Consider the following 244,140-nt stretch of genomic DNA (forward strand, 5'->3'; position numbering starts at 1 on the left):
CTACCTTACCAAGCATGATGTCCTTCTCCAGGGACTGGTCTTTCCCAATAATATGTCCAAAGTATGTGAGATGAAGTCTCGCCATTCTCACTTCTAAGGAGCACTCTGGCTGTACTTCTTCCAGCGCAGGCTTGTTTGTTCTTCTGGTAGCCCATGGCATATTCTATGTTCTTTGCCAACACCATGATTTAAAGGCATCAATTCTTCTTTGGCCTTCTTATTCATTGTCCAGCTTTCACACGCACATGAGGTGATTGAAAATACCATGGCTTGGGTCAGGCACACCTTAGTCCTCAAAGTGACATCTTTGCTTTTTAACACTTTAAAAAGATCTTTTGCGGCAGATTTGCCCAATGCGATGCATCATTTGATTTCTTGACTGATGCTTCCATGGGTGTTGATTGTGGATCTAAGTAAAATGAAATTCTTGACTTGAATCTTTTCTCTGTTTATCATGATGTTGTTTATTGGTCTAGTTGTGAGGGTTTTTGTTTTAGGTAGAGGTGTAATCCATACTGAAGGCTGTGGTCTTTGATTTTCATCAGTAAGCTCTTCAAGCTCTCTTCACTTTCAGCAAGGAAGTTGTGTCATCTCTACATTGCAGGTTGTTAATGAGTCTTTCACAGTCCTGTTGCCACATCCTTCTTCATATAGTTCAGCTTCTTGGATTATTTGTTCAGCATACAGACGGAACAAGTGTGGTGAAAGGGTACAACCCTCATGCACAACTTTCCTGGCTTTAAACCACACACTATCCCTTTGTTCTGTTGGAATGGCTGTCCAAAGATTTTTGCCCATAGAAATCTGCAACTCGGGGCTTGAATAATAATAAAAAAAAAAAAATTGCAATTCTCTTGGCTTGAGAAATGCTGAGCTTGTTCTCCCCTTTTGGTTTTCTAATGCCAGGTCTTTGCACATTTCATTTTAGTATGTTACTTTGTCCTCTCCAGCCAGCCTTTGAAATCTTCTGTTCAGCTCTTTTACTTCATCATATCTTCCATTTGCTTTAGCTACTCTACGTTCAACAGCAAGTTTCAGAGTCTCTTCTGACACCATTTTGGTCTTTTATTTTTTCCTTGTCTTTTTAATGATGTTTTGCTTCTTCATGTATGATGTCCTTGATGTCACCCCACAACTCGTCTGGTCTTCGGTCATTAGTGTTCAATGGGCAAATCTATTCTTGAGATGGTCTCCAAAATACCGTGGGATATACTCAAGGTATTTTGGATCTCGAGAACTTGTTTTAATTTTCTTCAGCTTCAACTTGAGTTTGCGTATGAGCAAATGATGGTCTGTTCTGAAGTTGGCTCCTGGTTTGTTCTGACTGATGATATGGAGCTTCTCCATCACCTCTTTCCACAGATGAGTTGATTTGATTCCTGCATATCCCTTCTGGTGAAGTCCATGTGTACAGTCACCTTTTATGTTGTTGAAAAAATGTATTTCCAATGAATACCTATTGGTCTTGCAAAGTTCTATCATATAATCTTCTGTGTCATTTCTATCACCAAGGCCATATTTTCCAATTACTGGTCCTTCTTCCTTGTGTCCAACTTTCACATTCCAATCACCAGAAATTATCAATGCTTCTTGATTACAGGTTTGATCAATTTCAGACTCTAGAAGTTGGTAAAAATCTTCAATTTCCTCATCTTTGTCATTAGTGGTTGGCAGGTAAGTTTGAATAATAGTCGTATTAACTGGTCTTCCTTGTAGGCATATGGATATTATCCTATCACTGACAGCATTGTACTTCAGAATGGATCTTGAAATGTTCTTTTTTACTTAGTTCATGAAGGAGTAAACCAAGAAAGAGGAAAGTATGAATTATGAGAAATACTAAACCCACGCAAGAATGAAACTGAAGGAAAACTTCAGTGTTACAACTGTACAGCAGACCTGGAAAGCAACCAGCTCAGATTAGAGCAAAAAGATAGTGTGCTATAGCAGGAAGTTTTACACAATAGTGTAAATGACAGCTTAGAAAATAAGCCTTCAGCATATGATGAAGACCCAGAACTCGATTTTTAAAAGTAATTAAAAAGTCAGGAGGAGGGGAAGGAAATGCAGGAAAGTCATGAAATACAGAGCAACCAGTCCATATCACAACGAGAAGTCACTGGGATTCAAGGAAGAGAAGGAATGTATACCAAGGAAAAGGAAGTAGAGTAAAAAGCTGGATATAATGAAAAGTCATATATTTCCTCTCCCAACAAGAAAAAGAAAAGCATTCATAAACTCAGGGAAAAGAGCAAATATATAAAAAGGTGAACTACAGATTAAAACAATGCATGGTGAAATGCATTGATTAAGGGTAGGGTTGCACAGCTGATGATTATAATTGCTGTCAGTAATTTGTACACCTATAAAAAGCTGAAATAATGAAAGTTCTGTGATAAACATATATGCAACAACAACAACAAAATAGTAGCTACTGAGGCTGCTTATGTACAACCAAACACCTCATGGGACTTAGTTTCTTGGTTTGGAGGTTTAGGGTCATGGTTTCATGGGACATCCCAATTAATTGGCCTAATATCATGTTTAGTGCTTCTATTCCACCTCCTAGTTCATTGCATACATCCTGGGGGTCTTAAAAGCTTGCAAGCAGCCATCCAAAGCTCAACAATTGGTCTCTATTCACCTGGAGCAACAAAAGAAGAAGGAGAGTCAGGAATAGGAGGAGGCTATGGAATGTGTGGCTAATTGCCTCCATGAACAACTGCCTCCTTTGCCATGAGACCAGAAGAATTGGCTGATGCCTGGCTACCATAACCAAACATTTTGATCAAAGGTTCCATAGAAGAATCTTGATCAGAAGGGTGAAAATTCGCAACGAATTTTCAAATTTTCACGAACTGGAGACTTTCTGGACCCATGGAGGGTGGATGAACCCCTGAAACTATTGCCCTGAAATAATCTTTAAACTTTAAACCAAAAATATCCCCTGAAGTCATCTTAAAACAGAACAATAGTTTAGTTTAACTAGCAAAAAGGTCTGCCTTGAACATTATGCTCTTTTTAGAACTATCTATATGGGATCAAATTGACAACAGCAACATGAAAGTTAAGATAAGAACCTTAGGAGCCATTGAGTTTATGTTAATGAGGGAGGAACAACTCAGAAAAGAAGAACGTAATCAATGTCACTAAATTGTATATATAGAAACTGTTGAATTGGTGTGTGTTTTGTTGTGTACGTTCTCAAAAACAACAACAAAATAAATAAAATTTAGAAAAATGTATGAGTTTGAAGAATGAGTGTCTTGTAAAGAAGGATAACTGTTCTGAGCTTGATTTGAGGAACATTTGAAAATGAAATAAAAAATATAATCACAATGTGCTATTTGGACCTTCGAGTAAATCATATTTGCCTGATTATAGCAAGGTAAAATCTAGAGGCTTAGGAAGAGGTTCAAACTTTATAATAGACCTATGAACAAATTTTAAGATATTTCACAGAATAGAATGTGATTTCTATCAGCTAAGAAACTGTAAAAGAAAAGGAACATATGGCAATACCCCAGTAGCAACGAGCATATCACGCAACCAGATCTTGGCTACTAACTCCATTCTCTGGTGAGAGAAACCATGGCTCCTTGGAGAAATCGTTGGTTGTAGCGCTGGGAAAGGTAATATACAAGATGATCCTGGAGCATCTTGTAGTACCATAAAAACTGAAGTGCTTGAAAACAAAATAGCTGCTGGATGTCAAAGGGACACAGGAGCCAAGTGAAAGAGCTCCCAGTGGCCAAAGCTGGAATATTTCAGCAATAAATTAAATAATTTAGTATTGAACTTTAACTCAAAGTACAAAACAAATATCCATGAAGCCATACTGATATAAATAAATGATTGATTGAATAAATAAATAAATGGTGGAGAAGAGATACTTTTCCAATACAAAAAAATTTCAAATAATTTATGTAGATGTCCCTCCTCAGGAGATGGAGCATAACCTCCTGCTCCTGAAATGTAGGCTTCTCATAGTGACTTCCTTCCAAATATCACATTATGGAAAGGAAGGAAGGAGAAGTAACTTCACAGTAGATACACCTGACAAACACTACCTCAGTCATGTGTTCAAGGTTAGGACCATCAGTGATAAGTCATAATGACAGCACATACCTTTGATGCAATGTGTTGAGAAGAGCACTTCACTTCTATGGTCCTCCTTCCAAAAAACATAACCTCAGTCTAACCGTAAGAACCATACAAGACAAATTGAAGAACATTCTACAAAATACCTTACAAATACTCCTTAAAACTGTCAAAGTCATCAAAAACAAGAAAAGTCTGAAAAACTGTCACAGTCTAGAGGAGCCTAAGGAGACATAACAATTAAATGTAAGGTGGCATTCAAGACTGGATCCTATGATAAGGACATCAGGTAAAAATCGAGAAATTCAAATAAAGTATGGACTTCAGTTACTTATAATGTACCCATATTGGTTCATAAGTTGTGATGAATGTACCACAGGAACGTAAGATGTTAGCAGTAGAGGAAACTGAATGTGAGGTATACAAGAACTATACTATCTTTGTAAATTTTCTGTAAATCTAAACTACTCTAAAATAAATAAAAATAATGGGAGGGGAAGAAAAGCAAAAGGAAAGATGGGGTGCTATTTCTTCATCTTACAAGATGGGGACGCAAAAGATACAATCTATGGTTAATGAAGCAAGAAATGAGTTTTACATCTACTGGATGAAATTCTAGAATTGTCCAGTGGAAGAACAGAAAATAGTGGCATAACTATATACAGAACCATGAGGGAAGAAGATGCAGGGGTAGAAATCAACAGAAAATGTCTGTAGTTGATAAACAAAAATATTAGCACTATGTTGTTGTTAGGTGCCATCAAGTGGGTTCTGACTCATAATGACCCTATGTACTGCAGAATGAAGCCCTGCCCGATCCTGCACCATCCTCACAATCATTGCTATGTTTGAGCTCATTTTTGCAGCCATTGTGTCAGTCCATCTCATCGAGGGTCTTTCCCTTCTTTGCTGACCCTCTATCTTACCAAGCACTATAGGAACTATTAGCACCATAAAAAAACAAACCAAAGCCATGGCCATCAAGCCAATTCTGACTCATAGCGATCCCACAGGACAGAGTAGAACTGTCCCATAGGGTTTGCAAGGAATGGCTGGTGGATTTGAACTGCTGACCTTTTGGTTAGCAGCCAAACACTTAACCACTAAGCCACCAGGCCCCAATAGCACTATAGGAAATGAAAAAGAAACAGTTAAAAGTGGTTGCCTTAGAGGAATGAGATTGGAGGTGGGGAGCAGAGGGATGCATAAACCCTTCCAGTTTACATTTTTACTACATGGATTTATTACTTTGATTAAAATTTTCAAAATGAAACTGAAAACAGTAAAAGGTCTTTCACCTGGTTAGTTCATATCATGACAGATATGGAAACAGAAACCCAAGAAAAGTGACTATATTCCCAGGCAAAGAGCTGAAAGCCTCTGTGTTCAAATGTAAATATGTACTGTTCAGAATCTCATATATCAAGAACCTGCTAGTAGAGACTAATATATCAGAGAGGACAAAAATTATTATTAATATAGAATGTGGATTGCAAGACACAAATGAGGATATCATAAAGGGGAAGCTGACAACTGAACCCACGTAACTCAACACTGCTGGCTACTGAGGCTGTCCAGGAATGGAATATACAGAGAAAGAAGGGGAACTGATTCAAGACAAAGTAATACTCACTGACCCTGAAATCAAGTGCTGAGAGAAGGAACTTTGAGAACCACCTTGGAACCCCACAAGCCCCAATAGAGCCAAACACCATTTTCCAGCAGAGGGAACTGGAACAAGAGGCAAACACAAGGACAGTGGACAGCAAAGCTGGGCTAATCATGTAGCTGTCCCCTCTCCTTGTTTGGGGAAACACGACATGAAAGAGTCCAAATTCCAAACAAATAATATCCTCAGAACATGGAGACAGTATTAGAAAATGTCACTTCTAAAAATTTAGACCAGAAGCTCTATAAAATAAGTCACCCATCCTGAGAGATGCTTTACAAATGTGCTTACTTACCAATGACACTGGAGTGGCTCCAAATCTCAGAAAGATACCAACCTAAAATGTAACTACCGTGGGAATCACTTGTCTTTGAAAATTATTATCTTAATTAAAAATGTTACCAAAAGGTCCAGAAAGCATTAAAAAAAAAAAAAAATACAGGGGAAGCCAGCACAATTGGACTAAACCAAAAGCAAAGAAGTTTCCTGAATAAACTGAATGCTTCAAAGACCAGCATAGCAGGGGCAGGGATCTGGGGACCATGGTTTTAGGGGACATCTAAGTCAATTGGCATAATAAAATCTATTAAGAAAACATTCTGCATCCCACTTTGAAGAGTGGTGTCTGGGGTCTTAAACGCTAGCAAGCAGCCATCTAAGATGCATCGATTGGTCTCAACCCACCTGGATCAAAGGAGAATGAAGAACACCAAGGACACAAGGCGATCATGAGCCCAAGAGACAGAAAGGGCCACATGAACCAGCGACTACATCATCCTGAGACCAGAAGAACTAGACGGTGCCCGGCTACAACCGATGACTGCCCTGACAGGGAACACAACAGGGAACCCCTGAGGGAGCAGGAGAACAGTGGGATGCAGACCCCAAGTTCTCATAAAAAGACCAGACTTAATGGCCTGACTGAGACTGGAAGGACCCTGGTGGTCATGGCCCCCAGACATTCTGTTGGCCCAGGACAGGAACCATTCCCGAAGCCAACTCTTCAGATGTGGATTGGACTGGACAATGGGTTGGAGAAGGATGCTGGTGAGGAATGAGCTTTTTGGATCAGGTGGACACTTGAGACTATGTTGGCATCTCCTGCTTGGAGGAGAGATGAGAGGACAGAGGAGGTTAGAAGCTGGTGAAAAGGACAAGAAAAGAGAGGGTGGAGGGAGAGAGTGGGCTGTCTCATTAGGGGGAGAGTAAGTGGGAGTATGTAGCAAGGTGTATATAAGTTTTTATGTGAGAGACTGACTTGATTTGTAAACTTTCACTTAAAGCACAATAAAAATTACAAAAAAATTTCCCTTCCCCTGCCTTCGGAATGCAGAAGCAGATCCTGAGAAATGGTGACTCTTCTAAGGAATGTGAGGTTCAAGTCAAAACAGTCCCTGGCCTCCAGAACCTTCTCTGCAACAGTCCGAGGTGGTGAGGAAGCTCAGGAGAAAGTTAACACAAGAGGGTCTCCTAAGTTATTGGTACTTAACTCTGTTACGTAAAGACAACTTTGGGAATGTAACAAAATCTATGAGACTTCTCCCATTAAAAAAAAAAATGGACCTAAACAAAGTTTTTTTTTTAATAATTTTTATTGTGCTTGAAATGAAAGTTTACAAATCAAGTCAGCCTCTCACACAAAAACTTATATACACCTTGCTATACACTTCCAATTACTCTCCCCCTAATGAGACATCCCACTCTCTCCCTCCACTCTCTCTTTTCTTGTCCATTTCACCAGCTTCTAACCCCCTCCACCCTCTCATCTCTCCTCCAAGCAGGAGATGCCAACATAGTCTCAAGTATCCACCTGATCCAAAAAGCTCACTCCTCAACAGCATCCCTCTGCAACCCATTGTCCAGTCCAATCCACGTCTGAAGAGTTGGCTTCGGGAATGGTTCCTGTCCTGGGCCAACAGAATGTCTGGGGGCCATGACCACCAGGGTCCTTCCAGTCTCAGTCAGGCCATTAAGTCTGGTCTTTTTATGAGAACTTGGGGTCTGCATCCCACTGTTCTCCTGCTCCCTCAGGGGTTCCCTGTTGTGTTCCCTGTCAGGGCAGTCATCGGTTGTAGCCGGGCACCGTCTAGTTCTTCTGGTCTCAGGATGATGTAGTCGCTGGTTCATGTGGCCCTTTCTGTCTCTTGGGCTCATGATCGCCTTGTGTCCTTGGTGTTCTTCATTCTCCTTTGATCCAGGTGGGTTGAGACCAATCGATGCATCTTAGATGGCTGCTTGCTAGCGTTTAAGACCCCAGACACCACTCTTCAAAGTGGGATGCAGAATGTTTTCTTAATAGATTTTATTATGCCAATTGACTTAGATGTCCCCTAAAACCATGGTCCCCAGATCCCTGCCCCTGCTATGCTGGTCTTTGAAGCATTCAGTTTATTCAGGAAACTTCTTTGCTTTTGGTTTAGTCCAATTGTGCTGACCTCCCCTGTATATGTGCTGTCTTTCCCTTCACCTAAAGTAGTTCTTATCTACTATCTAATTAGTGAATGCCCCTCTTCCACCCTCCCTCCCTCCCCTCTCTTGTAACCACAAAAGAATGTTTTCCTCTCAGTTTAAACTACTTCTCAAGATCTTATAATAGTGGTCTTATACAATATTAGTCCTTTTGCAACTGACTAATTTCACTCAGCATAACGCCTTCCAGGTTCCTCCATGTTATAAAATGTTTCACAGATTCCTCACTGTTCTTTATCGATGTGTAGTATTCCATTGTGCGAATATACCATAATTTATTTATCCATTTTCATCTGTTGATGGGCACCTTGGTTGCTTCCTTCTTTTTATTATTGTAAACAGTGCTGCAATAAACATGGGTGTGCATATATCTATTCGTGTAACGGCTCTTATTTCTCTAGGATATATTCCAAGGAGTGGGATTGCTGGATCATATGGTAGTTCTATTTCTAGCTTTTTAAGAAAGCCCTAAATCGATTTCCAAAGTGGTTGTACCATTTCTAAACAAAATGTTTATGTTTTCAAAGTTTTATACTTCCCCTAAAGCCCATCTGTTCACCTCAGATTAAGAATCCCAACCAGAGTGCGAATCTCCTACACAAAAACAAATACTCTGGTTCCCTAACTTTGTTCATCTAATCGATATTCATTGAAAATCTACCATATAGAGATTCCAATAATAATAACACCTTATACATGAAATTTGATTTTTTATTTCAAAAGAACAGAAAGATATTGTCTTAATTACTCTTCACATATCCAGTGAGGCAGGCATGATTGTTTTATCTATTTTACAGATGGAAAAACTTAAGCAACTCCAGAGAATGTAAGTTATTTAGGCAACTCTGCCAAAAAAAAGAAAAGTGCAAGTCCAGGAGTGAAATGCAACCTTTAAACTCTAGCCCTGGCTCTTTCGCTCCATGTTGATGTTGGCTCCAAGGCCACTGGTCCAGGACTTGCTCCTAGTGAGGGAGCTGCCTGCTGAACACGAGGGTCATCATACAGGGATAACCTCAGAGACCACAGTCTCAGCTCTCAGTTCCCATGGCAGTCAGCCTTGCACTTCCCTATTCCAGGGGAGTGATGCAACTCTACAAATGGAGGTCCCAGCAGCAGGACTTCCTCGATGTTTAGAGGAAGCTGCCAGGCTCCCCATCCCTTTGCCCAGAGGGAATAATAGCTAGCATTTATTGAGTTCTTAATATATATCAGGCACCATTCTAAGCTCTTTCCATGAATTAAATCATTAAATCCTCACAACAATGCAGTGAGGTAGGAAGGCCTGTCGATCTACTTCTACCCTATGGAGTGCAGTTCTGCTCTGAAACACATAAGGTCACCTTGAGTCAGAATTAACTTGACAGCAAGTAGTTTGGTATTTTCAAGGGACATAGACATAAGAGGTTAAGTAACTTACCCAAGGTTACTCAACTAATCATTTTCAGAGCCAAGACTCTTAACCAAAACACCACTCTGCCCCCTTTGGGAGAGTTGTTCTTAACTTTGGGGAGTCATGTGCATCTTCGAAAGGGTAATTAGAGGTCCGGGCCCTTTCACTAGAAAACTGCAGTTAGTAGAAGTGTTGCCTAATGTTTCGGGGATTTCAGAGACCGCTAAGGGCGCTCATCCACCGACCTCAGCCTTAGAGACGCTATTATCTTAGACATACTAGAGGGAATTGTCCAGGTACTGCGGAAAAAAAAAAAACACAGCGCCAGCGCCGCAGGACTTCTCTGCACACAGCGGGTGAGAGCGGAGCTCCATGGTGTAACTGGCTGTCTAGTTCATGAAGGAGAAGCAGGATCGGGAGTTCCCGGGACTGCAAAGCCCCGAGAACCCAGCCGGGTCACTGAGCCTCCAGAGTCTGCCGGCTGAATAGGATGCGCACGGACCACGGGTTAGACTGAAATCTTGCGACTTCCCAGCATCCTAGAGTCACGAGACAAGGGATTCGAAGCGGACAGGATCTTAGAACCCGAGTCCCAGGCGCAAAGGGCGGTGCCGCTGTCCCTGGTGCTGAAACACGGGGAACGCGGAGGTGAGCCGCAGCCTGCTCTACGGGTACCGCGCCGAGGCCGCTGCGGGAGCTGTCCGGTGCTGAACCCGGATGCGGCACGGCCGGCGGAACCGTGACCACAGCCTGCCGGACTCAGCGGAGCCTGGACAGAGCTTCTGGGAGCGCTGACGCAGAGTGCTGAAAGAGTGGGAGGCAGCGTGCTCCAAGCCAGGAATGGATCTGCAGAGACCGGACTCCTACCAGGGAGGAGCTGGCCCTGACTTCAACGAGCACGTCCTGCATAAGGTAAGAATCTCCTCCGGCCCTCCATCCCGCATCCCACCAACACAGGAAGTTCCTAGGTACCCCTGGCTTTGCTTTGGGCCTTAAAGAGGAACTAACCTTTATCTGTTTCTGTTTGATCCTATTTGCTGCCCAAAACAGAGATCCGTGAACACTGGGGAGGGGGTTCTCTTTCAGTCTCCCCCCACTCCTTCCTTCCCCAGTTTTAGCTCCTATGTACTGCCAGCGACTTGTTCTTGTGGGAGTTCATGTTTGCCCTCTCACTCCCTCCCTCACAAGGCGCAGCCCTCTTATGACTGTGTAGCAGTGGTCACAGATTTGAATTTCTGGCCAACTTGACTGAAATAAGACATGGCAACGATCTGTAGCAAACATAAACTGTTGTTTGCAAACCAGACTCCCTCCTGGCTCCGTGCCTTGCTCAACAGCCCCCTGAAAATGTTTGCTTATTTCAAACCTCTAACAAAATCCATTTCTTCCTCACTCAATTTTCTTATCTTATGCAACTCGATTCTTAGCAACGTAGGTCTCCTTTTAAAGTGGTTGTTGGGAGAAAATATCAGCCCCCCTCTAGGTAGCCTGATTGTTTTTTTGAGTGAGCATGTTAGGTAATGTAATGTGAAGCACATAGTACAATCCCTGGCATATAAGAAGCATTCAGTGACTGGTGGTTGCTATTAAGCCTACTATATACCAATGTTAAAAATAATCCAAATACATTGATACCCTTCCCCTTTACAAAAATAAGGCACACTTCTTGGGCTCCTAAGCAACTTCAGTAGGTGTACATTCAGTCTCGCCTAAAATGATGAAGCAGCTTTGTGAGAAGGGCAGCAACCTCATACACAGAGACCCTCAGAAACACACACACACGTTTCACAGGCACAATCCCAGCAGAATAAGCTCACGTAACCCTCCCCCATGCAAAAATCATGACTTCTCGCAAACATCCTAGTCTTGATTTCCTAAGTTAAATATCTCCTATTTATGGGAGGTGAGGCAAGGAATTTGATAAAAACCTATCATCAAAATTTGCTTATATGCAAAAACATCTGCCAAATATCATCAGCCTTGGATGGCACTTGCACTTTACCTAGTCCAAGAGTTGGATGATGACCCAAATGAACCCGAGTGACTAAGAAGATTTCTGGAGTGTGGGCCAGAAGCTGGAAACTGCTTGGAAACATTGAATTCACCCATCACATGCTTGGAGTTTTTAAATAGAGCTACTGTTGTTCTCACAGATCTGAATATTTGATGCAACTAAGTAATTTAAAACATGTGAACAATCTTACTGCTCTATTCCTGGGAGAGCTCCTGGCCCTCTCTTGCTACTGGTACAGGCTTAATAGCCATCAAGAGCAGTGATACAAGCTCCTTAAATGATGCAAGAAGACCCCAAGAATTAAGTTCTTTCTGTGCCAGGGCTCTGAGAAAATGAGGCAGGGATGGGGCCAGCTTTTCTCCAGATGCTAATGAATCAAGACAAAAGTGCTTAGATCCTACTTCACCATCACCAGTGCTCTAATAGAGAGCTTCATCAGCATTCTCTCTTGTTCTAAGGGGGTGCACAATAGCTAAGCCAAAGTCCCCCTCTGTACCAGCCAGAGGGGTAGAAAGACATGGACTGTCTGTTCATACAGGGTTTGATCCATCTAAGATGAAATAAATTTTTTAGGGAGATAAGCACAGAACATCTCTGTTCTACAAGGTATTTCCATTCCCTCTACCCCAGCTTTCACGCCTCTTCTAGGTGAATGAGAGAAGCAAGCAGATAAGAGCCACTACTCTCCCTCCTCTCCTGCATTTGTCCTTTACTTTCATCTTCTACTGCTCATCTTGTGATTTCTACATCCCTAAGCCTCAGTATCCCCTATGCCTCATCCATCCATTCAGCCAGCATTTAGTAAGGCTCTCCAAAGTATAAGCAACTCTGGTGGGCATTTTTAGAGAACACCTCCGTGGGGACATCATTTATTCATCCAAAATAAGGGTCTGATACAGCAACATTTTTCTTCCCTGCCAGAAAACTTTACCTAGGAGGGAAAAATCAGCCATGATCATGACCTACTGCTCTGTGTCCTTCCACCATTCTTTATTCCTCGGGGGCATTTTTTCCCATTAAACAATGTTAATGGGACACAAATTCTTGGCCGAAAAATCCGATTCCATAGGAAAAGCCATGCCCAGTAGATAGAGAGATCTTTACTTTCAAAATGAGAGTGTTGGCTCTAAATTCTGCCAGATTTTCACCCTCAGCTCAGGAACAAGCAAGAAAAGTTCACTGCTCCCTGTATAATTTTTCCATGTGATTATTTTCCTCTCTGACTCACTCTGGAGAACTAAGGATAAATAAATTAAGTGTGTATTATATCACTGTCAATCTGTGATTGTCTGGGACTCTTTTGGCTAATTTGCTGGGTCTGCCCAGAGCTCCAGCAGGCAGCTGGCTTGGGGAGTGGTGTTGGCTGGTTGTCTTGAACCTTAGCAGGAAGTGATAATTCCAATGTCTCAAATTCACTTTTCATGTTCTGTAGGCTTTCCCACCCCTGAACATTCTCCCCTTCAATTTGGAGTCCCAAGGATGTTTGAAAGGAGCTCTGGTGGCACAGTAGTTAAGCATTTGGCTGCTCACCAAAATACAGCGGTTTGAACTCACCAGCCACTCCAAGGGAGAAAGATGTGGCATCTGCTTCTGTAAAGACCACAGCCTTGGAAATCCTATGGGGCAATTCTACGCTGTTCTACTACAGGGTCGCTATAAGTTGGAATCAACTCAGCTACTGGTTTTGTTTTTTGGTTTGGGAACTTTTGAGAGAAAATGTCTGAGACTCACTAATGTTGGTGCTCTCTGCACTAGTGTTTCCTCCTGGAAGCTCTTCTGGGCAGGGGGTTTGACTTCTTTTATTTTCAGGGCGGGAAACACAGCTTTGCTGGCAGTAAACAACCAGAGGTGAGCCCCAGACTGGGCAAGTGTTGAGCTGGGCATTTGAAGTGGCTCTAAACTTATCCCATCATGCTCCTCACTTTCTTCCTCCCCTTCTCAGCCAAAAGGAGTGGTCCCCAGAGACTGCAAGTGAAAATGGAGATCACATCTCCTTTATTAACTTGCTGAGAGCTCAGGAAATGCAGTTCCTCAGCTGGGAGCAGCTCTGGATCAACCAGGGAAGTCTTTCTGGACCCAACTGGGAAAGCTCCAAGCCAGCAGCCAACAACAGATCTGGAACTGTTAATGCCCAACTGATCCTACCAATCAGAGCCTCCCCAGACCTCACCCTGCTCTTGGAGGAAGCCAGATCCTAACCCTAACTGGTGCAATGAAAATAGCATAATTATTGAGAGGAGCAGGGCACAAGAATTTCCCCAGAAGTAGTTCATGTTTCCCTGCCCTCGATGCCAAAGTCTCTCTCCTTCCCTCCCTATTTCCAGAATGAGGGTGTTGTTTAATAACTTGGGCTTCTGCAAATGCTGCTGGTGTGCTTTTAGGTATCGTGAACTGAGTTGTGTTTATGTTTATATTTCCTCTTGCTTTCTAGTCTTCTGCCCCCGGACACACACGCACACACACACACACACACACACACTCATGCACATGCCTCTTCCCCCAAACTGTAGGAAGGGCCAGTAGTCATATGTTCTTGGGTCTCCTTAACTTTTGTTACGGACCTTCTAAAGGCAAAATAAACCTTTCTCGCCCCTCCTTTTCCTTCCTCCATTTGAATTTTACATCCACACCACTCCTTAGAAAACCTGCCTTTTAAACATCAGATCCACCATCTATCAGAGCAATTTCCCCAGGGAAAGGTCAGGAACTGACAACACCTCCTTCTTTCAGCCCCTCCCCAAACTCACACTGAGAACCATTTAATCTTTGGGAGGAAATAAAGCTGCTGGTTAAGATTCAGTCCAGAAGAACTTTCTCGAGAACCTCCTCCGGTCTGTGAGGGGCAGTTCCAAACCTTTTGTCTCTGGGTCCCCTTATCGGATTTTGTTAAGGCACGAACTGAGAAGCTCTGAAGTCATCTCTCCACTATAATTTAGAAGGATCCAGTGAGCCTAATAATTATTAATAATAAATAAACACAATCCGCAGCATTTTAGAGTTTACAAAAAACTTTAATATATTCAATGACACTTTATGGAAGCCCTGATGGCATAGTGGTTAAGAGCTCAGCTGCTAACCAAAAGGTCAGCAGTTCAAATCCACCAGCTGCTCCTTGGAAACCCTATGGGGGCAGTTCTACTCTGTCCTATAGGGTCACTATGAGTTGGAATCAACTCAATGGCAACGGGTTTGCTTTTATGACATTTTATACTTAAAAAAAAAAAACTTATAAAATACATGTTTTTTCCAGTAGATGTTATTACTCTTAATTCCGTGTTATAGATAAGAAAGTGTTCGAAGTGGTGCAAAAGATTAATGCACTCAGCTACTAACCAAAAGTTTGGAGGTTCAAATCTACCCGGAAGTGCCTTGAAAGAAAGTCCTGTCTATCTATTTCTGAAAAATCAGCCATTGAAAAGCCTATGGAGCACAGTTCTACTCTGACACACATGGGGCTGCCATGAGTTAGAGTTGACTCAGTGGCATCTGTTACTAGTATAGATAGAAAAACTGACCAGAAAAAAATTAACTTTCTTGCCCAGGGTCCTAGCTGATATATATTGTGGAAATTCAGATAATACGAGCAGTCACTTATATAGCATTTTTGTGCCAAGCACTGTTCTAAGAACTTTACATCTACTTGCTCATTTAATCCTACAACGACCCTATCATAACCCTATGTTAAAGTAAGTGAACTGAGGCACAAAGACATTAAGAAACTTGCTTAAGGTCATCCAGCTAATAAGTGGCAGAGACAGATTCAAACCCAAGCAAGCTGTTGATGCAGAGGAACAGAGCCAGGAGAGGGAAAGCAGTTCATGGATTGTCATTACACAGGGTACTGACCCCCCACGTGTCTGTCAGGCTGTCGTACTGTGGGGACTTGTGTGTTGCTGTGATGCTGGAAGCTATGCCACTGGTATTCAGATACCAGCAGGGTCACCCATGGAGGACAAGTTTCAGCTGAGCTTCCAGACTAAGATGGATTAGGAAGAAAGACCCAGCTGTCTACTTCTGAAAAGCATTAGCCAGTGAAAACCTTACGAATAGCAGTGGAACATTGTCTGATATAGTGCTGGAAGATAAGCCCCCCAGGTTGGAAGGCACTCAAAAGACAACTGAGAAAGAGCTGCCTGCTCAAAGTAGAGTCAACCTTAATGACATGGATGGAGTAAAGCTTTCAGGACCTTCATTTGCTGATGTGGCACAACTCGGAATGAAAAGAAACACCTGCAAACACCCATTAATAATCAGAACATGGAATATATGAATATGAATCTAGGAGAATTGGAAATCATCAAGAATGGAATGGTACGTGTAAAGATCGATATCCTGGGCATTAGTGAGCTGAAACAGACTGCTACTGGCCACTTTGAATTGGACAATCATATAGTGTACTATGCTGTGACAACTTGAAGAGGAATGGTGTTGCATTCATCATCACAAAGAATATTTCAAGCTCTGTCCTGAAGTACAATGCTGTCAGTGATAGGATAGTATCCATACACCTACAAGGAAGACCAGTTAATACAATTATTATTCAAATTTATGCACCAACCACTAAGGCCAAAGATGAAATAGAAGATTTTTATCAGCTGCTGCAGTCTGAAATTGATCGAACATGCAATCAGGATGCATTGATAATTACTAGTGGTTGGAATGAGAAAGGTGGAAACAAAGAAGAAGGATCAGTAGTTGGAAAATACGGCCTTGGTGATAGAAACAATGCCAGACATCGAATGACAGAATTTTGCAAGACCAATGATTTCTTCATTGCAAATACCTTCTTTCACCAAAATAAATGGCGACTATACACTTGGACTTTGCCAGATGGAACACACAGGAATCAAATTGACTACATCTGTGGAAAGAGGTGATGGAAAAGCTCAATGTCATCAGTCAGAACAAGGACAGGGGCCAACTGTGGAACAGACCATCAGTTGCTTAAATGCAAGTTCAAGCTGAAACTGAAGAAAATCAGATCAAGTCCACGAAAGCCAAAATACTACCTTGAGTATATCTCACCTGAATTTTGAGACCATTTCTAGAATAGATTTGACGCATTGAACACCAGTGACTGAAGACCAAACAAGTTGCGGAATGACATCAAGGACATCAAACATGAAGAAAGCAAAAGGTCATTGGAAAGACAGGAAAGAAAGAAAAGACCAATGTGGATGTCAGAGGAGACTCTAAAACTTGCTCACGAATGTTGAGCAGCTAAACCAAAAAGAAGAAATGATGAAGGAAAAGAACTGAACAGAAGATTTCAAACGGCACCTCAAGAAGACAAAGTAAAGTATTATAATGACATGTGCAAAGAGCTGGAGGTAGAAAACCAAAAGGAAAGAACATGCTCAGCTTTTCTCAAGCTGAAAGAACTGAGGAAAAAAATCAAGTCTCGAGTTGCAATAGTGAAAGATTCTATGGGAAAAATATTAAACGACGCAGGAAGCATCAAAAGAAGATGAAAAGAATATAGAGTCACTATACCAAAAAGAATTAGTCGATTTTCAACCATTTCAAGTGGTAGCATATGATCAGGAACCAATGGTACTGACGGAAGAAGTCCAAGCTGCTCTGAAGGTGTTGGCAAAAAACAAGGCACTAGGAACTGACGGAAAACAATTGAGACATTTCAACAAACAGATGCAGCTCTGGAGGTGCTCACTTGTCTACGCCAAGAAATATGGAAGACAGACAGCTTCCTGGCCAACTGACTGGAAGACATCCATATTTATGCCTATTCCCAAGAAAGGTGATCCAACCGAATGTAGAAATTATACAATATCATTAATATCACATGCAAGCAAAATTTTGCTGAAGATCATTCAAAAACAGCTGCAGCAGTACCTCGACAGGAAACTGCCAGAAATTCAGGCTGCTTTCAGGAGAGGACATGGAACCAGGGATATCATTGCTGATGTCAGATGGATCCTGGCTGAAAACAAAGAATACCAGAAGGATGCTGACCTGTATTTTATTTACTATGCAAAGGCATTCGACTGTGTGGATCATAACAAATTATGGATAACATTGTGAAGAATGGGAATTCCAGAACACTTAATTGTGCTCATGAGGAACCTTTACATAGATCGAGAGGCAGTTGTTAGGACAGAACAAAGGGATACTGATTGGTTTAAAGTCAGGAAAGGTGTGTGTCTGGGTTGTATTCTTTCACCATACCTATTCAATCTGTATGCTGAGCAAATAATCCGAGAAGCTGGACTATATGAAGAATGAGGCATCAGGATTGAAGGAAGACTCATCAACAACCTGTATTATGCAGATGATACAACCTTGCTTGCTGAAAGCAAAAAGGACTTGAAGCATTTACTAATGAAGATCAAAGACCACAGCCTTCAGTATGGATTGCACCTCAACACAAAGAAAACAAAAATCCGCACAACTGGACCAATGAGCAACATCATGATAAAGTGAGAAAAGATTAAAGTTGTCAAGGATTTCATTTTACTTGGATCCACAACCAACAGCCATGGAAGCAACAGTTATGAAATCAAAGACGCATTGCATTGGGTAAATCTGCTGCAAAGGGCCTCTTTAAAATGTTGGAAAGCAAAGATGTCACCTTGAAGACTAAGGTGCGCCTGACCCAAGCCATGGTATTTTCAATAGCATCATATGCATGTGAAGCCTTGACAATGAATAAGGAAGACTGAAGAAGAATTGACGCCTTTGAATTGTGGTATTGGCAAAGAATATTGAATATACCATGGACTGCCAAAAGAACAAACAAATCTGCCTTGGAAGAAGTACAACCAGAATGCTCCTTAGAAGCAAGGATGGCAAGACTGCATCTTACATACTTTGGATATGTTGTCAGGAGGGATCAGTCCTTGGAGAAGGACATCATGCTTGGCAAAGTACAGGGTCAGCGGAAAAGAGGAAGACCCTCAGTGAGGTGGATTGACATGGTAGCTTCAAAAATGAGCTCAAGCATTACGATTGTAAGGATGGCGCAGGACTGGGCAGTGTTTTGTTCAGTCTTGCGTAGGGTCGCTATGAGTTGGAACCAACTCTATGACACCTAACAACAACAGAGTATTGACAGCAGTCTAGTGTGTGCCCCAGCTCTGTGGGGTCAGCAAAAATGACCTGGATTTGCTCAAGTCCAAGAGTGGATCCATCTTTCCAGACAGGCTGATGGTAAGCAAGCTCACAAGACTGATGTATTGTCCTAGATGCCAAGCCACATTACAATCAGCGGATTGTTTGCTAAGCATGAAATCTAGAAAAAAGAGACCTGGAAGATTCAAAGGTTTAATGAGATCAGACTGACGTGGTTTGACAGCAGGCTACAACTCCTTCAGACCCTTCAGGCCCTGGATTCTCTCCACCCTGGTCTCAGCCTCTTCCAACTTGTTTAGCTATGGTCTCGATTGGGTAGGCATTCTTTCTCTCCAGGTCTCCAGTTTCCTCTGCACTTTGAGCAACCACTTGCCTTTGAGCTTGAGAATGTCCTGGCCTTGACCTAGTTATGAGGAAGGAAGGGGAGCCCCATCACTATACCCAGAGTTGTCATCTCACATTTCTATCTCCATCTCACTCAAGGCGTATGATGATCATGGGGGCCTTTGGGATTGAGATCCCATGGGAGGAAATCATGCAAAGAGAAGAAAGGTGACCGGGATCATTCCCTCACAGCCCACTAACACCCCCACCCCATATACCTCCTTGAAGTCTGACATTTCTGGCTGAGAATCCTAAGAGTTGTTACTGAGCATCATGTGCTAGATCCCAAGAACAAAACCCATTCCCCACCCCCATGAAGCTCAGCCTTGAAGGCTGGGTGGCATAGAGACAACTCATGCCACACTTGACTTCAGCTCAATGTGACACATGTGCCTCAGTGCCCATGGAGACTCCTTAAAGGTCAGGTGACTCTAGTTGCACATGGTGGGAAGGTGGCCCCTCAGGGATCAGGTAAAATGTTTGCAACTCTGCTTGTGGCCCTCTGAGGCTGCCAAGTTCCAAGTCCCAACTGAGTGACTCATCTGAAAGGCTGTGAAATCCACACATCCAGGAGGGGGCCCCACTTCTGAAGGTCAGAATGGCTGTGGACTCCCAAGGCAGGGATACCTTCAAGCCCAAGTCCAAAAACGGAAGAGATTCTGCAGTGCACCTCTGAAAAGAGCCCAGATCAAAGATCTGCCCCTGCTCCCAAATTTGGCAGAGTCAGACCCACGGAAGTGAAGCTGGAACCACCTCCGTGAACACTGCCAAAGATCTGAGCTGGAAAATTTCCAACCAAACTAAAACATACCAGGGCCCTGGTCCATTGTGAAGATGGGTTGGTACATGAAGAGAAGCTTAGGCAGATGAGGAGGAAGAGACATAGGTGAGAGGCCGGGTGGGTTCTGTATTTATGCCCTTCATGCCCTGAGAAGCCAGTCTACTCCAGATAACAAAATACAACACCACAAATAGAGAGAAGGCAACACATAGTACTGACCCCATCTGCCAACCTGACCTGCCCACTGATTTTCATGGGGCAGAACTCAGCCCATTAACAAAGGATGAGAACGGGGCTTGGGAAATAAAATAACTGGGCTTTTGTCCTGGCTCTAACATTAACCAACTGTATGTCCTTGGGCATCCCATTCAAATAGCCTTTCACAGTTTGCACACGAATTGTCTCTTTGATTTCCATGGCACTGAGTGTAAGCACAACAGGTATTATTATTATCCGTAAATGGGGCTCTTATAGTCAAACTCTTTCGATCACCAGTGTCAAAACCCAATTTAAATCACAATAAGTAATAGAGAATTGATTGGTTCATGTACCTAGGAAGCCCAGGGATGCTGATGACTTCTGGCTTAGTTGGATCCAGTGACTCAAACAGCGACATCAGTCTCACTCTCTCAGTCTCTCAACAATTCTTTCCTCTGGGTTGGCTTTATTCACAGGTAGGCTTTCTGCTAGGTCTAATGCTCATTGGACGGAATTGGGTCACATGACCATCCCTGTACCAATCACTGTGACCAGAGGGATGGAATAAGTTAAATGACTCAACCTTACGGACTGAGAATGGAGGAGGAGTGGTTTTCAAGGAAAATGGGGGTGATGGTAGCTGTTGGCTAGTCATGCAAAAACAACAGATGCCTCTTGGGTGAGGCTGGATCCCAAAATTATGAGAAGTGACTGAAAAAGACATGAACTGAATTTGTCACTGCCGCATTTGACTGAGCTATTTGTGTCCCACACATGGTGTTATTTCAGGCTGAATAACCAGACTTAGGGAATGAACTGATGTCACCTATAATTGACTGGCTGACTGGGGCCATGGCACCAGGCCAAAGCCTATGAGTGGAACTAGAATTTTCTCTGGAGGAAATAGATGATCCAACTTTCAGTCATCGAGGGAAGAGGTGACCTTGGGGGCAAGGGATGAGGACTCAGCTAGGCTGGGAGGAGGGAAAACTCCCCCTCCTCTCTTTAGGACCAGGCTATGGAGATTTTTCCAGTGGCGGGTAGGGTATGAGCAGCCCGTGGCCACATGAAGGCAGATGAGAAGTGAGCAGAAAGCCTGTCTTATGGGCATGCAACCTGGGCAGTTGCACAGGGCCCACACTTAGAAGCTCCATGCTTGGTGTAATGCTCTGCTGTCACCATCTTGAAATTATCATTTTTGTACAAGAGGCCCCACATTTTTATCTTACACTGGAGCTAGAAAATTATGTAAGCTGACTCCTAGCAGATAAGAAACCCTTGGGGTCTGGGCTTGGGTCTGTACAGTAGCTTTGAGATCTTCTCTGGGGTGTCTCTCTTTCTGTTGGCACCACGTCATACCTGGTTTCAGATGTGCTGTGAGTAACCAGGAAAGGGTTATCTTATGTCTTGGAGAGAATGGCAAGGTACAGAGTAGTTCTCCTCCCCCAAGGCCAGCACTATCTCCTCTGCTGTGCCCAGCAGAAAAGCAATCTGCAAGGCCACAAGCAATGGGCCGCAGGGTGTCAAAGGCAGAACAGAAAAGCCTGGAATGGGCAGGTGGGGCCCAAACTACTGACAGGTCCTGTGGGAAGAGAGCGGGGGAGTCAGTAGCAGCAACACAGGACTGGGCAAACAGTGAATGAGGCCTGTGTTTGTGATTTGAGCACTGTGCTGGACCAACAATAAGCTTGTACTGGTGGCTATTAGTTAACAATGGGGGCCATTGTTATTCATACATGCTTGATGTACAAAATTTGGAAAACGCAAAATGGAAAAAAAGGTCTTGTGATCCCACTACTTCAAAATGCATATGTTCAATAAAAATGGAATTGTACTCTAAAATATATGTATGTATAATATGTAAAATATGTGTATGTATAATACAGGGTAGACTATATGAATATATCTCAGGCATTTTATCATACCTATTTCACCTTCACTCTTCTTAATGACTGCATAATATTCTTTTGTATGAGTACCTTAGAATTCATTGTTTACTCTCAAATTTTGAAACTTAAAGAAAGGTACAGAGATTCAAATAACAAACAAGCACCCATGTACCCACCACCCATATTTAATAAATGTTAATATTTTACCTTGAAGGGAAAAAAAGTACCCAAAGAGCCTATCCTGGGCATTTGGCAGGTAGCTCCAGAAGGACCTCTCAGACACAGCTGGGATATACTTTGAGAGATAATGATGAAGACCTGAGCTTTTATAAATTGAGCACTAGAAATAAATACATTGTGTTGTTAGCTGCCATCATGTCAGCCCCTGACTCATGGTGACCCTACGCACGACAGAACAAAATGTTGCCTGGTCCTGCGCTGTTGTGATCCACAGGATTTTCACTGGCTATTTTTTAGTCTTCAGAGGTAGATCACCAGGCCTTTCTCTCTAGTCTGTCTTAGTCTGGAAGCTCCACTGAAACCTGCTCATCATCATGGCACCACACAAGACTCCACTGCCAGACACATGGCAGCTGCGCATGAGGTGCATTTGCTGGGAGCTCAGATCTTCCACATGGAAGGCGAGAACCCTTCCACTGAACCACCACTGCCCCCAGAAGGAAATATGCTTATTGTGAAATCACAGGCTGGCAAATCTGCAGTACTTTGGTCATGCCCCATTTTGCAGAGGAGCAAACTGACCCTGGGAGACAGTAAGTGATTGCCCAAGATCAGCCCTCCAGTAAGTAAAAGACCTAACCCCACCCAGGACTTCTACTCCAGACCCTAAATCCCTCCCCGCATCAGCCTGGCACTTCTCTCCGTGGACCCCAGGATCCTCAGGGACAGGGAAGTTTGGACTGAAAACTCCTGAGCCCCTCCCAGCACTAACCTCCCAAGATTCTGATGAGGCCCTGGCAACAGTCTCATCCTGGCCCTAGACAAACCCCAAAGCAAAGTAAATGCCAGTGGGAGAGAGGGGAGTTCATTCACAAAGCAGATTCAAGGCTATTTCAAGTTCTACCTCTGGAGCTGCTCTAATGCTGGCTGCAAGGCAGGCCCCAAATGCAATGAGTCAACCTTAATTGGGTCTCTGGAGCAGAGAGGAGCCGAGTAACATTATTACGTGGGGACTCATCTCCATCAAAGTCCAACTGCGGTATAAGAACCCAAGGGAAGCCAGCCAAGAGTTACTGACACTGAGACCGCATCTAGTGTAATCTCCCTCACTTAATCTCCATCTTCTCCCACCTCTGCTATCGTGTCTTGTTATATTTTAAGATAAAATAGTTTCTGGAGGACTTTATCTCTCTATTGGTTCTACTTTCATCACCCACACACCAGACAGCAGGGTGTTTCTAGGTGAGGAGCCCACAGTCTCTGGAGTCCAGTCCTTCTACTTTTGTGGTTTATTATGATTCTTGTGAAGGCTGGGGAAGTTTCGAAATGGGTACACTGTATAAGCTTTGCAATGCCTTCCAATGACCAGGTGACAGGCACTGGGCAGTGTAACCGAAACCGTGGGCTGCTGCCTATTGTTTCTTTGCCAGAGAATCTCTTATCATCTTTTTGTTGTTGTTGATATTGTTGAGAATATATACAGCAGAACACCCAGCAATTCAACAGTTTCTGTGTGCACAGTTCAGTGACACTGAATACATCCTTTGAGATGTGCAACCATTCTTATCCTCCTTTTCTGAGTTGTTGCTCCTTCATTAACATAAACTCGCTGCCCCATAAGGTTCCTATCTAATCTTTTGAGTTACTGTTGTCAATCTGATCCCATGTAGATAGATCTTAAAAGAGTATAATGCTCAAGGCATACATTTGCTACTCGCTAGGCTAAATTATTGTTTGCTTTTACAAAGACTTCAGGGATCATTTTTGGCTTAAGGTTTAAAGATTCTCTCAAGGTGATCACTTCAGGAGTTCATCCAGGCTCTATGGCTCCAGAAAGTCTGGATTCCATGAAACTCTCATCGTCTTTGATAGAGGATAACATTCTGCATGAGGGTGCCAGCCAAGAAACAAGATGTGGCTGCATTCTGAGGGATGAAAAACCAATCACCAGATCCTTGATAAAACAAAGGTGCAACTGGGCAGTGGCTCGTGGTTTTATGGAAGGAGACACATAATATTAAAATTGGAAGAGCTGCATAGATTTGTCAATTGAGTGCAGAGTGACAGATAATGCAGACCAGCTCATTTGATGACTTTGCTAATTAACAGGAAGGCAAGGGTCAGAGGCTGTAACGGACCCTGGAGGTAGCTTATGTAAGCATAGTCCTCCTTGAAAGGAAAGAAAATGGCAGATAATGAGCTCTGTAGCTTCAGTGGCACTGGTAATGTTTCTTCAGTGGGGTGGTAAGTTCTTGGGTGTTTGTTTTATTATTATCCTTTATAACCTATATGTACTCATGATATAAACATACAGCATTCATTAAGTATTTTATAATTTAAGATGAAAATAAAATTATTGAACTAGTAAATGATAACCAAAAAAAAAAAAACCCATTGCCATCAAGTCCATTTTGACTCACGGCCAACCCCATGAGAAGGATAGGACTGAAGACATCTGAGTTTGAGGCAAGAGGACAGGAGGATGATAGGGGAGAGATGAGGGAAGCCTCAGGAACACCTCAAGGCTGAATTTTCATTCTGGAATCTCTAGAACGCATAAGAGATGACTTCCCTCTGCTCTACTAAAGGTACACTTTCTACCACACAGTGTTCAGGGTGTCTCCTCTTTATTTCTGCCCTTTGGACACAGAATTTTTCCCCTCCCTTAATTCTAGACAACCTCTTAAAGGTTATCTTCAGCAAAACAAATGACTCAATCACCCATTTTTGGTGCAAGAAGGGGTGACTGAGTCACAGTGGACTGGTCGTGGTCACAGTGGTTTGAGAAAGGGACTTGTGCTGGCACAGGGGGATCTGAATGATTGAAGGGGCCCATTTTACAACCAGTGTAGGCCAGTGGGCCCTGATGAGTGGCAACCTTTAGTCAGTGCCCTGACAAATATTACCACTAGAGACCTTTAGGAGGAGGCTTGACCACACCAGCTGGGAAGAAGTAGAAAGGGTTCATGTCTGGAGAGTGGTTTGAACTAGATTAATGGCTGCCAATTCTCAGTCCTTACGCGTGAGTACGAGTCCTGACAAAATATTGGTCAGTTGGAAGGAAATGACAGACACAACATAAATTTATGTTGTCAAAAGTTACCAGCTGTCCTTTTTTTGGAAACACTTTCTCTTTTCCTGGGATTGGGGGGGCTCGATGTTCTTTCTTTTACGAAATTATGGTGATAACAGATGGTCTGGTAGAAAACTTTTTAACCAATCCTTCACTTAAACAACTTACTAGATCAACCAACACACTTCAAACCTTTGGTAAAACCTACTGGCTTTATATCCATGGCACGCTGAACACTTACAACTGATCAGTTCTTCCCTAGAGGGCCACTCACTTCACACATCTCACCGGTTGAGATGCGTAGTTACCACGAGTCAGCCGTGTCTGCGCCCAAACTTGTTTTTGCCAGTCGTACATGTTAATTAAAATTAGGTAAGCAAGTTAATGCATCCATAAACTAATAAACAGTGTAAACAGGAAGAATATTGACCAATGAAATCAGAGGGTAAGCAGAAATAGAACTGTTACGTCTACAAAAACAAGATTGAATGCTTTGAAAAGACTCAGTGTAAGCACGTCATTTTTTTCTTAATTGCTGTCAAATAAAGAGTGGGCGAGGCAACTGTAAAAGACTGGGAGGAAGATCATAAACATCAAGAAGGATTTTGCATTCAGATCGCTTCACAAACATCTAGAACTTCTCGCTCCATAAAAAAAAAAAAAACTGGAACTAATTCTAAGACATTTGTAGAATAGACAGTGTGTGCAGTTTGCGTAGGAAAGGCAATGATCCCCTCTTTCAGCAGACCCACGAACAAAGAAGGGCCTTAGGTCTACCTGGAAATATTAGCAAACTACTATACTGTTAGATATTTTGTGTCAAAATAAAATATTTAAAGGAAGAATTACCCTTTTTATGATTCCCTGGCTTAACCAACTTTTTCAATGAATTGAGCAGTTATCAACTCCAATTATACTGGATAAGAATGCAACCCAGTTAAGGATGACTGGTCACATAGTTTCACCCACTCTTGACAGCAATTTTTTTCTTCTTTTTTTTTTTTTTGGCAAGGAAAACAACAGAAAAAGAATCTGTGACAGAAACCTTATATGGCCTGTAAAGCCTGAAATATTTATTATCTGGCCCTTTCCAGGAAAAGTTTGCTGAGCCCTGGTATATGGGAATTCTTTGTACTGTCCTTGAAACTTTTCTTTAAGTCTGGAATTATGCCAAAACAAAAAGTTCCAGGGAAATGAAAGTGTACTAAGTCCCTGGGCTATGAACGTTCAACTTACTGACAACTTGTATGTGCCCTTCAATATTATGTAAATTTGTACTCAATTTGAAACTACTGAACCAACCCCTACTAGCAACAAAATTTTTTTTTATTGTGTTTTAGGTGAACGTTTACAGCTCAAGTTAATCTCTCATACAAAAATTTAGACACATATTGTTGTATGACATTAGTTGAAATCCCTATAATGTGACAGCACACTCCTCCTTTCCACTCTGGGTTTCTTGTTGTCCATTCAACCAGTTCTTGTCCCTTGCTGCCTTCTCATCCTGCCTCCGGACAGGAGCTCCCCATTGGTCTCATGTATCTGTTTGAACTAAGAACACACTCTTCACAAGTGTTTTTTTCTGTTTTATCGTACAGTCTAATCTTTCTCTGAGGAGTGGGCTTTGGGAACAGTTTAAGTTCTGGGTTAAGAGAGCGACTGGGGGGCACGGCTTCAGGGGTTCCTCCAGTCAGCAATTTTTTCTTTTAAATGACATGCTTACATTGGGTCTTTCCAAAGCATTCAATTTTATTTTTGTAGTCATAACAGTTCTGTTTACACTCTGATTTCATTGGTCAGCATTCTTTCCATTTACCTCTTAGTTTATGAATGAATCATTTTTAATTGCTGTCAAGTCTGACTCATGGCAACCCCATGTGTATAGAGTAGAACTGCTCCATAGGGTTTTCAAGGCTGTGCTCTTTTGCAAGCAGATGGCCAGGCCTGTGTTTCCAGGTGCTTCTGGGGGGGTTCAAACTGTCAAGTAGCCAAGCACTTAGCCATCGTGCCACCAGGGACTCCTAGGAATGCATTTACTAAGTAAAATAAAAGGCTAGCCGGCATATCTGTCCCTCCCAACCTAAAAAAAATTATTGGCACGTGAAATTAATGTACTCTGGCAGTCTGGCCTGTCCAAGCCTGAGCAGTTAGGAACTCTAACTTTCAAGGTATCCACACAAAGGTAACTGTTAGCTTCACTTCCTCCTGACAGTTCTCCTAATCTAAATTACCAGTCCGGTATTTTTTCCCCCTCCTTCCACGATTCTCAAAAAAGCTCTGACTTCTGAAAGTCAATAATATTCACATAGTTCTCAAAAGGAGCCTGGCCAAAGCCTGCTATTTTTATAAAGTGGAATCTTTAAATATGAATAATTCAAAAAAACAAAGGAGGGAAACCCCAGCAACTTTAGGTGTGCTATAAATAATTAGTCACTCAACCAGAGCTGAGTGTTTAAATGTCCTGGAGTTTGTTTTAGCAGAATGGTTTCCTGGAAACCATACAGCAAGATGGTAAATGCCATCCTCACTCAGCTGAGGAACCCATCTGAACTCTCTTTTGTAATAAAGGTGCTAGCCTAGCCCCCAGACTCAGCCTTGGCCAAGTCTTTACGGAGCAGCGGGATAGGGTTGAGACAATACTCAGATACATATCTGTAAACGTTATGAAATAATTTCCTCTCAAACCTCTTGTGTGTGTTTGCTTCCCTTCCCCGACCCTGCGCATTTCCTCCAGCAGCCTCTAAACTCTAGTGCTGCTGTCAAGGTGGCCCGAGTCTTGGTGACCTAATACACAATGGAATGAAATGCTGCCCGGTCCTGTGCCATCCCCATGATTGGTTGAGGATCAGACAGCTGTGACCTGTAGGGTTTTCATTGGCTGATTTTTGGAAGTAGATATCAGGCCTTTCTTCCTTGTTCACCTTAGTCTGGAAGATCTTCTGAAACCTGTTCAGCACCACAGCAACACGCAAGCCTCCACTGAGAGATGGTGAGGGCTGTGCATGAGGCGCATTGGCCGGGAATCAAACCCGGGCCTCCCACATGCTGAATTAGAGGCTGATTCCAAGGTCATAACCAACACCCAAAGGACCTGAATGCTTGACTGAAGGTCGGAAGTCTGCTCTGTCCAGCTATGGAATCAACTGGACTAGTTTCACAAATGTCATAGGCTGCTCAACTCCGTCTCTGAGGACATGGAAAGGTCCATTTTCAGCCAGCCACCAGTCCAGATGGCTGGGTTTTGGATAAAAACATCTCCAACAATGTATCTGTCTTGTAGATATCTTTTTTTTTTTTTTTTTGATGGTGTTTTAGGTGTTAAAGTGCAAATGAGTTTTTCATTCAAGAAGTTATACAGGGATTGTTTTGTGACATTGGTTGCAATCCCCACAATGTGTCAGCACTCTCCCCTTTTCCACTTCTACCCTGAGCTCTCCATGTTCATTTGTACAGTTTTCCTGTACCTTCCTGCCTTCTCATCTTTGCTTTTAGGCAGGTATTATCCATTTGGTCTTGTATACTTAATTTAACTAAGAAACATATTTCCCACTTGTGTTATTGTTTATTTTATAGGCTTGTCTAATCTCTGGCTGAAAAGTGGACTTTGGGAGTGGTTTCAGTTCTGAGTTAGCAGGGTATCTGGGAGACTTAGTCTCAGGGATTCCTCCAGTTTCTGTCAGACCAGTAAGTCTGGTCTTTTTTGTGTGAATTTGAATTTTGTTCTATATTTTTCTCCTACTCTGTCTGGAACCTTCTCTTAGGATCCCTGTCAGAGCCATCAGTGGTGATAGCCAGGCACCATCTAGTTCTTGGCTCAGGCTGGTGGAGGCTGTGGTTCATGTGGCCCATTATTCCTTTGGACTGATATTTTTCTCATATCTTTGGTTTTCTTCATTCTCCTTTTTTCCGGATGGAATGGTGCCAATAGATGTATCTTAGATTAGACACCTTTTTTAAAAGCTTGACTAAGACAATTAAAAGTGATCAGAGTGGATCAGTCTTTATAAGCTGCTTTTGCAAGGATTAAGAGCTCAGCTACTAACCAAAGAGTCAGCAGTTCGAATTCACCAGTCGCTCCTTGGAAACCCTATGGGGCAGCTCTACTCTGTCCTATAGGGTCGCTAGGAGTCGGAATCGACTCTACGGCAACGAGTTTGGTTTGGTTTTTGGTTTTCCTCAACTCAGCCTGGCTGCCGTTTCCAACCCATATCCACTGTCCAGATAAAGACAGAAGCAGCCAGACTCCTCTAACCAAGCCAACCTGAGTTAAATTCTAGTCTCCCCTGTATTTCTAGATTCATGTGGAAAGTTTCTTGACAGTAATCTTCACTAGTATCTGTGACAGTATATTACCAGAAAAAATAAGCTCCTCATTATCCAACATGAGGTTCCTGGGTGTCACAAACAGTTGGCACCCACCCAGTGGCACCATGGCAGAAAGGCTTGGCAATCTGTTTCCCTAATGATTACAGTCAAGAAAACCCTATGGAGCGGTTCTACTCTGTAACATATAGGGTTCCATGAGTCAGAATCGACTCAGTGGCAACTGGTTGGCTTGTTTGGTTTTACTATCCAACATATGCCTACACTTAGACATTCCGTTTGGTGCCGGCTGTTTAAAAAGTCAGACATAAAGCAACTTCACACACAGGAGTCAAAATGGCGCAGTAGTTCACTGGTTCCAGGCTTTATGTTATGTCTTCTATACTTCAACTCTAATTTTGCTCTGCTTTGAACTTTGCCATTTAAACTTCTCTCCGTGGCCACTTCTTGCTTTGTAATCTTAAAACAGCCTGGGTCAAAAATAGTCTCACTCTGAGCTGACCAGCTTAAATGACCAGTTTAAGAATATTTAAGCCTGCTCCACCTCTGCAAATTCCCCCAGGAAGGAAAAGCTGTTAAGTTTCTAGAATCATGTCTGGGGCATGAGAGCAGGAGCAAAGAGCAGCAGCAGCATGCTGGGATGTCCGCCCACCAATGCCACTTCTCCTGTTTTATTTGGGGTGTCCAGGGCTGTGAGAAGTCAGGTAAATTCCAGGACACACTGATTTAAGAGAAAAAAACAAAAACCCATTGCTGTTGAGTCGATTCTGACTCACGGTGACCCAACCCAAATTGGTACAAAGTAGAACTGCTCCAGAGGATTTTCTTGGCTGTAATCTTTATGGAGGTAGATCACCAGGCCTTTCTTCCATGGCACTGCTGGTGGGTTTGAACTGCTGAACTTTAGGTTAGTGGCCAAGTTCAAACATCTTACATCACCCAGGGACTGAACACATTGATAATGGCCCATTAAACACTTCTATGGCCCCTGTACCTGCCAGGCCACTTGCCTGTGAACCAGGAGGCTTGTGGTTCTTAAGCATAACTGGTCCTTTGTTCCAAGGGTGGTGCCTTTCCCTGACACTTCATCCCCAGCCACCACCAAAACAGACCTAAGTGAAGTAATAGACCTTTGCCCCCAATCAGGAGGAAATCATGGCTCCTTGATTCTCCCTGTTTGTCAGGAGGGGAGTAGTCTCCCCACTTCATGCTCCTGGGAAGCCAATCCGGAAATTCCTTGGACCAATTGGCCCAGGACTCCCTCCCTGGAGTGATGGACACAGTCAATCCTCCCTGCTCCTGAGAGCTTGTCCTGTGTTCTTAAGTCTGAACCAGCAGTGCTATTTATTCATTCATTCAACAAACAAGCATTTGAGAACCCACCAGGTACAGGCACTAAACTAGGCACAAGGAGTAGAGCAGGGAATGAGACAGAGTCCCCACCTTCAGGCAGCTTTCAGCTTAGTGGAGAGGGATGCACAATGAAGCCACCTACCAATAAGTAAGAAACTTCATAAAGTAATAAATGCTATGAAGGAGGTAACACAGGGCAACATGACAGAGAGAAATTGGGTCCAAACTGGGAGGTGGGCAATAAGGGCCACTGCCATCAGGGTGCTCAGGAAAGACATCCCTGAAAGGGACATTTCAGCTGTGATGACAGAAAAGAAGCTAACTATTCATAGATCTTCAGGAAGAACATTCCAGAAAGAAGCCCCAACAAGTCCCAAAGCCTTGAGAAGGGAGAAAGCCTCACCTTGTTAGGACAGAAAAAAGGCTGGTGGGATGGAGCAAAGTGAGTGAGAAGGAGAGAATTCAGAGATGGAGTTGAAGGGGCGGGCAGGGACCCGTGGATCAACTTGGGCCCCTTGGGCTGGGGAGGGAAACTACCAGAAGGTTATACACAGAAAGCGATCAGATTTGTGCTTTACAAAGATCACGCTGGCTGCTGTAAGCAGAATTCAGAATGAACTCTGCGTTACTTGGACTAGAGTAGTAACCACAGAGACAGAGACGGGATGGGACTCATGAATATATTCTGCAGGGAGAGGTCCAGGACTCTAGAACAAGGACAGCAGGCCAGTGTCTGTAAGCACTCACTAGTGTCCTTGTGTGCATGGCACACACACACACACACACACACACACACACTCTCCTCCTTATACACACAGTGTAGGGTAGTAGCCCAAGCTCCAGATTTCTGGGGCCAAAATGACTGGGTTCAAATTCCAACTCATCTGCTTCCTGAAGATAAAACTTGGTTCCAGTCACTGAAGCTCTCTGGATCCCAGGTTTCTCACTGTAAAAGGGGATGATGCTAGCAGCGCCATCCTGTGGTTGTTGTGAGGACTACATTAGTTACAAAAGTGAAGCAAGGAATAGCGCCTGCAACATAGTATCTGAGCTCCCTACTGCTGTCATAACAAACTACCACAAAGGATACCTATTTATTTTCCTGCAGTTCTGGAAGTCAAGTCCAAAATTCATCTCACTAGGATCTAAGTCAAGGTGTTGACAGGGCTGGTTCTTTCTGGAGGCTCTAGGCGGAGAACCCATTCCTTGTCTTTTTTCAGCTCATTCCTTGGCTCCTGGCCACATCACTCCAGTTTCTACTTCCATTCTCACATTGCCTTCTTCTCTTTGACCTTCTTGCCCACCTCTTCTAAGGACCCTTGTAATTACATTCAGGACCCACCCTGATCATCCAGGATAAACACCCTGTCTCATGATCCTTAAATCAATCACAGTCTCCCTTGTCATGGCGATGGTTAAGATTGAGTGTCAATTTGGCTGGACCATGATTCTCAATGGTTTGGCAGTTATGATGCAGCTTGTCAGTGATGTAGTATCAGGGATGTAATTTGGCAGCTATGTGATCATGTAATCAACTCCATGATGAGATCTGGTATGAGCAGCCTGTCAGTTGAAAGGGAGTTTGCTTGAGAATGTGGCCTGCCTGTAGTATATAAATGGATGTTCCAGCAAGGCTGTCACTCTGGATCCTGCATCCAGCTTATCATTATCTGACCTCTGGTTCTTGGGACTTGAGCTACTAGTTTACCTGCCGTCTTGAGATTCATCAGCTTCTGCAGCCTGTGAGCCAACAGCCTGCCATCTGACCTGCCAATCATGGGTTCATCAGCCTCTGCAACTATGTGAGTCAGAAAAAGCCTCCATCTGACCTCTGACTCATGGACTTGGGGTTTGCCAGCCTCTACAACCACGTGAGCCATCTCCTTGAGGTTCTCTCTCTCCCTCTCATTCTCTATACATACGTATGTGTGTGTGTGTGTGTACACACAAATATAAACATACATACACACGTGCACACACACACATATATGTATACACTTCACTGGTTTTGCCTCTCTAAAGAACCCAGCCTAAGACAGTCATATAAGGTAACAGTCAAAGGTCTTGGGATTAGGATGTGGATATCTCTGGAGGGCCATTATTCAGCCCACTGTATGTGGTAAGCAGTACATTAAGGTTACCTGCTATTATTGTCATAATTATTATTATTTCCAAGGCAGCCCAGAGCATCCCTCCAGCACCCTCTCAAGCAATGTGGGAGAAAAGAAGTTGTAGAAACTCCTATTCTGACCCGCAGAAGACCATGAGTCTGGACTTGAGCTGGAGCCTGAGCTGGGGGCGACACTGGCTGGATTGGGGCAGAGGTCTCAGTCACCCATTGGTCCTGATGAGGGGACCAGGGCCAGGAGGCAGACAAGACAGCAATGTGTGCACCACAGTAGGTTCAGGTGAAATCTGAAAGGAAGCCCTGGAGTAGTGGCTAAAGGCTCCTGATGGAGCTGTATTCTGTGGGCTCCTCATGGCTCCTTGTGGGAATGCGGGCTGTGTGGTGGCCCATGTTGGTGTAGGTTGGCTCCTGATTCAAGGTGTCCAAAGGCAGAGAAGCATAGGAAATCTCCTCCCTCGGAAAGGGGGCCTGCAATAGAGATGGGCACAGGGTCAGAAAGGCTGGAAGATTGCATGCCGAGGAGGCCTTGGACGAGGCCAGGGGACCTCATGAGGCCAAGACAGACCCTCCAGGACTTCTGAAATCAACTCCCAAGCCTTCCAGCGACCCTCGCTCCACTCAGCCAAATACCCTGAGCTCCAGCCATAGCAGAAAATCTCTCCTTCCACTCTTCCACCAGGGTAGCACTTCTGGGTGGAATCGTGGGTCCATCAGTATGTCTGAGTCCTCCTTCCCAGCCCTAGGACCATGCTTGATTGGTCCTCAAATCCCCAGCCCTGAGACCTGGTATATAGATACTTCCAAGAGCCTGGGAAGGCCCTCAGGCAAGTCCTTCAGGGCTGTGGCTCTGCCTGGCTCATCAAAGGGGTACACACCATGAGTACACACTACTAGTACATACCACTGAATACACACCATGAGTACACACAACTAGTACACACCACTGAGTACACATCATGAGTACACACCATGAGTACACACCACCAGTACACACCACTGAGTACACACTACTAAGTACACACCACAAATACACACCATGGTGACGTATTCTACTTCTGCCTGGTTGGCCTGGGCAGAGGAGGCAGACATGGTGGAGGCCTTTTTCCGGGAGGAAACCAGGGAGGTGCCAGAGTGGTGCAGAGTCAGGTGTGCGTAGCAAAGGTCACTCTCCAGGGGCTGAAGAGAGGATACAGGATGGGGGGGGTCACAGAACTCCCCCTGTGTGGGCACAGGTCCCTCCTCTGCTGAGGACCATGGACATCTCTGCTTCCCTGGGTACCCTTTCACCCAGCGCCACCCCTGCACCCCCACATCTCAGTTTTCCATTCCAGCCCTCCTCCCCCCTGACTGTTGCCAGGCCCCCCACCCTCCCAGGCCCCTCTCAGGCCCTGCAGAATATGGAGACCATGAGGACATGGATGCTGTTTGGCACAGGGTTAGGGTCTTTGTGCTCCCGGGAGACAGAAATGAGGAAGGAGGGGGAAAAAACAGCTGATCTCTCTGCTTGAGACTCAGGACTCTCACCTGCTCTGAGGATGTCACAGCACCTGAAAGACAAACACAACCCAGAATTAGAAAACCTGTCCCCAAGACTTTCAGGGACCCCAGGTCTGGGTAAGAGAAATGCAGAAGGAAAGAGGGGAATTAGACTCCAGATGTGGAGACAGGAGACCTGGTTCTAATTCTGACTCCTCAGATCACACGCTATGTGACATCAGTCACAACCTCTCTGGGCTCCCCAGAGATCTAACCCCACCTGCTGCTCACACCACAGAACCGTGCAACCCGCTGATCGGGCAGCCCTGCCAGCCATCCACTCCTCTGGGATTGAGTTTTCTTCTGCCCAACCCCAGGCTCAACCTGTTGCTTCTGCCCAAAGTTCTGCCCGCAACTCCAGCATTTCTCTATTGGATTCATCCTCTGGGAGTCAGCTCAGAGTCACACCTTCCTGGCCCAGCTACCCAGACGGCACTTGATATGTGCCTCCTTGTTACCTCCACCCCGCTGAAGTCTAGTTTGTCTTCAGTGGGCTGTGAGAGGCTGGGTGGCTGGGGATGCCCTTCCTTGCCTCCCGGGGCTTGGCTAAGGCTGACACATGGATGCTCAGGCAGTAAAGCTGTCGCAGAGGGACTCCAAGCTGCCCCCCAAGGGTGTACACATTGGGTCAGCACGACATGGACTGGTTGTGAGGTTGCTGCTGGTTCCTGTATTTCTTCTGCGCTTTGGCCCTCCTCTGCCACCCCATATGTCCCCTGCTTTAGGGACAACAAAAGAATAGAAACTATTCCCTGGTATTTAGTTTCTAGATACCAAGGAAATACTTAGAACTCAGGTCATAGACAGGATATTTGGAAGACAAAGTAATGAGTAAGAGTCAGCACCCCCACCCCCACAGGTGAAAAGATTCCACGTCAGGGGGTGGAGAAGTGGAGTGGGCTCCCTAAGAGCTTAGATCCCACTGGGTTTGGGAGGATGACTGTGAAAATGTGGAAGGGAAGCCAGACAGGCAAAGGGTTGGGTTGGGGCCAAATGTCACGACTTCAGAGTCTTCAGGCCCTTCCCCAAAGAGCAAGTTCAGACAGCAAGTGAGACAGCCTGAGGAAGGGCTGGGGACAGAGGATGAAAACCAGTAAGGGTCACAACCAACCTTTCTGATCAAACCCAGAGGAGTGTGTTCATGTGTGTATACATGCCTGTGTGCGTGGTCATGCATGCGTGTGCACCCTGTGTATACACATCCATTTCCAGTTTCGGCTCTTGGCGGCAGAGGCAGGAATGGCTTTAAGCAGACAGTCCAGTCTTATGTATGTGTGTACACAAGTGTACATGAACTTGTGTATGTGTGTGCATGCATGTGTGTGCATGTGTATGTGCACATGCATTGTGTATATGTACTGTGTACATGCATCTGTGTGTACGTGTGCTTGTGTGTGTACCTGTGTGTCCATGCACGAGTGTACATGCACATATATTTGTGCATGCACACATATGTATGCATTCATATGTGTGTGTGTATCTCCCTGCCCCCATGTCGGCTTAGTACCTTCTTGGAAACCACATAGATTCCACTGAAGTGTCCAGGCACCCTAGAATGGGCTGTCTACCACCAAGAGCCGAAATTAAAAAGCAAGGAGGGGGGTGATCAGGGAGAAGAGAAGGCAGTGATGTGCCGAGCAGGCACCTGGCACCAAAACCCCCTGAGGCTCAACTGCAAACTCCAGACCTACCCCCAAGGCCCTGGGACAGCCAGGTGCCGGTCTTTGCAACAATGCCATTTACAGACCACATGGGTAATCCCTTGGGCCAGATGATCCCCGATGACAACACCAGCCATCGACCACACACACTTACAACTTCCCCAGCCCCAGACCAGCCTCTGCCAGGTCCTCTCACCTTTCTTCTGTCGCTTCTTCATGCTCCAAGCCAGGAGTGAGGCCGCCACCAAGAGAAGCAGCAACACGGCACAGACGAGGGGAATGAGAATTTTGAGCTGCAAGATCTTAGACCTGGAAACAACAATCGGAGGAGGCCCTGCACCCAGGGCTCACCTCTCGCCTCTGGGCCCTATCCCACATGGGAGGGGCACACACCTTATGACCTGCAGGGAACCCCCACTCCTGGGTGCCCTCAAAGATGGTAAACAAGGATAGGTGGGTTCCACAAGATGGTTTTGATGTGTCTACAAGCCTTTTTTTTTTTTTTTACAAGCCTAGCAGGCTCCTAAAAGTCCCTCTGTTTCTACGCTTTGCCCTCTGTTATGAATTGAATCCTGTCCCCCCCAAAAATATGTGTTGAAATCCTGGCCTCTTTTTTTATGCAAGTAAATATGATCCTGTTTGGAAATAAGATTTTCTTTGTAATGTTGATTAGTTCACACTGAGTAGACTGGGTCCGAAATCTAATCACTCCTGAGTTACAAAAAGAGCAGAACGAACACAGAGACACTCACAGGGGGGAGACAGACATCGAGGAACACTGAGTTCAGCACAGTCCCTGCCAGGTACACATTAACTCGGTAAAGGTGAGATGAAGAAATGCATGAATGGACCAACCCACAAAACTACCAACTGCACTGAGCTCCAGGATGGACTTCCAGGAGAACACTGTGTGGCCTGAGAGCAAGTGGGACAGGCCCCCTCCCTCTCAGCCTCTCAAAAGAGTCTGAGGGTCCGAGCCCAAGCTCCAGCTAGAACCTGGGAAAGCAAAGGGCTCCCCCATTGGAGCAGGGAACAGCAGCATTTGAACTGGCTTACCTGACATCAGAGCGCTGGCTCGTCATAGTGGGGGAGGCTGTGGTCTCTTCTGGGGTGGCTGGCACTGTAAACGTGGTGTTGGTGGAGGTGGTGGTGGTCCACATTGTAGTTGGTGCTTGGCGTACAGACCAGGTTACATAGCACGCTGCCTGCTGACCCACCCAGCCCTGCACATGGATCTAAGCCCAGGAAGGGGGGTTGCCCTGGCCTGAGGAGCCTGGAGCAGGGCTGTAAGGAGGGAACTGCAGTCTGGATCTCACATCTCCCCAGCCTCTAGGAGCCTCAAGAGCCTCAGAAGCAGGTGGGGCTGACACAGGCACAGAGAGGACCTTGATCAGGCCCTGGGAGGGCTAGAAGGGGCCCAGGAACAGCCTCAGGACAAGGGTGGCTGGAGTTCACCGGGATTTTAAATACTTTCACAGCTTGTGACAATGCCTCAGCTCATGCCTCCCCCTGATCTTATTTATCCAGCAAGGACAGGGTGGAATGGGAGCCTGCACAGTCCTATTAACATATACCCTACATCTGTGACTTTTAAGGTCAGAGCTAGTCCTGAACAAAATCCTAATGTTTAGAAGAGTCTTTACTTTTTGGGCAAGTTACTAAGCTTCTAGAACATGGCTTCTCCAGAGCGTTGTAAAGATTAAGTTAGATGATATACGTGCTGCACTTTGCAAACTGTAGCATGCCTCATTGGACCAGGTGTGGTTGGGGCTCTGTTGATAGTGGTGCCCCTAGTGTCCCGAGAGCACATGCTGCCCTTCCAAGGGTCAGCAAAAGTAGAGCCCAACAGATAAACTCCAATCAAGGCACTGGGACCTCTAAGATGACCTTCCCAGGAATGTTCGCCTTCTAGAAGGACTTAGGAAGAGACATTATTAGATCCAAATGCATTAATGGCTGATGGTGAGACTTCAGATACCAGAAAGGCAGCCATTTGACTGTGGGAACCTTTCCAGACCTCAGAATTAGACCACAGCAACCCAACTATGCTGCACCTCTGTCTCACCCTCCCTACAGGATGGAGGGTGGGAAGAGGCAATAAAGTCCCAGCCCAGAACTCCACAAAGAGCAGCCACACCTGGGTGTCAGGGGCCCCAAGAAAGCTTCAGGGGGGATTGGGGTCTCTGGGTCCCATGGAAAGGGGTCCCTTTGGCACATGGGCTGAAACTGGGGACCATCACCTTGTTCTCTATGGGCAAGAGACTGAGCTGTGCAGAGAAGAGAATGTGCCCACAAAGGCATCATTCCATCCTAGAAGAGTCCTGGGAGCCATGAGAGACCATGTAAAAGAAGCCCCTCCCAACCCCAAGCTGACAGTGGGGTTCACTGACACACAAGAGCTCTACCACCCTCTGCCCTGCCCAAAGTTCAGTCACTCAAGAGGGCCCTCTGGGGCTAGGACAGAGCAGGCACAGAAAGACACATCCACACATTCTTACCTGGGCCAACTGACACTTCAACCTGGACTCCAAGGTCAGTTCCTATTCTCTCAATCCCACACCAGTAAACGTCTGCATCGCCTTCCTTGAGCTTCTCCATGGTCACATCGAATGTGCGATTTTTCTGACTGTCCCTGATGGATATGCCACCCTTCTTCTCCTCTTTCTCTGACCCAGTGGTTTTAACAAGGATTTTGCAGCTATTCCAAACAGCTCCTCGACACCACCACTTGTAGTAGGTCTCCCATCCTGGGCCATAACTACACCGCACAGTCAATGAGCCCCCCTTTGGACCACTCACTGCTTTTGGACCCGATAAGGTGGAGTAGCCTGGAAAACACAAATCCATGTACCTGTCACCTCCCACCCTAAGGGGAGGGCCACAAGTTCCTGTAGTGAAAATAGTTCCCTAATCCAAACGCCTGATGAGTTGAATAATAGTCAAGGATGAACTGTATCTTCCACAAGACAGACCTCTTGTCCTTCGACATTCTACTGGTTAAAACCCCCATTTAAGTCCCTGAAGAACGTAACTACAGATTTCAAAAGAAATAAGAACGTTGACACTGAGCAATAACAGTTTTCTATAATTCACCAGTCTCCCTGCCCTATGGCCAATATAATCTTTATATTTCAGGTTAAGCCCTGTGTGTGTGCACGCGCGCGCACCCGCACTTCAGGTGAAACTTTACAGAGCAAATTAGTTTCTCACGCAACAATTTGTATACAAATTGTTTTGTGACATTGGTTGCAATCCCCACTGTGTGTCAACACTCTCCCCTTTCACACCCCAATTCCCAGTTTCTGTCCATCCATCTTTCCTGTCCCTTCCTGCCTTCTCATCACTGCTTTTGCGCATGTATTGCTCTTTTGGTCCCGTATACACAACTGAACTAAGAAGCACATTCCCACATTTGTTATTGTTTGTTTTATACACCTGTCTAATCTTTGTCTAAAGGGTGAACTTCAGGAGTGGCTTCAATTCTGAGTTAAAAGAGTATTAGGGGGCATAGTCTTGGGGGCTCTTCCAGTCTCTGTCGGGCCAGTAAGTCTGGTCTTTTGTGTGTTTGCATGTGAATTTGAATTTTGTTCTCCGTTTTTCTCTCACTCTGTCCAGGACTCTCTATTGTGATCCCTGTCAGAGAGGTTGGTGGTGGTAGCCAGGCACCACCTAGTTCTTCTGGGCTCAGGCTGGTAGAGGCTGTGGCCCATGTGGTCCTTTAGTCCTTTGGAATAATATTCCCCTTGAATCTTTGGTTTTCTTCATTCTCCTTTGCTCTGGACGGAATGACCAGTAAATGCATCTTAGATGGCCACTCACAAGCTTTTAAGACCTTAGACGCTACTCACCAAAGCTGGATGTAGAACATTTTCTTTATGAACTTTGTGAATGCCAGTTGACCTAGATAACCCCTGCAATCATGGGCCCCAGACTCAGCCCCAGTACCTCAGTCTCTCAGGGTGTTTGGACGTGTCCACGAAGCTTCTATGACTTTGCCTTGGTCAAGTTGTGCTGACTTCCCCTATATTGTGTACTGCCTTTTCTTTCACTAGAGTTAACACTTATCTACTATCTATAGGGTGGCTATGAGACGGAATAGACCCTAGGGCAACAGGTTTTTTTTTTTTTTTTTTACTATCTAGTTAATGATCTCCCTTCCCCAACCTTCCCTTGTAACCATCAAAAATTGTTTCTTTCTGTTTGCAAATCTTTTCTTGAGTTTTTATAATCGTGGCCTCATACAGTAATTGTCCTTTTGTGATTGACTTATTTCACTCAGCATAAGACCTCCAGATTCGTCAGATTGGGAAATATATCGTGGATTCATCATTGTTCTTTATCATTTCATAGTATTCTATTGTGTGTATGTACCATAATTTTTTTATCCTTTCATCGGTTGATGGGCACTTAGGTTGTTTCCACATTTTTGCTACTGCGAATAATGCTGCAATGAACATGGGTATGCATATGTCTATTCGTGTGACGGCTCTTAGTTCACTAGAATATATTCCTAGAAGTGGGATCAAGGGATGACATTTTGCTACCATCTTTGTGTTTTACTCGTCTTTTGTTGCTAGATGCCATCAAGTCGATTTTGACTCATAGCAACCCCATGTGACAGAGTAGAGCTGCCCCATAGGGTTTTCTAGGCCATAATCTTTAAGGGAGCCATCTTAGTTATCTAGTGCTACTATAACAGAAATACCACAAGTGGATGGCTTTAACAAAGAGAAATTTATTCTCTCACAGTCTAAGAGGCTAGAAATTCAAATTCAGGGTGCCAGCTCCAAGAGAACCCTTTCTCTCTGTTGGCTCTGGGGGAAGGTCCTTATCATCAATCTTCCCCTGGTCTATGAGCTTCTTGGAGCCCTAACGGCGCAATGGTTAAGAGCTTGGCTACTAACCAAAAAGGTCAGCAGTTTGAATCCAAAAACCAGTCTTTAGAAACCCTACAGGGCAGTTCTACTCTGTCCCATAGGGTCTTTATGAGTCAGAATCGACTCTTCAATGACTGGTTTTTTTGTTTGTTTGTTTGTTTTTAGGAGCTTCTCAGTGCAGGGTCCCTAGATCTAAAGGACATGCTCCCTTCCTGGTTCTTCATCGTTGGTGGTAGGAGGTCCTTCTGTCTCTCTACTCCCGTCTCTCTTTTATATCTCAAAAGAGATTGACTCCAGATACAACCTAATCTTGTAGATTGAGTCCTGTCTCATTAACATAACTGCCTCTTATCCTGCCTCATTAACACCACAGAGGTAGCATTTACAACACATAGGAAAATAGCATCAGATGACAAAATGGTGGGCAATCACACAATACTGAGAATCATGGCCTAGCCAAGTTGACACACATTTTTGAGGGACACAATTGAGTCCATAAAAGGAGCAGATCGCCAGATCTTCTTTCTCCCATGGAGTGGATGGGTGAGTTCCAATCACGAGCCTTTCAGCTACCAGCTAAGCAATTAACATTTATACCACCAGAGCTCCTTTATATACTGGTCTGTTGTTGTTAGGTGCCATCAAGTCAGTTCTAACTCATAGGAACCCTATGTACAACAGAAGGAAACACTGCCCAGACCTGTGCCATCCTCACAATCATCGTTGTGTTTGAGCCCATAGTTGCAGCCACTATGTCAATCTGTCTCGTCAGTATAGCTTGGATTACTTCCTTCAGTACCATTCGTTCTTGATCATATGCTACTTCCTGAAATGGTTGAACGTCAACCAATTCTTTTTGGTATAGTGACTATGTATTCTTTCTACCTTCTTTTAATGCTTCCTGTGTCGTTCAGTATTTTCCCCCATAGAACCCTCCAATACTGCAACTCGAGGCTTGAATTTTTTCTTCCATTCTTTCAGCTTGAGAAATGTTGAATGTGCTCTACCCTCTTGGTTTTCTAACTCTAGTTCGTTGCACATGTCATTATAATACTTTAATTTGTCTTCTCAAGCTGCACTTTGAAATCTTCTGTTCAGCTCTTTCATTTCATCATTTCTTCCACTGGCTTTAAAAAGAGCAAGTTTTAGAGTCTCTTCTGACATCCATTTTGGTCTTTTTTTCTTTCTTATATTTTTAATGACCTTTTGCTTTCTTCATGTATGGTGTCCTTGATGTCATTCCACAACTCATCTGGTCTTCGGCCATCAGTGTCAATGCATCCAGTCTGTTCCTGAGATGGGCTCTAAACTCAGGTGCAATATACTCAAAGTTGCATTTTGGCTCTAGTGGACTTGGTCTAATTTCCTTCAGCTTCAACTTGAATTTGCATATGACCAGTTGATGGTCTGTTCTGTAGTCAGGCCCTGGCTTTATTCTAACACATGATATTGAGCTTTTCCGTCGTCTCTTTCCACAGATGTAATCGATTTGATTCCTGTGTATTCCATCTGGCAAGGTCTACGTGTGTAGTTGCCATTTATATTGTTAAAAAAAGGTATTTGCAAGGAAGAAGTCTTTGGTCTTGCAAAATTCTGTTATGCAATCTCCGGCGTCGTTTCTATCACCAAGGCTCCATTTTCTAATTATCAGTTCTTCTTTTTTTGTTTCCAGCTTTCACATTCCAATAATCAGTAATTACCAATGCATGCTGATTGCATATTTGATCAGTTTCGAACCACAGAAGTTGGTAAAAATCATCAGTTTCTTCATCTTTGGCCTTAGTGGTTGGTGCATAAATTTGTGAATAATAGTTCTACTAAATTGTCTTCCTTGTAGGCATATGGATATTATCCTATCACTGACAGCATTGTACTTCAGGATAGATCTTGAAATGTTCTTTTGATGATGAATTCAACACTATACCTCTTCAAGTTGTCATTCCCAGCATAGTAGACCATATAATTATCTGATTCAAAATGGCCAATACCAGTCCATTTCAGCTCACTAATGCCTAGGATATTGATGTTTTCATTTAATTTTGATGATTTCCATTTTTCCTAGATTCATACTTTGTGCATTCCACATTCTGATTATTAATGGATGTTTGCAGCTGTTTCTTCTCATATTGAGTTATGCCACCTCAGCAAATGAGGGTCCCGAAAGCTTGACTCCATTCACATCATTAAGGTCAACTCTACTTTGCGGAGACAGCTCTTCCCCAGTCATATTTTGAGTGTCTTCCATCCTGAGGGGCTCTATATCAGACAGTGTTCATAAGATTTTCACTGGTTAATTTTTTTTTCAGAGGTAGACCACCAGGTCCTTCTTCCTAGCCTGTCTTAGTCTGGAAGCGCAGCTGAAACTTGTCCGCCATGGGTGATCCTGTTGGTATTTGAATACCTGGAGGCACAGCTTCCAGCATCACAGCAACATGCAAGCCCCCACAGATGCATGGGGAAGGAAGTCGTTGGTCTTCCAAAATTCTATCATGGGATCTCAGGTGTTGTTTCTTTCACCAAGGCCATATTTTGCAACTACTAATCCTTCTTTGTTTCCAGCTTTCACAGTCCAATCACCAATAATTATCAATGCATCTTGATTGCATGTTTGATCAATTTCAGACTGCGGAAGCTGGTAAAAATCTTTATTTCTTCATCTTTGGCCTTAATAGTTGGTGTGTAATTTAATTTGAATAATAGTCATATTAACTGGTCTTCCATGTAGGCATATGGATACACTAGATCAGTACATATCCTACAAGGAAGACCAGTTGAACTACTATTATTCAAATTTACACACGAACCACTAAGGCCTAAGATGAAAAGATTGATGATTTTTACCAACTTCTACGGTCAGAAACTGATCGAATATGCAATCAAAATGCACTGATAACTACTGGTGACTGGAATGCAAAAGTTGGAAACAAAGAAGGACCAGTAGTTGGAAAATATGGCCTTCACGATAGAAACAATGCCAGAGATCACGATTGAATTTTGCAAGACCAACAACTTCTTCATTGCAAATACCTTTTTTCACCAACATAAATGGCAACTATACACGTGGTCCTCACCAGATAGAATACACAGGAATCAAATCTACCACGTTTGTGGAAAGAGATGATGGAAAAGCTCAATATCATCAGTCAGAATAAGGCCAGGGGCCGACTGTGGATCAGACCATCAATTACTCATATGCAAGTTCAAGTTGAAACTGAAGAAAATTAAAACAAGTCCACGAGAACCAAAGTACAACCTTGAGAATATATTAAAAAAAAAAAAAAAGTTGCCGTCGAGTTGATTCCGACTCATAGCTACCCTATAGGACAGAGTAGAACTGCCCCATACGGTTTCCAAGGAGTGCCTGGTGGATTCAAACTGCTGACCTTTTGGTTAGTAGCTGTAACTCTTAAGCACTATGCTACCAGGGTTTCCAAAGCAAAAGAAAAACATGATGAAGTGAAAGAGCTGAACAGAAGATTTCAAAGGGTGGCTCAAGAAGGCAAAGTAAAGTACCATGATGATATGTGCAAAGACCTAGAGATAGAAAACCAAACGGGAAGAACACGCTCAGCATTTCTCAAGCTGAAAGAACTGAAGAAAAATTTAAGCCTTGGGTTGCAATACTGAAAGACTCCACTGGCAAAGTGTTAAACAACACAGGAAGCATTAAAGGAAGGTGGAAGGAAAACACAGAGTCACTATACCAAAAAGAATTGATCAACGTTCAACCATTTCAGGAGGTAACATATGATCAGGGACCGATGGTACTGAAGGAAGAAGTCCAGTCTGCACTGAAGGCATGGGCAAAAAAACAAGGCTCCCAGAATGAACGAAATATCAGTTGAGATGTTTCAACAAATGGATGCACTTTGTTTCATCTATGCCAAGAAATTTGGAAGACAGCTTCCTGGTCAACCAACTGTAAGACAACCATATTTATGCCTCTTCCCAAGAAAGGTGATCCAACCGAATGCGGAAACTATCGAACAATATCATTAACATCACACGCAAGCAAAATTTTGCTGAAGATCATTAAAAAATGGCTGCAGCAGTACATATCGACAGGGAACTGCCAGAAATTCAAGCTGGATTCAGAAGACAGCATGGAACCAGGGATATCATTGCTGATGTCAAATGGATCCTGACTGAAAGCAGAGAATCCAAGAAAGATGTTTACCTGTGTTTTGTTGACTACTCTAAGGCATTTGACTGTGTGGATCATAACTAATTATGGATAACATGTTGGAGAATGGGAATTCTGGAACACTTAATTGGTCTCATGAGGGATCTGTACATAGATCAAGAGGCAGTCGTTCCAACAGAACAAGGGGATACTGCACGGTTTAAAGTCAGGAAAGGTGTGCGTCAGGGTTGTATCCTTTCACCATACCTATTCAACCTGTATGCTGAGAAAATAATCTGTGAAGCTGGACTATATGAAGAACAGGGCATCAGGATTGGAGGAATACTCCTTAATAACCTGCACTGTGCAGACGACACAACCTTGCTCGCTGAAAGTGAAGAGGACTTGAAGCATTTACTGAAGACCAAAGAGTACAGCCTTCAGTATGGACTGCACCTGAACATAAAGAAAACAAAAATCCTCACAACTGGACCAATAAGCAACATCATGATAAATGGAGAAAAGACTGATATTGTCAAGGATTTCATTTTACTTGGATCCAGTATCAACACCCATGGAAGCTGCAGTCAAGAAATCAAAAGATGCATTGCATTGGGCAAATCTGCTGCAAGAGATCTCTTTAATGTCTTAAAAAGCAATGATGCACCTTGAGGACTAAGGTGCGCCTGATCCAAGCCATGGTGTTTTCAATAACCTCATATGCATAGGAAAGCTGAGCAATGAATAAGGAAGACCTAAGAAGAATTGATGCCGGTGGATTGTGGTGTTGGCAAAGAATATTGAATATACAATGGATTGCCAAGAGAATGAACAAATTCGTCTTGGGAGAAGTATAACCAGAATGTCCCTGCATCTCACATACTTTGAACATGGTATCAAGAAGGATCAGTCCCTGGAGAAGGACATTATGCTTGGTAAAGTAGAGGATCAGTGAAAAAGAGGAAGACCCTCAACAAGATGGACAGACACAGTGGCAGCAACAATGGGCTCAAGCATAGCAACAATTGTGAGGATGGCGCAGTGTTTCGTTCTGTTGTGCACTGGGTCACTGTGAGTCAGAACCAACTCAGTGCCACCTAATAACAACAACAGTGGGGAGGAAATAACAGAAGACCTATTTCCATAGGAAAAGAGCAGTTACTGCCTTGACTCGTTGTCCTGACGACCCTCAGGAGGGCCAGCTGAGCAGCCCTAGAAGACGGCCGTGGAGAGACTCTTCCTAATCGTTCTGCTGTAGTAAAGCACCTGGAAGGAATGCCTTGGAAGCTGACCAAAACAGTGATGCCACCTGGTCTCCATGTGCCATGGAATCCCTATCATGCAGATGCCATTTTGTTCATTACATTGTTGCAAATTCCAGTTCCAAATTTCCTAGAAAAGCTGAACTTTTATGACAAAAGCAAGCAAAGTTTAGTTGTAAACAGAGCAGCACCTGTGCTGTGTCCTCTGGTATCTTGTAAGATTTCTGCTAAGTGTAATGGAGATGATTCAAGGGGAGACTTAAGGATGAGACACCTGACCTGCCTTATCAGCTCTTCCCTTCAAATAATCTGTCCCAGGACTAGCCTAGTCTGCAGGACATTTTCATCCTAACCTGTTGCTAGAAGGCAATCCGGGAATGGGAATACCTTAAATGAAACCTCTGCTGACAAATTCTTTAAATTCACCTGAGCTGAATGCAAGGCCATGAATAGAAATGATAGATTTCAACATTTACGTACTTGAAATGAGCAATGACTATGATCGTTGCAGTGTAAATCTGAGATGGAATTAGCAGCATACTGGAGCACTTGAAGGAGCTCTAGGAGCAATTCACATTGAAGGCAAGAGGGTGTTGTCTTTTGTGCACCAAGAGACCATCAAAGTACTGGTTAAGAGGGCAGGCTGTGCCAGGAGGCTTGAGTTTGAATCATGGTTCCACCTCTTTCAGGCTCTGTGAACTTAGGCAAATTAACCTTTCTGTGCCTTTGAATCCTATAAATAGGGGTGATAATAATAGCATCTATTATCCCTATGTTAGAGCCCTGGTGGTGCAAATGGTAAGCACTTGGCTGCTAACCAAAAGGCTGGTGGTTCAAATTCACCCAGCAGCTCCGTGGGAGAAAGACCTAGTGATCTGCTCTCATAAAAATTACAGCCTAGAAAACCCTAAGGGACAGTTTCACTCTGTCACATGAAGTTGCTGTAAGTCAGAATCTACTCAATGGCACATGACAATAACAACAAAATCTCTCTATCATTATATTTTGTTGGCAATGATGATTACACCCCCACCACCAGCTGTCATCAAGTCCATTCTGACTCATGGTAAGTCCATGGGTTTCAGAGTAGAACTGGCCATAGGTTTTTCAATGGCTGTGACCTTTCAGATATAGATTGCCAGGGCTTTCTTCTGAGAAACCTCTGGGTGAATTTGAACTGCCAACCCTTCAGTTAGTAGCTGGGTGTTTCACTGTTTGCACCACCCAGAGGGCCCATTATAGCACTTGGCAAATGAAAACTTTAAACTGTATCAGACTCTTGCAAAGCAAGAATTCAAAGTGGTTAGAGCTAGAAACGACTTCACCACAAATGGACAGAGCTACAGTACCAGATAAAATCCTGCTAGGAAGAAAAATTGGGTCACAGACTTGAATCTGCTTTCTATGACATCTGAAGGGAACTAAGAAATCTACACACATCCTTTTGAGGGAAGATGAGTTTTCAAGCTCTCTTTTATTAAAAATAAAAAAAAGACTTCTGTGTCACAAAAGAAAGCCAAATTAAGCTAAATATTTTAAAATAAATCTGAAAATAATTTACAGGAAATAAAAAATACATGTGAAAATTGTTTACAATAAATAAAATTTGAGATTGGAGGGAAAAATTTCCTTAAATAACTTGATTCGATTAGGGACAATATAAAAAATAATAATAATAAAGACTCATTATAAGATAACAAAAATGAAAACACTACATATCAAAATGTATGGGACATCATAAAACTTTATTTTTAAAGTAAATTCTTGGGAAAAGTTTGGTGGCTCCCCAAAAAGTTAAACATAGAGTTACCATAACCCACCCAACCCACTGCCATCGAGTCAATTCTGACTCATAGCGACCCTACAGGACAGAGTAGAACTGCTCCACAGGGTTTCCAAGGAGTGCCTGGTAAACTCGAACTGCTGGCCTTCTAGTTAGCAGCCGAAGCACTTAACCACTACGCTACCAGGGTTTTCAGAGTTACCATATGACCAGAAACTCTACTCCTAGGTATATACCCAAAAGAATTGAAAATATATCTCCATACGGACTTGTACATGAATGTTCATAATAGCCAAAAAGTAGAAACAAGCCAAATGTCATGAGGTGAAGCGGTAATAAACAAAATGTGGTATAGCCATGCAATGGAATATTATTGGGCCATAAAAAAGGAATGAAGTACTAACACATGCTACAACATGGATGGAACTTGAAAACATTATGCTAGGAGAAAGAAACTGGAAGCAAAAGGCCATATATTGTATGATTCCATTCATATGAAATATCCAGAATAGGCAAATCTACAGAGACAGAAGTAGATTAGTGATTGTCGGGGGCTGGCTGGAGGAGGGGAGGGGGAGTGACCACTAACGGGCACCAGGTCTCTTTCTGAGGTGATGAAAATGTTCTGGAAGGAGATAGAGGCTATGGTTGCACGACCTTGTGAATATGCTAAAATTGAGATATAATTTACACACCATACAATTCACCATGGAGTTTTAAAAGTGGAGAAAAAGTAAGTTCTTAACCTTAAATATGCTTTAAATATTTTAGAAAGGAAGAAAATTAGCATAATATTTAATGTAGCAAATTGGGGAGAAAATCACAAACAGTAACCCCAAGGAAATAAGAGGGAGAAATTATACATATGAGAAAATAATAATTTAGAAAATAACAGTAACAACAAACTAAATATCAAAACTGGCTTAACACAGAAAAAAAGAAGGAGGGGGGAGAAAGAAGAGGAAGTGAAGGGAGAGGAGAAGAAACAACAATAAAATAGACAATCTCATGGCACATGTATTCAATAAAAAGACATAGCACATAATGTCACAATGAGTATATTCTAATAGATATGTAAAGTTTTAATTACAAAATGATACTTGCAGAATTTTATGCTAATATATGTTCAATAAAATAGATATCTTTCTGTAGAGAAAAAAAACAACAACAAAATTGATTCAGAAATGAGTAACAAACCTGAATAGACCAATAATCATGGAAACAGCTTTAAAGTGATCAAAGAATTTGTTCTGATAAAAGCTCTGCTGCCAGATAGTTTTATAGATGATTTTTTAAGATTTTAAAGAAACAAAAAATCCTTTCGTCTGTTTTTGTTCTGATTCACTCATTCACACACGCTCACATACACTCATACACACACACACACCAACACTCCTTTCTGTGTCTCCCTCGTGAAGTCAGAGGAGGTGTGACATCTCCCCCACTCCATTTTTACATTTCTTGAGACCATTTCCCCAAAGGGTTAATAATATCTGCCTCATCTGCCACACCAGCTGTGTTGAAGCTCGTGATGAAACTATGCTGACTTTTCTCTTCCTCAGACTTGCCAAAGTCAAACTCGTTCCTACCCCCAGAGACTTACTCTTGCCATTCCTGTGCCCGGAAAGCATCCCCAGATCTGAAGTCCGTGGAGCCTTCTCATCTTCCAGGTCTCAGTTCAAATGTCTGCTCCTTGGAGGGGTCCTCTCGGCCTGCCCTATCTAGAGCTCCCCCTACCCACCTACCTGGGTCTCACTATGTCATATCATCTTCTGTTTCCCTCACAGTTCTTATCACTTCTTGAAATTAACTTTCTCATGTCCAGTGACCAATGGAATGAACGATAAAATTAGTCCCTGTAAAAAAGTCCAGCTGCTGTGGTTACCCTCTTCCACAACCTCACATCCACATCTATGTCAAATGCTACCCAGAAACTTTTCTCAGGAGAATACCACTGTTTCCCACTTCTCACTCCTCTCCATTTTTTTTTTTTTTTTGTCAATACATAATTCACACACCACATAACTCACCATTTTAAGATGTACAAGTCAGTGATTTTTAGCATATTTATAAAGTTGTGTGGCCATAACCTCTACCCAACATCAGAACGTTTTCATCTCCCCCAAAAGAAGCCCCATATTCATTAGCACTCACCCCCATCCTCCCATGCCCCCAGTTCCTGACAACCGCTAATCTCATTTCTGTCTCTATAGATTTGTCTATTCTGAACATTTCATATGCATGGAATCATGTGAAATGGCTGGCTTATTTCACTTAACGAAACATTTTCAGGGTTCATCCATGTGGTAGCACGTATCAGAACTTCATTTCTTTTCATGGCTGAATAACATTCTGTTGTATAGCTATACCACATTTTGTTTATCTATTCATCCATTAATCTGACTTATGTTTTCAAAGGATCATTATGGGGAGTGACAGAGTGGCCAAACACAAAGTTGGGGAACACTTGGGCAGGAGAGGGTTCAAAAGGGAAGATGGAGACATGGGGTTTGGTCAGATCATGTTTGGAATATTTAGTAGACATCCAAGTGGAGACATTAGTAGACAGTTGGATATAGGATTTTGGAGTCTTGAGAAATGTTCAAGCTAGGGGTACAAAATTGGGAGTCATCAACACAGAGATGGTATTTAAAGCATGAAAGCAGGTGAGATCGACAAGGAAATGGCTTAGATAGAGAACAAAAAAAGCCAATGGCTGAGCCCTGGGCATCCAACACTAAGAAGTTAAGGAAATCTTCATTTTTCATCAAAATGATATTCATTAACTTAAAGGTCACTTCAACCCTCTATCTCTGCCCACAGCTCACCCCTTCTTTTTACCTCTGTTCCCATCAAGCCTACCTCCTCTTGACTTTTCAAGTTCCTCGATAACTTCTATTATTTCCTTCTGCCCCAAATGCCTTGAATCACCTCTCCCTCCCTGCCTGGATAACTCCCTCTTTCATTTCTTCAAAGCCCCCTATGTCCTCGACTCTTCCCCTAAGCCTTTCCTTGCTCATAAGGCATCCACAAAAGTGACAGTCCAGGAGCAGGTATTCACCAGCTCTCCTGAGCAACGAGGTTCCTCCTCATTTCCCTGACCATGGGGGCCAGTCAGACTGGCAATTTTGTAATGTCAGCCCCTGGGCGGTCAGGAAGGATGCCTGGTGCTGGGTTCACTAGGAAGACAATGCTCAGTATTCCTGCGTTGGCGATTGTAGGCTCTGAATGAGTGAGTGGATGGAATACACAAGGCTCGTAACGTTTTTTGGAAGAACTACTTAGAAACAGGGTCAGATTCTTGGCAGGCTACCTTCCTGCTGCCCTCCCCTCTCTGCCAGGTACTCCCTCTTGCTGGAGGTGCTTTTCTCATGGATGCAGACCCTGGCCCCACACTCACCTGGGAGGCGGAAGAGGGGGATGAGCAGCAGCAGGTGCATTTTCTCTTCACACCAGTGCTGGAGCCCATCAGGAAGAACAAAATAAACTTCTTTGTCTTCCAGCCCTTCTGCTTTCTCTAGCACCCTCACTCTTGTACTTCCTCTTGCAGCCACTTCCCACTGGTGCATAAGACTAAAAGAGGAAGGAGGTGGAATTGGTGAGGTTTCAGGGCAGTTAGCAACACAAGAAATAGTGGGGATCATGAGATTCTGAGAAATACCTCCCTACCGGAACCTCGATGGGCTTTCTCTAAAACAAGAACTTTACAGCCCTTTCCCTGCCTTGAGGGGCTTTGAACACACAGGCCCATCGTTTCTGGATAGTTCTTTGTCCAATCCTCCTCCCCTGGTGGGAAGGCTGGGGCAGGGGACCCAACTCCACCAGAGGAGGTCTTGGGAAACCCAAGGACCTGGAACTTTGAGTGTAGCCAGATTCGAAGGGGCCCAGGTGGTCAGGAGTTTAACGGGATTATGGGAGGCTTGGGGCCAAAGCCAGAACACCAGAGGGCAGATTCTAGACCAGAGATTCATATGAGGGTGTGAGAGGCCTAAGAGTATCAAAACCTAGACTGCAAAGAAAGGGGCTCCAAGGGTAGGAAGATGCGAGCTGGGAACTGCTAGTCCAATGGACAAGAGGGGCAGCCGTCCAGAGAACATTCCGGAAACTCTCACTGCTGTGTCCGGCCAAACAGGTGAGAGTCTGTGGATGTCCACACCAACCTGGTTCCTCCAGAAACTTGTTGATTGTACTAGAGGCCCCACCCTGAAGAAACTAGCTCACTCTTGTGACTATTGCCGTTCCTCCCATCCCCCACCCCATCTCTGTAATAAAATATTTGTCGAGGTAAGGAAGAAAGGAGAAAAGAAAGCAGCCGCTTTGCCTGTCTCTTTTCCTTCTTTCTGACAACCTTGCCTAGCCCCTTCTCTCCCCTCCCCCATCAAGATCCCAGCAAGCCCTCAGGCTCAGGCTCAGAGGTTATGAAAGGAATTGGGCCTTTTTCACATTCTGCACCTGGAACCACTTTTGCTATGTGCCACGCATGCCCTGAGACATTTTGAGGAGTCAGTGGGCCCCATGGGGGGACATAAGCCCCCCTCATATCCTAATTGGGAACAAGTGGGGATGCAGGAAGGTAATTTGCATACTAAAACAGCAGCTGATAAGATAGGGGTGTTCCAGGATGTGGCCTAGACGGCCACTCACTTCACATATGTCCAACCATAAAATGAGATCAGTGATGGCGGGAGGGACTCAGCCCCGCTCTGGTCCCCACTAATCTTTCGGCACTCCCTCCGCACAGGGCACTGGCCAGTTACGCTGAGGGACATCGTCCTCTGCAAACAGGGAAGCCTTGACTCCCAGAGAAAATGACAGAGTAATCTAGAGGATGGGCAGCCCGGGAAGACAGGAGGCAGTTGCTTCGAGAGCCATAGGATAACCCTTCCTTCTTGCAGGTGGGCAGCAGGAAGGGAACAGCCTCTGAGCTTCTAGAAGCTCTGCCTGTGGCCCAGCCTTCTGCTCCTGGGCCCAGCCTAGGCTGGCAGGATCTCCTTTGAATCAAGAATGGAGACTTAATCCAAGCGGCTCTGAGCAGATATTTTCCTTCTATCATTTCTCTTTCGACGTTGTTTCTGGTATATTCTGTCAACCAGAACATTTGTATTTCTATGCAGTCAGATCTATCGATCTTTTTCTTTACGGCATCTGAATTTCCTGTGCTGTTAAGAAGGTCACTCAGAGCCACTTTACGAGTGTTGTAACCGCTCAGTTCACTGAGGTTTTCTAAATGCTGTCCCTGAATCCTGGAGCTACAGGAAAGAAGCATACTTAACATTAGCCCAGTTCCCCACCAAGAGGCCTCCACTGACGTATGATTTAGTGTTAGGCCGTTAGGCCTTGCTTTTATCAAGGGTCGATACAAAGCTATCGGAAATGCTTCACCTCTTCTGCAAAATCACAAATGCCCGTTTGTTATTCAGGGTTCCTTGTATAAGAATCCCCATGGCAATATGAAATATCTAGAATAGGCAAGCGTATAGAGATAAAAGTTTATTAGTGGTTACTAAGGGCAAAAGTGAAAGAGAGGGGGAAAAGGGGGCTCGTCGCTTAGGGTACACTGGGTTTCTGTTAAGAGTGATGGAAATTTTTGGAAACAGTGGTGATGGCTGACCAACAAGAGAACGTAATTCAGGTCACTGAATTGTATGGGTAGAAAAAAAACGGTGAAATGGTATCTGTTTTGTTACATATTATATTTACCATAATAATCAAGAAAAAAAAAAAGAACCCACATAACAAATTTCCCTTAGAATTGCATGCTGGGGAAAAAAATCCTTGTTGAATGAAAGTGCTCAGGCTTTCTTTGTCAGATAATGAGTGCCATAGGCACCATCTTGTTTCCCATTTTGTTTTGACTGCCAGCAAGTCTAGAACCAAACGTAACACTCAAATGCGGTAACAACATAGCCTCCTTCCAGGGTGGAATATTCGCAGACGCACACATACATACCTTTCCTTTTCTCAGGCGTTATCTTTCGTTGCCGCATTGTATATGTGGGTTTTGCTTTAAGCCATTTCAAATCCCTTTTGGAAGTAGGCAAAGCATAAATACAGACGAAACAAAATGACTCCGGAAGTGAAAACAAAGACACTTGTGTGAACAGTGGCGAGGCTGACAAGGAGGTTTTGGTTAGAACCTGTGGTTAGTTAACATCTTGATACATGCTCTGGAAGAGGGAATATGCAGTGAAAAACCTGGACCTGAAGCTGACATATGGCTTCTTCAAGCAGTGAAATTTGGAGCCAATGTGGAGAACATCAGGAAAATCAGCTGTTGAGTGGAGCTGTTGAGTGGAGAGAGAAACTCCTTTGTGATCTGTTGTTACTAGGTACCATCAAGTCAATTTTTGACTCATTTTTGACCCATGTGACAGAGTAGAGCTGCCCCATAGGATTTTCTAGGGTGTTAATCTTCACAGGAGCAGATTGCCCGTTCTCTCTTCCACAGAGGGGTTGGTGGGTGAGTTTGAACCTATTGGTTATAGCCAAGTGCTTAAATGTTGTGTCACCAGGGCTCCATATTGTATATCTAAGGTCATGGATTTAAGCAGACCCATCTGGAACATTTGAGGGGCTGAGGTTCATGGGCCTGACCCAAGGAGGTCCTGTTAACTATTATGCTTTTTTTTTTTTTTAATGTCTTTATGTTTTTGCAAGTCCACCTAAATGCTGCATCTTCTAAGTCTTTCCAACCACCCTTAGTGCTTGCCTTTGGGAAGTGGCTATTGGCCACTGTGAAACTAAGGCATTTATCCATTCGTTCTTTCATTGGGTGCCAGTCTCTGGATTCACGTATATTTTTTCTCTGTTGCTTATAATTTTCTTTCAAATATTTCACCTGGACTCCCAGACTAGTTCTTCTTCTCACTTCTTCCACTACAGACCCCTCTCCCCAGAGCAAAGTGACCTTTCCCTGCCTTTCCAAGCTCTGTTTCTCTTTGAAATATAGTCCTCTCCAACTCCCCATTCTAGGGACAAGAGTGAACTCTTCCCAAAGCACATACCCAGACATCTTGCTTCTGCTTTATTCTGTAGACATTTTTTTTTTGGACTTTCCCATACTCTGGGTCTTCCAAGAAGCAGATGTCAAGAGGGGATTAAATATGCAAGGATTTTATTAGGGGAAACACCTGTGAGAGCAAATGGGGTAGGAGCCAGGAGAGCCATCAGACCATGGACCAGAAAAGCAAAGAGGAGGGAAGGTCGAGTGGGAGCATCCTAGACTGCTGTGCAGTCTATGGAAAGTTCCAGAAGGCCATCAGGGAGTCCTCTAGTCAACATCTGCTATCAGAGGAATCTCTCATCTACTGGGAACAGACCTGCCTTAAAGTCCCTGTTAATAGCACTAGCTATTAACAGAAAGATTGGTGGCTCAAATCCACCCAGAGGCACCTCAGAAGGAAGACCTGGCAATCTACTTCCAAAAGATCATAGCCATTGAAAACCCAGTGGAGGTAGTTCTACTCTGACACACATAGGGCTGCCATGAGCCAGAATCAACTCAACAGGAACTGGTTTGGTTTTGTTTGGTTGGAAATCTGCAAGCCATATTCTCCTGGTTACCACAGGTGTTCGTTAACTTAGGTTAAGATGAGATTTCCTCTGTGCCTTCATGCCTCCTTCAGTGAATGCGACAGAAAATCAGGGCTTGGTTTGTGTGTGTGTCTCTGTGTACTTAGAAAGAACCTGTCCTACAGCCACATGATGTCTCAGAAACCTACACCCAGTGCTGGCACTGACCCTCTCTCTGCTACAATTTCAGACGATCCTGGTGGGTGACAGTGGTGTGGGGAAGACATCTCTGCTGGTTCAGTTCGACCAGGGAAAGTTCATCCCAGGCTCCTTCTCAGCAACCGTGGGCATTGGATTCACAGTAAGCACCCGCTGGCCTTGCCGGCTCTGGGCCTTGGTGTATATCTATCAGGTTCCCAGTAGGAAGCAGGTGGACACTCATTCATATGGGATCATACAAGAAAGTTTGATAAGAAGACCATTTCCCAAGGTGTAGGTGGGGTGCAGGGAGAACACCAGGGATGGCAGAGGGCCTCCATTCCACCATGGCCTGAAAGTGGAAGAGGGGGGCCACCACCAGAACCCGGGGATGAGGAGGGCTACGGCAGGAGCTGCCACCTTCAGTGATGGGATGCAGCAGCCCACAGCATCCCCCAGGGAGGTAGCCAGGGGAATAAATTCCCCCTCCCACCTCACTCTCCTCCTGCCTCCCTCCCCACAGTCTTCTTATGGGGCTTTCCATTGGCTGAATCCGACTAGAATCTAGAAAGTAATAGGAATATCTTAACACAGATTGCTCAGGTCAGCCTTCCAGGGCAAGAGGAATCTGAAAGGGCAACGGGATGGCTTAAGATTTTAAACCTAGTCCAAACTTAGCATTGTCATATGGGTCCTAGGGAGCTGGCAGGCCAAGGGCTCAAGTTCAGTTTGTAGCACTCTGCCTCTCCCTGGGCACAGCTGGGCAGCTATGATTAAGAAAGCTTCTTCAACTTTTTTTGACCGGGACTCATTTGAGAACCAAGGAATCCTCCCTCTACCATGCATCCTCCCTCCCCTCCATGCTCTCAGTGACTCTTGACCTCCTGAGGGACCTTTGGAGAAGGTCTCTTGGACAGTGGCAAGAGCAGCAGGGGCTGCTTTGGGGTCTCCAGAACGCCAGTGTCCAGAGATGGGGAAGAGCAAACGTCATTTCTCAGCAGCATGGCGTTTTTAAGGCCAACCTCTGAGAACAAGCAGACACAGGACCTGGGAGGCCACCCAAAGGGCTGAGCCACAGTAGTGCTACACAGTTGGAAGAGAGCGAGCAACACCCAGAAAGTGGGCTTGCCCACTAAGTCGCAGGGAGGAACACAAAGGGACCCAAGGGGAGCATTGTTTCAGGGTAATTGTCCAATAGGAGAGCCTGGCTGGGGTGTGCCAGGGCCTAGAACTAGTCCTGAAACACAAGGCCCAGGACTCTCTTGTGACTGGGGCTGGCCAGGCTGTGGAGGAGAGCTGGGAAGGACAGGGCTGAGTTCCAGCTAGCCATCCCTGAGCTCTGGGCCAGTCTGCCATGAAGCCAAGCAGGGTACCCTAGTGCCAGAGGCCCCCCACCCGCCAGGCCCAGTCTGTCCTTCAGCAGAGTGGGCGCACTGTACCCCACAATCACACCCACATCTCCTCACCCACTCAAGTCCTTCCACAGATGGCAGAGCATGGACTAGACATGGGTGTGGATGTGAGAACTCTGATTCATGCTCCATAGATGTCACGGGGTGGGGCCTCCGAATTTCGCCACTAGTTTGGTTACAACAGTGAGAAAATTTTCTTATGAGGAGGAAGAAAGTATGTCAAACTGAGGTTGTGAGCAGCCAAAGACAGGACAGCCTGGGCTCTCCCTCTGTCTCCTCAGGGTGGGCCTTCTAGAGCCTCCACTGTTTGCTTCGCTTCAGTCACCGTGGTCAGTAGCAGGAAGGCTTGATTCACCACAGAACAAACCTGTGGGCAGCTAACATTGAGTGAGGGCCTGAGGGCTTCACCTAGGCCTGGGACTGGGGACAACAGGGACAAGAGGCATGACCTGGGCCATGAATTGGGTGTCTTGGTTATCTAGTGCTGCTGTAACAGAAATACCACAAGTAGATGGCTTTAACAAAAAAAAAAAAAAAAAGTTTATTTCCTCACAGTAAAGTAGGCTAAAGGTCCAAATTCAGAGTGTCAGCTCCAGGGGAAGGCTTTCTCTCTCTGTCGGCCTTCTCATCAATCTTCCCCTCCACCCCCCCAGACTAGGAGTTTCTCTGCACAGGGACCCTGGTCCAAAGGACGTGTTCTGCCCCCAGCACTGCTTTCTTGGTGGTTTGAGGTCCCCCCTCTCTGCTAGCTTCCCTTTCCTTTTACCTCTTGAAAGATAAAAGGTGGTGCAGGCCACACCCCGGGGCAACTCCCTTTACATTGCATCAGGGATGTAACCTGGTAAGGGTGTTACAATCCCACACTAATCTTCTTTAACAGAAAATTACAACCACAAGATGGAGGACAACCACAGAAACATGAGAATCATGGCCAACCAAGCTGATATACACATTTTTGGGGGGACATAATTCAGTCCATGACATGCAGCATATATCCTCCTCCACAGATGGGACACAGACCCAGGGAACTTCCAATGCTGCTGATGGAGGGCAGCGGCAACAGCACACAACAGGCTTTCTGGGGGTCACATGTGGACGGGGTGGGGTCCCTTGTGTAGTTCACTTGCACACCAAGAGAGTTGCAGCTCTCATCCCTCCTGTGAGTAATGGATCAATTTTATATGGTGTCTTAGGGTGAGTTCTCTAGAGAAGCCAAACCCATAAAGCACGTAAATATATATGTTGTTGTTATTAGGTGCCGTCAAGTCGGTTCCGACTCATAGTGACCCTATGCACAACAGAATGAAACACTGCCCGGTCCTGAGCCATCCTCACAATCGTTGTTATGCTTGAGCTCATTGTTGCAGCCACTGTGTCAATCCACCTCGTTGAAGATCTTCCTCTTTTCCGCTGACCCTGTACTCTGCCAAGCATAATGTCCATCTCCAGGGACCGATCCCTCCTGACAACATGTCCAAAGTATGTAAGATGCAGTCTCGCCATCCTTGCTTCTAAGGAGCATTCTGGCTGTACTTCTTCCAAGAAAGATTTGTTTGTTCTTTTGGCAGTCCATGGTATATTCAACATTCTTTGCCAACACCGCAATTCAAAGGTGTCATCTCTTCTTGGGTCTTCCTTATTCATGGTCCAGCTTTCACATGCATATGATGCGATTGAAAATGCCCTGGCTTGGGTCAGGTGCATCTTAGCCTTCAAGGTAACATCTTTGCTTTTCAACACTTTAAAGAGGTCCTTTGCAGCAGATTTACCCAATGCAATGCATCATTTGATTTCCTGACTGCTGCTTCCATTGCTGTTGATTGTGGATCCAAGTAAAATGAAATCCTTGACAACTTCAATCTTTTCTCTGTTTATCATGATGTTGCTTATTGGTCCAGTTGTGAGGATTTTTGTTTTCTTTATGTTGAGGTGCAATTCATAATGAAGGCTGTGGTCTTTGATCTTCATTAGTAAGTGCTTCAAGTCCTCTTCACTTTCAGCAAGCAAGGTTGTGTCATCTGCATAACACAGGTTGTTAATGAGTCTTGGTCCGATACTGATGCCCCGTTCTTCTTCATATAGTCCAGCTTCTCATTTTATTTGCTCATTTGCTGTTGTGGCACCACTCAAAATGAGAAGAAACAGCTGCAAACATCCATTAATAATCAGAACCTGGAATGTACTAAGTATGAATCTAGGAAACTTGGAAATCATCAAAAATGAAATGGAAAGCATAAACATCGATATCCTAGGCATTAGTGAGCTGAAATGGACTGGTATTGGCCATTTTGAATCAGCCAATCATATAGCCTACTATGCTGGGAATGACAACTTGAAGAGAAATGGTGTTGCATTCATCGTCAAAAAGAACGTTTCAAGATCTATCCTGAAGTACAACACTGCCAGCGATAGGAAAATATCCATACGCCTACAAGGAAGACCAGTTAATACGACTATTATTCAAATTTACCCACCAACCACTAAGGCCAAAGACGAAGAAACAGAAGATTTTTATCAGCTGCTGCAGTCTGAAATTGATTGTACGTGCAATCAAGATGCATTGATAATTACTGGTGACTGGAATGCAAAAGTTGGAAACAAAGAAGGAGGATCAGTAGTTGGAAAATATGGCCTTGGTGGTAGAAACAATGCTGGAGATTGAAGGACAGAATTTTGCAAGACCAACGACTTCTTCATTGCAAATACCTTCTTTCACCAACATAAACAGCAACGATACACATGGGCCACGCCAGATGGAACACGCAGAAATCAAACTGACTACATTTGTGGAAAGAGACCATGCAAAAGCTCAATATCATCAGTCAGAACAAGGCCAGGAGCCAACTGTGGAACAGACCATCAATTGCTCATATGCAAGTTCAAGGTGAAACTGAAGAAAATCAGAGCAAGTCCACAGAAGCCAAAATATGACCTTGAGTGTATCCCAGCTGAATTTAGAAACCATCTGAAGAATAAATCTGACGCATAGAACACTAGTGACCGAAGACCAGACGAGTTGTGGAACGACATCAAGGACATCATACATGAAGAAAGCAAGAGGTCATTGAAAAGACAGGAAAGAAAGAAAAGACCAAGATGGATGTCAGAGGAGACTCTGAAACTTGTTCTCGAACTGTGAGCAGCTAAAGCAAAAGGAAGAATTGATGAAGTAAAAGAACTGAACAGAAGACTTCTAAGGGCAGCTCAAGAAGACAAAGTAAAGTATTATAAAGAGATGTGCAAAGAGCTGGAGATGGAAAACCAAAAGGGAAGAACATGCTCAGCATTTCTCAAGCTGAAAGAACAGATTAAAAATTCAAGCCTCGAGTTACAATAGTGAAGGATTCTATGGGGAAAATATTAAACAACACAGGAAGCATCAAAAGAAGATGGGAGGAATACACACCAAAACGAATTAGTCGATGTTCAACCTTTCAAGAGGTGGCATATAATCAGGAATTGATGGTACTGAAGGAAGAAGTCCAAGCTGCTCTGCAGGCATTGGCGAAAAACAAGGCCCCGGGAATTGATAGAATATCAACTGAGATATTTCAACAAACTGATGCAGCTCTAGAGGTCCTCACTCGTCTATGCCAAGAAATATGGAAGACAGCTTCCTGGCCAACTGACTGGAAGAGATCCATATTTACGCCTATTCCAAGAAAGATGATCCAACCAAATGTGGAAATTATAGAAAAACATCATTAATATCACATGCAAGCAAAATTTTGCTGAAGATCATTCAAAAACGGTTGCAGTAGCATATCAACTGGGAACTGCCAGAAATTTAGGCCAGTTTCAGAGGAGAGCATGGAACCAGGGATATCATTGCTGATGTCAGATGGATTCTGGCTGAAAGCAGAGAATACCAGAAGGATGTTTACCTGTGTTTTATTGACTGTGCAAAGGCATTCAACTGTGTGGATCATAACAAATTATGGATAACATTGTGAAGAATGGGAATTCCAGAACACTTAATTGTGCTCATGAGGAACCTTTACATAGATCAAGAGGCAGTTGTTCGGACAGAACAAGGGGATACTGATTGGTTTAAAGTCAGGAAAGGTGTGCATCAGGGTTGTGAATATATATAGAGAGAGATTTATATCAAGGAAATGCATCATGTGGCTGTAAAGGCTGGAGTGTCCCAAGTCCATGAGTAAGGACAGAGGCTTCTCCTGATTCACATAGCCGCAGGGGCTGGAGAACCAAAGATCGGCAGGTCAGAGAGCAGAGCTCTTGCTCACAGGTTGCAAAGATTGTTGAATCCCAAGATCAGCAGGCAAGACCACAGGTAAGCTGCTAGCTCAAATCCCAAGAACTGGAGGTCGGACGAACAGGAGCCAGCTGCAGGATCAGTGCAAGCAAGAAGCCCCCGAGCCTTGCCAGAATGTCAACTTATATTTGATGCAGGCCACACAACTAAGGAAACTCCCTTTCAACCGATTGGCTACTCACAGCAGATCCCATCATGGGGTTGATCATGTTATATCGAATCTCATCATGGAAGTGATCATGACATCATATGACTGCCAAACTATGTCATAACTGCCAAACTACTGAGAATCACAGTCCATGCAAGTTGACACACAACCTTAACAATCACATATGGCCTTTCTTACCATGGTCTTGTAACGCCCACAAATGACTGGGTGGAGCTATGCAAATGAGATTCTTGTGGTCCATCAAGGGAATAGGATAGCTTGCTAATAATGCAAATAAGGTGCATGGCACCCTTGTGAGGGTGGGACCATGCAAATAAGGTGTGTAGAATCCTAATGAAGGGATTGGTCAGTTTTTCCATCCTGTTGGGCTTAAAATGAGCCATCCAAGAGGCAGACAGGGGGATCTCACTACCACTAAAAAGAAGAGACAGGAGCAGAGTGCGTCCTTTGGACCTGGGGTCCAGCACTGAGAATCTCCTAGACCCAGGAGACAGACAGAGAGAACTGTAACACTGAGATGGTGCAAGATAGCAAAAAGTGATAGCAGAGAAACAGCAGGAGTAAAGCCAGGAGACCATCATGAGGTGGCACAGTGGACTTCCTGGCCCACGGAAAAAGGCGGTTACAGTGGGTGTGTGGACCCACAGAGTGAGAGAGCTGAGCACCTTCAGGCAGGAAGCTTCCTAGTGGAGTGGGGTGCCTCTGGGCACTTGTCAGCAGAGTTAGGCTTGCCGATCCATGGAGTGGGAAGAGTTGAGCGCCTTCAGGCAGGAGGCTTCCTGGCAGAGCGGAGTGCCTCTGGGCACTTACTGGCAAAGCTAAAAAGCTTTGTAACCCTTGCCTGAGCAGACCAGCCCAAGAGGCCCGAGGGCCCAAGGAACCAAGGGGCAGAGGCCGAAGGCCAGGGAGAGGCCTGCCAGTGGGAACAACTGAGAAGCTGTCCTGACTGCAGAACTGTATCCTGAATCATTTCTGATCCTGAACTGTAACCTGTTACTTCCCTAATAAACCCCATAGCTGTTAGTATGGTTTGTGAGTTCTGTGTAGCATTGCAATGAATTACCAAACTCAACAGAGAAGTAGAAAGTGCCATGCGGGGGATGGCTGGTGTCAGAATTGGTGAAAAGGTTGGAAATTGAAGGTATGCCTGAGCATTTGATCTTGATTCTCCTTCCCCTTTGTGAAGTTAGAGGAGGTCAGGCACCACCACCACTCCATTTTTACAGGTCTGCAGCCCCCTTCCCACCACTCTCTCCAGTACTACAGTTGCAGTTGCCATCAACTGGCCTCCAACTCATGACTCTTCCATGTGTGTCAGAATATAACTGTGTTCCACGGGGGTTTTAATGGCTAATTTTCCAGAAGGAGGCCTCGTGGCTCCGTGGTTAAGAGCTTGGCTGCTAACCAAAATGTTGGCAGTTCAAATCCACCAGCTGCTTCTTGAAAACTCCATGGGGGCAGTTCTACTCTGTCCTATAGGGTCACTATGAGTCAGAATCAGCTCAAGAGTAAGAGGTTTTTCTTGTTTGTTTTAATTTCCAGAAGTAGATCACCAGGCCTTTCTTCCAATGCACCTCTGTGTATACTCAAACATCCAACTTTTTGGTTAGCCGCCAAGTACATTAACTGTTTGCACCACCCAGGGACTCCATCCAATGCTAAGGACCCTCCATTCTGGTTCAGAGAGGTCTCTTTCTATCCTTCTGCACAGAGCATAGCACCTAAAGTCTCCCATGTCATGCTGAGCAAAGGGGCTAGAAAACATTGAGGCCTCAGTGGTCTGGAGTTCCACAGGCTGTCATGTACACAGAGATTTAAACACTACTCACTGCTGGCAATTTACAAGTGCCCTGTAGCTGGCCCTGGCTCTAGTCCAGAATTCCTATGTGCTGGTGCCTAAAGAGAGGGACCACAGAAGCTCCTGCTGGCCCAGCTCAGAGGTTGAGTGCAACCTGGGCAGGCCGGATGGAGTCCTTGGTCTTGCACTTTGGAGGAGGCAGAGGTGAGTGGGATGGCTATGTGGGGTGTGTCCTCAGGCCAGCTCCCAGTACCTCTCAAACATCCCTCACCAGAGAAACTACCAGGCCCATTGCCTTCTGTATGTGGGACCTGCCCAGGTGCTGGGTAGATGCTTCTCAAATCAAGGTCTTCCCCAACTCCTCCATCACCAGCTCCATCAACCTGACTTCAAGTCCTCCTGATGGGTTTACTGGGGAGCTGGCTGTGATAGGGTTCACATCGTAGTCTTCCCAGTCAGCCCCTCATCCACTCTAGCTCATGTCCTCCTTGTAACTTCTCACCTCAGTTTCCCCCAAACTCTTTAGTCTTGCCTATATACTGCTGCAAAATGTATCTGCCTAAAGCCTCACTCTGCTCACCCTCCACCTTAAACCTTAAGAGGCTCACTATTACCTACCAAATAAAGTCTAAATTCATCATCTGCTGGTCAAGATCTTGCACCATTTAGACCAGTGGTCTTCAAACTCTTGTTTAGTGTGCATAAAAGTCTCCAGGGGGAAGCTAATCTTAAACGTAGACTCTCGAACTCATCCACAGAGGTGCTGATTCCATAGGACTGGGGTGGAGGCCCAGAATCTGCATTTTAACACCCACCCTGAGCCTGTGACGCAAGTGGTCCATGCACCATATTTTGAAGAGCTCAAGTTAAGGCCCTGTCCCTGCAGCTCTGGCCTACTCTCCTCTCCATACCTGACCCTGCCCACACAGGCTATGTGTGCTTTCCCTAGCTCTGGGCTTTTGTTCCATCCACCTGAATGCCCTTCCTGCTTACACCTGATATCATGGAGGCCCTCTTGGATATCCTTGGTTGCACACAAGGTCCCCACTCTGAACACCTAGGAAATTTTCATGTGGCGTTCACCACCTGCTACATGAGTACAGTGTGTGAATGTGTGGGGTGTGTGTTGTGGTACAGGAGGGCAGGCATATTTGTTTGGGAGATAATGTGGGGTGAGTTTTCATTTTGGATTTCTGTGCAGTATGTATTTGGGAGTGATGAGAGATGTTAGGGGCAATATAAGGAGTGTTTTATTTGGAGAGTAATATGTGCATTTGGACCCATGCGTCTGTCAGCTTGTCATACTACGGTGGCTTGCGTGTCGCTGCAATGCTGGAAGCTATGCCACTGGTATTTGAATACCAGCAGGGTCACCCATGTTGGACAGGTTTCAGTGGAGTTTCCAAACTAAGACTGGGAAGAAAGACCTGGCAATCTACTTCTGAAAAAAAATTAGCCAGTGGAAACCTTACAAATAGCAGTGGAACATTGTCTGATATAATGCCCTAAGATGAGCTCCTCAGGTTGGAAGGCACTCAAAATATGACTGGGGAAGACCTGCCTCCTCAAAGTAGAGTCAACCTTAATGATGTGGATGGAGTCAAGCTTTCAGGACCTTCATTTGCTGATGAGAAGAAACAGCTTCAAACATCCATTAATAACAGGAACTTGGAATGTATGAAGTATGAATCTAGGATAATTGAAAATCGTCAAAAATTAAATGGAACACATAAACATCGATATCCTAGGCATTAGTGAGCTGAAATGGACTGATACTGGTCATTTTGAATCACACAATCGTATGATCTACTATGCCAGGAATAACCAACTGAAGAGAAATGGCATTGCGTTCATCATCAAAAAGAGCATTTCAAGATCTATCCTAAAGTACAATGCTGTCAGTGATGGGAGGATAATATCCATACACCTACAAGGACAACCAGTTAATATGACTATTATTCAAATTTATGCACCAACCACTAAGGCCAAAGATGAAGAAATTGATGATTTTTACCAACTTCTGCAGTCTGAAGTTGATCAAACATGCAATCAAGATTCATTGATAATTACTGGTGATTGGAATGTGAAAGCTGGAAACAAAGAAGGAACAGTAGTTGGAAAATATGGCCTTGGTGATAGAAACAATGCCGGAGATCACATGATAGAATTTTGCAAGATGAATGACTTCTTCATTGCAGATAACTTTTTTCAACAACACAAATGGCAACTATACATGTAGACCTCACCAGACGGAATACACAGGAATCAAATCAACTACATCTGTGGAAAGAGGTAATGGAAAAGCTCAGTATCATCAGTCAGAACAAGGCCAGGGGCCGAATAAGGAACAGACCATCGATTGCTCCTATGCAAGTTCAAGTTGAAGCTAAAAAAAATTAAAACGAGTCCATGAGAGTCAAAGTACTACCTTGAATTTAGAGACAATCTTAAGAATAGATGACACATTAAATACTAATGACTGAAGACCAGACAAGTTGTGGAATGACTTCAAGGACATCATACATGAAGAAAACAAGTGGTCATTAAAAAGACAAGAAAGAAAGAAAAGACCAAAATGGATGTCAGAAGAGACTCTGAAACTTGCTCTTGAATGTTGAGTACCTAAAGCAAATGGAAGAAATAACGAAGTAAAAGAGCCGAACAGAAGATTTCAAAGAGCAGCTCAAGAAGACAAAGTATTATAATGACATGTGCAAAGACCTGGAATTAGAAAACCAAAAGAGAAGAACACGCTCAGCATTTCTCAAGCTAAAAGAAGTAAAGAAAAAAAATTCAAGCCTCAAGTTGTAATACTGAAGAATTCTACAAGGGAAAATCTGAATGACATAGGAAGCATCAAATGAAGATGGAAGGAATACATAGAGTCGCTGTACCAAAAAGAACTGATCCACGTTCAATCATTTCAGGAGGTAGCATATGATCAAGAACCAATGGTACTGAAGGAAAAAGTCCAAACTGCACTGAAGACATTGGCAAAAAAAGAAGGCTCCAGGAATTGACAGAACACCAACTGGGATATTTCAACAAATGGATGCAGCGCTGGAAATGCTCACTCATCTATGCCAAGAACTGTGGAAGACAGCTACCTGGTCAACCGACTGGAAGACATCCATATTTATGCCTATTCCTAAAAAAGATGATCCAATAGAATGCATAAAGTATCAGACAATATCATTACTATCACACCCAAGTAAAATTTTGCTCAAGATTATTCAAAAGCAGTTGCAGCAGTACATGACAGGGAACTGCCAGAAATACAAACTGGATTCAGAAGAGGAAGTGGAACCAGGGATATCATTGTTGATGTCAGAATGGATCCTGGCTGAAATCAGAGAAAGATGTTTGCCTATGCTTTATTGACTATGCAAAGGCATTCGACTATGTGGATCATAACAAATTATGGATAACATTGTGAAGAATGAGTATTCCAGAACACTTCAACGTACTCGTTAGAAACCTTGTACATAGGCCAAGAGGCAGTCGCTCAAACAGAAAAAGGGGATACTTCGTGGTTTAAAGTCAGGGAAGGTGTGTGTCAGGGTTGTATCCTTTCACCATACTTATTCAATCTTTATGCTGAGCAAATAATCCGAGAAGCCAGACTATATAAAGGAGAACAGAGCATCAGGCTTAGAGACTCGTTAACAACCTGCGTTATGCAGATGATACAACCTTGCTTGCTGAAAGCGAAAAGGACTTGAAGCACTTACTAACGAAGATCGAAGACTACAACCTTCAATATGGATTACACCTCAACATAAAGGAACTAAAAATTCTCACAACTGGACCAATAAGCAATACCAGGATAAATGGAGAAAAATCGACATTGTCAAGGATTCCATCTTACTTGGATCCGCAATTAACGCCCATGGAAGCAGCAGTCAAGAAATCAAACGATGCCTTACATTGAGTAAATCTGCTGCAAAAGACCTCTTTTAAGTGTTATAAAGCAAAGATTTCACTTTAAGGACTAAGGTGCCCGTGACCCAAGCCATGGTTTTTTCAATGACCTCATAGTCATGCAAAAGCTGAACAATGAATAAGGAAGACTGAAGAAGAATTGATGCCTCTGAATTATGATGTTGGTGAAGAATATTGAATATACCATGGACTGCCAGAAGAACAAACAAGTCTGTCTTGGAAACAGTACAGCCAGAATGCTCCTTAGAAACTATGCTGGCGAGACTTCACCTCATATACTTTGGACATGCTATCAGGAGGGACCGGTCCCTGAAGAAGGACATCATGCTTGGTAAAGCAGAGAGTCAGAGAAAAAGGGAAGACCCTCAACAAGATGGATTGACACAGTGGCTGCAACAATGGGCTCAAGCATAACAATGATTATGAGAATGGTGCAGGACGAGGCAGTATTTCATCCTGTTGTACACAGGGTTGCTATGGGTTGGAACCAGCTCAACGGCACCTAACAACAACGTGTGCGTTTGGGGATGATGTCAGCTGTGGGGGCAATTCGAAGGGTGTGTATGCAGTGATATGATGTATGTTCTTATGGTGTGACATAGCCTGTCTGCAACTGTGATGTGGTAAGAGGTAAATGAATGTTTGAGGTGAAATAAGGTATCTGTGTTTGGGGAAATAATTTGAGAATTGTGTTTTGGGAAGTTGTACATGTGTGTTTTTGGAAGTTGTGTAAGGCACTGCGTTTTGTGGTATATGAGGTATGTGTTTGTGGTATGATGTAGGATGTGTGTGTTTGTTGTATGATATAAATTATATGTGTGTGTGGGAGAGGTACGGTGTAAAGTGTGTGTTTGTGGTGTAAGTTATGTGTGTTTGTGATGTGACTGAAAGCGTGTGTAGTACGATGTGATATATGTGTGTTATGTGATGTAGTGTGTGTGGTGTAAAGTGCGTTTATCTATAGTGTGAGTTATGTGTGTTTGCGGTGTGACATGAGGAGTGTGTGTTACAATGTGAGGTCTATGTGTGTGTATGTGTGTGTGCAAGGTGTGTGTTTGCAGTATGATTTAAGGGATACGTGTGTGGTATGAGGTGAGTTAGATGTGTGTGTTTGTTATGATGTGAGTTGTAGAGAGGTGATGTGTGTTTGTGATGTGACTTAAAGTGTACGTGAGTGTTATGATGTGAGGTCTTTGTGTGTATGAGGAGAGATGTAGGCCGCCATGGTGTATACTCAGCATAGAAATGAAGGTTAAGAGGCCTGGATTTCCCGGAACCCATGGTCTACATCGGCCTTCTCCTGGTAACCACATCTAAAGAGACCCTGCTCCCTTAGTGAGCTGCAATTCCTCAGGCAAGGCCCTCCCTCTGGGGCAGGCCTGCCTCCCTGCACAGCCCCAACCCTGACCACTCCAAACCCAGGTCCCCTCCTGACACACTCGAAGCTGCCCTTGAACACACCACAGGACATTGTACTGTCCCAGTGGGCCTTGTCACCGTGCCTTGCCTCTGTGTTCACAGACTACTTCCTTCAGTCAGATCAGTCCATCCAAGGTACACTGAGGCAATGCAGCAAGACAGTAGTTTTATTTCCTCAATTATTTCTGGAGCACTCACACTGATGTGCAACCTTCCTCATTCTGAACCTGCCATGGGACAAAGAGGGTCTTAGTGGAGCCAACACCACAAACAGCTGTTAGCTGCTGGCGGGCCTGGTCCACAGTGGGCAGCAAGCAAGGGGCATGGCACATCCCTGCTCTCTTTCTTCTTCCACCATTACCTTCTTGCAGCGAAAACCCTCACCCCTGCAGGGAGCAGGCGTGCATGAGCCCTCTGGAGCCCAGGAGCCTGGGCTCTGAGTGGACCAGGTGTTATTTGGTTTGTTATGATGTGAGGTGTAGGGAGGTGATACGTGTGTGCCATCTGGCACCAAACAGTAGCCCACATCACATATCTGAGCAGCTGTGCAGCTGCTACCCTCCGTGGATCTTTCAATCTGGTGTCGCATCCCACACATAGATGAAGGAACCGAGGTTATGGCATGCCACCTCTAGAAGCCATGGCCCAAGCTCCTTGCTCTACACAGGTCACTCTGTCCCTGCTCTGGGCTTTTTTCCAGCTGCCAGAAGATAGCTCCAGCTGATGCCAAAAATTACAAGGCTGCTGTACAGACAGTCCCCACAAGCCCTACACCACAAACACACAAACATCCATTGCCATCAAGTCCATTCCGACTCATAGCGACCCTATAGGACAAAGTAAAACTGTCCCGTAGGGTTTCATAGGAGCAGCTGGTGGATTTGAACTGCCAACCTTTTGGTTGGTAGCCGAGCTCTTAACCACTGTGCCACAAGGCCTACAGTCACCCATAATCCATGCCTGCTCCTTACCTCTCAGTCCCAACACCTAAGTAAAGGGGTGCAGGTCTCCCTCCCCCTTCCTACACACCCCTTTGTGATGCGCCTACTCTGTTTCTCTGTAACCTGAATTCGCTCATATGGAATGTTGCGGGGAAGGCGGTAATTGAATGGTTGGCCCAGGCCATAGGAGTCCCTGAACCCTACTATGGGGACACTCCTCACCCACCCTGGCCTGTCCTGAAGTTGCAGCAGCCTTGGGATATCCTGGTGCCTCTGTTCAAAAAGATCCAGGACTTCATGGATCATGTAAGACCCAACATGTAAGGCCTAACGTTTTCGGCCTACTTGGACAGAGCTAGGTGTGGGGGCTGCTTTTGAGTAAAGGCTAGGCTGGCTTGGGAGCTCCGGGATCAGAGGTGTGTGCGGGAAGCCCTCATGGGAAGGCTCTCCCATCGTGGGGCGTTCTGGGGACAGCCCAGCAGGTCAGGAGGAAATAAGAGGTGATGATACTACATGGTCAAAGTCTGAACACCAGCTAGGGCTGGAAAACCGCAGTGCAAATGCGCTACAGGTGAATATCAGTCGATAAACAAACTTATTCAGATAAGCGAGGCCGGGGGTGCGCGAGGGAAGGCACCTTGGCACTGTCCTCAGAAAGCACCAAACGCTGAGCTGAGATGCCCAGAGGCGTCCCAAAGGGCCAACTGTTGGCAGCCTGCTGGCCGGAGCTCTAGCGCGGCCTGCTGGCGGTGCTGCGCAGCAGCAGGCGGAACGTAGGCGCCGGTCCGCGGGTTCGGGCGATGCAGACCTCCGCACCTGGCGGGGTCTCCAGAGACAGCTCCAGAATAGGAACCCACCGCTGGCTGCTGGTGGCCTTGGGGGGGGGGGGGTCAGTCCTAGGGCTGGATTTAATCCCTGCCCTCTGAGCTCTGGACCAAGCCAGTGTTGCTCAGGGACTGCCTGTCACCCCTAGGGTGCTGATCCTGCAGCCCTGCGCGCCCTCGCAGAAGGTGTTGTCTAGGGTTGGCAGGTGGGGAGGAGTCTGCGGGGTCCCGGCCTGGCCGAGAGAGGGGAGGAAGCAGTGGGCGGAGCGCGGGGCGGCACCGTTCCTGCTCTCCCTCAGCCTGCAGCCAGCCCCAGCTCACCTCTCGTCCAGGGACATGCTGGGCACGCCTGGCGCCACGGCCACCCGGGATGCAGAGGTCCCCGAGAGCTCCGCGCCTTGCAGTCCGAGCTACGATCTCACCGGCAAGGTGGGTGGGCACTGCGCCCAGTTCCCGGGACTCTATGCCGGCTCGGAGGGGGGCCCCACCCCGCGCCCTTGTCCCTAAGACCCCGGCCTTCCCGGCCCAGCCCCTTTCTGGCTGCGACTGCTATGGACTCAGCCCTCCTCCGGCAGCGGGGTCTCCGGAGAAGGGAGGGAGGGAGGGTCAGGAGGCAGCCTCTGGGAGCACCTCGACTTCTAGGGATGGGGTTGGTTCGGCGGGGCAGGGCAAGGTGAGGAGGGTCCGAAGGACTGAGCGACTCCCCGTCTTGTGAAACCTGAGCCCTGGTGGTGCAATGATTATATGCTCGGCTGCTAACCGAAAGATTGGCGGTTCAAACCCACCAGCCGCTCCACGAGAGAAAGATGTGACAGTCTGCTTCCGTAAAGATTTACAGTCTTGGAAACCCTATGGGGCAGTTCTACTGTGTCCTACAGGGTCGCTGTGAGTCGGAATTTTCTCGACGGCAATGGATTTGGTTTGGTCCTTTTGACTGTCCGGCCAAGGAGCCCTGGCGGCACAAATAGTTAAGAGCTCAGATGCTAACTGAAAGGTTGACGGTTCAACCCACCCAGCGGCTTCCGCAAAGATTACAGCCAAGAAAACCCTACTGTGTCCTATAGGGTCACTATGAGTCGGAATCGACTTGCAGCCCCATGCATCTCAAAAAAAAAAAAAACTGTTACAGTCCATTCAGACTCGTAGTGACCCTATAAGGACAGAGTAGAACTGCCCCCATAGGATTTCAAGGCTGTAATCTTTACGGAAGCAGACTGTCCCATCTTTCTCTGCGGAGCTGCTGATGGGTGGAGCTGCCGGTGGGTTTGAACCACCCACCTTCCTTTCAGCAGCCCAGTTCTTAACCACTGTGCCGCCAGGGTACCTCCCATGCCTCTCAGTAGGGGTTAAACGCACAGAGATGCCCAAAGTGTTTGGAAAGGGGCTGCCTGGAGACTCAGTGAGGACGCCCCCTGGCGGCAGGGCAACTGGAAGTGAGAGCCCTTTTTCCAGCTAAGCTCTCATTGGGGACCTGTCATCCCGTTTCAAGGTCCTGGCTTGAAATCCTTCTGGTCCCCCAGCCATCCCCAAGCCCTACCACTGCCCTCCCCAGCCCCTCCAGTCACTGTCCCTCGCCTCCCTTTCGAGGAAGGTGTGGCCAGCCAGGAAGCAAGTCCACCTAGGAAGTTTAGGGCCTGAGAAAGAACTCATCCGTTAGCCACAGCTTCCCTCATCTGGGAGGGGGGCTGTAAATCAGCTCTCTGGAACCCCTTCCCTCTGACTGCAGGGTTGTCCTGTACTGACGCAGATATGGGGTAGCAGTGGACACTGGTCTGTTGCACCTCCCTTGGTGCCTGTGGAGAGGGCACATACCAGGAGCTCCGAGAGTGGCCCAGAGCCACTCTGACTTGACCGTGTCCTCTCTAGGGTGAGCATAGGTGAGAGGGGGCTGTCTGGCCTCATGCTGCATGACCTTGAAGGCGATCCACCTCTTCCTGTGCCCTGGTTTCCTCACTGGGAGCCCCACCCCCACCCCAAGCATTTCAGGGGAAGCCACTCCGCAAGTCAGCCACCCTGAGCCAAGTCAGCCACCCTGAGCCGTTGAGATAGGCGTCCTGTGTGGGCTCGTGGCAGGAAATGGGCCCCTGCACTTTGAGGGGAGGGGAGCGGCCGATGGCCAGCCCCAGCCTGGTGGGACCGCCTGGCCCTCCTTGCCCCACAAGCCAGCTGGGCTGTTTGCCTAGGAGGTGGCGAGTTGGGCAGCTGTTTGTGTTTGGTGGCATTGCCTGGCTGGGCGGGTGGCTGCATCGTTTGCTCAAGGCAGCTGTGATCTGTAAAGTACACAGGCTCTCAACCTCCCTCCTTCCTTCCTTCCCCAGGGGCTGGGACCAGAAGCCAGAGAGGAGGGTGGGCTCCAGAGCATTCCCCACCCCCACCTGCCACCTGGCCCCCTGGTCAAGTCCTTTCTGCACTCCACGGTCTCAGATTTGTTCCAGGGACTGAATCTAGGACAGTTTGGGAGGATCCTGGAGGCAGTTCCTCAGGCCTGATTAGAGGAGCTGGGGCGGCGGGGGGGGGGGATGCCTGAGCCACTCCTCCTCATCTCAGGTGTTTGGAGAGTCACTGCTCATGTCTACATTATTGGCCTGAACAGACTCCAGAGGGGACCTCAGAGGCATGATCCTCCTCGCTTCCACCCATGTGGAAACCATGCCACGGAAGAATAATCTTCCCAAAGCCAGGGCTCCAGCCTTCAAACACCTTCTGCTCAGCCTCACCCCCCTCCTGCCACCCCCCCACCCCCTGCCTCTTGCCAAATCTAGCTAATCCCATTGCCCCATGCCTTTAGGCTCCATTGTCAAGGTCAAAAAAAAAAAAAAAAAAAACCAGTTGCCATCAAGTCGATTCCATGCTTCAGAGTAGCACTGTGCTCATAGGGTTTTCAATGGCTGTGACCTTTCAGAAGTAGGCAGCCAGGCCTGTCTTCCAAGGCTTCTCCAAGTGAATTTGAACTACCAATCTTTCAATTAGTAGCTGAGCTCTTTAATCATTTGAGCCACCCAGGGACTCCTATTGTCAAGGTCAGAGCCTCAAAAATAATTTCAGTCTACATCTAGATCCCTGTTCTGCAAGGTTGAGGAACAGCAGAACAAGGGGCTCCCTCCCCCCCACCTTCCCTAAGTGTCCCTTAGAGAAGATAAGCAGAGACTGGCTAGACAATAAAGGGGAAGGGCGTACCCCACTGCACACACTCCCTCCCTGGAGCTCCTGTCCTCCTGACCTACAGTGACCTGGGATGCCATTTCCAGCCACTTGTCCATTTGGGTTGTTTCTGCTGGGAGAACTTCAAACTAAGTGTCTCCCCGTTTCAGTATAAACTTTAGAGTTTCCTGATTCATGCAAGCCTTTATAACCATAAAATGTCATTAAAAACTTCCAAATAGATGTTGTGACTCAAAACCTCAAACAGTAGTCATTTTAGAATGTGCCTGTGCAAACTACAGTGTCTACCCCCTCAGATCCTGACACATTTTCCCGGGTGAGAATATCCCTGTCTGAGATATGAACACTTCCCATTCCCGGCAGCCCAGCCCCACCCACACATGTCCACATGAAGCCATACACACAGAGAGGGGCTGAATTCCCTGTGTGGTGTGTGCGGATGTGGCCAGAGTCTAGACCACGTAAATGCAGTGGTTCTCTGTGGCCACCGAGCACATTTGGGAACCTACTAGTGCCAAGACCTTAACTCAGGCTTCCAGGAAACTGAATGAGGACAGGAGGGTCAAAGGGAGAACCTGAGAGGTAAGCTGAGTGTGGGATGAAGAGGTGAGTGAAGCCGCGTGAAGGCTTTGGGAAGCAGGTGCCTCTCAGAGCCCTCAGCAGCCTTCCCCACCCTCTCACCCTCTCACCCTCTGTCCAGGGCCACTCTCCCTGGAAGCCCAGAAGCTCCTCCCAATCCCCATTAACTGCCTCTGCCCTCATCTCCTAGGTGATGCTTCTGGGAGACTCAGGCGTCGGCAAAACCTGTTTCCTGATTCAATTCAAAGATGGGGCCTTCCTCTCCGGGACCTTCATAGCCACCGTCGGCATAGACTTCAGGGTGAGGTGGCTGCAGGCTCCTCCTCTCACAGCAAGCCAGGGGCTCAGGCCACAGGGGTGCTGCCCTCCCTTGCAGCTCCTAAGAACCCCTGTGACTCACTGCCTGGAGGGGAGGCACTAGGACTGGTCCCCAGGGACCACGGAGGTGGCCAGGCTAGAGGAATCTGCCATGGTGGGCTCCTTTGCCCACCTACGGGATATGAGAAATGAGGGATTGAGTCTTACTTTCCTCCACTCCTGGGGGAAGGGCTGCCCCAGGGCAGGGCCAACACCTCCCACTGTGTGAGCTGTATGTCCTGGCCCTCGGCGCCCCTTGCTCATTGCCCTTTGAGATGGGCCCCTTTGACAAGGCCCCCAAAGGCCAACAAGCACTGCATGGGGTTTTAGAGCTGGACTGGCCACATGGGAGAGAGCAGCTTGTCACCTTGATGACGCCATCTTTACAAATCTGCCTTGGGGATGCTGAGTACCACATGCCCACCAGGACCAGGAGAGGAAATGTCTAGCCCTGGCGTGTGAGAGTCTGCAGAGGCCTGTTCCTCCCTCCCAGTGGGAGCTGAAGCTTCGTGTAGGAGAACAAGGGAGCCAGCTAGGGGAAGGATGTCCCTGCAAATAGATCCCAGCATCTAAGGTCCCAGGCTGCTGGGAGGCATCTCATCTCTAAGAGCTGGGTTGCAGTGATGGGGCTGAGCCCTGGGAGAGGTAGACTGAAGTGGAAAGGGGCAAGGACTGCAGCGTCCCCGTCGTGCTGCTTGCTGAGCCTCGGGGAACACCAAGCAGGTTCTCAGGCTCCCCTTGCCCTGCCGTGTCGTAAGAAGTGTAGATAGAGCCCCCAGAAGAGAGGGATCCACAATGGAGGTGTCTGTGGACAGGTTCCCCACTGTTCTGATGTGGTGATCCAGCTGGTGATGTTCCTGGGACTTGTCACATCTCCTCAAGCCCTAGAGAGGGGCCAGGACAGGAGCCTCCAAGTAGGTTGTCTGCAGAGCTCAGGAGCCAAGCAAGCCACTCCGCCTCCACACCCACCTTTTCCTCTGCCCTCTCTCTTTCAGAACAAGGTGGTGACCGTGGATGGTGTAAGGGTGAAGCTGCAGGTGAGACAGGGGCTGGGAAGGGGCATGAGGATGGAGAGTCTGCCCTTGCTCCTCAGCGTGAACCACACATGGCCTGCAGCCCAGCCCTCAGCCTGGGGTAATTTCCTGTGGGGCACTGGAGAGGAAATGGCTTTTGATTGTCTGATATTTGCAGAAAAGCAGTTCCCAGCCACCCTCTCTTCTACCAAACCCACCACAAAGGCGGCTCCAAATGCCTTCAGAAAAGCTCAGCCTCCCTTCATCTCCACACCAGTTTCCAGGGCCTCGTCCACTCTAGGTTGGACACCCCGAGCCCCTGGGCTGGGGAGGAGGAGACAGCCTGAATGAGCTCGAGAACTCAAGTAACCACCACTTTTCAGGAGGTTGTCAGAGGCCCAGAAGCCCATGAGAACCTAGAGAAGGAAACTGTCCCACCTTCCCATACACATGACTCTCACACCATAACACGAGTTTCCTCTACCCAGCACAGTCCTTCACCCTGCCTCCTCCTTCCCATTTCTCCATCCCTTCCTAGATCTGGGACACCGCAGGGCAGGAGCGCTTCCGCAGTGTCACCCATGCCTATTACCGAGATGCTCAGGGTAAGTTTTCATGCCCTCCAACCCCTTCTGCCAACCTATTTGTGGCATACATCGTTCTGCTCCAAGTCCCCTCTATGCGCTCTCTCTCTCTCCCCCTCCAGCCCTGCTCCTGCTGTACGACATTACAAACAAATCGTCCTTCGACAACATCCGGGTAGGTTCTCCCTTCCCCTGGCTCCCCACCCACCCACTCAACCAGAAGCAGCCAAGACAGAGCCTGGGCAAGCCAGTGGGAGGGGGTGGAGCGTGGAAGACTGCTACCTTCTGAAAAAACACCTGAGCTGTGACTCAGATGTAACAGCTGCTGCTACTTATTTGATTGGCATGTGGGTGCGGAAGCCCAGCAAGCTATTCTGCCACTGTGCCACCTGTTTAGCCCTCACTGTGTTTCATGAGTGTGCTTCATGTCAAGGTGTTCAGAAAGTTCCCAGCTCTACCCTGGACAATCACCCACAGAGACCAAAGAGAGACCCCAACTACAAACGCCTACACATACATCCAGCCCAAGTCACAACAAAGTGACTCAGGCAGACAATGGGTGGCTATGTCCTCACAACCAAACTATTAGAGAGTAGAGACAATAGTTCAACAACTATAAGCACCTACTCTGTGCACAGCACTGTATAGGTTACATGTGTTCCCTGACCTCAAGTAGCTGACAAGCCAACTGGAGGAACAGGGCAGACAGATATAACAGAGGCAAACCCATGGCACTCAGGTTGCCATCACCAAATCCATGCTTATGGCAGACATCACTAATCAATCACAATGGCAAATCCATGGCACGCAGGCTGCCACCTCTAGCCCCATGTTCACACAGACATTACTAATCGATCACAGTACTTTTGACCACTGATCCCTTATGTAGCCTTACAACCCTCAACAGGCTATACCAAGAAATCACTGATGACTACCAATTGGTTTGTGAAATATTTCTGTGCCACCTCTATCTTTCATAGAACTAAGAGTTACACTGTGTAGGGTTGGGGAGGGGGAATCATTGTAGGTTGGGCAGTCAAGGAAGGTCACCCAGAGGAGGTGAGACTTGAGCTGAGCATTGCAAGTAAAGACGAGAATAGGAGAAGACTTAGGCTAGACAGGTCAAAACAAAGATTCAGATTAGAGAATGCACCAGGTATCTGTTCAGGGAGCAGTGAGTAGGCCAGGATAAACAAACAGGGTAGAAGAAGGAAAGGTGAGAGAGAAGAGGGGACTGGCCTGGTCCTTGGCCTTGTCTTGGCTCAGTTCACCCTCTCCCACAGGCTTGGCTCACTGAGATTAATGAGTATGCGCAGAGGGATGTGGTGATCATGTTGCTAGGCAACAAGGTGAGTGGCTCCATGGTAGGGTCAGCCCACCCTACACTTCCTCTTCCAGTGCCACAGGATCAGCTTCACCCAGCCCACGGTCACCCAAGAGTGTGTCATCAGGGCATCCTTCAAGCTAAGGACTCTTTCCAGTCTCCAGTTCAGGGGTCAGGCTCATCTGGAAAATTTAGCCCAACCCGTCTGCCTCTTAAAGCTTTGCAAAAGGCCACTCCCAAGGAAAGAGATTCAGGGATGTCCAGCTGCTCCGCCCCATTAGGTCATAGTGAGTAGGGTCACAGTTCAGGGGCCAAGACTGGAAAGCGTTACCCCAACTACTGACACCCTTCTGGGGCTGGGCCACCACACCCTTTGCTAAGCAGAGTTACCTCCTCCCCCACGCCAGGGGTGAGATCCCAGGACTGGGAGCTAGGTAACGCAGCCTGAACAAAGCAGAAACCCTGGCCCCTATGCCATTCACACCCACCTGCCCACCCAGACTCTGCGGCTGCCTCTTCTCAGTCCTACAGGCCACCACAAAGGGTGGGCAGCACCCACTCCTGGGGTGAAAGATGGGCCGGCTGGGGCAGGAGAAGGGCCAGTTGGGGGCAAGCCTTCCTTCCCCAAAGTAACCCATCCAAGCTTCCAGGCGGATGTGAGCAGCGAAAGGGAGATCCGTTCAGAGGACGGGGAGACCCTGGCCAGGGTAAGTGACTGTCTGTGGGGCGGGATGAGGGGTGGGGAAGCCAGAGGCAACTGGCCCTGAGAACAGGCTCTTCCTGGCAGGAGTATGGAGTTCCCTTCATGGAGACCAGCGCCAAAACAGGCATGAACGTGGAGCTAGCCTTTCTGGCCATTGCCAAGTGAGCCCTGAGCCAGGAAGGGAGCTTCACAGGCAGGGCGGCACCATCTGGGAACCCCATAGGGCCCAGCCCAGGATCCCCTCTGCATTCTGCATCTTCAGTCCATTTGGTCAGGGCTGTGGGAGTGGGGAGGATGCTTTGTTCCTCACTCCCAGCTCAGACCACTGCTTCTTCCAATTCAAGGGAGCTGAAATACAGGGCCAGGCAGCAGGCCGGTGAGCCCAGCTTCCAGATCCGAGACTATGTGGAGTCCCAGAAGAAACGATCCAGTTGCTGCTCCTTCGTGTGATGGCCAAGGGGCTGGGCGGAGGCTCCAGAGACCCAGATGATACAGCCATCTCCCCCACCCAGTCTATTCCCAAGTGGCTGAGCCAATGGGGGGAGAGCTGGGGACCTGGTGCACAGCCCCTTCCAAGAGGGAGCTGTCCTCCAGCTCCTACCCTAGTTACTGTAGCTTCCCTGCATCTGGAGGAGGGTAAACTATTTACATTTCATTTTAATACCAAAAAAGGGCACCAGGTTCCCCGGAAGATGGGCAGGGACCTGGTGGCCCTGTTATCTTTTAGTATTAGGACTTCCTGTGTGGCTGGGCCTGCCTTCTGGCCACAAGGAAAGCATTGCTCCAGCCAGCACCAGGGGGCACTGGTGCACTTCTGCCCGATTCCCTGGGGCCTGAGGGCTGGTAGTGTCCCTGTTATTACTTTAGCTGGAAAGAGGCTGAGCAGACCCCAGCCCTCATTTCTTCCAGCTCCCAGGGGAACAATCTTCCCCAATAAGATGGGACCTTGTGCTGGGAGCCTCAGGGAGGGGAAACAGGAGCAACAGAGACTAGGGCCTGTTTGGCTACCTTCAGACCTTACCAACTGCCCTTCTGGAGACATGGCCCTTTTCCTCCAGCATACAAGCACATGGGAACACCTGGGAACATTTGGTTCCTCTTCTCTGGACCTCAGATCCTGGGAAAGCCCCTCCTCCCTGAACCCCTGATCTTATCGACCTTTCTACCTGAGCCCCTAGACACCTAAGATCAGAGCTAGGGAAAAGGTTTTCTTTTTGTCCCAAGCCCTTGGCAGTAAGCAACCCCGCAGGCCGCTTTTCAAGCAGCTCTAGTGCTTCTCCTGGATTAAGATCTGCATAAAGAGAAACCCCCAGCTCCCGTAGTAGGTGGGAGGCATAGCCGAGAGACCCTCTCCCCACCTGTATCTCCCTAAACCCAAGCTCTGCCTCCTTCCTGACCCCTCAACCCCCAGGCCCTTTTCTTCTCAGACACCAGAGCCAAAACTGCCTCACCTCCCTCCTACTGAGTCAGGTAAACTAGTACAACATGTGCAAAATAAGGTCATGTGGCTACATCTGGGGTGGAGATGAGGGTCAGCAAGGAGTTTCTGTGGGGCCAAGGTCACACGTCTCCCAAAGCCCCAGCCCAGCAGCTGGAAGTGGACAGAAGAGGCACCTTTACCCCAGCTCCGCAGCCTGGGGAGGGTTGAGGAAGAGAAATGTCCTGCACGTTTAGGAGGCAACTGCATTTGCTTTAAAGGCAGAAATTTTGCTCTCTGAGCAGAGTCAGCGGCTCCCACTTGGGCCTGATAAGGAAGCTCTTGGTGGCCTCTCCCAGCCAGAGCAGGGAGGAGCCTGACCTTGCTAGGCTCTGGGGCTGCAGGCTGGTCACAGGCCATCCAATCACTCACGTGGGCTGCTTTGGGTCTCTAGCATTTGAGTTTTTCAGAATTAAATTGCAGTATTTTGGAAAGTTCACCCTGCCCACTGCTTCTTTGAGATGTACCTTGGACTGGGGGATCACATAGAAGGGACTGTTATTGCAAGCTGGAAGAACTGTCAAAACAAACAAACCCATTGACGTGGAGTCTATTCCAACTCATGGTGACCTCATGTGTTACAGAGTAGAACCCTGGTGGAGCAATGGTTAAGTGCTAAGCTGTTAACCAAAAGGTTAGTGGTTTGAACCCACCAGCCACTTGACAGGAGAAAAGACCTGGCGATCCGCTCCGGTAAAGATTGGAAACCAAACCTGTTGCCCTCAAGTCAATTCCAACTCGTAGTGACCCTATAGAACAGAGCAGAACTGCCCCATAGGGTTTCCAAGGAGCAGCTGGGGGACTAGAACTGGCGACCTTTAGGTTAGCAGCTATCATGGATTGAATTGTCACCCAAAAATATCTGAAAACTTGGCTAGGTCATAATTCCCAGTATTATATGATTATCTACCATTTTGTTATCTGATGTGATTTTACTGTGTGTTGTAAATTCTATCACTATGATATAATGAGTTATATGATGAGATCTACAAGATTAGATTGTGTCCTGAGCCAACCTCTTTTGAGACATAAAAGAGAGAAGCAAGCAGAGAGACATGGGAACCTTATACTACCAAGAAAGCAGCGCCGGGAGCAGACTGAGTCCTTTGACCTGAGGTTCCTACGCTTAGATGCTCCCAGACCAGGAGAAAACTGATGACAGGGACCTTCCTCCAGAGCCAACAGAGAGAAAAAGCCTTCCCCTGGAGCCGGCCCCCTGGATTCAGAATTCTACTACTGGACTGTGAGAGAATAAACTTCTCTTTGTTAAAGCCATCCATTTGTGGTATTTGTTATAGCAGCACTAGATAACTAAGACAGCAGCCAAGCTCTTAATCACTGTACCACCAGGGCCCCGTCCAGTAAAGATTACAGCCTAGGAAACTCTATGAGGCAGTTCTACTTTGTCCTGTAGGGTTGTTATGAGTCAGAATCAACTCTAAGGCACACAACAATCTTTACTGAAGCAGGTCTCTAGGCCTGTCTTCTGAGGTACCCCTGGGTGGGTTCAAACCACCAACCTTTAGGTTAGCCCAGAGCAAACCATTGGCGCCACACAGGGACCCTCACTGGGGGTCCAAAATCATTTGATTTCCCCTCACCCTTCGATTTCCCCAATTGGCCAGCTCACCCTTAACAGAGCCTTTGACCAGCCCTTATCTGGCAGGAGGAAGCTGGAAGAAGGCTTATGTCATAGTCCTAACAGTTCATCATTTCTCTGTTGAAAATAGCCAGGGCCTTCTCCTCCGTGGAGAGTACCCAGAGGTTGGTTACCTGAGTCTATTCTGCCTCTCCCCACCCCGCTTCCCTACCCAACCGCTGCGCCGTTGCCCGCAGTGGCCTGTCTTCAGTGGGTTGCACAGAGCCTCACGCCTTCCCCGCAGGGATCAGAGCCAGCACCCCTATAAGCATGTCCTGGAGCAAAGGAAAGTGACTCCACAGACAGGAAGACGTTATTCAGAGCTGGACGCCGGTCTTATAAGTTAGGCCGCTGGAACTTCGCTGCCCGGGAGCAGGAACTGTTTCCCCGGCAACAGCGGTTCACTCAAAACAGCCGCACACGGACTTCGAGCTATAGAGTCTTTCCCCCGAGAGCTGAGTCTCCTCAACTCCCGCCACAGGTGAGGGAAACCGAAACAGAGCCTGCGGGGCCCCTCCGCCCAGTACCCAAACTCGTCAGGTCCCCGCCCTGCTCCGCGACTCGGGCCACTTGGTAACAAACACTTCTACTTCCTGAGCCTCTTTCTTCGCCCGCCGCGGGGCGCTGCGCCTAGCGCAGGCCACGCCCCACACGCTCCGATTGGCCTGCGGAGTTCACCCGGCCCGAACACAGCCTCCGGTGGTCTCTGATTGGTCTGCGGCGGCCCACTCCCGCGGCGCGGCCCGGCCCCCAGGATAAGGGGCCTGGGCCGGTCCTCGAACGCGCAGACGCCGAGCAGGGAGGGATTGGTCTGTCAGCTTCCCCAGTTTTTGGCAGTGCGCGCCCGCCGCCGCCGTCGCCGCCGGAACACCTGTCAGCTCCACCCGTCTGGGTGCTGGGATTCCCGCCAGGCTCCCGGCTTCTCAGGGCGGGAGAAGGGCTGGCCGTGCAGTTTTCAGCCTCGACAGGACCCCGCGTGGCGTCGTTGAGCCGTTGCCGGGGCAACATGAGCTCGGCCGCGGCGACCGGGGCGCCCCTGCCCCGGCTCTGCTGCCTGGAGAAGGGCCCGAACGGTTATGGCTTCCATCTGCACGGGGAGAAGGGCAAGGCGGGCCAGTTCATCCGGCTGGTGGAGCCCGGCTCGCCCGCCGAGAAGTCGGGGCTGCTGGCCGGGGACCGGCTGGTGGAGGTGAACGGCGAGAACGTGGAGAAAGAGACCCACCAACAGGTGGTGAGCCGCATCCGCGCCGCGCTCAACGCCGTGCGCCTGCTGGTGGTCGACCCCGCCACGGACGAGCAGCTACAGAAGCTGGGCGTCCCGGTGCGCGAGGAGCTGCTGCGCGCCCAGGAGGGGTCCGGGCCGGCCGAGCCGCCGGCCGCCACCGCGGCGCAGCGGGATGGCGGCGAGAGCGAGCTGCGCGAGGCCGAGAAGAGCCACGCGGAGCAGGTAGGTGCGGGACCCGGCGGGCGGCGCGTCTGGGACGGGGAGCCGCTGGGGAGACCCGGACGCCCAGCCCCCGCCCTCCCTTGTCTTTCTGAAACTCGAGCGGAGAGGGGAGGACTGCTTCCGCCCGCCACCCCGGCGCTTGCAGTTCCTGAGCAGGCTTGGAGGCAGCCTCCCGCTATCCCCAGCCCTCTCCCCAGACTGGGCCGGGCCCCTGAGCGCCTTTGCTTTGTGCACCTCTTGTCCTTCGACTTTTGGGGGTGCAGTGGGGGAGGGAGCGCAGGCGAGTCTGCTCTCGTTCCAGTTAGTTGTGGGGGATCCCCGCCCTCCGCAGGACCCTCCCAGGGCCCTCTCCTCGGCCACCCCACCCCCAGCGCGCAGTTGGGCGGGGGAGAGTGTTCTATTGCCCCAGAAGGGCCAGCTTCCTCCACGGCCCCTGTGGGTGGGAACTGAAGCTGGGGTAACGGTGAGAGCGGCGACTTCCAAAAGCCAGAGAAGTAACAGTCCCCTTCAGTGCGGAGATGCAGCCCCGGGCCTGGGCGGGGGAGGGGTGGCTAAGAGGAGTCTCCTGCACCCCCTCCCCCCAGCCCGCTGGTGTGTGTATCATTAACCAAGCCCCGCTGAACTTCATCCTCCTCCTGAAGTCCGCTGTGACTTCTAAGAAGGAGGTGGGAAGCCCCACGTCCCAGGGCTGTGTGTGGGGGTGGGGTGCGAGGAGGAGGCGCGGAGGCGTCTCGGGGGTGGTGGCTCTGCCACCCAGGAGGATTTATGTTTCTCAGGAATGTGAGGAGTAAGCGCTAGCTTGTATCAGGGAGCGGGAAGGAGGACTTGAAGGGGGAGGAGAAAGATGGCTGGAGGGCTGGGGATGGCGGCCCGTGGCACAGGGCCAGGAAGTGGCTCGCTGAGCACCGTGGGCAGGTAGGCATGGCCTCCACGTCTCCGGACAGCGAGCTGGCCAGTGGCGCTTTGGTTCATCCCATTTGGATCAGCTGCAGGAGGGGCAGCTGGCAAAACAGAAGTTGTTGTTCTGAGCCTCCTGTCCCCAGAGAGTGAAGAGGGAGGCCCCTGGGTGCAGACTGTGGGGGCCAGGGCTGGGCTTCCCCAGAGCCTGTTTAGCTTTTCCTGGTGGCAGTAAGTGGCCGACATGTCCACAGTGCCAGTAGGAGCCTTCCGGACCGAGAAGGGACACACTTCAGCACAGAGGTGGAAGGTGGAGCCCTTGAGAGGGCCTACGGGTTTGGTGCAAGTGAAAGACCTGAGGTAACCGGGAGCCCTGTGCGGCCGGAGCTGGGTACTGGGAATGCGAGGGCCACCAGGCTACCACTTCCTGCCTGTTCCAAACTGGCATTGATAAGGGGCAGGGGGAGGGGCAGGAGCACCCCAGCAGGGGGTTGACACTGGGGAGTTGGAACTGATGACCTCTGATCCCAGACAGAATAATCCAACTTGAACTTCGTGCTGAGACATTGATTTGCCATTCCCTTTTTTTTTTTTTTTTTGGACTTGGGCACCCACACAAATGCCCATCCCCTAAGTTTCAGTCACGTTCGGCTCTCCCTTTGCCCTTTTTGTTTTGCTGCTGGGTGCGTGAAGGCTTGACGTAACACCCGCGCGCACAGCTATCTGAAAAGGCAGCGTGTGGGCTTCCTGCTCGCTGGGCTGTTCTCTGGGTGAGCACAGAATCGGATTCCCCCGATGGCCACGTGCCACTTGGGCAGCCTACAATTGTTTGTGCTTTGCTAGGTTGGAAGAAGGAAGCAGAACCACCTCCAGAGAGTCCTGGGGACACCACCACGAGGGCTCTTAGGGTTTCAGGTCAACGAGCAAATTACAGGACCTCTCTGGGCCTTGGTTTTCCCATCTGTAAAATGGGACTCCACGAAGCATTCCTTCTGTAGGATTTTACTCATTGCTGAATTGAGCTCCTTTATGCCCAGGCATTCCAATCACAGCTCTATGCCACCAACTCCTTCCACCTGGCCAGTCAGCACTGTTAAGTCCCTCAAGTAAACAATGCCCATCATCTGGTAGGGTGAGAGACAGGAACTCATCCTGTTGTTGCAGAAAATGTTAATAAACACTGTAAGCGTTGTTATTATTTTTCTTTTCCTAAAAGGCATCCCTTTCCTATATGCAGCATCTAATTGAGTTTTACTAATTAGTTTCAGCCTGAATTTGTTTGCATAATAGGGCTGTTACATTATCTTCATTAGTTCTCATAAGTGAAAAAGGTCTAAGTGGTAAAGTGCCTGCAGAGAGTGGTGGGCATGGGTGGCATCTCACTGGGAAGGCCATCCGGGGTCAAGAATACAAAGCAGAGGGTGAGGTGGGTGCCACATGGGTGCCCGTCTTTGGCTGCCTATGACACTGGCTGACCATGCTAGTCTCCATCTAGGCCCGAGAAGGTGAAGGTGTAGTTCAAGCTCTGTTGATGGCCCTTCCCACCTTCACCCGTACCATGAGAGAGACACTGCAATTCCCTGCCATGGCACTCCGCTACTTAAAGCCTTCCCCCATTCACCACCAGTCATAGGATAAGCCTTAATACTCTGAGCTTGGTAGTTGGGCCACCTTGAGCCAAGTTACTTAACTTCTCTAAGCTTCCATTTCCTCTTGTGTAAATTCTGGGTGATACCAGCATCTCCATGGAGTCATTGGGACCGTGTGAGAATGTATGTAGAGCAAGTAGCTCAGCCACAAAGTGCCTGCTCAGGAAACATTGACTGTTATTATCTGAATTCATACATATTTCACAGCGACTATTACACGGCCACCCGTGAGGCATCTGGCACTGGTTCTGCCCCTCAGGTTGTGTGGCCCAAGCCTGGCGTGCTCAGTAAGTGTTCAATCATCGATCGCTGTTGTTTAATAATTGTATGTTGTTATAAGGCCCTTCACAGCCTGGCAGCCCCCTCTCACCACTGCCCCCCACCCCCAACCAAACCACACCGAGGGTCCGAATTTCCCTCGAGCATGCCACGCTCTCGGCCTCGGAGTCTTCGCGCTGATACTCTACTGCCTGGGAACCCTTTCGGCCCCCTCTCCGTGGGACACACTCCCATTGCACTCCCTCCCACAGAGCTTTTGCTTGATCCTGTGGAAAGAGTCAGCTCTTTGTCTCCCAAGCTCCTCCTGTTCTCTGTCCTTACATCTTCTGTGGCTCTGAACTCTGTATTTTAATCATCGGTTCATGACCTTCTCCTCCACTACATTTAAGTCTGGAGAGCAACAGCTGGGGTTTATTTGTGTTTATAGTCCCCTCACCTGTGCTGTGCCTGCTGTAGGGAGGTGCTAGATTAGTGTTTTTTGAATTAATGAATGCAAAACTGTCAGGGACCTTTGTCCTAATGATCCCAGTCCAACACCTGAACCTGTGCCTCAAGCACACTCAGAGATAGGAATTCCAGATAGAATATTCCAGATGCAAGCTACTCATCCTTCTTTCTTGCCTACTCCCAGCTTCCATTTTAAGATCTTTCTTAGAAGGTGAGAAAGCTACAAATCTGGGCTTTGGGGTCAGCCAGATCAACGTGTTAATCCATCTTTGCCACTCACTGGCTCTGGGACCCTAGGCAAGTTCGTTGTTCCCTTCAAGCCTTGGCTTCCACCTCTGTGAAATGGGGACACCAGCTCTACCCTGCATGGTTGTTGAGGAGATTTGATTGTGTATATGTGTGTGTCTAAGTGCCCAGCTTGGCATGGGCTGCCACCAGACCTAACCCCAATCCAGAGGCAGAGACAGTGCAGACACCCCAGATGGCAGGCTGGGGTTGGATGGGCACAATTAGCTGGCAGTCTACCAACCTCTTCCCCAGGGAGGGAAGACCATTTCACATGAACTGAGCTGGAGCTTTGAAAAGGCAGGACCAGTTTCAATTTGAAATGGACAGGGTATGTGATAGTTGGTGTGCTGGTTCCGCTTCGTAAGAAGTTGAGAATCTTTTTTCTTCCTTGGCAAAACAGTGTAGACCCTGGTTCTCACTTTCAGGTTCCTGTTAAGTTTAAATCAGTGATTCTGGAGATGATTCTCTTGGAAGTAGAAAGGGACTTCCTTCTCAGCCTGACATGTCTAGATGGGGGGGCCTTGCTCCACTCTCCCAGGCTTCCCATCCCAGGGATCCTGGGGAAGTGGGAAAGTGGGGAGGGAGGGAAGACTTAGGACCCAGGGGAGGAAGGAGCCCAGCCAAGGTCTTGTCTGTGCTACTGGCCTTTTGAGGGGGACAGGGCTACAGACCCCAATAATAGGTGCTGCTCAGCTTCTCCTGCTCTGAGATAAAGTAGCCCTACCTGGGAAAAAAACAAACCCATTGCCTTTGAGCCGATTCCAACTCATGGTGACCCTAAAGGACAGAGTAGAACTGCCCCATAGGGCTTCCAAGGAGCAGCTGGTGGATTTGAACTGCTGACCTTTTGGTTAGCAGCCGAACTCTTAACCACTGCACCACCATGGCTCTGTACCTGGGAAGGAAATGCAGGTTTATAGCACACTTATGGAAACCCTGGTGGCATAGTGGTTAAGTGCTACGGCTGCTAACCAAAGGGTCAGCAGTTTGAATCCACCAGGCGCTCCTTGAAAACTCTATGGGGCAGTTCTACTCTGACCTGAGGGTTGCTATGAGTCAGAATCAACTCGACGGCACTGGGTTGGGTACTAGTTGCCCAGCTCCTATGCCATAAAGACACAAGTACACATTTCATTGATTTCCCCATGGCAGCTCTGCAAATTAGGGATTATTGTCTCCATTTTGTAAATTGACAGTAAGCCTTCGATAAATGATGGTTATTATTTGTGTCTGGCAGTATTCTAAGTAGTAAACATGTCTTCTCTCATTTAACCCAAATGACCACCCCGTGAGGCAGGAATTAGCCCATTGTCTACATGTGGAGACTGAGGCTTGGCCAGTTAAGGTAGCTGGCACATGGACTTGCAGCTGGTGAGCCTAGCAACAGCGTGTCTTGGAACCCAGCTGTCTCAGATTCCAGGGTCTGTGCACATCCATTGGGCTACACGGTTGGGTTTTGCTTGAGGGCCTGACTGTCCAGCTAGGGTGTCTGCTCATCAGGTTCTGAGCTACTCCAGGGCCATCTCAGTGGCATAAATCCAGGCTTCTTGAACCTGGATTCCCTGTAAGGGTCCAGGGAATTGGGCCTGGCTTTGGGCTACGGCTTCCAGGTGCTGGTGTCCCCAGCAGGCATCCTTCAGGCACCAACAGGAAAGGCGTTGGGGGCCCAGCCCAGGGCAGACTCCTGCTGCCATCCCTTCTCATGTGATGGGCTTGGCCAGGAGTCTGGTGACTAAATCCCCCACCCCTAGGTCCAACGAGCCTACTCTTGCTGACTCAGGGGCTCCCCTGTAGCACAAAGCCTTCTTGGAGGCTGGGCTTGACTGATCCTTCTCCTTAGGTGGGACAGCCTGCCTGGTACAGGCTGATTGACCATGCCCCCAGGCCTATCCTTGGGCAATGTTCAGGGTACTGTGTCCTAGAAAAGGACAGGTAGACAGGATAGATTCCCTGAGGCCCTGGTCACCTCGGTGGTAATGTGCAAGGAACATTTGCCTGTGTTCAAGGCTCGCTCACTGCTTATAAGCTGTGTGAGCAAGGCCAGAGCTCTGACTTCTCTGAGAAAAAGGTCCCGGCATTTTCCACGTGCTTGCTATAAGGTCATGGGTGTCCCCTTCAAACAGCAAAGGCAGTGAGGATTTGGAAGAGCGTGTTTGGGGCTCAGACAGCAAAAGGGTGGAGAGTGAGCCCTGAAGATCTGCTCTGTCCAGTGCAGTAGCCACTCGCCACGGGTAGCTTTTGAGCCCTTGAAACATAGCTAGGCCCAAGTGAGATGCACTGCAAATGTAAAATTCAAACTGGGCTTTGAAAATTTAGTACAAATTAAAGGATGTAAGAAATAAATAATTTTTTAAAAATGATTACATGTTGGCTGACTCGAACGGGAACCTGGTGAGCCGGGGAAGGGGAAGGTTCTTTTTGTCTTATCCTAGCCCTTTAAGCTCCTAGGATTTTAGACGTCGAAAACATTCCCTGTGCATGGGATTCGGTATTATATGGTTCATTTGGATCTATTGTGGCTGGCCTTGGAAGTTTTTTATTAACTAGTAGAATTAGAAGATCACGTGATGTTGGAGTAGGTGGGTTTATTTTGGTGACTTTAGCATGCTGGTCCCATTGTAGGTATAATTATGAAAAGCTGAGAATCCAGGAAAGAATTGCCAGAGAAGGAATTAAGGATAAGATTTTATATGAAAGCACCCACCTTGATCCTGAAAGAAAACAAACTGACCGTAACAGCAGCGATTGAGCAGTCTTGGGCAGCACAGACCAAAATACAACTCATTGAAATGAGCATGCACAAAGCTGAGATCAACTACACAAAACATTTTATGTACAATAAGAAAGCTTTTCAATCAAGTAAGTAAAGTTGTCTTTTTTATACACATATACATGTATAAACCTGAAAACTCTTGCCCTGTGTCTACTGCCAGTCTAACATTGTTTGTGCTGCACACAGTGGACTTTTCACACTTCAAAATGAGCCAACACTCCCCTGGTTTCTAAAACTAGTGCTAGTTTAACACATAAAATGAAGGGATTTTATGACTTAGATCTCCCTTTCCAAGGCAAGAGAACAAGTTACTTTTATTTTTGGTTTTAATGTCAACATTACAAGATCTTTTAAATATAGGAACCGGCTAGATGCCTTCCTAAAAAGTGTTAATAAATCTAAATTAAGGGAAAAAAAATGATTACATGTTGAAATGATAATACGTGGGATATATTGGGTTAAATGAGATGTTAAAGTTTCCCCTGCTTCTTTTTACCTTTTAATGTGGCTGCTGGAAATTTTAAAATTACATATCTGGCTGGCATTGTATTTCCATTGCGCAGCGCTGCTGTAGATCTGAGTTCAAATTCTGGCTTCTGCTATCAGCTGTTATACTTGAGCAATTTACTCAATCTCCTTGAATCTCTGTTTCCTTGTCTTAAAATGGGGGCAACATTACCTTCCTGGCAGGGTTATAATTGGTTTTTACATGGCACATAGTAAGTGTTCAGTAAATGGTAACCAGTAAAAAACTAGAACAGTTGCCATCGAGGTGATCCCAACTCATGAGGAGCCTACGTGTGTCAGAGTAGAACTGTGCTCCATGTGGTTTTCAGTGTCTGATTATTTTGGAAGTAGATTGCCGGGCTTTTCTTCTGAGACACCTTGGGGGTGGACTCAAACCTCCAACCTTTCAGTTAGCAGACAAGCACATTAACCGTTTATACCACCCAGAGAGGCCAATAGATGGTAGCTGCTAATTAATATTTCAGTGTCCAGCCCCAATTTCAAAAGCTCCTTGAATGTCCTTACGTAGCTCCTCGGGACTGCCCACGAGAAGTTAAGTTCAGCGCCTTCTGGAAAGAGGTTGAGGGGTGAGGAAGAATGATGGCAGGCGGGTATGGAGCGGCCAGCCCTGGATCGTGTCCAGCCAGGCAGCAGCCCAGGTACCAGCCTGCTCCATCCCAGGCTTGCCCAGCCCTGGCTCTCCTTCTGGCCACAGTCTCTTTTCCCAGCGCTGGCCAGAGAGACCCAAGCGGGAGAGTTTGGCTTAGGGCCTGAGAGTGGGGAGTGTCAGAGGCAGCCCCATTTTAGCCTGCATCTCCCTCCTGGTTCCTACCTTTCTGGGCTCCAGAAAGGGCCTTCCCCCTGAGAAACAGAAAGCACAAGCGGGAGCTGGGCAAACAGAGGGGTCCATCGTTCCTCTGCCTGCACAGACTTGGGGGTGTGGGGAAGGTCCACTAGGGGGAAATGGGGTGGCATCAGGGCCATGGGGCATGTGGTCAGTGGCAGCCGAGCCCTTTGTACCTTACCTAGGGTGAGGAGAGGACACCTCGTGCCTAGCACTCTGGACACCGGCCCAGTGGTCTGAGCTCCTGGTCACTCCCCAGCCTGCCCTAAGGTCAGTGCCCCCACGCTGCCCAGCCACATGTCACTCTGGCAGGGCCAGCCCTCTCTTTCCTGGCTTCCTGGCAGAGCCAGCACCAGGCCCAAGCCTGTGTCCCCAGAATCCTGAGGAATGGGCTGAGCTGCCTCCAAGAGCATCCGTGGCTTCTTCCCCTACTCTACTCCCCTCCCACCCTGCTAAACCCAAACCAAACCCATTGCTGTCAAGTTGATTCCAACTCATTGCGACCTTATAGGACAGAGCAGAACTGCCCCATAGGGTTTACAAGGCTGTAACCTTTATGGAAGCAGACCGCCACATCTTTCTCCTGCGGAGCAGCTGGTGGATTTGAACTGCCAACCTTTTGGTTAGCAGCCCACTTCTTAACCACTGTGCCACCAGGGCTTCTCCCACCCCACTAGAGGGGCTGATTTCCCTATATCAGGCAGGTCCTGCAGCAGACACCCTCCTTTGCATAAGCGAGAGCCCTCACTGGACTGGGGGGAGGACAGTCTTGGGGGGTAGGGGCCAGCCCTGTTGTTCCCCCAGCCATCCTAGTGGTCTCCCTCACTCCTCCCGCTTGCCTGCTCCAAAGCCCAGAGTTGGCTGTGATTTCCAAGGCCTGCAGAAGCCTGTGGAAGTGACTTGGCTGTTTCTATAGGGCCCATCACCATGGCATTGGCCAGGAGAGGCTGGGCTGGCAGGGTGGCAGCCCCAGTGCCTGCAGCCATCCCCCAGGAACAGTGAACAGCCCTGGGCCCGCTCCCCAGAGATGGTTACTAGGATTAGGGTATCGACTTTCCCCAGCTTTCCAGGTGGCTGCTGATGGTGCCTATTGAATTCCGTGCCCGCCGTCCACTCCCAGGGCTGCGTAGGTGGAGGTGACGGGGCGGCCACCTGGGGTGGGGCTGGGCTCCCTGGTGGAGAGGGGAATGGAGGGGCAGCCACTGTGGATGCAAGAATCTGAGTTGGAAGAAGGGTCTGGAGGCTAATCGCCTGGCAGGGTCTTTTCTGGACGCAGGTTTGTCATCCTCTGGAAGCCCTGAGCTGCCCAGCTCAGCTGCACTGCCCATTGGCTGCCACTGTCCCCTGCTCACCCCTCTCATCTGGGTCTGTGCCAGTCTCCTCACTAAGCAGATCCTGGTGTTTATCTCCAGGCTGTCATTGTCCCTGGGAGTCTCACCTTGCCCTTTGGAATTCATCAGGAGGCTCCAGATAGACTGGGGCTGTGTTCCCGTGAAATCCCCCACTCCATGCTCTGGACCTACCTGGAGCTGGCCTGTGGCACAAGGTCTCCCCTGAGCTCCTGGGCCCAGCAGGTGGGGTGAGGGCTCAGGTGCCTGACCCTCCCTCCCCTTCTTTTCAATGCACCTTGAGACCACACCCCCCTCCCCCCCTCCCACAGATCCCCAGGGAGGCTGCCCTACCTCGACTCCTCCTGCAAGCTCAGGACTCCACCCAGGCTGGGATGGGCCCTGGATGGGCTGACTCAGCAGCTGGCAGGGACACCTCCTGGAGACAGCTGGGTGGCTCCTGATGAGGGAGGGGCTGAGCAGAACAAGACCTGTCTCCCTGGGAGAGCAGGAAGCCCCAGCCCCTCTGGGTATGAAAGGAGGGCGCCCCCAGGAACTTGGGAGGAAGGAGCCAGACAGGTGTCCAAATGCTTCAGAAAACTACCTGGGGCTTCCTATCCCAGGCTGGCAATCCCCTCGTCCCTGAAGCCCCAGCTCGTGACCCCCAGGGGCGGGGTGTGAGGGGAGGAGACCTGAGCCCTTGGTCTGGGCCCCTGTCTCCATCACTTTCATGGCTTGGTGTTGGCAGAGGGTAGCGGGCTCAAAGCATGCCTCGCACTGTGATGACATAGGTCACTAGGCAAGGGGTACGGAGGAAAGTTGCTGGTGGTCAGTAAGGGAAGCCCCCAGCACAGAAACCCAAGTGTGAAGGGGGGCACCGCAGAGCAGCGCCCCCAGCCCAGGCACACTCGTACATCCCAGCTCTATCCCTCTGCTTAGCTACCACACTCTCCACACAGGCCAGCTGCAAGAGGCCCTGAGCCCCCGGAAGGAAGGCTGTGGTTTTGTCAGCTCCCAGGCACCTCCCAGCAGAGCTGCAGCCCTGAGCCCAGGGCCTGCCCCTCACTACCCCAACTCCGATGGGGGCCTCAGCTCTGAGTGAACTGCCTCCCCCATGGGGGTTGGTTCCTTAATGGCCAGCCTTCTGTGGTAGAAGGAGCACAGGGTTCAAGCCAGAGAGCCAGCTTGCAGAGCCCTGTGACATTAGGCAGTGGGCTTACCATCTCTAGGCCTCAGTTTCCCCATCTCCAAAATGGAGCTGGCTAGCCTGGCCAGGCTGCAGTGGGAAGGCTCTGGGGTGAGTGGACTGTGTGGGGAGGCAGGAACATTGGGGCTGCTCCCTCCCATCCCTGGTCCTGGGATTCACCCCCTCCCCACACACATACTTTTTCAGGGTAACTGGGCAGATTGCAGAGCTCAGTCTAGCTGGGGCAGAAAGCCGAGCCTGTCCCTGTGGTGGCAACTGGTCAGACCTGTTCCTGCTCACCTTGGTGGCCTTGGGGGAGGGCTGGGCTGGGCTGGGCCTCCAGCTTTGTGGAGGGATTAGCTGGAGGGGAGAAGAGCCTCACTCCCAACTAGATCCTGGAAGGCTAGGGAGTGGGCCACGGGAGGGCTGCTGGGCCTGCAGTAGGGCAGAGCTGGGAGTGCCCCCCCTCCGCCCCGCAGTGAGGGCCAGGAGGGGTGAGGAAGACTGGGGGGGCCCAGGGAGAAGGGGATATTGTGTCACCCGAGCAGCCCCTGGGGAGAGGCTGCTCTGTGTGCCCCCCGCCCCGACCTTTTTATTGTTCACTTATTTGCTTTTGTTGTTATTTGGGGTGAGGACCCCCTACTTTGGACCCTGGTGAAAGGTTAGGGGAGACCAGCCCAGGGCCCTCTAGCCCAGATTTGGGTAAGTGGCAGCCAGAGCAAGCCCAGCCGTTACTCCTCCTTCCTGTCTTGGCATCCCGCACCCCCTCCAACATCCTGAACAGGGACTAGAAAGACCCGCCCAAGCATTTGAAGGAAGGAAGAGTCACGCTGTGACCTACCCCCCAGAGAGCCTGGGGGTGGGGAGCAAGCTTGGGAAGCAGCTCCTCCCATGCTGTTGGAGCTGCCTCCTGGGGCCGGCAGGTTCGGGCAGGAAGCCCTCCTTCCCCACTTCCCCTGCCTTCTCCATTCCCAGCTGGGGATTTGGGTTTCAGAGCACCCCCCTACAAAAGCTCATGTCTCATCTTAATATGACTCTTCATTTGTATTAACCACCATGACAAAGACGTGGCTGCACAGGGTTTACCATCCACAGAGTGCTCCCACCCACAGGAATCACCTCCTTGCGGCCTCACGGCAGCCCTGGGAGGCAGGTGGCATTAGGAATGTTCTCGAATGAGGAACTTGAGGCTCCAAGAAGGAAATGACTTGCCCCAGGTCACAGAGCTAGTGGGTGGCAGAGCTGGACATGGGTCAGGGCATTGGCAGCTGCCCTGGCCGAGGCCTGGGAGGAGGGGAACGGGACCCTGGAGTCCTCGGTCCTCAGCAAGGTGTCAGCCACTTGGCCCACTCACACCCCTGTTCCCTCCATCACGTGAGTCTGACAGCTGCGGCTTCCAAGTTGAACCAAAGACGCTGAAAACCGTTTACATTGAGTATCTGGGTGCTCAAGAGAAATCCCCACATGCGCTTTTAACGGGGGCCATGGCCACCGCCACGCTGCTCCGCCTTCAGCCCAGCCCTGCTTTTCCTGTCTTCCACTCCCAATTCAGGCTCCTTGGGGACCAGCAGGGTCTCCAGGCTTCTTCTGTTGCTGCCTTTACCCTCAGCTGGGTCTGGAGCTGCTGAGGTGGCCAACCCTGACTTTGCCAGCGGGGTGCCCTGGTGCCATCCAGCACCCCTTGCTGTGCCCCCTACCAGGCCTGTGGTTATCTGGCTCTCTCCATTTCACCTGCAGGAGCTGGCCAGGCCACTGGGCTTAGCCGGGGTGAGAAGGGAGCCGATGTGAGTGAGGAAAGGCTTTACTGTAAACGTGCTGACCAGCTTTCAGTAAACACCTGGCAGTGCCTTCGCCGCTGCAGAGAAGGGGGTACAGAGAGGCTGGGGGCCCCAAATCACATGCCCAAGGTACCCAGCAGGCTAGCAGGTGTCTCCCTTTCCCCTAGGAGGGCCAGACTAAGCCACTGAGGGAGAGGGGTAATGGATCAATCGAAATAACATCATAAACCTGAGACTGTCAAAAGGGGAAGGGACTTGAGAGCTAACCTTGTCCCACGTTCATCTTTCCAGAAGAGGAACTGAGGCTCAGACAGGGCCAGTCTCCTACCCTGAGTCGCCTAGGTCATTTGCTGCAATGATAGGCCTCCATGCAGGCCTTCCAAGTCCGGGGCCAGTGTCCTCTCATATTACTCTACAGGATCTTAGCAAACTTGAATTAGCCCCAAACCTGGCCTCCTTGGTAGGGAGGGGTGTGGTCAGCAGAGAGCAAGGAAAGTGGGACAGGAACATCACTCTCTACCCTCTATTCCACCCCCATAGCGTGAGCTGCGGCCACGGCTCTGTGCCATGAAGAAGGGCCCCAACGGCTACGGCTTCAATCTGCACAGTGACAAGTCTAAGCCTGGCCAGTTCATCCGGGCAGTGGACCCAGACTCTCCAGCTGAGGCCTCAGGGCTCCGGGCCCAGGACCGCATCGTGGAGGTAATGAGTCCTCACCTGCTTTACCAGACTCTTCCCAGGCTCATCCTTACTAATAGCCTCCCTGTAGAACATCAGCTCCTTGGGGTGGCCATCACACCATTTACTCCTTGGTTACCCCACAGGCCTACCTAGCCCATAAATGCTGGATGGTGGACAGATGGAGGGGGAGGGAGGGATGGAAGGAAGTAAGTGGGTGAATGGGTAGTAGATGGATGGATGGATGAATGGAAGGAAGAGGAGGAGGGTGGGTGGGTGGACGGAGGGAGGGATGGATGGAAGGGAGGGTAGGTACGGTGGGTAAATGGGTGGTAGGTGGATGGTCTGATGGACAGACAGATAGGCGGATGGATGGATGGAAGGAAGGGAAAAGGGGTGGGTGAGTGGATGGATGGATGGATGGATGGGAGGGTGGGTGGACAGGTGGGTAAATGGGTGGTAGGTGGTTGCATGGACTGACAGAGACTTCTCTCCTGCCCCACACTTCCCAGGGCTCTTCTCCACTCAGCAGGCACACTCAGCAGCCCCATTCACCCATCAATCCAGGTAGACACCTGGGGCCACCCCCACAATTCCCGTGCTACCAGAGACCTCCATGCCAGGCACAGGGGTTAGAAAATTCTTCTCCTAAGCAAGACGCTTAGGTACACTCACTGTATACACTTGTGCCATGTTCCGTGGGAGAGGAAACGTGAACCAAATGACTTGGGCAGATCCCAGAATCACAGAGCCTTAAAACCTTAGAGCTGGAAGATCAGCTCGTCCAAGACTTCTCGTTTTACACATGAGAAAACCAAGGGCCAGGGAGGAGAGTCAGACGGCAAGTCCACATAGAGGCCAGGGCCCAGCCAGCCTCCATGGTCCTTCCCAGCTGTGTTTGTTTAGTCTCCTCTGGATATTTTCTTTGGCTTTTCCCATGTGTCCCTCACCCCATCTGACTGTCAAGTGGGAGGACCACTCGACCTAGTTCAGGACTATGGACAAGGGGGGCTCCGCGTGCCCAGATTGCAGGCTGGCCGAGAATGAAGAGGACCCCTTGTACCTCCCTCCACCTAGCTCCCGAGAGCTGCCACCTATGACCACAGTCCCTCCCCTCCCTGCAGGTGAACGGGGTCTGCGTGGAAGGCAAGCAACACGGGGATGTGGTGTCTGCCATCAAGGCCGGTGGGGATGAGACCAAGCTGCTGGTGGTGGACAGGGAAACCGATGAGTTCTTCAAGAAGTGCAAAGTGATCCCATCCCAGGAGCACCTGGATGGTGAGCAGGGGTGGGCAGCTGGTCATCCTGGGGCTGAAGGCCCCCGAGTCGATGCTCAAGACTTTACCATGTCCCAGGTGGGGTCAGGCAGCTTCCTGGTTTTGACACTAACTTCCAGGGAGGCCGAGAGGTGTGGGTTTGGGAGAGAGCAGGGCCTAGTGTCAGGAAAGGAACAGGGATTAGCAATGGTGGCATGGCACAGGGATAAACTGGTGTGAGGGGAAGTGAGAGAGAGGGGACAGAGCTCCAGATTTCCAGGCCTGAGCCCCTAACTGCTCCACTGCCAGCAAGGTCTCGAGGCAGTGCTGACTCAGGAAAGGGTTAACTCTGGGGCAGCGGCCCAGCTTTTGCTTGGCCTGATCAGAGTCCAGTGACAGGGGCCTGGTGCCTGCCCCCCTCCCCTCTCAGGTTGTCTTGGAAACACAGGCCTCTTGGCTGTGGAGAGCAGTAGGCCCCCTTTGCTCTCTGGGCCCCTGCCCTCCCCATCCCCCACCATTCCCCTGCCAAGCCTGGCACCTCCCCCTGCCCGGGCCTTCACCAAACAGGGCTGGGCTGCCACACCAGGGCAGGGAGGGGTTAAGCGGCCCTCTGCTCCCTGGTATGGACTTTCTCCCTGGGAAGATGGCTCCCTGAGGGGTGCGGGCTGGCTGGGTCATGCAAGGGTGGAGCCTGTTTGGACTTTGCAATGGGTGGGGGCTCCTTGGGGTGTCAAGGTTATATTTGTAGGTGGGGGTCCACACGAAGGTCCTGCCACACACACTCAGGCCCCCAGCTGGCAGGGTCCCCATGGGGAGGCCCTGTCCCCAAGTGGCCCAACAGGGGCTCCTGGGAGAGGGGTAGGTCACTGGAAGTTCTGAGCAGACTGTAGACACGGGAGGGGACAACAGTTTACCCTTGTCTCAAGTTCATGGAAATCCCCCTTCTAGGTGAGGGGGGGTAACAGCTGAAACTGGACTTTGCTTAGCCCCTCAGACACCTGCCTTTGCCTCCTCCCCCTGCTCTTTCACCCTCTTCTGTCTGTCTCTCTGGCTGGGTGGGAAAGGCCCTAAGACCACAGCCGTGCAGCCTCTGGCCAGAGGAGTGTCCTTCGGGGGCTCCTCCAGGACCGTGTCTTCTCCCTACTCCTCCCAACTGGTTGTAACTGGGGGCGTCCCCATAGAGAGCAATGCTCCCCCCAGAGGCTGCCAGGGTAGGGGTGTCCCCATAGAGAGGAATGCTCCTCCCAGAGCCTGCCAGGGCTGAGGCTTTACCCTGATCCCTATAAAACAGCCTGGAGCTAATGGGGAAGGAGTTGGCTAAGGGGTGGCCGGTGTCCCTGTGTCCGCCCATCAGTCCTCTGCCCAGCCTGGAAGGCCATGGGTGTCAAAAGGGAGGAAAAGGTAAGAGGTAAGTCTGACTATGCCCTGGGAAAGGGAAAAGACACACACTAATTTTAAGCTAAGCGTTCAGCTAGGCTGACCCAGGAGCAGAATAGCTGGCCCCACTTGTAGCCCTGAGTGAGCCAGTGAGGCTGACCCCAGCTGCCTCCACCAAACTTCCCACCGTTGCAGGAGGGGACACCCAGCACAGGGCCCTGGGCCTTCTTGCCCCACCCCATTTCCAGATTCACAAGTAGGGGTTGGGATCCTTTTCTCTTTTAGCTGAGGCAGGTACTAAGCCTCATCTAGGGTGTGGTTCCAATTCTGGCCTCAGACCCTAACTACCTGGGAAGCTTTTGAAAAATGTGGATTCCTAGGCCTGCCCCAGACGCACTGAATCAGAATCTCTGGTGGCAGTGCCTAGGAATCTATTTTTAACAAGCCTCCCAGGTGATTCAGGTGCAGCCAGCCTGGGATTTGAACCCCGTCTAAGATGTTCAAAGCAGCTCACTTTCCTTCCACTAGTGGTCATGAGATCAATTTAGTAGGTAAACACCAGCATATTTTTTAATGAAACTGAATAGAAAATATCAAAGAGCACTGCACTGTAATAAGGGTTAGTATTGTTTTATGAAAATTTTGATACACACACACACACATACAGTCTTTGTGTATGCTGGGTCATAATGTCAAAATATAAAATATATTTCTTATAGTGGGTTGCAGTCGAAAAAGTTTCATAAACACTGACTTGGGAAATAAGATCTAATTATCTACCAAACCCTACCACTCTCACCCCCTCTCTGCCCTTGTTTCCAAAGCTTTGGGCTCACTTCTCTTTTTCTTCCACCCAGGTCCCTTGCCTGAGCCCCTTATCAATGGGGAGATACAGAAGGTAAGAGTGACACTGCTGCTGCCTGGCCTTTGGTCCTGGGGGTGAGAGCAGGGTGAGAAGAGGTGTGGCTGGGGGAAGGTTGAAACCTCAGGGTTCCCAGCTGCAGCTCCCTCCTGAGCTTCAAGTGTACCCTTGCAGTGTACCCCAAAAGCCTCCGCTTAGGGCCCACGCAGTCAGGAGGGAGAGGCTCTGTTGGCCCCCCACAGCCCACCATCCTGGGTGACAAGCCCCCGCCTCCAGCTCCCCACGGTACAGAAGAGGCCATTCTTCCCCGCAAGAACAGAGCTTCAGTGTCTGGCAGTGCTGCAGGCCCTGCTACATCCAGTCTGGGCTGGGAGAACAAAGCCCTTCCTCCCTTTGCCCAGGAAGAAGGGAGGCTGGGGAAGAGATGGCAGGGCCAGGTGCCAGCTGAAGCCATAGAGGAGCCCAGGAAGGGGCTGAGCGCCAAGCCGATGGCTAGCCAAACCTCCACTCGGGATGGGCAGCCTCGAGTCAGGGTCTGCACAAAGGGTCCCCTCCCCAAAGGCTCCTTCATCTGGGGCGCTGGGCTCTCAACCTCTGGTCACCCTATCTGTTGGTCTAGGCATCTCTGTCCCTCTTACTCCCTCAAGGCCATTCTTGGCTACTTTGGGGCTAAGGTTCAAGACTCCTGGGGTCGAGTCCAGGAAAACGGTCAGGTAGGCCGCGGGGCTGGAGATTCAGGGAGTATCACACATGTCCGTATGCCAAGCAGAGAGACCCCCAGTGACCCCACACTCCAATAAGCCCCTCCTTGGTCACTGTCCCAAAAGGCCTGTCAGTGCCTGAAAGCCGCACTGGGGAGGACTGCAGAGAACACTTCAGCTGATGCCACCATGGGCTGTCCCTCCTGCATGGGACCAGGCAGCTCTGATCCTTTGAGGAATGTGACCACGCAAATCCCCCAGCAGGCTCAGGCGGTGGGGGGCTGGGTTGGGTGGGCAAGGTACCTGTCTTCCCTGGGAGTTCCCTCCCTTCCTCAGGTCTTCCCCGCCCCATCCCCCTCCAACCTACACCCCCTCTCCTACCAATCCACACCCCACCAAACCACACCCCTCCCCTACCACCCCTCTCTCCCACCAACCCACACCCCTCCCCCGCTAACCCATACCCCTCCCCCACCAATCCACACCCCTCCCCACCAACCCATACCCTTTCCTGCCAATCCACATCCCACCAACCTAAGCCCCCTTCTTACCAATCCATACCCCACCAGCCCACACCCCTCTGTCACACTAACCCACATCCCCTCTTCTCTGTGCCAGGAGAGCAGTCAGGAAGCCCTGGCTGAGGCAGCCTCAGAGAGCCCCAGGCGAGCCCTGGTGAGATCCACCTCTAGTGACACCAGTGAGGAGGTAGGCTGACCAGAGGGACTGGGGGTGGCAACCAGGTTACAGGAAGCTGATCGCCAGGCCCCACGTCTTCCTGGCATGTCAGCCTGCCATTGCGGTCACATGTGGTGCCATGTTCTGTCCTTGTGACCTGGCTTCCCTGGGGAGTGCCCCAAGGGATCCCTCTCACTGGGGCTGAGGGCCAGGAAGCCTCCACCAGGGCTGACCCCCTCCTCTCTGCCTCCCCTTCCTCTTCACAGTTGAATTACCAGGACAGCCCCAAGAAAGAAGACTCCACAGCGCCCTCCTCTGCCTCCTCCTCCTCTGACCCCATCCTGGACTTCAACATCTCCCTGGCTGTGGCCAAGGAGAGGGCGCACAGGAAACGCGGCAGCAAGCGGGCCCCGCAGATGGACTGGAACAAGAAAAACGAACTCTTCAGCAACCTCTAAGCACCCTCTGCCAGCCACTTGGGATGGGGAAAGGCCTGAGCCAGCACCCCCCAGCCTGTCTCCCCTTCCTCCTCCCTGCTCACCCCTGAATCGACGTTCGAATCAACACCAGCATCTCCCTTCTTGGCGAACCTGATTTTTCTAGAGAACTACATTCTTAAGGGAGGCAAACGGTTTTCTGTCCTGCCCCAATCAGAAACAGACTCTGCCCGCCCGCCTCCCCCGCAAGTGCTTCATCCCACAGGTGACCCTGTGACTCCCTGCCTGGGGCCACCACTGGGACCTGTACCAAGCAAGAACCATGGGACCAGGGAAAAGGTGGTTCTCCCTCACAACTCCAGTGGTAACAGGGCCTGGGGCTGATCAAGGAACTCTGATCCGCAGCATGCACAGCTCTGGGTAACAGGGCGTCTGATAGGCTGAGAACAGTGACTTAGGCATCTTGTTTTTGTTCATTAAGAGTGCGGTACCAGAGTCTAGAGGGATTTTTGCTTCCTTGATTAACATGATTTTTCCTGGTTGTTGTAATCCGGGGCATAGCAGTGGCCTCAGCCTTCAACTTGTGTTTCTACTCCCACCCTCCCTCCGCTCCCCCCCTCCCCCTGCCAGACCCAGGCAGCAAGGGGAGGGCTCGGCTACCCCTGCCCAGCCCGGAGCCAGGCACCATTGTAAGAAAACTCCAGCAGAAATTTAACTGGTTCCTCCAAACCACTTCAGCCTCTGTGTCTTCCTTTAGGTAAAGCTTTGTCCTCCTGGCCTTGGTGGAGAGGGAGAAATGTCAGAACAGGTGTTCCAGTGTGACATTTAGCTGAGAAGGTCGGGTGCAGCTGGAGAGAGGATCATCTGGGGCTCCCTGTCACCCCAAGCCTGGGGAGCGAGAGATGTGTAACTTTAGCCAGAGACCCTCAAAGCCATATGCCTGCCCCTCCAGCCTCGTAGGAGTTCCACATGCAGAAGCTCTGCGGGGAACAGGATCCACCCGCCTCCCTGTGCTTCAGTTCATGTCCAAATGCATGCCCAGCACTGGTGCAGGTGGGGCCGGGGGCCATTCTGCTGTCCGACGCTTATCTGGCCCAGTAGGGTGGAAGCCGAGACCTCTGTCTCAGAGGTCTCTGGGAGGCTGCCCTAACCCCAGGAGTGCTACAGTGGATCTCAGGATGGAGCAGGATTAGGAATCCAAGAATTTTGCTTTAATCTCTCTGCCTGCAGCCAGTGGGGTGCAGGATTCCCAGAGGTGGCCTGAACTGGCGCCAGATATGCTATCTTATCTGGCCGCTGACCTGGTTGAAGGGCAATTGTCCAGGGTTTAGGGAAAACAAAGCAGTCCCCACCAAGCTTCAATTCAGGCTGCAGAGCAAGGTGGAGTGAAGGGGACTTCCCAAGGGCAAAATGCCTTGTCCCTTCACAAGAGCTCTGGACGGTAACCAGTTTGGGCCCAAGTGGCTTGTACTTCTAGCCCCTGAGGCCACACCCTGGAGCCCTGCCAGGATGGTCTGAGAGAACTGAGGCTGTTGGGCCAACAGGGTCAAGAGCGGGAGTTCAGAGAAATGATGGGAAGTTGGCCCCCGGTTGCTTTCCACCCAGCCTACAAGGAAACCACTCAGAAGCCAAGTAAAGATGGAAGACGGCGAACTGGAAACGGGACCTTTGGGTTGAGAGAGGAGCCAGCCATTCTCTCTCCATCTCAGCTCGTTAGGGTTGGGATTCCACCAGCGTAGAAAGAAACCCTTATCGCGGCACCAATCGTCCTGTGCCCTGTGCTGCCTGTGCCTGGCCTGTCCCTACCCCACCCCTGCCTCAATGACCCTTGACAGACGCCTCTATGACCCTTGACAGACGGCTCCACACAGGTGGAGCAGACCTAAGGCAGGCCCCTCCCTACCTCACCTGCCTGGGTGGGGAAGCATTGGGGGAACTTTGACAGCTGAAGACAGGAGGTGGCTTGGAGGGAACTCCTATGGCTGGGGACCAGAGCACAGTACAGAGAACCGTGGCAGTGGAGCTTTTGTCTTAGCTTCAGGCACGTTTTACGTTCTGCTTCTCACCGGTGTAGACTATCACCTGCGTAGTCTAGTGTGCAATGCCAGGGTCTGGGAGCCAGAGACAGAGCCGTTGTGACTCTGCCACAATAAGCAGAGGGACTTGGGCAAGTCACCTTTATCTGGGACTGTTTCCTACCTTGACACCCCACTGCTGGTTGCCATCAAGTTGATTCTGACTCATGGCAGCCCCGTGTATGCAGAGTAGAACGGTGCTGCATAGGGTTTTCATGACCGTGACCTTTCAGAAGCAGATCGCCTGGCCTGAGAATCCTTGGGGGGCGTTCAAACTGCCAGCCTTCAGGCTAGTCAAGCACTTAACTGTCTCCACCAGCCAGAGACTCTTGAAAAAGCCCTACCTACCCTCCGAAGTCTCTTTGTCAACTGGGCTTTGAGAACATGCCTGCCCTTTCTTGACGCCACCGCAAACTGACCAGGGTGGGGAGATAGGTTAGAAGCCTGAGGGTGTCGGCCACCTCAGGTCAGCCAGGGAGACCTGCCCAGCTCCACTTAACTGGCGGGGCGGACAATTGCCAGGCAGCCTGGCCTTCCCTAGCCTGTGTCTCCACTGCCCCCACGCGGCCTTCCCAGGTGCAGCTGCTCCCAGAGGCCCAGGGAGGGGGCACTGAACCCCTCCTGCTCAAGGCCCCACTGAGGAGCTTCCTCCTGCAGCCCCTGCCACTAAGCAGGAGGCCATGCGCTTCAACAGAGGACTGTTCGTTCTCTAGTCACGAGGAGCTGTCTCCAAGGATAATTCCTTTCCTTTCTTTCTCCTCTACACTCAAAACTGTTTGGCTCTAAAGAAGAGAAAAAAGGAGCAAGGCCACTCACCCCCTTTCTGAGCAACCCGTCTGTTCTTCCAGAGCCGAGGTCACTGGCTTCCACACCACCCTCGGTCCCCACTCTGCCTGCTTCTGCAGGACAACAGGACAGAGCCAGCCCTGCCCCACCCCTTCACATGCTTCTAGATGTGGCCTCCTGTCTCCACATGGAGGAATGAAAACACAAGAAGCTGGCCTGCCACATGCTTTATTCCTGCCAGGGCCTCGCCCCAGGGCAGCTTCCCCAGCCTTTCACGGGACAGGGAGGGCTTGTTCGCCCTCTGCCCCTTCTCCAGGCCCCTATCACGTTGGCTTCCACCTCCATCCCGACTCCTGTGGTTTCATGCATGCTCTGATGGTTCCTAGTCTGAGTCCAGGCCTGGCTGGGAGGCGATGGAGGGGCCGGCTGAGAGTCAGGCTTGGCACACTACCAGACTGAGTGGGGCAAAGGCAAGTCCACAGTCAGAGGGACCTGGGCCCTAAACGGTTATTTCCAGCCTGGGGATGCACCCGCAGCATTGGCCTTGAAACCCCATAGGTCTGTCTCCTGTGGCAGGGTTCCGGCCTTTGGAACACATAGTCCCGACATTCCACCCACACGATGGCTGCCCATGAGGCCAGGCTGTCAGTAGGGCTCGGCTAACCCAGCTCTGTACAGCTTCTCTGCCACATGGCTGGTCTGCTCGAGTAGCCACTGCCGTACCGGCTCACTCACGGCCAGTCTGAGTGTCGCCTCCTGAAAGACACTGCTCACAGCCACCTACAGGAGCCAAGAGAGCAAGGCCCATGAAGTTACAGCCACAAATCCCAGCCCCACCCCTGCCCTAGCACACCAGGGACACAGGCCCTGCCCCCTCCCCGCCTGCCAGCACCGGCAACAGCCTTACCTGCTCAAAGTGAAGTTTTTGGAACAGACGGAAGCTTGGTTCATTTCCTTGTCCAATTTTAGCCTCAAACTTGGTCAGACCTAGCTTGGTGACTCCTCCCCGAGGAGACCAGAGAGGGGCAAGCAGCAGAATGAAGGCTCCACCCTCTCTACCCCCTAACCATCCCTGGCTCCATGCCCAGCTTGCAATGGAGGCACCTGTCACCCGCTCTCCGCCTCAAGGTATGGAGAAGGCCCCCTCCTAACATGCCCCAGCCCTCATCTGGGGCCTGGCCACTTCTCCCCACAGGGTAGCCTCTTATCTTACCGTAAGACATCATCATGAGAACGGCCTCAGTGCCAAACCCCCGGCCTCTGCAGCTGGGCTCTGGAAGAAAAGGCAACACAACAGCTAACACTGCGGGCCAAGTAGCCCCAGTGGTGCAAATGGTTAAACATTTGGCTGCTAACCAAAAGGCTGGCAGTTCAAACCGACCCAATAGCTCCACGGGAGAAACACCTGGCAATCTGCTCCCAAAAAGATTACAGCCTAGGAAACTCTACAGGGCAGTTCTACCCTGTCACGTGGGGTCACTGTGAGTCGAAATCAACTCAAACGCACCTATCGATAACAACACTACAGGCGCAGGCTCAGGTTTAGGCACCTGACATATAGGATCTCATGTAACCCTCACAACTCTGAGAAACTAGTACTGTTAATACTGCTTAGCAGAAGAGAAAATGGGCACAGAGAAGTTAAATGACTCAGCCAAAGGCTCACAGCTTGGAACCCCTGTAGTCTGGCTCCAAGGCTGACTCCCTTAGCCTCAGTCTGCTGCCTCAGCAAGAACAGCCAGTAGCCCGAGGGGAGGGCTGAGGACGAAAAGGGAAGCAGAAGCTGAAGGGGCCCTTCCCATAGCACAGGAAATGCTCCAGGGAAGATCATTTTTCTTTGGAGGGTACTCCCCACCTCCACCACCGATGGGCAGACTGAATGTTGAAGACCCAAAACCCTAAGGTTAAGTCCACACCTAAGCTGAAGGTGGGAATAAAGTGACAAACACAGGGGTGAGCCACCAGGCTAGCGGGATCCAGGCGAGCAGCCTGCCCCAGGCAGGTCCAGGCTCATCCATGTGGGATCCGGGTGAGCAGCCTGCCCCAGGGAGGTCCAAGCTCATCCACATGTGATCGAGGTGAACAGCCTGCCCCAGGCAGGTCCAGGCTCATCCATGCGGAATCCAGGTGAGCAGCCTGCCCCAACAGGTCCAGGCTATCCATACAGAGCCTTCCACTGAGGTCTGAGTGCTCCACAAGCCTCAGCAAGCTGAAGGTCCAGCAGTGCTGAGGGCCAGAAAGGAGGGGAGGCGGGGCTAGGTGAAACGGACCCGCAATCATGACCTCAATCTCCCCCACAGTGGGGTCCCCCGGATCCGTGAGGAAGAGGTTCACATCACCCGCCATGCAGCTCTCTTCAGTGGTGCCCGGCTGAGCCTGCCATTTCTCTGCATCCAGCAAGATGAAAGTACACTCTAAGGAGAGAGAGGACAGGTTGTCCCTACACTCCTCAAAGGAGGTAGGTGAGGACCTCATTCCTACCAAACCAGGGAACTGCAGGACACTGTCCTGAGTCTGACAGGAGCAAAGGGGACCCAGAGCTTCCTGTAGCTCATTACAAGCCTCAATTCTGCCTCGTGCAGTAAAACACAGCCTTCTCCAAACAGCAACTGTGCTCTCAGGACCAGGGGACTCAAAGCAGAGTAGGAGGCCACAGCCAGAACCCAAGATTCTTTAGTTTGTTGAATACATTCCAGGCCTGGAGCAGGGAATGGGGGAGAAAAGCATCAGCCACAGGGACCGACTTCAGTGGACATGAGAGTACGAGGGTTTCCGGCACCTTTCCAGCTTCTCATGAAGCTTCTGTGGTACCGGGAGGGAGATCTTTGCTTAGGAGTGAGGAGTGCAGGGAACCTAGAGACTGCCTGTGGAGTCAGCCCCTCCCACCACCAGCCCCGGGCTCTACTCCTCACTGTCCGCATCCTCCCGCCAGCTGCGCTGCATTGTGTACTCCTGCTCCAGGGTCAGCGGCTCTGAGGCTGTCAACCGCTGCAGCTCCTCAGATTTCATCCACTCGTGGTATCTGCAGGGGCACAGGGATGGCCTGAGGGCTGATTCAGAGGCATGAGACTTTATAAAACGAAGAATGGATGTTTGCAGGGAGGGTCCCACAAGGCTAACACCAAACCAAGCCTACTGCCATCGAGTCGATTCTGACTCATAGCAACTCTATAGGACAGAACAAAACTGCCCCCATAGGACTTGCAAGGCTGTAATCTTTAGATTACAGAAACAGACTGCCACATCTTTCTCCCATGGAGCAACTGGTGGGCTCAAACAGTGGACCTTTCAGTTAGCAGCCAAGTGCTTAACCACTGGGCCACCAGGGCTCCTTAGGGTTAACACAGGGCTCATAGAAGACCCAAAGAAAGGGTTCTAGTTGTTCATAAAGCAGGGGGCCATGGGCACAAGATCTGGAGTCAGGCTAGCCCTACAAGGGAACAGCAGGAAGGGTCTGTTCTATCTGTCCAGCTTCTACCCTATCTCAGGGGTCAGTGCAGAGGGAGCAGTCTGAAATTGAACATTTCTCAGATTCCTGAGAGGAAGTCTGTGGCAAGGTGACCTCAGCAAAGAAGGCTGGACAGATCCCCACTAAGGCAGGGCGCCAGGAACTCACAAAAGGAAAACCATAAGGGGAGAACATACCCCCATACCACCATCCCACAAGCTACCAGACATCTACCAACTGCCCCCACCAGCGTCCCATCCTGCATCTCCATGCTGGCCTTTCAAACAAGTGGACATCAAAACCCATTAGCCCAGAACTTTAGGACACGCTAACAGTAAGTCGCAGTGCCTGGGTGGTACAAATGGTTAATGCATTCCACTGCTGACTCAAAGGTCAGAGGTTTGAGTCCACCCAGAGTTGCCTTGGAAGAAAGGCCTGGCAATTACTTCCGAAAAGTCCACCATTGAAAACCCTATGGAGCGCAGTTCCATAGGGTTGATACACACAGGTTGCCATGAGTCAGAAATGACTCAATGGCAACTGTTCTTTTTTTTTTTTTTTTTTATTGGTAACTTAAGTCTTTGGGAAGATATTGGCACCAGGGAATGTCGCTAACCTAAATTATGAAAAATTTCATTTTCTTTTTCTTTGTTGAATTTACGTAAAATAATTCCTTGCTGAAATGTCAAAAAGGAAGCTGAGAGGGTAAAAGGGAAAAACAAAGGGACAGGCAACTTCTTCCAGGAAAGTCATATTCCTCTGCCTCAGCCTTCACTTTTTCCTGTATGTTGTTACTTTCACAACCAACGCTTCCCCTTCTCAGGGGAACAGCCTCTGAGATTTGGCCTAAGGAAGGCTGACCCTCCTCGCTGTGCCTGGGAGGACAGGCGTACATAGCACTGACTGGGAGTTCTGCTGTGCCCGGTATCAGGCAGGACTGGTTACCTGGGCACATGCTCTGAGGTGTAGGGCACCAGGACCACCTTCTTCCCCAGCAGCAAGGTGTTCTGATTCAACAACATGATGGCAGCCTGCAGGTGGGGAAGGCAGACTTCAGTACCAAGAGTTTCCTCCCATTTAGGGTGGGAGTCCGGGTTCTCTATTTGCTAAACCCAGGCAGAGATGCGATGGCCCGGCAGCGCAATGGTTAAGCGCTCAGCCAACCGAAATGTCAGCTGTCGAACCCACCAGCAGCTCCGCGGCAGAACACTTAGCAATCTACCCCCACAAAGATTACATCCTACGCTATGGGGCCGTTCTACCCTGTCCTATAGGGTCGCTGTAAGTCGGAATCGACTCGGTTGCACACAAGAAGAGTCTCCTGCTTTCCCCCCAAACACTTCAAAGAACAAGGACTCTAAACTCCTTGCAAGAAGGGGAACCGGGCTGGTTAAAGATAGTTAAACAGCCCTTGACTCGCACCCCTAAGATCTTTCCACCCCATGCCCAGAACCAGCATTTCTAGCCCCAAGGAAAGGCTCCACGCTAGCCTTAACTTTCAGCCCTACCTTAAGTGTGTGTACAACCCCTCTTGCCAGCGACCACTCCCTCGGCTGTGGCCCTCCCTTTTCCCCGCCTCCCAAGCCGGATCTCCCAGAGCACAGTAGGTGAGGCTGGCTTAACTTCTCAAGCCCTCCTCTTTGTATAGGCTGTTTTTCTCTACCCTCAACCACAGTAGCCCCTCAGCTGCCAAGTTCACACCCACTCTCCGAAGACAGACACGTCCAGAACAAGACGCACGAACCAACTTAGCCACGCTTCCTCACCGGGCCCACGTCCTCCACCACCCGCATGCGCGGGACAGTGCATTTCCCCCACTTCCGCCACACCGATGGGAGCCGCCAGGGCCCAATCCCGGTCCCACCTCCGCGAGGCTTCCAATCAGCGCGCTCCGCCCCACCCCCGGCGGTCGGGGAAAAGATGGGCTCTGGGCGCGGGCGCATGCGCGTTGCGAGCGCTGGGGCGGGATAGCTGGTGCCGGCAGCAGCAGAGGCACCGGAGGCGCCGGCGCCGGCCCGGAGAGAGCTGAGCTGCAGGCGTCTAGCGGGACAGGTGGGACGGGGCGACGCCAGACTTGGGGCTCCTCCGGGAGGGAGGGAGAAGGAGAGGGAGAGGCTGGGAGCGGGGCTCTTGAGACGCGGGGGAGACTTGGGCATAGGGAGAACCCTAGGCAGGACAGAAGGCTGGATGGGGGTGGGGAGCGGAGGCCCTGTTAAAAAGGAGAGGCTCTGTGGCCGGGAGTTGAGTTGGAAAGACGACGAAGAAAAGCCATCAACGTGTCAGCACAGGCGGAGAGGGGAGACAGCTGCTCGGGCTGCTTTTTGAGGTAGTGAACTTTCTGTTCCTGGACTCAAATGGGGAGAGCCACTCAGAACTGTGTGAGGGGGCTCTTGTGTCGGTGAGACTCAGTGGCTTCTGAGGCCCCTTTCCTTACTTGAACTCTGAGCAGCACTGAATGCACGCAGGCTGTGCACAGCCTGTCCACAGCAAGGGAAAAACTAAAAAGGAACCCTGATTTCAGTCAAGTGCCCTTCCTCCAGGGCATCTTGTAACAGGTGATTGAGGCAGTGTGTGATAAAGGGGCATGAGGTGGGGCGGAGTCTGCAAACCTCTGCCCTCCCCCCCATCCAGATCCATTACCAAAATTAAGTCTGCTCGTTTGTTTTAGGTGGTGGCAGCTGCAGCCTGCACAGAGGGACCCTTGGCTGCTGGACCCTTCCTCACTTCTGAAAATGGCGGGTGAAATTACAGAGACCGGGGAGCTTTATTCTCCCTACGTGAGTTTTACTTTTCCAGCCGGGTTTGTTCATAGTGGGGCTCGGCCTGCTAGAGAAGCACAGTGCTTGGGCTGCCTGAGTACACACTGGTGGGGAGCTGGACTCAGCAGCAGCCTCATAGCTGATGTCGAGGCTCAGGATATGTTATAAGAGCCTTGGGTTTGTTCACTTCTTAGATGTTTATCAGAGCAAGCAAAGATGGGCAGCAGCCTGCTCGGGCTGCTTGAGGAGCCTGGGATATTGCTTCATTCCTGAATGTGCACCCAAGAGAGAGCCTCTCTCAAGCTCTGTTACCCCATTGTGCATTTTTTCCAGCTTCAGGGGTGCCAGCGATGTTTGCTTTAGCTTAAGTTATTCTACACAAAACGTCTTGCTAACTATAATATTGATGTCAGGGCTACTTGCAAAGTGTGCTCTCTTTCAGATAGATAGTGATTGACAGCTGTTGACTCTGGTTTTGCCAGCCTCAGCAGTTTGAGGCTTCTTTGGTCTTTAGCTGAATTTTAGATTGCACAACTTTTCTAGTCTTGGGTGGTGCAGGAGACAGGGAAAGCATGCAGAGACTTCCATTTGCAGTTTGGTGGAGTGTGCAATTAGAACAATTGGAATGATTGATTTTTCACAGTCACACACATACACGTGCACTCAGTTTATCTTCTGTGTGCTCCTTGGGGAGCCTGGCATGCTGGGTGCTTCTTCGTTCCTGAATGTGCACCAGCACATAACCTGGTCATTCCCAAGACAGGCTCTCCCAAGCTTGCCGTTGCCCCATTGTGCATTCTTTTCCCCTTCAGGGGTGCAATTAGAATAATTAGAATGATTGATTTCTCGCAGCCTTGAGTTTGTGTTATACCGCCATACACATACACATGCGCTCAGCTTATCTTCTGTGTGTAATATAAGATGGGTCATGGTTATATCATTGGGACTTCTTGTCCAGACTAGTAGCTAAAGGATTGGAATAATCAAATGATTGACTCAGGCTGCTACCAAGCATCCTAGAGAAAAGCATACTACCTTAAGTAGCAAGAGTCCTCTTTCTGGAACTTAAAAGCTGTTGTTGTCCAGTCAACTCCAACTCATGGCGACCCCATATGTGTCAGAGTAGAACAGTGCTCCATTGGGTTTTCAGTGGCTGATTTTTCAGAAGTAGATTGCCAGGCCTTTCTTCCGAGGCACTTCTGGGTGGATTCAAATCTCCAGCCTTTCAGTTAGCAGCTGACTGTGTTAACCATTTGAACCACCCAGGACTCCATTCTGGAATTTACCCTGCCTTAAACAGCTGCCCTGCTCTGCACCTCCCTTCCTAGTCTGGGGATCCCTGCTGTTTCTCCTGGCTTCACAGACTCTCAAGCTATGGTGTAACGGATGAGGAAGTACCTCTGAAAACAGCTGGAAAAAAAGTCTTTCCTCACACTAGGGCATCCTGCTGGGTCGGGGCCATTGGGCGCTGCACTAAAGGAGCTGAAGAGCTTCCTTCTCTTCTGTAATTCATCAGAAGTCTTTCTTGAACCTTGGAATGAAACAAATAATGTCCCTGTCATCTGTGGGATTGTGTAAGCCTCTTCTTGGTATCAGCAATGAAATGACTACATGTCCATAAAAAGTTCCTGCCTTTTTTTTTTTTTTTTTACAACATATATAAACTCAGAGATTAGAAAATGCGTCATTTCTGTGACTGAGTTTTGGAAAGAAAAAAGCTGACATGGCTAAATTTCTTGTGCCTCCAGGGTTCAAGCAGTTGTGCGCCCACAAAAAATGGGGCAGTTGGGCCCAAAAGCTTCTGCACTCTCTGCTTTTTTAAATTCTCAATTTCTTATGTATTTAGCTTTGTTGACTTGCATTCAAGGGCTACCTCTGGGCATTTGCCGTAGACAGGTGCTTGTTTTCTCTCGTCTGTTGGTGAGGAGAGCTGTAGGGAAGGTGAGTAGTGTTGGGGATGTGGTGGTACTCACCAGGAGCTAGTGGTCAGGGTTTTGAGGGGAGATGATGCCTTCTTCCTGAGATCTCCTTAACTCTGCTATCCTGGGAAAGGAGCCCTGGGGGCACAGTGGTTAATCACTTGGCTGCTAACTGAAAGGTCCGTGGTTCGAACCCACCAGCTGCTGCACAGGAGAAAGATGTGACAGTCTGCTTCCGTAAAGATTACAGCCTTGGAAACCCTATGGGCCAGTTCTTCTCTGTCCTAGAGGATCTCCATGAGTTGGCATTGACGGCAGTGGCGTTTGCCATCCTGGAAAAATGAACCTTGGTCCTGCTAAAAGCAGGACAAGGGTATAAGTCTCATCAGGCACTGAACCCAGGTAAGCTGGGAACTGACTTCCCTGCAGGCTGCTCCATGTTCCCCTGCAGGCCCAGATCAGTGCAAGATGGGCAGCACCCTGCCTGGCTGCTTGGAGAGCCTGGAACACTGGGTGCATCTTTGTTCCTGAATGTGCACCAGCCCATAACCTGGTCGTTCCCAAGACAGAGCCTCTCCAAGCTCTTCACTGCCCCATTGTGCATTCTTTTCCCCTTCAGGGGTGCCGGGAACGTTTGCTTTAGCTTGAATTATTCTACACTAAATTGACTTGCTAACTCTTTATAATATTGACGTCAGGGCTCCTTGCAAAGTTTGCTGTCTTTCAGGTGGATAATGATTGACAGTTGCTGACTCTGGGTTTTGCCAGCCTTGATAGTTTGAGGTTTCTTTGATCTTTAGCTGAATTTTAGATTGCACAACTTTTATAGTCTTGGGTGGTGCAGGAGGCAGGGAAAGCATGCAGAGACTTCCATTTGCAGTTTGGTGGAGTGTGCAATTAGAACAATTAGAACGATTGATTTTTCACAGTCACACACATACACGTGCACTCAGTTTATCTTCTGTGTGCTCCTTGGGGAGCCTGGCATGCTGGGTGCCTCTTCGTTACTGAATGTGCACCAGCGCATAATCTGGTCATTCCCAAGACAGGCCCTCCCAAGCTTGCCATTGCCCCATTGTGCATTCTCTTCCCTTTCAGGGATGTCACAGATGTTTGCTTAAATTATTCTGCCCAAAATACTCATAACAGGCGGATGAGCCTCGCAGAAGCCTCAGATGCCGAACTCTCAGAGATAGTGCTGAGCACAGGGACACGATTCCGGCTGAACCCTATCAGTGACCTCAGGAGAGGCATGCCTGTCACCCCACTTACAGGGAGCTCAGGACTGAAGTGGCTCAAAATAGAGGATGAGGTGGATCAAGACCTACAATCGGGTTGGCCCCTGGGAATACCGCGCATCAGCAGTTCTTGCTGAATATCGTTGCTGGTGCTTTCGAAGGACCCACCACTTGTTTCACAGCCTTAAATCTCAGGTGTTGCTTCCACAGCTCAGCTGCTTTCTTTTCCTTTAGATGGCTGTCAGAGAGGAAGCCACTGGTAGATACTGTGACCACTGCCTTGTACGCATCTGTGGGTGAGACCGCTGAGTTGGAGGTGAGGCAGAGAATACTGCACTGAACTCCCTGGCGGGTAGGGGAGCAAGGAACAGGGACTGTGCCTTCCCCAGGTGGACAATTGGAGAGAACTTGGTTTAGCCCGCAGCAACCACAGCGTGTATAAAAGCAGCTGCCATCAAGTTGACTCCAACACATGGCAACCCCATGTGTGTCAGAGTACAGTTGTGCTCCATAGGGTTTTTAATGGCTGATTTTTTCAGAAATAGATTGCCAGGCCTCTCTTTGAAGGCTCCTTTGGGTGGACAAGAACCCTTAAACATTCAGTTAGCAGCTGAGCGTGTTAACCATTTGCACCACCCAGGGATAACAGCATGTATGACCGACCGTTAAAACCCATTGCAGTAGAGTCTATTCCAACTCATAGCGACCCTATAGGACAGAGTAGAACTGCCCTTTAGGGTTTCCAAGGCTGTAATCTTTACAGAAGCAGACTGCCACATTTTTCTCCCAGGAAGTGGCTGGTGGGTTTGAACCACCGACCTTTCAGTTAGCAGTAGCTTGACCCCTGCACCACCAGGACTCCTATAGTGTGCATAGGTATTCCTTACTGAGGCTGCAGTGGGGCTTGGCTCCCCAGCTTTCTGCCACTTCACTTCCCGGGAGTCTGGCCCCACGGAGGTGCCACGTAGGCAGCAGAAGAGCACGTCTCCCTCTTCCTCCTCCTCCTTCCCCACAGCTCCTTTGACCTGCCTGTGGCTCAGTTTTCTCTGGCTTCCCCGCCTCCACGCACCCACTCCCGTGATCAGTCCTTACTGATTGCCTTTGTGAACGTAAAGAGGAGTGAACTCTTGCCAGGACAGCAAAAGCCTTGGGACAGTAAAGAAGTCCTGCTTCATCCTGCAGGGTCCCTGAGTCCCACTGGGTGCAGAATGCAGGCTTTGGAACTACAAGATAGCAACAAAGCAAGACAACTGTAATCACCCATTTCAGCTCCCAACTGCCAGCGGCTTATCCCTGATTAATGTCTTTGTAAAGTTTTAAATGGTTCATTTTTGCTTAAAATTATTTGAAGTTTCTATTGGGTGTGTGCTTATTTTGCCCTGTCTTTCTGCATCAGTGGTTCTCAAAGGGTGGGGATGGGGACCAGCTGTGCCCCTGGGGACATTTGGCAAGGTCTGGAGGCCTTTTTGATGGTCAGGACTGGGTGGGGTGGGTGTGCTACTGGCCTCTAGTGGGTAGAGGCCAGGGATGCTGCTAAATATCCTGCAGTGCAAGGACAGCTCCCATCTCCCCACTAAGAATTATCTGGCCCAAAAACAGCAACATGCAGAGGCTGAGAAACCCAGATCTACAATAGACCTTTAACTTTTACATCCCAAGACCTTCAGACATCCCTGGATTTACAAATGCGTCCTGTACTGTTTAATTTCCCCTTGAAACTTCTGACTCAGAACCATCACTTTGTCTGTTTCCTTCTAGAATGTAGCTCCATGGGGTCAAGGCCCATGTCTGTCTTGCATCCCTAGCTCCAGGTGCAGGGCCCCACCCATGGAGGGCACTAGGTCATTGCTGTTGAATAAACAAGTGAACAAGCAGACTGCTGAACTAGCTAAGTAACCCATTCCCACGCTTGTACGCACCAGCCTCAAAGTGCGAATGATTGGAAGTAACCACAGCAGAAGTAAAAATGAGTTTGTTAAAGGCATTCACAGTCACTTGTGAAAAGCAAAAGCTGGGGGCTTTCAATTGGGAAAGCGAGTGGTGGGTCCTACATCCTGTTTCTCGCCTGGCTGCCGCCCTCAAAATTATCCTAACAATCCCTGCCGCCCCAACCAGGACCCTCTCCCAGTAGGGGAGTCATACTGTAATGTTGTGATCTGAACAAGTGCTTTAGGAAGATGATTCAAACTTGATAGTGGTTAAGTACTACAGCTGCTAACCACAAAAGGTTGGCAGTTCGAATCTGCCAGGTGCTCCTTGGAAACTCTATGGGGCAGTTCTACTCTGTCCTATAGGGTCACTCTGAGTCGGAATCAACTCGACGGCAATGGGTTTGGCTTTGGGGATTTGTCTATGGAAGAAAACTGAGAGTGTCATGTTTAAAACTGGACGAAGTCAGCCAGACTAGGGTTGGAGAGTGCCTGAGCAGGGTCCATCATATCAGCTGAGTGTTCCTATCTGCAGGCTCTGTGCTAAGCAAAGAGAAGAGATGCATGGGCCATGGCTACAGAGCCTCAGGTTTAGTCATGGGGAAAAGATAAATATAGCAGCATCTAAAACCCACGATAGGCTATGAGAAGTGTTATTGCTTCAGGGATTGCGATGAATTTGGGAAGCTGGGAAGGGCTTTGTGGTAGGAGTAGCATTTGAATGGGCCTTGGAGGCTGATAGGAGGCATGGAGGGGTTGGTGCTCTGTGCTCCAATCAGCGTGTACATGTACTGTGGACAGGACTTTCTCCTCTTGGGACAGGAAGTCCAACATCTGCTGGAATCCTGCCCATTGCCACCAGCTGCCAAGTCCCTCCTTCCTCCCTAGCTGAGGGCCCCAAAATGGTAGTTGACATTCCTTACCCCTATATCTGCATGCTTTGAGGGAGGAGGGGAACTAATTGAGTCCGGGAAAAGGGGCCCAGTTTGTGTGTTCTCATCACAAATTCAGCACATGGTTATCTTGAGAAATTTTTTAAATATAGAAAAGTGTATCTCTCTAAGACTGGGGAGGTGAGGTGAGAGATAGGTGGGTGTTCCCAGAGATGAGGTGGTTTTAGCTTTTGTTTTTAATGATCAGAAACAGAGATGGGAAAGCAAACTTCGAGCCAACCAATTTGGTAGAGTTACAGGCAGAGCCGTTAGGAATCTGTTGTAATTGTCTGGGCCAGAAGTGAGGAATTTGAATTGTACATGACAACAGGAGTTGGTGGTAGCTGCAAAAGACACCCCTGAAATTAGTCGCCCTGGGATGTGGAGGCAAAGGGAGGATGCCGAGGCACTGATAGGCTATCCAGGGGGAGGCGACCAGCAGGCAGCTGGAGAAAGGTTGGGTCACCCATGATAGTTACAGCTGTGGAATTGGACCAAGTTGCTGAGGAAAAGATAGCTAGAGAGAAAAGAGACAACTAAGGTCAGAAGCTTAAGAAAGAAATTGAAAACTAAGAAAGCCATTGGAATTTGGCAAATAGGGGATCATTGGTGATTTTTAAGAGTGCAGTTTCACAAGAGTTATGGGGATGGAAACCATAAAGTGCAGGAACTTGGAAATGAAGGCAGAGAATGTAGATGGCTTCTTCGGTGAGTTTACTAAGAAAGGGAAAGTAAGAGGGTGATATTTTTAAAGTTGTCAGGGAGGTTTGTAGGCAGATGGGAGGGGCAGGTGGGGAGAGAGAAATCAAAGGCATGAAAACCCGTTGTCGATGAGTCAATTCTGACTCATAGTGACCCTATAGGACAGGGTAGGACTGCCCCATTGAGTTTTCCGGGTTGTAATCTTTATGTTTACCTATGTTTCATTGACTATGCAAAGGCATTCGACTGTGTGGATAATAACAAGTTATGGATAACATTGCAAAGATTGTGCTCATTCGGAACCTGTAGGTAGACCAAGAGGGAGTCGTTCAAACAGAACAAAGGGATACTGCATGGTTTAAAATCAGGAAAGGTGTGCATCAGAGTTGTATTCTTTCACCGTATTTATTCAGTCTGTATGCTGGGCAAATAATCGGAGAAGCTGGTCTATATGAGGAAGAACTCGGCATCAGGATTGGAGAAAGAAGACTCATTAACAACCTGAGATATGCAGATGACACAACCTTGCTTACTGAAAGCGAAGAGGACTTGAGGCACTTACTGACAAAAATCAAAGACTATAGCATTCAGTATGGATTACACCTCAACATAAAGAAAACAAAAATCCTCACAACTGGACCGATAAGCAACATTATGGTAAACAGAGAAAACACTAAAGTTGTGAAGGATTTCGTTTTACTTGGTTCCGGTCGTCGCCCATGGAAACAGCAATCAAGAAGTCAGATGAGGACACCAGAGTTCATGCCCCTGAACTCTCTGTTAGCCCACAACTAAAACCACTCTCGAATTCAACGCCTCAGACAAAGATTAGACTGGACTATAAGACATTCTCGAAGCCAACTCTTCAGACAAAGCTTAGACAAGGCTGTAAGACATAAAATGATACTGGTGAGGAGTGTGCTTCTTAGCTCAAGTAGACACATAAGTCTATGAGGGCAGCTCCTGTCTGGAGGCGAGATGAGAAGGCAGGGGGACAGGAGCTGGCTGAATGGACACACAAAATACAGGGTGGAGAGAAGGAGCGTGCTGTCACATTATAGGGAGAGCAACTACGGTCATATAACAATGTGTGTATAAGTTTTTGTATGAGAAACAGACTTGAATTGTAAACTTTTCACTTAAAAAAAAAGTCAGATGACATATTGCCTTGGGCAAATCTCCTGCAAAAAACCTCTTTAAAGTGTTAAAAAGCAAAGATGTCACTTTGAGGCTAAGGTGAACTTGACCCAAGCCATGTTATTTTCAGTGGCCTCATATACATGTGAAAACTGGACAATGAGTAAGGAAGAATGAAGAAGAATTGATGCCTTTAATTTATGGTGTTGGCAAAAAATATTCAATATGCCACGGACTGCCAGAAGAATGAACAAGTCTGTCTTGGAAGAAATACACCTAGAGTGCTTCTTGGAAGCGAGGATGGTGAGACTTTGTCTCACGTACTTTGACCATGTTTCAGGAGGGACCAGTCCCTGGAGAAGGATGTCATGCTTGGTAAGGTAGAGGGTCAGCAAAAATGAGGAAGACTCTTGACGAGATGGATTGACACAGTAGCTATAACAATGGGCTCAAAGATGGCAACTATTGTGAGGATGGTGCAGGACCAGGCAGTGTTTCATTCTGTTGTACATAGGGCTGCTATCAGTTGAACTGGCTTGATGGCACCTAACAACAACAACAATCTTTGTGGAAGCAGACTGCCACATCCTTCCTCCTGCAGAGTGGCTGGTAGATTCAGACTGTTGACCTTTTGGTTAGCAGCCAAGTGTTTAACCATTGTGCCACCAGGGCTCCTTTTTTTTTTTTTTTAATAATTTTTATTGTGCTTTAAGTGAAAGTTTACAAATCAAGTCAGTCTCTCACATATAAACTTACATACATCCTACTACATACTCCCATTTACTCTCCCCCTAATGAGTCAGCCCACTCCCTCCTTCCAGTCTCTCCTATTGTGACCGTTTTGCCATTTTCTAACCCTCTCTACTCTCCCATCTCGCCTCCAGGCAGGAGATGCCAACACAGTCTCAAGTGTCCACCTGATACAAGTAGCTCACTCCTCATCAGCATCTCTCTCCAACACATTGTCCAGTCCCTTCCATATCTGATGAGTTGTCTTCAGGAATGGTTCCTATCCTGGGCCAACAGAAGGTTTGGGGACCATGACCGCCGGGATTCTTCTAGTCTCAGTCAGACCATTAAGTCTGGTCTTTTTATGAGAATTTGGGCAGGGCTCCTTTTGAAGGCATGAGGGAGGAGAGAATTCCAGAAGGAGGAAAGACGTGTTCCTCACAGACAGGCAGGGAGGAGGCTGGGGAGGGTGCAAACATGGTGGATTTTGATCCAGGAAGGAGTGCGGCTTGGGGAGCCTTTGTCAGATGCACTTGGTCATCTCCATCCAATAGGAGCTGGGCCTTCATCTGAGAGTGGCAGGGGTCACGGGTCTGGGAGCTTGGAGAGTGAGGCTTTGGGCAGATTCGTGGGAAACCCTAGGAAGTCATTGAGTGAAAAATACTCTGATGCTGCTGCCGGGCCCCAGCTGGCAGAACACTTAATTTGTTGTGGGGCTAGTAATTGTAATTACAAAAGAAAAAAACATTTCTGGGAACCCTAACAGCTTAATATCAGGGCATGGAGAAAGCAGGAGTTGGGTCTTCTCCAAGGGAAAGGTGAGGCTGAGGGAAGCCGGGTAGTGAGTGCTCCGTGGAAATAGCTGACTGTGTTGGGAGAGAATGCGGAGGACACCAGAAGGGGTGGGCCTCTAGGCTGGGAGGACTTAACGGGCCTGGAAGTCACCTTGGGCACCCAGGGAGTGCAGTGGGAATGAGAGGAAGGGGCCTGTGGAAGAGCAGGGGTTGGGCCAGAGGAAGGAATTTTATGGATCAGATCTTGAGAAATGGATAATTGTAATGAACTGAGCTAGAGTTGAGTTGGCTTGAATTAGAGTTGTTTCAAGCTTGAGGTCAGTGACCCAGCAATTCCTCTCCCAGATGTATTGTTTTTGTCATGTGCCGTTGAGTCAATTCTGACTCATAGCAACTCTATGTAACAGGGTAGAACTGCCCCATAAGGTTTCCTAGGCTGTAATCTTTACAGAAGCAGATCGACCAGACCGGTCTTTTCTCCTGTGGAGCCGGTGGATGGGTTCGAATGGCCAACCTTTCGGTTAGCAGCCAAGCGCTTAACCGTTGTGCCACCAGGGCTCCTTTCCCAGGTCTATACCCAAGAGAAATGAAAACATATGTCCACACAAAAACTTATGCGTGGATGTTTATGACAGCATTATTCATAATAGCCAAAAACCAGAAACAGCCCAAATGCCTCTCAGCAGATAAGTAAATGTGGTCTCTCCATACAGTGGAATGTTACTCAACTGTTTCTAAAAGGGAGTGAAGTACCTTGAAAACACTATGCTGAGTGAAAGACGCCAGACACAAAAGGCCGTATAGTATATCACGTGATTTCTTTCATACGAAATGACCAGAATGAGGAAATCTGTAGAGACAGAAAGTAGAATAGAGGTCGCCAGGGGCTGTCGGGGGAAGGGAACAGGGAGTGGCTGCTATTGGATACGAGTTTCTTTTTGGAGTGATGAAATGGAATTTGATAGCAGAGAGGGTTGCACAACCTGGTGAACGTACTAGAAACCACTGAAGTATACACTTTAAACGGGTGAATTTTACAGGATGTGAACTATATCCCACTTAAAAACCCGAGTCGGTAGTGGGGGAAGGCCAGCAGCCCAAGGGATCATGGCAGGGATGGGGAGGGGTGTGAGGATTGACTCATGTGCTCAGAGCTCTCGGAAACGTGGATGTTTCCATGAGGTCCGTGTTATGTGTTCATCGTTGTACCAGGTACCCAGATATGACGCTCTGTCCTCAGGAAGCCTCAGTATGGTTGAGCAGAGAGCTAACATCCGTGACGTAGCTTTGAGTAATGTGAAATGATGGGCAATGAGGATGATGACAGCCAAAATAGAGAACCTGACTGATCACCAGAGACATTTTGAAAAGAGACCATAGCACGCGGGACGTTTTACTAGCCCAGGTGTCAGTACTGGCCTCCTCAGCATCCAGCTTCCGAGCATGCCTCCTTAGGACCTAGGTGTGGTTCTGCCTTCTCACCTGCTTTCCAGCTGAAGTCCGGCTTTTGGCCACAGTGGTTTTACGATCACCCAGAGTCATTCTTGGATGCTGCCAAGGGGAGAAAGTTCATTAATTTCTGGGTCTGAGTGTCACTTACGTTGGTTCCAGGTCGGACTGGTGTACATGTTCAACCTCATCGTGGGCACGGGCGCGCTTACCATGCCCAAGGCGTTTGCCACCGCTGGGTGGCTCGTCAGCCTCGTCCTGCTGGTGTTCCTGGGCTTCATGAGGTAAGACGCCATGGGATGCTAACTGATGGGGGCTGGGAGGGAAGCCAGAGGAGTCACCAGGAAGTCTGAACTTCTCTAGTTAACAGGCAGGTACCTGCGGGCTGAGGCCAGCTTGTGGGTGGGTGGGTGGGTGGGTGAGTCCTAAACTGAATTGCCTGGAGAGGCAGGTGGACACAAAGGCCTCCAGTGCCTCGTGCTGATGGAGCAGTTGTGCAATCCAGACCCATTAAAATGAGGCCTGGGCTTAGGAATGTTTCACATGGTGCTTGTGTGTTTCCTCCCCAGCAGGTTCATCTCCCCTCTGTTATACCTTATTAACGTCACCATCAATTTCTGTTCTCTGAGAAAATACCAACGAGAGTCAGAGAAAGACCCTGTCCACATTTGAGGTGGTATGGGTGGCCATTTTGAAAGTTAGGATTTGCTTAAAGTAGTTGACAAAGTAAGTGATAAGTGTATACACATGCACATAAACACATGTATGCGTGCACGTGCACACGCACACACACACACAGAGGCAAGTGTTAATCTCACCTTGCTGCTTTGTACCTGGCAGCAGATAGGAGGCCAGTGCCATCCCAAGCCTTCAGGGGCCCCTGATCCAGGTGTGTTAGTGATTGACTAGCTACAGCTTCACAAAGGGGAGATTCTCCTTGAGGCTCTTCTCAGGGATTCGACATGTAGGCCATTGATTTGCTCGAGCCATTGGGGCCACTATGCATTTTGAGTGCCTTCCAGCCTAGGGCGGCATAGTGGTTAAGCGCTACGTGCTGCTAACCTAAAGGTCGGCGGTTCAAATCCGCCAGGCGCTCCTTGGAAACTCTATGGGGCAGTTCTGCTTTGTCCTATAGGGTCACTATGAGTCAGAATCGATTCAACAGCAACGGGTTTGGTTTTTGGTTTTCCAGCCTAGGGAACTCATCTTCCAGCACTGTGTCGGGCAATATTCTGTTGCGGCCCCTAGTAGTGGGCCTTTCTTCCTAGTCTGTCTTTTTCTGGAAGCTCTGCTGAAATCTGTCCACCATGGGTGATGCTGCTGGTATTTGAAATACTGGTAGCATAGCTTCCAGCAGAGGAGGCCTGGTGGTGCAGCGGTTAAGCACTCAGCTGTTAACCAAAAGGTTGATGGTTCGAGCCCACCCAGTGGCTCTGCAGGAGAAAGACCCGGCGATCTGCTAGGAGACTCTGTGGGGCAGTTCCACTTTGTCACATGGGGTTACTATGAGTTGAAAATTGATTCAGTGGCACCTAACAACAATACCTTCCAGCATCATTGCAACACACAAGCCACCACAGTACGACAAAACTGACGGATGGGTGGCGGAGTAAGGGATTTAGGACTAGGCATTTCCAGCTTCATCAGCCATTTGGGAACCTACGAGCTGCAAAAAGGGATGAGAGGGAACACCTGGAAACATCCTGTGGCCATATAAAGTGCCACAGACTGCGTGGCTCGTAAGAACAGAGATGTATTCTTGATGCCAGAAGTTCAAATTCAGGGTGCCCTTGGGGCCATGTGGCTCCATGGGAGAAAGACCTGGCAATCTGCTTCTGTAAAGATTAAAGCCAAGAAAACCTATGGAGCAGTTCTACTCTGTCATACGGGGTCACTGTAAGTCAGAACCGACTCGAAGGTACACAGCAACGACAACAACTATCAGAAGTAAAGAGTGCAGCCTTTGAAGCACATTAAGATGTAAAAGAGGCTGAATGAAGACCTATATTTTCAGCTTCTTTATGCATTTTGGGGGGGTTTTAGGGCCAACCTTGGGCTGTTACATACTGGGAGCCCTGGCAGCCAAGAGCCCCAGAAGTCCTTGTCCTGATATGGCTCTGCTGTCGTCCCCTTTAAAGGACCTTCAGCACAGGTAGCCATCTGGGGAGGAAGTGATTATTGGGGGCCCCTAGGCAGGGGCAGCCACGCCCCCTCCTTGCTCAACCCATTTATGTTTGAACATGATCAATGAATTGGCTTCGTGCAACTGTAAGAAGTCTCCTTATTCCTTAATTAAGATTGATTTTAGTTTTACTTCCAAGTAGAGGAGGAAATCTAACACCCTTAAAACCGTCCCTCAGGCAAGATAATGAGAAACCTTCCAGGAGGTCCTGAGGTGATTGGAATGGGAATTTCAGAGCTGGCCGCCCCCCCGCCCCAGAAGTGGAGGGAGTGTGGATTGAACTTCCGTGGGGCCGAGGGGCCCCTCTCCCACCCGCTGCCGGACTACGGGGCTGTGCAGTCAGTCCAACGTGGTTGATGGCACTTGAGGAGGACACAGCCTGGAGTCGAGCGCAAGAGTGCTGGCCACCCCAGACAGAGGGAGATGAATGTTCCCCTCAAGTTGTTTCTTGGCAGGGATAGAGTCATGCCTTGCATTTTATTAGCAGGAGGGTGGCCTCCCCAGCATCTTGCGCAACAAAGCCTCCGAGGATTCCAGCGATCTTCTGCCCCAGTAGCCAGTCTCATAGGTTCCTCAGGTTTCCTTAAGAGGCAAAGAACAGGTGATTTTTCATTCTTGCTTGACTTCTCGGCAAGTGTCTCTCCGTTTTGATCTGGGCTATGGGAATGTAAGGTGGTTTTCAGATGAGCCAGAGAAAGCATGATTGGGGAAGTGGAAGCACTGCCAAGAAGCTGGGGCCATGACTCCAAGCCAAGCACTCATTTTCAGTTCTCCATTTCTCCGCACCCTCCATTAGTGTGTATAGTTGGGAGTGGACCGCAGGTCTGCTTCCTCTCTGGGGGAGGTGAAAGTGCCTGCTGCCCTTCCCAGCAGCTCTGGGAGGGGCCCTTCGTGAATCCGCCTCCTCTGCCACATTGGCAGTGTTACGCAGCATCTATCCTTCCACCTCTCCCGTCTCTGCCCCACACAAAGGCTCCCCCTGGGGGCGAAGTACTGAGTCACCTGGCATCGATTCTACCCCCAGGCTCATTCCCCCTTGAGTAGTCTCCAGCTATCAGCTCATTCCATGCCCTTGCGCCCAGCTGCACTGGAGATAAAGTTTAGCTGTAGACAGGGACATGGAAGCAAGCACGTACAGGTGTAGCTGTGCACACAGACTTACCAGATAAGACCCATCTGGAAAGTTCTTCAGGGAACAACTCTCAGAAGAGAGAATTCTTTGGGCTCATTGGTCTGGTCAGCTCTTAAAATGGCATTTCTTTTTTCTTTGAACCTCCTCCCAACTCCTGCCTCCTTTTGGCGATGAACACATCTCCCCTTCAGCTTTGTGACCACCACCTTTGTGATGGAAGCCATGGCTGCCGCCAACGCTCAGCTCCGCTGGAAGAGGATGGAAAGCCACGAGGTATGTGCAGTGCCCTTGCTCCCGCGGTGGCGACTCCTCCAGAGAGGCTGTTCTCGGTAGCCAGGTCTTTTCCTCATGTTGCATGGGGGGGTCGTTCACAGTGCTGCTTCACCGTCTAGTCCCAGAGCTGAGCTTAATGCCCACATCCACTTTGCAGAGCAGATGCAGCCTTTGCTGTTCTAATGCAGGAACGTAGGTCCCTCCTACCCTCACCCCTTGAGCTAGCTCAGTCATCCTGAACCTTCATAGCTGGGAGCTGAGCTGCAGCTTCTTCCTGAGTGTCTGCCACCTTCTAACGTGGCCATATGGAAGGTTGAAGCAGCCGTGGTAGCCCAATGGTTAAGCACTAGGCTGCTAAACAAAAGCTTAGCAATTCAAACCCACCTAGCCGCTCTACAGGAGAAAGGCCTGGCAATCTGCTCCAATAAAGATTACAGCTAAGAAGACTGTGGAACAGTTCTACTCTGTCTTATGGGGATGCTAGGCACCTAACAACAACGTGGAAAGTTGAGAGCTTCCTCATCAAGTACATTCTAGAAGGAGATAACAAAGAAGTGGTTTCTTCATTGGGACTTTTCTGTAGACTCATCAGCTCCTTCTTGTCCCTGTGTGTCCCTTCCACTCTGTCCCGCACCCTCCTAGGAGGAGGAAGAGGACGACTCTTCCTCGGCCTCTGACAGTGATATTCTCATCCAGGACAACTACGAGCGGGCAGAGAAACGGCCCATCCTGTCTGTGCGTAAGTCTCAGAGTTCCGGGCAGGCCTGCACCCCCTCGGGTCCGCGGGGTTCCCTGTCTCCGTGGAGAAGGCCCTGGGGAGTTGCCTGGTGGTTGACACCTAGGAAGGCGCTGTCTGTGGTAGAGTAAAAACAAGGCCCAGGCTTGGACCCTGCTGACTACTGCTTAGTGACATCCGGCAGTTTACTTATCCTCTGGCCCCCGTTTCCCACCTGCAAATAGGGAACGATAAGTCCCATTTCATGCTGTTAGTGAAATGATTGAATGCCCGGTGCACATGGGAACCTGAGTAAATGTCAGATCTCCAACTTCTCCTCTTCCGCCATCCCACTCCCTCCCTGCACACATGCCCTTGCCTTACCGTCTCCCACCTGATCAAGCCAAGCTGCCAGTAAGAGCCCCTGCTTTCCCTCTCACCCCACAACGAGCATCCCTGGGTTCCCTTGAAATAGGCACCGTCTTAAAGTGTCTCAAGCAGGAAATGTTAGGAAAAGTTCTCTTGAGCATGTGAAATGCTTGGGGATTTCATTATTCTGGAAAATTCTGTGAGCTCAGCAATAGCTTCTGAGCTTTCCCAAGTAGAATCACTTCCTCTGCCTTGTCCTTTGGCTCCACAGAGAGACGTGGAACTTCGAACCTTTTTGAAATCACAGACCGCGTGGAGATGGGACAGATGGCCTCCATGTTCTTCAGTAAAGGTATAAGCCTGGGCCAGTCCAGTTCTGCTCTGTTGGGTGGGACGCAGGGATGGAGGGACAGGGGGAGCAGGTGCTTCCTGTAAACCCAGCACTTGTCACAAGGGTTCCACTTACCACCTGGGCACAGCCCCTTGGCGACCAGGGATGGGACATATGAGAAGGAGCAGAGTGTTGGCCAAGTCCCAGAACATCTGAGAAGCTGCCTTCCTGAGAGGCCTGTACCGCCCCTCATTATTTTCTTGGGTTCCTCCCAGTCCCTGGTATTGGGAACAAAGAGGATTTCTTGCTTGTACACCAAGGCTGTAGACTCCTAAGCAGCGTCCCACCCAGTGGAGCCCATGTAGACTGGCTGGTAGTCTTTCTCGATTGCTTCTGGCTCCTCTCTCTCTTCCCCTGGTGGATTCAGTCTGGGGTGAGACTGCAGCTACCTTTTGACTTGGAGACAGGCTCTGCTACGCACACGCCTGGCCTGAGTCTTCCCGATGGTAACCAGCAGAGGGAGCTAGGAGCCTGTAGGTAGAGTCACCGCCCGGGAATACAAGGGACCAGTCTGTGGTTGTTCGCTTCCCGCTCTACCTGCTCTCAGGTGGGCTTTGGCTGCACTTGAAAAGATCCTGGGTGGTTGGGTGTTCCTGGCGCAACATCTTACACCTCTCTGGCAAATTTTGTTCTTTTGGAGATGAACTAATTTCAGAGTTTATTTTGTTAATGCCCAGACTCGTCCATTTTCCCTTTGTAAAGGGTCAGACACATCCTCAATAAATCCTTCCCCTGGCAGCTATCTTGGTAGATTTTCTGCCCCTTTGTCGAAGCCCCTCTTTGCAGAGGGGGCGTCTCCACTGATTCTTTGTAGTCTTGAGTGTGGCTGCACAGCTCACACCCAGGAAGTGGGAGGGACCAGAGAAACTGGAATCATCTCGGCTGCCTTTTAGGCTGTTAACAGCATTCAGCTTTTCATTGGTAGTATGATTCAGATGTCCCGTCTGGGAACCCATGGAAGATCAGGCTTGTCCGTGAAAGGTTACCTGGGGGTGCGGTTCCATCCCTCCCTGCCAGACCAATCTCAGAGAGGCTTCAGAGTTCATTAAAACCAAATTGGTTCTGTCTAGCCCACCTCTTGTTCTCTGTGCTTTTCCTTTGTTCCGTTTCTAACACTCTTCATCTCAGAGACTAAGAGCACATAAGCGTGTGCTCCTGGCAGATACATAAAAGGCCCTTTCCAAACACAAGCTTTTTACACAGCCACGGGAGAAAACATGTATCTTTGTAAGCCTCTTGTCTAATTTTTGTGTCTTAATACCAGCCCTTATTTCTTTAAGAGCTCTAGAACTATTGCCTTTTGTCTTTTTTTCCTTTCATGGACTAGACTCTTTGTTGTTGTTAGTTGCCATCAGGATGATTCTGCCTCACAGAGACCCCATGTGAGCAGAGTAGAACTGCTCCATAGGGTTTTCAAGGCTATGACTGTTCAGAACCACATCACCAGGCATGTCTTCCAAGGCACTTCTGGGTGAGCTCGAACAACTAACCTTTTGGCTAGTAGTCGAGCACTTGATCGTTTGTACCACTCAGGGACTCCTTTTAATAGAAAAGAGACACATTCACATGAGAACAACCCTCACACCGTAAGAAAGCACCTTCTCATCTGCTGCAGGATTTCTCACATTTGGGGCGGGATCATTCGTTGTAGTTGGGGCTGTTCTGTACATTGATGGAGGTTTAGTGACATCCCTGGCCTCTGCCGGTTAGGTGCAGTAGACCCCCCAGTCATGACATTGCCAGATGTTCCCAGTGGGGAGTTGAAATCACCCCAGTTGAAAACCCCTGCTTTCCTCTCTTCCCAATTCACAGGTTGTCACCTCCACCAAAGGATTACTAGGCTTCCCTGGGGTCCAGACCCATAAGTGGTAATCAGAAATGCCAGGCCCAGCCCTTGTCCTCTCAGGAAGTTCATTGATCCTCCCATCTTGTGTCTAGTAATGAAATTTATCGATTGGGAAGGGCCTGTGGCAATTGATAAACAGAGCTGACCCTGGCGTCATTGGCAGGTTGAGGGAAGGTTGGGGACAGGGACGGGGGCGAGGCCTCCTCCCAGAGAATTTTGGCATTGGAGCAGAAAGGCAGCCAGAGCGTGGGCTGCACCTGGAGCCTGGGGAATGATTGACAGGCAGACCCCAGGGGCCCCTGCACTTGGACTTCGAGCCTCTCTCTGACGGGTCAGGGACAGACGTGCCAAGTGAGATGTTAGAAAAGCGGGAACTAAGGCCTTCCTGGCTCCCTTCAAGAATCGTGCCTTCCCAGTCTTCTCTCCCTCAGATGCCTCAGAGCAGAGCCGACCTCAAATAGCCCAGGAGTAACATGTCCTAGACTTTCCCCTGGGAACCCTGGAGGCTCTTGTGAGCCACCAGGATGAGAAGGGAACTGTCACTTCATTTCTCTTTCTGTTCTCAGAGAAGCCAGCAGCTCAAGAACAGTGACATCAAAAACTCGAGCCATCAGTCTGGGCAGGAGTTTGAGATGGACTGTCTGGGGCTACAGCTCCTGATGCTGGAGAGGCCTTGCTGCTCTTCTCAGAGCACTTGCCCTTGAGCTTGCTGGCCAGAGCCAGCAAGGTAGCACAGGTGGGTTCTTCTGACTGTACAATATAAGGGACGTTCAGCAGCTGCCTGTGAAGCAGGTCTCTGATGGAATCAGGACTGGAACCCTGGTTCCCGCTTCTAGTTCAGGCTTCTTCTGCAGTGGAGGGGACAGAGTTTGTCTCTGTAGAGGGAGCTCCAGCACCACATGGCCCCCAGAGCCAGCATCGTACCTTACAGACGCAGCTCAGCCCAGGCTCCTGTCTTCCCTTTCTCCTGCTGCAGTCCAGGCCACCTCCTTCCCACAAGGTGCTTGAGGACTGGATCAGTGTCAGAGTGAGGGCTTTTATAAACCGAGGGCTTTTACTCTATTGATTTCAACCTTAGAGGGCTGGGCCATTTCCTGTTACCTTCTTTTTGCTTCTCAGTTCTTTAGTAGAGATGTTTTGTCTAGAGCCCTGTTGTTCGGCTTCACTGGGGGCCAGAAATGCCCTGGGTTTGGGCTCCCAGCACAGAGATCCCCTCCTCTTCCTCCCCGTCCTCTCCCTCCTCCTCCTCTTCTCCCTCCTCCTCCTCCTCCAAGCCTTCCTGAGCTCCAAGGTGCCTCCCGTTCCTCCCCACCGAAGCCCACACCTCACACTCCCCTTAAACCTGTCCTTACTTGGAAGTTGTTCGGTTCGCCCAGCCTCTCTCAGCCCTCTCTCAGGCGAAAGTCGCAAACAGCTGTGTCTCCTGCCACTGTCACAGTGTCGCCAGCTAGAAGCAGAAACAACTTCTGGGTCATCTTTTCACTCTTTTTGTAGAGAGTGAGCAGCATTGAGAACTGAACTGTGGAAGAGGAAGAGATTTTGTCAAAACAGAATGTCAACACCTCTTCCCTGACACCTGACTGGTTAACTTGGTTTCTTCCAGTGGGTGTCAACCTGTTCTATTTCTGCATCATCATTTACCTGTATGGGGACCTGGCCATCTACGCTGCCGCCGTGCCCTTCTCGCTCATGCAGGTGACCTGGTGAGTGTACCCCCGCCCCCCACTGGCCATAGCCCAAGGGGCTTCCTCAGCCAGGCAGTGCACAGTGTTCAGAAGCACAGCGCCAACAAATCCATCAGTGTCAGAGAAATGTCAATGCCCCAGGCCCTTTTCTGCACAAACAACAGCCAGCTGTGCCTCTGCCCTGGCCTTGCTCTTAGGGAGGGGAAGGACCAAGGATACATCCCACACTGCCCGCCGGAAGCTAACCAGGATTCCCACCTGCTCGTCAGGGAACAGTGCTATGGGGACGATGGCACGTGTCCAAAAAGACAGGAAAACAGAATTTGTGAAAAGTCTTATTACTGGAGCCGAAGCAGCTGTGAGGGGAGGTGGCAGTTCAGCTATCGCTGATAACTAATGTCCCGTCAGGAGCCCTGGTGGTGCAACAGTTAAGCTCTCAGCTGCTAACGAAAAGGTCGGCTGTTCGAACCCACCCAGCGCCCCATGGGAGAAAGACCTGATGATCTGCTTCCGTAAAGATTACAGACTAGGAACCCTTGTGGGTCATTTCTACTCTGTCACGTGAGGTCGCTATGAGATGGCACCTAACAACAACTGTTCCATCAAGGAGCCCTGGTTGCGCAGTTGTTAAACGCTGGGCTGCTAACCAAAAGGTCAGCGATTCAAACCCACCCAGTGGCTCCGCAGGAGAAAGAACTGACAGTCCACTCCTATAAAGGTTAACCTCTTGCCACTGAGTCGATTCTGATTCATAGCAAAGCAGTAGGGCAGAGAGCTGCTCCATAAGGTCTCCAAGACCGTCATCTTTACGGAAGCAGACTGCCACGTCTTTCTGCCATAGGGTGGCTGGTGGGTTTGAACCACTGACTTTCCAGCTCATTGCTTAACCACTGTGCCACCAGGGCTCCTACCCCATAAAGATTATGGCCTAGAAAACTCTATGGGCAGCTCTCCTCCGTCACTTGGGGTCACTATGACTCGGAATCAACAGCGCCCGACAACAGCAACAAGGTTCTGTCTCCTTCAGACTGGGTCGGGCGGGCTGCGCTGAGCCTGGCGTCTGCCATTGCTCTCTCTCAGCAGCGCCAGTGGCAATGACTCCTGTGGTGTGGAAGCTGACACCAAGTACAATGACACCGACCTGTGCTGGGGTCCCATCCGCCGAGTTGACGCCTACCGCATCTACTTGGTGAGTGTCTTCCCTGCTGCCCCTCTGTCCTGGTGGCCAAGGCTGCTGGAACTTCCATTCCTTTCTGGAAGAACCCTTTCCCCAGAAAGGAGGGTCTCCACATCTCCACACACTGGTTAACTATCCCGTCACTCTGGTTAATTACCAACGCCCTGCTCTTGGGCAGAAATGGATCCTATCACTAAGACATTAAAAACTCTAGTCCCCAAAGTGTCCTGGCCACCAGGGCTCAAAGTCATACATGATTTAGAGTTGGTGTAAGGGCATTGCCAGTTCCAGGGCCACGAACTCTTGTGAACTTAGTGTGTGAGAGGCATTCTCAGCCAAACTCAGTAAGAGTGTTGATCTATCCTTCTAGACACATCGCGTGTTTTGACCTTACCCTTGCCAGCCCAAGAGCATATGGGTAGATGATGGGTTTTCTGGCTGGGCAGATAGGACCAATCTATCTACAGTTGACCGTGATGATACACAAGCCCTCCAGACAGGAAAGGAGCAGCCCAGCCATCTCCCTGTCTTCCCTCCTCCTGGCAAACAAGGAAGAAGATGAATCTCTAAGCTTGTTCTTGATTGCCTTATGCCGTGGGTGGGGAAAGTCAGAGCTGAATAATACGCTGGCCGGGTCTTGGGTAATAAGATACAAAACCCAGGGCAGTTATTTATCTCTGCCTGCTTTGCAGACGGGACTCAGAAACATTTCCCTTTAACTTTTGCAGTATCTATTAATATTCTCTGCCTCCTCTTGGTCCACTTCAGCCCTGACACAGATTTAGGTGTGCTAGGTGACACACAGTTTGACACATGGGCACTTAGCTGATTTGGAGGGGGAGGTGGGGGCCGGGAGAGATCCAAGCCTCGAGAGGAGCTGGCCTCTAGACTTAATTGTGCCTCTGCTGGCAGAGATCCCACCGGGTCCTGCCAGCCGTGTTCTCTGGGTCTGCATGTGTTAACCCCAAGGGCCGCTGAGCAGCATTTTTGCCTTCCCAGCCTGCCCTGGGACATGCTGAGGAAGCCTGGGGTCTAGGTCTCGAGAGAGGCTCGTTTCCTCTGCGTTCCCAGAGCCATCGGATGTTCTGCTTTTCCTCTTGCACGTTCAGCTAAGACTGGGAATTTGGTTTCTAGTGGGAAGTTTTGAGGATTAAATGAGATAACTTACGCAAGTAGTTGGCATAAGCCGTCATTGTTGACTCCTGTCAAGTCAGTTCCGACTCACAGCGACCCCGTGTGTGCAGAGTAGAACTGCTCCATAGGGTTTTCAAGGCTGGGACCTTTCGGAAGCAGATCTCCAGGCCCATTTTCCAAGGCATCTGTGGGTGGGTTCGAACCGCCAGTGTTTCAGCTAGGAGTCGACAGCTTAACTGTTTGTGCCACCCAGGGATCCTGGATCTTGGTTTTTAATAGGATTGACTCTCAGGTTCCCCCATGGCATGTCCAGTGGGAATTTGGTAGCGAGTTAATTGCCTGGCGCCCGCCCTACTTCTCCAGCCATGAGGGTGGGCAGAGTCACCGAGCAGGGCAGCCAGGAGAGCTGGGCCCGGAGCTAACATAGTGAAAGCCTGTTCGCCTCTCAGCATTGCACAGAGCATGACGGGTCAAGTTAGCACAGGTAGTAGGTATAGAGGAGCCCTGGTGGCACAGTGGTTAAGTGCTCGGCTGCTAACCAAAAGGTCAGCGATTCAAACTCACCAGCCACTCCATGGGAAAAAGATGTGGCAGCCTGCTTCCATAGTGATTACAACCCAGGAGACCCTGTGGGGCAGCTCTACTGTCACGTGGGGTGGACAATGGGATATTAGTAGGGGTAAGGACCCGTCTGGCTCTCTAACCGGGTAGATGTGCAAAAGGAGGAGGAGGACACTGGAGCATGTCTGGGGCAAAGGGACAGCAGCAGAGCCCTCAGGTGGGCCTCCCCTGGAGGAGGGTGCCGGGCTCTGCATCGGATCTACCGGTCATGCTCCCCCTCCCCCAGCAAACTAGATACTGAGCACGGGGAATATTGGCTGCTGCCATTTGCCTGGTCAGTTATTTAGCAGCAGCATTATTGCCTTATTGTTCCTTCAGTTATTCCTATAAACCTTCCACATGATGGAAGCCTCCCTTCCCGAGTCTCAATAACTCTTTGACCAAACACAGAAGGAACCCTTCCGGAAGACAGACGGGCATTAATTACTGCCTTCATCTCCCAGATATTGCACTTATAACTCAGAGAGCTAATTGTCATCCACGCCTGCGAAAGCTACAGGAATAGGAGGCGGAGGGTGGTGTGCAGAAACACAGCCACCCAGCTGGAGCCTGCTCGCTCTGAGTGGTTGGCACTGTCACTCCCCCCGTCCCAGACCCTGCCGGGGGGCTTTGGTTTCCTCAGAAAGTGTTTGCTTCAGTTGTCCTCTCCTGTCTTTTTTGGGGAAATTCAGAGCAGATGGACTCATGCGTTGCATTTGCATCAGAAGTTTTTTACAATTTTGTGTGTGGCTCCCAAGGTCCTGGTTGTTGCTGGGTGGCACCAACGGTTAAGCCTTCAGCTGCCTACTGAAAAGTTGGCGGTTCAAGTCCACCCACAGGCACCTCGGAAGAAAAGCCTGGCAATCTACTTCTGAAAGATCACAGCCATTGAAAACCCTCTGGAGCGCAGTTCTACTCTGACACTCATGGAGTCACCACGAGTCAGAGTTGGCTCAGTGGCAGCTGGTTTGGTTTTGGCCCCAAAGTCTAAGGTTCCTCTGGAGCAATACCTCCTGACCCTCAGAACGGGGTGCTCCCGGTCTCTCTGCAGGCCTCCTCCTCTCTCAGGGAGTTGGAAGTGGCCAAGCCACAGGAGGGAGAACTTGGCAAAAGTCTCAGTCTCTCCTCTGTCCTGAGTTCTCAATGGCAGGTGGTGGCAGCATCTCCCTTCACCCTCAAGTCTGACCTGCAGGGCTTAGCCCTGTTTGTATGATAACGGTCAGGGGCAGCCAGTCCTAGTTCCAGCAAGTGACATCTTCTGGTAGGGAGGAGGGTCGTCTTTTTGCCTTGCCCGCCTACGCCATCATTCGCATTTCGAGGGTTGTCCGTCCTTTCTGGAGACGCCCACTGCGCCCATCCCTGCAAGCTGCTTCTGATTTTGCTGCCAGCCAGACTTCACCCAGAATGTTCCAAAAATCACTGGGGTGATGGGGAGCGGGGGAGGAATTTAGAGCACCTTTAGGTGCACAAATCATTTCTTTGCCTCAGGTAAATGACACACCTATCCCACCTGCATCTTTCAGAGGACCTGGTAATAAGCACTCCTTCATTGCAGTTCTGAGACAATGTGTTCTGGAGGATGGAGATACAGCTTTATCCTGTGGTTTAATTTTCAGTGAGTCCCCTGCAAATGCTCCCTTCTCTTTTTTCCTGGGACTGCTTCTGAGATGCACACCCAGGATGAGAATACTTGGGATATTAACTGTCTCCAGGGGCCGGCTTGTGAGCAGCATCATGATTATTTACGAGAAGGTGGCTTGCTCCACCAGTAGCCACCAGTTGCCTCCCAAAGCCCTTGACCTTAACCAATGGAGAATTCCTCCTCCACCCTGCCCATGACCTCCGTCCACATCCTGTGCTTCCCATGGCAGCTAACGTGAGTCAGATTCTCCCTCTCCTTCCTTTCCAGCCACAAGAGCTGGGGGCTAGGAGGCTGGGGTCCCGTGAGTCACTCGGGCGTCTGCAGCTGGAGCCAGCTGTAATTTGGGCCCTGGGAATTATCATTAGGGCCCTAGGAGTTGTCATTGGGATCTGTTTTCAGCAGGCTGTGGCATCTTGGGCCCTCCACCTGTCCCTTCTGCTCCTTTGAAGAATGAAACGGGAAAGTGTTCGATGCCCTGGCTCTTTCAAATGCTAACTTTGCCTCCAGGCTGGGAATGCTCTCTGCAGAGCATCTCTAACTTTGGTAGGAAACGAAATCAGAAATGAGCATTTCGTTCTTTCCTCTGCAGGGAGGAGGAGCCAGGGTCCGCTGGTGAAGTGGCGGGATTGGGTAGAAATCAGACCATCCTGTGTGTCTGGAAGGCCGTGTACCACTGGTTCCTGGCGTCATGGACACTGCCAGGTGCTCCTCTTCTCTTTCTCACTCCTGCAGTGGTCCCCAGCCCATCCTTCTTGCCCCTTGCCTGGGCCTTGGACCCTTTCTGACCTCCTTGAGTGTCAGAGGGAAGCCCTGAGGTGGGGGGGACCACCCCGGTGCTGAAAGCCCTGGCCGGTTCGAAAGAGAGATGGCCTCCACTGCTCCAGGTGGACAGATGCTGCTGGGTCACAGGCAGCCCAGCAGGTACTGGCCACGTGGAGCTGGGAGCGCAGATGGCGGAGCGGAGCTTATCCTGGCTGGAGCCCCGTCTGCAAACTGGCCGTGTTGAGCAGGGGGCCCTCGTTGGCTGCCTTGGGACAGGACAAGGTCACCCCGCTTGTCCTGCCTTGAATGCAGGAGCTGTGAAGCCGCCTCCAGGGCCCAGGTGACACAGAGAGGCTGCCGCCTTCAAGCACCGGCACGTGGCCAGCCACCCTCCACAGGAGGAGGACTTCCTCCCAGACTCCCTTCCAGATCCCGTTAAAGAGTAAGGTGTGTATCATGGGGGGCAGTGGCAGGAGTTTGGTCGTCTGCCAGACTGTCTTCTAGAGGAGAGGGTCAGTGAGAGATTGAGGGTCAAGTTCACATTGGAAGGGTCCTTCCAGCCATCACCAAGAGGCCTGTCTTCTCTTTCTCTGCTATCTCATTTCATCCAGGCTCAGCCTTAGCACAGCCACACTTGTCTTCGTTGGTTCATAACACTTAACATGACGTGCCGTCCCCTTCGTAAAACCACACTGTTGCTTCCTAAAATAGTGCCAGGCAAGGGGGAAAGATCCTTCATTGTGAGGGGCAGAAGAGGGAGTCATGCACCTCGTGGCAGTGCCACATGCCACGTTGTGAATCTTCCTGCCCACCACGGCTTGTCTGGCATTTGGACCACACGTCACCTGTTACGTCCACGTTTCTCATTCAGTCCTCCCAACAACCCCGGGAGGTATGGGTGTCCAGGGCTTCAAACTGGTTCTTCCCAGTTCAGACATGGTTGAGCAAACAAAACTGGAACAGACCTAAATTTTTAAAATTTGGGAGAACCGGAACAGGAAAAATTACCTTGAAACCCTGCTAGAAACCTAATCTCCCTCTTAGAAAACAAAGGCAGTTTTCACACTTTATAGCAACCAGACCTCTTGCCCATAGGATTTTGAGCAGAGTCGGAAAACAGCAGTGCCCCACTCAAAGATGCTCGCCAACGGCACTGCTTTGAATGTGTGTCGCTCTCCATGGTCCTGCCAGGGATCCAATCTCATGCATCAGGCACCTGAGGGGGCTCACTACACCTCTTCGGAGTCTCCCATTCCAGGGATCTTGGTCATAATTTTTCCTGTTCTGATTATCATTCTGTATCACCCAAATTGTAAAAATTCAAGTCTGTTCCGGCTTAGCTTCTTCAGCTATGACTGAACCAGTTCGGAACCCTGGTGGCATCATCCCATTTTACAGCAGAGAAAACAGACTCAGTGGCTGGCCTCCCCAGGGTCGCAGAGCAGCAGCAGAGACAGGAGCAGGCTCTTGACTCTTAGCTGGGCCCCCTGTCCCTGGTAACCAGAAGCACTTGCACTGATGCCCCGCGTCTCAGGCGGGCTGAGCTCCCTTCCAGGGCAACCCCCTCTGTGAGGGACGAATAGGAAGGGCGGATGGGCTGCTTGTCCACCCTGGGAGCTGGGAGCTTGTGGAGGGTGGTGGCGACGCGCCCCCTGGGCGGTGTCTGCCCAGTGACCTGTGCCTTCATGGCCTGCCCATCCACATGACTGACTCACTGCCCTCCAGCTGCTCCTTGCTCTTCGTGGCGACATGGGCTTTTTCTGTTCTCTTGAGTAGTGCTGGGATCGGGCACCCCTTCCAAGGATGTCCCCTCCTTTGCTTTGGGCTCTCTCTCTGCTCTTTCAGCTCCAGCCACGGTACCCCAGGGCTGTGGCATCTGCTAATAAGTGGGTCACCACTGCCATCCGATGAATATTTATCCTTACCAATTCTGGGGCAGGAGGTGGCCTAGAGGCCTTCAGGACTTGTTGCCTTGGGGCAACAAGTGTCAGAAGTGGCAGGGACTTAACAGGAGAGGGGGCTCTTGGGGCCACCGCAGTGCACAATGCCAGGGCAGCGCTGGTGTCGTTTACTACATTGGTCGGGTTCCCAAGGCACAGACCCAGTGGCGTACAGTGTGGCCACTGCCCTGGATTTGTGCAGTGTCAGGCAACTGGAGAGGGAAGGTATGGTTAGATAGGGGAGACAGGCCCATGGGGTGAGCAGCCCTCTCAGAGGAGTCTGATGGGCTGGTTCCATCTGAAACAGAAACCAGGGCCAAAGCCCGTTAAGTGGCAGCCACCCCTGTGAGTACTTTGTGGGTTCTGGTGACTGCTGGCCTCGTGTGGCGGCAACGGCTTTCCCATCTCTGGACAGTGTCCACCTGTCCTGTCTGACACCCATGAGTTAGGACCCAGCCTGACACTAAAGCAGAACCTGCCACAAGGTGGTTCCTGGCCACCTGGGAGGGGGCCTGGGACATGGTGGTGCCTCCATAACAAGAGGGTGACCATTTGGGGACTGTCTTCTCTCCCCAGTGTGCCCCTTGTCAGCTGCTCCTTCAGTCCCGGGGACTCCAGAGAAGTCGGTTTTGTTTTGCCTCGTGCTCTCTTCTCCCCACTGGTTCGTGGAAAGGAGCCCAGCAGGATGGGGTGGCCGTCGCAGGTGCAGCGAGCGTAGTCATTCTCCTGGCCTGCTGCTGCTCCTCGAAGTAGAGAGCCACATTTGACAGGGGTCTGCAGTACCTCTGCCAGCTGCAGGTACCAACATGGCATCAGGAAGATTCACATCCCAGGGCACAGTTCAGCCCTCTGCTTATGTCCCCTGGGCTTGGGGCTCAGGGAAGGGTGAATTTCTCCCCCACCCCCCAAAACTGTGCGCCCACTGCCCAGATGGGACCAGCTCTCATCCTGAATGCAGCTCAGCTTCAGGCGGTGAGCAGCGCACACACTGAAATGACTGACTTTAAGGGATTAGCTTGTCTTTTTCTTTTTCAAGGAAACCTACAGTACAGGGACAGGCCTGTGTTTTTCTCTTTTTTTCTTTCCTAGGGAGCTGTACCTATCTTGTACTGAGAATGGCTTCTTGGTTTGGGGTTTGCTTTCCATCCCCCACCCCAGCCTTTTCCAGGTGAAATTCAGATTGTCCTACACTCACCCTGACACAGCAACAGTCTCCCCAACTCCTGCCAAGGGGCCTCCGGAGCCCCCGCCATCCACCCATCGCCATCGTCTGGGTACAGCCCCCAGGCCATCCCCAACACCTGTCCCACAGCTGCCCAACATTGTTCCAGATAGACCCCACTTTCTGCGGAGACCTGGGTGGACCCCTCCATCGCCCTCGCCCCCAGCCACTCTGGGTGTTGGGCTTCCTCCTCCAGCTCAGTGGAAGGATGGTGGTTTTTGTTTTTAATGCAGCTGTAAGGAACGTGGGCTCTGTCGGCTGGCGTTAAGTCCACCATCCATCATGCCCCATGTCCTGTCTCCACAGGACCTGACATGCTGGCTTAGAGGACAATGCTGGGTCCCCGGTGACTTGTCTCCGTGCTCTCAGTAAAAAGACCAGGTTACAGAGTCCTGAGTCACAGGGAGAGGGAATAGTCTCTGTGGACAGACCCCATCACCACGTCCCCGGGAACGGCCTTGCCAGGTGAGCTGGGGTCCTTAGGGCTCCACGTCATTCTACTGGCTACGGGGACTTTTCTTTCCAGCTCCGGAATCAGGCGGCCTGCTCAGACCCCTCCCCATTATGGCAGTCTGGTCTCTCTGCCCCTCTTGTTAGAATGCCCCAGATTTCTCTGCCTTCTTTTCACTGCCTGGAAAGTAACAAGTTCACAAGTTCACCTTGCAAACGCCACTCACCTGGAGCAAGCCGAGTTTACCGCTGGGCATGTGGGAAGATGGCATTTGACCCCGTTCACCCCCCATCCCACACGGGGAACTGGAACGAGATGGGAAAGGTTATCTTGTATGTCATAACCTTGCATCCCCACCCTCCAGCACTCAACTCTTAAGAAACCCCATTATATGAAAATCCAAATGTATAAAACAAACCGGGGTGGAGGGGCAGTAATTATTTGTGATAAAATGATCCAAGCTTCTCTTAGTGCTTCATTCCCCTGGTGCGTTTAAGATGGGAGTCTGAGAATAAGCTTTTACAAATAGAACTTTGAGGAGCCTGTCTCTCGTGTAAAGAGAAGTGCCCCGTACTCCTGTATAAAGGAGCAGAAACCCAAAGCCCTGTTTACAATGCCAGGGAAACAGGCAGAAGAGGGGCCAGGGTAGGTATCGCAGGCAGCCTGCCTAAAGAGTAACTAGGGCAGGCTTCACAGAGCTGATTCAGTACAGACCCACGGCTCACACGAGGCACAGGCCAGTTTGGTTGGGAAGCTTCCAGATAGATCTCCATGGGGCACACTCATCCTGCTGGGGGACCTTCTGCACTGTGCTTTTTCAGGACCAGTTTGCACACACGTCACACTGATCCCAGGCAGACCCTGAGCAGGAGGCTGCAGCCCTCTTTGCTGAGTGGTGCGCTCAGGGACACCAGCCTGGTGCTCCTCACTCCCCAAGCTCCAAGGCTGGTTCTGGCCGCAGACCCGGGGTGTGCTTTCAAGTCATTCCCCCCAGGAAGCTTCCAAAACTTGGCAGCCCTTGCCATCTTCACAGTCAACTCTCCCTCCACTTACAAACCTCCCATTTCTGGGCAGAGAATTAAAAATGACCCAGCAGTACCACAGAAGAAAGGCCTGGCAACCTGCTTCCATTAAGATTACAGCCAGGAAAAGCCTATGGAGCTGTTCTCTGCATGTGGAATCGCCATGAGTCGGAATCACCTTGAGGGCAGCCACCAAGAAGCCTAAGTAAATGTCCCAGTTGTTGATTTCAGATCCTCTCCTTTTTTTTTTTCCTTAATTTCCAAAAGTGCAGGAAAAAAAACTAGTCTAAGTAATCTGGCAGCCACCCAGTCGTTGTATAGTAACGTTGACTATTCTTGAGGATGTCGTTTTAACTGGAGTGGAACCTATCCCACTCGGTGTTTCTTGGGTCCTTCCGTGGCTCACTCAGTCTGTGGTACCTGACGAGGATCCTGCTAGGCATTGTGAGGCTGTGCTGCTTCCTGCACGAAGCTCCCTCTCTGTTACCGTGTATTATCTGCAGAGCCTGGCATCTCCCTAAATGACGCCCCGGGACCCTGGCGGTAATTTTTTAAGTAAATCAGGCAGTCATTCTCAAGTAATAGCTGTGCGCCTCTGCGTTGCTGCTACACCAGCCGGCAGCACTGGCCCTGCCGGTGGGGGCAAAGCAACACCTGTGGGCAGAGAATAAAAAGTTCTGTGTGCAAGTTCTTCCGGCTGCACCCTGGCCCCAAGGAGAAAGAACGAGCCTAGCAACACCAAAGGGTTGGAATCCTGAGGGGAGACTCAGGTATTGGGGCATTAGGCAGAACTGAGCAGTTAGGGTGCGTGTTAATGAGGACATCTGATTAACTAGCATGAGCTTGGGATGTCTTGTGGATTAGTCTAGAGTCAACCAAGATGCATTTTAATAAGCCTTCAGATGCAGAGAGTGGTACCGCAGAGGGAGCTGCTGAGCAGATGCGTCTTGAAGGGTCACACCACAGAGCACGGGACATGTAGTCTGGCTGTGAGGTGAACTTGCCTTAGCCACCAATTGAGACGTTCTCTGAAAACCTTTACGAGAACGTGGGCTGGATGCTGGGCCTAGATGGGAGGTACCTTCCTCTCCTCACTGCTGCAGGAGGCTGTCTCTAGGAAGACTTACCAGCTGTTTCCCATTCCCCAGATCCGGGGCAAGAGTCTCAGCTGTGTTTCTCAGAGTTTGGTTCCAGAAAATGCCCTTGGGCACTTGTTAAAAACAGAGACTCCTAGGCCCCACCCCAGACCTAATATAGCCAAGTCTAAGGGCATTGAGGAAACCCTGGTGGTGTAGTGGTTAAGAGCTACGGCTGCTAACCAAAGGTTGGCATTTCAGATCCACCAAGCACTCCTTGGAAACGCTATGAGGCAGTTCTACTCTGTCTTACCGGGCTGTTATAAGTCCGAATCGACTCAACAGCAACGGGTTTAGGGGTTTTTTTTTTGCTTTGTTTTTTGATTCTAAGGACTCGAGACGCAGGAACCTGCATGCTTAGCCAGCTCTGGCGGTTCTGGGCAATGGCCTCTCACTGTGCACACGGTCCTGCTAGCCCTGTATGTCCCAGGCAGGGGACGCTTTGCTTTCTGTGATGGATCACTTCCAAGGCGCAGTTGTAGAGCAGGGTCGGGGCTGTCGTGTGTGCAGGGAACCTGCTCCAGGGAAGGGTCCAACTAGCCTGGCCTAACAAGTAGCGGATTGCAGCTGATGCCTCAGGTGCTTGAGCAGTGGAGAGGGAACAGCTCTGCTCCTGTTCTACTCAGGCTGTTCCAGAGACTGAGTGTCCACAGAAGAAAGGTTCCAGCAGTACCCCCTTGCCAGAGGCTGCCTTGTTCCCTGAGGCCAGCAGGTCCCGTGTCTCTCCCCCCACCCCCACCCCCCCGCCCCATGTCCCTGGCGGCTGGTGCTCTTGGCTTCCTCTTCAGCTTCCTGGGAAGTTGCTGGGCTAGGGGAGGCAGCCCAGTCTGACTAGCTCCGAGGGAGGCAGCAGGGGGCTGGTTAGTGTGGTTTCTTGTTCCTAACTCGACAGTACTCATTAATCAGCCAGCTTGACGAGGAGCCTGGCTCCCTCCTTCCCCACCTCCAAGGTTACTGGGGGGGGGCCGGGGGGGAGAATCCTGTTCCATCCGGCCTATTTTGAGGTCTGACGACGTCAGCAGGAAAGGGGTGGAGCTAGCTCACAGGCTCCTGTGTTCTTGCACCTGACTTCCTCCCCGCCTGCCCTTGGGCTCCAGCTCCAGCGTGGAGCCTTCCCACCACCCTCCGCTCCTGTGCAAAGAGGGTCGGGAAGTGTGGGATGGGGCAGAGAAGACCCCAGAACATCCCAGTGGTCACCTGGCCGCTCTTGTTGAGCATTGCGCAAACACCAGGCAGTGGAGGAGCAGAGAGTCCTGGCTCTGCTGCTGTGAAGTCCCTGGGGCAGGGGGTGGTGGGCACAGCTCCAGGCAGCAAAAGCAGTCACATTTGACCCAGGTATTGGGGACACCAGAGCCCTGCAGGTCCTGAGGGCCACGGGCACACCCATCACTAAATGTATTGCAGTCGTTTAGTTCCTGACAGAGTCGGTGGTTGGGAGTGTGGGGCCTTGCCCAGGGGGCTGAGGAGCTGGGTTCCTGCCCCTGGCACACACCTCCAACCCACCTGTTCCTCTCAGTCTTCTTTGGAACTGAGCGTAAGGACTGAGGTGACCTCAGTCCCCAGCCCCTGGGTTATGTGACCCATCAGACAGATTTCCCCTTTCTCTCGTTTGCATATTGGGGTTCGGTTTAACCTGGCCCCAGCTCTCTCCAGTCCCGGCCGTGGGGGATAACACAGTGGGTCCATCTGCTCGTCCTGCAATCCAGCATGAAGAAACCGAGACAGAATTGGTTTTGACTCTCAGTGTGAAAGTTTTGATGGCTAAATTGGGAGTCAGTGACCAAGACCTGTAGTGCCAGGTACTAGTAGTTTGGTCTTTGTGTCTGATAACTCAAGCCATATGGGGGCAGGGCCACAGCAGCATTCAAAGGCGCTGCCCTTTAGAAGCACCTGCCTTCCCCTACAACATCAAGAGTTCTTTGGAGACTTTCTTGGACACTCTTCTTGTTCTGTACAGCCTCATCCCTCTCAGGCTCCCTGGAAGGGCCCGGTAGAGTTTTCCCTCATCTGTGGCTGCAGCCATACAGGACAGGAACTTCCCTGGTGTGCCTTCACCCCATACCTGTTGTTCAAATGATCAAAGTCTCATCCTGCTGACACAGGCAGGAGACTCCCAGAGTCCAGTGACACAGGGAGAACCATGGCACCTGGGCATCCATGTGTACCTTTCCACACTGGAGGAGGCTGCATGTCACGCACCCCAAAACCCCCTAGTCCAGGCATGGCACCTCACCTTGAAGCATAGCATTCCCCCAGGGTTGTAAAGGTCGTCTGTGATTTCAAGCTTTCGAACGCCCATTCCAGGTAATTCCGACTGCCATTTCCCTGCCTAAAATCTGTTAGAAGCTCGTCTTGTCCATCATGCAAAGTGATGTGGTCTGCTGCGGCCTCCTTCTGGAAACTTCTCTCCCGCCACTGGTCACTGAGCTCCAGAGACACCATACCCTTCCACGGCTCCATGCCCTTCACACACCTTTCCCTAGCTTCAAAGTCTGACGGGCGCTTACTGCTTCCAGGCTGACACAGGGCCCCTTCCCCTGAGAGGTCTTCTGTGCCCCAGCTTGCAGCAATCACTGGGCTTATACAGTTATTCGGCCCTCGTGGGCAGGTCTGTGTTGCATTCACCTTTCCTTCTGGAGCCAGCACAGGACTCCTAGTCGCTCTGCGAATGTTCGAATGGGTGGAGACTGTCTGGGTGGGCTGCCACAGCGGGGTCTGTGGGTGGCATTGGTGCAGATCCCCCATCAGCCCTGTGGCCTGCTGGGGGCCACTGCTGCGTCTGCACAAACTCCGTGTAGAGCTGGTCCCTCCTTTCCCAGAGACAAGAGCCATCCCCTGCTCATCGCTACAGGCAGAAACTACCCCTTGGTGGGCCTCAGGGACACCCCTGTCTTTGGGGGTGCTAAAGGTGGGGGGGGGACTAGAGGCTGCCCAAGCGCCATAAAGTCACGGGTGCTCACCACCCGCCTTCCTCTGCCACCTCCTCTTTGGCACCTAAAATGTCAGCAGAACGGTGTTGGAACAGGTGCCGGTCCAGAGTCAGGTCTCCTCCAGGCAGACGCCAGCCTCCCTCCATCACACCCCACTTCCACAGCCTCCCACAGGCATGCGTTGTTTCACCCCAGCACCTCCTCCTTAGCGGGTCAGGCCTCTCAATGTTCTCACCTGGGCTCAGGAGTGCTGGGTTCTTGCGTTCTTGCACACGCATTTGCACAGCGCCAGGCCATCCTCTATATACCGGATGGCTTATAATCAAGTGAGTGACTGTGTGGGTTGTCCATAATATTTATCTCCCCCCCACCTCAAACCACAAGGGCTGCAGGCCCAGCATCAAATACGTGGCGCTCTGCCTACCACTGGGTTCTGTCTGGCTTTTCAGCTGAAAGGCAACACAGGCCAGTCCTCCAATGAGAGCGAGGGAAATGGCAGCAGTGCCAGGCTAACACCCTTGGGCCAGCCCGGCCTCCACCTCCCCAGGGGAGCTCGCCACCAAGGGGGCTACAGGAGGCGGGGGAGGAGACCACACTAGTGGCATAATCAAGGGAGGCCATTAAGTGCCCCAAGGAGGAGTGGGCTTTAGACACAGACAACGTGGGTTTTAATCTCAGCTGCACCTAGGTACTTGTGAGATCTTGGGCAAGTTACTTAATCCCTCTCAGCCTCTGTTTCCTCAGCTGGAAACAATGCAGTCCACAGGGTGTTAGAAAGAGATCTCAGATGGGAAACGGCTGTCATGGGCAAGCACTCAGTAGGTGCTTGTTAGTCTAAGTTCACTTGCCTGAGCCCTGAGTCTCCTTCCGGCCCCAAGGCCAAGCCTCCTCTGGCATGATGGGCGCCAGTCTTGTAGGGAGTTCAGGAAGCTTTGGGAGAGGCATTGGGCAGAGGACAGTGTCCTGTTCAGAAGCAGCATCCCCTCAGAGGTGCGACCCCCAAACCATCTACCACCTGGGGGCTTGGGGATGATGTTGAGGGTATTACCGGTACCAGGTGTGCAGGGTGTGCCCTGATTCTAAAGGCTGGAGCCGGGAAGGGTTTGTGACGTGATGGTGGAGACAGCTGCCTGGGAGCCATGGTGTGAGTTCTAGAAGGACAGGCTCCCTCCAGGAGACACTTGCAGCGGTGCAGTCAGGCCGTCCACTCGTACTGAAGCAGCAGCCACTCCAGCGGAGAGGACATTCTGCCCTCTCTCAGGTAGCTGCTTTCCCCACATCTTCAAAAATGAGCTAAGCAGCCAGGTTCCAGGTAAGACATCACGCAGTGTGAACTGAGTTCTGGGGTGAACAGCTGGACCGCTCTGTTTCACCATCTGTGGGATAAGGGAGAAGACAGGCTCACTGTGTGCCCTCCAGAGCTGCCACAGGAGAGGTTACGAACCTCAGGTTCCAAGTTAAGGAGTTCGGTGTCTCTAAGTAGGGGCAGGGGTGTTCAGAAAAGGGGGTTAGGAAAAGGAAGTTATTTTGCTTCTTTCCGAGGTCAGCTGTGCTTCCAGGTGCATTGAAAAAAATGAAAGGCCAGGGAAACTAGAGTCTTGGAAATGAAACAACCAGAACGCAGTTAAAGAGAAAGTTGTGAAAAATGTAATTAATGTCACTGAACAATTTGTGTAGAAATTGTCAAATGGGAACCTAATTTGCTTGTAAACTTTCACCAAAAACACAATAAAATATTTATAAAAGCAGGGGGCAAGCAGAGGGTTTGAGGAGGGGGCTTGGAGAGGTTTTCAGCCATCAAACGCTCACAGGCAGCCTTTCAGTCAGCGTGTTTGGGGTATAACGAGAGCAAAGCGCTGCTTTCCAAGGGCCTCAGCAGCGCCTTGCTGACAAAGCTGAGTCTCTGGAGGAGGCCAAACGGCATCGCCCAAGTCCTGATGGTTGCTGAGAGATGCCCTGTGGCATGGCCTGGCCCGTGCTCCGCTGTCGCCTCCCTGCCCAGCCTTCTCGGGACTGCACACACTAGTCCAGGGAGCTCTTGTACACATAGCTGGCCCCAGAGCTGCCACACTGACAGCCTCGAGTAGTAGCCGCTATGTCCCCTCCTCAGCCACACATCCACGGGGAGGTGGTGTCTGGGCTGTGGCAGCTAGAGCTATCAGTGTGGAGTTCTCAGAAGCCCTGGCCCACCCAGCCCCGGGGCAGTGTCTGGTGAAAGAGCAGCCACCCCTTATGGGCTTCTGCCTGAGATTTCTCTCCCAGCGCCCAGCCCCGCCCTACCTCTCCACACACGCTGTCTTCCCTGATACCAGAGTCGACCCTACTAGAAAGAGCAGGCTGGTCTGTCTTTGCACCTCGCATTTCACATCCTTGTTTCTAGCCGGACTCTGTTCTAGAACTGACCACAAGCAACGCGGTTTGTCCTGGCTTTGTGGTGGAGAGCCTTACGCTGGCCTGTACACGAAGCTAGGCATGAGGAGTGCCCTGCAGCCTCTCAGTGGCCTACCTGGTCAGGTTCTGTTCCCTGGAACAAACCCTACTTGATTGGGTTGGCAGGGCCTTGATACACGTGTGTTGAATGAATGATGTTTTCATCAGTGTTTAGCCCAGTTTGTCCAGGTATCCCCTCACTAGTCAGTCTGTAGCTAGGATTTCATACTCATCTCAGTTAAGTGAGGGTAGGGGCAAGTCTTTCCGTTCTGACCAGCTCTCCTCCTCCAAGGCTGTGATTGATTGTTAAACCCTTGCTGTGTGGGGTTAAGAAGCCCTGGTAGCACAGTGTTTAAGCACTCAGTTGCTAACCGAAAGGTTGGAGGTTTGGAACCACCAGCTGCTCCACAGGAGAAAGATGTGGTAGTCTGCCTGCATAAAGATCGCAGCCTTGGAAACCCTATGGGGCAGTTCTACTCTGTCCTATAGTGTGGCTGTGGGTCAGAATCAACTCGACAGCAACAGGTTTGTGCGGGGTTGGTTTTTTCGTTTGTTCTATACTTCTATACTTGTTGTTAAATTCCATTGAGTTGGTTCCAACTCATAGCAACCCAGTGTACAGCAGAACGAAACAGTGCCTGGTCCTGTGCCATCTTCACAGTCGTTACATCTGTAGCTTAGTGGCTGCTTTACAACACCCTGCTGCAATCTTTACCTTTGGTTTACTGTTGCCTTCTCTCAGAGGTTCAGCATCTTCCAGCGAGCACTCGTCTTTTGATAGGAGCTGCAGATATGACCTGTCTGCAGTCGCTCCTTGAGAACTGGGCTGAGTTGTTTGGCATGAGCCAGCTTGCAGAATGTCATGAGACAACAGCTGGATTGATTTATGAAGTTGACTTCTGATACTTTGAGAAGCACACACTATTCTAGAATTATCTTGGCATCACCTGAATCTTCAATCCGCTCAGCAAGCATATCCCAAGTACCTCTAGATGAGGGGCTGGGGATGGGTGGATCCAGGGATAATGAGACATGGTAACTACCTTCACGCAGCCGATCTCAAAAGGTATTGGGCAGACACTAGTCATGGCAGTTGTCTTAATCATCTAGTGTTGCTATAACAGAAGTACCACAAGCGGATGGCTTTAACAAAGAGAAGTTTATTCTCTCACAGTCCCTTAAGCTACAAGTCCAAATTCAGGGCTTTGGCTCCAGGGGAAGGCTTTCAGTCTCTGTCAGCTCTGGAGGAAGATCCTTGTCACCAGTCTTCCCTTGGTCTAGGAGCATTTCAGCTCAGGAACCTCAGGTCCAAAGGACACGCTGTGCTCCTGGCGCTACTTTCTTGGTGATGTGAGGTTCCCCTGTCTCTCTGCTCACTTCTCTCTCTTATATCTCAAAAAAAAAGATTGGCTTGAGACATTACATAATTTTGTAGACCTCATCAGTACAATTGCCACTAAGCCACTCTATTACATCATAGTGATAGGATTTACAACATATAGGGAAATCACATCAGAAGATAAAATGGTGGACAATCATACAAGGGAATCATGATCTAGCCAAGTTGACATATATTTTGGGGGGTCACAGTTCAATCCATGACAGTGGTAGAGTGGGTAAGTGTTCGGGAGGAGGTACCCCAGCCTCTGTCTTCATTACTCATTCTCCACCAGGTGAACAATATTTGAGGGATCGGAGGTGAGAGATGACAGGTAGCTAAGGCCATGCTCTTCTCAGATGTACTTTTTGTCAGGGGTCACATGCTGGCAGCATCTCCATCACGGTGGGGTTGGTATCTGCACCTGGAAGTTGTCCTGGCAGAAGTCCCCTCTCCCACAGCAAGGCCCCTCTATTCTCCTTGCTAGCCCATCACCAGAGTGGTCCTTAAAGAAGGTGGTGGGAGAACACTGCCGTTTCCAAAACCTCTTACTTACACAGTTTCATACAAAGGTGCCGCTCTCCTGCAGAGCACAGGTGCCTCCTCGAGGTGGCTGGTACATCCCACCACAGAGTTTGGCAGATAAGCTGTGATGGTTTGTTGCATTGTGTGCACACATGCTGCTGCCTACTGTCAGCCACGGCACTGTTCTCTCTTTCACAGTTACTTCCTACATGGCATCTGACCCTTCCTGTATGGTCGGGAGGAACTCGAACTCTCCTATGGAGCATCTTGGACCATCATTGAATTGGATGGAGGTGGTCGTGTTGGATGCCGTCAGTTGATTCTGACTCATAGCAATCCCATGTGACAGACAGGATTTCCTAGGCTGTAATCTTTACATAGCAGATTGCCAGGTCTTTCTCCTGGGGAGCCACTGGGTGAGTTCAAACTGCCAGTCTTTCAGTTAGCAGCTGAGTGCTTAACCATTGCACTAACGGGGGTTCCTTGGATGGAGGTAAACCCCATCGCTGAGTCGACTTTGATTCACAGTGACCCTATAGAGCAGAGCAGGACTTCCCCATAGGGTTAACAAGGGTCTAATCTTAACGGAAGGAGACTGCCACATCTTTCTTGCATGGAGCAGCTAGTGGATTCGAACTGCTGACCTTTTGGTTAGCAGCCAAATGCTTAGCCACTGTGCCACCAGGGCCCCTTGGGTGGAGGTAATGGCAGTTCCAATACAAATAGCATTGACCCAGCAGCCTCTGGGCAGGAGAACTTCGCTTAGCTTCAGTAAGACCACATTCCCCCAACTTGGGTGTTTGGAGGACCCACAGGGTGTAATAACTGGGGTGTGTGCTGAGACTTACTGAGGTCACATGGGCAGGGCTGACATTTATTGAACACCTCTGGTGCACACACACTGTGCTTTGAGGAGTTTGATAACTCGTCAGGGTCTCACAGTTTACGGTGGCAATGTCCTTGCCCTCTCCATGTGACTCCGAAGCCCGCGCTCCCTCCATTGTCCCACACTGCTGCCAGACTCACCTCCTTTTTGTGGCTGAATCCCCAGATGCTATAATTCCAGTTAGAAAAATTAAAAATCCCAAACCAAAATGTGCACAGCCACTTGAGAAATAAAAATAGAATCCTTGAGCATTTCTTCACTGCGCTTCAAGGGCCTGCTTAAAGTTCACGTCTCGTTTATGGATGGTTTGTGCTGTGTTGCCGTTAACCCCAATTAACTTCTCACCCTTGACAAGAACAGCCCTGGGGCCTAGGTGTTTCCTTCCTTTTTCACTTGCAATAACCTGCAGGCTCAGTCCAGAGAACTCAGCTGTTCAGGCAGCGTGTTACCACCTCTTCCTGGACTGGCTCCCCTGAGCCCTGCACGCTGAGCCTCTGTTCTGGAATCAGCCCCGTAAATGTCAGTGTGTTCAGGGGAGATTAGGCAGCGTAGCCCCATTCATTCAGCATTCCAAGACTTGTGGCTTTATGAGCGCACCCCAGCTCTAGGGCCAGTGGACCTGCCGGTCTTTGTGTTGAGGCTCCAGAAGCCAACAGGTGGGGTGAGCAACGCTGCCGGTGCTTGAATTCCTGGCTCGTGGAAGCTTCATCTCACTACATGGCAGAGCCAAAAAGCAAACCCAAAAAAACCTTATTTTGAGAGGAAATAAATCAGCAGGCACTCAGAGAACTGCCCTACCAGTGGTTTGACCAGCCCACTGTTTGTAGCAGCCAGCAGGATGAGGGGGTAACTCTGAGACAGACATCCCCCCTTCAGCACCAAGCTATCTCTCAGCTCAAGGATGAAGCCATACCTTTGCCCTTCTCTGACTACTGCTTGCTTCCTTGGCATTTGTCTTCATCTCCAAGTCTAGGTGGGGACGCAGGCAGGGAGGGCCTCCCCGCTGGTTGCCTCAGCAGCCAGCTGACTGTTCTGCTTCTCTCCTAGGGTATCTCTCACCGGCACTCGTTGCAGAGGGCAGTGGGTGCACGGCTCCTTGTCCCATGGGTTAATGTGGCTGGAGTTGCCCAGAAGGTCCTGTGGACATTTGTCTGAGTCGTGGTCAGCACTTTAGCACTTGCGTTCTATCCTGTCTTCGCTTTCCTCCAGGAAGGCTGTCCCCTGTCTCCCTTTCCCTTTTCTGAAGGGCTCAGGTGGGACTGTGGGTCTTGGTGAATTTCAGCAAAGTTTAAGTTCTGACTGGAAGCTGCAGTCCACTCCATCTCTTCCAGAAAGAGAAAAGATGACAGCAAGCAGGATTTGGGTGTGAGTTTTGTAAGCAAGGAGCTGGTGGGTGGCAGGATGTGACTGCTTGGGAACTGTTGATCGTCAGCTCCCCAAAGTCAACACGGGAAGAACCGCTCCTTGAAGCCTTCTCCCTGCCTTGGGTTTGAACATGGTTTAGGTTTCTTCTAAGACACCACTCCTCTGGAGGCCGGAGGATTCGCAGAGCAGTCCTGGCCCACTGGGGCCTGCTTGCCTTCCTCCTTGAGGGTCCCTGGGAGATGCCATGATAATGGACAGTCGAGGGCCCCATGCTTTCCTCAAAAGCCAAACCCATTGTCTTCGAGTGGATGGGCTTTTTTTTTTTTTTTCCTTATAGGGCTGAAAATCTTTCTCCCCCTGAAACCAGTAGGTAAACTGAGAGCAGTGCTGTTTGAATTTGCTCTTCCTAAATAGGAGCCCTAGTGGCTTAGTGGTTAAGAGCTCAGCTGCTAAACAAAAGGTTGGCAGTTAGAATCTACCAGCTGCTCCTTGGAAACCCTGTGGGGCAGTTCTGCTCTGTCCTGTAGGGTCGCTATGAGTCAGAACCAACTCTGCGGCAGCCTAACGACAAATCAAGCACGATGATTCACAGCTATTTGGGGAAGAGAGTTTGTTCACTGACACAGTGAACGATTTTCAGGCCATGCAGGTATATTCTTACCCACCTGTGTGCTGTTTGCAGCACAGGCCATCCCCGGCAGGAGGCGTTGGCAGAGGGTCCAAGGCAAGTCAGCGTGACAGGCTGCCTCCGGCCCACCCCAGGATGAAACCTGCCACTAGGCACTTCCCCAGGAAACCCAATGTTCTCCAGACATTTACTGAGCTCCTCAGTATGCAGAGCCCTCCAGGGGCCGGGACAAAGACAAAGGCGACTCAGTCACAGAATTAACCCCTGAAGAAAGGAGATTTAACTAACATCGTGCTGGCCATGAGTTTGGTAATTCAGCCAGGAGCCCACAGGGACCATTTAAGTAGATTTAAGTAAGTGGAGAAACTGCAGGAGTGGGTTGGGGCTGGAGCAGAGCTTTGAGGTGGCAGGAATAAGGGAGGTCATGAGGGGAATTGTTTGCGGGCAGGACGACTCCCAGGGTAAAGGCCTAAGGGTGAGAATTAGCTTGGTGTGGGGGTTGGAAGTATCAGAGAGAGGGGCAGCCAGCATTGGACACAGTGTGAGGGTGACCAGGTCAGGGGAGGGGCCGGAGGCTTCCGCATACTCCCGCCCCCAACCACTCTCTCACCTGTCACTGAACCTCTCCAGTGCCTCAGTTTCCTCATCAGTAAAACGAGGACCTGATGACCTTGCAGAAATGAAATGAAACCACATGTATTCTGTAAAATGCAGCGCATTCATAAAATGCGTTGTTGGGACCGTGATGTGGTCATCAGACGGCTTTGCTTCAAAAGCAGCAGCTCACATCAGGCGTGGTAGCAGTCGCAGCAGCTAGGAAGACATAGGCATCTGGTGGGACCCAGAGCTTTTGCAACCTCTTGAACAGGTATCTAATTTGGATTATTATCAAATTAAAACTTCAATTTTGCTTCTTTGAGCAGCCAAACATGCAGAGAAATGTGAGCACTGAAGACATAGGTGTTGCGTGCTCGAACACTGGCTCACTTACGGTTTCCTGTGTTGTACCGTTAAACATTGCCAGTCTGTGCTCATCTCATATGTGACACCAGATTAACTGAGGTGGAACCTCTCCTTCCTGAGTGCTGGGTGTCCTGAGGTTAAACCTAGGGGAAGTGGAGGCAGGTGGAGAGCACAACTCAGCACCAGGTGGCCTAAGCCAAGAGGCCTTTGTTGTTGTTGTCAACGATATACACAGCAGAACATACACCAATTCAGCAGTTTCTACATGTACAATTCAGTGACAGTGATTACATGCTTTGAGTTGTGCAACCATTTTCACCCTCCTTTTCTGAGTTGTTCCTCCCCCATGAACATAAATTCACTGGCCCTTAAGGTTCCTGTCTGACCTTTTGAGTTGCTATTGTCAACTTGGCCCCATATGGATAATTCTTCAACAAGTGCCATCTGAGCCAAGAGTTCTTGATGTAAAGATCTCATTCTCTTAAGAATGCTCTTTAGAAGCGAGGATGGCGAGACTTCGTCTCACGTACTTTGGACATGTTATCAGGAGGGACCAGTCCCTGGAGAAGGACATTGTCTTAATTCTCTAGTGCTGCCATAACAAATCCCACAAGTGGATGGCTTTAATAAACCAAAATTGATTCTCTCACAGTCTAGGAGGCTAGAAGTCCAATTTTAGGGTGCCAGTTCCAGGGGAAGGCTTTCTGTCTTTGTCAGTTCTGGGGGAAGGTCTTTGTCATCAATCTTCCCCTGGTCTCAGAGCTTCTCAGTGCAGCTATCCTGGGGTCCTAAATGCGCTCCTGCGCTTCTTTGTTGGTGGTAGGAAGTCGCTGTCCTCTCTGCCGGATTCTCTTATATCTCAAAAGAGATTAACTCACCATACAACCTAATCCTGTAGATTAAGCCCTGCTTCATTAACATCATAGAGTTTGGGATTTGCAACACATAGGAGAATCACCTCAGATCACAAAATGACCAACAACCATACAATACTGGTAATCATGGCCTAGCCAGGTTAACACACAAAATTTGAGGGGACACAATTCAATCTATAACAGACATCATGCTTGGTAAAGTAGAGCGTCAGCACAAAGAGGAATACCCCCAACAAGATGGACTGACACAGTGGCTGCAACAATGGGCTTAAGCGTAACAACAGTTGCAAGGATGGCGCAGGACTGGGCAGTGTTTCCTTCTGTTGTGCATGGGGTGGCTGTGAGTTGGATCTGACTCCACGGAACCTAACAACAGCAGCGTTCTCTTCAGCAGCACCCCATGTGTTTCTCCCACTCGGTGGCTGAGGACTAGCTGTTCCCAATGCCATGAGCCACTCCCGAGAGGAAAGTGGCAGCTGCAGTAAGTGGCTGAGCCTTTGCTCTCCAGATGCCAGCCTGCTCCCCTGCTAACTTCAGGGTCTCAGCAAAGCCACCATCCAGTGCAGGGACGCTTCATACGCGGCCCACTTCAGCACCAGGAGGTGGCTTCCGTGAATGTCTGACAATGGAGTGCTTAGAGAGTGCAGCAGGCTGAAGAACGGCCACCCAAAGATAGCAAATCCCAATCCTCGGAACTTGTATGAGACTTTATATGAGAAGAGTGAACATTACCTTATGTGGCAAAAGATGTGATTAAAGATCTTGAGATGAGGTTTACCTGGGATTATCTGGGTGGACCCTACGTGCCATCACAAGTGTCCCGAGACAGACACACAGAGGCGGCAGCCATGGCGATGTTAATGTGGAGGCAGAGGCCGGGGGGATGCGGCCACAAGCCCAGGGAGGCCAGAGCAGCCACCAGCAGCTGGAAAAGGCAGGGGACGGACTTCCTCCTAGAGCCCCCATAGGGAATGAGGCCCTGCCGATTTTGGACTTCTGGCCTCTAGAACTAAGAGAGAATGCATTTCTGTGGCTTAAGCCTCCAAGCTGATGGTGATTTGTTACAGCAGGCGTAGCAAACTAGTACAGAGAAGAAGGAAGGAGTCAGAGATGTTGAAAGCGTGGAGCCTGAGCAGCCAGAGGTTGGTGGCGCAAGTAACTGATACAGGGAGCCCAGAGAGGCGGCCCTGTCGAGCTTTGTTGTTGTTCACCGCCGTCAACTTGGCTCCAACTTGTGGTGACCCCATGGACAACAAAACAAGGCATTGCTCAGTCGTGCACCATCTTCACGGTTGTCGATATGCTTAAGGGCATTGTTGCGGCCACTGTGTATTCTGAGTGCTTTCCAACCTGGGGGGCTCAATTTCTAGTGCCGTATTGGACAATATTCTGTTGTAACCCAAGGGTTTTCATTGGCTAATTTTTGGAAGTAGCCAGGCCTTTTTTCTTAGTCTGAAAGTTCCACTAAAACTTGTCCACCATGGGTGAACCTACTGGTATTTGAAATGTCCGTGGCAGAGCTTCCAGCATCACAGCAGTTCAACGCACAAGCCACCACAGTACGGCAGACTGACAGCATTGCAAGTGTTAAATTTGGGGTATCCTGGTACCCTCTCAAAGAGTCACAGCCAAGGAGCCCCTGCAGAGCCTTGGGCATACGAGCAGCCTTGTCTCCATCAAGACCTGGCAAGGTTGCAAATGAGACCTTGGTGTCTGTCTTAGTTACCTAGTGCTGCTATAATGAAAATACCACGAGTGGATCACTCTAACAGAAGTTTATTCTCTTACAGTCTAGGAGGCTAAAAGTCCAAATTCAGGGTGCTAGCTCCAGGAGAAAGCTTTCTCTCTCTCTCTTTCTCTCTCTCTGGGGGAAGGTCCTTGTCATCAATCTTCCCTTGATCTGTGAGCTTCTCGGTGCACGGACCCCGGGTCCAAAGGACACGCTCAGCTCCCGGCTCTTCCTTTTTGGTAGTATGAGGTCCCTCTCCTCTCTGCTTGCTTCTGTCCTTCATATCTCAAAAGAGATTGACTCAACATACACCCTAATCCTGTTAATGGAGTCCTGCCTCATTAGCAGAACTGCCTCTGATACTGCCTCGTTAACATCATAAAAAACAAAAACCCAAACCTGTTGGCGCAGAGTAAATTCTGACTCATACTGACCCTATAGGACAGAGTAGAACTCCCCCCATAGAGTTTCCAAGGAGTGCCTGGTGGATTCGAACTGCCAGCCTTTTGGTTAGTAGTGGTAGCTCTTAACCACTATGTCACCAGGGTGTCCAGGCTTTTCTTCATTGACATCATAGAAGTTAGGATTTACAATACGTAGGATAATCATATCCGATCACAAAATGAGGGACAGCCACACAATACTGGGAACCATGGCCTAGCCAAGATGATACATGTTTTAGGGAGACACAGTTCAATCCGTAACAGTGCCCATCCAAACTCAGTGCATCAAGAAGAGATCGCTAGCCATCTAAGAGGCGTCAGTTGGTCTCAACCCACCTGGATCAAAGGAGAATGAAGAACTCCAAGGACACAAGGTAATTATGAGCCCAAGAGACAGAAAGGGCCACATGAACCAGAGACTACCTCAGCCTGAGACCAAAAGAACGAGATGGTGCCAGCTACAACCGATGACTGCCCTGACAGGGAACACAACAGAGAACCACTGAGGGAGCAGGAGAGCAGTGGGATGCGGACCATAAATTCTCGTAAAAAGACCGACTTAATGGTCTGACTGAGACTAGAAGGACCCCGGGGGTCATGTCCCCCAGACCTTCTCTTAGCCCAAGACAGGAACCATTCCCAAAGCCAACTCTTCAGACAGGGATTGGACTGGACAATGGGATAGAAAAAGATGCTGGTGAAGAATGAGCTTCTTGGATCAAGCAGACACTTGAGACTATGCTAACATCTCTTATCTGGAGGTGAGAGGGCAGAGGGGGTCAGAAGCTGGCGGAATGGACACGAAAATAGAGTGGAGGGAAGGAGTGGGCTGTCTCATTAGGGGGAGAGCAATTAGGAGTACACAGCAAGGTGTGTATAAATTTTTGTGTGAGAGACTGACTTGATGTATAAACTTTCACTTAAAGCACAATAAAAATTAAAAAAACGCTACAAGCAGCCCTACCTGCCTGCTGCCAGCTCTGCCCCAGACTGTATTCCTGGTGACCAATTTGAAGATTTTATTAGAAACCAAAGAGCTGTTCTTTCTTTTTTTTTTTAAGAAATGCATTTGGCTGTGGCAGTTGGTGTCCCTGCCTCCTGTAATGAGTTGGACTGAAAGAGTCCTTGAACAGAGACTGGGTTTGAACTGATCAATGGCATTTGGGGGTTGGAAAACTGCTCAGGAGCCAGCTAATTTATAATGTCATATGGGCTAGACTGGAAGACCCAAGAGGATAGGCTGTTCCTGAGCTTTTTATTTCTTCCTTTTAAAAAGGAACAGGAAAACAAAGGTCCACACTCGCTACTCAGCATTCAGAGATGAGCTCTGCCCCTCCTGGGCTCACTGGACTGTCCACGGCTGCTGCTTCTCCTACCGCCCCTTTCCTCCTGACAATCCCAGCAGCCACACGGTGGTCTGGCAGCCTGGGCACGGTGTCCTCTGTCTTTTCCACTCTGGACGCCCGCTCCTGTGGCTGCTGCTGTGCTCCAGCTCTAACTAATTTGCAGCGGACACCTGTTCCTTAATTAGCCTGGGCTCTCAGCCTCCTCTTCGTCTGGGCTCCCTCTGATGTATGAGCACACTTCCCCATGGCAGGGCTGCTGTTTGGCCGTATGCATGTCTGTGCTGTGCCTAAGTGGGCCCCGAGCCTGCCCAGAGGTGCAGTTGGTCTCTTCTGAACATTAAAAAAAAAAAAAAAAAAAATGCATCCCAGCTACCACCCAGCCATGGATGTCACAGCTATTGGCTAAGTCTTCACGAAGAATCTCTACCAGGTCCTATGAGGGTCCCAGGCAGGGTGAGCCTCATTCTGAGCTCCCGTAGGTTCAGACTCCCCATCACTCATCGGGATCTGGTGTATACTTCCTGGTTTACCTTTTTGAGGTGTGGCTGTGTGTGTGGGATGCTGTCAGTGGGCTGGGGCCCCATCCTACACGGTTTTGCAAAATGCGGACTATGTGTGCAGAGTAGAATGGCTCCGTAGAGTTTTCAAGGCTGTGACCTTTCAGAAGCAGATCACCCAGGACCGTGTTCAAAGTACCTCTGGGTGGGTTCAAGCCACCAACCTTCCGGCTAGTAGTGGAGCGCTTAACTGTTTGCATCACCCAGGCAGCCCTCACATGTGGTAGGGTCTTGACGAACATCTGCCAAGGAGAAGGAGGAAGAGGAAGGTGGATTCCGTTTCGGGGGAAGGGCCCTGTGCCCATCAGCAGCAGCAGAATTCTCTGCCTGCCTGCTCATGTAGTCAGACCTTTCAAAGTCAGTCAGTCCTTAGTCCAAGACGAGATCTGGCCTCCAGTGTAAGCGACCCCAAGATTCCCAGCACCCACAGCCAGCCTGCCCCTGGAAGGTGGGTGTCCGCACCATGCTTTCTGCTGGAGGCCTTGGGGGCCGGCGGGGTGGCATGCCCAACCCCAGGTGCTCCAGGGTTAGGAGTCCAGAGTCCAGCTTCCACAAGGCAGTTATTTGGGAACCTTTGTGGAAAAAAAAGGGCTTGTATTTCTTCTTCCGCATGTCCTCTCTTCCATCCTTCAAAAGAGAAAGTCATCAGCGGAAAGTGCCCTGAAGTGGTAATTTTCCTAAATGACTTTACGGATGGTGCTGCATACAGACGCACCGCAGAAGAGCAGCACTCCGCCTCCAGTCCCGGTCCTCCCCCAGGCCCCAGTGGCCGGCTGGAGCAGGCTGCCCTTTCTTTCTCCAGGAGAGGTCTTTCCCATCACCCCAGTCTAATGGAAAAGTTCACCTTCCCAGCCTCCCAAACAGAAGCAGAATGATCCTGAGCCCCCAGCAGAAAGCACGTCTTTCCAGAACTCCCCCAACCCTGGTGACTGCCAAGAGGTCCTACCCACCCCAGCTAATTAGAGTCTTTTCCTTAAGCAGCACTTTAGTCGCCTGTGTCATTGGTGCTCGCGGTGATAATGGACTTGAATAAGAGGTCACAGCTTCTCCCACATCCTGCTCTCCGTGCCGAGGGGGCGGGGAGGACGGCTCAGCCACCCTTTTGTGGAGCCTCCACCAGCCTGTCACGGGGCCTGGCTAGCCATGCAGCTGTGAGGCACTCACCCAGATCACAGCCAAGGCTGGCTCCCCAAAGTGGTGCCTTCTAACCCACATGCCAGCGCCGGAGCCTGCTGCCTTGCGTCTGGTGGGCGAAGTTACCATTAACGCGATAAAACGGCACGGTGTAAATGTTAATAAGGTCTGATGCCACGTGCTGCTTCCGAGTGGCAGATTGGAAATGGTGCCATCATCTTAACTCCAGTGAGTAGCTTTTAATTCCTCTGTTCCCTGAGCAGCCAGTTTGGCACGGAAGTCGTGTCCCTCTGTCCCTCCTTTGACTCCCGCCCCTACCTGCCACGCTTACCTCCATCGTCTTTGCCAAGAGGGTTCTGGTTTCCCACAGACCAGTTTTCTGAGGTGGAGTTTGAAAAAAAAAGTAAGCACTCACTTGCCCTGTTCTTCAGATTTCCCTGGACGTGGCTTCTTTTCCTGTGGTTGTTAGGTGCCGTCAAGTCGGCCCCGACTCATGGAAACCCCACGCACAACGAACGGGATCAGACACTGTGATCCATAGGGCTTTCATTGGCTGGTTTTTGGAAGTAGATCGCGAGGCCTTTCTCCCTAGTCTGCCTTAATCTGGAAGCCCCTCTGATACCTGTTCAGCAGTACACAAGCCTCCACTAACAGGCAAGTGGTAGCCATGCATGAGGTGCGTTGGCCAGGAATCAAACCTGGGTCTCCCGCGGAAAGACGAGTTCTGCTGAACCAGCGCTGCTCCCCACCCCCCACTGCCGGTTTCTTTCCTTCTTAATCCAGGCTATTTCTCTGAGTGATTTGCCCTGGAAGTCACCGCCTCTTCTTCTCTAGGCTTCACCCTCTCTTTAAGAAAGCTAAAACTCTTCCTGGTTAACGACATTGTAGGTAAGCCTTTTCTCTGGATCCTTCAGCCGTGTGCTCTCCTGGTGCTCTGCTCTGTCAGGCTCCTGTGTCCCCTTCTCTTTCCTCTCTTCCCATCTGCATGGTGAGGGTGCGGGCACGTCTGGTGCTTCTTTGATATCCTTGTCCTCCGACTGCCTCGTACCTGATCCGTGTTCACCCCTAGCTCAGTGCTGGGCACAAAGACCCTCCTTAAGTGTTCACTGAGAAGATCAGAGTTAAGTGGGTGATACCCCAGGATGATGCTGGGAAAGCAAAGTAGACTCAGAGCAGTCAAGTGTGAGGAATGTCAGGGAAGCGTGGCTCTGAAGTCCTTATTCCCCCCTGGCACTTGAAACATGTCCGAGGAGATACTGTTTGACCCCAGGGAGCCTCAGCCCATCCAAGGGCAAAACTGAGGCAGGACCGGGCTTCAGCAGCAGCGGGCCGTGTAAATGGCTGCCTGCGCAGCCTGACCTCTGCTCTCCCTCACTCTTGTTTCCATCACCCAGGCTGTCTTCACTCTCCTTCTTGGACCCTTCACCTTCTTTGACGTCCAGAAGACCAAGTACCTACAGATCCTGACCTCGCTGATGAGATGGATCGGTGAGTCTGAGAAGTGTCCAATTCTCTGTCCTTTTTCCCCTTGTCCCTCCTGAACCTTTCGTGGTTCGGCCACAGCGGGAACATGGTGGTGGGTCCCAGTTGACTGTAGTCTGTCTCAACCTCTCACCTGTGCACGAGGCAAGGAGGAGGTAGGTGCTCTGCGCACATTTATACAGGTGGGGAAATTTAGTACCAGAAAAAAGTGAGCACTATTCAAGGTCACATTGTAAGGACTGAGCAGGGACTAGAACCCGGCAGCCGCGTCTTGCCCCCAAGACCACACCGCATCCCCACAGAGCCCGAGGCTGGTGTTGCTGTCCACCCTTCAGAGTCCGGGAGCAGTGCTGTTCTTGAGTTCTCAAGTGCACCATGTGACACAGCATTAAACCCATTGAGCTGTGGCGGCAGCCACTCTGCCTCCACATCTCTGGCCACCAGGGCATGTCGAGACGCCCCATCCACAGTGCCTTCTAAGCAAGTAAAGCCCTGCAGTGTGGGGTGTCTGCCCCCTAATCAGGTTTTCTGTAGGGAGCTCCTCTACCTCCAGCCACACCTGGACCCTGCCAGCCGCCCCAGGGAGGAGGCCAGCTGTTGATCTACCCGGACCTAGAACAGGAGGGTATGGGGTTCCTGCTGCCCCATCAGCCAGCACTGGCTCTGGGATCAGCCAGACACTCATATAGCTTGGTCTAAAAGCAGACGGGCTACTGCTCTCCTGAGTGAAGAGTCTGGGCCCACTAGGCTTGTCCCGCTTCTAGGAGGCCATCCATCCCAGGCCCCACTTTCCCCTCAGCAGGGGGAAGCTGAGGTTGGGGTTCCTCCCTGCTGACCCTCTTTTCCCAGCTCCCTCTCCTGACAGGTGCACCCCTTGCACTCTGGGTATGCGCGCTCCTTCTGAGTCAGAGCCGCTTATGATCCCAGTGGCTTCCAGCAATTCTGGCATCTTCACACCCCTTTCACACATTTCTCTCCATTGGGTACAAGGTCCCAGCCCAAGGTGCCACAGCACCGAAGGAGTTTGGCTGTCTCCACTGGAAGGGGCTGTCAGGATCATCTAGCCAGTCCCAGCCCCCACAGGAGCAGGCACTACTGCTTGCCCACCAGCCAGGTTCCTCCAGGACTTGCAGATTCATTCGGGGCCTGGGGCTCACTAGAGAGGCTCCATCTACTCTGAGGGTAGGCCCTGCCCACTCTGAGGGTGGGGCGAGTGCTGGTCACTCCTTGCTCAGGTGAGCCCAACCTGCTGGCCTGTCACTTCCTCCCACTCTCGGTCCTTTTCCTTCCAAGACAAGGGTACAACCAAGCTAAATTGTGACTCAGCTCTGAGGCAGGCCTCCCCAGGAGTAAGTCATCCGGCACGTGAGCCGAGGGCCTCTGTAACTGGAAGAACGTGTTCTTCATCAGCCAGATGAGAGGAGGGAGCAGAGGGGACACCTGCCTGCTACCTGAACGGTACCTGAGTGGGTGGAATTTCTCGTCTCCCCCATCAGTCGGTCTGATTGTATGCTCACCTGCAGATGTTGGTCCCACATCTCCTTCACAAGTCCCAAAGCCCAGGGTTATAGTGACATGTCCATGGAGAGGGAGAGGAGAACTCATTTGTTAGAACACAGGGCCCACACTAGCCCCAAGGACAAAGTGTCGGAGCAGAGACTCCCTGGTACCGTGGGACACCATGTCCAAAAGTTGGCGTCAGCAGGGGCCACAGCCACCGGCGTCTCCCCTTCTCTGTGTCTGTCTGCTCGGATGAAGTGTCTGAAAGCCTAGTCATCTCCAGAAAAGGGAGTGTTTGGAGAAAGATGTCCTCCCTCCTCGCTTCCCTGGCCCATTCTACATCGGGCACTCCCACCCTGCAGCGAGTCCCACAGCTCTGAAGGCATGACCTCCCCTGTGGGGACTGGCCATCCTTCACCTGCCACGTCCACAGTAGGGGGAGCCTCCTGACACGGAAGCAGAGCTGTTCTCTCGTCTCCTCCCCCTCGTCCAGGGCAACAAGAACTGGGTGGGAAAAGGTGGTGTGGACGCTCCTGCCTTCACCTGCATGATGGATTCCCGTGTCAGCCCTCGAGGGGACGACCGCCTGGATAATGGTGGTTAATGGCTTCTGTGGCGCCCCGTGCCTGTGCAGCGCAGATTCTGCTCTGTGTCTGGTGAGCAATACATTCATTAGGAGGAGATGATTGTGAAAGGGTGAGGAGACCGGCCGTAGATAAAGAAGGATTGTCTCGGTGCAGGAGACCGGACATACCTGCTCCCACCTGCCGAGAGGAGCCCAGCGGCTGTAGGCAGGGCCTCAGGCCGCCAGGCATCCCGGAAGCACCCTTGCTTCCGCTCCATTCCGCTGCCGGTGGCCTAGCCTCCCGGAGTCAGGCTCGCAGAGCGGAATCAGCTGTCGGTTGCTTTGGAAACGGACTGCTCTTTTTCACGGTTGCAGGCTGTCCTGTCCCCTCATGATGGCCATTTTGCCTTCTCCTTCTCTTATCCAGCGTGCTCGTCCCCCAGGGCAGCACGGGGCTACCAGTTAGCTCAGGAGCTGCAGGCACCTTCCTTCACTGGGTCCTGGGCGAAGGGGCCCTGGGAAGGCAGCCGCACAGCCTCCCACCCCGAGGCTCCAAGAGCTCCGAGGCAGCCTCGACAGCCCTGCAGAGCCACAGAGCTGCTCAGGGGCTGTGAGAGAGGCTCTTGGCACCAGAGAGAATGTGAGGCGGAGACTGGCTCAGGAAGTTCATTTGCAATCGTGTTTCTGGTAGTGACGTTGCTGTCCTGACCTAGTGTTGTCTTTGAGAGTTGTTTGTCTCTACGTCTCCCTGTGATCCAGGAGATAATCAAACGTCAGTTGCCTCTCTCTGGGCGTGCTGAGGGTGACAAAGCCCAGGAAGTCATTTTCTCCTTGAAGACTCAGACCTGTGGGTTTGGAAAGTGAACGTTTTGACCCAGAAACCTCATGGGGAAAGACAGGTGGCCCAGTTAAGTAAACTCTAAAATGTGGCCCAGCCCAGGGTTCCATTTCCAGCCAGGGCCGTTGCAGCCACCCAGGCATTTTTCTTCTTAGATTGGGTGGACAGTGTTTTCCTCATCTTAACCCCAGTCACTTGTTACCGTCTGTCAGCTTGTCATACTGTGGTGGCTTGTGTGTTGCTGTGATGCTGGAAGCTCTGCCACTTTTCTTTTGTGCTCATAACTTATTGTTTTAAATTCAGGAGGAGCTAGAATGAGACCACCACTCATCTGTCAGTTTGCCATACTGTGGTGGTTTGAATGTTGTTATGATGCTGGAAGCTATGCCACTGGTATTTCAAGTCCCAGCAGGGTCACCCATGGCAGACAGATTTCAGCAGAGCTTCCAAACTAAGACAGACTAGGATGAAAGGCCTGGCTGATATACTTCCAAAAATTAACCAATGAAAACTCTATGGATCACAACAGAATATTAATATTGTCCAATGTAGTGCTGGAAGATGAGCCCCCTAGGTTGGAAGGCACTCAAAATACACAGCAGCCACAAGAGTGGACTCAACAATCGTGAAAACGGTGCAAGACGAGCCAGTATTTCGTTCTGTGGTACATGAGGTCACCATGAGTTGGAGCCGACCCGACGGCTGCTAGCAACAACAGACCCCAGGCAGCAACACAGCATGGTTGGGTGGGGAAGGTAACAGATTTGGAACTGCCATGCCCCACAGACTAGGCAACTCCTACCTGGGGGACCACAGTCTGCCCACTGGACTTTGCCATCTGGGAACAGGAGCTGGATCCGATTGAGGGTGTATCCCCTCTGATCCAAGCTCACCCCAGGCGATTTTTCTAGAGCTATTCCAAAGGTAGTGAGCGTGAAAACCCAGTCCTGCCAACGCAGTCCTGCCAAGTTGTCAGTTCTCAGGGTGCGGCCTTCTCATTTCGCCTTTGAAAAGCAGCCAAGGGGCCACATGCCCCCCACGGCCTTTCCCACACTCTCACTCACCCGCCCCTCTCCCGAACTAGGATTCCGCCTTTCCAGGGAGCCAAGCAGGGAGCTCGGGGTGGCGACAAGCTGGCTTGGGCTCCAGGAAGACAAAGAGGAAAAATGAGCACCAAAGGGGCCGGAAAATCATAAATAAATGTGCTGAGCCGGAAGCTTTCTCGTGCTTAATTAGGAGTTTGTTCTGCCATCTGTTGAAATGAGGCCGGGCAAGACTGCGAGACTCGCTTCTCGACCCTGCCTGCAGAGCAGGGTCCCTGAAGCCCAAGACACTGCCAAGGACCTTCCGGCCAGTCCCTCTGACAGCTCTCACTCTGCCTCTAGATCAAGAGCCCCAGCAGTACCCTTGTGCCAACAAAATGGGATTTAAAGGGTTAAGTGGCCTTCGCCCATAGCCACTGGCCCCAGAAAAATGGCAGAATGCAGTTGAAAAAAGTGACAAGGCTGATTCCTTTATTTGCCCCCCAAATAAACTCCAGGGTATCCAGGGTGGTCCACTGGGGACACCCAGGTCGCAGGTGCCTCTGAGTGTGCGAGGAGCATCTCCTTTGGCTGTCCCCAAGAGGCAAGGCTGTAGCCCAGAGCTTGGCAGACGTCCTGACTGGTCTGCATCAGCAGCTGGCTGGCTCACTCCCAGCAGCTGCTTCGAAACGACCACAGGCGTTGAGCACTCGGGCGTGGGATCCGGTGGGCTGGTTGTCAAGTCTGTCCCCCAACCCCCTCCCTTTGGTCCCTCTGCATGGCCGGATGAGTGGACAGATGAAGCCTGCAGGCTGTCCCCCCGTCTGTGCAGTGGGCAGTGGCAGGACGCGCCTCACTGGGGCGGGTGCGAAGATACAGAGGAAAGCGTATGAAGCGCTTCATGGTGCCCAAGACTGGTCAGCGTCCACAGGCTCGCTGCAGTGGGCATCACCGTCATCATCATCTCTCTTGGCTGCTGTGTCCCGAGAGTGACCTCCGAGGGTCTCCCTTGGACTGACCATGGATCAGGAAGTGAGCCCAGCCACCTTGGGAGGGGGCTGTGGTGCTGAGTGTCCCCGGGTAAGTCTTAGCATCAGTGGTTGGCTCTGCTGCACCCTAGCTCTGGGCCTCAGTGCACCCACCCAGCTGGCATCCGACTGCCTTCGAGGAGGCACTGAGCCTTGGCGAAAAGAGAAGCCGCCCCTTCTTACAGAGGAGTCAGGGGCTTCTTTAGTGCCTAGCTCTGCCAGTGGTAGATGAGGGACACTTACGAAAGATGCAGCCAAAAGTGCTGCCCCTTGTGCCCAGCAGCAGTGGCTTTAGAGCCTGAGTCCAAAGCAGTGACATCGATGTCTCAGACTCTCCCCTAGGCCAGGGAGCTTGGCTGGAAGGGGCCCTGGCAGCTTCATTACTCCACTCCCATTACCAGCTCTGCCCTGGCAGACGCCTGCAGGTGCCTGACACTGGGGGCATGAGCAGCTGGCTCAGCTCAGGCGCCCCGTTTGGCATTATTAAAAAAATAGTTTTTTCCAGTAAAGGCTGATCTGAGTGCTGCAGCCTCCTTGGGTTTGGGCTGTCAGGGACCCGGAGGGCTCCCCTGCTCTGATTGTATATTCAGAGCAGATGCTGCACGCTTGGTCCCAGTCTCTGTGTTTCCCTCAAAGTGGGTCAGCACCCGTCTTCCTCTGCAAGTGCTTGCTCATGGGTAAACTTGAGCCTGCCTCCTGAAGTTTCTCGTCCCGCTTGCCCCCCACCCCGCCGCAGGTGGCCCAGATTTGTCTTCAGATGGTGCCAGCGGGGAGGCGGGGCCTGGTGGTGGCACCAGAGGCAGGAAGTCCCCAAGAGCAAGCCATCACCTGGTTTTCCAGTTTTCACCTGTTCCCAGAATTAGCAGCGGCCACCTGGCTAATTGCCTCCTGAAGACCCCAGGCTGTTCCCAGTGGGGTCTGCCCAGTGGAAGGGCTCTAATCTGTCACCATCTGCACCCCATGGGTCTTAATGTCTTGGCCACCTGTTTCCCGTGTATCCCAGTCCATGTCCTGGAGTGGACATGGATCCTCATCTTCAGCCCCCATCAGGCATGTAGATAGTCTTCACTTACTTGGTAACCGTCCCAATCTCCTAGTACTGCCGTAATAAGATACCACAAAGCGGGTGACTTTCAAGGACAGAAAATGATTCTCTCACAGTTCTGGAGGCTAGAAGTCTACATCACGGTCCCAGCCATGTTGATTCCTTCTGGGGCTTTGAAAGAGAACGATTTCCATGCATCTCTCCTAGTTTCTGGTGGTGGTATTATCATTGGGTGCCATTAAATCAATTCTGATTCATAATGACCCTGTGTGACAGAAGAGAACTGCCCCATAGGGTTTTCTAGGCTGTAATCTGTACGGGAGCAGATCACCAGGTCTTTCTTCCAAGGCACCTCTGGGTGGTCTCAAACTTCCAACCTTTAGGTTAATAGCCAAGCACTTAACAGGGTTTATACCACTGGGGACTCCTCTCTGGTGGTGTTCTTTTCCTTCAGCGAAGATCGTCTGACATCAGCAATGATATCCCTTGTTCCACATCTTTTTCTGAATCTGGCTTGAATTTCTGGCAGCTCCCTGACAACGTACTGCTGCAACTGTTGTTTAATTATCTTCAGCAAAATTTTACTTGAGTGAGGTATTAATGATATTGTCGATAATATCAGCATTCTGTTGGATCACCTTTCTTTGGAATGGGCACAAATATGGATCTCTTCCAGAAAGATGTTTACCTGTGTTTTATTGACTATACAAAGGCATTCGACTGTGTGGATCGTAACAAATTATGGATAGTGTTTCAAAGAATGGGAATTCCCAAACACTTAATTGTGCTCATGAGGAACCTGTACATAGACCAAGAGGCAGTTGTTCAAACAGAACAAGGGGATACTGTGTGGTTTAAAATCAGGAAGGTGTGCATCAGGGTTGTATCCCTTCACTATACTTATTCAGTCTGTGTGCTGAACAGATAATTCGAGAAGCTGGAGTATATGAAGAAGAACACGGAACAGGATTGGAGGAGGACTCATTAACAACCTCTGATATGCAGGTGACACAACCTTGCATGCTGACAGTGAACAGGACTTGAAGCACTTACTGATGAAGATCAAAGACTACAAGCCTTCAGTATGGATTACACCTCAACATAAAGAAAACAAAAATCCTAACAACTGGACCAATGAGCAACATCATGATAAACAGAGAAAAGATTGTAGTTGCCAAGGATTTCATTTTACTTGGATCCACAATCAACACAGTTAAGAAATCAAATCATGCATTGCATTGGACAAATCTCCTGCAAAAGACCTTTTTAAAGTGTTAAAAAGCAAAGATGTCACTTTGAGGACTAAGGTGTGCCTGACCTAACTATGGTGTTTTCATTCGCCTCATAGGCATGCAAAAGCTGGACAATGAATGAAGAAGACCAGAGAATTGACGACTTTGAATTATGGTGTTGGCGAAGAATATTGAATATACCACGGACCGCCAGAAGAATGAACAAGTCTGTCTTGGAAGACGTACAGCCAGAATGCTCCTTAGAAGCAAGGATGGTGAGACTTTGTCTCATGTACTTTGGACATGTCATCAGGAGGGACCAGTCCCTGGAGAAGGACATCGTGCTTGGTAAAGTAGACGGTCAGCAAAAAAGAGAAAGACCCTCAGTGAGATAGACTGACACAGTGGCTGCAGCAGTGGGCTCGAATATAGCAATGACTGTGAGGATGGTGCAGGACCGGGCAGCGTTTTGTTCTGTTGTACATAGGGTCGCTCTGAGTTGGAACCAACTGGACAGCACCTAACGACAACAACAGGGACTCCTTCTTCAATAGTTGTTGTTAGGTGCCACCATGTCTATTGCCGCTCAGAGACCCCATGTGACAGAGTAGAACTGCCCCATAGGGCTTCCTAGGCTGTAATCTTTATGAGAAGAGATCACCAGGTCTTTCACCCGCGAAGCTGCTGGGTGGTTTCAAACTGCCAAGCTCTGTTTGCAGCTGAACGTTTAACCATTGCACCACCAGGGCTCCGGTAGCTGCTGTCAGTCGTTGACGTTTCTCTGCTGCTGCTCATAGATGCGTCCGCCTCCATTGTCACGTGGCGTCAGTCTCCCCCTGCGTGTGACTCCCGTTTTATAAGACACCACCCAGAAGGGATTAGGACGTGGACCCCCCCTTACTCCGGTATGATGTCGTTAACTTAGAGCCAAAGGAAAACCTTATTTCTAAATAAGGTCGCATTTACAGGGGTTAGGACTTCAACATACCTGTTTGGGGATAGAATTCAGTCCACAGCAGCAACTCTGCTTCTGTCTCGCCCTGTCATCAGCCATCCTGTGTTCCTTATGCCTTTGCAGCCACCCTGCCCACCCACTGTGGCTCTCCAGGGCTACCCGGTGGCCAGCGTTCACTGTTACCAGCCAAGTGCAGGAGATCAGAAAGAGCCTTTCTGTGTGTGCTTCATTTTGGCCTTGGTTGTATTCTTGGCTTTCTGTGAAGGCAGAGGCCAGTGTCTCTGAGAGGACCCGGGGTCTTTGTCTTATGGCTCGCAGGGTAGTGTGGACACTTAGCTTGTTGGAAAGTAGCCAGCCAGGTGCTGCCGAGGCACATCCTTTCGTCAGCTTCAGGGCCGACCTACGACCCCTTCCCCGCCCTCAGCGAAGGCCACGCTCTTTCAGCCGTCCCTCTCCCCTGAGCCTCCTTGTCGTCAGCAGCTTTGGTCTGCAGGCAGCTGAGATGGGAGCAGACCCAGCCACCAAACAATGCGTCCTATTCTACCAAGGAGATTGGCATGCCGCTGCCAGCTCACTGACAAGACAGGGACAATAAGTCCCAGATAGCACAGGGTCAGGGGGGTAATGGTTACAGCCGCGGTCTCTGCCCAGAATCTCTGCCACAAAGTCAGGGAGCCGCGCAGCCTGCGGAGTTAACGCAGCCCACAGTAACCTCAGAGCTTCGGAGTCTGCGTTCATACCAGGGAATCCAGACGTCCTTGTCTGCGCACAGCCCGTCCTTATCTTCCCCACTGCCTTCTCTCCTTCCCAGTTCCTCTGCATCTCACTGGGCTGCCTTCAAGAGAGGGTGACAGTGGCTACATTTTACATTTCCAGTCTCCGGGAAGGAGATTAGCCGGCCAGCATCCAGGGCACTTGGCTTCTGCAGTCCCGGTGATTACAAGCTGAGCTTGCTCTGACAGCCCCAGAATGAAAAATTTCACACCTGCCCTCCTGCAAGCCCCTTCGCATTCTTCTGAGGGTGTGGAAACATTGAAGGGAGAGAGGAAAAGGCCATGCTTGATTCCATACTTAAGACTCAGTTGATTCTGTGACACAAATACCTGCCCTTTATCAAATACCACCTCTCATGATACCTGGAAGGGAAGGCTGTGCTCATTTAGCCCCAGGGTGGACATTCAGGCCTATAAAGCTGCTGGTTTGAACGCTCTTGTCTTCTGGTTCCATGATGATGAGTGAACAGAGCTAGAATCCTCCAGAAGCCGCAGGGGCTAACCCAGCACAGTAAGATAGGCTGGCTTTAAATTCCCTCCTTTCAGCAGAGCTCAAAGTGATTGTTGTTGTTGTTATTAGTGCTTATAGGAAGGCCAGCAGATGCCAGAATGTCTTTCTGGCCCACGATAAAAATCTGAGCCAAGGCCAAGGTGCTCAAGAATGTGGCTTGGGGGAAGGGGGAGGCTCTGCCCGCCTTTCCCAAAAGGATGCCGGCCCAGAGAGTGGGTATGTCTGTCCTCCCGGGGTGTGAAGGAATCCCCCACCCTGCCCCACAGCAGGAGGGCCCTCAAAGTAGGAAGGACCCCACGTGCCCCAGAGAACCCACCCAGCTCCATACAGACAGAGTACCCACGGAGAGTCCACTGATGGCAAAGTGGGGGACAGCTTGGCCACATGTGGTCTCAGGGAGGACATCAGGTGAAGCAAGAGAATAGGAGGACTCTTGCTAACACAGCAGGTGTGATCAGCCTGCCCAGCATCTTCCTCCTCCCACCTGCACTCCAGGCCCCCAGGGCCTCCAAGAATTAGCTGAAGCCTGGGCCAGAGGCACTTGGAGGAGATGTTTTTGTTTTTTTTTTTTTTGCGGGGGTGGGGAGCGTTCACCACAGCAGCTCGGCTCAGCCAGGGAAGGTGGGGTCAGAGTCAGGGGTATGGTCCCATAACCCCTTCTTAGGGCAAAAGGAGAGTTAGCTTGGAACTCAGGAATGACAATGTTTTTCCTGCCTGCCTGGGACCTGGGCTTTCAGAATGGGCCATAAGGTTTCTGTGATGATAAAAATAACACTTTCTGAACAATTACTGTGGACCAGGCTCTGCCCAAGTGCCTTACTACTCCATCTTATTTCATCCTACGAAGTAGATACTGTGACCACCTCCATTTTTTAAAGGTGATGAAACATTGGCACCAAGAAGAGTTAAGTAAAACTGGTTGCCGGTGAGTCAACGCCAACTCGTGGCGACTCCGTGTGTGTCAGAGTAGAACTGTGCTCCATAGGGTTTTCAATGGCTGTTTTTTCAGAAGTGCCTTGCCAGGCCTTTCTTCCTAAGCACCTCTGGGTGGACTCTAACCTCACCCTTTTGGTTAGCAGCGTGTAACTGTTTGCACCCCCAGGGACTCCCAGAAGTTAAGTAACCTCCTATATTAGCTTCCCAAACAAACAAAAAACAAACCAAACCCAGTGCCGTTGAGTCGATTCTGACTCATAGTGACCCTATAGGACAGAGTAGAACTGCCCCATGGAGTTTCCAAGGAGTGCTTGGTGGATTCAAACTGCCAACCCTTTGGCTAGCAGCCATAGCACTTAACCACTGCGCCACCAGGGTTTCCTATTAGCTTCCTAGTGCTGCAGTAACAAAGATCACAAATGAGGTGGCTTAAAACAACAGAACTTTATTCTCTGGAGACCAGAAGTCCAAAATCAGGGTGTCAGCAGGGTGATGCCCTCGCTGAAGGCTCTAGGGGAGGATTCTTCCTTGTCGTTTCTGGTGGTTCCTGACAGTCCTTGGAGTTCCTTGGACTGTGTAAGCATCACTCCAGTCTCAGCCTCTGTCTTCACATGGCTTTCTCCCATGTCCAGTCTCCTCATAAGGACACAAGTCATAGGGGATTTAGAGCCCACCCTAACCCAGTATAACCTCATCTTACCTTGAAGACATCTGCAAAGAACCTATTTTCAAATAAGATCACATTCACAGGTTCCAGTGGATGTGAGTTTTTGGAGGGCACTATTTAACCTAGTACATCGCCCAAGATTACGTATTTAAGTGGCAAAATGGGAAGGTGAAGCTAATCTAACTTGAATACTTGAGCTGTTTAAAAGGAGGAGAAGCGACCTCCCTCTGGCAGTTCCTAGGACATCAGGACTTCCTGTGGCAGCTGCCCTTCGCCTGCCTGGCTGGCGGAGCCTGTGAATGTCTGTCCTGTGGCAGTCGGTCACCTGCCCCTGCTTTGGAGAGCCGAGGAACTGCTTAGTCTTCATTGATCTCAGCTTAGGCCAGTGTTGCCACCCAGCTTCTCCCAGCCCCCCGAGTCTCAGCCAACCCAGCCATGTTCACGAGACCCCTGAGGCAGAGGCAGAGCAAAGCCGTGCCCAGGGCCACTCCAAGGGCAGTGCAGCGCCAAGTCCACCCCCAGCTCCCGGCCTGGAGCGCCAGTGCCTGAGCAGTGACGGGCCACTTCCCATCCGTTATCATTAGCGCTGACATGTTGATCCTCTGCTTGGAGAAGGGAGCACCGCATTCCCGACAGCTGCCTTTACGAATGGGTCTCCAGCACGCCTGCATCAGAGCCACGGCACGGCACTCACTGAGGTCCACAGCCATGCACTGGTTTGGGAAAATGGCAGGGTGTTGGGATGGCCCAGGCTGGAGCCTGCCCCAATCTCAGGGTGGGGAGCTACTCCCTGGGAAGCAACCCTGCCAGGGTATAGCAGGACACTGCCGCTCGGCTTCCAGAAGGGCCCAGCCACTGTCCATGGCTCAGCAGCGTGGTTGAGGGAAGAGTCCGGCCCTTAGAGCCGTAGCTCTGTACGTCTGTGCCTTCCTCAGGCACCGGGGGTCAAGAACGGTGGGCTGCAGCCCGCAGTCCAGCCTGCGTAGACATCTGTCCTCCACCTCCATGACGGCTACATTCTTTATGCCCTCAGGTGCCTGCAATGAGAACTTCTGGGCCAGAGCCCTTCAGGTTCCAGAGAAGTCCTTTCTAGCTGTTCCTTCATCGAGATGTCCCCACTGACCTGCCAGTCGGTAACCACAGGCCACCTCCCAAGCACCCCGGCCCAGCCAGTCCTCCCCTCTGTGGGGTAGGCTACCGCGGCAATCACAGCCCAAGGGGACTCAGGCCTTCTTGTCCTTTAACTTCTCAAGAAGGCTGAATGCAATGTCCCACCTTGCCCTAAGTCTCCAGCGTTGGGCAGATGACAGGGTGAGAGCTAGGGGACCTAAGCTGAGGTCTGAGGCAGATTCCCGACAGGTGAGGCACTTCACAGCTGCATACATACCCACACACCCCGCAGAGAAAGTGGTCACCAAAGATGTGTCTCACCATCTATCCTAGCATGACCATTAACCAGCTTTTTCTTTTGTGGTCACCTGTCCCTGTCCAGAGGGGTAGGGACCAGACTCCCAGAAGAGTGCCTGGCCCACAGGGGGCAGTCAGGACATCTTTGTTGAATGAATGGATGAGGAATGAATGAATGGTCCCGGTTGAATCCCATGGGTTGCACAGAACAAATACAGTTCCTTCCACATGGGATGTTACTTCAAATATTAACACAGAAATCTCCTGCCCCCACATTACCTTACAGCTGAGCCTCTGAGGCCCGAGAGACAGCCAATCCTCATGTGACAGGGTGTCAGGCCTCCACCCCCATTGTCTTCACGAGTCTTCCCTGGCTCCTTAAGGCATTTCCTCACCCTTTGGAGTGTGACTTCTGTGGAATGCAGGGCTGTGGGTGTGGTCCTGGATACTCCTGAGCACCCCTGGGATAGGTCGGTGGAGAAGGACCAGGCCCTGCCCTCGGGGGCCTGCAGCCCTTCCTAGGGGCAGACCCCCCAGCCTGTGATGGTGAAGTCCTGGTGGTCTGGTCACCACGCTGGCTGCGGAGCACTTACCCTGGTCTCCACATGCCTCGCAGCAGGGTGGGCAGTGAGCTGTTGGCAGGCCGGGCCTGGGCGTGCTTTCCCGCTGTGTCTGCTGCTCACGGCCTATCATCCTCGTTTCATCTCAGTTTATCATCAGGCCTGATGAGCGTTTGGAGCAGCTGTCTCTCAGGGACAGGTGATCAGTCTAGGAGGTGGCTGTTGAACAAACACGCTTCTCCAGAGCCAGGGGTGGGGGCGCGTCTCAGAGCCCCTCCAGGTCAGGGTGACACCTGGCCGTCCCGCCTCCTGCCCTCCTTTTCTCTCTCCAGTGAAGCACAGGCCTCGGGGATTGCTAGCTTCCTTGAACTTGCCATTTGGGAGACTGAGCAACATTTCCCCTTCCCTCTCCACTCCCAGAGAATGCTGGGGAATTTGAGAACTAACCAACACCCACCCTGTGTCCTTGTGGCCGTGGGATCCAAAGGCCCTCATGGCATACCCTCCTTGCCTCCTCCCTGGTAGGGTCACTCCTGAGGTTACCTGGGCCTCCTCTGCGGAGCTGGGTAGCATCACTCCTGAGATTATCCTGACCTGCAGAGCTGGGTAGGGTCATTCCTGCAATTACCTGGGCCTCCCCTGCAGAGTAGGGTAGGGTCACTCCCTCGCAAAATCTGTCTCTCACCCTCTCCAAGTGGAGGCCAAGTTCTCAGGCATGTGCTCTTTTGAGAACGGTGTTCCTTTCCTTTGAAGAACTCAGCTGGTAGTCACGTGCTCCTTACTGTGCTGCTTGGGTTGTGGTCTTCCTCCCGGCTACCACGGAAGCCTCCTGAGAGCACCTCGGTGCGTGATCTGGCTCCCCAGGGCCTGGCACGGAACACATGAACCCACTCTCCCTGGATGTGAGTTTTACTCTTCCCACAACTGGTGGCATTTCCACTGTGGGAGCTTTTTAACAGGACGGTACAGGTATAACTTATGGGAGTGTGGCTCATTTGTGAAGATGACCAGCACTGCGCCCCCAGGATAAGCATCCCCGACCCCCATCCCCACCCCGTCCCGTTCTTATGTGGAAGCTGCAGCCCCAGAAAATGGAATCGCTTCCCAAGAGCCTCTGGCATCTTCCTTTTATCCCTTGGCAGCAGCAAACATCTAGCCATTGAAAGTGGATTTAGTTTTTGGAAATACATTGAAAACTTGTCTGAAACCACATCGGGAGAACGAGCTGGGTAGTAGATAGCGGCCTTATGAGGTAAAAAGCAATCACAGCTGAAAAATGTGAGGTAAATTTTCTTATCACTCACAGCTATGGCTTTAAGTGGGCCATTCACAAAGTTCTAGAAAAGGTTATCGTCACCATTGACATAAAGACAGGTTCTCCAAGACAGCTACTCCGCAAGGCCTCCTGGCAAGTGTGTATTCTTTTGAAAAAGTGAGCCTCCTTTCCCTGGAAACAGAGATCATAAATTGCTTGATTTACGACCAGGAAAGGCCCTGGGTCAGGGCAGTGACAGTAACTCCCCTTTAAATGAGCCGACCAGTTCCTGCCAGCATTTCCACAACTTCTGGGAGGCTGGGAGGTGAGGAAGATGAGCAGGGTGGAAAGAGCAGGAATAGGGGGTACTCAGGGCCCCAAGCCAGCCTCCTGTTTCCTTCCTATCTTGCTCATGAACCCCAGGGGCCAAGCCAAAGGTCAGCCACAGACAGCTGGAGTTCCCCACTCGCCTCTGTCCGAATGCCTCTCTGCTGGCCAGGGAGCAGCGCTGAGTCCGAGGGGGCGCCCTAGTCGGTGGTAGCAGAGCAGGATTTAAATCTTGCCTTACAGTGGCTGCCCTCTGTGCCCTACCCCCACCCCCTGCGCCCTACGTGTTGGGGCAGAACTGTCTGCTGCAGCCTCTTGAGTAACTAATCACCTGGAGGCCCCAGGGCTCCCAGCTGACGAATGTAGAGGGGAGGCCCCCTCCCGCCCCCATCCCTTGCTGCTCTGTAACCGTTTCTGGCTCAGGACCAACTCCTGGCACACAAGGACTCCACCTCCACCCCAGCTACGCTCTCTGGTGCCAGTCTTCTGCAAAAACTTCTACCCTGCAGTGCCCACCCCTCCACACACTTGCCCTCCCTCCAGGCCCTCTGCACACTCCTCACACCACCACCCCTTCATGTACCCATTGCCCCCCCTTTCATATACCCGTCCTGCCCTTCATGCACCCGCCCCTCTTCTCTACCCACCCCCAGAGGCCTCTGGGACAAGCTAGGCTGCATGGGGTCCTGGGTTGTCCCAGGGGATCAGGGAGGCCCACAGGGTGTCCGAGACCATCCTCTCCACCCCCAGGGTTAACCTAGAGGCGGCTTCCCTCCCACTTTCCCCTTGACTGAGCAGAGCTGGAAGACTTGTGATGTCCCCAAGCGGAAGAGTCACAGGGCTCTGTAGAGTCAGGCATGTGGGGGATGCGAGCCGACGGGCTCCGTGAGCAGGAGACAGATCGTCGCTTTATTGGCAGTTCTCACAGGCATGCTCCTCACTCTGTCCCCAGCAGTGTCCAGTGGTTCTCATGAAAAGTAAGGAAGTTTCTGCTGACCCCACACCAGAGTGCCATTGTGGGAAGATACCAGTCGGAAGATACATGGGTCCTGGGAGGTGTTCTTCCTGCCGGGGGCTGGGGAGTGTGAGGTGGCCTGAGGGGACAGTGGCAGATGCCTGAGGCTGTGCAGACCTTTTTGGGGCTGACAGAAGGAGCTGCTGCACCTTCAGGGCGACTGCCTATCATGGCTTGCCACGCCACACCCACAGGGGTCATCGTGCTTCACCCAAGCAGTCAGGGTACAGGGGCTGTGAGCTCCAGAAATGGAGGCACAGGGACACCGGGGTCCCTTTGTGTGGCCACAGGTGGCAGGTCCGGGTAAGGAGATAGCAGGTGCCAGAAGCCTGAGGGACGAGGCAAGAATTCACTGAACCTTAGAAGGACCATCAGCCGCAGTGAGGGTTCAGGGTACCTGGGACACTCGTCTTCCTCAGTGCTGAGCGCCTCATGGGACTTGTACTCTGCAGTGTCCAGCAGATGACCATAGGAAGGGCTGTTTGTTCTGATGAGGCACTCCACTTTCGCAGTGACTCAGAGGTATGCCCAGGCTACCAAAGCGATGTGCCACATCCCTCCAGCCTGATGCCAGCCTCTCAGAGGACTCCGAACAGCCATCCCTGCCCTCTGGTGCTTCTTACTCCCTGCAGTGACTGCTGGCCCCTGGGCACACACTTCTGCTCATTCTTGCCTATGTCCTCTCAGTGTGTCCAGTAGGTGCCCTTGGCCCAGGACACCAGCTCCTTGTGCTCTGTGCCCCTCTCCCTCTGTCACTCCCCAGTGCCCCCAGACACACCTTCCCTAAACCAAGGGAAGAAGGAGGAGCAGAGTGCCGAGGTCCCTGCCCCCTGCCAGGAAGTCAGCCAGCCTGGGGATGACAGGGAGCTGGGCAGGCCCGACCGGAGTGCGCACTCCTCCCAGGAGACAGCTGCCACCACAGCGCACCGCCTGCCTTGGTGTACGTGCTGAGGCTCCCCAGAGAAGCTCCCCTTACCTGCTGGGGATATCGGCACAGGGCATTCACAGATCAGCAGCCCTGTTGGCCTGCCCCAAGTGTGGCCCTTGGGGGGGTGACATGATTTGCATTTAACAATGGTTCTTTTTCTTGGGTCTCCAGTCCCTCCTCACTGTCCCCCACCCCCAGGTCCTGGCCCCTCTGACTGACCCCCCTCTCCTCCTGCAGCTTTCACCATCATGATCGTGCTGGCCCTGGTCCGCATCGGGCACGGGCAGGGGGAGGGCCACCCACCACTGGCCGACCTCTCAGGGGTCCGAAATCTGTTTGGCGTGTGTGTCTACTCCTTCATGTGCCAGCACTCTCTGCCGTCCCTCATCACCCCCGTGTCCTCCAAGCGCCACCTCACGCAGCTGGTCTTCCTGGACTACGTACTGATCCTGGCCTTCTACAGCCTGCTCTCCTTCACCGCCATCTTCTGCTTCCGCGGCGACAGCCTCCTGGACATGTACACCCTCAACTTCGCACGCTGTGATGTCGTGGGCCTGGCCGCTGTGCGCTTCTTCCTGGGCCTCTTCCCCGTCTTCACCATCAGCACCAACTTCCCCATCATTGCCGTGACGCTCCGCAACAACTGGAAGACACTCTTTCACCGTGAGGGCGGCACGTACCCCTGGGTGGTGGACCGCGTGGTCTTCCCCACCATCACGCTGCTGCCCCCTGTGGTGGTGGCCTTCTGCACTCACGATCTGGAGTCCCTGGTGGGCATCACGGGGGCCTACGCGGGCACCGGCATCCAGTACGTCATCCCCGCCTTCCTGGTGTACCACTGCCGCAAGGACACCGAGCTGGCCTTTGGCTACGGGACCGTCAACAAGCACAGGTCCCCCTTCCGCCACACCTTCTGGGTGGGCTTTGTGCTGCTCTGGGCTTTCTCCTGCTTCTTCTTTGTCACGGCCAACATCGTCCTCAGCGAGACCAAGCTCTGACAGCAGGACCACACATGTGTTCGTCCTGACGGCCTCCACCCAGCAGAGCCAAGAGTTGGTTGCCTCCCAGCCCCTCGTGGGGATGGACGAGGCCAGGCATGTGGAGGGCTGGGGGTCCACTCCCCACCTGAGATTCTGCACCTCACCTGGCCCACCAGGCAGCCCCACCCGGGTCTTCCTGCAGGGTTGCGCCTTGAGCTGAGCAGCCCGACCCCAGGACTTATCACAGGAATTCTCACCTCTGCTTCACACACCCTCCCACCCTACCCTGCACAGGGTTGACGCAGTGCTGGCACTGCTGCTTGTTTATACAGGACACTGTCTCCCACCTCCTCCACCCCAGCTCCCTCCACGTTCTGGGGAGTCAGCCCCCCAAGTAGCTGCTGCCTCTGACCCTCTTCCTGGCGCTGCCACAGTGGGCAGGCTCACCTTCCCACCAGGCCTAGGGGCTGCTAAGTGTCACTCCTAGGGGAAGGCCTGGCCATCCCGGTGACAAGCACAGGAAGTGCTAATTGGCACCAGGCTTCTGGCCAGAACTGGGAGGGCCCTTGGCTGTGGCATCTGCTCCTGTCCTGGTGGCTCCAGAACAGCAGGCTGAGTGTCCCCTCCGTGGGGTCACAGCAGTTCCCAGGCTGGGTTTAAACCCGGAGCTGTGACCCCTGACTGCTCCTGCCTGTGGGGGCCTTGGGCCTTTTGCAGGGTGGGGGCTGCCCCACTGGGCATGTGGTAGTGAGAGGGCTCTGTTCCCCACCCTGGGAGGTCAGGCCTTCAGGCAGCACTCTGCTTGGCCGACCCTGTCTCTCCAGCACTGAAGGGGCTCTGAGGGAGCCAGCTATGGGTGCTAGGTGTCCACGAATCTGTCCCCTAGGCACCATGGGGTGGGAGTAGGGGGGGTGCAGGGATGTGATGCCCATCTGAGGAGGGCGGGGTCCCCAGCTGCCTGCCTGGCACCCCCAGGGTCCCGCCCCCCCCAATCACACGTGCACCTCTTGGGCCAGCGGCCAAAGACACAGGTGACTCCCATGAACTCTGCATTTTCAATGTGCCTTCTCCTGCTTCAGGACCTGGGGCTCCTTCCTGACCCCGCTGCCCCTGGACCTGGTCCCACTGTCCTGGAGTCCAGAGCTGCATTACTAGGAGTTGCCTCCCTCTTTTGTTTTTAGTGCCTTGCTCAGCTCTCTCTGGGGAACTCTGCCTACCCTCTGCATATCAGTCTTCATGCCTAGGGCAGAAGTGGCGTGGGGACATCTGCTTGCCTCAGAACAAAGTCTGCTAGGGAATCCACAGGCAGCACCACCCGCCACCTCTGGCCCCTGCAGCCCAAGCCCGTGAGGACCCTGCATCCTAACTGCCACGATCTTCGTCCTCATTGTTACCACGCTTCAGTTCTTCCAGCTCGTGCCCTCGTGTAGCTGTTTTCCATCTACATGAAAAATAAGTGCCCCTTCCCTATCTGCCATTGTGACAGCTTTCCAGGAGGCCCTGCCCCAGGTGGGCGGAGCAGGGAGGGCACTGAGCCCCACCCTCTGCGCCCAGGCCCTCAGAGCTGCCCAGCTGTGTGCTGAAAACTCAAAACGCCTGTACTTACCTTCTGTGATTATATTCCCTCTTCCTTAAGGACAAAGCAAATTAAATCATCCTGCCGCCCTGGGTTCCAAACCAAATTTTGGACACAAATGTATTAGCATCATAAAGCCCAGGTTGATTTATGTGACAATCTGGAGAGACACAGCAGTGGAACTGGGTGGCCACTTTCCCCACTACCTCTTAGCCAGGGCAGCCCCCAGGTCTGGAGGAAACTGGCCCAGGCGACCATGCCACTGCTGCCATCTGTGGGTTCTTGGCTCCTCGGTGTTCACCATGCTGTCTGTCCTGCTGAGGTCCAATGGGGATGCCTTCCCCTCCACCCCCAGGCCTCAACCACCAATAGCTAGCTGTTCTCCAAATGAGGCCAGCTTGTGGTGTGCACGCAATACTTTGGACCTCAGTTTTTACGTCACCTTGATGAGGTTGGCGAGATGGGTCATGATTTCTACTTTACAGATGGACCCAGAGTCACCATAGGCCAGACGGTTAGTAGGGAGGACAGAAGAGGCCTGGCCCAGGGAAAGGTGTCACTTTGGAGAACTTAATCTCCACAGCACCACCCACGTCATAGGGCCCACATTGGCCCCAGGGGCAGGCCAAGGGAAGGGGAGCAAACATTCCACCTTTATGCCTGCCTGAGTGCCAGGCCTACCTGAGCACCATCACCTGTGCCAGCAGCTCCTGGCTAGTCCCTCACCTGAGGCTTATAGATGGGGCAGACGGCAGGCAGGGAGGTGGGTGGTGGGCACCTGCCAGACCCTTGGCCACATAGCCGTTCTCACCACATGGGAGCCCGGAGTAGCCTCAGCAACAGGCAGAGGCTGAAGTCAGCGTGTGGGGAGAACAGGTTTCTGCTCCCCCCACCTCATGGGGAGCTAGCCCAGAGCAGGAGCACCTGGCAATGCTGGACCGTAAGACCATGGGAAGCAAGCCAGATCCCTGCCCCAACCACGCCGATGGCTCCTCTGAGACTAGGAGCCAGGACTTCCAGAGGAACTTTGTGATCCCCTCTCCTGGGGCCAGTGGCGTGGGTGACAGGCTGGGAAAAGGAGAGGGCACAGTGATCAGGGCCTGGTATGTGCTGGGCACTCCCCCATGAGCCTCATTAACACAATCGGTGGTCAAAAGTGTGGACTAAGAAGCCGGGCCTACCACGGCAGCTATGTGATCCAGGCAGGTGGACCACCACACTCCGCTCCTCCGTCCCTGTAACGTGGGGTGAGGCGCCTGTGTCCCTGACTGCTGTGGGAGTCACAGCACCGAGTCCGGTGCGTGGCTCGGAAGTTCTGAGTAAAGCTGTTATTTACAGGTGCTGTCTCCTTTATCACTCACCAGTGGTAGCCATACTTGTAGCCAAGGGCCCCTGGACTCACTCAAGACTCCTGATTTCCACCCCAGACACCTAACTGGTGTCATAGCCTCCTAGTGAACCAGGTGTCTTCTACAGTTCAGGAAGAGGAAGTGGTCCAGGGGGCTTAGGGAGGAGGGTCGTCTCTGGTTCCCCATGGAAACTTACGGGCAGTACATGCCTTTCAAAGAGTAAGATTGGGACCAGGCTGGAGGATGCTAGAACCAGGACTGGAGCCCAGGGGCCTTCACCGAGGACATCGTGCCACCCTTTTCTACACTCTGCCCCTCATCTCTGTCCCCACACACCTGCCTCCCTGGGAGATGATGTCAGACCATGGGCTGCTCAGCTAACAGAAAAAGAGCTATGGCAGCAGCAGGAGGGGCCAGCTGCTGAGACTAGACCAAGGGCCTCAGTCTCCCCTGTCTCCCACCCAAAGAAAATCACATGGGCGTCTAGATGGATCCCTCTAGCTCTTTGCTACACAGTCATGCCCTTGTTTATGATGATTTAAATCCTTGGCCTCCCATTGCTTTCCCATGCAGCTGGCTTTCCTCTGCCAGGCTTTCTGCCCTCCCCCAGGTAGTGCAGGACCCTTCCTTGAACTACCCCCCTCCCCCATGGAGAGGCAGGGGCATGGCTACAGGAAGAGGAGACCTGCTGCAGGAGGCCTTACTCCTGGCCCCAGGCTCGCTGCTCCCCGAGAAGTCATTCCTAGAGAAGGATGAGGCAGCCAAGCAGCTGGCCCAGGAGCAGGCCAGGCCCCTCCTTGGAGCCAGCCAGCAGCAGGCTCAACTCCACACTTTGCATTTAATTATCTTTCCAGCTCTTGGTTATTAATGATCAGAGGTGATCGGTGAGCGAGAGCAGCTGAGCCTTGAGGACTCCTCCCAGCCTCACCTGCTGCTGCCTGCCACCAGAGCTGCACTCAGCCCGGCTCAGGGAGGAAGAGGGGTACGATATGGAGGCTGGGGGGCAACAGTGTAACCCTCCCACCCCCAGTGGCTGTACCCAAGGTCAAGCTCCCTTCCAGAGCGCTGGCCTCCAGCACTCACCTAAGCTCACTCTCCACCTGTCATGTAGCCCCCTGATTCTGGACCTGGACCCAGCCCGTGACTGCACCTCCATAGAAAACCCACAGCGCAGAGAACGTGGAAATGATTGGTAGATGGGGTCCAAGAAGCCCTGATAGCGCAATGGTAAGCACACAGCTGCTAACCAAAAGGTGGGTGGGTCAAACCTACCCAGCAGCAACACAGGAGCAAAGACCTGGCAGTCTGTTCCCATAAAGATTACAGACTAGGAAACCCTATGGGGAAGTTGTACCCTGTCCTGTAGCCTCACTATGAACAACGGGTGGAGTCCACCCATCCTCAGGGCAGCCAGACTTCCAGCAAGGAACAGAGAGGCTCAGGTATCTTGAGAGGGATTCGGTATATTGGAAATTTCCCCACCCTACCGTTTCAGCTGCTCTTGCCCCTAAAACAAAACTAACACTTCCAGTTCCCGTGACCCCAACCCAAGCAGCTGGTCTGCAGACTAGAGAGGGAACGGGATTCCTGGGAAGCAGCAAGGTGCCTTGGAAAAGAGCCCTGGACAGAGACTCATATGGTGTTCACATTCCACCACGCCCCTCCCCGGCGCCCTCTCTGTAACAGAGTTAATATCCACCTGGCCTCAACCCACCTCTTCGAGGACAGCAAGGTCTCAGGCTTCATCGCCCAGCAGTTAGGAAAGGATCTGGCAGAAACCATAGTGCCCACTATGTTCGTGGAATGAATGGAAGAATGGACGCTTGCTGGTTTCACAGAGTCCTTGTGGGGGGTTAAATGCAATCGCAGATGTGAAGGCATTGAAAAGTGTACGCAAGAGCCCTAAAATGGTGGGCCAGGGCCGATGAGAGATGACAGAGAAAGGAGGTGGGGCAGGAGCCCCAGAGGGAGGAGGAGGCCGGGAGGGCAAGCGAATTCTCTGAGCTGGCTCGCTGCCCCCTGAGGAGTCCCAGCTCCAGGAGGCAGAGCCTTACCTGACCCTGGAGGCCACCTGGGCCAAGCTCCCAGAGTCTGGCTGGCAGCGCTGGGCTGTGCACAGCAGCCATGGAGAGAATAAAGTCCCGACCCGCCACACCCAGCAGGTCCTGACCACAGCAGACTTCCCACCACTCATGGGTGGCCCCAGGCAGGACAGAACACCCACAGCCCCTAGCGGGAGCCTCTCTGTTCAAGGAGACTGAGGATGGCCTCCATCCATCACTCCGAGCCCCCGTGCTGAGCACATTTGTCACATCCGGCGCCAGGGTGGGCAGGAGCTTGGCTGAATACCAAGTGCCTTCCGCTGCTACCAGAGCCCTCTCTCAGCCTCGCCTGCTCCCCACACCCCCCCCAGAGACTCTTAAGGTGAAGTCTCCCCCAGGCAGGGCTGCTCGCCTGCTCTAGGCAGCACACCTGTGATACTCCCATGATGTTCCTGTTGCCTCCAGGCTGTGGTGCGCCCCCTCCAGGTGCAGAATGAGGCAGCCGGGCCCAGTGAGTTGTAAAAGGTGTGTTTAATGCCCTATGCTCTGATGGGAACAAACTCCAGCAGGGTGGAGCAAGGAGCAGGACAGCCCTGCCCACCCCGAGTTGCCTCCAGCCCTGAGCTCCAGATCAAGCCCGCAGCCACCATGCCAGGCACCTGCTCACACCAGGGCAGGGAGACCCTGGTGGATCTGACACCACCGCTTCCCAGGACTCCAGACTGGGTAGGAGGGCTCTGCACAGGGAGGGGACAGCAATAGCCCAGCCCACGCCAGGACCTGAGGCAACTGTGGCCACTGAAGGGACCTGGAAAACATTGTCACCAGTGCCTCAGAGCCAGGATTCCTGGGTCCCAGGACCCCAGCACCAGGATTCCTGGCAGAAGCTGGAAGAGCCGGGGCCTGCCTGCCCACTAACCCTGGCAGTGCCAGGCAGAGTCCAGCTGCTGGAAGCCAGAGAGACTGACACCCCCACTATGGACCTCACACTTCCGACTCCAGGCTGGAGAACCGCCTCCATGTGCAAGGGCTTGAAAGGCCATGCATTTCACAGGCCACACTGCTGACCTCATCCAGCCCCCCACTGTCCCTGTAGCCTGTGCTCAGCCCCACGGTCCTGCCCCCGTGCCCCTGAGGCCCCCAGGCTCCAGGGAACCACGGGCCATGTCTGGCACAGTGTGGGCGATGAGAGCAGACAGCGCCCCAACAGAGCGGTAGGTGGGCATGGGCGTGGAGGCAGGCGTGCTGTCCGTGCGGCCAGGTGGGGGTCCCTACCCGCATGCCCCCCCAGCACGCCTCGCGGTAGGACGGCAGCCGCAGCGACGGCGCCGGGAGCCTCCAGGCCAGGCGGGCGTCACGGCAGGCGCAGGTAGGACCTGCGCACGCGGCAGGTTGCGACCTGGGCAGAGCGAAGGCTGCCGCCACCGAACTGGGCAGGGAGGCGTGGCGCGGACGGGGACTGCGGGCCCAGGCCGCGTGCAACAGAGCCTCCCGCCGGGCCAGCTGCTCCCGCCCAAGCAGCGGCAAGTTCTCGGGCTCCGGAGGCTCCAGGAAGAGCGGGAGGAAGGGGCGCCCCGCCCGGTCGCCTCGCGGGAAGGAGTTGTAGGAACAGCGCGCAGGGGACAGGGGGCTCTCCGGCGGTGCGCGCCGCTCGGAGGACGAGAGGTGCCACCTGCCGCGCCCGGCCCGCGCTAGCCGCCGGGTGTCCCACGCCGGCCGCCCAAGCGTCCGGGGGTCGTTGGGCAGAGACGGCGCGGGCGTCGGGGGGCGAACTGGTGGCTGCTGGGCCCGGTGCACCAGGACTGCGCAGCCGCCACCGGACGGCCCCCAGGCCTTGGGGCTGGGCTCAGGGGGCGGGCGGGGGGTCGGAGAGTGCGCGGCGGGCGTCGGGGGCGCGCGACGGTTGGCCCAGTTCTCGATGGTGCGCGTGGCGCGGTCCAGGGAGCTGCCCACGCCAGCCGTTGTCACCATGTTGCGCGCCGCCCGCAGCATCTTGAGCACGCTGGCCTGGGCCGAGCCGGCCGTGAGGTCCGGGCTGGGTGGCCGCGCGGGACTGGCCAGGCTCTGCACGCCGCTGAAGCAACTGTAGATGCCCTGGGCACAAGGAGGCGGCGGGGCGGGCCGTGAGCGGTGCTGTGCTCTGGGGACCACCTTGCCACCCCCCCCCCCCCCGCCCATCTTGCTGGCCTGGGAACCAGCCTTCTCTCTAGTCCTCGGAAGCAACGAACATGTGTTAAGTGCCTCCTATGTGCCAGGCCCTGTGCCCTGAGATTCTACAAGCTCCAAGAAGGTGACTCATTCTAAACTCACTCAGCTGGTAAATGGCAGAGTGAGAATTCGAGCCGCTCCACCCTAGCTCTAAAACCCAGCTCTCTCTATGCCCCACTCTGCCTATACCTGAGCAGAAAAAGGCTCTCCTCTGCTGGCAAGCCCGGCCTCCTCCCCAGCTGATTTTCCCTTCCGTAAATGCGGTCAGCTGACTTATTTGGGCTGGTGCCCCTAATGCGAGAGCCTGCGTGGGGCCAGGCGGCACCCACCCTACTGAAAGCCAGCAGGAAGTCCAGCTGGGACGTGTGGGGCATTGAATGTCGCAGCTTCCAGTACACCAGGTGCTCCCAGGCAAAGACCAGCAGGGCCAGCCCCATGGCCACGAGCAGCATGTAGAAGACACCCGCCATGTTGTCGATGTCCAGCTTGCTGCTCATCACCTCATTCTTCTCATTCTGGCAGATCCCTGAGAGCCACACCGTCTCCAGCTTCTGTGTCTCCCCTGGGGTGGAGAATGCTGGGCTCAGGAACCCCCAGGAGGGACCCCCAAGTACTACCCCCAAGCCTGGAGCAAGGAGGGGTCTGGGGTCAGGGTGCCATCTCCTTGTCCCTCAAGTGGGACCACAGGGATATGGCCTTACAGGGGCAGGATGGGGGTGGAAGGGGTCACTGAGCAGGAAGAAAGGGAAGCGGAGAGGGCAGAGCAGGGGCGGGCAATGCCAGCCTTGGGGCCCACTGCCTGCCCAGCCCCACGTGCCCAGTACGGGCTTGTTGATTGGGTAATAGACTTCTCGATCAACCAGCTTGGCACAGAGCTAAGGATACAGAGATGAAAGGCCCCTGAGGAGACCGAAGCACGTGCACTGTTGGTGTTCTCATCTTTCTCACTATTACACGGTATTGATGGAATGTCAGACCAACTGTTTTGTAACTAGAACGGCGCACCTCTACACTCAAAGCTCCCTCTGGTTTTTGGGCAGGCTGCACTGAACCACTCACACATGTGAGCCCCCCAGGTGCCAAGCCAGCATAGGCCCTGCTGTGGGGGACTAGACAGGTTCTTGAGGCCACCCCAGGTAATCTCAAGGTGAAAACAGTGATGAGGGGACATACTGGGCAGAGGAGGGGCTCATTTAGGAAAGATCACACAGGGGTCTTGGGGAAAGGGGTTCAGCCACTCCCAACCCCCATGGTGTGGCCTGAACTCCTTCCTGCCTTCTTACCTTAGTTTCTGCTCCCTTCCTGGAAACCAGTCTCCATCCAGTTGGTCCCAGTGCCACGCCCCCTTCCCACTGCCCCAACCTTTCACCCCCAGAGACCTCTTCCTGCCCATAAGGCCCTAGAGACACAGAGGGTGGTGGTGGAGATACTGGCTTATCGTCCAGCTGCCACCTGACCTTGGGCTCTGTGGCCCACCCTGGGCCTACCCCAGCCTCTGTCGTGGCAGCACCCACCGTCACCCAGGAACTGCAGGAGTGCCAGGTCTAGGGGCCGCTTCCAATGGGAGTCCTTCTGCATGGCAATGCCGTAGCCAGTGGTGGCAAAGACCTTGCCAGACCCGATGGTGACCAGCTTGCAGCCTTCGTCCTTGCCTGCCATGTAGTTGAGGACAGCGGCGTCGTAGATGAAGGCATCCAGCTTCCTAGGGACAGGCCGAGCCCTCAGGGCCAAGGACCATGCAAGATGGGGAACACTGAAACTGGGATCTGACAGGGGTCCGGGCCACATGAGCCTGCTGGGCACCGCCCAGAAGGGACAGATGGGCAGAGCCTTGTCTGGTTCCTGTGAGTCCTGGATCCCCCACTCCTGTCCTCCTCAGAGGGGCTGGAGAGCTGACTGCCTGCTGAGGACACACACCCTCTCTCTACCCAGTCCCTCCCTATGAGCCAGAGAAGGTGACAACCATTCCCTCAGGCAAAGGACGGTCCTCCTTAACGTATCACAGCTGCATCTCTTGGCCACATGGTGGGTGTCCATTTTTGTCTCAAGTTCCACCCTGCCCCCAAGGACTACCCTCCTCTCCTCTCCCTCAGGCATCCTGCAGCCTAGGAGGACAGCCCAGCCCCATTGTCCCCACCTCAGGTCTCTTAGGAAGGGACAGGGCTAAGGCTGGTCATTGGGGGACATAGGTGAGTGAAGAGTCAGATGGTGGGTGCAGGGCTGGGGGGCAGGGGGACCCACCCCATCTTGAGGCTTGTGAGTGCGTCCTCCACCGAGCGCTGGTTGAACTTGACCATGTGGGTGTGCATGTCACGGTAGTTGCTGCGGATGTTCCGCTCGGTGCTGCCATTGGGCACGGTGCCAAAGCGGAAGGGCGGGTACTGATCTTGAGGCCGCTGAAACTGCAGGCAGGGACCAGCAGCCACTCACGACCCTGCCTTACACCTTCCAAGCACCAAATGCCCCCAGCCCACCCCTAGTGCCCTGCTCTAGTCTGGACATGCGCGGGGCCAGAGTAGAATAGTCTAGAGACTATCCAGGCCACGTCTGTGATTTAGAGAAACAGAGGCCCAGAACAGGGGGAGAACCAAGGCCACTCAATCAGTGGGCCTGAGCCATCTCTCCCCCTGGCCCCCATCCCCCTCCTCACTGGGCTCCCCAGCTTCTTCCTGCTCCAGCCTCCTGTTCAAATTCCCTCAACCCTGGCTGACCTGTGTCCACCCACCCAAGATCTGCCCCTGCCCTCGGTGTCCCCCCACCCTCCACCACTATGGCTCCAGAACCTTCTTGTCACTGAGACCAGACACAGTGTCAATGTACTGCTCTTGGATCATGAAGGCAGCCAGGTTGGCAGTGTAGCTGGCGAGGAAGATGACGGCAAAGAAGGCCCAGACCAGGACCATGATTTTGCTGGTGGTGCCCCGGGGATTCTCGATGGGCACCGAGTTGTTGAAGACCAGCGCCCACAGTAGCCACACGGACTTGCCGATGGTGAAAGATGGGCCCCCAGACTCTGGGGGTGAGGGAGTGGTCACTGGGGCTACCAAGGAACTGGCTCCCCTTGCCCACCCAGAGGTCTCAGGATTCTGCCCACCCATCTCCATGACCCCTGTCTCAGTCCTGTCTTGGACAGGGACCCATCCTTGCCACCCCTGCCACCTCCACCCTAGAACAAGTCAGCTCCCCTGTTTCCCTCTCTCTCTCTCACTGTCTCTCTCTCTCGCTGTCTCTCTCTCTCTCGCTGTCTCTCTCTCTCTCTCTCTATTTGTCTCTCTTTGTCTTTGTCTCTATCTCTCTCTCTCGTATCCAACTGGGCCCTGCATGTGTTGTCCATAGGCCAGAAACCTCCCACAGGACCCAGCATTCTCCGAACGGCCCCTCTGGCCCCAAGCCCACCCCTCTGGGGCGCCGCAGCCCAGTCCCCTCCTCCCAGGCCCAGTGGGAGCTTACTCTTCCCGCTGGCAAGGTTCTGGTTGTAGCTGACGGGGCTGAAGTACTCGAACATGAAGACGGTGATGGCCACCACGGTGAGGCACATGACGAACATCATCACCCACACCGAGGGGCTGTAGGGCTCTGGGCAGAGGGAGCGGCGGCTCAGGGGCCCCAGCCCTCCCATCCACAGCCCAGATGTGCTGGGTGCAGACAACTCGGTCCACATGGTCCAAGTGGGGACCCGTCAGCTCTGTGGACTCTGCCCCTTCCCTCTGCCCCAGAGAGGTCCACACCACCCCACCCTAAGAAACCTTCCTTCCACTCCACTGTTGCCCCTGGCTCTCACGCTTTCTCCCCCGACCCCAACTTCCTTTCACCAAAAGAGGGTCTATGCCCATTGCTCCTTCCCCTTGCCCTCTCATCCCCCTCCTGCAGCCTGCCCCCACCTACCATTGCCCCTGAGCCTGATCCCACAAAGCCACATCACCAAGGGATTTCTACAGCACTCATTCTTCCCCTCTCCACCCAGAGCTCCCCTGCTTGGACCAGCGCGGACGATTGTTCTGCCCGGTAAAGCTGCACTCCTCATCCTACTCAAAGTGAAACTGAGGCCCTGGGGGCTGAAGAGACAGACTCGAGGACTCTGACAAAATCCTTTCAGTTTTCTCAGTAAGAAACCGCGGCTGCCACAAGCATTTGCTCCTCTGATGCAATGACAGTCCTAGGGATGGATGTTATTCTCTTACTCATGGCTGAGGGACCATGCCCAGAGAGGTTCAGTGACTTGCCCAAGGCCACACAGCAGGAAGAGGCAGAACCAGGACTCCCTTCCAGGTTAGCCCAGCCCTCGGCTCCCTGCTCACTGCCCACGGAGCTTCTTCCCTTGTCCCGCTGCTTCTGCACACTCAGCACATCCAACAGGACCCCCTGGAGCCAGCCAGCCTTCCTGGGTTTTCCTGTCCCTCAGTGGTATCATGGTGTATCCTGCCTCCTCCCTCACCAACCCAGAGTTACAGCCAACATTGCCTTCACTTCTTCCCTCTCCCTTTTGCCCACCTACAGCTCAGGCCTCTGACTACCCTCCGACGCCCACATGGCTGCTGTGCACACCCTCTGTGCCACCCCAAGTGCCCCATCTACACCGTGCTCAACTGATCACCCCGGAGCTCTTCCTGCCCACCAAGCCTCACCCAGGAAGGCTGAGGGGGAGACAGTGCCATTGCTGCGAGCCACCATGACGCTGATGCCCGTCTCCACGAAGGGCACAGAGAAGTCCACGATCTCCGAGCGCTCCTCATTGATGGTGAGGGAGCCGATGGCCATGTCTGCCCGCTTGTAGTACACCTGGGGTGGTGAGGGGAGTGGGGTCATGCCCAGCTGGAGCATTGCCTTCCTTCCCTTTCCCAGACTCTAGCACCCACAAGCCGAGTCAGCTCTTCCCACCTGGGGTCCTCCGAGCTCAACATCCAGTACTGACCACCCCTGAAGTCATCGCTGGGGACAGCTAGTCTCCCCCTAGGACCCCCACCCCAGAGGTCACCATAGGTGACAACAGGGAGATCCTAGGAGGAGTCCTACATCACTGACCCCCAGTACAGGATGAAAGGCCTAGGGAACATCTAGGGCTGGCTGAGTCATGTGTGGGACCTGGGGTAGCAGGTGGGCAGGCGGGGTGGGCTCAGGAGGACCTTGGGGGCTGGCCTACCTCCCCAATCATGCCGTTCCACACACCGCGCACCCTCTTTCCATGCTTGCCATTGGTCACCAGGTACAGGTCGTAGGAGAACTTGACCACCTTGGCCAGCTTCTTGAGGATGTCGATGCAGAAGCCCTTACAGCACAGCTTGGTGTAGGGGGCTGCATCTCCACTGCGGCCACCACCACCAGAGACCACCCGTCAGGCATCAGGCCCCAGCATGGCCAGTCCAGTCCCAGCAGCTGCCCCCAGCCTGGGATTTGGACACCCTCCCCCAGCCCCAAGCACAAGCCACACACAACACCTGATGATCACATATAGCACCCGGCACACAAGGGCCTCCCTGCGGTCTCGCAAACCTGAAGGTGTGATTGTTCTGTCTGCGGCAGGGCACGGTGTTGGGCACGCAGCCGCCGGTGCCAGAGTCGGGGCTCTCCACAATGACAAAGGGCCGCTCTTCCAGCGTGGCCACTGTCAGGTGCCGGCTGTCCACCACGGGCTGCAGAGAGGCACTGTATCGAGGCCACACTGGGTACTTCATGTGCAGGACGCCATGCTCCCAGCGCCCCACCTGTGGAGGGCGACTGGCCTTAGCCCGGGACTCCCAGCCCTACCCCCACCCTCAGGGGAGTCTCTGGATAGGGCCTGCCAGGGCCAAGAACCCTCCCTCTCACCTAGGGATGCTTGGGGCCTGACAGCAGGACCTGGGGCAGGAGCATATGGAGAACAGGGGAGTCAGGGACAAGGGGCCAAGCTGGGCCAGAAGGGCAGGCTCCCTGCAGCCTCCTCCTAGCCTCTGTCCCTGCTGCTGTGTAACGGTCACTGCTGCCAACCCAAGGCACCTTCCTAAAGCCCAGACCTGAACCTGCCACACCCTACAACTTCCCTGTGACCTTCAGTACAGAGTCCTTAGTGGAGGACACTCTGTCCACCTTACCCGCCATCACCCCAACCCTCTTCCTCAGTCTCCACAGCCCCAAAATACACTCACCACACCCCCTAAAATGCCCCCTTTCTTGCCTTCTGCCTATACCAGGCTGGTACTCCCTCTTGGTGGGCTCCTATTCAAACCTGCACAGACCAGCCCAGATGTCCCCTCTCCTGGGAAGCCTTCCCCAGATTCTCCCCTTGGTTGTTGTTGTTGGGTGCCATTGAGTCAATTCCAACTCCTAGTGATTCCATGTGACAGAGTAGAACCGCCCCATAGAGTTTTCTTGGCTGTAATCTTTACCGAAGCAGATTGCCAGGTCTTTCTCTTAAAGAGCCACTGGGTAGGTTTGAACTGCCAACTTTTCATTTAGCAGCCAAGTGCTTAACCGTTGTGCCACCAGGGCTCAGGAAAGCTAATTCCTGCTCCTCCTTTCTAGTCCCAGAGTGCTTTGCACACATCTCTACTCAAGCCCTGATGTCACCGTATTCTATTTGTGTGCACACTCATCTGGCCAGCACAGACGTGGGTTACTCCTCCAGGGCCAGGACTGTGTGATGAGTGTTCGGTAAAGTTCTGTAGTGAAGGGAGGACAGGGTGTTATGGGAGCCCAGAGCAGGGGCACCCCACCCACCCTGGGGGACCAGAAGTCTTCCCAGAGGAGATGTTTCAGCTGAGACTTGAAGATGAGGGGATGAGGAGGGATGGAAGGGGTTCTCTGTTTGCTGTGGGCTCAGGGGGAGCTGGGCCCCTGGGCTCACCCACTTCTCACCATCTCCCAGAGGCGGTGCCGGTTGAGAGCTATCACAACCATGGTGGGCTGGACCAGGTACCCACCAGGGCTGAAGGAGAAGTCTCGGCCCTCCCAGGTGACATTCAGCAGATGCCTGGGAGGAGGGAGAGAAGCAGGGTGTCCAGTGCCCCGCCCCCTGCCTCTGCCTCCCCACTACCAGCAGAATTTCATACTTACTGCAAAGCGTTTTCCCTTTATTAACCCTCCTGGATCCTCACCTCCCCCGACCCCCACCCACCCCCCACCACACACACAGGCCACTGTCTTTTCAGATGAGGAAACTCAGGCCCAGAGAGGCAGGCAACCTGACCCCAGGCACACAGCTAGCAGCAAGCCCAAGCTCACTGCCATCCAGGGGCCATGAAGCACCCCTCCCTCCCCAGCCTGGCCCTGGGCAGATGTGCACCTGTAGAAGGCCTCCCGGGCAGGACTGACAGGCCCGGGGTGGCCACGGCAGTCCCCAGCCGCGGCGGGCAGGGCGCCGTGCTGGCGCCAGTAGCTGTGGGCACCTAGGGCCAGGATGGCCACTCCGTCGCGGACCTTCTGGCGCAGGCTGAGGCGCCAGCTCTCGGTGACGACGCTGATGAGGCCCACGGGGAAGGCGACGGACGGAGCGTCGGTGCTGCCCAGCGCCAGGTTGGGCACCAGCCACACGTGCCCGGGCCCCACCAGGCCGGCGCGCGCCGCCTCGGCGAAGAGCACCTCAGCCTCGTCGCGCGAGCAGTAGGCCACCAGCACCGGCGCGTCGATCTGGCGCAGCAGGCGCTGGGTGCGCGAGCGCGGCTCGCCGGGGCCTAGCTCCAGCGTCAGCACGTCCAGCAGCCGCCAACCCAGGTGGCCGGAGTCGGCGACGGTGCGCACGCTCTCGAGGAAGAACGCGTGGCCCGGGTGCAGGCTGGTGATGACGGCGAAGGCGTTCCAGGCGTACTCCTCCAGCACCTTGAAGAGCACCTGCAGCTGCTGCTCCAGGGACACGCCCAGCTGCAAGAAGGCGGAGCCCGGCTCCTGGGGCGGGGCCGGGTGGGGCCTGAGCCGGGCGGGGCGGGGCCGGCCGGAGCCCGAGTGTCCCTCCCCGACTCGGGGTTCAGCTCCCAGACGCCCTTGCGGAAAAGCTGCCAGTCATCCGGAAGCCCCTGCCCCTCAAACTTCCTCCAGCCCCGACGTGGACCTAAGACAGTGCTTCCTACCCTGTTGCCGATTAGAACCACCTGGGTGAGCTTTTACAGACAGTGATGCCCGCTCCCACCCAGAGCTGTGCCCGCCTGCTAGCCAGCAGCATCAGCATCCTGGGAGCTTGTTACAAATGCAGATTCTCGGGCCGCACCCCAGACCTATCGGATCAGAATCTTTGGGGGTGAGGCCCAACAACCTGGGTTTTAACAAGCACTTCAAGGGATGCTTGAGCCCGCTAATTTGAGACGCACTGCCCCAGACTACCTGAACCCGTATCTTAGAGGTGGGGCTTGGGGCGTCTGTATTTTTAAAAAACACGGTGAGGGTTGAAAACCACCGTCTGGAGAGCTAAATAGTCGGGGTCCGAAAGGTGGCTGGGAAGGCGCCATCCTCCACGGCGCCCTGGGGGTGAGAAAGTTCTACCTCTCCTCGTCTCTGCCAGCTGGTGCCTGGGCAAGTGCCCTTCCTCACCCCCTAACCGGTATCTCCGTGCTTCCACCCTGCCCCTACCCCCCACCCCAAGATGTCACCGCACTGCAACTGTACTAATCTTTTAAAAAAGCAAATCAGGGAAAACTCTACAGGACAACATAATTTTTTCAACAATCCAATTGCAAGAAAAAAGAGAGAGGGGGAAAGACAGAGATGGAAGCCATGTCAACTAATGCAAAAAAAACGTGGACCTAATTTGGATCCTGATTCAATCAAACAAACTTCAAAATAAACATGTGTGACATTTATGAGACTAAGGGGGAAATTTGAACACGGACTGGATATTTGATGATGTTAACCCAAAAAACCCAGTGCCGTCGAGTCATTCCAACTCATAGCGACCATATAGGATAGAGTTTCCAAGGAGCGCCTGGCGGATTCAAACTGCGACCCTTTGGTTAGCAGCCGTAGCACTTAACCACTACGCCACCAGGGTTTCCTTGATCATGTTAAGGGATTTTAATTATTTTTTAGACATGGTCATGTATGATGGGTTTCTTATTTTTAAGTTCTTATCTGCTGGAGGTACATCCTGGAATATTTATGGATGGAATAATAGGGCATCTGGAAGTTGCTTCAGATAACACAGAAGGCGAGGGGGTAGGTGGGGGTGAGGATACTGACGGCAGGGCTGGCCAGGGGTGGATGGTGGGGTTTTCATTACACTCTTCTACCTTTATATTCAAAATTCTCCACAATAAAAAATAATTTAAAAAAAGAAAGGCAAATCAAGTTCGTCTCTCGGCTTCACACTTAGAGTAAAACCTAAATGTCTTCCCATAAGGTAAGGACTTCACTTGCCTCTCCAGCCACATAACCCCAGCTGGCCACTCTCCAGCCACATGGCTCCTCTCTGCTCCTCCAACACTCCCAGCACCTTCCCACCTCAGCGACCTCACTTGATCTCCTCTGCCGGCCTGGAAGCCCCACCCCTCCCCTAACTCCTCCTATCCTCCAGGTCTCAGTGAAGACAACATTTCTTGAGAGACCTTCTCTGACCAACCCTCCATCCAAATGGAAATCCCTGTTATACTCCCTCGTGGCATCCCTGTATGTTTCCCTCAGAATGTTTATCCCATTTGGTAACTGCAGGTGAGTATGTTTAAAACTTTATTCCCACAGGACTCCAAGCTCTGTGGGAGCAGGGCTGCTTCTGCCTGGGTGGTAGTTGTCCCTCCCCTCCCCCACCATGCCTCAGACAGTGACCCTCCCCAAGTGCTCCTCCTTCAGGTTAATGACAGTTGCCCAAAGGGCTCAGCATCAGACCCCATGCCCAGCCCTGGCCCTCTGATCCTTGGTCCAGAGTCTGCCCAGGGAGGGCCAGAAAAGGTGGGCCCAGGGCCTAACCATCACAGCCAGTGGCGGGCTCTCCCCTCACTCGGACATTCTGTAACTGTGAGAGCTGCCCAGAATGTTTATCTTCTAGAAGATAGGAACATCATCACATAGCCTTCTCCCTCCTCACCCATGTCATCCCCTCAGCACCCACCTTCTCTCCAGTCCTACCCAATGCCAGCTTCCCAGGACCCCAGCCTCTCCCTGCCCTGGCCTGTGTGCCCAGTATGCAGGAGCCAGGCCCAGACTCAGCCCCCCCCACCACCAGCTCCAGCTGATCCAGGCCCAAGGGACAAGCGGATATGAGTTTGGCAGGCACCTTGGGAGTGAGGACCACGGCAGAGCCCCCGCTGATGCTGAGGATGGGTACGTGGGTCTGGGAGGAGATGAAGTCGAGGATCTGGGCCACAGCCTCGGTGCCTACGTTGTCCTCAAAGACGATGCCGTGGACGCGGGCAGCACCCAGGAGCCCACAGATCTGGGTGAGGAGGCTGCTGGGGTTGGTGTTGTTGACCCCCACGGTGAGGGGCTGGATCTCCAGGGGCAGGTCCAGGAAGCTCTGGGGGGTGAAGTGGGCACGAGCCTGGGCCTGGGGTGGCCCTGAGCTGCCAAACACCACAGCCACCGTCACAGCCTGTTGGCCCTGACCTGGGCCCAGCCCTGACCAGGCACCCAGGATTGAGGTGAGCAGCAGAGCCAGACCCAGGGCCCCACCCATGTCCACTGGAGGGTCCTTTGGAGAGAACAAGGCAGGTACGACGAGGGAGACAGGCACAGAGAGAGGCAGATGGACAGACAGGAGACAAAGGCCAGTATCAGAGGACACACACCCAGAGGATGGAAGGGAGAGAAGAGGGGAAGAGAAGGGGAGAGAGAGGGAGACAGACACAGACAGACAAAGAGGAAGAGACAGAGAGGTTAGCTGAGTGTCCCCAGGATATCCCAGAGGGGCAGGGGCTGGGGAGAAGAGCAAGCCGTGATGGGGCACGCACCACCCTCCATTCTACTGCTGAACTGCATGCTTGGCTAGAAAGGTCAAACCTTCTGAAACTCATTGATCTGTGTTCTGTCCCAGGAAGACACAGTGAAAACGCTAGCCTGGTACTTAAGTACATGGATTTGAGTTGTACAGATCCAAGTTCGAGTCTCCATTCTGCCACTTCCTTGCTGTGTGATCTTGGACAAGTTGCTTAACCTCTCTGAGACACATTTTCTTGCCTGGGATAATCACAGGACCTACCTCACTGGTGTGTCCCTGTGTGGTGCCAACAGTTAACATGCTCGACTGCTAACCGAAAGGTTGGAGGTTCAAGTCCACCCAGAGATGCCTCAGAAGAAAGGCCTGGTTATCTACTTCTAAAAAATCAGCCACTGAAAACCCTGTGGAGTACAGCTCTACTCTGACACACATGGGGTCACCATGAGTTGGAACTATCTCAATGGCAACTTCTTCTTTACCTAACTAGACTGTGAGGACTTATATGAGATAACATTTATTAGCATCCTCATCCTACACGTGACAAACCCTTAGCCAGGTGAAGAAAGGAGCTTTTATAACCTGCACCCCCACTCCTCTGCCCCACCCCCATCCTCTCTGCCCCAACCTAAATTGTGTCAGATTTTCCATAGTCTCCCACCAGGGCACATGCTAGTGGTCAGCCTATCCACCAAGGACCCTCCTCTGCGTGGCCCTGCCTGGCACAGAGCTGCCACCTCCCGGGCACTGGACATCCCCACAGCCCTGCTCTTGTGGCCTGTTAGTAGCAGCTCTTTCACTGCAGGGGTGTGACATCATTGCCTTGTCCAACGCTCGGGCCAGGCCCTGGTGTGTGGGATCTTTTGAACCTAACCCAGAGGCCTAACGTGAATTCCTGCTGGACGTCATTGCTTTGGATTGGGACCATGAGCCAAGCCCGTGAGGGCAGTTTGAGTCCTGAGTGGCACCCACTGATGTTGCTCTCCCTCCCAGCTGATCGTCAGCCACAGCTCTGACGCCTTCTCCAGCTCCATCCCCAAGGAAGCTTCTGAACCAGGAGAGTGAAAGGTGAACAGGGTGGGCTGGCTGCTCCAGGTGTCCCTGCAGAAATGCAGACAGACCCCCAGCATCTCCTTCTGAAAAATCAGCTACTGAAAACCCTGTGGAGCACACTTCTACCCTGACACACAAGGGGGTCAACACTCCTGCCTCAGACACTCACAACCCCCTGTCCCAGGAATCTCATCCTTGGGACCAGAGAGGACATTCCGGGCGGGCTCGAGCTTTCTTCCAGGGCCTTCCTTTTGCCTATCACCTAATTTCTCTCTTCCTTTTGTCCAAAGCCTAATCTCTTGCAGACCCATTTGCACGAGGGCATTCCTGGGCCTCCATTTCTCTCTGAGGAAGCCAGGGAGCAGAGAAGTCCAAGGGGCCACCAGGAAACATTCAGGAAGCTTCTTCCACCTTTCCCCAGGGTTGCGAAAAGGATCCCTCCAAGGGAGACCACCAGACTGACTCTTAGTTTGGAAACTTAACTTGATATATGTGCATTGAGCACCTTCTGTATACTTCACACTGGGTGGTGGAATGTCAGCATGGGTAAGACGTGGTCTCTGCCCTCCAGGAACTTGGAGTGTGCTGTGCAAGAGGTGACAATCCTTGGACCAGCTAGGACAAGTCTGCGGAATAAGCTGTTCACTACTAGCACCTCCAACCTCCCCTTTCTACTGATTTCCCCTTTCACCAATATCCTGCCCTCCCAGCCTCCCCCAGCAAGACCTTTTCTTAGCTAAGGCTCTGCAGCTCATTCACATGGAGGGATAAGGGACTGATAACATCTTAGAGCCTGGTGGCGCAGTGGTTAAGAGCTTGCCTGCTAACCAAAAGGTTGGCAGTTCAAATCCACCAGCCACTCCTTGGAAAACCCTATAGGGTAGTTCCAGTCTGTCCCATAGGGTCGCTACAAGCCAGAACCGACTTGATGGTACCTAACAACAACAGTGGCTTAGAGTGTTATCACTCCCATGAGTTTAACAACAGTCAAAGCCTTAAGCTAACATGTCTGACAGTGGAATTTCAGGCTGAGAAGACAGCCTTTGGGCAGGGGAGGGAATACTGTACTGATTGTGAGGCTCTTGGCATCTCCCCATGTGTATGGTCTCCTAGTACACAGATGTAGAATGTCAGCCCGATACGTTTGAGTCTGGGACAGGATTCTAAGCCGTGCCATGCCACACCACACCTCAGCAACCATCGAACAGAAATTTTAACTCATGGCTGCAGAGGGCACTGTCATTCTTGGTATAGCCTTTGCAAAGACTCTCTAAGCTCATTTTGCCCCAGATCCCCAGCCCCTGTAGAAATTTGTACAGGTTCCTTGCTCCCCAGACTCCCAAGCATACATCCCCCGCCCTCAAGCCTCCCCTCAACTCTGCCTCCCAGCTCTGAGCTCTAGATCTGCGCTGTCCAGGTCAGTAGCCACAGCCACCTGTGACTATCCAGCACCTGGAACATGACTAGCCAGAAGGAGGTCTGCCGTAAGTGGAAAATACACACCAGGTTTTGAAGACCGAGTACATGAAAAGAATGTAAAAGATTTCATTCATATTTTTTATATTGCTTACATGCTGAAATAATAATGCTTTGGCTATACTGAGTTAAACAAATAGACTAATAACATTAATTTCACCTGTTGCTTTTTACTTTTTTAAAATGTGGCTACTACAATTTGTAAAATGGCACACTTGGCTCTCATTCTATTTCCACTGCCAGCATAGCTCTAGCATGGAAAACAAGGCCCTGCCTGCCTCCAAGGGGGCACTGTCTCCAGAGACTCTAACTGGAAGGAGTCCTCCTGGGTTAGGGGTGGGGAGGAGCGGAAGTTGAAGCAGGTGTACCTCCCACCAAGAGACCACAGAATGTATCAGAGGGAGGGGCATGAATGGGGCCAGTCTCTGAGCTCCAAACAGCAAGGAGCAGATCCAAGGAATGCAGAGTCCAGAGTCCCATCACCACATCCCATCCAGCCACCCCCACGAGGCAGGAGGGACATCCTCCGGCCCTGCCCTTTTCCAGTCTTCCCACTGGCTCCCCATCTGCCCCCTCATCTACCTCCCATCACCTAGCCCACCAGCCCTACCTGCCTGAAACTTTCCTCTGGCCCCCCCCCCCACCGCAAACCTCACCTCCTCCTTGGTGCCCACAAATCCAGACACCTTAGTCCCATGGACAGGGCCCCCCACACCATGATCCCAGCCAATGTCCTCCCTTCCATGGACCCCACACCCAGCCAGTCTGGTGGTACACATCTCCCAGCCTTTCCTCTGACTGGTCCCACAGGCTGCAATGTCCTCTTCCTGCTGTCTCCCTCTCGTCTATATGTCAAAATTCTACAGTCCTTCAGAGCCCAGCCTAAGTCCCTTTCATGGGTACCCGCCTTGATCCCACCAGGCTCTGGACACAGAGGTGAGAATACCCAGGGTCCACGTGCCCTCCCTCCCTCCTCTGGGCCCGGGAGTGCTGAGCCTACCCCGTAGTGGCTCTGTCCACTCCTTCCTGGGCCAGGCATGTGCCCATCTGCCACGCCCCTCCCCACACTGGCCCTGGTTCTTTGAGGACAGAGGCTTGCATGGAGCCCTCTCCCACACTTGCAGGGGCTCCCCCCTTTCGCAAAGTGCCGGTGAAGTGAATGTTTGTGAACACCAGCATGGGAGAAAACCCCAGAGAGGGTGGCAGTGGCCAGTCCTCCATGACACTCAGCCTCACCTTGAAGGGACTGAGCATCTCCACATGCTTAGGGCTTCTCTCTTTCCCATTAGTCCCCCAAATCTCACCAGGCTCCCACAAATGGACTTGCACACTCACACACTCACACACTCACGCACCAGACACCAACGACTCCCCTTCTCCCAGGCCAAGGGCCTGGGTCCCTTGACTCGGCCTCCCCCACCAGCCGCGCTGCTTCCAGGAGCACCTGGCTGTCTGGACCCACTGCCCTTCCCGGGAGCCGCCCCTCCTCTGCCGTCGGGTTTCCCTCTCTCCTGTGGCCGAGCTGACGTTCGAGACCAGGCGAATCTTGCCCCCACGGGTGGGGGCCCGGAGTTCTCTGCTGGGAGGCTAACGCCCCATCCCTTCCACCCCCCGGGGGGCGCCCCGCCCCCTCCCCTGGTAGCAATCTTACACTTGGGCTGTGAAGTTCGGGGTATTTTTAGGCCGGCGATAAATAATTCATACGGAGCGTGGCATCAGTCTCCCCCCGCGGGAGGAGGGGGCGCAGGCGATGAGAACCACCGTCACCCGCGGCTCAAGGACACTCGCGATGCGGCGGTGGCAGCGGCGGCGGCAGCAGCAACTCCGGCCGCGGGGACCCGAGCCACGCCCCCTGGCGGCCAAACTGGGCACCACGTCTTTCGCGCCCCCCGCCTCACTGCTGCCCCCTGCCGGCGTCCCCGGCTCCTTGGCCCCCAGGCTCTGAACTCCACTCAGGGCTGCTCACTCGAGTGGGGCTGGCCGAGGTCGTCTGACAGGCAGGACTGTGAGCCAGATACCAGCCCAGGCTTGCTCTGGTGCCCCAGGCGAACCCAGGAGTCCGGTTTCCTGCTAACTAGCCCTTTCACGTTTCTGTTCTTCCTGAGGACAGAGTTACCAACCGGCTTGACGACAATGGCCTGGCCAAGAGCTAGACGGGATCCAAACTAGACCCAGTGGGAAGGTACCTCCCCTGATCAGTTCCCATCCTCTGTTGTCCTGTACGCCAGGACCTGCCACCATCCGAGACTGGGGGACTGAGCAGGGTGAGCAGGTCCAGGAAGGATGGACAGTCTGAGTGAGTGCCAGGGCTCTGGAACATTCCTGCCTCCCTCACCAGCAGGGCCTTTAGAAAGGCAGCAGGCGGCACCCTTGGGGGTTTTAAGGCTGAGGTTAAGCTCGCTCGGGCTGCGAACCTACAGGTCCACGGATCCAACTCACCAGCTGCCTTGCTGGACAAAGCTGTGGCAGTCTGCTTCTGTAAAGATTACAGCCTTGGAAAACCCTATGGGGGCAGTTCTACTCTGTCCTATAGAGTCGCTATCAGTTGGAATCGACTCGATGGCAAAGGGTTGGGTTTTTGGTTTTTTAGTCGTTTCTGCCTCGCATCTCCCTGACCCTGCCCACCTTCGGCCCAAGCACTAAACGCGTTCCGAAGCCGGCTTGGGGCTTGCCTTCCCGGCCTTTGGGTGTCCTGGTCGAAGACCCAGGAGACCAGAGCAGCCTACTGGGGCGGCGGCCAGGGCTCAGCACCGGACGCGCACGGCTCTCCCAGCGTCCCCTCTGCCCACACTTCCTTTCGCATCCTCGGATGCCTGGGTCCGCCAGGCGCGGGGTCACCATTTGGGAAGAACCCACCACTCCAGAAACCCCAGGCTGATTCCCTGAGATGGGAGGATGGAGTGTTCTGTGGGGAGAGGGGAAGGGGAAGGGGAGCTGGAGGGAGACCCCTGGGGGAGGTCCAGCGGAGAGCGGCGGAGGGTGAGGTCAGATGCACGTAGTAGGTGCTCGGCAGACCAGCGGGAACAAGGGCCATCTCCAGTAGCCACCGCCGCCCCTTCAACCTCTGCTCGGAGCCCTCTCCAGCCTCCTACGCACTGGCTGAACCCAGCCAGGACCCAGCTCCCAGCCCTGCTCCTCGCCTAGTGGCTTCCAACAGCAACAATTGGGGGGCTTCACCGCCCGGTCTCCTGCGTCCCCGCACTGCCCCCTCCCCGCGGTGCCGCTGCGCCTGGAGTAGAAGGAGCAGGAGGGCCCCCGCGACCCGGGAGACGAAGGTCTTGGGCGCCTTGCCGGCGTCCTTCCCGGCGCGTCCGCTGCGCGCGCCTCTCTTCCTCTTGTCCTCACCTGCCTCCCGCCTGCCGGGTCCAACCCCCAGTCCCGGTCCCCGAGGGCCCGGTCCCTCCCCAGACACCCCTGCCCCGGCTCCTGAGCCGCCCGGACGCTCCCCGAATGTCCCGCGTCTGTCTCTACAGCCCTTGCCAGCGCGGCGCCTGAACGCAGCCCCAAGTTGGCGAAGTTGGCGACCCCGGCCGCCCGCCCGCTCTGGCCGCCACTCACCGCGGGGAAGGGGCGCTGCGCCCGCGCCCAGAGCCCGCGCAGCCCGCGCGCTTGAATGCCCGGCGCCTGGCTCTGGCGCCTCCAACGCGCTGCGCGCTCTGCCTGCTGTCGGCAGCACCCGGGCCGGGCGCTGGGGGCCAGCGTCCGCGGCGCGGCCTGGTGGTCTGACCCGGCCGGCCCCGCGCCCTCCCGTGGCCCGCGGGCCCCGGGCTCCTTCGGGCGGGCTGTGCGCTGTGCCTCCGGCTTCCAGGGCCGCCAGCCGACTGTGGCCGAGCGCTCCCGCCGAGCGGCCCGCCCCGCCGGGGCTGCCGCCTCCGCCCCGCCCCGGCCCGCGCTCCTCCCTGCCGGCCCCCACGCGCGGACGCCCAGGGCCCCTCTCCAGGACTGTGTGTCCTCTTGGAACAAAGACCCAAGGACCGACCCTCAGGGCCAGATATGACCTTGGAGAAAACAGCAGCAGCCCTGAGCCTAGGTTCGAGCCCGCGGCTCACTGGCTGTGCGACCTTGGGTCGGCTTATGCCGAGGGTCTCTCAGTCTATAAAGAGAGGCCCACCTTGCGGGCTGGAATAAAAGGGGTGAGCGCGCTTCGTAAACTGCTAAGCGCTCCGGAGACGGAGATACAGTCTTAAAGGGCTTGTGGATCTGGCTGGAAACGGAGGTGGGAAGGACTGGGAGCTGAGAAGGGGGACCAGCCGGACTCGCCTGGCGGCAGGGAGGGACTGGGGCAGCTGCTGCCCAGTCCCCTCTCCCCCTCCTTTTTTCTCTTCTATCGTGAGTCCTCCAGGTGGACTGGCTGTTTTGATCGTATGGAGAACAAACAGGGAGGACACCAGGCGGTGGGGCCAGCAACCAAAAAAAAAAAAAGAAATCCGCCAGGGGCCAGCAACAGGCCCCCAAAAAGGCCTGGAGCAGGGAGCTGGCTCTGCAGCGCCACCTGGCGACTGGAGGGGAGTTGCAGCCAGAAGGTGACCTCGGTCCCCAAAAGAAGTTGCACATCACCGTGGCCCTTGGTTGCAGCTGTTTATTTCCAGCATGTTCCAGACCTAGTGACCTGCCACGGTCCATCAGCAGACAGACGGGAGGGAGTAAGGTCAGCCTGCACCCCTGCTCATTCCTAAGGAAGGTTACCTCCTTGCTGGGAGCGAAACCCACGCCGGCAAGGGTAACCTCACAGGAGGGAGAGCTCAGAGGCCACTGAAAAGGGATGCAGCCAAGCCCTGTGCCAGGCAGGTAGGCCACGCAGCTACGGGTGCACATCCCCCTCAGGCTGCCCCGGCCCTCTCCCCTGCACCCCTGCATGGCACCGTGCCCCTTCCAGCAGGGCTAGGTCTGGGCTCAGCGCCCCAGCAGCCAGAGCATCTCCTGAGGGTCCACCAGCTTCTCCCGGGGCTTCCCAGCGCCCTTGCCCCGGGACACCTCTTCAGCATCCAGCTTTTCCCAGTCGGAGAAAGAGACAGGCTGGACCCCTGAGGCAGAGGGGAGACAGTCACTGCCTTCTCTTCTTCCTGCACCTGGCCCGGAGCACCCCTCCACAGGATGAAAAGGCCCAGGGGCTACCACCCCTCCCTCCCCACCCATTCCACCTCCCAGGACCTCTGCCTCGGGCCCCAGACCTCGGCCGCTGAGCAGAGCCTCGATGGCCGTGTAGCCAGGCCTGGGGCCCGAGGGCAGCAGTCCCCTCTGAAGGTCCTGCAGCAGCGCCTGGCCAGTGAGGAAGCTGTCGTTCATGGTAGTGCCAATGACACCTGTGGGCCCCCGCTTCACCCAACCACTGCAGTAGAGGCCTGAGAGGGGTAACAAAGGGTATGAAAAGGAGAGGTGGCTGGACACCCACCTGGCAAGCCTGCACCCCTAATATATACACATGTCACATGCACACACACCCCCTAACTCCTCCCCAGAGTCCGTCAGCTGGGCTCAACATGGCTGCCGGTCCACCACCCAAGAGCCTTCTCAGCCTGCATTTACCACACCCAACCCCCTTATGCCCAGGTCTTCTTGTAAGCTACGAGCTCCCTGTGGCTAGGAGCTGGGTCTTGCCCATGTCCAGTTCCAGCAGACCCTCTGTAGACTTTGGCAGAATGAATTAATGTCTAGACAGGTGCATGGGGGCATTTTATCAGATGGGGAGTGCCTGAGGACAGAGCTGCCTTATTAACCTCCACACCCCAGCACTGAGCACAGAGCCTAGCCCAGGACAGACCTCTACAAATATCTGCTGAGTGAACTAATGACAAGATATATATGGTCATCTCAGCTAGATTGGGAGCTTCCCCTAGGGTCAGGAGGAGGATGGGCAGGGTCCTGGCACAGGGTCTGACTCAGAGTAGCTTCTCAGTGCACATCACTGGGTGAATGAATGAATGAGCAGCCCCAGGAGACACCTGCCTCCTGCTTCCCCCCATAACTCAATGCTCAGCCTTCTCGCTCCCTCTCACCTGGCACAGCCACAACCCGGCCCTCTGTATTGGGGATGACCCCGAGTTTGGAGTCAAAGGGCACGCTGGGGTCAATGGGGTGACTCTTATACCCCAGGCTGCTCAGCACCAGCCCGCAGGGGAGGTCCTCCACATCTCCCGTTGGCACTGCCCGGGCGGCCTCGCCGACACCCTGTTGGGGAGAGCATGGGCAGCACAAGGCTGGGGCGGGGAGGCCTGAAAAGGGGGGTACCTTTGGTTACACGAGACTCACCTCTAGTTTGGTGACTGCCAGGCGGATGCCTGCTGTCCGCTGCCCATCTGATGAGGGCAGCACCTGCTGGGGGCTTCGGAAAAAGCGGAGGCCCCAGGAGCGGGAGGCTGATGCCTGGCGTGCAGCTTCCTCCCGGCCTGGCTTCTCTGTGGCTGTTCGAAGCAGCAGTTCTGTCAGCCGCCTCCTGGGGCGGGGGACCTCTGTGGGCAATGAAGAGTATGTCAGGGCCGTCTCCTGGGTCCCAGCACCCTCCCCCATGCTCTCCCCAACACCCTCTCTGACCTAGACTGTCCCCTCCCTCGTGAGCTGGCGGTCAGGTCAGGGCCCCTCACCCTTGATTTTGTCCTGGAGGCCCAAGAAATCCACAGGGTCCAAAATGGGCCGGGTTCCTGGTAACTGAATCATCTCCCGCAGCTCCTTGGGGGTCGGGGACGGGAGTGTGGTGGAGATGAGGCGTTAGCCAGCCCAGGCGTGAGATACCACCCCCAACACCACGGAAGGCACTGGGCCCCAGGGGCCCTGCCTGGCTCCCCATCTCCCACCCCAGGTAGCAGCCACTTCCAGAGGCTCTGCTCTGCCCACCTTCCAAGGGGAGACCGTCTATTTGGCCCCTCCCCCTCCAGCCCCAGCACCTTAATGGTGAAGGCCACTTGCAGGGGCCCACGCCGGCCCACTATCCACACTGTCTTCACTCGACTCTGCCTCAGTACCCCCAGGGAGGCCGCCGTGATGTCTGTTTTCTGGTACAAAAGGAGGGCTTTGAAGTCACCAGACACTGACTGCAGGAATGGGACTCTCCCTTTGGTCAAGCCCAGAGGCCATGGTGCCCCCAAGTTGCCCCACTGCTCCCCCCTGGTGGCCAGATGGAGCATTGCTGCCAATTCTGCAAACGGCACCAAAAACAAAATGAACCCTTTGCCCTGTAGATTCTGACTCATAGCAAGCCTATAGGACAGAGTAGGACTGCCCTGTAGGGTTTCCAGGGCTGTTATCTTTATGCAAGCAGACTGCCATATCTTCCTCCTCCAGAGTGCCTGGTACATTCGAACCACCAACCTTTTAGTTAGCAGTCAAATGCTTAACCACTGCACCACCAGGGCTCCTTTTGCAAATGGCACCAATGAGGAGCAAACCGGGCCCATGTTCTTTCATTCAACCAGTGTTTGCTAAGCAGCTACCACGCAAGGTGTAAGGGCAGGGAAGGTAAATGGTGAGCAGAGCAGATAAAGGTCCAGCCCTCACAGAGCATCTGATCTGATCAGGAGATAGATATTCATCAATTACTCAGATACTCGTCAATGAGTGTAAAATTGCACTGGTGACAAGTGCTATGGAACAGAAGCAGACAGGTCTATGAGAGGGTATTACAGGGGAAACGGACCTATTCAGGGAGGTCCTGGAAGGCTTCCTGGAGGAAGGGACAACTGAGCCGAGAGCTAAAAGATGAGTAGATGTTAACTGCCTGGGGCAAAAGGTTAGGCGGGCAGTTTTCCATGCTAGAGGGTGGCATATGCAAAGGCCCTGTGGCACACTGAAGAGAAGAATAAAGGCTGGAGTACAAGAAGTGAAAGATAAAATGGTATGAGATGCTCAGAGGTTGCCGTTCAGAAGGCCTCTGCCTGAGCACCATGTGGAAACAGAGACACTGAGCTCAGCTTGGAGGGGTGAGGCCTGAGGCCTGCAGGCAGGGGCAGGGCACTCTCTCCTCAGTGTGACCCACCCCCCTCCAGCCCTGCCCCACCCACTCACCTCTAGGTGCTCAGGTGGGGTCAGTAGGATCCGAGCCACGTCCAGAGCCACATTCCCCTGCCCCAGGATCACAGCTGTGTCACAGCTCAGGTCTGGAACCAGCTGGAAGCGAGAGGTCTGGATAGGGTTACGCTAGGCTTGGCTCCAGTCAGGCTAATCTCAGTCTCGGGTCACCCCATGCCTGTCCCTCAGGCTCTCCACATGCAGAAAGTCCACCCCATGTGAGCCTCAACTCAGGCCCCTCCTCCCCCACCCGGCTCCACCTCTTCCTAGAGGCCCTCCAAGATGGACCTCCCACCTCCATCAGCCTGATGCCTCACCTCCTCATCTCACTGGGAGCCTCCCAGGCCTAGACGGCAGCCCCCTTCTCCCCCAGCTCTGGCATCTACAGCTGCCCCTGGCCCTGGCTAGGGGGTACAGAGGAAGGGGCAGCTGGAATGCTTCCCATACGCACCTCCCGGTTCTCAGGAAGCCCATTGTACCAGCCCACAAAGGCCCGAGCCGACAGCACACCAGGCAACTCCTCACCAGGAACTCCCAGGGCCTGATGGTCCTCTGCCCCGTAGCTCTGAGGAAAGATGGCAGGCCTGAAGCCTAGAGCCGTCGGCCCTGGTGGGGAGAAGCCAGGCAGATCTTCCTCCCAGCTCCTCCTCCTCCGCAGCTCCCATTTTGGCCATGCCCAGTGATTTGGGCCTTACCCTGACTGCCACCTTCCATCCCTTAGCCACCAACCTCTGCTGCCGCCCCTCCTGAGAGCTCCCGTCCGCACCTGCATCCCCTCCCCCCACCGCCTGCCCTCACCAGCACCACGGCGTGGTAGGCCTCCCGCAGCTCCGGCACTGTCACGTCCCTGCCCACCACCACGTTGCCCCAGAAGGCACAGCGATCAGAGCGGGCCGTCTGGGTAAAGGTGTTGATGACATTCTGCAATGCCCCCCAGAGAGGGGATTAGAGGGGAGAGAGTTCCAGAGACCAGGCTTGTGCCACCCTTACCTGCAGTGTCCCCAGGACAGCCAGGGAGCCTCCCTTCCCCCCTCATCTTGATCAAAGTCCAAGCCCCATGTTCTGTGCCAGAGAGACCCACCTTCACCTCAGGGTGGTCGGGTGCCACGCCAAAGCGCACCAGGCCAAAGGGCACCAGCTGCTTCTCATAGATGTCCACGTGTGCCCGGGTGTGGTGCTGCGGGGAGAAGGTGGCAGCTGGTGGGGCCGAGGGAGAGGCTGGGCTCCCACAGGAGCCTCCCCTTCCCCAGACAGAGCTGAAGGGCTTGGCTCAGGGGACCGAGGACACAGCCAGGCTTCCACCCTCTGCAAGAAGAAAGAGAGCTCCTTGACTCCCCCTCTGCCCAGAAAGCCAGATAAGGGGAATGGGGCAGCACAAGCAGCAAGGCCAATGGAGGTCAGATCTCAAGAAGGACTGCCAGCCCATCAAGACTGTGAGAAATGTGGCCAACTAAGGAAGGAGTTATATCAGAAGAGTTTCTCCTACCCACCTGGGTCGGGTGTGACACACAGCCCTGCCCTAGAACTCTAGGTGCTTCTAGAAATGCCCAGCCAGTCTGATGATCTGGGAACAACTTGAAATTCATGGCTGCAGGGATCTGGGGTTGGGGAATGGAAGTGGCCCTATTCCCAGGCCTAGAAAAACCACCTCACTTGTTCCACCAATCACTGGTTCCAGCTCATGCGCGCTGCCTTGAGGGGCTGTGGGGAAGGCACAGGGTTGGGGTCTGGAAGGCAAGTCTGGTCTGGCTCTGCCACCCACCAGCTTCGTGGCCCTGCCAAGTCCCAGGATCTTACTGGGCCTTAGTCTCCTGCAAACTGGGATGGAAATGCCTCCCTCTCAGGGTTGTTGGGAAGTACCCAGGAGGTCATGATGATGGGGACTCTGGTGACAAGCAAGTTTGAAGCAGAGCAGTTGAGACTCCTATGGGTGATGCTGCCCCACCCCAACCCCATCCTAGGCTCTGGCTGTTGTTGTGTGCCATTGAGTCAATTCTGACCCATAGCGACCCTAAATGACAGAGTAGAACTGTCCCATAGGATTTCCAGGCTGTAATCTTTACAAGGAAACCTTGATGGTGTAGTGGTTAAGCGCTACAGCTGCTAACCAAAAGGTTGGCAGTTCGACTCCACCAGACGCTCCCTGGAAACTCCATGGGGCAGTTCTACCCTGTCCTGTACAGTTACTATGAGTTGGAATCAACTCGACGGCAATGGGCTTTATCTTTACAAGAGCAGATCATAAGGTCTTTTCTCCTACTGAGACGCTGGTTGATTTGAACTGCTGAACTTTTGATTGGCAGCTGAGCGCTTAACCATTGCACCACCAGGGTTCCATTTGGCTCTTGCTGTAAAACCTCCCAATTCAACGGACTCAAGCTAAATGGAGCTCACTGGCCCTGCAGTCGCCCTTGTCCCTGACAAAGGCCCACACTCACCTCCTGACCTTTATCCAAACCACCGCTCTCCTTACTCCATTGCCTGCCCCCACATCCAGGCCCCCACCACTGCCTATCGTGCCTCCTGACTCTCCATCCTAGGCTCCCAAATCACGACCCTCAGTCCCACTAGTAATGCACCAATGAAGAGCACAGGCTTTGGGTCAGACAGCCAAGGGCTCCAGTCCCAGTCCCACCATGAACTGGCTCTGCACCACCAGGAGAGGCACTTACGTATTTCTTCTGGCACAACATTCAAGGTTAAATGAGTAAGGCTCGCAGAAGTACTGTCTGTTCAATAAACATAAACTATCATTACTATTACTGTTGTTGTTTGAGCGTCACTGCCTCGCTCAAAAGCCTTCACTAGCTGCCCACTGCTCACAGGACAAAGTGCAGATTGCTCTGCCTGGCAGCCAATACCTTACACAGTCCGACTCTGTCTTCATTTTCCTTTCTTTCCTGCTAAGGATCCTTGACTCCGTTCACAACGTCAAGGCCACTTCTTTAAAGTGAAATCCGCTGATATTTTCCACCTGTTATCTCTCTAGCGGACCGCATCTTTCAGGAAATCTCCCCTCTTAACTCACAGTTCCCTCCTATCCCTCAGTTGTCCCTTCTCAGGCCCCTTTTCCTCTGTTGTTGTTGTTAGCTGCTGTTGAGTTGGCCCCGACCCATGGCGACACCACGCACAGTAGGACCGGACCAATGTACTCCATAGGGTTTTCATGGGCTGATTTTCAGAATTAGACTGCCAGGCCTTTCCTCCTCGTCTGTCTTAGTCTGGACACTCCCCTGAAACCTGTCCAGTATCCTCCAACACACATGCCTCCACTCACAGATGGGCGGTAGCTGCACGTGAGGTGCATTGGTTGGGAATCGAACTCAGGTCTCCTGAACAGAAGGTGGGAATTCTACCACTGAGCTACCACCACCTTCAGTACCACCCCTAACAAGGACATTCTTCGAGGGCCTTCCAACCTGGGTCCCCCTCCCTTCCCCCTTGGAGCACATTCCCTGAGAGGCTTTCATCCACTCCCTCCTGTGACCTCAAGTTCCCTCGGAATTGCTGATTACATCCATTCTCTCTCTCTCCCTGGCCCAGACCTCTCGCCCAACTCCAAACCTGAGGCCCCTGAACATTTCACCCCAGAAACCTCAAACTCACCCAGATGAAAGCCAACTGCCCTTCCTCCAAACTCTCTGCTGCTTCTAGGTTCCCTTCCACCTGGGTATCCACCAGGAGCCCAAGCCAGAACCCAAGGCTCCTTCCTGACTCCCCTTGACCCCATCCTATCAATCCCATACCCTTCCCTTCCTACTCCCCCACCGCCACCCCAGCAACACTCCCAGACACCAAACCCGCCCTGCCAGATGAAAAACCCACTGCCGTCAAGTTGATTCCAACTCACAGTGACCCTACAGGACAGAGTAGAACCACCCCGTAGGGTTTCCAAGGAGTGGCTAGTGGATTCCTGCCTTGTCAGTGTCCAAGAAATGATTGTTGACTGAATGACTGGCCTAGCAGGATACTTAAAGAAAGGGCTCCGCCATCAGACTGCTGGTGCTCAGATCCCAGCACCCTCCCTGCTCAGTGGTGGGACCAGGGACAATCTCACGCAGCCTCAGTGTCCTTATCCATGAAATAGGAGCCATACACCAGCCTCACAGGCTGCCATGAAGGTGGAATGGGAGACTATGCATGGTGTCTGACTCGCAGTAAGTGCCACTGTCCCAAACCTGCTGCTCACATTCCTGTCTCGGAAGCACAGACAGTATCTTGGATGCTCCCAGTGGTGAGGACCAGCTTGTATCTGACCTCTGTGGCCACCACCAGGACCACCCCCTGAGGAAAGCACATGCAGGTGTCTGCCAGCTGAGTGCAGGCCAGTGCCTTTGCTCACACCAGGGCCGCTGAAAACCCTGCCTGGAAGGCCTCCTCTCCCCTCTCCCAGAATGTCAGGCTCAGCTAACACAGTGCCCTTACATGAAGCCCCCTGGGACTCCCAGCCTGAGTCAGCTCGCTGGTCTTGGTTCTGGGGCCCAGGGTCTCCTCCCACGTGGCCGTGTGCCCATGGCCTTGCATTCCCAGGATGACTCCCACACATGGTAGGCCCTCCCCATAGCCTTCTCCGTGCTGCACAAACATGTCTTCTCTAGGAAGCAGTTTCTGATTGGCCCCCTGGACCTGGCTCGCTCTGCACACATTATGTAATTAGCTCTCATCTGTTGCTTAAAGAGCCCTGGTGGTGCAACAGTTAAGTGCTCGGCTGTTAACCAAAAGCTTGGCGGTTCAAGCCCACCCAGTGGCTCTGTGGGAGAAAAGACCTGGCAATCTGGTTCCATAAAGATTACAGCCTAGAAAACCTTATGGGGCAGTTCTACTCTGTCACTTGGGGTCACTGTGAGCTGAAATCGACTCAATGGCACCCAACAACAACATCTGTTGCTTAGAGTGTGCTCAGGCCACTTTTTAGCACAGTGATCAACTCATCCTATTCTCCTGGGACTCTCTCGTTTTAGCACTGAAAGTTCCATGTCCTGGGAAACCCCAGAGTCCTGGGCAAACCGGGACGATTGGTCACCGTATCTTTCAAGTGTCTGTGTGTATAAATAATATATCCATCCTTTCTCTTCTCTCTCCATGGACACCCTGAGCCCTTCCAAAGTAGGGCCACTGTCTTCTATCTCAGTCAGCCTGGGTCTCCCCTCCCTCCCCCCACCAACCCCGAGGGCTGACATGGAGTCTCAAGAGCAACCAGTAGCCTTGGGCCCTGCCAGCCAAGGCCAATACTGCAAGTCTTGAGGCCTTGGCTTTCACGTTGTGTGTGATGTGTGGGGCAGGGTTGGAGGGGCAACCTGAAAGAAAAAAAGGGCGCAGTGAGAGCTGGGGCTATTGGTGAGGGGACCACAGAGACGTAGCTAAAATGACAGAAAGCCCTGGAAAGAGGGGGTAGCCCGAGATGCAGGATGTTGGGGACAGATAGAGACAGAGGAGGAAGAAGGGAAGATGAGGGGCAGAACAAAGTAACCCTGCGGGTCTGCATAAGCTCCCTGGAGTGTTTGGCCAAGGAGCAGGCCATTTACTACCAAGCACTGACCACTGAACCCCACCCATGAGGCAAACACACTCTCCTACAGCAGAAAATCTACAGTGGGGAGCTCCAGATGCAGTCAAGGAAGCAGGTAGGATGGGTCCAGCCTAGATGGGCCGGGAGCCCCTTCCTCATCTGGGATTCAGGAGTGCTTTTAAAACCCAGAGCGGGTGAGGCTTACCCTGAGGTTTGGAGCAGCATGTGAACCATGAGGGTGGGAACCAGGAGGAAACAGTTTACCTTTAGCAGGTGTTGGGCTGTGTAGAAGCCAGCCGGGCCACTGCCCACCACACAGATCTGGGGGGTTTGCTCTTGTGTGGAGAACTGCCGGCAGAACCCTGGCGGGGGGGGGGGGCAAGTGTTAGACCAACACCCCCTCCCCCAACCCAAACCAACTTCTGTATCCACCAGAAGTTGGAACTTTCCAAGCTTCACCCTCACCTGCACTCTACTGCTCCTGCCCCTCCAAGCTTTTGCCTCTGCAGGGTTCCTTACTTCATGGGAGCCCCCAAAGGCTATGTCTTCATTCAGAGCTCCACACCTCACCCATGAGTTTACTATGCTGCTGATTATGGCCCACCCGACAGCCCCCACCACTCCTGAAGCTGCCCTGGACAATGCTTCAACACTTTTCCTATGGGGTTCCCTACCTACTCAGTGAAGGAGCGCTGGTGGCACAGTGGTTAAAGTGCTCAGCTGCTAATTGAAAGGTCTGTGGTTCAAACCCACCAGCTGCTCCACAGGAGAAAGAGGTGGCAGTCTGTTCGTTCCCGTAAAGATTACAGCCTAGGAAACCCTATGGGGCAATTCTACTCTGTCCTATAGGGTCGTTATGAGTCAGAATTGACTTGGACTTCACATAACAACACCCGCTCAGCTAGAATCCCACATTCTCCCAAATCACCCCAATCTCACCTTTGTGGATCCCCCCCACATTGCTCCACCTTACCTCTCCTAACTCGCAGAACCGTATATAGACACGTATCTTATTCCTATTAACCCCTGCCTCCCCTCAGACTTCCCTCTCATTTCTCAGACCTCCGTGTTACCCCCATTCGTCCCCGTTCCACCTGTGGACCTCGTGGTCCCCTTCTCGCCTAAAGGCCTCACATCTCACCGCACAGATCCCGTGGCCCACCACACTCCCCCATCTCGCCCTCAGGAGTAGACCCCTCCAGTCTCGCCCCTGGTTCCCCTTCTCCAGCCCCGCCCCTGCTCTGCTTCGATCCCCACTTTTAGCGGTCGTAGGCCTCCCCGCGCTCCCATTCACCCTAGAGGTGCCCTGGTCCTACTCTGGGGACTCCCGGCGAGAGGCAGTCGGGTCCGAAGCCACGCCGGCCAGTGCCACCAGTACCGCACAGCCATGGCTGAGAACAGCACCCTGCAAGCGGATCGGATCCGGGAGACCTCCCCGCGCTCCCCGCCGGCTTGAGCTCCGGCCCCGCCCCCGCCCTGCCCCGCCCCTGGTCCCGCCCCCGCCCTGCCCCCTGGTCCCGCCCACCAAAGCGACCCCGCCTCAAGTCCCGCCTCCCGTGCGCTGTGAAAGCTCTGCGTTTCGGCTCCACCCCCACCCCCGAAAGAATCACGCCCCCAAAAGAGAAACCCGCCTTCGGAGGCCCCGCCCCTGAAGACTTACGGTCCGTAGGCGACTTAATAAGTTTCTCCCCAATCGTCGTCCTCCCTTCAATTACCTGGAGAGTTGAAGAAGAGCGAATCCCCATCGCTGTTTCAATCTCCCCCCGAAGGAGGGAACCAATTAGAAAGGGGCTTATTTTACTTCGTCTCGCCCCTTTTGGGACACTCTCGTCGCTCGTTGATGACGCAATTCGCCCGCCTCTTTTGATACCTTATCCTGCAGCCGGGGCTGGGTTTCGTCCCAGCCAATCACGAGTCCGGTTCCGGTAATAACCAGAGTCCGGCAGTCTCTCTGAGAAAATGGGGCTCCCAACGCGACCCTTGTCGCCCCTTACCGGGCAAGAATCGGCCCAGATAGGGCCAGGGAGAATGTTCGCCTTTGGAGATTCTTATCCTCCCCACCACCCCCGTTATACAGGTGAGGAAACAGAGGGGGGAGATGGCTAGCCCGAGGTACTGCCAAGACAGAGCCAGACCCTTCGACCTGTGCCCCCAGGGCCAGCACTAGGGTGAGACTAGACACTCGCCTCGGGCTGGAAACGTTAGGGGCCCTAAAAATCTCAGTAATCAAGATAAGTAATATTTTAGTGCAATGTTTTAAAAAATAAAATGCACAAAATCCACAATGAACAAAATACCGTATTTTTTTAATAAGAACGGATCTGTGGTTATGTCTGACCTGATAAGCCTAATGCCTCTTCCTTCTCCCCAAGCGCCCTCTTGTCAAACGTTACTTCCTTGGAGAAGCCTTCTCGGGCCCCTACCCTCCCAAGCTGGGCTAGGGGCCCCTCTTGCCCCTACAGCACCCCTATCTTACCCCATGATTACTTATTACACCAACTTGTCTTTTTTTTTTTTAATGATCGTTTTTATTGAAGTGTAACATACATACAGAAAAGGGCACAAACCATAAGTGTACAGCTTGATGAATTATCAGTGGTGTAACCATGTAACCACCACCCAGATAAAGAAATAGAACATGGCCAGCATTCCAGGACTCCTTGTGCTCCCTCCTCATCACTCCCCCTCCCTCCTACTGAGAAGTAAGTGCTGTTCTGATTTCTAACAAGTCATTGCGTTTTATGCCTGTCCCACTAGGCAAATTATAGCCTGCATCTCAAATCCTGCCCATCTCCTGCTTTTGTGCAGCCTGTGAGCTAAAAATGGTTTTTCATTTTTAAACGGTTAAAAAAGTTTTACATACTATTTTGTGACACAGGAAACATACATGAAATTCAAATTTCAGTGTCTATAAAAAAGTTTTATTGGAACACAGCCATGCTCATTTCTTTGTATATTGCCATGGCTGCTTTCAAACTGATGGCGGAGTTGAGTAGTTGTGACAAGAGACCATATAGTTCAGAAAGCCCAAAATATTTACTACCTGGCTCTTTACAGAAAAGGTTTGCCAACCCCTGCACTAGACTGTAAGCGCCACGAGAGTGGGGACCTAATCTTATTCGCTCTTGTATCCCCAGAGCTTTGCACAGTGCCCGGTGTCATAGATTGAATTATGTCCCCCAAAAGTATGTGTCAACTTGGTTAGGCCATAATTCCCAGTGTTGTGTGGTTGTCCTCCACTTTGTGATTGTAATTTTATGTTAAAGAGCATTAGGGTGGAATTGTAACAACCTTATTAAGGTCACATCCCTGATCCAATGTAAAGGGAGTTTCCCTGGAGTGTGGTCTGCACCACCTTTTATCTTACAAGAGAGGAAAGGGGACCTCATACCACCAAGAAAGAAGCACTGGGAACAGAGTGTGTCCCTTGGACCCGAAGTTCCTGTGCAGAGAAGGTCCTAGCCCAGGCGAAGATTGATGACAAGGACCTTCCCCCAGAGCTGACAGAGACAAAGCCTTCCCCTGGAGCTGACACCCTGAATTTGGACTTCTAGCCTACTAGACTGTGAGAGAATAAACTTCTGTTTGTTGAAGCCATCCACTCGTGGTATTTCTGTTATAGCAGCACTAGATAAATCAAGACAACTGGCATCCAATGAATGCTCAAAAAGAGTTTGTCTTAGTGATCAAGTCATTGATTATCCTTTCACATGGGAGGAAGACATGCAGATTCAGATCAGATACCCCCAGAAAACCCTGCAGGGCTCCCCATTTAGAGGCAGTATGTCTGGTGGTTAAAAGCATGGATTTTGGAGACAGACACACTTGGTTGAAATCTGTCCTCTGTCACTTTCTACCTATATGATGCTGAGAAATTGAATCTCTCCAAGCCTTATTTTCACTATCTAACATGGGAGAAAAAAATAGTACCAACTTGGAAAGATGAAATGAGATGATGTAGGTAAAAACCTCTGCCCTAAGTGCTGAACATATGTTAGCTGTCATCATCAGCATCATTATTCTCACCTCTCATATGCCTCTAGAAATTAGACCTTAGGTCTCCCCAGGATCCTAGAAGGGTCTCATGAACTCTTGTCTCCTCCCCTTACCTCTCAAGCCCTGTGCATTCCCAGCCTCCATCCTCAGAGCAACAGAAAAAGCAAGCCTCAAAACAATTAAGTGACTTGTTCCAGGGTGCCGGTGGTATAGCCAAGGCTGGTACCAGGGCCTCCAGCTGCTGCCCACTCCCCATCAGGCCCAGATCAATAGCAATGAGTCATTGGTTATATATTAGGATGGTTTTAATCACAGCCAGCACTGTGGAACTGGGGTCTTTTCTGACAGTGCATATTTCATATAGAGAATTAGCAGTTTGATGAATTGCTTTCCCAGACCTAAAGGCCATTTCTGAGTTGCTAATGCATTTCAAAAGAGCAGCGCTGACATATGATGAAACAGGAGGCTGGGGAGGCTGCCAGGCCCTCCTGTTCCAACAGGGCTGCTTGGATTCAAAACTCTGCTCCAGCAGTCACCTCCCCACATGAAACAGATGGTGTGCTCAAAGGGGGCAACTGAAGAGAGTTTAACGAGGGGACTTTTTACAGAAGTGTGAGCAGGGTCAAGGGAAACCAGTAAGGGACGGTGAAGCACCCTTGGGCTAGCAACAGCTGAAAGCCGTGACCACCTCAGGCCCCGAAGGAGCAAAAGGAGGGAGCAGATAAGGAACAAGGGAGAGCTGTAGCTGTAGGGGAGGAAGGCAAGGTGGAAAGGGTGGGGAGTGGGTGTTGGGAGGCAGATTGCGAGTTCCTGGCAGAGCCACCCAAGGCCACACAGGAGATTGGTTCTCCCACAGGGCTGGGCTTAGAGAGTTCCTTCCCCTCGCATCCGACTCCTCTGCTCACGGAAGGGCTCCCATTTGCTGGCATTTAGTCTCTACATTCTCATGGTCAGCCCATCCCAGGACTTAACTGAAAAATAAGGCGATTAGACTCAGAACGTGATTTGCATGTTTTAGACCAATGGTTCTCAACTGGGGGCGATTTTGCCCACTCCCCAGGAGACATTGGCAATGTCTGAAGACATTTTTGATTATCACGACTTCAGCTTCTGGCATCTAGTGGGTAGAGACCAGAGATGCTGCTAAACATCCTATGATGCACAGGAAAGTTCTCCAGCAACAAAGAATTATCTAGTCCAGGATGTTACTAGTGCTGAGGCAAGAAACCCTGCATTAAGGGAATTGCTCCAGCCTCCTGCCTTAGCCCTGGCCTCCGTCTCGGCCCCTCCCTCAGCTTCCAGCTGGACCTTTCCTTGGACCCCCCTCAGCCCAACATCCCAGCCTGCTCTTGAGTCTGTCCACTCTGGGCTGAATCTTAATGGCGTCCCTCAGTTTTCTGGCCCCTCCACTGGGCAGCATCAGTAGCTCTGGTCATATTCCCACCTCACTCCCAGTGCTGCAGACCACCCTTTCCCAGCCAAGTCAGCCCTTGACTTCAAGCCCTTCTATTTGCACCCCACCCTCCTCCACCTTCCACTGTTTTCTAAGGCCATCTGTCCTCCAGACCCCGCCCCCATAGCCCTCTTCCAGCCTCAGCTACGCTCCCAGTAATTCTCTCTCCCAGTTGATAGTTCTTCTAAACATAATGGAACAAAATAGTCTTTTCTAGAGCTAGCCAAGGTAATGCTCAAAGATCTTTACGCTCTTTATCCAGCTCTGGCCCTGAGAAGACGTTTCCCCTTACTTCCCCTGGATGCTGTCCCCACATAACCCCCACACTTGTGTCTCATTGATGGTGTTGGCCTTGAGAATGGCTGAGCCCGTGTCTTGCCCAGGCTTCCCGGACTGAGAAGCTAGGATGGTCTGCCAAAGGTAACCTCTCCCTGTAGTCCCTGGGGAGAGGGCTCCTTGGGGGACACAGCCACAAAGGGTACAGGAAGGGGCAGCGGCCAACCATGCCTGGGATTCTTCTGGCCCTGGGGAGCCCTAGCCAAGGCGGCTGACCCTCTCTCTCTCGGTGCCCCCTCCCCCCTCCTAGCTGGCCCCCTGAACGGGGCCCTTCCTCACCCTGTCACCCTCCCTTAACCCTGCCAAGCTCGGATGGAGCAATAGGCATGGATTCAGCTGTTCAGTCCTGAGATGAAGTTGGCTGAGGTCCAGGCTGACCAGAATGCCCAGCTCCCTCTATTCTTTCCCCCAGGCACCCCTTGAAGTCCAGAAAAGCAAGCAGGGCAGGTGAGCCCAGGGCCCCAAGTATCAGCTCCCTTGCCTCATTGCCCACTCAATGCCTCCACTCTCCAGATCCACCCCCAGCACTCGACCCACCCCCATGGGGAAAGGGCCCAGCCCTCCCAGCCCCAGGGACGGCCAGCAGAAGAAAGAGAGCTATGGTCAGGCCAGGGGCGGGGAACAGGTGTGACCGTGCCTGCTCCATGCTCATTGCAGCCCCACAAGCTCAGTGATAGGAGGGGTGTGCACCATCAACTCCTCATAGCAACTCAGAAACAGCCGGAAGCGAGCCAAGTACGAGTCCTCATTGTACGGCAGCTGCTTCTCTTGGAGGAAGTGGGATACCACAGGTTTCACCTGGCCAAAGATAAACACGAGGAGAGCTGCTGAGCCAGGCTTCAGGCAGACCCATGCCTGTAGGGCCCCTTCCCTTCCTGGCCCCAGCTCCTGTTTTCCTGGTTCCATGATGCTCTGGAGGAGCCCAGGCGCTAAGGTGTTGGAGGATTCTAGCCTCCCGCCTTTCCGAGGGCAAGGGAAGAAGCCTCTGCGCAACATTCTCTCAGGGCTCCCAGGCTGTTGTCCAGCCCTCCTTGGCACAGCATAAAAGTCCTAGCACCCCTTTTCCAAGCACCAACTGTGTGCCTGACGCTCCAGATACATTTTTTCAGGTCATCCCCAAAACTGTCAAAAGAAGCACTGCTTACTCCCATTTTACAAATGAGAAAGCTGAGACTCAGAAAAGTTAACTTGTCCAGAGCTGCACTGCTAGTAAGTCACCCAGATGTTTCTGATCAGAGACCTGAGGGCTCTCTGACCATGCCAGTGGGGGGACTCAGAGTTCAGGTGAGCCCTGAAGATTACCCCCACTGCTCTTGGGCAGTCCCTTCATCCCAGCCCCTCCAGCAGCCCCCCTGCCCACCTTCAGGCACATGTTGTCGGACAGTCTGGGGAAGAAGTGATGTTCCACGTGGCAGCTGACAATTGAGTGGCCAAATGCCCAGTCCAGCACAGGCGACCGGGGCAGGTTTAGCACGCCAAGGCTCAACATGTGAACCCGTAGGGGCTTCTTGTCCAGGGAGAACATGGGCAATCCGATATGCTGTAAGACATGTAGGGCACATCCTAGGGTTGGGCCAGGCAGCCCTGCCCCCACCAGGCACCAACCCTGCTCTAGGCGCCCTCACCGAGCTCTCAGGTACCCACTGGAGTGGGGTCAAGAACCCAGCCTCCACACACCTCCACCACATTCCACTGTGCACAGGGTGACAGTGCTGCCCCTCTCTGTGCCCAGCGCTGAGCCTTGCCCATCTCTGAGCCTCGTTCACCCCATCTCTACAATGAGGGCCTTGGCCCAGACACCCCTCTGATTCTGGGATACCCTAGTGCCCAAGACTTCCCACCGCCTACTCCCAGGTCACCTTAGGGCCACTATGAGTCTGGATGGACTCAATGGCAAGTGGTTTGGTTTATTGGTTTACACATAGTAAGTAGGGGACAGTGACAGTTCAGTAGTAGAATTCTCGCCTTCCATGTGGGAGAACTGGGTTCAACTTCTGGTCAACACATCTCACGCTCAGCTACCACCCATCTGTCAGTGGAGGCTTGCATGTTGTTATGATGCTGAACAGGTTTCACTGGAGCTTCTAGACTAAGACAGACTAGGGAGAAAGGCCCAGCTATCTACTTCCATAAATCAGCCAGTGGGACCCTGTGGATCACAGTGGTCTGATACGCAAACTGATCTTGAAAATGGTGCAGGATCAGGCAGCGTTTGTTCCCTTGTGCATGGGCTTGCCACGAGTCGGGGCCAACTTGACAGCAGGTAACAACACATAGTGAGTAGGTCGTCATTAGATTTTTGCTCCTTGCTTGAAAGGCAGACAATGTAGAAGAGAAGTAAATTCCTTACCTGAGGCCAAAGTTCTCTGTGATGGCCCACAGAGGGAAGAGTGAGTGAGTGTGTGTGTGTAGGGGTGGGGGGCCAATGCTTCCTCACATGGCCTCTTTCCCCTAACCCTGAGTCCAGTTTGCAGTTCAGCACCCTGGAGAGTGCTCCCCGTTGCCCTTCCCCTTTCCCACTCCCTTTCCCAGGTCAGGGAGGCCTCACCTGGAAGATATTGACATGGAGGTAAGGGTGGGCCAGCAGGGACCTGGTGGCAAACATGCAGGCCAGGGCCGACCTGGGGCTCTTAAAACCTGACACATTCAGGAGCAGCCAGTAGTGAGAATAAAGGCCCAGGGAGATCAGGCCCAGCGTCCGCAGAGCTGTCCAGACCTCCACGTCCCTCAGCCGCTCTGCAGAGGGGCAAGAAAGAGGTTACCAGGGACTGGGGCAGGCGGAATGGGGTCATTGCTGAAGGGGTACTGGGTTTCTGTTTGGGGTGATGAAAAGTTTGGGAAATAGAGAGTGGTGATGGATGCACAACACAGTGAATGTAAGTAGTGCCATTGAATTGTACACCGAAGCATAGTTAAAATGGAAAATTTTGTTATATATATTTTACTACAATAAAATTTTTCGAAAAAAAAGTAAGAGTGAGAGGGGCAGGCAGAGTTTGAGTCCGTTGTAAGCTGACTTTCTGGTGATCTAGGGGTGCCCAGTTAACCCACACGACAACCCTGAAAGCAGGTGAACCCATTTTACAGATCAGGGAACATTAAGCAATGTGACGCTGATAGTACATGAGGGCCTGGGATTTGAACCTAGCTCTAGCTGCCCTATAGCCTTGCTCCTTCCACACTATGATACCGTCCCCATGATATAGGGTGAAGTGTTTACAAAGCACTTTTCTATCTATGACCTCATTTGTGCTTTTGCGCCACCTTGAGGAGCAATAGGTAAGGAACCTGAGGCTCGGAGAGGTCAAATTACCTGCTCGTGGTCACCAGCCAGTCAGCGGCCAAGCCAGACTTGGCCCCAGGTTCGAGGTTCTTTCCACCCCAGCTGGCTGCCTTGGAAAACCCGTGTCCAATCTTAGCTTGGGGCTCTCAGCTCCTAGACAACAGGCTCCAGGAAGCCAGGAGGGGAGGGAAGGAAAGGGGCTTGCCGGCCCTGTCAGTACTCACTGAGGGCCACCAGCGGGGTAATGATGGGGATTAAGAAAGGGGCGAGGAACATGTAGACGTAGCGGTTGAGGCAGGGCAGCCTCCAGGTGCTGGAGTCACCCATGCCGATCACGTTGGTGTAGCCGTGATGCATCTTGACGTGGCCGTAGTTGGCATACTCTGCGGTGAAGCCTGTGCAGACCTAGAGGGTGAGGGTCAGAAAGGGGGCCAGGACCCAGGTCAGGCACAGCCAAGCAAAGCAGGGCCTTGGGGAGTCTCAAGAACACCCCCACCCTCCTTCCAGGGCCTCTCAGCCCTATACCCCCAGCTAATCCACCTTGGCCATCATTTCTGAGGTATCTGTGACAAGATTTTTTTTTTTTTTTGACAAGAGTGGCAGCCAGTAAAAACTCCTGCATCTACTTGGCATAGCCTTTGTAAAGCCTTTGGGGGCAGACGGCCACGCCCCAGGTTGGCACTGTGTCCATGACCACTCAGGCCACTCTGTTGAGCCTGAGCAGGCCGTCATGAGGGTTAGAAGCAACGCATGAGGGTTAGAAGCAACGCAGGTAACGCTCCTGGCAATTATTTTGTGTGCGTTTATCTTGGAAACATCTGTACCTTCACAACTCCACTTTGCGTTCTGAGACCACAGCAGTGAGGGAGGCCGTGGGAGCAGTCTGGGGACTAAGATAGGCCAGTTCCTGGACAGTTAGCAAGGGTGGCACATGGGTGGGAGTGCCACGCGTGGGGGCTGACAGTTAACTTCTCCAGGGGGGTGGGTGACTTTTCTCAGGCAGGGCCACTCCTGAGCAGCAGCTGAGCTCTCTGACTCTGGAGAGCAGTCACTTGGAATGCAAAAGAGGTGCTAAGGTTTCTTATGCAAATGAAATGTGGATGTAAACGTCTTGCAATATTTATCCAGGCCAGATGATTTTTTTAATTTTATGGAAGATACTCCTGCCTGTTTCCAGGGGGCCTGTGAGGGACTTCCCAATGCCAGGCACAATGAACTCCTTAAGGACGGTAGAGCTACCCTTCTCTCAGTGCTTACTACCTACCAGGCTCAGCGCTCTGCACTTTACTTAGGTTTCCCAAACCTAGGTGGCCATTGAAGATCCCTGGGCGTCGCACACGGATTGCACTCGTCTACTAACCTACAGGCTGGTGGTTTGAACTCATCTAGCGTTGCTCTGGAAGAATGGCCTGGCAATCTGCTTCCATAAAGTTTACAGCCAAGACAACCCTGTGGAGCAGTTCTACTCTGTAACACGTACAGTTGCCATGAGTCAGAATCAACTCGACAGCAATGGGGTTTTTTTAGGGAGTCAGCGGTATTATTCCAAGTTTACAGAAGAGGAAATTGAGCTAAAGTGAGACCACATGACCACCCCAGGCCACACAGCTAGTAAGTGGTAGAGTCAGGATTTGAGCCCAAGCCCCAGATTCCATCCATAAGGTGCTGAGTTGAGCCACTCACTGCAATGGAGCACAAATCCAGGCTCTGGGTCTGAGCAACAGAGTCAAAACCAGAAGACAAATAAGGAAGACATTATTTTCATCACCCGTCTGAGGGGACATTCTCTCTCGGAACCCAATTCAAAAGAAATATAGGCGGAAGTGCCATCTAAAGGACACCTAGAGCCCCACTGAGGTTACCTACACTGCAGCTGTAAAATGGACAGGGGAAGATATGCCAAACAAGCAATAGTGTCCCAGCCACTCTGGAGACAGGGGATGCACAGGTAATTTCTAATCGAGCAACAGAATTTCTGTGGAGCCCCTGAAAACTGGTACAGCCCTTCGCTCTCTGATAGTGTAATGCTCTCTATCCTTGTATCCTGGCAGATGGACAGGACAGAACGTGGGGAGGCTGCAGGGGGTGGGTAGCTAATGTGACGTTGCTTCCAGCCCTGCCCGGTCTGAGGAGGACCTGCCACTCGTAAGCATGAGCCCACTGGGCCCAGGGTGCCAAGGCCTTGAGCTCAGTTCAGTTAGCACCGGCAGCCTTGGCAACAGGCACAAGGCGGTTGCAGCTGGGGTCCGTTGGGACTGTTCTCAGAGCTCAGCTGCTGTCCTCTCTCCCCTCCAGTTCCGTACCCATCTCAGGAATGCCCCAGCCCTGAGTTAGAGACCTGCTGGTTGCCCTTGACACCCCCCCCATCCTCCCCCAGACCCTGCCCAGACAACCCCCACCTGTCTCCTCTCCTGCCTTGGTCCTTGCAGGTCACCATCCTCACCATCTCTCAGCTGGTCTACACCAACAGCCTCCTGATCCATGGCCCCACCTAGCCTTGCCCCTCCTCCTCCAATCCAGTAGAGTGACCTCTTTAAAACTCACTTTTGACTCTGTCCCTCCCTGGCTTATAATCCTGTAAATCACTGTTTAAAGAACAAAAGAGGAAACTATTCCAGGAAATGTTAAGAGACCGGTAACTTCCATCACCCCCCAGAAGGAAAACAGGGCGGCTGTGGCTGGGGTAAAAAGACTTGTCATAGCACACACTTTGAATTTTGAATCATGTAAATGTATTGCCTATTCAAAAAATAAATTATTTTTTAAACTACCAATCTAGTCAACAACCTTTGGCCACGGGACAAAGCCTCCGCTCCTCTGCTTGGCTCCTGGGCCTGCCTTGCCTCTCCTTCTCCAGGGTCCCCATTAGACGGCAGCAGTCTCGGGCTTCTGGCGGGTCCCTAGTGCACTCTGCTGTTCCCCATCTGCAGGCCTTTGTCCCTATGTCTGCTCTGTCTGAAACCGCCTTCCTGCGTCTTGGCCTGGCCAACCCTGGGCTGGCAGTATCTCCGGAACCTCACCCCTCAGGCTTCCCAGCCTCAGCACTATTAACATTTTGGTCCAGAGAATTCTCTTGGTGGGAGTATCCTGTGCATTACAGGAGGCTGAGCCGCATCCCTGGCCTCGACTCACTAGATGCCAGGAGCGCATCCCTTCCCCAGCTGTGGGAACCAAAAATGTCTCCAGATATTTTTGCCCAACGTCCCCTGCCATGTTCTACCCACCCCCATGTGTCCACAGTACTTTGAATCACCTGGTCATATTTTGTCTGCCCTGCTCCCAGACTGCCTGGGTTTGAATCCCAGATGCACCCTGTGGCAGGTGACTGAATCTCCCAGATCAGTGTTTCCTCATCTATCAAATGGGGCTAATAACAGCACCTCCCTCATCAGGGGGGCTGGGATTATTCAATGAGATAATACAGGTCAAGGACATAACAAACACCCAGTAAATGTTAGCTAGTATAATTATGATTTCTTAAAAGCTATTTTGATGTCACATGTGTGTATGTGTTTCCCCACTTGACTCTGAGCCCTTGGGGAACTGGAACTGGAAGCCACCCTTGGGTCCCCATCACCTGGCTGAGGGCTTGGCATGGAGCACCTCAATACTGGTGAGGGCACTGCCCAGGGCCAGGAACAGGTCTGAGTTCTGGTCATCATTCACCCACTCTCTGTCTCACACCTACCGTCTCACCCTCAAAGCTCCCCATCCACCAGGGACCTCCTCCAAGTCTCCTCTCCCAGTGGGGCACCCCACTGCCCCGCCTACAGCAACCCTACTCTTCAGCCCTGAATCAAGCCCCCGCCTCAAGGCTATACTCCTCAGATGCAGAGCTGCCACTCACAGACTCTGAGGGGGTGTCTGCAACCCCACCAGGGTCCCCTCCACCAGGAGGCAGCCTTTAAGGACCCACAGGAATGAGAATCATGTAAGAACACTTTCGGAGTCCTAAGGCTGATCCTCAGGAAGTCACACCAAAGTTGGGGGCAGGGGTTTCTTAAAGTACGTTTTGCCAGTCTACAGGTGTGATAAAATGGCATTCACCTATACAAACATGCCGTACCAATGCGGGTTTCTTGGTTTTGATATTGCACTGAAGTTATGTCAACATAACTATTGGGGGAAACTGGGTGAAGGGTATATAGGACTTCTTGGTACTATTTTCAGGCTGCTAACCAAAAGGCTGGCAGTTCAAATCCACCAGCTGCTCCTTGGAAACCCTATAAAAAATAAACGAACCCGTCGCCATTGAGCAGATTCTGACTCACAGGAAACCCTAGGGGCGTATGAGTTGGAATCGACTTGACTGCAATGGGGTTTTGTTTTTTGTTTTTTAATATACCCATAATTATTACAAATATAAAAAGCTTTTTAAAAAAGTATATTTTGTACTGCAGATCTGAGTGTGCCCTCTAAATAAATTTTAAACATAAAAAATAAGGACTCGGGAGGCAGAGCCAAGATGGCGGAATAGACAGACGCTTCCGTCGAGCCCTCTTTACAACAAAGACCCGAAAAAATGAGTGAAACGAGTATATTTGTGACAAGCTGGGAGCCCTGGGCATCAAAGGCAAGCTTAGACAACGAACTGAGGGGCAGGGGGAGGGAGAGGCCGTTCAGAAGCGGAGAGGAGTTGCTGGACCTGAATCGCGGGGAGCCCTCAGGCACCATTCCAGAGCGGCGGCGGTGGGCTGGTCCTAGCGTTGGGCCGCAGTTTCCTCAGGGAGAAGCAGCCAGCCACACAGCCCACTCACACCTCCGGCGCTCCCGGCAAAAGCTAAGTACTTGTGTATATTTTACCGCGCTCCCCCCGCCACCCCCAAGCCGGTATCAGTGGCTGAATCCCTGGTCCTGAGATCGACCCTAGTGAGCACCTGGAGCCGTCCTCCCGGCCTTGGGGAAGGAAAAAATTTGCAACTGGGGGGAAAAGATAATTTGCTAGCTCCATTAACCAGGGGAGCTCAGGACAGCGGCAGCTCCAGTCCAGACATAAACCGTCCATGGGCCTTGAGCACCTTTCCCTTCTGCATGGACCTGTGTGGGCCTATTTCGGGAGAATAGGCCCTTGTTGGCAAACTCCAGCCATTTCAACTGTGCAGTGGAGAGGTGGGTGTTTGATGTTTGACATTGTTTTGCCTATTAAACAAGGTCCTCACCTACCCACATCAGGGACCTAAGGACTGGTAGCTCCACTCAGGTCACCCAGCCACCCGTGACAGGGGTCCAAAGATAACTGGTACCTCCCAGTCCTTACAACAAAATTTTTGGGTGCCCATGGTCCCTCTGCAGAGCCCACCCCCCAGCATGCTCTAGGGAACAGAAACACATTTTCCTCAGAGACACTTGGCGGTCAGTTCTCAGACCCCTGCCTTGGTCAGAGTGTGACCCCCTGCTGCAATCAGATACGGGTATATATGCCAATCACCCCTGCCCCTCTTAGACTGTAGGACAGAGGCTGTACCACACACTTGATATCAGCTACCTGGAAACCTGAGCTGAATTCATACAAGAAAACTGAATGGACTCCTAGACTGATATACCTGATAACAGCTCTAGCCAGCTGGGGTCAGGACACCAGAGCTCAAAAGGCAAAAATAATCAAGCTAGCTCACTCAAGCAATCCATAGGGATATACCAAAACAAAACAAAGCAAGCAGCTACGACACAGTAAGCAAGCATAAACTAATACAATAACTTATAGATGGCTCGGAGACAACAGTCAATATCAAGTCACATAAAGAAACTGGCCACGATCACCTCAACAGGCTCTCAAAACAAAGAATCCAGGGATCTTTTAGATGAAAGTGCATTCCTGGAATTACCAGATGCAGAATACAAAAGTTTGATATACAAAACCCTTCAAGAATTCAGAAAGGAAATGAGGCGATACGCAGAACAAGCCAAGGAACACACAGATAAAGCAACTGAAGAACTTAGAAAGATTATTCAGGAACATAATGAAAAGTTTAATAAGCTGGAAAAATCCATAGACAAATGGCAATCAGAAATTCAGAAGATTAACAATAAAATTACAGAATTAGATAACTCAATAGAAAGTCAGAGAAGCAGAACTGAGTAAGTAGAAGCTAGAATTTCTGAACTTGAAGATAAATCACTTGGCACTAATATATTTGAAGAAAAATCAGGTAAAAGAATTTTAAAAAATGAAGAAACCTTAAGAATCATGTGGGATTCTATCAAGAGAAATAACCTACGAGTGATTGGAGTACCAGAACAGGGAGGGATAATAGAAAATACAGAGAAAATTGTTGAGGATTTGTTGGCAAAAAACTTCCCTGATATTGTGAAAGATGAGAAGATATCTATCCAAGATGCTCATCGAACTCCACATAAGATAGATCTTAAAAGAAAGTCACCAAGATATATTATAATCAAGCTTGCCAAAACCAAAGATAAAGAGACAATTATAAGAGCAGCAAGGGATAAAAGAAAAGTCACCTACAAGGGAGAGCCAATAAGAATAAGCTCAGACTACTCTGCAGAAACCATGCAGGCAAGAAGGCAATGGGATGACATATTTAAAAAATTGAAGGAAAAAAATTGCCTGCCAAGAATCATATATCCATCAAAACTGTTTCTTAAATATGAAAGTGAAATTAAGACATTTACAGATAAACACAAGTTAAGGGAATTGGTAAAAACCAAACCAAAACTACAAGAAATACTAAAGGGAGTTCTTTGGTTAGAAAATCAATAATATCAGGTATTGACCCAAGACTAGAACACTGGGCAGAACAACCAGAAGTCAACTCAGACAGGGAGAAAAAAAAAAAAAGCGCAACACAGGGTAACAACAATGTTATTATATAAAAGAAGACAACATTAAAATAATAAAGAGGGACTAAGAAATGTAATCATACACCTTCCATACAGAGAGGAAGAAATGGTGATACAAAGAAATAAAAGTTAGTTATAAATTTAGAAAAATAGGGATAAATAATAAGGTAACCACAAAGGAGACAAACTATCCTACTCATCAAAATAAAACACAAGGGAAAAATATAGACTCAGCAGAAACAAAATCAACAACGATTATGAAGAAAGGACAATATATAAAGAAAATCTACTCAGCACATAAAATCAAGTGGGAAAAGGAAGCTGTCAACACACAAAAAAAGACATCAAAATGATAGCACTGAATTCATACCTATCCATAATTACCCTGAATGTAAATGGACTAAATGCACCGATAAAGAGACAGAGAGTGGCAGAATGGATTAAAAAACAAGATCCATCTATATGCTGCCTACAAGAGACACGCCTTAGACTTAGAGACACAAACAAACTAAAACTCAAAGGATGGAAAAAAATATATCAAGCAAACAACAATCAAAAAAGAGCAGGCGTGGCAATATTAATTTCTGACAAAATAGACTTTAAAGTTAAATCCATCAGAAAGGATAAGGAAGTACACTAAATAATGACTAAAAGGACAATACACAAAAAAGATATAACCATATTAAATATTTATGCACCCGATGACAGGGCTACAAGATACATAAAACAAACTCTATCAGCATTGAGAAGTGACATAGACAGCTCCACAGTAATAGTAGGAGACTTCAACACGCCACTTTTGGTGAAGGACAGGACATCCAGAAAGAAGTTCAATAAAGACACAGAAGATCTAAATGCCACAATCAACCAACTTGACCTCGTAGACATATACAGAACACTCCACCCAACAGCAACCAACTGTACTTTCTTTTCTAGTGCACATGGAACATTCTCTAGAATAGACCACATATTAGGTCATAAAGCAAGCCTTAGCAGAATCCAAAACATTGAAATATTACAAAGCATCTTCTCTGACCATAAGGCCATAAAAGTGGAAATCAATAACAGGAAAAGCAGGGGAAAGAAATCAAACACTTGGAAACTGAACAATACCCTGCTCAAAAAAGACTGGATTATAGAAGACATTCAGGATGGAATAAAGAAATTCAGAGAACCCAATGAGAATGAAAACACTTCCTATCATAACCTTTTGGACACAGCAAAAGTGGTGCTCAGAGGCCAATTTATATCAATGAATGCACACACCCAAAAAGAAGAAAGGGCCAAAGTCAAAGAACTATCCCTACAACTTGAACAAATACAAGGAAAGCAACAAAAGAAACCCACAGGCACCAGAAGAAAACAAATAATAAAAATTAGAGCTGAACTAAACGAAATAGAAAACACAAAAACAATTGACAGAATTAACAAGACCAAAAGCTGTTTTTTTTTTTAAAAAAACTCAACAAAATTGATAAACCATTGGCCAAACTGACAAAAGAAAAACAGGAGAGAAAGCAAATAACCTGAATAAGAAATGAGATGGGAGACATTACAACAGACCCAACTGAAATGAAAAGAATCATATCAGATTACTATGAAAAGCTATACTCAAACAAATTTGAAAACCTAGAAGAAATGACTGAATTCCTAGAAACACACTACCTACCTAAACTAACACAAACAGAGGTAGAAAAACTAAATAGACCCATAACAAAAGAAGAGATTGAAAAAGTAATTTAAAAACTCCCAACAAAAAAAAGCCCTGGTCCGGAGGGCTGCACTGCAGAGTTCTACCAAACTTTCAGAGAAGAGTTAACACCACTACTACTAAAGGTATTTCAGAACATAGAAAAGGATGGAATACTACCAAACTCATTCTATGAAGCCACCATATCCCTGATATCAAAACCAGGTAAAGACACCACAAGAAAAGAAAATTATAGACCTATATCCCTCATGAATGTAGGCACAAAAATCCTCAACAAAATTCTAGCCAATAGAATTCAACAACATATCAAAAAAATAATTCACCATGACCAAGTGGGATTCATACCAGGTATGCAGGGATGGTTCAACATTAGAAAAACAATTAATGTAATCCACCACATAAATAAAACAAAAGACAAGAATCACATGATTTTATCAACTGATGCAGAAAAGGCATTTGACAAAGTTCAACACTCATTCATGATAAAAACTCTCAGCAAAATAGGAATAGAAGGAAAATTTCTCAACATAATGAAGGGCATTTTTACAAAGCCAACAGCCAACACCACCCTAAATGGAGACAGCCTGAAAACATTCCCAGTGAGATCGGGAACCAGACAAGGATGTCCTTTATCACCACTCTTATTCAACATTGTGCTGGAAGTCCTAGCCAGAGCAATTAGGCTAGATAAAGAAATAAAGGGCATCCAGATTGGCAAGGAAGAAGTCGAAGTATCTCTATTTGCAGATGACATGATCTTATACACAGAAAACCCTAAGGAATCCTCCAGAAAACTACTGAAACTAATAGAAGAGTTCAGCAGAGTATCGGAATACAAGATAAACATACAAAAATCAGTTGGATTCCTCTACACCAACAAAAAGAACATCGAAGATGAAATCACCAAATCAATGCCATTTACAGTAGCCCCCGAGAAGATAAAATATTTAGGAATAAATCTTACCAGAGATGTAAAAGACTTATGCAAAGGAAACTACAGTACACTTCTGCAAGAAACCAAAAGAGGCTTACATAAGTGGAAGAACATACCTTGCTCATGGATACGAAGACTTAACATTATAAAAATGTCTATTCTAGTCATGGTCCCCAAACCTTCTGTTGGCCCAGGACAGGAACCATTCCAGAAGACAACTCATCAGACATGGATCGGACTGGACAATGGGTTGGAGAGAGATGCTGATGAGGAGTGAACTACCTGTATCAGATGGACACTTGAGACTATGTTGGCATCTCCTGTCTAGAGGCGAGATGGGAGGGTAGAGGGGGTTAGAAACTGGCAAAATGGTCACGAAAGGAGAGACTGGAAGGAGGGAGCGGGCTGACTCATTGGGGGACAGTAAGTGGGAGTATGTAGTAAGGTGTATATAAGTTTATATGTGAAAGACTGACTTGACTTGTAAACTTTCACTTAAAGCACAATAAAAATTATAGTAAAAAAAAAAATTAGGTTGGCTGCTTGTGAAGTCACCTGAATGGGACATTAGAAGGTGAGGGATTAATGGAGAAGACTGTGGTTTTATCTATGTAGTAAAAAAAAAATCAATTTATTCTGTTTGATGAAAAAAAAAAAAAGTCTATTCTACCAAAAGCGATCTATACCTTTAATGCAATTCCGATCCAAATCCCAAGGACATTCTTTAATGAGATGGAGAAACAAATCGCCAATTTCATATGGAAGGAAAAGAGGTCCTGGACAAATAAGGCATTACTGAAAAAGAAGAACAAAGTGGGAGGCCTTACTTTACCTGATTTTAGAACCTATTATACCGCCACAGTAGTCAAAACAGCCTGGCACTGGTACAACAACAGATACATAGATCAGTGGAACAGAATTGAGAATCCAGACGTAAATCCATCCACATATGAGCAGCTGATATTTGACAAAGGCCCCAAAACAGTTAATGGGGAAAAGACTGTCTTTTTAACAAATGGTGCTGACATAACTGGATATCCATCTGCAAAAAAATGAAACAAGACCCATACCTCACTCCATGCACAAAAACTAACTCAAAATGGATCAAAGACCCAAATATAAAATCTAAAACGATAAAGATCATGGAAGAAAAAATAGGGACAACATTAGAAGCCCTAATACATGGCATAAACAGTATACAAAACATTATAAAGAATGTAGAAGAAAAACTCGATAACTGGGAGCTCCTAAAAAATCAAACACCTATGCTCATCCAAAGACTTCACCAAAAGAGTAAAAAGACTACCTACAGATTGGGAAAAAGTTTTTAGCTATGACATTTCTCATCAGCACCTGATCTCTAAAGTCTACATAATACTGCAAAAAGTCAACTTCAAAAAGACAAATAACCCAATTAAAAAATGGGCAAAAGATATGAATAGACACTTCACTAAAGAAGACATTCATGTAGCTAACAGATATATGAGGAAATGTTCACGATCATTAGCCATTAGAGAAATGCAGATCAAAACTACAATGAGATTTCATCTCACTCCAGCAAGGCTGGCATTAATCCAAAAGACACAAAATAATAAATGTTGGAGATGCTGTGGAGAGATTGGAACACTTCTACACTGCTGGTGGGAATGTCAAATGGTACAACCACTTTGGAAATCGATTTGGGGCTTCCTTAAAAAGTTAGAAATAGAACTACCATACGATCCAGCAATCCCGCTCCTTGGAATATATCCTAGAGAAAGAAGAGCCTTTACATGAACAGATATATGCACACCCATGTTTATTGCAGCACTGTTTACAATAGCAAAAACATGGAAGCAGCCAAGGTGCCCATCAACGGATGAATGGATAAATTATGGTATATTCACACAATGGAATACTACACATCGATAAAGAACAGCGAGAAATCTGTGAAACATTTCATAACAGGGAGGAACTTGGAAGGCATTATGCTGAGTGAAATTAGTCAGCTGGAAAAGGACAAACATTGTATAAGACCACTATTATAAGAGCTTGAGAAATAGTTTAAACTGAGAAGAAAACATTCTTTCGTGGTTATGAGAGGGGGGAGGGAGGGAGGGTGGGAGGGAGGGAGGGTAGGAGGAGGCATTCACTAATTAGATAGTAGATAAGAACTACTTTAGGTGAAGGGAAAGACAGCACACAATACAGGGGAGGTCAGCGCAATTGGACTAAACCAAAAGCAAAGAAGTTTCCTGAATAAACTGAACGCTTCAAAGGCCAGCGTAGCAGGGGCAGGGGTTTGAGGACCATGATTTCAGGGGACATTTAAGTCAATTGGCATAATAAAATCTCTTAACAAAACATTCTGCATCCCACTTTGAAGAGTGGCATCTGGGGTCTTAAACGCTAGCAAGCAGCCGTCTAAGATGCATCAACTGGTATCAACCCACCTGGATCAAAGGAGAATGAAGAACACCAAGGACACAAGGCGATTATGAGCCCAAGAGACAGAAAGGGCCACGTGAACCAGAGACTACATCATCCTGAGACCAGAAGAACTAGATGGTGCCCGGTTACAACTGATGACTGCCCTGACAGGGAACACAACAGAGAACCCATGAGGGAGCAGGAGAGCAGTGGGATGCAGACCCCAAATTCTCATAAAAAGACCAGATTTAATGCTCTGCCTGAGACTAGAAGGACCCCGGTGGTCATGGGCCCCAGACCTTCTGTTGGCCCAGGACAGGAACCATTCCCGAAGCCAACTCTTCAGACATGGATTGGACTGGACAATGGGCTGGAGAGGGATGCTGGTGAGGAGTGAGCTTCTTGGATCAGGTGTACACTTGAGACTATGTTGGCATCTTCTGCCTGGAGGGGAGATGAGAGGGTGGAGGGGGTTAGAAGCTGGTGAAATGGACACAAAAAGAGAGAGTGGAGGGAAAGAGCGGGCTGTCTTATTAGGGGGAGAGTAATTGGGAGTGTGTAGCAAGGTGTATATGGGTTTTTATGTGAGAGACTGACTTGATTTGTAAACTTTCACTTAAAGCACAATAAAAATTATTTAAAAAAAAAATAAGGACTCATAGTAGAATTTACTCAGACCAACACCCTGCGTGGTTTGGATGGCAACAAGCAGAAAGGAGGTCAGAGAGATGCCTCCAAGGCTTATGACTGCACTGAACCCACCTGGGAGAGTCCTGCAGAGACTCCTGACTAGGGTGGAGTTTCCTAACTCTGTTTCCACCACCACATGGGGCCTGAAAGAAGGTGACAGCATTCCCTTGTGTGACACCTGACTCCCCAGGGCAGAGCCAGGTGGGTCCCAGCTCTTTGTGAACCAGCTGTGCCTCCACCCTTCACAGCACAAAGCCAACTCTAGAAGGAGTGTCTGAACTGAGACACAATACAGAGCTGAGTAACTGGCATCAGTGTTCCCTCCCACTCCGGAAGTACCTTAAGTGAGAATGACAGGCGAGGAGAACTCCGAATCCCTCTGTGTTCAGGATTAAATCCTTAACAAGTTCAATACTTAAGCCATGCAGGCCCTGCCCACCCCACCCTGACCCCTGCCCACCCCACCCTTTCCCCTGCCCCTGCCTTACAGGGAGGCCCTCTGAGCGTGAAGTCAGCTGTCCCAGTGACATAACCCAGGACAGGGGTGGGGGTGTGGGGACAGGTGCTCTCAAAGTGTCAGGCCGGAGTTATCAGTGGGCTGGAGAAAGATCAGGGTTATGCTACTAGGAAGAATGGTACTTTCTCCTCCAGACCAAAAATGCATCTTCACAAATTGACAATAGCAACTCGAAAGGTTAGATAGGAAGCTTAGTGGGCAGTGAGTTTATGTTAACAGCGGAGGAATAATTCGGAAGAGAACAGAATGTTTGCACAACTTGAAGAATGCAGTCAATGTCATGAATTGTACATGTAGAAATTATTGAGTTGGTGTGTGTTTTGCTGTGTATATTTTCAACAGCAACAACAAAATAAAATAAGTTATTAAAAAAAAGAAACAGGTCTTTAGAGTAATATTAATCCTTGGGTAGGGAGGTATGTATGATTTTGGATACTTTAAGAAAGAAACATATCGGCAAAGAATATTGAGTACACCATGGACTGCCAGAAGAATAAGCAAGTCTGGCTTGGAAGAAATACAGCCAGAGTGCTCCTTGGAAGTGAGTGAGGATGGACAGACTTTGTCTCACATACTTTTTTTTTATCAGGAGAGACCAACCCCTGGAGAAAGACATCATGCTTGTTAAGGTAGAGGGTGAATAAAAAAGGAAGACCTTCAATGAGATGGATTGACACAGTGACTACAACAATGGGCTTAAACATAGCAACGATTGTGAGCATGGTGCAGGACCAGGTAGTGTTTCATTCTGTTACACGTAGGGTCACTATGAGACAGAACTGACTCAATGGCACCTAACAACAACAGGAGAGAAACAACAGCAACCTGGAGTGGCAGCCTCCCCACCATCTTCCTTCCTCCCCCTAGATCCAATGGGCCAGAGAGGCGAGATCCCCTCCCCCTGGCCAGTAGACCCAGAGGCAAACTTAGCAAAAGCTAGGTGCCCACGAAAACTGATGGCACTCAGCTGATGCCTGAGGCTGCAGAATTTGGGAAACACCAAAAGGAACCTAGGGGCTAAGACTAGCCTATTCTGTAGTGAGTGTGGTGTCTCCTGAGGCTCAAGGTTTGGGGAAGAGCAGGGACATTCAACAAGAGAAGGATTAAAGTAACTTGAGGAGAAGTGGTGGGTCAAGGGTCCAGAAAGGGCCCCAGGGGACCCTCTGAGGTCCCAGGCAGCAGCTTGACCTCTGCGCAATGCAGAGAACAAGGTGGGTGGGCCAGGGCCATAGCATCCCCCCAACACGCACATAGGTACCAACTCGGTAGAGCTCTGCAAAGCTCTGCCAACCTTTCAGTGAACAAAAACACGTACAAACCAGTAACAACAAGTCCCACCACTGTTAACCATTTTCTTGGAGCCAGCAGCATGTTCCATCCAGAGAAAAAAATGGAGCCAACACTTGTGAAGTGGGGAAGAGTCAGGACCAGCCTTCGGTTAAGGGCATGTTGTCTCATTTAACCCTCTCAGCGGCTTCATGGGAGTCCCTGGGTGGCACAAACAATTAAGCGTTTGTCTCCTAGCCAAAAAAGGTTGGCAGTTCAAACCCACCTACAGACACCTCAGAAGACAGGCCTCACGATCTGCTTCCCAAAGGTCACAGGCTCAAAAAATCTATACAGCAGTTTTACTCTGCACACGTGGAATCGTCATGAGTCGGAACTGACTCCATGGCAACTAACAATAACAACAACAATGGCTTCACGAGGGAGGCGATGTTATCGCTCCAATTTCTTAGACAAGGAAAGTGACACTTAGAAGTTAAGTCCTTGCCCAAGGTCAGGCAGCCCTTCACCATGCCCCCATCCTGCCTGCAGACAAGACTGGCACCTCCCCAAGACTCCATGAGCCCCACCGATGCCAGCCAGGTGAGAGATACAATCCATCCCCTCCCCCACACTAGGACCTGGACCCTCCCCAGAGGGTAGCCAGAGCCACACCCCATGGGACAAAAACGAGGCCTCCCACACAGGTTGTGAGTTGCGAGTGACAAACTTCTTGTGACCCATCTCACAGCGATTACAGCACACCAGCTGGGTGTCACAACACTGAGGCTGAGAACCAGGCCTGCCCTCCCCAGGTTCCGCACCGCCAGTCCAAGCACATGGGGGGCTCACAGGCCTCTAGGATGTGTGCTTTTCCTCATTCATCAGCCAGCTTTTCTCTGGACCTTGACCCCAAGTCATATGCGGGATCATCATCAACAAATATTGATGCAAAGCTGACCAAGCGCCCCACCCTGTGGCAGGGGTGGAAGAGAGAAGAGGCCAGGCTGAGATCCCACTCCGGGCTCACCAGGACGAGGCAATGTGCCTCAGGCAGGATGCAGCCACAAGGCTGTCTAGGACCCACGGGGCTCATGTGTTATGGTTCTGGCAGAGCCTCCCCTGGGGAGCCTGGGAGAGCTTCTCAGAGGAGGTGGCTTTGGCTCCCTGCCTTTGCACAGCACATAATAGCTACTGGATTCCTCAGGCAGTCTAGGCCACGGGTTCACAAGTTTTAGTGGTGTCAGGTTCACCTGGGGAGCTTGGTAAGAAGACAATGGCCCGGGCTCTGTGCTACTTCAACAAGCCTGGGGCTCCAGGTCAATCTGTTGCACATCAAAGTCTGAGAACCACAATCAAATTATTGCATCAATTAGCCCAAACGGCTGAAAATCCCACACACCTGCTCATCCTCAGCTGCCTCCAAGCTCCTGGCTCTCAGAACAGCTTTGAATAATCCAAACAGAGCTAATCCTACTCCTGGTGGCCCAGGGTCACCATTGCCACTGCCCATGCAGACGGCATAGCCCAGCCTCCTCCCTGCCTCTCCCTAGAGATCACAAACCTGGTGGGGATCTGACCCCAACTCCAGGGGGTCTGGAGTCTGACTGGGACCAGCGGCCATGGAAGGGAAGTTTGAAACTGCCCCTGAGGATCAGTCACCCCTTGGTTCCTCCTGCCTCTAGCACTTTAGAAATGTGAGCTGGTGGGATGCGAGGAAAAAGGAGAAAAAGGAGAGGACAGAGTTCAAGGTGAGAAACACTTCTTCCTGTCTAACCAATGTGGTTTAATCTTTATAAAAAGACTTCTGCTATGTGACGAGTGGAGTCCCTGGGTAGTGCAAATGGTTAACGTGCTCGGTGGCTGACCGAAGGTTGATGGTTTGAGTCCACCCAGAGGTACCTCAGAAGAAAGGCCTGGAACTCGACTTCTGAAAAAATCATCTGTTGAAAACCCTATGGAGCACAATTCTAGTCTGATACACATGGGGTCACCATCAGTTGGAGTCAACTTGATGGCAACTTGTTTTATACGAGGAGTTCACTGGTCACCAGTCCCTGCCAGAAAGGACTGTTTCTGGTACTGGCTTTCATATTCGCTCACAAGGAACCTGGGTGGCCAGGTGAGGGTCCTCTGTTGGGAGAGGAATGGAAGAGCCTGGAGAACAGTCTGGAGAGAAGGACCGCATTCCTGGACTTGCCCACAGTGAGAAGGCTGAGACAGGAAGGGTGGAGGGGCAGGCCTAGGGAGGGCTGAGTAGCAGGGGTCAGGAGAGGGAGGCTCGCTCCTGGGGCAGACCTAGGGAGCAGGAGCTGCTTAGGATAGCTCAGCCATCACCTGGTATCAGAGGAGCACATCCGGACCTAGGATTCTGTCACCGGGCTTGTGCTCCCCTATCCTTTTGTCTGGGGTTCACATTTTAAACCCTGACGGCAAAAAGGAGGCCCCAGTGGTTGCAGCCATGGGCCAGGTCACGGGCCAGGATCTGCCAACCACAAGTATTCCTGAGAAGTAAAGGTCTAGTCACTACGTGGCCCAGTGCTGCAGAGAGGGAAGACGTGGGTGCCCAGCCCCAGATCCCTGCCCATCATGCAATTTGGTGCCCATGGCGTGCAACTCCTCTCTCCATGCTTGAGGGAGTACACACTTAGAGACATACACCTGGTAGTGCTTACTGCACACGTGGGTACACACACTGAGAGCTGCAGCTGCTGTCCTCTGGCCACGTGCACAGCTGCGCACGCCTGCGTGCTTGCATGGCACATCTGTGGAGCATGGTGAGTTTGCCACACAGCATCAGCAAATGCACCACCCTGCTCTCAGGCTCACCTCCAAGAAGAAAAGCTCCCAGATCTTGCTCCAGCGCTTGGACTCGGTGAGGGCCCCATGTGTGGCCAGGTGGCTGCCCTTGACAGTGAGTGTGTAGTGGCTCACACCCAGAATAGTGATGCCCAGGGCAAAGACTAAGACGTTCTCAAAGCGCAGGCAGAAGAGCCCTGTGTGGGGAGGTAGGACGGCAAGGTCTTCCCCCAGCTTTGGGAGAACTGGGTTCCAACACCTCAGCCCCTACCTCTTGGAGCCCAGGCCAAGTGGGCCCAGCCCTACGGACTGCCCGAGAGATATAGGGCCAGTCCCACTACGGCTTAAGGAGGATAGGCTGGCTTTCGCCACAGGATTTGGGAAAAAACAGAGTCCACTGGGCCAGCAAGGAAACTGCATTTTGCAGAGTCTGGACTCCATTGGGGTTTGCTTCTTGTGCCCCAGCCCAAGCAGGGATGGGGTGGGATATGGTGGGGTGCAAACCACGAGAGGTCGGGCAGAAAGCCCACCTTCCCTCCTCCTCCCCTGCCTCATTCCTGGCCTTCCCCATGGAACCATCTCCCCCAGGCCACCTCCCCAGCCCAGCCCTGCGGATCCCTCTCAACTTTCCCGTCCAGCCCTCCTTCCATCAGCACTTCTTCCCCATCCAGTGCTGGCTCCTCTGGGAACACAGGGCAGGACATCCCAAATCCAGACTTTCGGGTTTAGGGCGTCTCCTTCTTCCCTCCCCATGCACCTCGGGCGCCACGGGCCTAGTGGCCGGCACTGCCAACTTTCCTGCCCCGCACCCGCCGCTCCGCAGCCCCGCGCCCTCAGCCCCGCAGCCCCGCAGCAAGGTGCCCACAGCTTAGCAGTCCCGCAGCCCCGCAGCACCACGCCCGCAGCCCTGCAGCGCCGCGCCCTCAGCCCCTCAACCCAGCGACCGGACCCCTTGTCGCCCTGTCCCCGTGCCCTCACCGACCGGCACCGCCAGGAGGCTGAGCGCGAGGATGGCGCAGTCCACGCCGTGGCGCTCCCACCACGAGCTGGCCTTCACCACGTAGTGGACCAGCGCCTCCAGCTCGCCCTGCAGCGACTCGTCCCCGCTGCGGCTGTGGCGGCAGAGCCTGCGCCCCGCTGGCTCCATGGGCTCGGCTGAGGACTCGGGCCGCGCGGTGTGTGTCTGCCGGGAGAGGAGCCGGCAGGGAGCGGGCGCGGGCGGGGTGGGGCGGAGTCAGCGATCGCCTGGGGACAGCGCCCCCGTCCCGGGTGTCATGCTGCGGGCGCCCGAGAGCCTCCTGCCACGTGCCAGGGCGACCTGGGACCCCGCCGGACGGACCGGGAAGCGGGACAGATGCGCTGGCTAAGGGTGGGTGGGGAGACCACCCTGCGGGCGAGAACCTGCCCGGAATAGAGGGGAATCCGGTGGAGGCCCCCAGGGCCTTCCCTGATGCCTGATCTCAGACAGCTCCCTGGCCTCTTTCTGTCCCAGCACCCCACTTGGGTTTGTTGTGGCGTTTTAAATCCCCACCCCTGAGTAATGTTTTAATAGCACCTAGCACTTAGCACAGTGCCCTGACAGGTGACACAATAGTGCTTCCTTGATGTCTGCCCACAGAGGAATACCAGGGGCCAACAGGGCTTGACTTTGTTTTGCTCAAGCTGTGTCCTGAGTACCCAGAAGAGTGCTTGGCACAGGATTCATGGGACAGGAAGTTCAAAGACTCGCTGCCCCCAGTAGGTCAGGGAGGACCCGCTGACTCGGGCTTGAGCAGAGGTGACCTGCAGGAATTTGGCTCCCCAGCCCCATGTTGCTACAGTGACTTTGGGCAAGAGGGGATGGCCATGGAGAAAACACATCCAAAAGTCACCATGCCACCATTCCAGGTGGGCAGACATACTGGCTGGGATTTTCCACTCCACCCGGGGCCATACCACCTGGCATTCGCTCTCAGAGACTGAGGGTCAGTGTCTGTCATAGCCCCCTCCCATCAGCCCTGCTAAAGCCTTACCTTGGTCCTCTGAGAACAAGCCACTGTCCTCTGCAAACTCCCCCTTCTCTGCTTCAGAGGGTCCTTTCTCCTTTTTCCTTTTTGTTTGACATTTCCTCTGGTTCCATATTGAAGTCCCCTTGGGAAGGAGGAGAGAGAGGGAGAAAAGGGAAGGAGAGTCAGGGACAGTAGTGATCGCAATTCCTTCCTACCTTCCCTGGGGTCTTCCTTCATGAATTCTTATGAGCATTTCCCTTGCATTCCTTAGACAGTAAAACCTGAGAAAGCCAGAACCTGTGGAAGGTGGAAACCTGTCAGAGAAGGAAGACTCGAATATTTCCCACTAACAGATAGCGACAGGGAAGTGGTAAGACTGCAAAGGTGGAAACTTGTGAGACCTGGGAAAACAATGCAGCACCATCAAAGTTCCTGTTCTCACAGGTCTCACTGTAAAAGATTTCTTTACCAGGCCTGGGTTTACAATCTAATAGATCATCTCTCTCTCTCACACACACACACACGCACACACTTGTCTGACTCCTTAGTTTGCCATTGACTTTTGCACACTTACTAAGTTTCATATATCCTCCACATTCTGCCAGGATGGCATCGTCCCATTTTACCAATGCAGGCCCAGAGAGATGATGAACTGCTCTGCCCAGTGCCCCAAAATGGCAGAACTGGAACTCAGACCCAGGATGTCTCCTCCAAACCTAACAACCTTTTGTCTATATACCGTTGCTGCTGAGTTGATTCAGAGTCATAGCAACCCTGTAGAACAGAGTAGAACTGCTCTATAGGGTTTCCAAGGAGTGGCTGGTGGATTGAACTGCTGACGTTTTGGTTAGCCGCCGAGATCTTAACCGCTGCACCACCAGGACTGTCTACATCAGAGATTCTTAAAACAGAGAAGTGGGGGCTTGTCCTCCCTCTCCCACCTCACCCACCAATCCCTCCCTCTTAGGTACACTAGAATTTTCAGGGAAAGGATATGTACAGTTCTTAATAGAATATTCGGTGTTAATATGCAATATTTTAAGTTTATAAGGAGGGAATCTCACTGCTTTTATCAGATGAATCATAGCAGATTGGCAGGAACTTTGTGGAACCAAGAAGTCTCTCTCCAGGCCCTGGCTGCCCCTGGCATCTAAGTGGCACTGTAAGGAGGCAATGCCAAACAAGATCAAAGAGGCAAGGTGTACTAGGGATGCTCAGAGAAGCCAGGAATCCCCATGGGGTGGGACAGGCTGGCAGCCTCCCTAGAGGGAGGCAGGCCTGATTTGGAATAGACTTAAATCTGGGGGTGAAGAAGGGGAGTAAGGTATTCTGAGTCCTGAAGGCACAGGGCAGGATTAGAGTTTGGGAGATTGTTAGAGAGGTTGTGGAAAGGAAGACAGGAGAGAAAGTACCACAAATGGCAAAGTGAGAATTTAGCACTTGACTCTGCAGGCTTGGGGAGCCATAGCAGGCTTTAGAACAAGGGAATGACTTACACAGTCTGGTGTTTAGGAAGGTTATCTGGCACGATGGAGGAGCCACTGGAGTGATGGAGACCAGTTTGGACATTGTTTTAGTACCCCAAATAAGGCAGTACTGAGGGTATAAGACAACAGGGGGAGGGAAGATGGGGGATGATGAAATAAGGAAGACTTGAATAGACAGTTCACCAGAGAAAACATATAAGTGGCCAGTGAGCACATGGAAAGATGCCCAGCATCATCAGTCTTCGTTGTCGTTAGTTAAAGACAAGTCAGTTGGCTACAACTCATGGCTACCTTAAGTATAACAGAATGAAACAATGCCCAGTCCCGTGCCATCTTCATGATCATTGGTATGTTTGAGTCTGTTCAGGGAAATTCAAATTAAAACCCCAATGAGATATCACTTCAGACCTATTAGAATGACTACAATTAAGTAGATTGGCAGTTCTAAGTGTTGACAAGGATGTGGAGCACTGAACTTTCATACATTGGCAGTGAGAGTGTGAAATGGTACAACACCTTTGGAAAGCGGTTTGGCAGTTTCTCGTCGGGTTAGCTATGCACTTATTCTGACCCAGCAAGTCCACGTCCAGGTTTTACCAAAGAAGAATGAAAACACATGTCCACACCAAGACTTGCACCGAATGTTCATAGGAGCCTTGTTCATAACAGCCAGACCAGAAACAGTTTAAAGGTCCATCACAAAGGACTGGATATACAAACGGTGATATATCCACCCAATGTATACAATAAAAAGGAACAACTGTCGAAGGCAACGATATAGATGAACTGATAGCTGCCACAATAAGGCTGAATTTCACAGAAAGAAGCCAGACACAAACAAGTACTTAATGTACGATACCATTTATATGAGGTTCAAGAACAGGCAAAACTAATACGGTGATGGAAATCGAATCAGGAGTTGCCTGTGGTGAAGTGAGCGGGGACATTAATTTGCAAAGGGGCACCAGGAAGTTTTCTAGGGGGTTGGAAATGTTCTGTATCTTGGTGGTGGTAGTGTTTACATGGGCGCATACGTGTGTCAAAAGCCATCAACCTGCATGGTTAAATTGAGTGCATTGTATTATATTCAATTATGTTGTCGTTGTTGTTAGTTGCAATTGAATTGATTTCAACTTATGGAGACCCCATATTGTGACAGAGTAGACTGCTCCATAGGGTTTTTGGCTGTAATCTTTACAGAAGCAGATTGACAGGGCTTTCTCCCATGGTGCCTACTGGGTGGGTTTGAACCACCAATGTTTAGGTTAGCAGTCAAGTGCGAACTGCACCACCTAATCAATAAGGTTGATTAAAGCAAAAACAAAAGAGTGAGGAAGATTTTCCTTTAAAATGGAACAAGCTTTGTTAAAGCTGAACACATGCAGGTATATATCAAAAGACAAGCAAAGAAACATATGACAACGGTCATAGCAGCAGTGTTCAAAATAGGAAAAAACTGGGAACAGCTCAAATGTCCACCAACAGTAGACTAGATGTTATGGATTGTGTCCTCCCCAAAAATGTGTGTCAACTTGGCTAGGCCGTGATCCCCAGTATGGGTGTCCACCATTTTGTCACCTGATGTGATTTTCCTGTGTGTTGTAAATCCTGCCTCTGTGATGTTAATGAGGTGGAATTAGAGCAGTTACTTTAATGAGGCAGGACTCAGTTCACAACGTTAGGCAATTCTAAGCGTTGGCAAGGATGTGGAGCAGCTGAACTTTCATACCTACATTCATACTAAGCCAATCTCTTTTGAGATATAAGAGAAGTGAGCAGAGAGACATGGGGACCTCATACCACCAAGAAAGTAGTGCAAGGAGACGAGCGTGTCCTCTGGACCTGGGGTCCCTGAGCTGAGAATCTCCTAGTCCAGGGACAGGTTGATGATAAGGGCCTTCCTCCAAAGCAAAAGCCTTCCCCTGGAGCTGATGCCCTGAATTTGGACTTGTAGCCAACTAGAATGTGAGAGAACAAATTTCTCTTTGTCAAAGTCATGAGCTTGTGGTATTTCTGTTATAGCAGCATTAGATAACTAAGATACTAGATAAATAAATGGGTATGTGCATATTATAGAATACTTTAACAACAACAACACACAGTCCAGACCTAATGTTGAACGAAATAATCAGACACAAAAGCTCACATACTTAGGATTCCATTTATATAAAGTTCAAAAGCAGGCAAAATCATCTATGGTATTAGAAGTTAAATGGTGGTTGCCAGTCAGGGGTAAAGACTAGAAGGGCCTCAGGAGGCGTCTGGGGGCTGGTGAATGTTTTGTTTCTCCATCTAGGTGCTGGTTCCACTCGATGTATTCAGTTTATACAATTTACTTTTATGATGTGTGTACTTTTCTGTTTGTATGTTGTTGTTACTTGCCATCAAGTCGATTCCGACTCATGGTAGCCCTGTGTGTGTCAGAGTAGGACTGCACTCCATAGGGTTTTCAAGGCTGTGAACTTTCGGCAGATCACCAGGCCTGTCTACTGAGGCGCCTCCGGGTGGGTTCAAACTCCTAATCTTTCAACTAATAGCCTGGTGCTTCTCTGTTTACTCCACCCAGGGACTCCGTCTGTATATTATATTTTAATTAAAACATTTATTTTTTAAATCGGTAACCCTTTATTCAAAGATGAATATCATCCATAAATCCCACGCAGTGAAGTATTGGGAAACAGGGTGGGGCTGGCCTCTGGGTTCCTTTAACCTTGGAGATTGGCAGCTGAGTAGGTGAGGGTGGTAGAGCGTCTGACTTACCCCTGCCAGCTATTCCCAGAGCCTGGATGATATCCCCATCCCTCTCTACCTTCCCATCCTGACCTCCCAACCCCGGGTCCTACCCCTTTCTGCTCCCAGGATTCTGCTCACAAAGGTGGGAATTAATCATCCAAGCCTGGAATGAAAAGCTCCAGTGTTTGTTCAGCAAGCCAGCACCCATCACAGCTCTCTGCTTGGCTTCTCCACATAGGCCCTAGAGGGCCCAGTGGGCAGGCCTGGGCAGGTTCTTTGACCTCTGCCCACAGTGAGTATTAGCCTGATGCTACAGCAGAGACAGCCACCCTCCCCTAGACCTGCCTCTGGCCCCTCCCAACCCCTTACCTAGCTGCACGAGACTCAGCATATGTGAAGAGCACAGCTGGGCTTTGGAGTCAGGCCAGCTTACTAACTGTGTGGCCTTGGGGGAGTTACTCAACCTCTCTGAGCCTCATATACACTCAAAAACAGACATTTAAGGGGGTGAGATAAATATAAATAGGGGTGTTACTATTTTCTTTCTGTACACAATAGATTGTTATGTCCATGGCACTTTGGAGAACCCTGGCCCACAGCCTAAGGTCTAAATTGTTCAGCCTGGTCCTTGAAAGCCTCTAAGTTCCAGAACCTTCTCTGACACTCCTGCTTGGGCTAGAGTGACTTCTGACCCCTGGGCAGGTGTTGCCCTCTCTCACCTTTATGTCTTTATAGCCAGGGTAATTCTTTCCATTTCCACCCCCTATCCAAACCCCACTCATCCTTGGAGTCCTGGTAACTTCAGCTACTCCTGCAAAGCTGTTTTCACGTATTTTATTCATTCAACCAACTTTATTGACCACCTACTATATGCCAGGCTC

At 50.9% G+C, this 244,140-nt stretch overlaps 8 protein-coding genes across 21 annotated transcripts; 3 read left to right on the plus strand and 5 right to left on the minus strand.

Annotated features, from left to right (window-relative positions):
• Window positions 1-10,469: 10,469 nt before the first annotated feature.
• Window positions 10,470-80,410, plus strand: RAB37 (RAB37, member RAS oncogene family). 3 transcript variants are annotated; one of them, XM_049860288.1, is made up of 9 exons: window positions 10,470-10,541; window positions 56,046-56,156; window positions 75,868-75,909; window positions 76,424-76,490; window positions 76,592-76,644; window positions 77,753-77,818; window positions 78,444-78,500; window positions 78,581-78,657; window positions 78,841-80,410. In XM_049860288.1, exons 1-9 carry the CDS (start codon window positions 10,470-10,472, stop codon window positions 78,944-78,946), a joined length of 651 nt encoding a protein of 216 aa, XP_049716245.1. In that variant the 3' UTR covers window positions 78,947-80,410. The 3 variants fall into 3 exon arrangements, with proteins under 3 accessions (XP_049716245.1, XP_049716243.1, XP_049716244.1); XM_049860286.1 differs by lacking the exons at window positions 10,470-10,541; window positions 56,046-56,156 and adding exons at window positions 71,030-71,203; window positions 74,706-74,816 and having other exon boundaries at window positions 78,317-78,500; XM_049860287.1 differs by lacking the exons at window positions 10,470-10,541; window positions 56,046-56,156 and adding exons at window positions 71,035-71,203; window positions 74,706-74,816.
• On the minus strand, window positions 26,543-51,812 carry CD300LF (CD300 molecule like family member f). Of its 2 annotated transcripts, none has more exons than XM_049860285.1 (7): window positions 51,684-51,812; window positions 38,737-39,066; window positions 37,295-37,358; window positions 36,435-36,547; window positions 34,566-34,588; window positions 34,077-34,217; window positions 26,543-33,509 (listed from the first exon to the last, which is right to left on the minus strand). In XM_049860285.1, the coding sequence occupies exons 1-7, from the start codon at window positions 51,721-51,723 to the stop codon at window positions 33,354-33,356; spliced, it is 867 nt and encodes a 288-aa protein (XP_049716242.1). In that variant the 5' UTR covers window positions 51,724-51,812; the 3' UTR covers window positions 26,543-33,353. The 2 variants fall into 2 exon arrangements, with proteins under 2 accessions (XP_049716242.1, XP_049716241.1); XM_049860284.1 differs by having other exon boundaries at window positions 37,295-37,409; window positions 51,684-51,811.
• Window positions 80,411-82,386: 1,976 nt separating the features above from the next.
• Window positions 82,387-101,766, plus strand: NHERF1 (NHERF family PDZ scaffold protein 1). The gene is made up of 6 exons (XM_049860328.1): window positions 82,387-83,059; window positions 95,576-95,737; window positions 96,838-96,991; window positions 99,204-99,244; window positions 100,528-100,617; window positions 100,854-101,766. The coding sequence occupies exons 1-6, from the start codon at window positions 82,619-82,621 to the stop codon at window positions 101,043-101,045; spliced, it is 1,080 nt and encodes a 359-aa protein (XP_049716285.1). The 5' UTR covers window positions 82,387-82,618; the 3' UTR covers window positions 101,046-101,766.
• Window positions 101,767-104,102: 2,336 nt separating this feature from the next.
• NAT9 (N-acetyltransferase 9 (putative)) lies at window positions 104,103-109,147 on the minus strand. Of its 8 annotated transcripts, none has more exons than XM_049860976.1 (7): window positions 109,078-109,147; window positions 108,279-108,364; window positions 106,798-106,907; window positions 106,156-106,299; window positions 105,099-105,158; window positions 104,793-104,887; window positions 104,103-104,665 (listed from the first exon to the last, which is right to left on the minus strand). In XM_049860976.1, exons 2-7 carry the CDS (start codon window positions 108,353-108,355, stop codon window positions 104,531-104,533), a joined length of 621 nt encoding a protein of 206 aa, XP_049716933.1. In that variant the 5' UTR covers window positions 108,356-108,364; window positions 109,078-109,147; the 3' UTR covers window positions 104,103-104,530. The 8 variants fall into 8 exon arrangements, with proteins under 8 accessions (XP_049716933.1, XP_049716932.1, XP_049716931.1 ...); XM_049860975.1 differs by having other exon boundaries at window positions 104,793-104,872; window positions 109,100-109,120; XM_049860974.1 differs by having other exon boundaries at window positions 109,100-109,120.
• A 146-nt stretch (window positions 109,148-109,293) lies between these two features.
• TMEM104 (transmembrane protein 104) lies at window positions 109,294-179,722 on the plus strand. 2 transcript variants are annotated; one of them, XM_049859211.1, is made up of 10 exons: window positions 109,294-109,385; window positions 110,002-110,110; window positions 121,083-121,204; window positions 124,426-124,507; window positions 125,150-125,246; window positions 125,863-125,943; window positions 129,432-129,531; window positions 130,594-130,702; window positions 159,183-159,276; window positions 176,072-179,722. In XM_049859211.1, exons 2-10 carry the CDS (start codon window positions 110,066-110,068, stop codon window positions 176,830-176,832), a joined length of 1,491 nt encoding a protein of 496 aa, XP_049715168.1. In that variant the 5' UTR covers window positions 109,294-109,385; window positions 110,002-110,065; the 3' UTR covers window positions 176,833-179,722. The 2 variants fall into 2 exon arrangements, with proteins under 2 accessions (XP_049715168.1, XP_049715169.1); XM_049859212.1 differs by having other exon boundaries at window positions 130,597-130,702.
• Window positions 179,723-182,299: 2,577 nt separating this feature from the next.
• GRIN2C (glutamate ionotropic receptor NMDA type subunit 2C) lies at window positions 182,300-200,929 on the minus strand. 2 transcript variants are annotated; one of them, XM_049860874.1, is made up of 13 exons: window positions 200,905-200,929; window positions 194,161-194,574; window positions 191,248-191,846; window positions 190,821-190,935; window positions 189,480-189,691; window positions 189,130-189,292; window positions 188,615-188,768; window positions 187,440-187,565; window positions 186,773-187,002; window positions 186,231-186,391; window positions 185,504-185,691; window positions 184,319-184,551; window positions 182,300-183,875 (listed from the first exon to the last, which is right to left on the minus strand). In XM_049860874.1, exons 2-13 carry the CDS (start codon window positions 194,557-194,559, stop codon window positions 182,766-182,768), a joined length of 3,690 nt encoding a protein of 1,229 aa, XP_049716831.1. In that variant the 5' UTR covers window positions 194,560-194,574; window positions 200,905-200,929; the 3' UTR covers window positions 182,300-182,765. The 2 variants fall into 2 exon arrangements, with proteins under 2 accessions (XP_049716831.1, XP_049716832.1); XM_049860875.1 differs by lacking the exon at window positions 200,905-200,929 and having other exon boundaries at window positions 183,539-183,864; window positions 194,161-194,645.
• A 538-nt stretch (window positions 200,930-201,467) lies between these two features.
• On the minus strand, window positions 201,468-212,314 carry FDXR (ferredoxin reductase). 2 transcript variants are annotated; one of them, XM_049861099.1, is made up of 13 exons: window positions 212,173-212,314; window positions 211,289-211,395; window positions 211,121-211,204; window positions 206,429-206,524; window positions 206,146-206,268; window positions 205,799-205,912; window positions 205,345-205,446; window positions 204,228-204,335; window positions 203,928-204,012; window positions 203,596-203,795; window positions 203,343-203,514; window positions 202,518-202,688; window positions 201,468-202,370 (listed from the first exon to the last, which is right to left on the minus strand). In XM_049861099.1, exons 1-13 carry the CDS (start codon window positions 212,243-212,245, stop codon window positions 202,240-202,242), a joined length of 1,566 nt encoding a protein of 521 aa, XP_049717056.1. In that variant the 5' UTR covers window positions 212,246-212,314; the 3' UTR covers window positions 201,468-202,239. The 2 variants fall into 2 exon arrangements, with proteins under 2 accessions (XP_049717056.1, XP_049717055.1); XM_049861098.1 differs by lacking the exon at window positions 211,289-211,395 and having other exon boundaries at window positions 211,121-211,218.
• Window positions 212,315-217,223: 4,909 nt separating this feature from the next.
• FADS6 (fatty acid desaturase 6) lies at window positions 217,224-238,477 on the minus strand. The gene is made up of 6 exons (XM_049859901.1): window positions 238,030-238,477; window positions 237,082-237,248; window positions 220,149-220,329; window positions 219,190-219,377; window positions 218,002-218,181; window positions 217,224-217,439 (listed from the first exon to the last, which is right to left on the minus strand). Exons 1-6 carry the CDS (start codon window positions 238,196-238,198, stop codon window positions 217,290-217,292), a joined length of 1,035 nt encoding a protein of 344 aa, XP_049715858.1. The 5' UTR covers window positions 238,199-238,477; the 3' UTR covers window positions 217,224-217,289.
• Between the last annotated feature and the right edge of the window lie 5,663 nt (window positions 238,478-244,140).

The sequence above is a fragment of the Elephas maximus genome, chromosome 19 (genome assembly GCF_024166365.1).
Source record: "Elephas maximus indicus isolate mEleMax1 chromosome 19, mEleMax1 primary haplotype, whole genome shotgun sequence".
NCBI classification, from domain to species: domain Eukaryota; kingdom Metazoa; phylum Chordata; class Mammalia; order Proboscidea; family Elephantidae; genus Elephas; species Elephas maximus.

What these genes read in the sequence shown, in the direction of transcription:
- RAB37 (XM_049860286.1), top strand. Translation starts at nt 71,111, where the DNA reads ATGCTGGGCACGCCTGGCGCCACGGCCACCCGGGATGCAGAGGTCCCC. An exon ending in CTATTACCGAGATGCTCAGG is followed by an intron (nt 76,491 to 76,591) that starts GTAAGTTTTCAT and finishes CTCCCCCTCCAG; the next exon opens with CCCTGCTCCTGCTGTACGAC. An exon ending in TCATGTTGCTAGGCAACAAG is followed by an intron (nt 77,819 to 78,316) that starts GTGAGTGGCTCC and finishes GCCTCTTCTCAG; the next exon opens with TCCTACAGGCCACCACAAAG.
- TMEM104 (XM_049859211.1), top strand. Translation starts at nt 110,066, where the DNA reads ATGGCGGGTGAAATTACAGAGACCGGGGAGCTTTATTCTCCCTAC. An exon ending in GTGTTCCTGGGCTTCATGAG is followed by an intron (nt 121,205 to 124,425) that starts GTAAGACGCCAT and finishes TCTCCCCTTCAG; the next exon opens with CTTTGTGACCACCACCTTTG. An exon ending in ACGCCTACCGCATCTACTTG is followed by an intron (nt 130,703 to 159,182) that starts GTGAGTGTCTTC and finishes TCCATCACCCAG; the next exon opens with GCTGTCTTCACTCTCCTTCT.
- NHERF1 (XM_049860328.1), top strand. Translation starts at nt 82,619, where the DNA reads ATGAGCTCGGCCGCGGCGACCGGGGCGCCCCTGCCCCGGCTCTGCTGC. An exon ending in AGAAGAGCCACGCGGAGCAG is followed by an intron (nt 83,060 to 95,575) that starts GTAGGTGCGGGA and finishes CCACCCCCATAG; the next exon opens with CGTGAGCTGCGGCCACGGCT. An exon ending in TCAATGGGGAGATACAGAAG is followed by an intron (nt 99,245 to 100,527) that starts GTAAGAGTGACA and finishes TCTCTGTGCCAG; the next exon opens with GAGAGCAGTCAGGAAGCCCT.
- FADS6 (XM_049859901.1), bottom strand. Translation starts at nt 238,198, where the DNA reads ATGGAGCCAGCGGGGCGCAGGCTCTGCCGCCACAGCCGCAGCGGGGAC. An exon ending in CCTCCTGGCGGTGCCGGTCG is followed by an intron (nt 237,249 to 238,029) that starts GTGAGGGCACGG and finishes CTCCCCACACAG; the next exon opens with GGCTCTTCTGCCTGCGCTTT. An exon ending in TACCCCGCTGGTGGCCCTCA is followed by an intron (nt 219,378 to 220,148) that starts GTGAGTACTGAC and finishes GCCCCTCTGCAG; the next exon opens with AGCGGCTGAGGGACGTGGAG.
- FDXR (XM_049861099.1), bottom strand. Translation starts at nt 212,245, where the DNA reads ATGGCTGTGCGGTACTGGTGGCACTGGCCGGCGTGGCTTCGGACCCGA. An exon ending in TTGGAAAGTTCCAACTTCTG is followed by an intron (nt 211,205 to 211,288) that starts GTGGATACAGAA and finishes TTCTGCCGGCAG; the next exon opens with TTCTCCACACAAGAGCAAAC. An exon ending in GGCTCTGCTCAGCGGCCGAG is followed by an intron (nt 202,371 to 202,517) that starts GTCTGGGGCCCG and finishes CCTCTGCCTCAG; the next exon opens with GGGTCCAGCCTGTCTCTTTC.
- NAT9 (XM_049860976.1), bottom strand. Translation starts at nt 108,355, where the DNA reads ATGTTGTTGAATCAGAACACCTTGCTGCTGGGGAAGAAGGTGGTCCTG. An exon ending in CTGGCGGGAGGATGCGGACA is followed by an intron (nt 106,300 to 106,797) that starts GTGAGGAGTAGA and finishes CTCTCTCCTTAG; the next exon opens with AGTGTACTTTCATCTTGCTG. An exon ending in TCTCATGATGATGTCTTACG is followed by an intron (nt 104,888 to 105,098) that starts GTAAGATAAGAG and finishes CTCCTCGGGGAG; the next exon opens with GAGTCACCAAGCTAGGTCTG.
- GRIN2C (XM_049860874.1), bottom strand. Translation starts at nt 194,559, where the DNA reads ATGGGTGGGGCCCTGGGTCTGGCTCTGCTGCTCACCTCAATCCTGGGT. An exon ending in GCCCGGGAGGCCTTCTACAG is followed by an intron (nt 190,936 to 191,247) that starts GTGCACATCTGC and finishes CCCTCCTCCCAG; the next exon opens with GCATCTGCTGAATGTCACCT. An exon ending in GAACCTTGCCAGCGGGAAGA is followed by an intron (nt 187,003 to 187,439) that starts GTAAGCTCCCAC and finishes CCTCACCCCCAG; the next exon opens with AGTCTGGGGGCCCATCTTTC.
- CD300LF (XM_049860284.1), bottom strand. Translation starts at nt 51,723, where the DNA reads ATGCACCTGCTGCTGCTCATCCCCCTCTTCCGCCTCCCAG. An exon ending in CTGTGACATCCTCAGAGCAG is followed by an intron (nt 34,218 to 34,565) that starts GTGAGAGTCCTG and finishes TCCTCTCTTCAG; the next exon opens with CCCCTGGAGAGTGACCTTTG. An exon ending in AAGTAGAATACGTCACCATG is followed by an intron (nt 33,510 to 34,076) that starts GTGTGTATTTGT and finishes TCTCTATTGCAG; the next exon opens with GCCCCCTTTCCGAGGGAGGA.